Source organism: Anolis carolinensis, chromosome 2 (assembly GCF_035594765.1).
Source record: "Anolis carolinensis isolate JA03-04 chromosome 2, rAnoCar3.1.pri, whole genome shotgun sequence".
Taxonomy (NCBI): Eukaryota; Metazoa; Chordata; class Lepidosauria; order Squamata; family Dactyloidae; genus Anolis; species Anolis carolinensis.
Window position 1 is genome coordinate 291,817,139 of NC_085842.1, and position 259,853 is coordinate 292,076,991.

Here is a 259,853-nt window from a genome sequence, read left to right on the forward strand (position 1 = left end):
TGTTTATTAGGTATTTTGCCTCAGACTACAAATTGTCTTCTCTTGAAAATGTTGTTTTAGATTAGATTCTGCAGAATAATATAATACTTTGGGTATTTCCCTTTGTTTTATTCTGTCAGTTCTGTTACTTTCTGTTATCTTTTCTGTATTATGTAGTCATTAGTCTAATATATGTCTTGTTTAAATGCAACAGCAGCAAATTTACTTTATTTCACTTAATGGCCTTTCGGTTGATGGTTCAAGGCAGATAAGAAGGTTGAAAGGAGAAATTACCGCAATGTGAAGTTTTCTAAATGCCACAATGTAAAAGGGAGCGATTGCATGTACAGTCTTGTCAGGTGTGAACTATGATTTGGCATTGCATTGGCCAACTAGAGATTGGAAAAGTTGATTTTGTTTACAGTGTTTGCAGTGATGATGCTGGCTGAAGGTTTCTAGGACTTGTGGTTCAAAAAGTAACTATTCCAACCTCTGATCATAATCATTTCCCTATCTTTCAGCCTGTTCTTGAAAAGATGGGACACACAAGTACTGATATATTGAAAAAGATGACTAATGATGCTTTCTGTCCTTTTTATTCCAAAGAAGAAGTGAGAAACTTTGTATTCTTTGCAACTTTGACTTGGCATACAATGGGTGAGTTTTTATTAGCGGCTAAACTCTTTGGTCAAAAGAAACCTTATAATAAGATAGTAATAATAAATCAAATAGTGGATTGGGAAGCAAGGAATTTTAACTGTGGAAAAGAGATAACTATGTGTAGATGTGCAATAATATCAGTGTGCAGCATAGGCTGCTGGGATAGTATTCCTGAGTATTCTGCCTTAAGATCCATCCATGAAATGCACGCACAACTTGTGACCACATTGTCTTGAAAACATCTTCCTTCTCTTCCCTTTCCCAGAAATCCAAATCAGTATTACCATTTGCTTTATTTAGTTCAAATTCATACACCATGTTTTCACATCATATTGATTAGCATGGATTATAACAGAGATACAAATAACTGAAAATATAAACTAATGAGAAAAAAGTGGTAGCTGTGAAAATTCCAATTCTGGTTCCAAGTATTTATATTATACATGCCCAATCTGGATGAATAGAGCTATTTGAATTTGGATGGAGGGCAGAGCTATGGGAACCTTGACTGTGAGCATCTATATGTCAGAATTTATCACTACATAAATACATGCATGTACTGGTTTTCTCTCTCAACAGTTTTCAGCTTCTCTGAGCTCCATGGCTTCTCTGTCCAGGGAAGCACCCAAGGAAATAATGTCTCTCCTCTGCATGATGCATTTTCTGTTATAGGTAACTGTACCCTCTACTATAGATTTATTCTGCTGTTTTCTTTTACTACAGCTATTGTTGCTCCATCCTAGACTTATGTAACAATGGGAGTGTGTGAAAGAGGTAGTAATGTGAAAGACAGCAAGAATGCACATATTTATTTCAGAAGTGATACTGTTGACAAAATATCTCAAGTAAATCTTTTAGCAGCTACCAGCTCAAATACGTAGAATCATAGAGTTGGAAGAGACCACATGGATCATCCATTCCAACCCCCTGTCATGTAGGAATACACAATCAAAGCACCCCCAACAGATGGCCATCCAGCCTCCTCCACAGAAGGAGACTCCACCACACTCCCAGAAAGTATACTCCACTGCCGAACAGCTCTTACCATCAGGATGTCCTTCTTAATGTTTAGGTGGAATATCTTAGCCTGCAGTTTGAATCCATTGCTCCATTATGTCCTAGAACCTTATCATACAGATCCCCCCCCAAAAAAAATTTGTTCTGTTTTGCCAGCAATTGCCTTGCAGCCATCTGTGCACCCTCCCTCCTTCTCCCACCACATGAGGGTATCGGAACAAGACGGGGAAAAGGGTGGCAATTCGCATTGCCCTTTCCCTCATCAGCTGGGAAAATGTGGGTAGCTCCAATGGAGCTACCTAAAAGACAATGTAACACCTCTTGTTGGCAAGGAAGCGTCTTGTGATGCTTCCTTGCTACTTTGGCCATCAATAGGATGGGATCACGGCCAGCATCATGTGATGACACTTGGCAGGCTCCATTCCGAAGAGGAGGAAGGGGCCAAAAGCCCCTTGCGTGATGAAATGGTATGTCTCCAGAGCAGTAGAAAAGAAACTTGCCCCCTCCTCAATGTGATATTCTTTCATATTTTTAAACAAGGCTAACATGTCCCATCTCAGCCTTCTTTTTTCCAAGCTAAACATACCAAGCTCCCTAATGCTGCTCCTCATAGAGCTTGGCTTCCAAACCTCTGATCATTTTGGTCAGCCTTCTCTGGACACATTCCAGCTCGTCAAAATTCTTGAATTGTGCCCGGAACTGGATATAGTATTCCAGATGAGGATTTCACCAAAACAGAGCAGACAGTATTCTGTCCTGGTCAGCTCTGACAGTGAGGATGAATGGTTGGAGCCCCGCCAGAAGTAGCCCTGTGTAATGTGAAGGGCTCTGTCAGGCTCAGTCCTGGCTTCATCCTGGAAGTGTCCTAGGATGGAGACAGAAGTCCAGGTTGTCTGTGTATGACCTCTGGAGTTAGATATTGACTCTCTGTTTTTTAGTATGAATGAGGAAAATCACGACATATTGATGTAGTCTAAATTCTTGCTGTATCAGTTATACTTACTTGCTAGATTAGTTGGAATTATGCAATTCTATACTTGTTTACTCAGGGGTAAGACCCTTCAGTGAGACTTATTCTAAGTATGTGTAATATACTTAGTGAGAAAGGGAGAATTCCTAGACTGTAGAATCATAGAATCATAGAATCATAGAGTTGGAAGAGACCTCACGGGCCAGTCCAACCCCCTGCAAAAAGCAGGAAAATCTCATTCAAAGCACCCCTGACAGATGGCCATCCAGCTTCTGCTTAAAAGCCTCCAAAGAAGGAGCCTCCACCACAGGCCGGGGGAGAGAGTTCCACTGCCGAATCAGTTCTATTATGGTCTACAAAGTCACAATTCTTCCACAAACCTATGCTCTCTAGAGTTTCCCCATGTGGCACATGAGGATCGTGGAATTATCTCTCATCAAAACTAACTACAGGAATTTTTCACCTACCTTGCTCATCTTTTGGCTGGAAAGGAGTCAAAGTGTGAGTGTAGCAATCCAGACTTAGGCTTTAGGGCAGTGGTCCTCAACCTGTGGGTCCCCAGATGTTTTCGCCTTCAACTCCCAGAAATCCTAACAGCTGGTAAACTGGCTGGGATTTCTGGAAGTCGTAGTCCAAAACACCTAGGAACCCACAGGTTGAGAACCACTGCTTTAGGGACATTCCTACCAGCTGGCAGCTGGGTTGGCCAGGAAAATTCACATAGATTAATACCAGGAACCAAATGTTTTTGGGGACCAGTACTTCCTGGGTTGTCGTATACTCACATTTTCATTTTTTTAACATTTTGATTACCTTTTATCATTTTTTTTCATAGATTCTTCTGATTGTGATTACTCTATGTGCATGTTACATCCAGGTGAGTATCTTTGATTGTCAATTTTCCACAAAAAACAAATCCTGTAACTATTTTCAGAGGAGTAGCCATGCAAATTTGTTGTGGCAAAACAAACAAAAAGCAACAACATAGGTAACAGAACCTAATCATATTGTTCTATGTGTTGGGGCCTGTATCTACTCATGACACACTGCAGACACACTCTGAAAACCAGTGCCAATGGGTGTTCTGGAGATACATTGGAAAAAATCACTTGTAACCATTATTTAAATTTCTCACAGTTCTTTCAATGTAGATTAACTCACATTATTGTAAGAGATAAAGAAGGGGGAAATGGCCTATATACTGCCAAATAAGCCCACTGTGGATATTTTTTAGGAATGATTCCACCAGAGAACAGTATTCTGAGCCTGAATCTGTGGTAATCTAAACACTTCTTGCAATGTTGTTATTGTCAAAGCCTAGAAAGCTTGTGAGGGAGAGAAATGACAGCAGAGGATTCTGAGAACTCTAGTCAAAAAAGGATTTTTCCTGTCCTCTTGACTATTATATCATGTGGAAACCACGGCATTGAGAGAAGGTAATGTAACAGAAGGGGGAAGAATTCCCAGAGAGTCTAGCTGCGGGTGGAAGTGAGAGTTATAATCCCAAAAAGTAACTTTTCCAAATCCAAATTATTGAACCACATAAAACCCAGGTGTTGAGGACAAGGTAAGATAATAAAATCAGTCTATGCACAACTAAGGTATCTGGACAGCAAGCTTAATCTGGAAATGCTGTTCTGCTTGAATCTTTGCTTGATATCCATTAGGTTGCTGGTCCTGACACTGACCACAGTGTCCTCTTAGTGGAAACACTGACATTAGCCTCAATCTCCTGCTTTGTTAGAAAATCATGGTGGTGCTATCCATCCTTAGAAGACCACTAACACATTAAATAATCATTCCTTCTGCAAATGGCCTGATGGTGTTATAGCATCATAGAGTTGGAAGAGACCTCATGGGCCATCCAGTCCAACCCCCTGCCAAGAAGCAGGAAATTTCATTCAAAGCACCTATAAGCATACTACATACTTCCCATCCATAGGTGTAATACTCCAATATACCAGGAGTTGTCTCCTTGACTTGGTCCTTTATGCGCAAGTGGTAGATTTAGGTGGTTTCCATGCCCCACTTTAGTTGGTTTGTCTGGCACAAATCCTTTCAGCAGCTCCTAAAAGAACATCAAAATGCATACCCTCTTTTCCAGTTGGGAGGAATAGTTAACAGGCAAGTTTGTTACACATTTGTAGTATATTTGAAAGATGGAAACTAGAATTTTTGGGGTTCTTACAAATTTGGTTTTTCCAGTTTCCCTAAGCCTGATTGACCTTCTCATTTCCACTGAAGGTCTATGTGGACAAATGCATATATGTCAAGACACAATTTTTAGAATATATATATATATGCTCTCCTCCCTACCTGTCAAATTTGACTCATTCTGTTTTGTAGCAGGCAATATCATTCAGCATTCAAGAAGATTAGAATCTCAGCACTCTTACATTGCACATTGTTATCTTTTCATAAACCAGTGGGAGGTGTTTCTCAGAAGCTATCCTCTGATTCTAGTGAAATCATAGTTTACATAGTAAAAATTACCATGAAAAATATATGACTAGTAATCTTACTTGGAAAGGAAGTCCTGTTGTGTTTAATTATACTTCTTCTTAGGCCAGTATCTGCAAGACATCAATCTGAAGTACTTTGTTTTAAAGTAAAACAAAGAAAATTCACTGTTTTTCTTCTTATTTTAACTGACAGCATAGCATTCCTGACTCATAGCTGTCAGGGACTTAACAATAAAGACAAAAACATCTTCTATGGACAGTTGAGAATTAGATAACCTTTCCTAATTATATTGCTTGAGGGCAAAGCAGTTACTTTAGTATAATTTCAGAATTTAGTTCCTTTGATAATTATGTTCCAGAAGGAATCAGAAGAACCCATGCCTAGGTTTTTTAAATAAAACAGTGTATTCGTGAATTATCGAATAAAGTCCTTTTCAAGATATTTCTGGACCAATGTATGACCATCTCTTATTTATTAACCAATTCCCTCCTCATTAAAAGCATCTCCCCCAAAGATGTAACATCACGTACAGCTGATACAGAGGCTGAGATCCTAGATCTCTGCCTTGTTAACAACCTCACCTGAACTTCCTTGAAAGCGTAACCACAAGAATACAGCCAACAACACTATGTAACAAAAATTTGCAAAATTTTCTGTTCCTGGTTTGAAAGTGTTATTTCCTGTTTAATTGTGTGGTACTTGCTTTGAAACTAGTTATACTCCAGAAATTTTGTTTTTTGTGGATGCCACAGTGTTGAATTGGTTGAAACTCTGAGTTATTCATTGAAAAACTATAGCAAAATGTGCTGCAAAATATCCTGCAAAATGTTTTCCATGTTTTTATGATAGAACCAATTTGGAAATGTCATTTATAATCCAGAAACAAAAATCATGTTACATAATGTTATGTCTGCACTTTGTTCTCCTCCCAATCCTTCTTTCGTCATTTATCTGGAGATGTCCACCTTGTTTATTTTACTATTACAGTAGAATCTCACTTATTCAACATAAACGGGCCGGCAGAATGTTGGATAAGCGAATATGTTGGATAATAAAGAGGGATTAAGGAAAAGCCTATTAAATGTCAAATTTCATTATGATTTTACAAATTAAGCACCAAAACATCATGTTTTGCCACAAATTCACAGAAAAAGCAGTTCAATACATGGTAATGTTATGAAGTAATTACTGTATTTATTAATTTAGCACCAAAACATCATGTTTTATAACAAATCCATAGAAAAAGCAGTTCAATAAATGGTAACGTTACATAGTAATTACTGTATTTATGAATTTAGCACCAAAACATTGACTGCTAAAAATTTACTACAAATAAAGATAGAATTGCATAAAATGAACTTACAATAACAACATTGTCGGAAGTAAAAAGTTCAGTCCTGTGAAGATTTTAAAAAATCTCTAGGCAGCAATGCACACCAGGGCTCTTATTTATTTATTTATTTGCATCATTTTTACCCCGCCTTTCTCCTCAGGGCGACTCAAGACAGCTTACAATAAATAGGCAAAAATTCAATGCCTAAAACAGTGTACAAAACAACAATTCATATAAAAACAGATACCATTACTAAATAAAATCACATTATATAAAATTTTTAACATAACCAAGATTAAAATCCATTCACTCAGAATCCTCAACATAAGTCTTGGTACAGGTCATGTAAAGTCCATGTTCTCATTCATTAAAAGCTTGTGTGCACAACCATGTCTTTAAGGCTTTCCTGAAACCTAGGGGAGTTGTTATCTGCCGTATATCTCTGGGGAAGGTGCTCCACAGTCAAGGAGCCACCACCGAGAAGGCCCTGTCCCTCGTTCCCACCAGCGTTTCCTGTGAGGCTGGTGGGACTGAGAGCAGGGCCTCCCCCGATGATCTAAGAGTTCTAGAAGGCTCATAGGGGGAGATACGTTCGGAAAGGTAAGATGGGCCAGAACCGTTAGGGCTTTGTAGGTCAAAACCAGCACTTTGAATTGGGCTCAGTAGCATATCAGCAGCCAGTGGAGCTGGCTTAACAAGGGAGTAGTGCGCTCCCTGTAAGCCGCTCCGGTTATTAATCTGGCTGCCACCCGTTGTACTAGTTGGAGCTTCCAGGCCATCTTCAAAGGCAGCCCCACGTAGAACGCATCGCAGTAAACCAAACGGGATGTAACCAGAGCATGGACCACCATGGCCAAGTCAGACCTCCCAAGGTACGGGTGCAACTGGAGCAACAGCTGAGCTGACTGCCTCAGATAATCCAGAGCCTCGGATAAGCAGAGCTCGGATAAGCGGGGCTCTACTGTATATTATATACCGTATTTACTTAAATCTGATCTCACCTTTTTTGGCCAAATTACCTTCCCAAAATTGGGGTGCACATTAGATTTGCATCATACAGTAATCTTAGTGCTGAACCAAAGCAGAAGGGGAAGGTACTTCAGGAGCTACATCTTTAAGGTATCTCCTCTGTAATTAAATGGCCAACACTCGATGCTGTGCAATGCTGGCATTTGTAGTTTGGCGAGGCACCTGCATTCTTTGGCAGAGAAGGCTCAAAACCATGTCAGTGCCCATGATTCCATAGCATTGAACCAAGGCGGTTCAAGTGGATTCATTCTACAGCATAGATGCACCACAAGGTTTTCGTTTCCGTCGCTGGAAGCTTTGGTGTTCTAACACAATTGTTTATAATGAGGGAATTCTAAGCAGGCAGGAACAGTAATAAGCACCTTTTTGGGCCAAATTACAAAATGCACTTTTTGCTGCTGTGCTTTATATTCGGCAGCAAATATTTTTTTGATTTCAGGGTTTTGAAAATTGAGATGCACATTAGATCTGATAGCATAATCGAATAAATACAGGTATTTACATACTTTTGTTGTGTACCTTCAGATTGTTCAGGCAAACCTATCAGTTTTGATTGTGTTATTTTTTTCCAGATTGGCAAGATAATCTAATGTGCTACTATGAGGAAGATGATGATTTACTGTATTGTTCTTGGTTAGCGCTCCCCCAGACATTTCTATATACTGTGGTTTTCAAATGGTAAGTTGAAAAAAACTTTTTAAAAATCATGCCAATACTTTCTCAGAGTAACTTTAATTCCTCTCTCCGTGTAAATATCAGAAGGAAGATTTTTCTCAGGATCAAAACAGAGTGGAGAAGGGGAGACAAAAGCATTCCTGCAGAGTTGCTGAAGTTTTGGTAACAGATTGCCCAGCTGATATAGTTTGCTTTTTTATAAACCCTACATCACACCATCAAGAGCCAGCATTGTGTTGTGGTTTTTGTGTTAGGCGCCGCTATACTCTAAAGACTAAGGTTCAAATCCCACTTTTGGGCCATGGACACTCATGGGTGACCTTGGGCAGGTCACACTCTCTCAGCCTCAGAGATAAGCAAAGACAAACAAATCTTGCCAAGCAAATCCTGTGATAAGTTCACTGTGTGTGAGCATTGGTTTAAGTCATCTGTTGACTTGCAGTGATCCCAAAAATTTCATAGGGTTTTTGGCAAAGAATACTCAGTGGTGCCTTGAACTGTTGGAAGAGATGGGTCTTTGTGTCTTAAATTTTGGCAGCTCATTTAAGTGTCGGAGCTCTTCCGGCAGGTCATTCCACAGTCTTGGGGTGGCTGATGAAAAGGCTCTCTGAGTGACCATTACCAGTCAAGTTCTTGCTGGCTGAAGTAACCATCCTCCAGTACAAAATTTCACTTGTAGCATTTTAAAGTCTTAATAAGATATTAGAAAAATAAACATCTAAACAGGTGGGAGAATCCAAAGATATAGTGTGTTGATCTGGAATATTAGTTTGCAAACTGATCATGTAACACCTTAGTGTTTTACTGAAAGAATGATGCAACTTTCTGATGTCTGTCCCAGATTATACTGCTTCTGTTTTTCTGTCAATTTGCCACTTCTTTTAAACCTGAATTATGAACACATTGCAAATATTAGGAACACTGACTTTGCTGTATGCTTCTGACTCCTGAAGGAATAGTGTTTGTGAAAAGATGGAAACGACCATATCGTCTATCGAAAGAAGTTGGCTGTATTTTCATTCACAAGAAAATCTGACTGTATTGGTCGCCAGCAATTATTCCCAGGAGAACTGCAGGACAACAAAGAAAATGTCCTTTATACCCAGTAAAACAAGTACAGTACTCTTCTTCAGTAATCTCAAATCCAATTCTTTTCTATAAAATATCTGTTATGTGGTGCTATTGAACAGGAATTTACATTGGCTGGTAAATTCCAGCTACTTTATTGCCAGACATTTGTCCTTGGCTATTTGGTCAATGGGTAATCTTCTTACCCATTCCCTTTCTCTTCCTTCCTCCTCTGTTTGTCTCTATCAACATCTTTCTATCAAGCACAGTTTGAAGTCTAATCTGTTCTTCCCTCACTGATGTACAGCATGTGATGAGTCTTTACTGCCATAAGAGCAATGCACAATTTAATATAGTTTCATGTTTGCGATTATGACTATCTTAGCATAAGCCGAAATGGCATAATGACTACAGTTGGGTTTCATCATGCAAGGCTTTCAAAGTAAGAAGATTGACTGTAAGAACATGCCATTTAGATGTCCTTTCCACCCTGGAGCTATAAAAGACTGCATGAAGAGTTATTTATTCCTTCTCCCTGTGTGGACCAGGCATTGTTCTGCTTATGAATCTCTTTTAGGGATCCCTATAGTTGTCAATGAATGGGAAAGAAGGTGAATTTAATATGATCCGCAGAATTGAGTGGATAAGTCTTTGTTTGTTCCAGTTCAGTTCTGGAACATGAGAAAGAGAGTCTTGTCAGAAGGAACATTAATCAGAACCTCCATCCCTTACCTGTTTGTATACAGGCAGTCCCTGAGTTACAAATACCCAACTTATATATGACTCATAGTCAAGAATCATTTGAACAAGCAGTTTCTCTTCCCTTTGCTCTTACACCTTGCAGACTGAAGTGGAGACATCTTAAGGCATTTCTACTTTTCCATTTTAGAAAAGTGTCCTTCACCTTCTATGATAACAGCATATCAGTCATTCAGTGAATTAATAATTATATGGGATTCACCAGAAGATATACTGCAATATGAATTACAGTACAAGGAAGTAAAACTAGCAACTTCAAACTGGACATCGGTAAGTGTATGAAATATAACAACCATTCGGTATTGTCTCAGGATATTTTTCCTGCCAATGTCCACCTTAGTTTTACTGGAATATGAAGAAATTGGCTCAGAATTATGGGCTACAACATTTTTCACCTTGTATCTAAATTGGGATTCTCAGTGAGCTATTAGGTTGCAAAAGGTTATAATGGTGCCGGACTGGAAGCTGCAAGGCATTTAGTTGATACTGATCTCCAGGAAAATGCTGCACTTGTGTTTTACTGCCTTTCTGATACATTATATAAGAACTTTACTATTTATTCTGGAAAACTGCTCTCCTATTTAACTTGTCCATATAACCTTAAGACCCTTTTAATGTGCGGACTGAATACTTTGCAGCTGGTAGAAGTTAAAGGGTGAAATCATGGCATACCCAGCACAGATAGTGCCCATATGGCTGTGGAATGATAGAAGATTTATCTTGTTTTTTCTAGAATCCTCTTTGTATTTAGATTGAAGAACTCACTGCCTCTTACTGTTCATATTAAAGATTAAATAATTATCTCATCAAAAATACATGACATTTGGCTAAAATATGATGGGGGAAGTTGTAGAAGTAGAATTTGGGTTTTGCTTTGCAGTCCTATTGACATTCCAGCACAAAATGCTGAATTTCATACATTTTTAAAGATGAACATTGCCTAATTTCCCTTGCATTAAGAATGATTAGCTTAATTGCACTTATTTTCAGATTCCTGTTGTGAGTGGAGCTTTTAATGCAACTGTCTCCAGTGTAAAATTATCATCATCTTATGTTGCTAGGCTCAGATGTGTGCCCAAAGTCGAAAGTTGTTCTATTTGTGTTTGGAGTGAAGAGATTTCTATCCCACATAGTAAGTGTCAGGTATATTAATTGGTCTGAAAAAATATGGATGCATTTCACTTTTTTATGACCCTTAAAACCTTATGGATAACCTTCTGTGTTGACTTTAGACATACTGTTGTTCTTTAACAGAGCTTACTGAAAAGCCAATCATTTTAGAAGACACCGTTAAAATGATCACACAAGGAAAGAGAAGCATCTTCCTAAAATGGATGGTAATCCCTTATTCAGTTTTATATACTACAACTGCAGGTCTGTGACACTATTATGGATTATGTACATGTCTAGGCTGCCCACTCCTCTCACTCCTTGTTATAATCCTATCCAGTAGATTAGGCTGAGACTAGTCTAACGTCACCCAATAAACTCCATGGCTTGGCAGAGGTCTTCTGCATGTCAACACCCTATCCATTTTATTAAGGAATGCCTACTTGCAGATATTCCAAAGTAAGTCAAACTGGTGAAACTGTATGAGTCTTTTCTATGCTCCCCAAGTGAGTAGTATCCTATTCTATGAGAATTCAAGGCCAAAAACTGTGGCTAGGGGATGAGTCCTTGTGATATTAGAGATTAAAGGCATGCAAGAGTTGAAGTGTGGGGAGGACAGAAATGCCATTAGCCAGCTGACTATGGGAGTGGGCTTGTAGGAAATGTGGATAGGTGGGTCCAGAATATGGTAAAATCTAGTTTACTAGTTAATGTAGCATCCCAAAGCCAGAAACTATCACCAAATTTTGATAGCTAGGCAGTGAGTTAAACTTGTTCAGCAGCTAAACTGATTGTCAAATCATTATACAGTAGAGTCTCACTTATCCAAGCCTCGCTTATCCAAGTTTCTGGATTATCCAAACCATTTTTGTAGTCAATGTTTTCAATATATCATGATATTTTGGTGCTAAATTCGTAAATACAGTAATTACAACATAACATTACTGTGTATTGACCTGCTTTTTCTGTCAAATTTGTTGTATAACATGATGTTTTGGTGCTTAATTTGTAAAATCATAACCTAATTTGATGTTTAATAGGCTTTTCCTTAATCCCTCCTTATTATCCAAGATATTCGCTTATGCCTGTCCAGTTTAGCTTGGATAAGTGAGACTCTACTGTAATTAGCATTTGCATCCTCAAAGATTGTGGAACACTCAATATCAGCTCACCAAGAGAGCTCCCTTCCTTTCAGGCCTTATGCCACTGTATGATAGGGCTTGCATGACAAGAACGGACATGGAGCAATTGATTCAAATTGCGAATAAAATATTCCACCTAAACATTAGGAAGGCCTTCCTGGTGGTAAAAGCTATTCAGCAGTGGAATATACTGCTGCCTTGGAGCGTGTTGGAGTCTTCTTCTCTGGAGGTTTTTAAGCAGAGGCAGGATGACCATCTTTGGGTGGTGCTTTGATTCTGTGTATTCTGCATGGCAGAATGGAGTTGGACTGGATGGCCCTTGTCTCTTCCAACTCTGATTCTAAGAAGGTTCATGCAGTAAGATGTTGGCCTTCAACTCCCTGTCCTACTCCAAAATGGACCAACTGTTCTCCTCCCCACAGTTGTCTCCTCTCACTCCTAGTGTTTGGTGTGCTGATGTTTGCTGAAGGGTAGCACATATGTAGACACCTTTGTGACGATCCAGAGAGCCCTGTTATTAGTTGGGAATGGGTAGATACAGGGCTCCTTTTATTGTTGTTGTTGTAGTTCAGCCTGGATTTCTAGTTTCATGATTCCAGTATTGCCAAGTTCCTGTTCTGGTTATTAGGACTTTATGCTGCCTTGTTCTTGTGGATTTTGCAACCTTGTTTCTTGTGTTTTATCTTTATACCTTGAAGTTCATGGACTACTTGTTACCTATTGAAGATACTGTTTTTGGACTATACTGTTACATCATTTTTATTGCTTGGCTTTCATATATACTCGGGCTGTGGCGCAGGCTGGAGAGCAAGCCAGCTGAAACCAGCTGCAATGAATCACTCTGACCAGGAGGTCATGAGTTCGAGGCCCGCTCAAAGCCTATGTTTGTCTTGTCTTTGTTCTATGTTAAAAGGCATTGAATGTTTGCCTATATGTGTAATGTGATCCGCCCTGAGTCCCCTTCGGGGTGAGAAGGGCGGAATATAAATGCTGTAAATAAATAAATATACTTCAATAGACAGCTTGCTGATTATACTCAAGTGGCGTGGTGTCTAAGGTCAGAGGTGTTCCTCTTCTGGGCTACAACAATTTGACCAAACTCCAAACCTCACCTCTGAACCTTTAACATCAACAGTTGTGTTTCTTTGTAGCAGCTCACAAACAAAAATCAAAGATTATCTTTCCCCGATGTCTCTTGCCTGGGGATTTATCTCTCGATGTGGAGAAGACAGCTTCTGTGAGAACTAGCTGACACCTCTATGTAGCTGCTACACACACACACAAAACCTAGGCTGAATTTGAATGTAGCCACCCCAGTCCAATTGACTACCATTTGTTGATCCAAAAAGAAGCTCTGGGAATATATACTCCCCTCTCTCACACACTGTAATGCAATACATCCTGATTTGTCTAACCACAGTTTCATATTTGAACTAGAAAAATATCCATTGAATGTTTCCAAGAAAGATATTAAATCAGAATTGCTGAAGCAATTGTTTGCTAGTTCAGATCTCATGGAAGCATTGAATTCAGGTGTCAGCGATAAAAGATAGGGATATAGAGATCACAACACCATGCAATTTGTTTTCTATCAAACAAGTTCTAGTTTGTTGGACTAGGGCTGATCAATTTGCATTGGCTCTTAGTAAGATGTAGGAATAATAATACACTGTGATGTTATGTTTACAAAACAAAGAATCTCTCTTCATCCAGACAATGAAATATATGTAGAGCTAATTGATACTAGAGCCCCTTTCAATGAAATTATGATTAATTACGTTTATTGTTGAAAATTTATCATTGTATAATTTACTTTGGTTATTTTTGCACATGTTGCAGCTTTAATTATGCCTGTAATATTTCATGTCATTTTATTGCTACCATGCTTATTAACCATGGAATGTTGTGCGTAATCATTTAACAACAATTTGCTTATCTTAGATAACACAAAACAGGAATACCATGGGATATCACATAAGCATCAGAAGAATACCCAGCTATTGCACCGAACGAACATCCCTCAACATAACAGAGAATTGGCTATATCTGAATCTTTCCATGGCTTATTACAGAATAAACATCTCTGCCTATAATGAAGCAGGAGAATCCCCTGCAGTTACGTATCTGGTTCCAGAATTCACTAAAGCAGGTAGAATTATTATTATTATTATTATTATTATTATTATTATTATTATTATAGTATTATTCTATTGGGAAAAAGTTTAAAGAATCCAACGTTCCTCTGACATTTTAAATTATAGTGCAAGCATGGGCAAACTTCGGCCCTCTGGGTGTTTTGGACTTCAACTCCCACAATTCCTAACAGCCTATCGGCTGTTAGGAATTATGGGAGTTAAAGTCCAAAACACCCGGAGGGCCGAAGTTTGCCCATGCCTACTATAGCACAAGATATTGCTTTTTTATTATTATTGCTACAGTTGTTTCCATATAATTGGGCAGGACATAATCCAATAGTTTACTTCTATTCACTCTTACTGTTTATATCAGAATTGCTGTTGTATCTCACTGTCTTCTGTGGCCCTGCATCCCCCCTCCAAACTTGTTTCACGTACCTCAAAAACCTATTTCACAGGTCCACGCACTCCTTTTGAAGCAAATATTTGTCACCTCTAAAGGCTGCAGCAAAAATTTAAGAGAGGAAAATCCTCATTTCTCTGGTGTTAGATACAAAAAATTCATGCTTTTGCACAGTTTTGTATCTATGCAAAGCATAGATTTCGATGTTCTTAAGCTTATGTTAATTTTTCGTCTATGTGCGCTTAAACGTTCATCGATTGTGAACTTCTTGTAATGCTGAAACCCTTGAGTTAACATTCCAGAGAAATTGATAGAATTTCTTTCCATGTAAATGTATAATACGTTAGAATGCCTATGTGGAATTGTCTTTTTTCAAAATCTTCCTTGGCTTTTTAAAAATTAATATTTCCCTTTTTACCTACAGATTTACCTGGCCAGATCAATGTCTCAAATCATCAAAATCATACGGTTGTTTCATGGAATCTAAAATACACTCTAAAGCGCATTGTGATTGACTGGGGGATAGGAATTGAAAACATGGACTTAGTAGTAATATCAGGACGTATGAAAAAGGAAACACTAGGTAGTGAGTCAACTTTTAAACTTGGATTAAATAGACATTTCTTTCTTTTTTTCTAATCATTTAAAAAGCAGCATTTTTTTGTATATGAAAACGTTCATATACAAATGTATTTGTAAGTAGACTTATGTATGAGGGAATTAAAACTGGGAGGTTTCCTATTGCTTGTATCCAGTATGTCACTATTTAGAAAAGCTGTCAAAATGAACCGGACAATGGGGACATTGCACATTTCCCAATATGAATCTTTGTAATTCAATAACAGGGTTTCTTAGAACCTCTGCTACTTAGCAAAGTGTATGCAAAGTTCCATTAGTTATTTAGCAAAGTATACATAAAGTTTTATCCCCTTCTAGAGAGGCTTCTAAGGTTCAACCAGTTTAAAACCAAGTTCTTTAAAACATAAATTCATAAGGTCCCAAAGGCTTTAATAAACCACCATGTTTTTCTTGGTGCCAAAATGAAGCCAAAGCAAGCAAAATCTGGCCTGCAAAGAGAGGTGGGCAGTTGGCAAAGAAGGTCCTCCATCACTTCCTCACACACTGTATTGACCCCATTGATGGGAGACTGAGAATAGTCCTGCCACCAGATCTCAATCCTTGCACAAACATATATAGAGTAGAATCACTAGTACAAAGAAAACCATTCACTTAACAACTGGTGTAAAGATACATTATTTACTTAACCTGATTACTAATCCAGTTATAGTCATACTGAACAACTCTTAGCTGAGATGGGAAATAGGAGCACCTATTTATGTCAAATGGCAAACTTTGTTACACCTAGTTTGAAAGACTTGCACATTCCAGTGTGTGTGCCTGCGTTGGCAGTATCGCTGTCTTCATTAAAGCAACATCCCCCAAAATAAATGTATTTACATTCAAACCTCTGTTGCAAGATGGGGCTTGTTGATTAGCAGATCTGATTGGCACAACTCTTGACTATATTTCTGTCCAAGAAAACTCAGCAGTTAGCCTGGTCTCATTCATAGCAAAGGCTGTTACTTGTCCCTGTCAAATCAGTTATCACAGTGTATGCAGGTTTGCTTGTAAGAAAAGGGAATATTTCCAGATTATTTAGTTACAGAAGCAAGTTCAATACGAGAAGGACAAAATAAAAAAAACCCATTGTCTGTAAGAAAAAAAGTGCATTAAAATTATGGATTTTGGCCATTTTATAAAACAGCCTTGATTAAGGAACTGGCAAAACTGCTTCTGCATAGTGATGGGCTTACAAAAAACTACGAAATGCATAGGGTCACCCTAAGTCAATAGGCAATTTGAAAACACATTGAAGAATAGGTATATAATTCACCAAGTGTAACCGCCCTGCTTCAGTCTGAAATCGTCTGTAATAATACATTACATCTTCTGGAGAAGATGGCATAGCAAACCACAGTAAAGCTAAAGACTCAGAAATTGGTTAACAACAAAAAAAACTTTCTCTACAAGTTTAGTTCCTTTGTTCTGATCTTTCCATCTCTGCAGTCACTGAGCACAAATTTCAGTATCAGCAGAAGTAAAATCAGTGATATTTAAACAAAGAATGACAGCCACATCAATTGCACACACTCCATTTCAGTTTTCCTGCTTGGACAATCTGAGAAGTGAAGGGTTATACATTTCAGACAAAGACATATGAGAACAACAACAAAATAGCAGAAGATTCCTATTACTCAGACCATGCTATTGCCATAAACTTTACTTACTGCTTTGTCACCAGTTAAATAACTTTTCCTCATCTTCTTGAACATGTGTCCTTGCAAAGCAGGAGTATAACCTCTTAGCTTGCTACGAAATCCAGCTGTTTTGTGTGCAAAGAAAGCACCTCTTGTTCCGAACCTTTCACAGGATGCTCATTCTGCATATTGATAGGGATCGCACAGGTGATTGTGGCAAAGAGATCAATCAGGATTAGCTGTAATGTACACTGGAGGGCATTGGCTCGGAGTTGCTATCAATTATTCATCACCTCTCTTCCTTGACCTTCTTTTATTACATGTTTTCATCCTGTTCGGGTTGCTTTTTTTTAAAAAAAAAAAAAGCTTCTGGAACAGAAAATCCATATCTGAACGATCAAGGCTAAAGTCATTTCATTTTGACACATCACCTCTACCTTGGAGGTATAGCAAGCTTACTTTGAAAGGCAAACACTGGGTGCTGTACAACACCTATTTTATTTTAACAATAGAACTGATCCACACATAATCCAAGGATGACCTGGCAAACATATGTATACTCAATAAATTAAAATACAAAGCCACATCTAGGTGGTGTTCCCTTGTCTAGTGTGAGGTGGGGGGTTCAAAGGAATGCCAGGAGAAGTAAACCCATGGAAACTCACTTCCGCTAGCTTCAATTTATGAACCTAAATCTGGATCCAACAATGATTGTGTTATATCTGTGCCTTCAAGTCACCTATTGACTTATGGCAACCTCATGAATTGCATAGGGTTTTCTTAAGCAAGGAATACCCAGTGGGGTCCTGCCAGTTTCTTCCTCTGAAAGATAGCCTGCAGCACTTGGTATTCATTGAGAAGATCATGTTGCTTCTTAATTGTATGTTTTAAAGTAGTAACACCTGTATCTAATGTCTAGGTCAACTCCAACCATATCAGTTATACAAAGTAATGTTGCATGCATTTCATGGTCCATGTGAGGATTTCCTGAAGAATGAATGGACATTTGGCATGACATACTTCTATGCGGTGGAAGGAGGTATACCATCTTTTTATTTTAAATCTTACTAGTTTCATTTAAAAGTAGAATCATGGAATCATAGAATTGGAAGAGAGCACAAGTACTATCCAGTCCAATTGCATTTTGCCTTGCAGGCAAACAAAGCACCCCTGACAAATGACCACCCAGCAGGGCTGTGACCAAGGAGGGGGGGGGGGTTATGGGTTCAGCCCCCCCCTCCGAAAATTTTCAGGTTTTTAAAAAAACCTGGTTTATTCATGAATTTTAACTGATAAAGCAAATCCCCATGAGTGTCTACTGAAGTTTATCTGTCTTGAGTGTCCAATGAAGTTTATCAATGGAGCCTGAGTTCGAAATTATTTTGCGTTATGGAACTACTCTTCATGTTTCGCTAAAAATAGTTTCAGCCTCCCCCCCCCACCACCACATTTTTTTTTGCCACCCAGCTCCTACTTTAAAAGCCCCAAAGGAGGAGACTGCACCACACTCCAAGGCAGCATAGTTTACTGCTAAATAGCTCTAATAATAATAATAATAATAATAATAATAATAATAATAATAATAATAATAATAATAATAATAATAAAAACTTTATTTATACCCCGCCACCATCTCCCCAACGGGGACTCGGGGCGGCTAACATGGGGCCACGCCCAGAGCAATACAATATAATACAATACAATATAAAACAGCATACCATAACACAATTAAAAGCAATACAATACATGATGATAGACATTACATCAAAAAGGAAAAAGCAGTAAAAACAGGGCAGGCCGCAAGAACACAAGAATAAAAACTCGAAGTGAGAGGGACAGAGGAATACTCCACTGTGGACAGGGACACATGATAGTGGGGCAATCTAGAGGGTAGATGTCAAGGGGGGGAGCAATACAGAAATTACCATCAGGATGTTCTTCCTAATAGTTTAGATGGAATCTTTTTTTCCTGCAATTTGAATCCATTGCTCTGTGTCCTAGTCTCCAAAGCAGCAGAAAACAAGCTTTCCCCTTCTTCAACGTGACATCATTTCAGATATTTAAACATGCCTATCATGCACTCGTGCACTCTTCTTTTCTCTAGGCTAAACATACCCAGCTCCTTCAGCCATTCCTCATAGGGCTTGGTTTTCAAACCTTTGATCGCTTCGCTGGACATGTTCCAGTTTGTCAATATCCTTCTTGAAGTGTGTACTTTTAGCCAATCTCTGGACTAGCAATTGTTGTAATAAGGAGTATAGTATAAAGGTCTCAACTGAGTAAGGCATTCAGTTGAGTAAGAACAGGAAATATTAACTGGAGAAAATTATGGGCTCGTATACACTAAGGTAGCACTGAATGAATAACCAAGATCAGTGGTTCCCAACCTTTGGGCCTCCAGGTGTTTTGAACTTCAACTCCTAGAGTTCCTAACAACAGGTGATCTGGCTGGGATTTCTGGGAGTTGAAGTCAAAAACACCTGAAGGCCCAAAGGTTGGGAACCACTGACCTAGACCTACACATTTGTGCCTGATTAGTATTCATAATCCCTATGTATTCACTACTTTAAGGAATACTTTGGGACTGTGAAATTCCACCAAATGTCACTTATCAGGCAGCAATTGCTCGTGAAAGCAGCAGGGATCTGTTCCTCTGCTGAGTGATGTTTACACTCTCCCTCTCAGGATTGATCTTCAGTACAAGAGGTAATTGTGGCAGGTTTTGACTGTTACACTATAGATCATTCACAGGAGAATATGGACCTGAAAGTCATCTACTTTCCAATTAACAGGAGAGTAGGCCCCTCTTGCTCGCAGTGGCTGCTGCTCAATAAATGAGGATTGGTGTGGGCAGGCTGGAAGACACTAGGCAACTAAAGTTGATGACATATTCATAAATACCTATGTGAATTCCAGACATGATATATTTTATTAAACAAAAAACACACTTGCCATAGGCAAGTCCAATGTTTTTGTTGTATCTGCATGGATATTGCAAACTTTGACTCATCAAAGAATCTGAACCACTCCAGAGGATGAAACTGCTGTTGAGTCCAGTTTTAGAATGAGAATGGCCACTGTTAGGATGATTCTAAGCAAATATGCTATATCCCCCCCATCACAAATTAACCTAGAAATGTTTTTTGCTGGTCAGTATATCAGTAGTTCAGGTATATCTCAGTTAACAAAGTAGATGTGTTCCTAGGCATTACTTCATTAACATCACATTTTGCATTGAAGTCAGAAATAACATGGAAGGAATAGCAATCGGTTTCTACTCCATGTAAATGAAGATGAGTTTAACATGTTTCAGCTAACTTTTAATTTGCAACTAGCAACATTGACTCATGAAATGCAACAACCAAGTCAGGTAGACATTAAGAATACCTGATGAATACCAGTATGTCCAATGGGAATTATTTGTTTATTTCCTTTGTTTTCCATCTCTGTTTCCTCAGTTACATAGATCTTTTCTTGCCTTGACATCTGAGTTGCTTTACTAAAACACAAATCCTTGGTCTTTTCATTTTCCATCTCTAGTTGCTTGTGAAAAATCAATAGGTCATTTCTCATCCTAGTTATCTGCTGTGGATGAAGAATACGCTACAAAAGCAAATTGACAGATTCACAGAGGGAACAGTTTTTCGGTGCCTTCCTGCTGAGGCGCTAAAGAAAGACAGAGCGGGTGGGGGGACACATTTATCTTTGCAGTCAACTAGGGGAAAACACAGGTAGGCAAACCAAAGCTAACAGTTCTTTTCTATCACTGGGTGTCAAAATCTGACAGGATAGCAATATATATAATGCACCTAAAGGATAGAACTGAGTGTTATGAAAGGAAAACCTGTTCTGAAATGACTTCTTTCAAAGTTCCCAGGACAGGTCCAAGTAATGTGACAATTCCAGTTGTCACGAAGCATTCAGCTCTTGTGAAATGGACAGAGATACCTGCAGAAGAGAGCTTGGGATTCCTTCAGGCTTACAGAATTCACTGCATAGAAATCCCGAAAAATGTCTCTTTGAGTAGGTAACTTTATTGACTGAATATTTATGATAAAAGCTTTATAATTCCTCTTGTACCTGGATAAAGCTGTGCTTCGAGTTTGAAAGCTCAGAGGAAGGCGTGCATTCAGGTTTGCAATCGAACCAAGAGCAGTTTTCCTTCTACAACTGATTTTACCTGGGTTTGAGAAAGGGAAGAAAATTTCCATTGGTAAGTTGGGTTTTTGGACTTGCTGCCTGGAAGGTACCACTCCAGCAGGAAGGTAACGGTACTCCATGCAGTCATACCGGCTACATGACCTTGGAGGCATCTATGGACAATGTTGGCTCTTCGGCTTAGACGTGGAGATGACCACCAACTCCCAGAGTCAGACACGACGAGACTCAATGTCAGGGGAAAACCTTTACCTTTACTAAGATGAGAGTACACTGCTGTAGCTATCAGAGAATGTTTTGATTCAACCAGTTTTCTCTCAAGTGTTTCCCCCACTGGTGTAAATCAAAATTGTTCAGAATAGCCACCCAGCATAGAACGTCATTTAAATTTCTAATATTTTAATGCATTGGGAATTCTCCCTGGCAGTTGTTCTCAGTGTTCATTAAAACAGCCTTATAAAAAAGATCTTTAGGTAGAATAAATTACATTCGAACCTCTGCATTTGTGACTTTCACTTTTGTGGATTTGATTATTCATGGATTTGATTAGTATGTTCGTTCTAAGAGTTGCTGGGTCCTCTAGTGCACTTCTATGGTCAACTTCTGGCAGAAGTTAATTATAGCATCATGTTGGAGGTTCATAGAGAGAATACTTCTCTAAGCATTTATAGGTCCTCCAGAATTATTTTTTTTAAGGTGACCATAAAGTTGTTCAGGAGGGTCTAGGGATTTCTTCAAAGGCATTCTCTCAGATTAAAAAAAATGATTTTTTTTATTTTTGGTTTTTTCCATTTCATTAGGGCCTTGCACCTCAAACCCCAGTAAATGTGGAGAGCTGAATCTTTTTTAAAAATTCAAAGGAATACACAGAATAAAGATTTTATATCAAGCAACGTTAGATAGATGAGTTTAATATGCTTGGACAGACAAATAGGTTTTAACTTGGAACCAAAAATATAACATCAACATCAGCTGTAAGTCCTCTGAAAAAGGATTTTGATGTGGGGCCCCCAGAATACGAAATATTATCCTCCGCTCCATCCGCACCATGGCAGCAGTAACCCTACATGAGTTTGTGTAGGATGTATGTTTTATAACAGTAATAATAATGATGATAATAATAATAATGTTTTTTTTTCTTGCCCTCTTCTCTTCAAGGCTCGAGGCAGGTTACAGAATTACTAAAACATAAACAAACATATAATCATTTTAAAGCACTTGATAAAATACACATATTAAAACATATTTCCATAATATCAAAATACACAAAACAAAAACCAGACATACACTGGGGTTTAAAAATCACCATTAAAACTGTCTGGGTAGGCCTGCCAGAAGCGATATGACTTCCCATGTATCTTAAATTCTGACAGCTGATCCAGCTGTTGGAGCCCGTTCCATAGTCATGGAGCAGCCAATGAAAGGGTCCTCTGAGTGGTGCTTGCCAGTTGGGTTTTGGCTAGTTGGAGTAACTGCCCCACACCCCTAAGTGTGCAGGGTGGATTGTACGGGAGAAAGTGATCCTTTAAGTAACCTGGACCCAAACCATGTAGAGCTTTGAAGGCCAAACCCAAATCTTTGCCTGGAAACTAATCGGCAGCCAGTGGAGTGACTTTAGGAAAGATGTAATATGCCCACTTCTAGATGTTCCCATAACCAGCCTGGCTGCTGGATTTTAAACCAGCTGGAGTTTCCAAACTCAGTACAATAGTAGCCCAATGTAGAGTGCGTTGCAGAAGTCCAACATTGAGGTTACCAGTGCGTGCCCTACCATCTTCAGGTCCTCTGAATCTAGGAAGGGGCTGAGCTGTCGTATCCTGACTGTTGCACCTACCTGGCCTGACATTTGGAGAGACTGATCCAGGAGCTCTCCCGAGCTATGAACACAGTCTTTCAGGAGGAATGTAACCCCACCCAGGACTGGTTGACACACTCCGTCCCCTTGATTGGGACCCTTGATGGCCAGCACCTCTGTTTTGTCAGGATTCAGTTTCATTTTGTTTTTCCTCATCCAGCCCATTACCTCCTCCAGGCATTCATTCAGAGGAGACACACTATCCTTAGCTGTAGTTGCTTTTGAAGGCATGGAGAAATATATTTGAGTGTCATCAGCTTACTGATAACATCCTGCTCCATGCCTATGGATGATCTCTCCCAGCGTTTTCATGTAAATATTAAAAAGCATTGAGGATAGAATGGCACTTTGTGGGATACCACATAGTAGCTCCTTTTTGAAGGGATCTACTTAAATAAAGAAATTAGCACCACAGATAGTTTCTTTCAATTCAGGCTAAAATCAGAATGGATTCAATGAAGCCATCAGCCACTGCTGACCAGCATAATTGTGCAAGTCTATTTTAAACAAAACTGTGTGTATATATGTCTTTTTCTGTTTTGGGTGTTTGGACACATTACATCTTAAATTTGACTGGTATCTATTGAAAATGAGGGTAGAAATCATTCAGCAACTCCCAGCATTCTTCACTTTTTGCTATGCAAGCAGTTGGGCTGATGGGCATTGCAATCTAATCATGCCTGGAGGGCCAAACAATTCCCATTCTTGGTCTAACTTGTTGCTCTTTGTTTTCCTGTGTTGCAGCTATGGTTGTCAATTCTTCAACAAAACAATACCTCTTGACAGAACTTAATGCAAAAACTGTTTACAGAGTACATATCTCAGGAATCACAAGTAAGGGAGAAGGAGCTCACAGCCGGACACAACACTTTACGACACTTAAATACGGTATGATGAAGTTTAAATGCATATGTTTGTATGGTTTGAGTGTATACTCTACCCTTTAATAGAAATGCTGCTTGGGTAGGTATTAAAAGCAAAGAATAAAAACAGATAATGATAATATGGCATGTCTCATATCCACTGTTTTAACGTGGTGAGGTGTATTCCACACTGGGCATGCGTATTCAGCAACAGAGTAGCAATGCGCAAGGGCAGATGTGATCCCCAGGTTGTGCCAGTCAGCTTTCATATGATATTATTTCTAGCACCCACATTTTGCTTGATATTCAAGGAGTGCTTCTTATAAGTCAGACCAAGGTCCAGAATAACTCCCAGGTATTTTGGTGTGCTGCAATTCTCCAGTGGAATTCCTTCCCAGATAATCCTCAGAACTCGAGATGTTTGTCTGTTCTTAAGACAAAAAGCACACGTCTGCATTTTAGATGGATTAAGAATCAGCTGGTTTTCCCTGTAATAGGCAGTAAGAGCACCTAAAGATTTGGAGAGTTTCTGTTCAACCATTTCAAAGCTCCCTGCTTGAGCAGAGATGGCATGATTGTGAGCATAGATGAAGCTCTCTGTCCCTTCTGGTAGTGGCTGGCCATTTGTGTAAATGTTAAACATTGTTGGAGCAAGCACGCTCCCCTGAGGCAGGCCATTTTTCTGTTTTCTTCATCTGCTTCTCTGACCCTGGAACTCAACATAAAAGCTCTTGTTTCGTAGCAGATTTTCTATGAAGAGGGTGAGGTGGTAGTCTTTTGTGATATTATACATTTTGGAGTATAATGGGATATGTAGTGTGTGATGAAGAGGTGGTGAGAATCATATGAATATTGAACAAGATGCAAATTGGAGAAAAGCTACTTTCCGTACTGTGGCTAGTATAAAGCATTTTGTATATATAGAAAAATTCAAGGATAACCATGATGTCTATGAGAGAAACTGCAAATAATATCTTTATCTTAGGCCAACCCAAAGAGCATGAAAATGTATGCAAACTATCAAGACCTGTTTGATCTCATTAAAATGATCATACAAGGTATTTTAATAAAGTAAGGGTGAATGAAGGGGTACTGGTAGATTTAAAATGTTGTCTCCTTGTTGTCTCTGATGTAATGTGGAGAAACAATCTTACAGATTGTCAAATGAGATTCACCATATTAGGCTTCTTCTAGTGCCTTTGTTAAATCAACTGTGGCCAAGTATCTGAATCTCCTTTGTCATAATTCAAAATTATCCACATAACATAGACATCAAAGAGTTCTCCTGTTGACAAGGCTGGCTGTAATTTTATATCTTGTGTACAAATTAGCTTGATGTAGTACATATGGTTCTCTAAGCTGAGTTCAAGTTTGCAAAGCAGTGAGTTAGAGAGTGAAATACAGATCAACACCAAGATCACAACATTTCTGTAAATTACATTGACTCAACATGTGACTAACAATATGATTCAGGCCCAAGATTAACTTTCCAAAGAAAATGGAATTATGAAGAAAAACTTATCATTGTTGACACACAGATCATCTTTTTTAATATTTTGAGAAAAGCAAAGAAAGCAATCAATACAATAATATAAATGCTTTAAGGTATTAATATTGTATTATCAAAACCATTTGAATAGGAATTCTAGCATTTTCCCTCCTCCTAGCTCTCCCTCCAGTTCATTTCATATATTTTCTATCGACAGTTCAATAATAAATAATTCCATGATGTCAGGCATAGTTCATACCTTCCAAACTGACATAGCGAGCCATGGATCAATTTGCTTCCCTCAGAGCCACAGCAATGGAAGGAAAACAATAAAAAAGCAAGAGAGATACAAATATAAGGAAAAGACTGATAAAACATTAATGGGAAATAGAGAGGAATGTGTTGACATTTGTGAAAACTTTGTCTAAAATTGATCCTGATCAGGGTGAGGTTGTAAAGTTCATCATTTACATCAATTTGAGATTAATTTGTAGGTTACCCCAGAGGTTATCAGTCTTTGAATTTCCAGCTGTTTTGAACTTGAAGGCAACTTTGAACAACTTTCAAACCATTTTATTGCACCTGTGATGGATCTCCTTTGTAGGTTGATCCTACATAGGGCTCCTATCACCCACCCACCCCCAACCCGGAATCTTTTACCTTGATAATACTTGCTGGGACCTGGTATTTGGGCCTCAAGATGACCATTGTACTAGACTAGTGGATGTTGTGGTCACTGAGTATAATGTGGCTTTATTAATTATTATTTATTATTTATAGTATTTATATTCAGCCCTTCTCACCCCGAAGGGGACTCAGGGTGGATCACATTATGTACATATAGGGCAAACATTCAGTGCCCATAAACATATCAAACCGAGACAGAGACAACAGACAGACAGACGCAGAGGCAATTTAACCTTCTCCTTCTTACATTAAAAGAAGACAGAGGTGTAGAAAACCAAAAAAAAAGTAAGACAAATAAACCAGCATCTAGCTTTATGGTGGTTCCATACACAATATATTATCCTGATCACTCTCAGCCCTGCAAGTCTCCACCCCCACATCGTAGTACTTACTTACTTAGGTGATCCCTCGTTGTCCATTTTCCATTCTTGAGTTGAGAGTATAATAACTGCTTTGGGAGACAGTGATCGGGCATTCAGACATGGCCAGTACAGCCACTGGACTTTATATTATCCAAACTCAAATAGGATTTACAAGATACTCAACACTGCAACATTGTATTGATTGCTTTCTATCATGGCCTTTTGGGGGGGGGGGTTCACAATCTCTCATTGTTTGTTTATTCTCAGATGAAGGGGAATTTGAAAGAATGCTTGCTGGCCTTTTTCTTGGTACCATCGTAATCATCACACTCTTTTTCATCATACTTTATGCCTTAGTATATAAAAGGTAAGAAATTTCCATGACATTGTAAGACTTTAATTGCTTTTCAAGTTTCCATTTAGAACATATAATTTAAGAATCATGAATAGTAGAATCCAAAGTAGCACAGTAGAGAAAGAATGGCTGGAATCCTGTTAGTCTGAACTAAAAGTAGACTCACTGAATCAGGTGTTGAAAGGTGAATCAACACAGGTAAAACCAATTGATTTACTGGCTCTACTCTAGTCAGGGCTAAAATAAGATTTAGGCCAATATTTTTAGAGAAAAAATGTATGTGATTAACAGATTAATATGATCAATAATCTTATTGATTAATAATCAGTATGATACATTTGAAACCTCTGGAATATTTGTTAAAGATGTGTTGTCAAAGGCTTTCATGGCTGGAATCACTGGGTTGTTGTGCATTTTCCGGGCTGTATGGCCACATTCCAGAAGCATTCTCTCCAATATAACTCACAACCTCTGAGGATGCCTGCCACAGATGTGGCGAAACGGCAGGAGAGAATGCTTCTGGAACATCGCCATACAGCCTGGAAAATGCGCAACAACCCTTTTATTAAAGATCCTCAAGTTTCAAACATTTGTACTTACAGATCTAGAAAAATGTGTTGGCCAGTTGTACCAAATCCACGATACAGCAGTGCTATACAGAATATGGAAAGAACCTTTCCAATGGTAAGCAAGTATTATTTTAAAGCATCATAGCACCATCTGGTTACTATTTCTTTTCTTTTTTTAAAAAAAAAACCCCGAAGTTATAAGCAATGTAGCTATAAATAATGCAGCTAAACAGATCAGAAATCATTAGGATTTTATTACAGCATGTCCTCATGAAGTTCCCCATGAAAATGTACTATTAAAAGGGCTGCGGTAAATATAATGAAACAGGCTTTTCTATTATTACTATGCCTCCTTTTATGCATCTGCATTAGCACTATTGTTTGTGCCTTTAAGTTGTTTCTGCCTTATGGTGATGCTAAAGTTACCCTATCATGGGTTTTCATGGTGAGATTTGTTCAGGTTGTTTATGTAAACAAATTGTTCTATCTTTAAGCCTAGTAGCCAAAAAAATAGTCCAAAAATAGTTATTAAAATGGTCAACATCAGCATATAATGAAATGGCTCCGAAATAGTGTCTTGATCCCTGATCTTTGCAGTTCAGACGTTCCATTGATCTATCAGTAAATTTGATATTTTATTAACAGTGTTTTATTAACACCTAGCAAAGACAAAGGGTCATTTCTAAGCCAACAGAAATGGGGTGGAAGGAAGAATTAATATGAAGGTATGGTTGTACTGGAAGGAACAGTTGAAAATTAATATTGACTTGCCCAAACAAAAGGGATTGTGTTAATATACTATACAGAGCAATACCAACAGGCTGACCATAGCATCATGTCAATATGATTTTAAGACTGTATTATTAAATACGAGGGCTATCCAGAAAGTAGATTACGTTTTGGAATTAAAAATGAACAAAATATAGGAGAAAACATTTACCATATGCAGTTGAAAGTCAGACCCAAATACCACTTCTCAACATAGTCCCCATTGAAATCTAGGCACTTATCATAGCAATAAATGACCTTGGAAACGCTTTCCCCACCAAAGTTTTGCAAAAAGCACACCTTTCCTGTCCCAAAAAACGGTCGCCATAACCTTCCTTACAAGCATTAGAAGAGCGATCCAGGACGAGCGTGGGGGAAAGCTGAGTGTGTGCACATGCACAGCTGCAGGAGGGGTGCCCGCCTGGTTGAGGACACAAGCCAAGCGGCAAAGTTTGGTGGGGAAAGCGTTTCCAAGGTCATTTATTGCTATGATAAGTGCCTAGATTTCAATGAGGACTATGTTGAGAAGTGGTATTTGGGTCTGGCTTTCAACTGCATATGGTAAATGTTTTCTCCTATACTTTGTTCATTTTAAATTCCAAAACGTAATCTACTTTCTGGATAGCCCTCGTATAATATTGAAGACCAGGTCTCGGGTTTTGTTCCATTTACACCTTGTTTCACTTAATTTGCAGGCTCTCCTTGGACCTGATTTACAGCAGTTGCTTTCATCTCAACCATGTAACAGAGAGAACAAAATTTATGTGGAAAAAAACCATTCCCTTAGAAGGCAGGGTTACCCTTCAGTGGACACAGCTACAGGGGAGGTTTTGGCAGATCAATCTGAAGTGGTTGAAATGAAAAACCTGGAACCTAATCTATCTCATTTGAACAAATCTGATGAAATAAATTCCAGGAAAAAAGGACATGGTGCCCTTCTCACTGACTATGTTGGAGTGGCTCTTAGTCACAAAGCCATGCAGAAGTTCTCAGAAAGTCTTTCCACAAGAGAAATCCACCATTTGCCCAGTAATTTGGGAAGAATCGCACAACCAGCAGCATATGCTCCTCAGGGTTTCATGAAACGGTTAAGAGGTGATGAGGACAGTAACACTATCCTCAAGAATCAAGCTGAAGTTGGATCAGAATCTTCTTAAGAGGTAATCAGATATAAGTAGCAGTAATATAGCTCACCTAAAGTTTTCTAAGCTAGACTAGTATCTCTACATTGTGATGTATCAATGCAAACTTAAAATACCCATATTATCATCATTGGTGATTGCTCGTGGCGGAGTAAGATTGCCTTCCAGAAGCAGAATCTTGGCAGTGGATCTGTAAATGACTGTGAATACCTCTTCTGGATCCGCATGGTCTTTCACAATAAGGACATAGATTTCCAGGTGGAAGGTGGACACAAGGGTTTGCTAGAAGCACCTTCCTCTTGGCACGTTTCCCTCACTTGCCCTGTATCCGCCCTCTATACTCATAAACCAGGAAGAGACTGTCTCCCAAGCAAGTAACAATAACCAACTTTCCAAAGCATTCCTTCAAGAAGTGAATAAAAATGATTTCCCTCTAAAATACTTAATTTTATTAGTGATGTACCAAAGATAACATGTATACAATCTTTGCTCTATGCTACTTACACATCATAAATATGACAGTTGCTGTTCCAACACAGTCTTTCACAGTCTTTCAAGAAGCATTTGAGATTTGTCGTCACTTTATTACCAGAAGAAACTGCATGTGGCCAAACATCACAAAAATTACTGTCCATACTTTACATGGTAAAGCATTCATTATAATTTTCATGTACACAGAGGCCAAAAAGAAAAAATATGGGTGACAGCCTTTAGACAACAGAAAAATTATGGGCAATAAAGCAATGTCACAATCAATAGTTTTAATCACTTTGCATGTTTTCCTCTAATTGTTTTCCATTTACCACAAAATATTCACGTGTTGACTAAGCAGCAATTTTGAAAACACGCCTTGAAAGCTAATACTTATTTGGCTTTTCTGTATGTTTTTTCCCATGAGGTAAGGCAATTTGATTGTTTTATATCATGTTTAAAAGGTTCCTGATTTCAGTGTAACCATGTTTTAAAGTGTACACTTCTGTTATCAGTCTTATACTATATTCCAAAAATTAGGTAACTGTCTCTGTAATTGTTTTTCAATGAGAACTTGCTTTCTACTCATGTCTTCTTATACAGCTCACATCAGAAATGAACGTTTGAGGATATCCAAAAGGACATTTTTGATTTCAATGTTAGACATTCAGCCCATAATAATAGGAAGTGCTTTTATTCAGAACTATTTGATTCATACTTGCTATAAGGTCCACTAACTTAGGGACTAACTGGGCTGTAAGATGATTTTATCAGTGATTTCAGCCATGAAACCTAGTTCATTTAAAGAGATCTTCAACCTGTTACCAAATAAAAAGATGACATGACCAACAGATCTCTAAAACTTTTGTCTCCTATTGTGATGGAACTATCCAGAAGATCAAGCATTCAACAAACCGGGAATTAAAAAGCACTAGGTACTACTATTCTATGTTTCAAAGAAGGCACTAACACATCCGCTTGTGCTCCCATGTTCCATTTCAAAAGAAACACATTTATTTTTGTTGTAGGTGTTTGTCCTATTTGCAGGCGACCAAGACATTGCAATAAAGCTACCCAAAAAAGTCAGTTGTTTGGAGATTACTACGTTATGTGCTTATTATAGTTGGCAGAATGGAAATCCAATATAAACATGGCTGTTCTTTCTAGAACGAGAATGTTAGCATGCATTGATCAACTACTAATGAGAGAAGGATCCGAGACTTATTTATAAGCAAATTACTTAAAAATATAAAAAGAAATACACAAGCAACAAAAGAAGAAAAAACCTCTTCACTTGCTTTTGAGGGCAATAAACACAACAACTGTAAAACTGTGTTAGGTTAAAAGTTTTCATCACTGTCATTTACAACAACAAGGAAGCATGTGTAATTTTTGCACCATTTTCAAGCACATCATCAAAACATATCACATGGAGTTTAGCTTAAAATTTCATAAAGCAAAACATCAAACTCTTCAAACTACCAGTATTTTTAACAATTTCCAATGCATCCCCAACAGCTTTTCTGGGTTGTACAGGCTACAGCCACATATTTGTAACAGCTGTTGGACAATCTTATCATCATAGAAACACAGAGGTTCCTTTGGATGATCAGATTTGATGCTGTTAGTTTTTGTCACAGCATTTCATATTGGTCAGTCCTGCTTCTTGCTGCCTTTAAGATGATCAAGCCGCCACAAGAACCGGAGTATATACGATAAATTATGTCCAGTTGACCGTTCAGTATTTTTCCCTCTTTCGGTGGACTGTGGGGGACAGGAGAAAATGCCTTGGGTTTGCCTCTGCCATAGAGCAAGTCCACACAATATTCTACACTTCTTCAGTCTTAACCGATACATTGTCTTCATTTGGTTGACAGTTGCCATTTTGCTGTAGTCTAATTTCTTCTGCCACATCTGCGTTCTCTTCTGGTTTATTGGTTTCAGAATTCTGATTCTCTTTGCCCAAATCTTTATCCTACATTTGAAAAAAAAAGAAATAATAAAAAGAGTGCCTTCCAAGAGAAGAATGCAAAAGCAAACACTGCATTGTCAAACATGCAAACTTTATTCATCTGGGAGGACCCAAAATACCCTAACAGCACTAGATCCTGTCCAACCTTGAAAGCCAAACAGGGTCAGCCATGATTAGGACTTGAATGGGAGACCATCAAAATACTAGTTGCTTTAGGCTATATTTTAGAGGTAGGAACTAGCAAAACCACCTCTAAGTACCATGAAATTCATTGCCATAAGTTGATAGTCAGATGATGATGATGATTTACCTGCCTCTACTCATGGAAAATGTTGCACTTACAGTGAAATATGACCATCAAATATGACCATTTTCCTTCACACATGCAAATCAGCCCTTGACACACTTATGGTAGCAGTTGAAAGTAGTAAAATCAGAAAAAATACTACTACGCCTTGCAAATATTTCAAGTCTTGAAGCAACAGCAGATATGCAAGTCTCAACCGTAAGAGAAAATGACATAGACCAGCACAACCGCTTTTGCCATTCACTTGAGATAGCACCTTAAAAGATCCCATCATCATATTCAGTGGGGAAAGATCAAGATACACAAAGATTGTTTGGGGTGGTGGTGGTTGTCGCAGGTGTGCATGCACCTTTGATTTTATCCACAGCTGACAGTGGAGAATGTTCTCCACAAGTAATTGTATACCTTGGGTTGAGAATGTTTCCCATCCTGCTCTTCAAAAGGATTAAAACATTTCTGCATCTCTTGACAAGTCAACAGTTGTCCCATCTCCCTTTGTTGCAATGTGTTTACTCTAGTGGGAACTAGCCATTGAATTTAGACTGAAGCCCCACCAGATAATGCATGCAATCTCTAGGGCTCCTGATTTGATGAAAACATTACAGCTAAAAAATAGTAAGACATTTATCTAATTTTTACTCTTTACAAAATATACATATGGTCTTCTGAGAATTAGACCATGGCGTTCCTAAAGAGCCAACCATGCACATGGGTTGTGTGACACCTTTCAGCCTGAGAAATTTCTATGTAACTTCGGAAATAGGAGTATAAAATATGTATAAAAATCAAACATTTGCTGATCACAATTCAGTATTTGCAAGGGTTGCTAATCAGGCTGATTATAATTTTTATGAAGTATTACTGAAATATCTTCTGCAGAGCCAATAAAACACTACACAACAGATTTTGTGTGAACATCTAACTCTTGTTTACTTGATGACCATCATTTCAGTTTCAGAAATACTTCCCTTCACATTTTGATTCTATAAAACTAAGTTGCATTCATAAACCATACACAATTGAGATCTAAAATACCAGTAATCTTTCATTAAAAGTTGAAGGAGAATCTGCCTCGTTATCAAGCCACACAAAATAGTGATCAGCTCTGAAAAATGTTGATGCTCTATATTCTACATTATCAAATACTCCGCTAAGATTTAATTCTTAGTGTAAAAATAAGCACATCCATCTTATTAGTATGCAAATTTGCTTTAATTTTTAATAAATTGTAAAATTACATGCATATCAAATAATTGTTTTAAAATAAATTTCTTTGATTTTTTTGTCAGTAAATGCTTGATTTTTATATCTTTTTAATATACCTGGAATCGCATAAAAATGTATCTGGTTGAAAGAGGTCATGGATGTTCTTTGGAATCTTTTAGATATCTCAGCTGGTTGGTTGATGTATTCATCAGAGTAAAGGAATACTAACTCCATATTGACGAAAAATATACACAGGTGTAAAGTTGTCTTGAGCCTGCATATGCTGTAACAGAATGCCAGCTGTTGCTATTTCCAGCTTCCTTGATTATATGGAATTTCTTCCTATGAAAGGTTTGGTTGGGCTCTTCTCTCTCTCATTTCTTCTACTGGCTGGCAAAGACCTTTTTACTAAGGCAGAGTTGGCTTCTAATTTATGTGACAGGCAGGACTTTTAATAGGGTTAAGCTATGCTTTCATTGTGGTTTATATTGTTTGAACTTAGTATTTTATTTAAACTTATTTAATTGGTTTTTAACTTATTGTAATCTACTCTGGATCCTGTGTAGAAAGAGAAACATGTAATATTAAATACGCAAATAAAGCAAACAACAATACAATAGCATCTTACCTTCAAAGTTGTGGTTTTATCCGATTTCTCTTTAACTTCTTTGTCTTTGCTACTCTTTTTCTTTGATGTAGACCTTTCCTTTTCTCTTATATCATTACTCAAGTCTCTTTCTTTCTCTGTCTTTTTGTCTTTCTTGCTTCTGTTTTGAGAGAAACATTATATTGAGAATTATTATGATACTATGAAATGTCTACTGGGAAATACCAAACTGTTATCTAACTAGCACTAAGTAGGCAGGAAATGCCATAATTTAAACAAGGTAAAACAAAAAAGCGGAGCTTACACAACATTGCTATTCATGGCGCCATCTCAACCGGAAGTACTGTTTTCCTGAACGAATTGGCTCTGATTGGTAATATATGATTTATTCATGTTCCTTTTCATGCATTTTGTGTTTGCATACACAGCCACTTTCACACAATGACTGATGGCCAAACAATACAGGAGTAGTGGAGCACATGAGAACAATCGCCAAATGCATGATGGAGAGCTTATTTTTAAAAGGTTGTATTATTATCAGATATCTAAGTGATGTCTGAAATAAATACTCAACATACAAATAATACATTGGTCCTATCCACAGTACAGCAGTTCTACAGGCGGCCCCGTGCCAGGTTGGGCCATAACTCAGAAGTTGCATGTGAGAGAGAGGTGCTACAGAAGCAGGAAAGAAATACCAACTTCTACAATGCCCCACAAAAGGATATATGCAGCATGAGGGAAGTTATGTGTATACCACTAACAGTGAAAGCTTCAATTTGTTCAGTTTTTTTCAAGGTAAAACCCATATTAGTAGTTCTGGCATGCATTCAACCATAAATTCAGTCAAAAGGAGAAATATACAGTGTTCCCTCACTACTACAGGGTTCGCTTTTCGCGGATTTGCTGGTTTGCAGTTTTTAAATAAACACTAAAATAATAGTATAAATCATAAAATAATATTATAAATCCCTCTTTCTACTTTCTTCCTAAGGAGAAGCCTAAGGAAGGAAGGAAGGAGAAGCCGAAGGGAGAGAAAAGGAGGCTGAAGCAGCTTTGTTTTCGGCTCACATGGCAGCAGCAGAGACGCTACTTGCCAGTGAGATTGTAAACAACACAAATATAGAGTCCCTTCTTCACGGATTTTCACTTTTCGCGGGTGGTCCTGGAACGTAACCCACGCGATAAGTGAGGGAACACTGTACAGGTAAATGACAGTAAGTAAGAAAGTAGCTGCAATTCTATAACCTTCTACTCAGAGAGTGAGGTCCCATTATGATCCATAGGGCTTACTTCCAGAAAATATATTTAGGACTTGTGTTGTTGAAAACTTTCATGGTCGGAAACACTGGATTGCTGTGAGTTGTTCAGGCTGTATGGCTACTGGCACATGGCCATAAAGCCCAAAAAACTCGTAACAACCCTATATGTGATTTAATAGTCTTAGAGAGCAATCAGCCTTGCAGATCAAACCAGCTCCAGGCAACCAACTGCCTCTCTCAGCCTCAGTCCATCCGCCACAATTCTGTGGTGACAATCTTGGTTCCAAATTACTTTTCTGTGAACTGAAGTTTCTTCTTTTCTTAGAGGAAACAAAGATCTAGGAGGTCCCTTGCTAGAGGAAAGGGACAGTACTGGAATTTTTACACATGTTTATTTATTTATTTACTACATTTATATCCCGCCCTTCTCACGCCGAAGGGGACTCAGAGCGGCTTACAATAATATTTACATACAGTGTATTATATCACTAGTACAGCACAACACTAGCACTATATACCAACATATTGCACCACACCACTATACTGTAATATTACCAGTAATATTACATGTAATAAATAATATACAATTACTATTATATTGTATTATTATTAGAATTATATTGCATTACATTATAATATTATAATCAATATTGCATGTATATACAATATATTAATTATTATTTAGATGTGAGTGAGGCTGGATCTACACTGATACATAATGCAGTTTCAGAATGCAGATTAACTGCATTGAATTGCGTTATATGGCAGTGCAGTTCCAGCCTGAGTAGAGCATTTATTTTTAGAATAAAGGTGGGCAGAAGAATAAATTGGCAAGAGCCAATGTTTTGTCTGCTTCCTCCAGTAAGAGCAGACCTCTACTAAATTCAAGTATGGGTCCAACTCAATGACAACTTACAGGTTTCTTGTAAGGTGATATGTTCTAAGTAGACAAACAAGGGTGGAAAGGATTTCTCTTTTTCACCAGAATTACCAATTTATCTTCTGAAAGAGCTAAAAATACTTGTTTGGATCTCTGTCAGAAAAAGCTCCACGTATTCTCTTAGAAGTAAAAAATGGGATCTTACAATTCCTTCAACATACTTGACTTAAAATAATTTACAACTTGACAAGGAATGTGAAAGGCACACTCCTACTTCTGCTCATGACAAAAACAATTTTTGGTGGGGGTGTGGTTAAAATTTGTCGCCATACTTCAAATTGAAAAAAAACCAGCAGTCAAACATTTGAACTACAATAAAACCAAAAGTATGCCAAACAGCACAATAGAAATCAGAACCCCCCATTCCAAGATTTTCTTGCCGATCATTTCAGTAGCATTAGTCAATTAATGTGAGGTATGCACTGGGAATGTTGTAGCATGATTAATTCTTTATGCTTACCTCCTTGGAGATGGAGACCGGGAAGATTTCCTCTTTGTGATTTTGGAAGATCTGGGAGATTTTGAGGGACTTCGGCTCTTCCTCTTCCGTCTATCTCTGCAGGGGTCATATAAAGATTAGCCAATCTGGTAGCAATTGCAGTTTGAGAAGTACAATAAACAACACAATATTTCTGTGTGGAGGACTCCTGGTCATCATTCTAGTAAATTAGCCAGTTAGGCTTTGTCCAAGTTATTCCATTAGAATTTCTGGCCCATTTTTCTATTTTACTCTCCTTTGTGTTAACATCTACAGGAAATGATTGGGGAAAGCAGCTACAGCACAAATGAGTGAAAGGCACACAACTTTACTGCTATTTTCCTACTAAACCTATCAGACTGAACTGGAGCCTGGAGATGGTTTTGAGATAAATGAGGGTAAGAAAGCTAAAGGTTGCTCTACACAAGATGGGAATACTTAGGAAAGAGATACCTCATCTGGCATTGGAAGGGGTTGCTCTGAAAAACCACAGCTTACAAATACTTCTCATTTCACTGTTTCAGTTGATATATCAGTTGTCATTCCCTCAAGGAACAGTGGACCTAGCCTCATTGACATATGGCTTAATTCCATTGGGAATCAAACAGGTATAGGAAGACACATATTACAATTCACAGGCAAAGGGAGAGACAAGTCTTCCTGTCGGGCAGGGCTAGTGCAGAGGCCATTACTAAATGAAAATTACATTTGAGAAATCATGCCTGGCTCTATATATTATTTTAAAATTGCTATTTTAATCTTTCAATGATATGATTTTGATGTATTTGCTGCTGCTAAAAGTTTTTAATTGTTTTTATTTAAAATTTAAAATATTCTAGTAACATGATAGTGAATGTTACTGTTTCAGATAGCAAGATCTTCGAGAATACCACAGCCGTGATTAAAAAAAAAAACCACTCACTTACAATGCATTAACTAATTATAATGAAATATAATAAAGCTGTAGCCTAGAATACAGTCTGAGACAGCACCATAACTAAGAGAGATAAAAAGACACACTTTTTCTATATCTACCTGTTATATCTTGGAGTACAGAAATGGGAGTAAAATATTATGAATGGCTAAACAGTGGTAAGCACTACTGAGTGCAATGGGAGACTTCCATGTCAGTAATGAAAATATTATGTTGGCTGGGACTTAATTCAGATGGCTATGAATCCTTTTAACAAACTGCATGTGAGTTGTTGCCTTTACAAACAGAGTGGCTTTCTTATGAAATCATGATATTTCTTCCTTTCTTTTTTCTCATTTTTCCACTTTAATTTTCAGATTTGTCTATCAAAGCTTTAAAATGTAAATAAAGTTAAATAATAAACTTGAGTATACGGCATGTGGAGCTTTTCAAGTATATCCAAGTTTCAAAGTGTTGGGAATTTCCAAAACTAGCAGAGAAACATGGTAACTATGCAAATGAATCCACAATTTCACTCTTAAACTGATGGTTTGTTCAACCATCAGCTATTGTCTTAAATCCATACTATAGGATCTCTATTAGGCCACTCTGGGAGTCATCCAATGTCTCAGAATGGAGCAATATTCACTTGGGATAAAAGGAAGCATTTCTTCACACAAACTATAGAAATGTAGATGACTATAAAAACAATTCAGCACATGTATGGAAAATAAAGTTGTCGACTGCTGGTGTCAAATACTGATATTACTATGGACCAAGACAGCAGTCCTTTCAAATGTATATTAAAGAGACAAGATGGAACCTTCTGGCACTGCTTGGCTTAAATGCCATAGGGAAAAGTGGGCATCTGCCTGAATGCTGAAAATAGCAAAACCATAGTATTTTCATGCCCCAAACTCTCACAGATGAACTATGAGAAAATGTGGTTGAACGTATCAACCACTGCCAAGCAACCACATCCAATAAAAGTATTTTTACTGCTCCAAATAAGTGGAACGTGTCACTCAGCTTCTATAAAAAAGCAGACAATCTATGAAACTTAACAAAATTGGACAAGAATCAAACCTGCTGGAACTACGTGATCTTCTTGAGGAACTGTAACTTCTAGGAGGTGTCCTGGATCTTTTCTCCTTTTTCCTTTTTTCTTCTCTCTCTCTCTCTTTCTCTCGGTCCCTTTCCTTATCCTTGTCTTTTGCCTTCTCTACTTCCTTGTCCTTCGCTCTTTCTCTTTCACTGGCCTTCTCCCTTTCTTTTTCAGTGGTCTTCTCTCTTTCTAATTCTCTAGTCTTCTCTCTTTCTTTTTCACTGCTCTTCTCTCTTTCTTTTTCTCTCTCTTGGTCTTTTCCCTCATCTTCTTTTTCTTTTACCTGTTCATTGTCATCTTTCTCCTTGTCTCCCTCCTTTTCAGTTTCTCTCTCTTTAACCTTTTCCCCTTCTTTGTCTAAATCCTCTGCCTTGCCCTTTTCTTCCTTCTCTTTCTCCTTCTCCTCTTTGTCCTTTCCTTTTCCTTTTTCCTTCTCTCGGTCTTTTTCCTTTTCTCTGCCTCTGTCTCTTTCTCTATCCTTCTCTTTATCTTTCACTCTCTCTTTGTCTCTATCTTTGGTTCTCTCCTTTTCTCTCTCCCTTTCTCTGCCCCTCTCTTTGTCCCTCTCTCTGCCCCTGTCTTTGTCCCGATCCTTCTCTTTTTCCTTATCTCTGTCTTTCTCTCTAATCTTTTCTTTTTCTCTGATCCTCTCTTTGCTCTCCTTCCTCTTCTCCCTGTGAAAAATAAATTTCTATTAATTTAACTCATCCAGTAATCATGGCAATATAGTTGAGCATCCAGTTCAAATAATGAGGTTGCAACCATAAAGCATGTCTCTTCAAAGGGGAAATGCAACAACTGAGGGCAAAAATATATCACGAAACACCATCTATTGGAGATAATAAAGCTTACAAAGGAAAGCTATTATTGTGGTGAAATCCCATTTGTCACTCTGAAGGAGTAAAAAAGGCATCTGGGTTGCAAGGTAACATCACTATGTAGCAACACATTGAGTATAAGCAGAGTTTTGTGTGAAGCTTTTCATATCTGATAATGGCTCTGAAAAACACAAACTGAAACAAAATCTTACCGAGAAGGAGAACGGCTTCTTGATCTCCGCCGTTCTTTCGATTTTGAACGATTTTTCACTGGACTTCTGGATCTGCGCCTGTCCTTCTGACTAGAGCGGGATCTGTCCCGAGATCTACTTCTGTAATAATAAAAGAAAAATACTACAGATTGTATTTGTTCACCAGGTCTACTTCTATATCAAATCAAATCTTTATTAAGGTCATAGACCAGCATATACTTCTATATCATCTTTTGTACATCTTTTATACCCACCCTCAGTTGTCTAAATTACCTTAGAAATATATTTATTTTAAAGTTCATAGTATATTTACTTTATAGCCCAAAATGGTTGGGGACCTGACTCTTAAACTTGTAACAACTTGCTTGGATGTTAAAATCTTCAGGTGACTTCTTGAGAACACAGTCACCTGCTTTGACCTGCTTGACACACATATAGGAGTCTTCTCCTCTGTTGCTCTAAGATTGTACACTGCCCTCTACTCAGAATTGCAACTTGCTCTCACATTGCAACTTGCTTTTTTGGAAGAGTTAAACCTTCAAATTAAAGTTTACTGATTCTTCTGACAATTTTAACTATTTTCCTTGTTTTTAACTGCCTACTCAAATGCATTTTTGAGTATCCAAGGAAATTAATAAACATCACTAAAAACAAATTAACTAATTTGTGTTTCTTTATTCTATAACTGCTCAATTTATAATTGTAAAGACTGGCATATGACTGTAATAAAGGTGTCTGAGTATACTTTTTGAGTCAAGTAGGGTAAAGATGAAATAAAATAAAATAGTTTGAGTAAAGCAACGAAGTTGGCAACCTAAAATATGGCTTAAAATAAAATGGTTCAAAGTCACATCATAACATCCACAGGAATTCCAAACTACTTCAAGGCATTATTGCTAATAATGTGTGGTACAAATTTAAAACTCCCTGTCCCATTGTTCTGAAGCACTCCTAAGAATTGCCATCTAACAGAGGTAGTTAATTGTATGGCAATGAGAAGGATGGCAACTTCTCAGGAGTACTTCAATTGTGTATTCCTAAATAGCAGCATGTTGATCTTATAGCTGCTTCTAACAGGTAACATTTGGAAAGGAGCAATGTTCAATTGTGTATCCATACAAGACAATGTTTATGTCTAGTTTCAGTTAAAACAAAAAAAAACTTTATTTATATACCGTTCTATCTCCCATGGGGACTCAGAGCGGTTTACACATAATAAAACATTCAATACATATACATCATACAAAATACAAGAAACCAGTAGAACAACAATTAACAAAACATATTTAAAATTCCAACATTTTAAGACAATATAAAACCATTAATAAAAGCAATTTGAACAATCGCTTCCTTGGGTGATTCTACAGCCAATGGGTATAATATGTAAATCGAACAAAGATGGCAATATGGGTCAAGGTAGGACTCACGTGGTAAAAATAGGCATAGGTCAGAGGAGAAGTGTGACAATAGCAAGGAACCTAGGCCAGGATTACACCACTTTAACCTATTGTATGGCTATCAGATAGAACTAATAAAAGTGAACACCATAACAAGATCAAAGGAGCAAGTAAAGTGCAGAACAGAAATCATGTAGTGGCCAGGGTGGCGTCTAGGGATTACCGAATAATCACTTCCAAAAGCCAATTTAGACCCCAAGTTCCATTTAATGGCTAAAGTAGCATCTAGGGCTTCAGATTAGTCATTTCCAAAAACCTGTTGAAACCACCAAGTTTTTAAGTCCCTAAGAAAAGATGTTATTGATGGAGTTAATCTTATCTCTTTGGGTAGGGCGTTCCAAAGGCGGGGGGCCACCACCGAAAAGGCCCTCTCTCTCATCCCTACCAGAAGTATTTGGGACCGGAGGATCTAAGGGTCCGCACTGGGGCATAGGGGGAGATGCGATCGCGAAGATAGGTGGGGCCCAAACTATTTAGATTGTCAATTACCCAAAAGAAGTAATGTTCACTTAGGTATTTCAAGCTATCATTCATAGTAGCAGAATAATATGCTGATCATATTGTTTCTAAACAAGATAGGATTTGTAAATGAAAAACAACCAATTACTGGCTTGAGAACATGTTTTGTTTCAGAATGACAATCAAAGAGCTTCTGTTTGGAAAAGACTGTCCTTTTTCTGGACAAAATGAGGGTGAATTCCTTCTCCAAGAAGCCTCCAGGAAGACAGTTCTCAAAATAGCCTATAGAATCTATGCACACAGTTTAATATGTAAAATTGCCCATGTTTAAAATTAGCACCGAGTACTCTGAAACTTCTGACTGTGGACATTTCATGACCCTAGGCTTAGGAAATGACCTGTGCACTACTACTATCCTTAGTTTACATTTAGCTGTTCAGCAGTGGAACTCTTTGCATCGGAGTGTGGTGGAAGCTCCTTCCTTGGAAGCTTTTAAATAGAGGCTGGATGGCCATCTGTCAGGGCTGCTTTGCTTGTGCTTTTCCTGAATGGCAGGAGATTGGACTAGATGGACCATGTGGTCTCTTCCAACTCTATGATTCAAAGTTGTACCAGAGGGAAACAGGAGGAAATGGGCCTAGTGAATGAACATACAGTTTGTTCACAATATCACCCAAATGTCTGAAATTCTGCCTTATCACTGTAGGTAAACACAGATACACATAAGGAATTCAACTTTGATATACTGTGAGGCTCAGAATATGTGGTAAAAGCCAGTGTCATTTTGACTACAGACTATCTAAATACTAAAGCTAAATATTATCTCTAATGAAAATGACTTACTGTGAACATTCATTCTTAGGTAGGGAGGAGGAGCAACCCATGCCTGGCAAGCTGGTGCATGGGAATACCTCTGACTATGAATTGCTCCCACTCCTTATGCAGAAACTAGGACCTTTTATTCTTCAAGTTTAGATGCCAAATATTCTTCAGCATCACAGCATAGATACAATCTATCATAACTTAAACCTTGTGGCATGTGCAAAAGAGTATCTTCTGATGGGCTTTTGTAGAATGTACAAGCTGCATTTAATGCAAAAGCACTGTGACAGTGAAACCTGTCATTTGCTTAAAAAGCGGAATGAACACAGCTGCTTTTTATGCCATTCCAAGAAACAAAGGGATTTTACCAGTGGTTCCAACAAAAACAACATGGGAAAAGGAAATAATATCTGCACCTCTCTGTGGAGAAAAGGGGTGACTGCAGAAATATGAGTTTGCCTTAATAAATTATGCTCTTGGAGGAAATCAACCTCAATGTCATTTGAAGATACCGGCCCATGAGATTTTTGCAAGAGGCAGTAGCTGTGAAGTACAACAAAAGCTTTAAGAAAAACTACAATTCAAAGAAATGAAAACACAGAAGGACAGAGGGCTTGTTGAATGCAAACACTTGCTGTACATTTATAGACCCAGGCAGAATTCAGCAGGCTTTATGTTTCTGACACTGTCACAAACCATCATTACATCTAATCATGGTAAGAAATGAGAAATCCAGGAGGAAAAGTAATTTCTTCATTTGTCAAGAGTATCAAAGAATTTTTGCCAACCTTGCATGACAAATGTGACTGACAAGAAAAATCAGCTATTGTTTTCACAGAACTTTTCAATGTTAGGACTTTACCTGAGTTTTGAGTGTGATCTTTTCCTTCGAGATTTTGAACTAGATCTGGATACTGAACGTGAATGCGAGCGCGATCGACCACCTTTCCTTTCACTGCTCTTTCCAGACTCTGAGAGAAAAAACGACTTTGCAGTGTAAGCTCAGAATAGTTAAAGATCCCAGCTAACAATCTGGCACAAGTGGAATATACCACATATATTGCAAAGGGCCTACTCTCTGCACATCTTCCTTCTTTGCAAAAATCCTTCAGAAACATCCAAGAAAGTCATTGCATATATTCGTTGAGTGCAGCCATCCTGCAGCAGTACACATAAACCAGATAATTATAAACAGCTAGCTAAATAAGGAATGGGATTTAGGTTGCTGCCACAATGCACAAAAACATGTTTGGTAAAAACTGACTACAGAGAGAAAATATACAAGTTCCAAGAAAGCAATTTCAAAAGCTTTGCAGAAACTACCTGCTTCACACTGCATTTTTTGTCAAAGCCCCTATGGAGAGAACTATTTATGCTAGAAAGTTAGGTAGTGGACATGGCTTATGAGGGGAGCAACACTTCCTAGATAAGAAGAGTCAAGAAAATGATCTCCCCCCCCCCCCCATAAAATGTATTTTACACATTTAGTAATACATTTGTATCCAATTAGTAAGTGAAACAGTATACGACGGGTGGGCAAAGTGCAGCCTGCAGTCTGCTCAAAACCCCGCAGGGAAATTTTATGGTCTTCAGTCCTCAAGGGAGAAAATACAGGAGAGTCTCGCTTATCCAACATAAACGAGCCGGAAGAACGTTGGATAAGCAAAAATGTTGGATACTAAGGAGGAATTAAGGAAAAGTCTATTAAACGTCAAATTACGTTGTGATTTTACAAATTAAGCACCAAAACATCATGTTTTAAAACAAATCGACAGAAAAAGCAGTTCAATACACAGTAGTAATCACATGTAGTAATTACTATATTTACCAATTTAGCACCAAAACATCGCAACGTATTAAAAACATTGACTACAAAAACATTGACTACTAAAAGGCAGACTGCGTTGGATAATACAGAATGTTGGATAAGCGAAGGTTGGATAAGCGAGACTCTACTGTACTTTGAAATAATTCCTGTAGATGAAGAGGGCACTTCTATTGTATTTGGAGATTCCCTGGTCTCCCAGTGTAAAGAAAAAATGCACATTTTTCACAAACACATTTGCCCCAAAACAGTCTAGAGAGTAGGGTGGGTTTGTTTCTACCACATTTCCACCTAGGACAAATGATGTACAGGAGAGGCCTTTCTTACATCAGAAAGTTAACCAGGAAGTAAAAACAGGCCACTCCTGAACCTAAAATGGTGCAGACATATGCAAAACATAGTAAGAATGCCTTCATGATCACTAGAAGGCATTTGGAGGAAAAATTGACAAAGCTACTGATTTTATTTTTATTTTTAGAGAAGCAGTTGCAGTGTGTGCTGTGGGGCAGCTCTACAAGAAAAGTCTCTAATGTGATCTCCTAGCCTACCACTACCACATCTTTGCAGTAGAGGGTTATCATTTTTGCTTTTCTCATTACTTTCTAAGTTAGTCAAAAGACAGCCATTTGTGGACACAGACTTTGACATGAACTATTTTCAAGTTCAGATTAATTAACGTTCTTTTTTATATCTAGCTAAAGAAAGAAAATATACCAAATTTTCACTTGTGAAGTAAAAAAAATTACATTTGAAAGTTCCCATTTATTTTAAAAATTATCATACACCTCTAAAATGAAGGAGGAATGGAAACAGATTTGATTCAACGTCATGTGATCAGTTTAGAATGTGTTTAATGGTTATTAACATAGTCATTTACCATGGTTTAATAGCTCTTTACACTTTGACAAGAGAAAGCAGTGCTGTGAGGCATCTGATCAGCATCATCTTGACGGTAAAATATTAAAAACTCTCAGTTACTAAACCAGTTAGATGACATAAAACAGATGGGTTTGAAATGATTTTTTTCTATGGGCTGGTTCAGCATTGCTTCTACCTATTTCTTTCTTCTTCTTTTTTAGATCTTCTAATTACACACAAAGATTCACAATAATGGGTATTTTTTTTCTTGCAGTACAAATAACATCATACCTGGCTCAATAGCAGCAGATATAAAAGACTGGGCTTCCCGCACTCTTTTCATTACTTCTTCTAACTCCTTAGCAGCTGCTTGTGGGGTCAATTCAGGAGGCTTCACTATTGCATTATTGGAGTGATTTATTCTAAATTAAACAAGTAGATATGATTTAGTTTGCATGTATGTATACACATAGGATTAAACCCGGCCAATAGTCCCAACAAGAGTAAATCCATTTCATTAATAAGAACTTGCCAAGTAAACAAGCAAGTTCCATCAGCAGAGAGTTCTATTCTACATATTTCATATTACAATGCTAGCCTGAATCCTATTATCTGTCCACCAGCTGAATAAATGGGATTTATCTACATGCTGACTCACCATTCGTCCATTGTTTCTATGGGTCTACTCCAGCTGGGACTAATCAAATACAGTTATGACCACTATATATACAACTTCACAGTGCAATCAAGAACAGAACTGGGGGGTCAACGAAAGTGTTTATAATATTAGTACAAAGCAAGCGTGGATGAAACCCCCCATTCCAAATCTTTCTGCGGGTCAAGAATACCCACCTTAGCACTAACTTTCGATGGATGATCCGACTGTGCTCCAATAAGGTAAGAGGCTATATAATGATAGCAAGATTGCTATTGCTAAGGAACCAGACGAAATGTACTAAACAGCTATTGCACAGCAAAAACAGTTGAGAGGATAGATTGGTGGAAGATTTCTCAGAGACAATAGTAGTGGTGCTTTAGCTAACTCTTCTTAGTACTCTGCAACAGGGGCCACTTCAGAATATCTTTATCCTGAAGATCTTATGGGGAGACAATCCAAAATGAAGTAAAAGCTAAATCTTGGACAAGTGCAACTGGATTCAACTTGTCACTCAACAGCGTGTTCAGCTGTTGACATGCTCAGATGTGAAAGGGAAGTCAGAAGATACACAACACATATAATAAAAACTAGAAGAGTGAGAATCATGAAACAGAGAAAATAACATTGCAAAACAAGACATGGAACATGTAAATATAGCAATATGATGAGCAAGTTAAAGTGGACAAGAATGAAGCATTTTCCATTGATAATAATGATCTAAGAAGATATAGCATGGAACTAATAGTGAGATGATATGTAGCAAAAGCTGTCAGGGGAATATGTGACATCTGAATATCAGTAAGACTTCATGCAAAACATTATCAATGTATTAATTTATTTGAGTTGCATTCTGTCTTTCTCCCAAAAATGACTTAAAATGATTCAATATAACCAGAATCCAAATGTATGTTCCCATCAGAGAGGCTGAGGAAGAAGAAATGAAAAATCTACATGGGCATCTAAGAAAAAGTTAATCATATATCAAAACAGTACTTAATGACAATGATAGATAACTGGAGCACAAATAATTTTATAAACAATGGACACTGTTAAATATACTAAAGAGTGGTTTGTTGAATCTATTGTTGCATCTGGAAGATATTTGGATCCAATATTACAAATATCATCAATATCTTTTTACATAGAAAAGACAAGAGAAGGCTCTGTTTGCTCACATAATTGCCTGAATTAGAGAACACCATCTGCAAAATGTTTTAACTTAAAAGGGAATTAATGTTTACAAAGAAAGATATGAGGCATTTACCCACAGTAGTCCATCCACTGGAACACATAACAAGAGGTCATGATTATTTCATGTCCATTCTCAGTTTAAAATGTGTGATTCGGCATGGTTTGAAAGACAGTAGAGGTGGTGGTCAAGAAATCACAAAACTGGCCAAATATGGTACGCGGGCCCTGGAGCTACAACATTAAGGATCAAAACGCCACTTCAGAAGTTGTGGCACATGCCTCTGCATCAACCAATGTATATTATTTGCTGCATTTTAGTGACTTTGTGAACAGTGGAGTTTAATTCTACTTTACAGAGGATAATGAAAACAATGGAACGTGAGGGTGCTGTTTACTGCCTTTCTTCATTCTGGCAATGGTATTTAATCACTTGCTTTTTTATCCCACCCCATTTTTTATTTTTGTACCTGGCAGACACTGACTTATACTTAGCATGGTACACAGAATATTGTAAGTATACTACAAAGGAATAATTGTTATCATTGTTAACAAATAATGTCTACACAAACGGTGACTAGTTTTTCAGGTACAGTAGAGTCTCACTTATCCAACATAAACGGGCCGGCAGAACGTTGGATAAGCGAATATGTTGGATAACAAGGAGACATTAAGGAGAAGCCTATTAAACATCAAATTAGGTTATGATTTTACAAATTAAGCACCTAAAACATGTTTTACAACAAATTTGACAGAAAAAGTAGTTCAACATGCAGTAATGCTACGTCGTAATTACTGTGTTTACGAATTTAGCACCAAAATGTCACGATGTATTGAAAACATTGACTACAAAAATGTGTTGGATAATCCAGAACGTTGGATAAGAGAATGTTGGATAAGTGAGACTCTACTGTACCTCATTTAAATATCTTCCCTCTCATTTCTACCTCATCTATTTCGCTGGAAATATCAGGCATGAACCTGAAAGTTTACACATGCTGAACAGGCCATTATAAGTACATTCTTATCTTATCCAAAACCATTTGATAGGATAATTACTGAGTAACATTGGTCAGCATTAATATTTAATATTTCTACCACAGTACTAGCTAGATCAGGAGTCCCCAAACTTTTTAAACAGGGGGCCAGTTCACGGTCCCTCAGACCGTTGGAGGGCTGGACTATAGTTGAAAAAAAAACTATAAACAAATTCCTATGCACACTGCACATATCTTATTATGAAATAAAAAAAACTAATGGGAAAAAATGCAGCCTCAATGTTAATAATAATAATAATAATAATAATAATAATAATAATAATAATAATAATAATAATAATATAGTAAAGAGGGTTGGAAGAGACCCCTTAGGCCATTTAGTCCAATCCGCTTTTACCTTTGTGCACCAAAAGCACAAGCAAAGCACCCCTGACAGATGGCCACCCAGCCTCAATGTTATTAATCATTATCATCATCATCATCATACATCACACAGTCCTAAATGCTGGGGAAGTGTTCAACTTGATTTCTGATATGAAACCCATAATATATATATCTCGTTTGCTGTGTTATACTGTGTCTTTGTGTCAATAATCATAATAATAGTAATAGGATTTATAATAATAATAAAAAGACCCCTTTGGCCATTTAGTCCAACCCCCTTTTGCCTTTGTGCAGCAAAAGCATTGGCAAAGCATCCCTTAATAATTAATTATTAATTAAATAATAATTAAAATACAATTTTAAACAAGCAAAGCTTTGGAAGGCACGGACCAGGTGAGGGAGGAGGCGGGAAAGGTGTGCGCCTTTCCCTCCTCCCTGGCGCCGCATGAGCCTTCCTCGGTGGAGGAGGAGGGAGCCCCTGCCATGGGGGACGGATAAATGGCTTCGATGGGCCGCATGTGGCCCTCAGGCCTTAGTTTGGGGACCCCTGAGCTAGATTAACATTGCTGATCATGGTTTTGTGAAATAATCAAGATTACAACTCCAGTAAGGAAAACCTTTCATAAATATTTAGCATTGCATCATGCCTGCTTTTATCCATTTTACAGTTTAAACAAAGACAGAGAAAGAGCCAGCATTGTATAATGATCTGAGCATTGGACTCAGAATTCTGAGTGGTAGGGGCAACAGGGTCAATAAGGAATACAAAATTAAGAGAAATTAGGAGGAAAATATTGCATAAGTGGTATCATACACACTGTCAATTAGTGTACTATTATAAAAAGGGGAGCAGTCAGTGCTGGCATGGATGTCAAGAGAAAGGGCAGTTTATGCAAATGATGTGGGAATGCAGACAGGTACAATACTTCTAGCAGACTATACTAAATGTTTCCAATCAAATAAAAGGAATCGACTGGGTGATAACAAAAGAAATGGCAGTCTTAGGACAAAGAAAGGGAATGGGAAATTAAGGGAAATAAAGGAAGCAATAACTGAGTGTACACAAGTGGTGATAGTACTGGGATAGAAAGACTAATCAAAGTGGACTATAAATAGTATCAGTATATGGTGGATCAAATGGAATTCAAAATTATGAATATAAAATTAAATGATTCAAAAGGTAATGAAAATAGAATGCGAGAAGTAGAAGAAAGATGGAATCGGGTCAAGAATAATATTATGAATAAGTCTAGAGATCAGGCCATAAGAAATAAGATACAAATGTTATATAAATCTATAAGGCTAGTCTCAAAAAGGATTAATATGTAAAAGAAAACAATCCTCGTGGTAGTGGTGGGAATTGTAAATGTTGTGTATGTGTATGTTCTAAAATAAATAAATATAAATATTTATTTATATTTATACTCCGGGAGACTAGGGTTTGAATTCCTGCTGGACCATGAAAACTCGCTGTGTGGTCTTGGACAAGTCATGCTCACTCAGCCACAGAGGAAAGCAAGAGCAATGTCAGAAATCTTGAAGGGACTGAACAATAACAAAAACAACAATGGAGGCCATGCATCAGGTTCAAGCTAATAAGAAAAAAAATGCATACAAGTAGCATTATGGAGGTAGCATTATTTTTAAAAGCAGAAAATGACATCTATATATTGAATAACAGTTTCAAAATACTGGAACAAATTGTACATGGCAAAATTCCAGAAAAACAGGGTTAAAATTACATTCAATTATTTCTCAACAGATTTCTATTTCACAGTATTTGAGTAAGTTCTTACTTTAGCGGCCTGTCTCCAAATACAACTCCATTAAAGGCGAGGGCTCTAGGTACTGAATTTTGGTCAGCAAATTCCACAAAAGCAAAACGCGTTGGCTGAGTTTCATCACCCGCCATTCGCACAAACTTGACTTCCCCAACTGGCTTAAAAAACTCCAGTAACTGATCAGCTGTAGTAGTCTTAAAAGAGAAAGAAAGAGAGAGAAAATAATAAACAAATTATCTCAAGAGAACACACACATTTATATTCTTGTAACTGTCCCCTACCTCTACTCATTGGCTACATTGAATTGTAAACATTCTACACTGTCTCTCAATCTCCCAAGTGTATGCTCACAGTAGTGTTATCTTTTGGCGCCAATTATGGGTGTGAAAACAAAATATGGCTCCTCATCTTGAGAGTCACAAACACTAAGAGCAAGGCAGTTACACCTGTAGTAACTCAACAATTTTACAACAATGAAGTGCACTACTTTAAGCATTATGAGTGATAGGAAAGGATAGGATTTCAAGAGAGATAATGCTTTTCTCCTCCAGCAGTCAAGACTGGGTAAATTACATCCATACAGTGATCTATAAAAGATCTCTGGGTTTGCGGTCATAAGCTCATTGCAGTTTGGGAAAGAAAATTCAAACTGAACTAATGGGTTTATTCTTGTTTTCCCTGTATCTAGTTTTAAGAAGGTGTTTTGGCATGCCCCAATATAGTCTCCTACTATTAGTGTGGAAGAGAACTGAAGCTATGGAGGGAGAGACTTATCTTCTCTTTCCCATCTGTTGCTATTCCCACTTTTCTTAACACAGATATACAATTCTTAAGAAAAATTGAAATATACATGGATATAGCCATTTGTAAACATTTCATGCAAAGACAGGAAGTGCTATTGTTATGAGCAGGTAAACATTTCTCTGAACATGCTAAGAGTTAAGATTACCAACAATTGCATTCTACATGTTGAAAACCTTGCCTGTCCCTGCTGTAATCCAACTGGTAGGGACTGGTATTGTTGCACTGGTGCTGTATACAGCACAATACTTTACAAGCGGGGAAGAAAACTATTTTTTTTCAGTTCCTGCAGTGTACACCCTTTGCACACAAAAATCAGGGAAGCTCAGTGAAGCAAATGTTCTTTCAGATTAGAGCTGTCGAACTACAGCATATGAAGCCACACTCTCCATTTGTGCAGTCCAATGTTGCAAAGACATTTACCTGGGAATTCAAATTTCCAACATACACAGTCCTTCTAATTTCATCAATCTTGGAAGGGTCCACATTGCCCATAATGGGTGGCTGGGGTATATCTCCAATGGCTGTAATATTATGATCCAAGGCTGCTGCGGGTATAGCTCCCAGTGAACTAAGAGGAATTCCAATCTGAAAATAGAGGATTATTTTTACAGCAACAGGCAAGGATTTTTGTCTTCCAATCCTGGGCTCCAAAGGAGAGAAATCAACTATGTTTATGAGGTCACCAGAAACCATCTTAAGTGGCCCATCAGGCCAGCAAGGCACTACTTTTCAGAAGAAAAAAGCAGTGGACTTGATTATACTAACACCAACATGCAAAATACTTCAAAAACAAAGCATTAGAACTTAACCAGATCAATCCGTTCAACTCAATAAAATTTAGCAGCTCCTGGAATCACTAGAATCACTAGAAGAGTCAACCTGCTTGAACATACTCCTCTTTTGTGCTGTCAAACAATCACTGGTCTCGTTTTATTTAATATCTAAATGGACAAAGACTTGTGTACATCCTCCACACTACTGTATTTCTTTAATTCTAAGACACACTTTTTCCTATATAAACATCTCTAAAGTGGGGGAGAGCATCTTAGGAATCGTGGGTGTTTTATATATATAAATAAATAAGGATTTTTCTCTGGTGGTGGTACTGAAATTAGTGTGCGTCTTAGAATGGATGATGTCTTAGAACAGAAAATATACAGTATTTTAGGACATTGTGGTTTGTCTAATCAATTTATTGCATGTTATCCAGGTTGTAAGCCGTTCCGAGTCCCTTCGGAGAGATGGGGCGGGTATAAAGTTGTTTATTATTATTATTATTGCCCATGGATTTCAGATAATTTCAAATTAGGATATGTTAAAGTAGTCGCTGTAATGGAAAATGTAGTGAAGATATAACTGAACAAAATACACTCCCAGATAAGTAGTAACAAGTTACAACTTGTTTCATTATCAAATTCAGTGGTACTTACCGAACTCACAGGAGGCGTTGGTATAGGAAGCAGTCCACCACCAGGAATCAGACTTGTTATTGTAGGAGCAGGAGCCAAGAGGGAAAGGGCTTTGGCTTCATCTGGAATTTTACCTGAAGAGCAAATATCTTTGTTAGCAAGAGTAAAACCACTTCCCAAGTGTTATTTTTTCCATTTACCATTACCCTTCAACTTAAAAATAGTAAAGAAAAAAAAACAATTACAAAAAATAAAATAATTCAAGTTTCTCCTTTTCCCCTGCTCCACTAGGAACAACAAGTGAGCAAAACTAGAAAGCTCATTACCAGATTTTTACTTTTAAAAACTGAACAATGTAGACAATTATTTAACACTTTGAGCTATGGGTCACCTGTACTGGAAACTTAATGTTCATGAACCAAACGATATCAAGCATGGACGCTTTCGCAGGACGTTGTTTTCACGGTGATCGAAAGCTGTGTTACACATGACAACCGTTCGTGTTGGCTGCATCACTAATAGCACACAGAACATCAGATACAGAAAAGAAGAACATTTTTTAAAGTTTAATCCCCAGAAATGGCAAATAACCAAATCAGTCAAAAAGGAAAAAAAGGAGGAAATAGGTGTGTGCTAACCAAAATCTGCCCTTGTCTTCTGTTAAACATGCTAAAAAAATGTTGCCATATGACTGCCAATCGTCAGTCTGGTGCAACAAGGCAAGGAACCTAGAACCAAACTGATCTAGAGCTTATGTACCTCAGCTGAAGTAACTCACTCTTTAACTTCAGGAGTGAGTTAGTGAATAAATAACACTTTTCCGCCAAGCAGACAAAGCTAAGGCAATTCCAGTCTATTTATTAGCAAGCTTAAAAGCACGTTTTGCCAGTCTCTCTCAAAACATCATCCAGGTTCAAAGCTTAACACAATACAATATGCTACAGTGTCATTTTATCTTTGAGATGTTAGCCCAAAAATGTTTTAACACTATCCAAGCACACTGAACTTTATTACAAGAAAGTTTTCCCTAAAGGCAATTAGGGTAACTTTACACCTCACATAAGAAAGCCCAGGAGCAAAATATTCTAACAGATACACAAATCTGAAACAGTCAGCTGAATAACAAACAAAAATAACAAGGAACTCCGTCTAATAGTGACGTATTCCTGAAGTAACCATTCTTAAAATAACTGCAAGTGTTATTGGGCAATTTAGTCCTCACAAAGAATCTCACTGCTTTATTTCATTGCGAAAGAAAGCAAGATGCTCCAGCTTAAAATGCTTGCTTAAACCTTACACAAGAAAACCCATTCACATTCATTAACATTAACTTCTGTATTGTTACAAATAAAAAATGAAAGGACACCAACTATGGACCAGTATATACCAACTAGCCAGTCTTTCATGATTTTAGTACAACTAAAGCACATAAATGCTCTATTTTCTAATCAAATGAATACATTGAACTACTAAAAATCAGTGGAAATCTTGCCAGATTTCAATGGCGAATGAACTGTAGTTTTGATTATTTCAAGCACAATGCTATTCATGTTTACTCAGGAGGGTACCGAGTTTGATAAGACTAGCTACAAGCATATATGGGACTGCATTCCTTTAAGGTATGCCTGAAGTATTGGTTCCTGGGTTTTGATCCAACAAGTGCTTCTGCCTGCAGAATATGGAAGATCCTTTTTGGCAATTCTCTCTCCCACCTACAAACTTTGCTCCAGATGACTGGGGGGAATTTTGGAAGTTGGAACAGCAAGGAGAAGATTCACACAGATAAGCCTTTCTCCCTTTTCTGCTGATGGAAGCTTCCATTGGATCAAGAACTCAGTCACTGGAGGAGTGCCATCTGAATACAACCCTACAACTAAGCAGAAACATATAAAAGAACATACTTGTTTCCTGATCAAATGTTTACCATGTATCACTTTTAAAACAAAAAAGTTTTAATTTTTGAAAACCCAGCTTTAAAACTACACACAAAAAATCAGACAAACAGGCCTTCAATGTTTGGATAAACAAAATGTTTACTCAATACATGCTGCCTTTAAAAGCAAAACTAAAAATTAGACCTATTTATTTTGGTCCTGATTATAGTCATCTAGATTTTTCTTAGATTAATAAAAAAAACCTGGGATACAATTTCACAATAAAACAAAATAAAAATGTATTTCAGTAGTTACAATCCCCCAAGATACTCTTTCCTATGTTAAGAACACCCAGCACTGACAATGGCTAAAATGACATCCTTATAAGCATGATATGAAGTGTATACATGTACAAGCGTGCACTCTCACACACAAACAGCATTTGTTCAGAGCAAGACCATGTCATTTTAAACTGATTGATAACTATAATCACTGATCAATTTATGTAAATGATTTATGTCAATTTAATTTTTTGCTGGAGTCTTACCCCTCACTTGAGGCCAGCTTTATACCTCCAAAAATTTATGTGGTTTTAGTATAATTTTCTAGGCCATCATAAAAATCAGTCTTCAGAAAGGATTCTTGCTAGCAATACAATCCACTACCTGCTTACATGAATTTACCATTAGTTTCATAGTGCACAGAAATTACTTATTCAAAAGAGGGAGAGAAGGAGAGAGAGAGAGAGAGAGATGTGATGAAAAAAGGATGACAATATAATTTGTGATCTGTCATCTCTGCTGCAGAGAAAAGTAACAAAAGATTGTTGGATTTTTCTTGGCAAGTTTTCGCAGAGAATATTCAAACTTGACGAAAACACTTCTATGATGTGCCTCTGCTGTATATAAGAGAACCATATGTCAAGATGGAAGGGAAAAATTGTGGTGCTTGTCGTCTTCCCATAGAATGCTACAGTAAAGAGAAGACAGTATACAAAACAAAACAAACACTGGTCAATACTTTATAGGTCATTTCACAATTATTTTGAGTGTTCTCCATTTTTAAAAAAAATGTTCCAGAAATTAATCTAAATAACAAATATAAATCATCTACTAATCTTGAAGCAACACTGGTCCTTTTTGTTCATTATCCCAACCAAATGGGAATACCTTTTCCATGGAGAAATCCCACAGTGTGAAAATTTATGTTTATGGTAGTGGCACACATAATGGAAATTTGTGTGTGAAGGGGGATACTGTCTCTTTAAGTAGTGGCAACTGACTTGCTAAACCGCATAACCTTACTTCATATGAAGAGTTAGAGAAGCTCCAGTAACATTCTTGGAGAATTTTAGGAAGAATAAGCTCTCCCATGTATATTTCAAAAAATAAAAGCCAACTATATGTAACAATTGCACATGGAAACAAATGAGTTCTGCTACTTGTCTAACAATCCAATTCTAGCAAGGTTTATTGAGATAATTAATTTCACTGAGCTTTTGCTTTCAATTGTGAACCCTTAGGATTGCATGTAGTATCTAACTGCAAAAGGCTACATCCAATTCTTAATCACAATTAGAGTAGATTCGCTGATTTAAAGGTACTTGTAAGGTCAACACCTATGTAAGTTTTATCGATTCAATAGATATGATCACTGACACCTACTCTATTTGGGATTAACAACTGGATTTAGTTCAAAGTTATATAAAAGCTGAATGTAATACCTGGCTCTTACTAAAAAGATATTTAGCTAAGAGAATTCTACTAACAAAACAGTTTCACAGGATCAAGTTTAAAATGAGTCATGAACTTTTATAACAGAACACCATTTTACAGAACTGAAGAACCAGTTCACAGGTAGAAATAAAAGAATTAAAAGCAAAAAAGGGACAAAAATTTAAAAAGAAGAGAAAAAAAAGAAAGCAAAATAAAATAATAAAAACAGAGACAGGGCGTCCATCTTCTGCAGGCCAGACTCCGTTCTCATTTCCCCCATGAAGTTGTCACTTGGCGGCAGGTTTAGTGGCATGGCAAACAATGCCTAATTCAGGCAAGTGTAACAGGTCTGCCTTGGCCAGTCTAGTCATCTAATAATGCACAAATATCACACAGAGAAAACATATAAAACCAAATTAATAGTCAAAATCCATCTACTAGAACATGTGGACATAAAAGTTTAGAATGAGAGTTAAAAGTGGCATCTCTGATACATTTTTCTTCTCCTTTCTCAAATCAGAACAAAATTGTGGAGATAAATTCAAGGTACACATACAATTTAACAATGCAATGATGCTTCAAAGTATCAGAAGTCGTAATATTGGTTAGTAATGGCTATAGTCTGCAGTGTGCATGTGTTATATACTGAACACCAATTTTAATACTCAGTGAATCCCTTTCTGTGCAATGCAGAGTATTATTCTTAATAGATAAGACAGGCTGGTGAAGCACTTCATTCCTTTCTTTCACTGTCTCTGTGCTTGTTTTTGCACAGTAAGTGCTTCAGCAATAGAAGCATTAAATCCAATCACCTGGACTGGCCAGTAGAAACCGAACAAAGGTGGCAATGGGAGATAGAGGCCACACTATTCTGCTTTGGAGTATACATTACTTCCACATTTTCTAACATGTTAGTTAGATTACTGTTAAAGAAATTTCACAATCTTTTTTCTATTTGTGTTTTTTCATTTACAAATATTACACTGTTTAATGTATACACATCTTTAGAATTGTAAACTTTAATCAAAGACAAGATTCATGATCAGTACCATGTATCAAAATAATTTCAGGGGTCAGGAGAAACTTATATATTAAACATTTATTTTAAAATTAGAACAGCCTATGTATCACTTTAATGTACATATATACGCTTCTCTTCTGTCAACTTGTCCTACTAGCTTGCCATTTTAAACACAGAGAAGATGATAGGGGAACACCACCTTAACTCCCCATGGCAGCCTGGTGACAAATCTGGGAGAAAGTCCAGAGAGGGAAGTGGGGAGGACCCTTTTGTCATTCCCTTTGGTTTCTCTTGCTAACAATAATCCAACTGGAAGGAGACTTCTTATACTTTCATATCAGAAACAGTACAGAAAGACAAACAGAAAACCACATGAAAAACAAAACCATTTCTTCACAAGTTTTTGGGAGATAGAGGGAACTCTATAAGAAGATATGGAAGACTCAATAAGAGGGGTACCAGGTGATACCACACTGAGAAAAATCAGCAGCAGTACTGCAGTCTTCTTGATGGGCAAAATGCAATTAAACAAACTTTCTTAGGCCCAAATCATAACCCTTTAAATAAAATGTGCGATAATTATCAAATGAATTAGGTAGTTTTCTAATACTTTCTTGGCTCCAGGTGTTGATCCTGGTTTGCTAACACACTGCTATGGAACGAAGAGAATTTGATTTTTTTTAAAAGCTTCTGTTATCTTTACTTGAACTAAACAAGCCATTCCAAAAGCACTAGACAACTCCAGAATCACCAATAAACGTTAGTGAAAATTAAAACCAGGAGAATGAACAAATAAATTAATAGCAATTTCAGGAAGCAATGTAACACACAGCAATTTATTTATTTTAATGTATCTGTAACAGGTACATTCATAAAACATCTAGTCTCTTGAAATGCATGCACACCTGCTTTGAAAAAGGACTGTTGCTCAAAACATAAAATCTAAGAACAGAGAGATAGCGATATGTGCCTGTTCCACCACCTGTACTCCAGGTTCTACAAATGTATTAAATTTTGTGTATTATTTTAATTCGCTTCATTTGGTTCATGTTCTTTAGTACAGAGTTCACAGAAGCAGCTATACTTAAGCAAGAGCTGTATTAAATTGTTAAGATAAGATTGTTTAGATAAGGTTAGGAAGTAAGAAACTCAACTATTGAACAATAAAACCTCCTACATAATTTTTCAGTTTTTCTTGTTTATTTTTAGTAAATAGTACATCTCCACAGTGAGGCTAGCTGTAAATCCAACTTGATTTTTTAAAAGGAAAAAAATGGAGAAAACTTTTTGGAATATTGGCAAGCATGTCAATGAAGCTCCACAAATTAACACCTGGTCACTAAGGTGATAAAAGGCATCAAATATTTTCTGATAAAAGAATATGATAATATGATATAGCAGTATGTAGGCATAGCCTCTGACAAAGGAACTTCTTTTTCCAAAGTAAAAATGCTTGCCCAGCTCCCTTTTTATCCTGGCCCTCTCTCTAGTTGGAAGATGTTTTAAGCAGTGTTAGCATTAAGAAGACAATAAAAGGCGGCTGGACAGATTCCCGGTGTTAGGCTGCAACAGTGTATCTGCAGTAATAAATACAACTGAGGTAGAAAATGGATTTTGTGACCCTGCCTACAACAGGGGAGATAAAAAGCATCAGCCTCCAGAATTCCTTATTGAGAATGTATGAACAGAAAACAGAAAGAAAATGAAAAATCAACCTGCCTTTCCAGATACCACCAGTATGTTCAAAAAGCACAGACTTGAATATCAAACTACCCAAACAGAAATAATTTAAAAAGTAGAGGCTGATGAAAGCAAAAGTAATCTTTAAATGCATTTTGGAAGATGCCTTCAAGTGATTTCAAGAAGATTCAAAATATTTTCATTGCATTTGTAAGGCTTACCTAACATGGTTGTTTCATTGCCCATGCACATGACAAGTTTGCTAAAACATATTGGCCTGCTCTTCTCTTTTGCCGTACAGGAATCTATCCCTACTCTTCCCATGCTATTTTTGTTTCTGGTACCCCAAGTTTCTGTTTTAAAAAGCATGACTGAGGAACACATCTATTTTGTTAACTGAGGTATACCTGGGATTTCTTGTGTGTTTGGAAAAATGTTTACAAACGAATACTACATTTGTCACATTAAAATATTTCTGTTAGCACTTAACTAGGACATGGCTATGTAAAGTAATTATGAATGAAATAAATTGCAGGTACAGTATTGTTAATTTTGAACACATGCAGCATGAATTCCTATGTAATCATTTGATGTAGAAAATGAAATCAGTTCAGTAACAACATGCCAGTAAATATTTTCACCTCTTCTGCATTAGAAAAAGGATACTCTAATATGTCTAAAATTTATATTATATAAATATATCCTTTAAACTTATGTATAAATCTAGACATATTAGTCAAAATTCAACCCAAAAATCTGGGTTGACTTATCTACAGGTCAATGTGAGTTTAAGTTTTATCCAAAAAAGTACTCGGAATAGAATGGCGAAAGGCAAGAACTTGTCCCTCCCAGGAGTACCTAAAACAGTAGTTCTCAAACTGGGGTCCCCAGATGTTTTGACCTTCAACTCCCACGAATCCTAACAGCTGGTAAACTGGCTTGGATTTCTAGGAGTTGTAGGCCAAAAGCATCTGGGGAACCCAGATTTAGATCCACTGACCTAAAAGCAGCACCAACCGCATTTACTCTCTCTGCCATGGCACTGCTTCAGTCCTTTCTGAATATCTGGTAGAGGAAACGGCGGTGATGTTCAGCAATGATCCTGATGGGTCATATCCCATAATTCTGGCCCCCAAAGCTGGCTTCAACTTATAAATGAGGTTGATATGAGTATATATGTTATGTTCTGGAATTTTGCAATTAAATTAAATAACATGCATTTGTCACACTTCAATCATATGCTCTAAAAACAATGGTGGGCAAAGGGCTCTCCATGGCCATGTTTATGACTTCTCAGACAGTATCTTTTCTAGTAGAAGAAAGTGTAGATGTCCTCTCCTAGACACCTCAGGAGCAGTAATTCACATTTATATGTGATGTACAGAAGGGTACAACTGGCTGAGGAGCAAAACAAGAGCACTGTCCTTTCAATGAAATTTCCCTTCAATATGCAGCAAATTTGTGAGTTCTAGGTGTAAATGATTTTCAAAGTCTAACTTTCTGCAAAAAGTTCACAATTTCAAAAGTGCACAATTTCACTATGAGCAAAAAGTTCATCAGGGGTCACAGTTCTTATTTTCCATCATTTTGCCTCACCACTTCCGAAGAGGTCCTCCTTTTAACAGAAATTGAAGAAAACCTACACAGGACTGGGTGTTTCTGTGAACTTTCAGCTAGATCCAGTCCCATCCCCCCTCTCTTTCCCTCTCTTTTGGCAAAGGGCCCCAGGGCAGAAGATGGACTTCTCAAGTTAATGGAATTTGCGGAAGTGCTGACTTACTAAGTTTCTTCCAATTTAATGGCTTGTTGGGCTAACAACTGGATTAAAGGCCTAAACTTGTAAATATCCTGTCTTAGTTACTTCTACAATTACTTCTACCCAGAGAATTTCCTGCCCTTTGTATGACTTTCTATTTGAATACTAATTCTGATTTGTTACGTGCACCTGTAGGCCTAGTCTGCTGCAAATATAGAGTGAGAATCACATACCTAGAAATGCTAGGTAGTACAATTTCACTGTGATTTCCACCCCTGGTCTAATTCTACTTTTTCATTTTTGCCTGAACAATTAAGGATTAACTGCACTTCGGGATGTGATTAATGTTCTTGAGAATCTTCATGTCTTTCAAACAGGTTAATCAGGGGCAAATCTCTACCTGCAGCACTCTACAAAGCAGTCATTTTTTTTTCTTGAGCTACAAAACTGGAATTCAGTTTTGTATATACAGCTAATACAGTTAAAACTATGGCAGCATTCTCTGGTTAGCTGAATATACAATGATGTCATCATGCATACTGGTAGAACATATTCTGCAGTACGACTTTGAAAATAACATCATTTCACACAAATATTTGCATGCTCTATTAAAGCCAGAGAACAATCCATTTGCTAACCTTCTAACCTAAAGATTGTGCTATCAATAAATGATTGGGATTGGATAATATGTCTTGTACAAACTTATTAACAGATGTGCTATATAATACTGTGCCTAGAAAAAACATATTCAATCCCAATTCATTTATAGGAATACCTCAGTTAACAAAGTCTCCAGTAGTCTTTATGTCCCTTTAAGCCCCTTGCCCTTTTTCTCATAGCCGGAAGTCGTTTTAGCACAGTTGGCTTTGGAAGGATAATGAACAAAGCCTGGAGAAACACAGATTTTAAAGCAAGATTGTAGCAGCATGTCTGCAGTAAACCATGCAAAAGCTTGAACTTTGAAAGAATGGGTTTCTGCTCTAGCTGAGCCAACTGTAGAGGTGAGCGCCTGTCAATAACAGGCACAATAAACAAGTTGCCTCCAGAATCCGTTACTGAGCATGCATGAACAACAAAACAGAGGAAAGGAGATAAGCTTGCCTCACCATACACTCCCCATCACCCCCAGAATGTTAGAGAAGCATTTATATATATAATTTTAGTCACCAAAATGAAAATCTAAGTGGAAGCTGGTGAAAGGAAAAACCATCCCCAAATGCATCTTCAAAGGAGCTTTCAAGAGGTCTCTGGAGACTTCAAAATGTTTTTGTTTACTAATGCAAGTCTTGCATTACAGACATATACTTTTTTGTTTTATATTTTAAAAATACGCAACATGTTGAATTGCTGTTCTTTTGTAATGCAGGAACGTCTTCCTATTATTTCCATGTTATTTCTTCTGGTACCCATTGTTTTAAAGAATGCCCAGGAAGGCACCTACGTATTTAACTGAAATATACCTGTATTACAGGCATTACTAGCACAGGAGAAATTTAGCTTTCAATAATGATAAAAAAGGAGTATTTTCACTCTCATTGTTTCAAAGAGATGTCACACAACACTCCTGATGTAGCTTCAGTTCCATCCATATTGACTAACTCTGTATTATTCCACTGTATCAGGCAGGTGGCAAGCTCATTTTAGGATGAAGTTGCTCGTATATAGTTTTAGGGAAAGACGATAAATACAATAGAACCATATTTTGCAAAGAGAAAATACCCAAACATATTAGATAACAGAAAAAACAATCAAAACAAATTTATTCCCTTTTAAAATTTGTAATCACTTCCATATACCTCAAATAAAATTTCATTTCAAGAAAAGCAAAGACACACATGATATTGATTCCATCCCAGTTACTGTAGGGGGGGAAAGGCAACAAACTGACAGAACAGAGACTAATAAAACAAAAACATTTCTGAAATACCAACCTTCTGCACAGGGCACAACTATCAGAGCTCTGTCAATAAAAACCGTGTTTGTTAGATGCTGGGCCACACCAACACTTGATGATTCTCGAAACTTAATATAACATACTTTGGAGGAAAAAGCGAGTGGCGCATTGCTGAAAGAAAAAGAAAAAAGAAATTAGATACTGTAGTTTTTCCTGCCTTTTTAGCCCTACTCAAGGCAAAAATAAATGCTACAAACTGTAAAAACATGCAAAGTGAATAAATGTTCTTCAGTATAACCTTAGTTCATATTCTACAGTTAATGGATCAGCTGGACTACTTTTCTTGGCCAAGATTTCAGGCATACATGGTTTTTCCTAGAACCATGTGATTCACCAATTGGAATCTGGTACAAGACATATACAATCAGCTTCCCACTTTAGCAGATTTCAGATTCATGGTTTTGATTACTGAGTTTGAAACTCCATTCCACCTCCTGAAGTTGGGATTTCTATATGAACATTCATATAGTAGCCCCATTCTCAGGAGATGAGCAAACAGGTTGTTTGGAAGGTGGGTCACATGTTTGTTTAGCTCTGTATTTCCCTTCCTTTGCTCAGGAGATAAAAGACACATAGGAAGAGAAGGAGCCATCTCCACATGCCACTTCACTTACCCTGTTGATCTGACTCATCTTCCTCTCCTATGTGCCAAAAATGTCTGTATAATCCAGGCAAAGGAAGAGAGATACAAGGAGACTGAAACACACAACACACAAGAAGGAAAGAAGAACCAGGTCTGGGTTGTAAGTGATGTTGAAAGAGCCTGCAAAGGGCCAGTTCCTTCTTTACTTCCTGTTTGCCATGTGTTTCTGATCTGTTGAAAGTTACCTGCGGAGCCACTAACTGGGTGCCTCTGGTCCATGGACCACTCTTTGCTTGTCCCTGTCCTAATATAATAAGAGACACAATGCTAGATAAAAAAGTAAGTTATCTGCACCCTGTGCCAGAACCCTGCACAAAATGTTCTACTAGGAACATGGTTTTTCTGGGAAATTTTTCCAGGAGCCCTTTCACATGCACAATGGTTCAATTTCATCTGTTATGGTTCTATACTATGGGATTCTGGGATTTAAAGTTTAGGGAAGGATATTTAGAATTCTCAACCAGAGAACTCTATGTCTCATCAAACTACAAATTCCACTATTTCATAGAATACAGCCATTGCTGTTTAAGTGAAACAACAGCACTGTAACTGTCTGTTGTGAAATGGTCCTAGAGCTCTAAATAATCATTGTATTACCTATTTAGTTTAAACACATTTAAAGTTTTACTTTGAAATTATCTTAGTGGGATGTCTGTAATAAAAAGGATATACTTCACTTATAATGAACAAAAAATAACTATAGCTGAAGCAGCACTTTTTAGAGGTCACATTCCTGATTTATTTATTTAGGTTTTTCCTGTGTCCCAGTATGGGACTCATCTTCTATCAACAGTTTATCCTGGCATGGAAAACACCCCACCAAGGGATATAATTTATGTCATATTTCGTTTCTTTTGCTGAGGTATCACTGTAGTCCTTTCACATTTGATGTTTGCACCTCTTATCATTTCCACTTCAAACTGAGAAAATGTGATTCGGTTCAACTGACTCAACATTTCACTAAAGGACAGTTGTCCGCCCATCTGTTGGCACTGGGTATTTAATACTTATTTTTTAGCTTACAGAAAAGGGAAATAAAATATCTAAATAAATAAAGCACAGAAATGTGTTTCAATTGGTTGTTTAAGTATAAAAAACTTGAACAACCAATCAAATTAAAACTATTTAAAACAATTACAAATTACCGTAAGTTAACACAATTTCAAAAATGTTCAACATTTAGTAGAAAAGACAATACACCTATTAATCATGCAACCCAAACAAGTTAAAACCTGGAAGGTCATTTAAATAAAAAGGCCTTTGCCTGTAGGAAGAAAGTAAGATAGAGAAGTGTGTGGCTGGGCCTCCATTAGGACCCAAGGCTATAACTAGGATCAACAAGAAGACTTTTTTCTGTGCCTTCACCAAGTAGGCATATGAGGGAAAGCCCTCCCTAAAGATCACAAGATTTAGGCATGTTCTTACAGAGAAATATGGGCTTTCAGACAATCTGGACCCAAGCCATACACAGCTTTATAAATCATCACTGTCACTTTGAATTGTCCTGGAGTGATAGCCAACAAAGCTTTTTTTTTTTTTAAAGAAGTTACGTGATTTTTTTTAGCTACTTGTATTTAAGAAGGAAGAAATTCTGCAAAATAGAAAGAAGCTTAACAGTGCTTTCATGTGTGTATTTGTTCCTCTAAGCACTAGGGTTTAATGATGCTCGTTTCTCTGGAATAAATAAATGAAATAGAAACTATATTTAGCCCATCTAATGTAATAGACCGCATGACAACAGCCAAGAAAACTACTGACAAATGTGTGTATGTGTGTGTGTGTAACGTTTCCATGGAAAAATACAGGACTATCTGAACTTGGAATTTACTTTTAAAAGCTATTGATTATATGAACAGTGTTGCGTTTAGTCCCCTTACTCGGTATGGGTCAATCAACTAAACTATACACACTGTATTTTAAAGTGTGAAAACAACCAATATAATTTTAATTTCCCAATTTCTAGGCAGAGTATCTTCATTCCAGTTGAACAGAAATAGAATAAGAGGAGAAATCCAAGCCAGAATCCTACTGTAGTCTTAATTAGAACAGCTCATTGAAACTTGAACAGTTTGGAATATAGTACTTATGAAAGTTCAATTGATTGAAATGGCCTATGTTTTGGAACTGCCAATAGAATTTAGGCCACAATATTGCTAAGTGCAAACTGATTTCACTGTAAGATAAAATAATCCCATTGCACACATATTGGTGTAGTCTGCACTGACTTTAATCATCAATATAACATTTCCTGTTCATCGTAGAAAACTCATTGAAAACATCAAGGCAGTGTATGCCATTAATTTCAGGTTTCCTTTCTCATTGAAAAGGTATTCTACTAAACCCAAAGAACAGGTTTCAACTTCACATTCATTTGGGGAATGTTAAAAAATCTAAATATGGGAGCATCTATGAGGCCCACAGCCATGGGCAGCCATTAAATGACTTTGAGACTACTGTACTTTTATGCAAAGAGGTAAATGGAAAGACAAAGATGACTACACTTGCAAACATTCAACAAAAAGAGGGACAATAGAAGACTGGGAAAAATGCTTTCTGGCTAACAAGTATCATACTATTGCCATATTACATGAACCAATCCCTTCAAAATTCAACTTTGTATTATCCAGGATCATGCTACTGTGTATTCATGAGCTAATCTGTTAGATGCACTGAACTGATGAGACTGAGGACCCTTCCAGACAGGCTCTATATACCAGCATCTGATTCCAGGTTTTCTGTTTACCCCAGATTGTCTGGCAGTGGGGACTCATGTAATCCAGATTAAAGCAGAAAACCTGGGATCAGATCCTGTGATATATAGGGCTTGTGTGGAAGGACCCTGAGAGTACTGATGTCTTATATTGATTCAATTGGCGTAAATTCAATTTAGTTTATAGAAGGGAATCATGCATCTCTTCCAAATGGTGCTGGACAACAAGTCAAATCAGCACAAGGAACACCAGAAGCTGTCATCATCTGAAGGGCCACATTATTCCTACCCCAATCTAATTCACTATTTTTCCTCTGGAATGAATACATCATGTAAATATAATGGCTATGATATAATGTCACCAAATGCCCTATCTTCAGACTCTGATCTTTGCGGCTGTCTATAATATCTACCTCTTTGAGGACTTCTAGACATTTCATTAGGAATATTTTGCTGTCTTGTCAAAAGTTTTCATGGCCGGAATCACTGGGTTGCTGTGAGTTTTCCGGGCTGTATGGCCATATTCCAGAAGCATTCTGTCCTGACGTTTCGCCCGCATCTATGGCAGGCATCCTCAAAGGTTGTTAGGTATATTGGAAACTGAGCAAGGGAGGTTTATATATCCGTGGAAGGTCCAGGGTGGGAGAAAGAATTCTTGTCTGTTGGAGGCAAGTGTGAATGTGTGAATTAATCATCTTGATTAGCACTGAAAAACCTTGCAGCTTCAAAGCATAGCTGTTTCCTGCCAGGGGGAATCCTTTGTTGGGAGGTGTTAGCTAGCCCTAATTGTTTTCAGAATGCTGTTCTTTATTCACTGATTTTAGATTTTTTTAATACTGACAGTCATATTTTGTTCATTTTCATGGTTTTCTCCTTTCTGTTGAAATTGCCCACATGCCTGTGGATTTCAATGGCTTCTCTGTGTAGTCTGATTTGGTGGTTCTTAAAATGGTCCAGCATTTCTGTGTTCTCAAATAATATGCTGTGTCCAGGTTGGTTCATCAAGTGCTCTGTTATGGCTAACTTTTCTGGTTGACTTAGTCTGCAGTGCCTTTCATGTTTGCTTCGTGTTTGGGCAATGCTGCGTTTGGTGGTCCCTATGTAGACTTGTCCACAGCTGCACGGTATACGGTACTCCTGCAGAAGTGAGAGGACCCCCTTGTCCTGTGCTGAACGTAGCACTTGTTGGGTTTTTTTTAGTGAGTCAGCATATAGTTTGTAGGTTGTGTTTCTTCATCAGCTTCCCTATGCGGAGAGTGGTTGCCTTGATGTATGGTAAAAACACTTTTCCTCTGGGTGGATCTATATCTTTAATATCATGGCTTGTTCCTGGCCTTGCCACTCTTCTGATGTCTGTGGTGGGCTATCAATTTTGCTGTATTGCTTCTATTTCAGTGGTCCTCAACCTGTGGGTCCCCAAGTGTTTTGGCCTACAACTCCCAGAAATCCAAGCCAGTTTACCAACTGTTAGAATTTTTGGGAGTTGAAGGCCAAAACACCTGGGGACCCACAGGTTGAGAATCACTGTTCTAGTCTGAGACATTTCCCCCCATTTAAACATCTCAAAATGGGGTGCAGCCTAGAACCACCAGTGCTTTTTAATATTTCTATAAACAAATTGCTTTTTTTAAAAATGGTTAGTGGTACTTAAAATTGGTATGTCTTACAATCGATGTTGTCTGGCAGTTGAACAAGGTATTTCTAATCCCAATTAGTCTCTAAATGGATGCTAGCACAACCATTTAACCACTTGATATCCCTATCATATGCTAGCGCAGGCATGGGCCAACTTGGGCTCTCCAGGTGTTTTGGGCTCCAACTCCCACCATTCCTCACAGCCTAGGCCCCTTCCTTTTCCCCCTCAGAAAAGGAAAGGGCCTGAGGCTGTGAGGAATGGTGGGAGTTGGAGCCCAAAACACTTGGAGAAAAGGCCAAAGTGTATCCTAAAGGACCTCGGCGTCCTCTAGAAAAGAAACGGCGAAGGAGCTTCAGGAAAAGGGGCGGAAAAAAAAAAAACCGTCACCGGCCACCATCTTAACTGTGGGCAGATCTCCCCCGACTCAAGCCAGGGCGACTCAGTGGAGGAGGCCGACGAGCGCCCGAAAGGAAAATGGCGGCGGGAGCATCCGGGTCATTCGGCGCTTCCCCCTCACAGCGGCCCTCCGCACTTACTCCGGGGGGTACAGGCGCAGCTCCTCGATGTCGCCAAGGAAACCGAAGAGGGTCCTCATCTGCTCGCTGGTCACCGCCGAGGACAAGTTGGTGACTTGGATCACCGAAGTCGGGGTCAAAGGGAAGCCGAGCGGCACCCCGATCCCACCGCTGTTCATCATGATGGCGGCGGGAGGGACTCTGCTTCTCGGGCCCTTCAGCGAGCAAGCGGAAGCGGAGAGGCGGAAGTCGCCGTAGAGAGGGGGACGGGCGCCTCCTAGAGCGCCGCCAGGCTGCAGCACTACGGGGTGACGTCACCGCTCCCATGCAAGGCAAACGCAGTGGCCTCACTCTCTCAATGGACGGTGCAGCTTCAGAATTGGGCGAAACACAGAACCACATCGCTTTAGTGCTACAGTTATATTGGTTGCATGTTTGTTGTTGCAAATTTGTTTATCTGCCATGCATTTCAAAATACAGTAGAGTCTCGCTTATCCAACGTTCTGGATTATCCAACGCATTTTTGTAGTCAATGTTTTCAATATTTCGTGATATTTTGGTGCTAAATTCATAAATACAGTAATTACTACATAGCATTACTGCGTATTGAACTACTTTTTCTGCCAAATTTGTTGTATAACATGATGTTTTGGTGCTTCATTTGTAAAATCATAACCTAATTTGATATTTAATAGGCTTTCCTTAATGCCTCCTTATTATCCAACATATTCGCTTATCCAACATTCTGCCGGCCCGTTTATGTTGGATAAGTGAAACTCTACTGTATGCAGGATTTAAGCTATCTGTTCCCAGGTTTTGTTTATTTTTTTTTGGTGTCAGGAGCAACCGGAGTTGCTTCTGGAGTGAGAGAATTGGCCGTCTGCAAGGACGTTGCCCAGGGGACGCCCGGATGTTTTTGATGTTTTTTCCATCCTTGTGGGAGGCTTCTCTCATGTCCCGTTCCCAGGTTGCTGAGCGTTTTCCGGGCTGTATGGCCCTGTTCCAGAAACATTCTCTCCTGACGTTTCACCCACATCTATGGCAGGCATCCTGGAAACTAGGCAAGGGAGGCTTATAGATCTGTGGAAGGTCCAGGGTGGGGGAAAGAACTCTTGTCTGTTGGAGGCAGGTGTAATGGCCACCTTGATTAGCATTGAATGGCCTTTCAGCTTTAAAGCCTGGCTGTTTCCTGCCTGGGGGAATCCTTTGTTGGGAGGTGTTAGCTAGCCCTGATTGTTTCATGCCTGGAATTTCCCTGTCTTCTGGGTGCTGTTCTGGGTACTTTGACCACATCATGAGAAGACAGGAAAGCTTGGAGAAGAAAATGATGCTGGGGAAAATGGAAGGAAAAAGGAAGAGGGGTCGACCAAGGGCAAGATGGATGGATGGTATCCTTGAAGTGACTGGCTAGAATCTGAAGGAGCTGGGGGTGTCAATGGCCAACAGGGAGCTCTGGCGTGGACTGCGTGGACTGGTCCATGAGGTCATGAAGGGTCGAAAGTGATTGAACAAATAAACAACTGGGTGCTGTTCTTTATTTACTATCCTGATTTGAGAGTTTTTAAATACTGGTAGCCAGATTTTGTTCATTTTCATGGTTTCCTCCTTTCTGTTGAAATTGGATCTCACCTCTGCAGCGCCCAAACATGAATCAAGGAACATGAAAGGCACTGCAGACTCATTCAACCAGAGAAGCCAGCCATAGCAGAGCACTTGATGAACCAACCTGGACACAGCACATTATTTGAGAACACAGAAATGCTGGACCACTCTTAACAACCACCATGTCAGACTACACAGAGAAGCTATTGAAATCCACAAGCATGTGGACAATGTCAACAGAAAGGAGGAAACCATGAATCTACCTACCAGTATTTTTAAAAATCTCTCAAATCAGGACAGTAAATAAAGAACATTCAGAAAACAGGAATTCAAGACAAGATATAATCAGGGCCAGCTAACACCTCCCAACGGAGGATTCCCCAGGTAGGAAGCAGCCAGGCTTTGAAGCTGCAAAGCCATTCAATGCTAATCAAGATGATTAATTGCAACATTCATACCTGCCTCAGGCAGACAAGAGTTTTTTCCCACCCTGGACCTTCCACAGATACATAAACCTCCCTTGCCTAGTTTCCAACAGACCTCACAACCTCTGAAGATGCCTGCCATAGATGTGGGCGAAATGTCAGGAGAAAATGCTTCTGGAACATGGCCATGCAGCCCGAAAACCTCACAACCACCCAGTGATTCTTACCATTAAAGCCTTCGACAACACATTTAATCTTCCTTCAGAATTAGACTCCTACAAAGGATCGTTACCTTGTCACGGCGCTGGAGTTTGGGCTCCTCAGTGGTGCCATCAACGAAACCGTGAAGGGACACCCAAGACAGGAAGGTCATGGCAGAGAGTTCAGACTAAATACAATCCCTGCGGAAGGTATTGCAGACTCAAGCTCACTGAGATCCCGTTCATTTTAATTGGAGAGTTTATTTATTTATTTATTTGAACACTGTTCTCATCTAAATATCTTGGTGTCACCTTAGATCGAACACTGAAATACTATGCAAATACCAAGCACAAAGTAGCTGCACGCTACTTACTGATACCACATGGGGTGCAGACCCAAAATTAATAACATCAGCCCTGGCATTGTCTTACTCAACCACTGAGTATGCCTGCCCCATCTGACAAAAGTCTGCCCACATTAAGCAGGTGAATATAGCACTGAATAAGACCTGTTGATAGATTCTAAGTTAGCTGGCGTTGCCCCAGTTCTTCCTCTGTGCATGAGAGAAATAATGTTGAACACTGTGAAAGCCACCCACTGCATGGCTATCAGCCTCCTCCCAGTAGACTTAAATCAAGGAAAAGTTTCATGACCAGGCAGCTATTCGTAAGGCACATCACTAAAGGATATCTCGGACTCAGCAATGTTTACATGCCCTAAAGAAGCAGAGCTTCTTCGATCATAGTACAATGTTTTAAGGTTTTTATGGGTAACCTCAGTGGCCTGAGGCCCAGGGAATTTTAATGGTATCTGTTGTATTAAGTTTGTTGTATATGGGTTGGGTCAGTGTGGTCCAACCTTTAGTTATCCAGTGGCCAATTAAACTTTAGTATAGGAATGTGAGGCTTCAATATGGCCATTATATGGCTGTTTCTTAGAAACATTTCCAAATGTTACACTAAAATATTTTTCCAGTAAGAAGGGGTGGGCCGCATGCAGCCCACAGGTTGGACCACATTAGATTAGGTAATCCTCTAGTACAGTGGTTCCCAATCTTATTTGGCCTACCGCCCCCTTTCCAGAAAAAATATTATGCAGCACGCCCTGGAAATTATTTTTTTTAAAAAATTTAATAGCAAAGAAAGATATATGTATTAATTTTTCTATCTTTTTTGTAAAGTATAGCATAGAAAGGTGTAAATTAGAAACACTGAAGTTTGAAATTATGAAACTATTTTTTGAACTCAGAAGTGAAAGGCAATACAAAAAAGTTAAAACATTCGAAATCATCTTAATGAGAAGGATGAACCTGGTATGCTGCTACCAATTTAGTAGTCCTCGGCTCTATTTTTGTCAGCAGTAATCATGAATCACTACGATTGAGTATTTGCAATCGGTTTCTTTTTTTGTTAAGAAATTGGTTACCGCACTGAATCCACGTTCCACTAAATATGATGAAGGAAATGCAATTAAGAACTTTTGAATTACAGCCCATATTTCAGGATAAGCCGTAGGGATCTCCTTTTACAGCCAGAATTGTTGGTAGCCACTTTTGAATTTAATTTCAATTCATCATTTGTAGTTACTTCTATCAGTTCTTCTTGTAACTGTGGAGATTCTTCTGTGTTTGCACTTGAAAAAGGATCCAAAATCCAATCAGGTATGTTCATTTTCAAAATATCATCGAATCGTTGATTAAAATCTGAATGGAGAGCATCCAAGTGCTCACAATTAGAAAGTATTTATTTATTATTTATTTACAGTATTTATATTCCGCCCTTCTCACCCCGAAGGGGACTCAGGGCGGATCACATTATAACACACATAAGGCAAACATTCAATGCCCATAAACACATCAAACAGAGACAGAGAGAGACACGCAGAGGCAAGTTAACCTTCTTCTGAGGGGATGTTCGATTCTGGCCACAGGGGGGAGCAGCTGCTTCATCATCCACACTGACGGCACTTCCTCATACCAGGTCGTAAATTAGTTAATCTTGCCTCCCCACTTTTTATAAGTGGTACCTTATCTCCTACTTGATAGATGCAACTATCTTTCGGGTTGCTAGGTCAGCAACGAGCAGGGGCTATTTTTTATTTTTAATTGACGGGTGCTCACCCCGCCACGGGCTGGCCTCGAACTCATGACCTCATGGTCAGAGTGATTTAAGGCAGCTGCTCAACAGCTGCGCCACAGCCCGGTATGAAATGAAGTATGTCTTCATTTTTTTTTCCTGCTCCTGATAAATTTGGGAACTGGCTGAATTCCCCTCATCTAAAATTTCATTTGTACAGAAGAAGTTTTGTCACAAATGCAGAAATAACAGATTTTGTTTTTATTAAATTGAGTTCATCGCCTTGAAGCTGAAGATTGGTTTCATTAAATTTTTGAAACAAGTCGGTCGAGTAAGCGATGTCACTTTTGGATTGAATTAAATTGGATCATAAAGCATCATTTTTACCTTTCAAGAACTTCAGCACCGAGTTAAACAGCTTATAAAACTTATCTAAACAGGCACCCTTTGACAACCAACAAACTTCTGTATGAAGCAGCAAATGATTAAATTATTTGTTTTCAATACAAACCTGTTTAAATAATCTGTCATTCAATGATTTGCTTCTGATTGTGTTGATAGCTTTAATTACATATTGTAATGAATTATGTAGGCATGCACTTAAATTTTTGGCAACTAGATATTGACAATGGATGATATAGTGTACTCTGAACCTCCTTTTTTAAATATGCAAGAAAACCCCTGTAGCGCCCTATTATCACGAGCACCATCTGTGGCTACTGATATTACTCAGAGGTATTTCTTTTTCTTTTAAAAAAAACTCATCCAATGCATGAAATATTGATTCTCCTTTAGTATCAGTTTGCAAATATTTGGCAATTAATTCTTGGCAAATTTGTTCCTCCTTTGTGAACCGCACATATGCTAAAAGTAAAGCTTCATTTCCTAACAAAGTTGACTTATCAAGTTGAATAGAAAACTGAGATGTTTTTAAATAGCCTCACAATGAATCTTTAACTTCTTGAGCCATTTCATCAATTCTTCTTTGCACTGTATTATTGCTCAACAAAATTTTCTTGATAATATCAGATGCTGGCTTGTGTAGCAGGTTACATATTATTTCACTTATAGCCGGTATAATTAGTTCTTCACCAATAGTATGAGGTTTTCCCGATTTGGCAATCATTAACGAAATCTTGTAAGAAGCAAGCAAGCCATCACCATCTTGTGTGATTGCGGTTGAAAAGAGTTTTGCCAATGTCGGTTGTTTGATAAATTTTTCTTTTAGTGTTCGAAAATAAGATAAATCCTTATCTTTTTATCACCATGAATTTTAGTCAAATTTTCTTGTAGCCTGGAAGGCTTCATAGCTTCATTTGATAAAACTTTCTGGCAAATCAGGTACATTGGTAATGTATTGTTTACAGGCGACTCAATAATGCCATATTTCAAATATTTGATATTATATTGTCTACATTTTTTCTTTGGTTGAACCATTATTATCTGTAAAAAAAATTTATGGAAGTATTTTTAATTATTTTTTTTGTAATTTTTTGAAATATTCTTGTAAAAACAAACTAAAATAAATACTAGATAAATAATGTGATGTCTCATGGGCCTTGTAGTCCCGTTCCTAGTGCTATTGTGGCAGACGAGGAGGAAAACATGGGATTTTCACCGGTTCAGCTTGAATCAGAGCCTCTCCACCTGGAGGATGTTTGTCCTCAGGAAGTTAACCAAACAAGCCTTGGGCAGAATTCTCCCCCGTTTTCCCGAAAGGACAATTATAATAGAGATAGAGGAGTCAGGGAGGCAAATCGCCGGAGTCTCAGAATCGCTGCCAAACAATTAGCTGATTAGGTCTGCTTCCCTTGGGAAATTCTAAGGAGTCATGCATCTGGACAGAGTTGGGTTTCGCTTCTTGTTCTCCAGGGAAAGTGTTCTGTTGGCGGGAAAACAAGATCCTATATAGGGGTTTTGCCACAAGGGGAACCTTGCGGAGTCAATTGTTCAGCTTGAGGAGAGAGATCGTGTGTGGACTTCGTACCCCAGTTCCTTGTTTCCCGGATCAAGTTTCCAGCCTTGCCTTGTTTCACGGACTTCTCTGGACTCAGTTCATGTTTCATGTTTGCCTCGTTTCAAGTTTTGATCTAGTCAAGAATCAAGTCTATTTTCCAGCCTTGTTGTCAAGCTACTTTGGACTTTAAAGACCCTGTCATTTCCCCACACTTTGCTTGGCAAAGTGTGTGTTTCGGTCAAGTGGATTTAAACTTTGAACTCTAATATCTTATATTGGACAATACATTTCTGGACTATATTTGACCTCAACTGAAAGGTCTGCTTCTGAACTATATTCTTCACTTGTTTTTATTGACTTTATATATTTCTTTAATAAAGATATTAGATAGATTCTGGCCTCTGTGTAAGGTTATTGGTGCTCTGCAGCCTGGGTCCTGACAAATAAACATATTAATTGTAAAGCGCATATAATTATTACAAAATAAATAATACCAATTATAGTCGCACTGTTAGTTAACTTTAACTTGTCACAATATCACAACAATCTAACTTATCTAAGTTATATTACGCCGTAATTTTCCTGTAATAATTATGGGAAATCTCCTGATTCATAGCGTGCTCCAAAATCTGCTGTTAGTACTTCCAGTAGCCAGTACTGCCGCTGCCGTTCCAGGCTTTGGCCTTGCGATCGACCAATTGCACGAGTGGCAGTTGCCCGCAAAAACGCTCGTAGTGCTCACATGTTTTGGAATGGCAATTCAGTGGCACCACGTGAACAGTAGCAATGCGCGATTGCACATACCTCAATGCAAGTGAGGGAGTATGCGGGAACTGAGCCAACGTCCAGTACGTTGTTCAAAGAAAAATTAAGCATTATGAGCGGAATACATAAATCAATTTTTTAAAATCTTCTTTCTTTTATGCTTTCACCACCCCCTTACAGTTATTCATCGCCCCCAAATTCACCTGTGGCCATCACCGCCCCCCCTGGATCGCTGCAGTGCCCACCAGGGGGCGGTAGCGCCCACTTTGGGAATCACTGCTCTAGTACTTAAAGAGAGAGAAATCCAAGAACTCAATTGTCACAGAACAGAGACGGAAAAACTCCAGCAATCTAATAACCAATATAAAGCTAAGTCAGTAAAATTACACAGAGTTTTAAAGAGCATTAGTTTATTATCTATTCTCCATGTGTTACTTCAGAAACAATTTTAATTATATACAAAATTTTGGAATGCTGACTAAATGGTGATCAATAAAAACATTACATAGCTGATGACAAGGAAATAATTACTTTTTTAAAAAGTAGTACACTGCAAATTAATGATAAAGGCTTGATTTCTGTGTTTTGCTTATTGCTATGATTGTGTTCAAAGGATGTGTTCAAGTATATACACGTTTCTGAAACTCTAGTCAAAAAGTAAAAAAAAATATTTACACAATAAATATTTGGGTTTTTTAAACCAGAATTTTAATTTGAACTGATTCTTTAATGACCTGCTGTGAAAGAATATGGACCTGACAAATATTTAATTTGTTCTGCTCCATAGTCCACAAATATATCTTATTTGACAAGATTAGAAACATTACTGAAAATAGCATGGGAGCTCTTTCCTTGTATTCTGGCCTCTTCTTTCCACAGCATCTCTCAAGAAAGAGTATTCTGACCATCTCCGTATACAAACAGAATATCACATTTAAAAATGTGTTATTTCCCCGAGAGACAACAGCCATCAAAAATATTGCAAAGATATTTTTTCTTCTTTTTCACAACAAATTAAAAGCACCAAGTCTCTTACTTTAAATTCATCCTAACAAGCTACGATCATTTTGGCAGCATCGCTATATACAAATTTAGTTAAATTTGAATAGCTTAGGTTACAAAATGCTTGTCGTTTCATATGAAATGCCCTTTATTTCAACACCTTATTACAAACTGATGCCTTGTATAAAAATACAAACTATGTCCATGATCAATAAAGAATCAGTTCCAGTTTAGGACTTGATATCCTCATAATGACAGTTTAATGTCTCAGTCAGATTAAGACTGATCTGTTCTATTCCCTTTAAAATGCTGAGGTTACTGATGAGTGGTGATGTTTAAACTGTCAATAAAAAGCAGAGAAATTAAAAAGAAGACACTTTTAGAAGCAAGGTAACACTGAAGCCTGCCATTATATAGCTATGTTTCTTGTTTTTCCTTTAAAGATTAAACAGCACACACAGAAAATAAGTAAATCTTTACCAAAATACAACACATTTTTGCTAATATAAAAATCAATTCCTATGTAAATATTAATGAAATCAACTAAAATTAATGTACAAAGAGTTGTTAAAGGGTTTCAATTAAAATTATTTAAAACTATACATATTACAATATGCAGATGATAACTTCTTTGAAGTGCAATGTCACTGAAGTTTATATACTTAGAAAGTACTGACTAGATGCAGATTTCCTTTCTATTCCAGCAAGTCTTTCCAAATAACTACAATAGGCTGGTGCTTTTGCTATATCTCTTTTAAAATCTGCCAATTTCTATTTATTAAAAATTGTAGTTACTGAATATTGCTCCAATGATGGTTAATCATTTGACTTAAAAAAAAACAGTTACTGGTCTTCTATGGCACTTTTCTCTGGTCCATAATAACCATGTATTATTATCTAACAAGTTAGGCAATTTCATATCTGTCATACAAGGAAAAAGAAGAAACAAACATAATGTCTGTCATAAACAAGATTAATTATGTATAAGCCAATATTTTATACAAGTAATAAGGAACAAAGGCAGCCTGTGGTAAATCACTATTACATTAATATACGTAGAAACCCTTTAATGACTCTGAAGTGTCTAGTTCACATTTAACATCACCTGTAGGAACAGCCCTTTGAGAAAGATCATTACAAACCGGTGGGTTAATAGCACCCATCCCTTTGCCCCACAATTTCCCAACGGCATTTCTCCCATCGCTGTGCAACAGTTCCATTAAAAAAACTGGCTTTGGTTACTTAGCTCCCTACGTATTGTTTCCTTTCATGATAACAAGGCAATTCAAGGCCAAATAAAATCAAGACTTCTTTCCTAACCCTCCTTGAACCATTCATCCCTGGGCAGCCCAATCTTCGCGGGGCTCACTGCAACGAGCCCCATTAGAAAGAATGACACTTTTTCTGGCAAAATGATTAGAGGTCTGGAACATGCACATGTGTGATATACGTACATGATGTGAGTTGCACACAGTCAACACAGTAAAAAAAACCTGGCCATTTCAGTTTCATTCGTTTTTTTTTAAATCCTCTAAATTGAATATGTAATAATAATACAAGGCAGAAAAAAATCACCCTTTTGCACATAAGTGGGGATTTTTGTAAAATTCCACAGTAGAAATGGAAAAAATAGATGTGATTTAAAACAAACACTTAAAATTGAATTATATGTAGGAAATAAGATAGTCAGTAGATGTGATATGAGATAGTCTGTAGAACTCCCAGAATGGTGTTTATAGTCTCCCTAAAAAGATATCACATTTTATTGCATTTTTTTCTATTGGTAGATATACATTCTCATGTAAACTCTTTTCCACCCTTCCTTTCTTAATTCTATACTTTCAAAGCCATTGTACCTGGCCTCTTAAATTAATCCAGCCAGCCCCACTTTCCATCTACCCATTCATCTATACAAATAATCACATATCAAAGCCAGCATTTCACATCTCCTATCCACATCTACAGAAGTGGTTTTTAAAAAGACAGTAAAATGAGGTGAACAAATAAACCAAAAAAGGCAACAAACAGCTACAGGACAGAAAGCCCTGCCATCTGTCCATTGGATACAATGGAGGCTCCATTTACACAAAGTTTAGTAATGTATATGAATTATCCAAAAATAAACCTACCATCTGTACAAAATACACCACAGGTTTGTTCTTGGAGGAGTGATCACTGATTGCTACAATGTCTGTTGCCAGTTGCATTTTCAAAATGGTTTCATCTATGTTCTTTACAGTGGTTTTCCCCCATAACCACAAGTTCATTATTTTATTATTGTACATAATTTTAAAAGTTTTTTTGTATATAAAAATAGTCAAAATATTCAGTTTCCAAGTCTTTCAGAGGATCGCATGGACGTCTGTCCTTCCTCCACAGTATTTAAGAAAGCTCTCGAACAATGATGAGTTCCACCGTGTTCTGGAAAGTCTTTAGTAAAGATACCGCATGCCCATGGTCAATATTGATGAAGCTATATCCATTAGCCTGGAAACGAAATGTAATCTGGGTAAATGCAAAGCAATACCTTTTCAGTACTAGTTCTTTATGTATATGACTACCTCATGCTTCAGTTTTTCCCTGCTTTCTCTGATTGCCTTGAAATGAAACATTTAAATACAACAGGAAAGGAAGGAACTAAAAAATTTCATTCTTGTATATTCTTGCTGATCATTATATTCCTATAGGAGCTGCGGCTGGCAAAGCGGGTTAAACCGCCAGCTACAGAAGATCTTGTTGACCGGAAGATTAGCAGTTTGAGCCGCGAATGGGGTGAGCTCCCGCTATCAACTCTAGCTTCTGCTTACCTAGCAGTTCAGCAATGTGAGTAGATAAATAGGTACCGCTTTGGCAAGGAGGTAAAAGGCACCCCTGAGAAACATGCTGGTAATTCAATCAAGGAAGGCGTCCATGAATGATGGGCTCCTTGGCATGGAAATATGAAACAACAGCATCTCCCCATAGGAGAATCGCGTACAGCCTCCAGATGCCAAAGATGGAAAATAAGGGAAGCCTGCCTCTGTTTATGTACTGTCTGTCCTTATCAATTGTATAATGCCATTGAATGTTTGTCATATATGTAACTGTAGCACACTCTGAGTCCCCTAGGGGAGATAGAGTGGAATATAAAGTATATATAATAATAATAATAATAATAATAATAATAATAATAATAATAATAATAATAATAAACTTTATTTATACCCCGCCACCATCTCCCCAACGGGGACTCGGGGCGGCTTACATGGGGCCATGCCCAGGACAATACAATATAGCAAAATATAAAAACAACATAACATAATATAATTACAACAATACAATAAATAATCATGTACAGTACAACACAAAATCAAAAAAGCAATACAACAGGGCGGGCCGCATGAACACTCAGTTAAAACTTGGGGTGAGAAAAAGATAAGAATAAAACCACGGGAAACAAAGACATAAGATAGCAAACAGTCTGGAGGATAGATGATGGGGGGGGAGTAACAAAAAAGTGTGTAACAGTTACTCTCCGAAAGCACACCGGAAGAGCCATGTTTTTAAATCTTTCCTAAAGGCTAAAAGAGTGGGGGCTTGCCTGATTTCAATAGGCAGTGAGTTCCACAAACGGGGGGCCACAGCAGAAAAGGCATATATTGTTATAGACAGAGCTGAGAAGGCAAATTGTAGTTAATGCAGGAAATGATATTTCACCAGCTCAAGCTGGTATCACAGCTGCAGGTTGATCCCACTTATCCACTTATAGTTAGATCTGATAACATCTACAGTAAAGAAGGGTGATTACAAACCCCATAATCATTAGTCAAGAAAGTTACACATTGGGGAATTTAGGCTAGACAAAGACTGGGCATTATCTTGTTATATGGCATATAAGAAAAAGAAGGAATGATGGAAAGAGGAGGTGCACAACTTTTATTTGGGAGTGATGCAGAGAGAAATTATTTAGTAAGGCCTCAAAAAGTAAATAAACTGAATAATGATAAAGCTGAAGTAATCAGCCCCAAAACACTTCTTGGCCAGTAAGAAAATATTCAAATATAGCCATGTTATTTATTTTAGCATAATCCGACACAGAGGAAGCCAGTAGCACTTTTGAAACTAACTGGAAATAAACAGGCTGAGTTAATGAAAGCTAATGCCAGAAAACTCATCGTCCAAGTGAACCTCAAAGGTACTACTGAATTCCTTTACTTTTTTTAGAGTATAGGTGATAGCAATAGGGAGAAGCTAAAAATGAACATTTAGAATTTGAACGGGCAAAATGACAGGAGATTAAGAGATGACTGACAATCTTTCAGTGAAGGCCACTGCATCAATATAAATATTTTTCTGAATTATTTTTAATTAAGTTACCTGAATAATTTTATCTCCTGGCTGCAACAACTTGGATGCTGGTCCTTCAGGTTGTACTCTGGTTACAAATATACCCTTTATGAAAATAATAAATAAAAATAAATATTGTTTGGTTTGAAATAAATACACAGATATTTACAGTAGAGTCTCACTTATCCAACATTCGCTTATCCAACGTTCTGGATTATCCAACGCATTTTTGTAGTCAATGTTTTCAATACATCGTGATATTTTGGTGCTAAATTCGTAAATACAGTAATTACTACATAGCATTACTGTGTATTGAACTACTTTTTCTGTCAAATGTGTTGTTAAATATGATGTTTTGGTGCTTAATTTGTAAAATCATAACCTATTTTGATGTTTAATAGGCTTCTTCTTAATCTCTCCTTATTATCCAACATATTCGCTTATCCAACGTTCTGCCGGCCCGTTTATGTTGGATAAGTGAGACTCTACTGTATTTAGATCAAATAGATACTCAGTGTTCATATCAGAAACAGATACTGTACATCCGCACCAAAGCTGAGTTTTTAATTTAGTTTTGAAGAGGATTATGCATACTATAAATCCAAGGGCTGAGTGAATTTAGGCTCTCTGTAACCTACTTGGGTGATGTCCAACTTCTGACCAAATGTTTAGGGGAAGGAAGAAGGAATAAAATATTGAATTGCAAGAAAAAAGGAGCAGGGGATGATTACGGAAGGTCCCAAAGTAAAGCTCAGCTAATTACACATTTGAGCCCATTTTGTATTACATAACTGTGATTCCACTATAATGGATATATGCTATGGAATCCAAGGAAGTGCAGTATAAGAAGCAGTACTTAAAATTCTCAATCAGAGAATTTATTGCGCCAAATTGCTATGTGTGTGTGTAAAGAAATCCTTGCAAAGTTGCTTGCAAAAGATCCCTGCAAAAAAGGGAGCTAAGCTTTTTTGCAGAGGCAAGCCACACCTCAAACAATGTATCGGTTTGTTGGCAGATGGCTGGGTTTGTCAGTTGGGAATCTGAGCTTGCAGGGAGAGCACAAAAAAAGACAGGCTCTCTAGCTACGGTCAAGTAGCAGTTTAAATATGCTATGCTGGATATATTGAATGCTGATTGATTAGTTATTGATCCTATGCAACTACAAGGACATTGTACGATTGCTGAACTGTTTACTTAACTTCAACTCAACAAGTAAAGTTCCTTTGTTCTTTCAATTCCTCTGCTGGTCTGAGTCTTTTGCACATGGTGTTAACTGGACGCTGCTGGTTCCGCTATACACACTCGCTAACAGAATTTACATTCTTCAGAAATCTACAGACCACAGGATTCCATACAATGTTGCCATGACAATTAAAGTGGAATCAGAGAGCTATATTTGTGTAGTGTTGAAAGGGCAGCTGGAAGACCACTTTTACATATCAGAACAGAGAGCAGTGAAAACTACCCAACACTAGGAATGCCACAGGGCAGAGAAAATGTCATTCTTCTGATGGTACTGCTTCCCTAAATAGAAGTGATCAGAGCAATCCCCCCTCCTCCCTTTAAAGGTTTCTGTTTATTTTTAAAAACTCTCTTGAAGACTGGAAAACTAAAGTCTGCAGTGGGGAAAGGAGGAGAAGAGGAAGAGAGTTCTGTTGGACCAGCAGACAAGGGGAGAGACCAGAGGATATCCTGGAACATATGTACATTGTAGTGTGTGTGCATGTGTGCACACAACAGTGAAAAACATATATATGAAGTATCCATCTGAAGTGTAAGGAAGGAAAAGAATCCCACACTGGAAGTTTGCAATCATATGGTTTTTTTTTTTGTTCTGTTTTTTACTTTAAAATTATTTTATATGTTGATAGCTCCAGTAATATAAATTTGAGTGATAAGACTATAAAGAAGATACAGTTCAAGACATTCTATGCACATTGTTTCATTGAACACAAAAATAAAATATGTTTGTTTGGTTTTGTAGAAGAAATTTTACTTTTCCTGGAATCTTTCAAAATGAAAATGTAAACATCATTTTAAAACAAACAGATCTGTTTAATTCTCACATCGTCATCAGGTTTGAAGGGGTTTCCTCTACCACCAATTCCTCCAGATATACTAAATCCAAGCTCTGGATCCTTTTCAATTCTCACTCGCATCTAGAATGTAAAATAGTTATATTTAAAAAGGGGCTTAATTTCTTGTTCAAATCTAAGAAAAAGAAAAGTAATTTAATCAGCCTTACACACAAGTACTATTTATTATCTTTCTTTTATTTGCTACTTTATTCCTTTGGTCAGTTTACTCATGCTTTTCCAGTTTTGTTTCTGTATATCTATCATGTTCCATAATTGCCACATGGTCCTGTCTTTAGGGACAATTTAAGTTGAAGGGAAAGCAGAAATGTTCACAATAAAGACCACGAGTCATCATCATTTTTGTGAGCTAAGCAGGAGATGCCCCTAGTGTTATAATGAAGTATGGTGGCAATTAAGCTTGTGCATTTTAATCGTATATCGTCGTAAGTCATATCAAATTAGTTAGATAAATATTTACGACGCAATATTCGACATGTGGGCATGGCCCACACCAAAAACGTACAAATCGAAACTTACCCAATACTTTTTCATTTGCCTTTTGTAAATTTTGGAAACCTCCCAAAGTCAGTTTTATTTTCAGCGCAAGGAATCAAAGCAAAGTCAAAAAGGCTGCCTTTTCTCTTTAAATTAATGGCCTCTCCCCATTAGGAAAAGAAAAGCAGGGAGAAAGCAGAGTTTGCTGGGAAAGAAAGCACAGAACTCTGAGAAATGTATTTGGGAAGGCGAGGAGCCCTATGGCAGAGAATTCAAAAGGCATCAGAAAGCCTCAATCAGGAGAGGGGAGAGATTTGTCCCTCCGTAGCTGTAGCCAGCCAGATTTCCAACGAACGGTTGAATCTGCAAAGAGGAGAACTGACTGATAGTTCTAGTAAGTAGTAGTAGTAGTAGTAGTAGTAGTAACAACAACAACAACAACAACAACTATTTATTTAAATCAGTGCTGGCTGGAAAGAAATCCCTAAGTGGATGGCCCTCAAGGGTCCCTTCCAACTCAATAGGGAAAGCATATTAATTAGTTTAGAGGCTGGATGGCCATCTGTCAGGAAAGTTTTGATGGAAGACTTTCCTCCCTCCCTGGAAGAAGGGAGTTGGACTAGATGGCCCTTGGGGATCCCCTCCAACTCTAGGATTCTATGAGAATGAAGAATTGGCTAATATTGGTTCCTCTTGGTTAATATATGAGAGACATTAAATGAGATAGCTGTTGTGGCTTTTAAAAATTGTTTTAAAATTCCCTTAAATCAGTAGATATATGAATATTTCTGAAAGTTAGGGAAGATCCTGTTAACTTGTGTCATTGTATAGAAAATTCAAGGAGATAACTGTTGCAGTTTTTTTTTTAAAAAAATGTTTATTTTTTTCCCAAATATCTGTGGATAAGTGAAATGTTACAAAACTTGATGGACTAACAGTGGTAAATGTGTTCTATCATTGTAGCAAGTTTCACCCCAATAGCTGTAAAAATGAGGGAGAAAGGAGCCCCTGAAGTTTCCTCAATTATAGTAATTAAATTATGTGCAATTACTACAATAAAAAGTAACAAAATTTAGTTGCTCTCATTATAGTAACAGAATTTTCACTAACTATACTTTAGAAACACTTTAGAAATGAAACGCCAGCGCCCCCTAATTTTGTAATGACTTTTGAAACTTTTTTTTGATCGCACATGCCTAGTAGCAATCCTTTGAAGGCTCTGCCTAAAATCACCATCTTATTGCTTGGAATACATTGGATCATCTATCTGAGAGTGTTTTGGTAAGCATAATGTTTTACTCTTACCTCATGCTTTGACAGCTCATGCCTGACTGGACCTTGGGCCTGAGTATAGGGAGGCTGATGAGCAACTTTAAGCATCAGATAATCAATCAGTTGCTCTCTAGAAGGATGTCTTGCCACAGAGGCTTGAGGTGCAGCATGATGGACTTGACTGTAGTTTGCCTGAGGTCTTGGGGGCTGGCACATTTGTCCATTTGTCAATGGTATCTGAATAAATGAGATATCCTTAAGAAACACTTTATTCCTGCTATTTTTTATTTTTCAAGTTCAGATTATACATTTTGGAAAGCTTACCAACTGCTTTTAAAATATTGATTTTTCTAATATGTAAGCAAATTGGAGCCCCGGTGGCGAAGTGTGTTAAAGCACTGAGCTGCTGAACTTGCAGACCAAAAGGTCCCAGGTTCAAATCCGGGGAGCCGAGTGAGCGCCCACTGTTAGCTCCAGCTTCTGTCAACCTAGCAGTTCGAAAACATGCCAATGTGAGTAGGTAATGGCGCTCCATGCAGTCATGCCGGCGACATGACCTTGGAGGTGTCTACGAATAACACCGGCTCTTCAGCTTAGAAATGGAGATGAGCACCAACCCCTAGAGTCAGACATGACTGGACTTAATGTCAGGGAAAACCTTTACCTTTACCTAAGCAAATCGAATGATGCACCAATTTAATTCGCTTTCTTTTACAAAGTGCACGGCTCCTAAAGGACTGAAGTAATTCATTCTAAGTGGGAATTATCCTAGCGAAAGTAATCCTATATTTTCAGTATTCTTATTGATGCGCAGATGCTAAAATAGTTCACCAATGATTAAGAATCTGTCAATGTTTTTGGTCATGCCATGTTTATGAGGTTTTATATCTACAGTAATGACAGTTATTCTATCTCGGTAAATTCACTGAGTAGACACTATCTTATCTCAAGTAACATATTTTTGTAAGTATGAATGTATTGTAATTTAACTTAAGTATGCTAGAGTGGATTTAAACTAGGGGGCCTGAATCCAACACTAAAAGCAAGGATGGTTAACTACTGCAATGGGGGCCAGTTCCCCTCCCTACCTGGGGTTTGGATGCACACTCATTTATGGCCATGAATGAAGCCCAGAAGTCACTGGAAATCCACTTCCATTTTTCAGTTCCTCTATTTTTGACAAATCTTCAACTTTGTTTCCATGCACACATTTTGTGGGTGACGGAATATGCCAAAAAGTAAGCAGACCCATTTTGTGGGAGTTGGGGCTATCTATGTTCAAGCAATTTTTAAAGCAGATTACAGGGGATTGGGACAGGTTGGAGACAATCTAGATGGGGGACACAGAATAAGAAGTGGTCAATTAAATTGAAACTAAATTAGTTAAGTGGCTACATGTCTTGGGTCCAGGTAACCTAAAGGTTCGCCTTCTCCTGTATAACTTGCCCCTTAGAACACTGCGTTCCTCTGTGGAATGCTTAACCTAACTAGCCAGAACCCGACAGGCAATCATTGCACAGAGGACCTTTTCATCAGCTGCCCCACAACTGTGGAATGACCTGCCAGAAGAGCTCTGGCAGCTAAGTGAGCTGTCAGAATTTAAGACCTAATTGAAGACCCATCTATTCCAGTAAGCCTATACAGTCATCTTTGAAACCATGAGTTTTAGATTTGAATTCTATTGCTACTATATTTTGATCTTTGTGTGTACATATCTGATCTGTTTTGGTGTACATATCTTATCATGATGTGTTTTGGTATATGTATTTTGATGTATGTTTTTGTGCTAAAACATGCTAAGGGTAACTTGATGTAAAGATATATTTATTGACATATTGACATTAATCACTACATCGCTATTGAATTTTCTTGAGTTGTAGCAGCTAGTTCAGATCCACAGTTGTTTTCATTTTTTTTCTCCATTGAGCATCATTTACACTGAAACAATTACCTAGTTTGGACACAATACTAAACCACAATTTAGCATTATATAAATGTATGCACACACAGCAATCATGAAAGCAACAAAAATTATGTTTCATTTTGTGAGAAAATACTTGTCAAAAAGGTTCATAACCAAATAGTTATTACCTGCACAGGAAGCTTCTTAATGCTATCTGGAGCAACATCTTTGAGACTGAGTGGGGTTGATGTGTAGTTCTGCTGACCGGAAATAAATACGTCCTCTTGGCATTGATCTCCTGGGATGGATGTTTGAGGATGCTTTAAATTATAAAGCATATAAACATTTTTGTCAAAAAGTCACACATGTTATACCAGAACTGCTAATTGTATTCATATGAATATTACTGAAGTGTATTAAAGAATTTAATCCTATTAATCAACCCTGAGATTATCACAAATGCTAACCCTGGCTTTTGAAAAACACTACAGCCTTTAAAGTGCATAATAAAACTATTCAGAAAATAGCTGCTATTTTAAGGATTTTCAAACTTCACACAAGAGTCTTTTATTGAGTTTGTCCAATTACATTTCTCCTTTCTTGTTTCACCAATGCTGTTTACTGAAGCCATTTTATTTTTTGTCTGGCTGTCAGAGTAACAAAAAATACAGTTTTCCCCAGTTACATATGTTTATCCTTAATTTTAAGTACTGGGCAAGGAATATAGGATTCATAGAGGTCAAAGGAATCATAGAAAGAGAATTTAAGGCATAAGGTATATTGCAATATGAACAGGAGATATACAAACTGGTTGAAAGTGATGTAGCTGGAGAAATGAGGTTCACAAAGTATATATATTGTAATATGATTATGGAAGGTAAGGCACAAGAAGCTGTTCAGAATACAGAAGTGGACAGGAAGCTAATATAGAGCTTTACAAGAAGGCAAGATATGATCCCAATAATGACAAGTAAATAATTTTAGTAGCGAAAATATGAGAAGAATATGACAATAGAAGCAGTGAGAGAAGGCTGAGAGAGATTAGAGTTAACCACAGTATGAACAATGTTTTTCCGAAGTGGGCAAACAGGGAGAGTTGTATTTTTTGTTTCAATGCAACGTAGCTTGGAAACAAACTGAGACCAAAGTAAGTTAGGACTTCATGTCTGATCAATAGGATGAATTTGTGATGTCAACAGGAAGATAGACTATTCAGAAAAGAAAGGCATGGGCAGAAATGGCAAACTTGGTCATAGTCAAGAAAAATGAGCAGAGGTTGATGAATCATTTTTAGAAATAAGGTAATCTATCTATATTTTTGACAAAAGAAAACAAGAAAATTAACATGCACTTTTATCTGCATGTGGAAAATTAATTCCGAAGCAGAGTAGTATTCTAGCCAAGAGTGCAAAGCTACTTTTTCAAACGTTTCATCAATAAAGAATGTTGGGAAAAGATCCCTGCTCAAATTGTACTTTGAAAGATAAAGAGAAACACACAGCAAGGGAGGTGGTGAACAGAGACACTAAAACATCAGTGTGGGCCAATGGAAATACACAAAAGTTCAAACTACAGATTAAAAAAATATCGTAAGCTGAAAGCAGAAACAAGTTACAGCAATGTCAGGTATGCTTAAGCCAGTGGTTCTCAACTTATGGCTGTGGCCCAGCAATGGGCCATGAGAACAAAAATCCGATCTGTGAACCTCCTTCCTCTTGATTTATTTTATTTTATTTATTTTATTTCCTCGTCCTTCCGCAGAGCTGACCACTGTATTGGATAGACCACAACAGGTCTAGATTATTAAATATGATTTTCCGTGGGCAAGCAGATGGCAGTTATTAGATGGCATATGTTCTGTTTCAAAAACTAGAGCTGATGTGTCTATCCAATGCAATTTTCTGAATCAGCACCCCAGGTAACCAAACCGAATTTAAAGTTGACCAAAAACTGATGTGTAACCCTTTTGGTATTAATGTTGGAGAATGGTCCCTGGTCAAAATGGTCCCTGTTCAAGTGGACCCTGGTCAAAAAAAGATTGGGAACAACTGGCTAAAACAATGCAAGCAGTCCCCAAGTTACAAACGAGATAGGTTCTGTAAATATAAAAGCTTTGAATAGCACGGGTAGGGTTAACACCCCTGTGTTGTTTGTTTTGATGTCTGTATCCCTCTTCAAAAGATTTCACATCACTTCCTGTTGTCTCGCCCTCATTTGTAACTATGACTCATTTGAAAGTTGGATATTTGTAACTCGGGGACTGCCTGTACTGAGAACACACTCAATGCAGGATGTATTTCACATACATGAAGGAAACTGTTAATGTAACCTTCTTTAATTTGTGGCTAAGAAACACCACATTATTATTTTATAAAGTTAGAGCACTATTGCTGTTCTGCTTTCAGAACTGGCCACCTCTGATGCTTTAGCAGAAAGCATAAAACTCAGAAATATTAAGGGGGAAGATCTTCAATAATCATCATTATTGAATCATCATGTTACAGTAGAATTATACAAATTCCAAGAGTGTATCGCTTGAAAGACATATTACATGCCCTTTCCAATTTCTTACTAACAATCATCTTTTTATGCATGTACTCACACGAACAATGTGAACACCAGAGCTCCTTCCGTCTGCAACACTCAAGGCAACATTGCCTTGGCTGCCATGCAGATCCCTAGAGCTGCCATAGTAAAAGTTGCTAACTGGAGCATAATTGGAATTAAAGGACCTAGACAGCATGCTCTGAATAAAGAGGGGATAGATAACAGAGATTAGTGCTGCATGCATAAACCACAGGACATGTTACACACATAGTGAGTACAGACGTGTATTCCATTTCATGCAAAACAAAACAAAAACATGCATACATAGTTTAAAAACCGTTGTGATATAAAATCTCAGTGACAAGCCATGTGATTTTTGTAGTAAAACTGAACATGCAGCTTGAACATAATACAAAAACAAATTACTTGAAAACAAATCCGTTCAAGTGTATATGTGACAAAGGAAAACAGACATTTAGTGGTCACATTTTCAACATAGTCAACATATCCTTATCAACAGCTATGTTGACAGAAAGGGGGAAACTGAAGTATTTTTTTCCAGAAATAAATGTTCTGAGTAGCAAAACTATTGGATTGTTTCTTTAGTAAAATGTAGTATTTTAGGATCTTTTAAAAATTAGAACATTTGAATTAATCAAAACTGCTGACACATTTTGAAAAATAGTTTCAGATTTACCAAGTTTAGAATTTCTAATGCCATTATGATATTATGAAATATGTTTCAAACACTCAGTTTGATCATTATGATACTGCTTTGTTACCAAATTTTATGACAGAACAGAAAAGATAAAACAAATGTCAAAGAAAGATTTTTTGTAAAAATTAGCTAATGAAAAGTATATTGGATATTGTAAAGATATCACTGTATCTAAAGTATTTGTCATATTACTAAAATCAAAGAAATAAACACAAAATAATAAAGTAGAATCTCGCTTATCTAACGTTCTGGATTATCCAACGCAGTCTGTCTCCTGCCCAGATCCAAAATTGTTTCTCTAGGCAGCAAGGACTGAACTTTCTATGGATTTAACTTCCGACAATGTTGTAACAACATTTTATGCAATTCTATCATTATTATTAATAAATCTGTTAGTAGCCAATGTTTTTGTTGTCAATGTTTTCAATACATTATGATGTTTTGGTGCTAAATTTGTAAGTACAGTAATTACTACATAACATTACTGTGTATTGAACTCCTTTTTCTGTCCATTTGTTGTAAAACATGTTTTGTTGCTTAATTTGAAAAATCATACTGTAATTTGACGTTTAATAGGCTTTTCCTTAATCCCTCCTTATTATTCAACATTTTCGCTTATCCAACGTTCTGCTGACCTGTTTATATTGGATAACTGAAACTCTACTGTATTATAAGCACTTTCAGAGCACTTCCTGATTGTTCCTCAGGAAAAAGAGTGACATTTATTTATTTATTTATTTATTTAAAAACTTCTTTCATAGCAGCTAAACATTAAAAAAAACAGCAAATAAGAAAGATACTTTTAAAAACGATTAAAAATAAAATCAGCAGAGGTTAAAGAGGAAGTACACACAAGCTGATTAATATAATTTGCAACAGAACTAAGAGGGAAAAAACTTTCTTAAAAATGATTTTTTAAAAAAAAATGTTGTAATGATGAGCAACATTATTCCCATATGAATAAGATGTACAGCTGAAGGTAGCTACCAGAATTTTATCACTTCTCTAGGCCCATGCATTTCAGGAGCCTCTGGTGAAGAAGATAATCTTGGCCAATGCATACAGGAGAATGATCGTTCCCAATCCTCAGTAATTCTTTTTATATTTGTGCCTATAATGGCATTGTGCATTCCTCTTATGTAATCTGAGATTTCCGTCTTGCCATATGGAGTCTGGCTCTCTACTATTCTGCAATGACTCCCACATTAATGATCGAATGCTATAGGCTATATTTCAGAGGAAGAAACTGGCAAAACCACCTCTGAGCATTCCTTGCTTAAGAAAACCCTATGAAATTCATGAGGTCACTATAAGACAACAGACAACGTAAAGGCCAAATATGCATATAACATTACAAAGTTTTAAAAACATGAACCTTAGTTTATTCATGCAGCTTAATGAGGTGTAGAACAGCCTACTTCAAACTGTACAGGATGTATTAATACTTCCCAACATTAAAAAAAGTACAATATGACTGTCATATCTGCAAGGAATATGTTTCCAAACTTCATGTGGGCAAGAAAAACTTCAAATAATAGCAAACACTATTGAAATGAAGGGCATTTGCCCCAAGAATACTACAGAGTTGAGCTGGAGGATATAGAAAATGCCTAGAGGGGATATATTTTGTCAGAGATGGATGACTGAAACCATGAATACAGGAGTCACACAGTATTCTTTGAATTAGAGGGAGCTGGGACTAAATCTCTCTACGTGATATACTAAAGTTTTGTTCCTTTTAAACTTCAGAAAATTAAGCTCATAAGAAAAAAAACTCCCTTCTGTACCTAAAGCAGAGCTTTCCAAATATTTCATATAGGTGACACACTTCTTAGACATGTATTATTTAATGGCACAATACTGTAATTCAATTTTACAAGCAAATCATAGGTTAAACCAACCCCTTAAAAGAGATACAGAAACATACACACAAGAACTCCAATAATGAAATATATGTTGGTGCAATATATCTCATGAAAACCTTTAATTTATGATATATTCCTTAAAAATATATAATTTGTAACATATTAACATACTTTCCCAAGATTTTTGTCCTTTCTTGTTACGTTCACATGACACACCTGCACACCGCAGCCAACACACTAAAGTTTCCCAACACACGGTTTGGAAAACCCTGGTCTAAAGTGCTTCAGTTTGTTCTATTTGTACTACAGGGAGGAGGGAGAGAGAAGAGCAAGGAAAGCACATAGACAGTGATAGGCAGAGGCAAGGGGTTCTTTCCCATTATTCTTCCTTGCCTACACTGGAAGAAAAAAGGCAGCTGTTCTTTCCCCCTCACTTTCTCTTTTGGTTCAAGTAGCATTCAGCAGAAATATGGGGGACCTGAAGAATGTGATGCACTCACCATTTTTGTCACTTGAGGTGGAGTGGACCACCAGCAACCATTTTTCACGAGGGCTCATTGCATAAGCCCCTCTGCAGAGAGATTATGGTGGTCTTTTTAAATAGAGGTAAAGAAGCTTGTACAGTAAGCTCCTATTTCGGCATTGATCTTTGTTCAAATCAATCTAGGTTTTGGGGGATCATTTTTTTCAATTTATACACAAATATACATGGTATTTTCAAACAGACAACTAATGACTCAAAACTTTTCATTACATTTTGGTAAACAAAAGAATTTGCAGAATGACTCTCCTTTTAAAATGAAAGTTCAAATCCAGGTTGGGGGGAATCAAATATTCCCACGGAGATTAGCACACAACAGGGTGCATCTCTCTCATTCCAATCTCAGTGCCATGGATCTGTATAAATTTGTGACAAAAATTATTCAAGTCTACCATTAAGAAGCTAGCTGTATGAGCTTAGTTTGAGTACTTTGGCCTAAATTATTTTAATAGTTTTTCCTACCAGTTTCACATGTGGACTTCATTATCCTTCATGTGACCTTTATTGAATTCAATCTCTACAGGGGCTCATTTAAAATAACCATCAGAGTCCAATGGACACATTGAAATGGTGAAAGACAGCCATACCTACACTACCACTGGAACTAGAAATAAATGTTCCATGATAAAACTTTTCTATGTAAAATGTTCCTTTTAAATGAATTCTTCTAAATTGAAGTGATAACATGGGTGTTTCCTAAACAAACCATTTAAGCATATTATGTATTACTTAAGAAATGAGACCATTTTCAAAACTATAGAACAACTGTAGTAGACTGTTAATGGTTGTTACGTACATATATTGAGCTCTCAGTTATACATACACTGTAAGGTTAGAATTGTTATAAGGAAGTCATGTGAGAGTGTTTTCTTTCCATGATGAAAACATATTGCATCCATTCAGGTATACTTTACCTGAGTGGTTAATTATATGGTATATGCACATGCTGTGTGGCTTCTCCTCAGCAGAATATGTCAGAATAAAAGTACAAAGGAAATTGGCTTTGTCTATACATAATGTTAGACTATATTTCATATTATCAGACTAAGACTGAGCAAATCTTAGGCTCACATGCTCCCCCCCCCCCCCCCGAACAATTGTGAGAGCGCATTTGACATTTTTTCAACCTACTACAGCTTGTCATTGTTCTATCTAAACCAAAACTGTGGATAGATTTCAACTATATTTTGTCCAAACAAAACCAACTTCAAACTATAGTTTACAAACATAGCTTATTCAGATAAATTGGGATGCACACTTTTAATGCAAGAGTGACATGTAATGTTGACTCAGAGGTCAGGCATAATATAGACACATGTCCATGCACTTATACACACATAAATCAGCAATCCTACTTGTTCAATGGGAAGTGAGAGACTTCTCTCCATCCCTTCTTCCAGCAATCCAAATACAAATTGGAGTTTCTAGCTAAAGATGTGGAACACCCTCCCAAGAGAGATGCATCAAATTCCAACCCTGTTGGGCTTCAGAAAAGCCCTAAAAACATGGCTGTGTGCCCAGGCTTTTAATCAATAAATGGCGAAGATGACACGGACTGAACTATGGACAAAGCATGAGGAAGAACAGATCTGATTTTATGTTTGAAACATATATTTTGTAATTCATAATGTATTTTAATAGTTTTAACTGTTTTATGTGCTGCTTTATATTGGTTTGTATAGGCATCTAATTGTTGCCACTGTTGTAAGCCACCCTGAGTCCCTTCGGGTGAGAAGGGTGGGATATAAATGTGAGGAATAAATAAATAAATAAATAAATAAAGATAACAGTGAGGAAAAAATGGCATGAACTGGATTGAAGTGAGATGACATGGTGTTATGGTTTGAATGCTGGATTAAGTCTGTAGAGATCTGTGTCCAAATCCCTACTCATCCTTGAAAGCCTACTGGGTAACCTTGAGCAAGTCACACTCTTACCCTCAAAAAAGGAAAAGAAAAACCCATTCTAAATTAATTTTGCTAGAAAAAGCCCTTGATAGTTTAACCTTTAAGGTACACAGCAGCAACAGCAACAACAACAAAAACAACAAAGTTGGCGAGTGCACACAGCATATGGGCTGTGGATCTTCACCTCTAAAATTAACCAAAGTTAAGATATATAAGAATTTGTCCTAGTTGAGATACAACAGGAAACCACAGAAAATTGAAAACATAATTAAAATCTCTTAATAACAATACTAGATGATAGGGAAGATAAAACTGTGTTAAGTCAAGACTTGTCCATGTTTACAGCCATGGAAACTAGACTACTCCCCAGACGTTACTACCACCACCACCCCAAAAAAACACTTTTTTCAAATTGCTAGAAATATTCATAGACTACTATGCAATTAGTGATTGTAGCTTTCATAAATCTTATTATCCAAGACAGAAAGATTTTCACTTTAATAATCTCAATCAAACATCACTTTTAAAACTGTATGGACAAATAATAATTAACCAACAGTTATCTAACTAAGCAGTTTTACATATATTCAAGAGTAATTTTATACAGATCACCTTGCTGATCAGTTTCAAGAAAGAGCCAACAGATATCCCAGGGATGCTTAAATGTATGGTCCGAATTACTCTCCACTTAGAAACTGAGTGCCATCCCAATTATGTTTTTTTCATTATGTTAAAAAAACCATTCGATCTGTTTTCATTTCAAAAGCAAAATACAACTTGAAATAAAAAATGAGGTTTTTTGTGAGTGCACGCTTAGTGACAATATCCTTCCAGACCCAAAGGGCAGTCCACATAAATGGATCCAAATTTCTCCATCTGCAACAAGAAGACTCCTTGTTCATGGAAGGGCTTAAGAACCAACAGAAGCTCCCACAGAAGAAAAGGGAGAAGTGGTTTGCCTCCCTCCATTCTCTCTTTCCTCTTCTAACACAACCTCCTACAATGTTCAGGGAGAATGTTAGTGAGTAAGGGAAACAACAGGTTTTCAGAAGGTAGAACGGGCTGCAAATGAGGGGCTAATCACCAAAAAATTAGAGCCAAGAAAGGAATAAATCCCCTAACTTTCAACCACAGACATGTCCAGTTAGTATTATTCTGCTTTCCTTAAGCCTGGATTGAACTCACAATTCTTCTACTCTGCATAAAAAATTGCTCTTTCTTTTCTAACCAACCAATTACAAAGCAAATCTTCCTTGTTGATCTACTTGCATTAGAAATGAAACAGCAGGAGCTGGATGTCTGGGAAGAATTTAGAATATGTTTTCAGGCTGGGGGTGAGGGATGGGGTTGCAAAGCCTCTTTAGCTACTGCTGCATTCCCAAATACTGCTGGGGAAGGGAAACAAAAGACAGAGTGTGGGGGAAGTAGCTTTGAAAACAGACTAAGGAAAGGGTGAGAAACAAAATACAATACCGAGCAACCAAATGAAGCATTGCAAATGATATCATTCTGCTCTAGTCTATCATCAGATGTGCATTCTTTCTGGGGAAGGAAAGGGGAAGGGAAGAAGAACTATTGCTGATGACATTTAAAAATTGAACACAGAGATTCACTCCCCCCCCCCCCCAAAAAAAACACATCAGATTTTTTCCAACAGCCTAATTTAGCTGCTGTCATGCTGGCTCCCTCTCCGTACTTGGCCCTAGAGCTTTTTCACCAGCCAAAATCAGACACTCATCCTTCACGTTTTGGCAAGTGGTTTTCATGGAGACATAACAGCTAAGTACAGTATGTTTTATGTCTGCACGGGTCTCTCAGATGTGTAAATTATCCATTGGGTCAGAGAAAAAGTCCAATATGGATTGCAACAGATGAGAAACATACAAACTTAATCTGAAGCAGTCTTTGGTGCCTTCAACAGTGGAAACAAAAAGGTATTCATTGACTTAATCAGTTTATAAAATCACACCCTCTGCTTTGCAGGGACTCAAGGAAATGGAATACAGAAACACTGAAGCTTCACATAAAACAAAGAGCAAACAAACTAACCATACAAAAGAATTTACCAGTGTCAATTATCATTAAGGTAAAGGTTTCCCCTGACATTAAGTCCAGTCATGTCTGACTCTGGGGGTTGGTGCTCATCTCCATTTCTAAGCCAAAGAGCCGGCGTTGTCCGTAGACACCTCCAAGGTCATGTGGCCGGCATGACTGCATGGAGCGCCGTTACCTTCCCGCTGGAGCAGTACCTATTGATCTACTCACATTGGCATGTTTTCGAACTGCTAAGTTGGCAGAAGCTGGAGCAACAGCGGGCGCTCACTCCACTCCCAGGATTTGAACCTGGGACCTTTCGGTCTGCAAGTTCAGCAGCTCAGTGCTTTAACACACTTCACTACCGGGGCTCCTGTCAATTATCATTAAAAGGCAGCAAAACATTACTAAATGCTCATGCAAGAGCAATTCTGTTTGTTTGTTTGTTTGTTTATTGTACGGAACACATACACATGCTGCCAATCTATATTCACCTTAGAAATATGTAAGGAAATTTCATTTTCAGTCACAGACAAGTAATCAACTCTCAGTTGGGTATAGCCTTTACTTGCAGACTGTACAAAGGGTTTCTGCTCTCTAAATCAGAACTGGGCAGGCTGCAAGCAAACACTGTGGCAATGTTTATGCCCTCTTCTGGGGTAACAAACATTCTTTTGCTAAAACACTATTATTTTAAAAGATCTTCCAGAATGCTCCCAAATGTATTCTGGAAGGTGTAAGGGGCCCATTTGAAAACCCTCTGCAACTCCCTGGAGTCCAAAACAATTACTGTAACACTTTTCAATACAAATTATTTTGCCCTGTAATGTTTCAAATTGTCCATTTAGGCATACATTCACACAGAGCTGTCTAAAAGGGTGAATTTTTTTGAACATACAATTACAATGGGGTGTTCCAAACACTATTGGAAGAGCTTTGTGGCCAACTGTGCAAAACACACAAAACTATCTAAAATGGAATGTAGTTGGTTTAAGATGAGACAGTACTAACCCAAATGGGCAAATTTGCAAGGTTGAGATGGTTTGCAGTTAAACTTGGTGAGGTTTAGGGGTTACTTAGAAGATAAAAAGAAGAGAAAAGGCTCAAAAACATCAAGGACAACCTAACATTTTATTTTCCTTTCTCAAACACACTCACAGACACACACACAGAGAAAATGTGTTTGGGAGCATTTCAGTAATTTAATCAGTAAGCCTGACATTGGTGATGGTGGTAAATAATGAAGCCTCTTCCATTCAAAAGCCAGTACTGGCCAGGCCACAAGATTTCACTACACATCTTCCCAGCTAACTCCTCTCTGCATGAATACAGGTTATCATGTCCAATATGCATAAGAGATACTGCTGTCAAAGTCACAATGTCCCTTATACTGTAATGCTTAGAATCACATGTGTTCGGAATATGCATTAGATAATGCATACATTCTGAGAGAATACATCATAAATCATCTTACTAATTTCTGATGTATGAAACATCTTGAATTTTATATAAGACATTTTACTATAATCCCTTACAATTTCTGTTCCATGGAACTCTGTCATAAAATTTCTTATTACAATAGTACGCATAATAATTTACTGAAGAAATAATCCTTATGCATTAACTGTTTTAAAAGGTTATTTACATATGCTTCTTGCAGTTTTCAAGTGTTCATGTCCAAATGTTGGGAAGACAAGGCAGCCATGGTGAAACTAAGTTTCCCATGCTTTTCTTATAAATCTTAGTTATCCAACAAAACCATTCTTTACATATGTTCTGATGTTAAAGAAATTGCAAAGTAATATTGCTGGACTTAGTCCAAAAGGAAAATAACGTACAACATGCCTATCATAACATTTTTTTTTAGCAATGCCAATAATTTATTCTATTAAAACTGCTAATAACAATAGTTAAGCAGAATCAAACCAGGACTTCTGGCTGCCAGAGATTAAATGAAGGAAAATATCCTTTGCTTAAGCATACTCACCAATACTGAATTTTTTGACACTTCCAGAATGTTTTTTTTTAATCTTTAAAAATTAAGAAGCTTACCATATACATTCTTTCCCTCTAACCCCTTTAAACCCCCCAAACAGTCAAATCCATTCAGAAATTTAAAATATAGTCTGTAGTGCAAATCTGGAGTGCATGTGTGTGTGATGTGGGAATTGTTGCAAATTGCCTGGAGGAGATCAACATATGTCACATTTTTCTGAATGGGTTTATAATGTGCAAAGCTGCTTTTGCATCTCATGCCAAACAAAACTTAACTATAATTGTGTAATGAATAAATTGGCAACACCACTACAAAGCACTGACAGAAATTCACCTCACTTTTAAAAAATTGCTTAAATTGATCCTAGGTTGTCAATTAAGGACAGAATCATACGTTGCTGGCAGAGGCATTTTTGTTAACATTGGGATCATAAAAACCTTTTGCATCAGTGCTATCAGTCTTTGTCAATAATAGCACTAATATGCACACCTTTCACATATTCTTTAAAGAGATTTACCAGCCAGTGTTAATGGTTTGTCATTCAAAGGTCATTGGAGTGGTGTGAACAATAACATTCTGGAAATATCTGAATCAAAGTTTACTATCTGTTGCAAAACTCACAATTTAAAAACTTTTAACTCCTCGGACAATCTATCCATTTAGCAAATTAGAATACATCCGCTGTTGTATATTAAACTTTATGACAAATAAACATTCCAAGATTTCTGGGGCTCCTTTCTAAGAAAAGTCTGCTGGTACATTTAAAAACAGATGACTGGAGTTTGAAAATATATTTTCACAACTATAGAACATGCATCACTGAAAATGGCAGGATTTCATAGCCTGATTCAGGAAGATGGCAAGTTGAAGTACATATAGTAAAGCTGTTTACCTTTTCCAATTTTTTGGCCTCAATGTGTCGCAGCACCTGTTCCCGCCAGTCAGGAGGAACTTTACTTTTTCCTGGAGGGTCCAGCAGAGAATGTTCAGAATTTACTCTAGGGTTTGCTCGTTTAGAAGGACTAGTCCTTGAGTAATTGAAGTCACTAACTGACATAGTTCTCTCTGGTATTTCATTTGGTGAAGGGCGAGCACTCTGAGGTCGAGGAACATTTGGCCCATCCACACTATAGGTTCTAGCAGAAAGTGGTCTCTGTGGTCCTGACATCATAGGTGGGACTCTTCCCATAGAGTGTAAATCCCTGTATGTTAAATAATCTCTTTCGGGAACCGGAGGTCGCCGTGGAGGTCCAGAATCAGCTACGTTCATTGAAGCAGTAGATGAGACACTGCTCTGACGCTGGAGAGTATTTCGAGTTGCTCCAGAAACAAGTCTGTCATTCGGTGGAACAGCCCACATCTCAGCATGCCTCCCACCCATTCTTTGATGCATAGTGTATGCAGCAGTAGCTCTAACATTATTATGATTAGAGAAATTCATGTTGGCAGAATGTTTCACAGAATTGCAGCTATCTACAGTTTCTGACCTTGGCAAGCGTTGAGGAGGTAAGCAGCTTTGTTCAACTAGGGAATTTTGCTTTGGGGGCCACAAGGATTCTTTGGCTGCTATACTGCTACTGTATTGGATATTATACTGGGGTGGACTGAATGGTTGTGAAGTATTTGTCCCTTGTCCTTTTATCATACTAGTACCCTCAGGATTGTGATTTGAATCAAATTTGAAAACTGTTTTTGTGGATATTAAATCAGATGATGACGAACACCCAGAAAATACTTGCAATGGCTGGTCATACAGGAGAGTAGCTGACTTGCTTCGGACTATATTTTTTCCTTCTGGAACTATGGCTGTTGATTTTACTACTGGAGTTTGCTGCTGGGATCCACTGTCATTGATAATATCATAGATTTTCAGAGCACCTGTCTCCATATTAGTTATGCTATGAGATTTTACAACTGGCCCACTCCTCTGTGGAGACAGATCTTCAGTACTCTTTGAAAGACCCATTTCTGAAGAAGAATCAGTTTCAATAGTAGCACTTCTCTTCAGCTCTGATCTTCCTGAAGAGAGAGGCACTTCGTCAGAATGTCCATTAACATTGTTCAGAGGACACAGATTAGAATATCTATTTCCATTTTCCAAGTGCTCAATTACTTCTTTATTATTATTGTTTAAAAATCCCTTTACTGATATTTCCTGTGTTTTTATTTCTTCCTGTACATTTGGTTGTGTCCTCTCCTCTTCAGTCAATTTACAGATATTCTTATTAATTTGGTGTAATTTGTGGGACTCATCAGTAGCACTAGTGAGCTCAACTCCTCTCTCTATTAGAGCCAATTTCTCTTCAATGCTGAATCTAAATTCACTGAAATTAGTTACTGCATTTTGAACATCCAGTTTTTCTTCTGCTGTAACATTTATTTCACCTCCATTTTGTAAGAGACTATTATAATTTTCATCTTCTTGCCTGAAAACAAAAATAAAATAAAATAATGGTTTAAAAAAGAAAGCTATAATGAAAGAAACATTATTGTTATATATAGTTTCTATTAAAGTGATCCATCAATTACTTTCTGCACAATCTAAATAAATAGATTTCAAGGCATATTGGACTTGCCCTGGACTTAAGTCATACATACTGAAGAAGACTGATAAAATCAATAACATTAAGTAATTCATGGCAAACTTAAGTCCCATTGATTTCAAAAGGTCTTCTCTACATGTAAGTGCATGCTACTAAATATATACAGTGCTTATCTCTTTTAGAGATCTACTGAACAATACCAGTCTCTGGATATCACTGAACTCATTATTAAAATATGGGAGGAATCTTCATCAGCAAACAACATTAATGATAGCAAAATGAACTGAGTTATTGCTTACTTGAATCCTCTAACATATTCTGTATCATCTGATTACTCATTTAAAGATGTTATGACAGACAATGAAAGTGTCCAAGTATATCTGATGACCAAAACATAGAGAGATGCCCTAATATGAACTGGACACTCTATCCACCTAACCCAGCAGTGGGAATAACATTTGGAATACTGCATGAATTTCATTCATGGGCTAGCCAAACATTTTCCATTCTGACTGGTAGCAGATTTCCAGGGTTTCAAGAATGATCCTTTCCTAGTCCCAGCATATTCTAACTGTATCTTATAAAATTAAATGAGTTTGGAATTGTATGGTAGAATTGCTGTTATGTAATGTCTCTTCCTGCTGTTACCTTCCTGGCCACTTATCACCTGCAAATATTCTGGCATCATGGGGAGCCATTTTCCTGTTTTAGCTAAGTTGATACAATGGGACAAACAGTGAAGAATGCAAACAACTTCTGCTTGACCTATGAGGATGAACATGCTTGTTTACAGGCCCATCACTTTCCAACTCTGCTGCCATTTTAGTATTACAGTTAAGATAATCTCCTTTTGCTTTCATGTTGAACTGACTATACCTAGCTCTTTGCCATGTGTATGTAGGCACTATTTCTAGACAAGAGAGCATATCATACTGCAAACAAGCAAGCTCACCAGAAGGACAACATGACCAAATCGGTGGCCAGAGAAATAAGATATGGGAGTTACTCTGTAATAGTATATGAAACAATAGATTGGCAATTTAATAACTAAAATAAATCCCAACATTTTCAACTGTCAAGTCCATACAAAAAGAGAAAATAAAGCATCAGTGAGCTTACTATATATTATTTCTCACACCTGATTTTGGAAGAGACAGCCAAGTTAATTTCTTTGTCTGGAGAACTCAGTGATGCTTCTCGGCTACTGTCAGTATTTAAAGAAACTGAATCAGACATTCGTGAAGGAGAGGAACAATTGCTGTTATTCTGATTGCTGTTGTGGGTTGGGTCATCTGATAAGGAATCCATATCTTTACTGTCATCTGGAAAGAGTTAGCTGTTTAGTATATGCATATACTACCACATTTTCAATTTAAAGGAGCAGTACGTACATAGTCAACCAAATGTGCGTAATTGAGAGAAATTCCACATTTAAAAATGAAACTACTTATAACTAAAAATGAACTGGCTAAAAGATACTCACCATTTAGCAACATGACTTCTATTTCTTGGATCTCATAAAGGACGAATGTCAGTTTATCTTGAAATTGTGTATTATACCTGTGTAATTATTGATGTGCACCTCTTAACACGGTATTTCCCTACTGTTGAAATTTATGTTTCATCAATACTTAACACACACAACTTAAAATTATGAGACAAGTGCTGCTCATATCATCCTGGTTTCACAAGTAGTCAAAGGTATGTGTTTTTCAACCTACCTGTGACTGCATATTAAATATCTCCCCATGAACATTTAGGAAGGAAATTGTTTTTAAAATGTTTTACAAGTTTACAAAATCATTTATTTATTCATTAAGCAATTTATAGATGGCCATCAAAAATATGTTTATAAAATAAACCAGAATAAAAAATAGTAAACAGATAAAATACACATAGTATAGTAAAACCACTGTCCAGGAAGACATGAATATGTATAGTTGTAGCAACTGATAGAAACTGCATCAAAGGTTCCAATGCAGTCCTTAGCCAGCTATATTATTAAAAAACCAAGGAGTGGAAGACAATATTTTGAAAGTTATGTTCTAAATTCTACAGGGTTTTTTTCACATTAGAAAAATGTGAATCCAAAAAAGATATGTTTATGCTTGTTCTTCAAGCACTGAAATATTCATTTCATCTAACTGAAAGAAATACAAGAGAATAAAGTGTGTGCTATGGTTTTAATTAGTTGTAACCCTATACTCCAAGTAGCAAGGCACTTAAAAAGGGTCCTAGAACCAAACCGACTGTACGGAAAGATGCCTTACCCTTTTTGCTACTGCCAAGTGCTACAACTTTTGGCTGGTTAATTGATGTTTCTATGAGAGGTGGTCTCATTTCTGCAATTTTCATTTCTTCATCAGAGGATAGATCTTCTGATTCATGCTAAAGAGAAATGTTCAATATATATTAACAAGTCATGTTGATCAAGTTCTACCCTCAACAAGAATGGCTATTTTTGTAGTTTTATCTACATCTATGAGGCAAAACAATAAAAACTATTATCATTTATGTTGTGTGCGTTGTGGCTTGAGAAGGCCCAAAATTTCTCTCGTTTTCTCTAAAAAGATTCAGAAACAGCTACAGTAGAATCTCACTTATCCAAGCTAAATGGGCCGGCAGAACGTTGGATAAGCGAATATGTTGGATAATAAGGAGGGATTAAGGAAAAGCCTATTAAACATCAAATTTGGTTATGATTTTACAAATTAAGCACGAAAACATCATGTTATACAACAAATTTTACAGAAAAAGTAGTTCAACATGTAGTAATGTTATGTAGTAATTACGAATTTAGTACCAAAATATCACAATGTATTGAAAACATTGACTACAAAAACATTGACTATTGTGCTGGATAATCCAGAACACTGGATAAGAGAATGTTGGATAAGTGAGACTCTACTGTACTTGACTTGTGAAGATACGTATCATCTATGTCACTATTTCCTGTTCTGATTGTTGAAAGAGCACAGCCTGCAGCCCAAGAGCCATACGCAGAGCTTAGCCACTCCCAGTGCAATGAATTAATAGCAATACACCAAAACCAGTTTCAAAACATTTTAACCTTCCTAGAGACACAATAGGTAATTTAAAGGGTGTAGTCCTTGAACAAGGAAATTATAAAGGAAGACTAGAAAGAGAAATAGCTGAATTGAATTATATTCACAAATTTACATTAACTTGCAGAGATATGAATACACATAATGGTTTCATAGCACACTACATTTATTAATACAATAATTCCCACTATAGCACATAAAACAAAAATAATATTCTCAGAGAACCTATCTTTCGGTAGGTAGATTTGTTGTTTTGACACAACAACATTAATTATCAACTGTTAAGATATGAAATACATGTATCATTTTATAGGCTTTTATGAATGTAATCTGAATTGTTTTTAATACTGATGATATTTAATACTGTTTTAATATTTGTGTATTTGAATGTTTTAAATTGCATTGTAATGCTTTTAATGTTTGCAGCTTTGAGTCTCCGTATGGAGAGAAAAAACAGGATATAAATAAACATAATAATAGTAATATGCAGCCCTTTAAAATTTAGGGCAAGGGTCATCATTTGTATCTTTCTGCAACTTATTACATTCTATCCCACTCCCACAACTGTATACATATGGTTTGTGCCTGAGGCTTTCAAATCTCTCAGTACTGTAGCCAAAGAAGTGGGTTTATACCCACAAAAAACTCATGCAAAAATAAAACCTGTTAGTGTAAAAGATGCTGCCATGCTTCTTTTTCCTTCCTTTCTCCTTTTTATGTTTACATACTGGATTTTTTGTTTCAAAACTATGGCAATAGTACAATAAAAATAAAAATCAGCTCATATTAAAAACAGAAAAGCAACTGTATCTTTGTAAAAAAGCAACATTGTTTCATATGTGTAAAGAATTGCTAAAAAGAATACCTACTTCAGTTGAAAATTTTGCAATCATTTAACATAATGAAATGTTAAAATTAATCCTTTACTGCATACTGATGAAATCTTGGCTAGTCAAGAAGCTATCTAGTGCTATAACAATATTTTAACAGACAGAGCATATGCATGTCTACTCAGAAGGAAGTTACACTCTATTTACAGGCCCTCACTCTCTGGAAATTGTATCAAGGGCTGCAGTACAAGGCCAGAAACTGATGTTACCAGTTGAACTGTGTTCTAGGGTCAAGCAGCAATAGTGAGGAAAATTAGACAACATTTCTCCAGTGCCTTGCTTCTTTCATAGCCATTACAGCCAGAACACTTAACCTCTTGACATCTCCTGTGACCACCCCCATACACTCCAAAATAATTCCAGCTTAAATACACTTAATTGTTTTATCTATTATTTGTATTTGTTTTCCTCCTTTCTCTCAACAAAAGATTCCAGATAGCTTATCATAATTATCATCATCATTTGAAAATAATTCCATTTTATTGCACTTTGAACACTACATATGGCATAGAGTACCTCAAGAATATCTTCATGATTAGCAATTGGCTTTGTGTTCTCTGATGTTTTAACTTGAGCACTTGTCTGCACATTTCCAGAACTGTTATCAGCATCTGACTCATTAAGCTTCTGCACACAATTTCCCATTATATTGTGCTCATTCTCCATTTTGTTCTTCACTGGTGTAACCTCTGAAGTCTGTGGCAGATTTAAAGTTAGCATTGTAAGTAAGAAAAGGTATTGAAGACATCCTGTTAACTGAAGTATACATATATGTTCAAAATATGAAAACATCACATAAAAACCCTCCTGAAACCTAAAACGCAAATCACAAATTCAGGTTTCTTGCTGACAAAAGGTCATAACCTTCAATTACTTGTTGTATCTGTCTCTAATGCCTGCATCAGCTTGTCCATCAACTAGCAAGGGCCAATTAAACTAGTTTTCTTGTGGTTTAAATCTACTCATTTTTCATAATGAAGTAGCTTGAGTACACATGGATCTAGAACATGCCTATAAAAGCAAGGAACCATTTTGTCACTTTTAGTTTTTAATAATCTGAAATAAATCAAATGTAGAAGAGACCAAAATTCATTCTATTTCTAGATCCTGATTTTTCTCTGAAAGATTCAACAGGAAAAAATAGCAATGAAAGAAGAGAATTAACTTATTCAATTACTAGCACCACTAACAATCGCCAACACATAACTTTCATGTGTCTGTCAATGATTTGTTCTCCATTTAATTTAATTATTTTAGTGACCTTTCCTAGATTATTGCTTTTTAGAATACATGAAGTACAACTCTCTTTGCAATAATTTATGCATAAAAATATGATGCTTCAAGTTTTAGTATTTCCCAAAAATGATTGCATCATCTTAGAGAAAATTGATATGATTTGAAGGGAATACTGACACTAACCTTTACACCGACATCCTTCACTATAACCTGCTGATTCTCTGGCTTTGTTTCTTTGCTAGTATCTTCTGTATTCTCTTCATCTTTCAACCTGTGTACTATTGTTTGAACTGTTTTAACCATGTTCTTTAGCTCATCGGGATATGGTGTTGGATACCTCTTCAAATTACCTTCCTAAATAAAAGAAATTCGTTTTTAGAAGACACATTACAAAAAGCAATACAGAAATTCCAATAAGCATTACTATAACCATTATGTACAGAAGAAGAAAAAAAGAACAAGCATGACACTATATTCATAAAGCTAGCCTTCCTGAATGGAGGGGCAAATGCCTGTGAATTTTTAGCCAATTCAATTTTCAGGGAATTAATGGCATTTCAAGATTGCTGCTCCTCTAGATACAAATCATTTTACATCAAGACTTGTTCAGCTTTCTAGATTACATAGCATGCACCTGTATTTGTATTTATTACATTTTGATCATTACAGCCCTAAATTTGCAAGATCTGAGTAAGGCTGTTGATAATGGAGCCCTTAGATGTCTCTTATTCATAGGGTTGCCATAAGTCTATGACAACTTGTTGGCAAACATTTTAATGCCATTTCTCCAATAAAGTTATGGCAATATTTATTTGATTTTCAGACAGTCTCCCTTTCACTCATTGAAAATACCTTGAGCTGATTAATTTCAGTAAGTGCTTTCCTCTGTTCAAACAGCAGCAGAGCATACAAGGCACGATTCACTTACAAAACTTCTTCAGGTTTTCTAAGTGAAAAGCATAGCCCTTAAAAATGTCACAAGTGCCTTAAGGTTCAAAGCCTTCATTCAGGCAGAAAAAAAACTCAGAGGCAAAGAGCTATGTAATTAATACCTCACTGTATTTGAAAAGTACTAAATAGTAAATTTATTGAATGTTTAATATTTTGTTAATTTTTATTATTTTTTTCACAATCAACTAAAAGTTCATCAAACCATTATTACCTAAAGCCATTACGTACCCTGGGTGGAGCTTCCCTTTCATCTTTATCTTCATCACATTCAAAAGCCACTTGTGCACGCTGCTTCCTCTGTTCCTCCCATAGCGAAGGATTGAAACTTTCATTATCAGATATGAACATAACTAAGCAAAAGAAAGGGGGAAGGTATATGAATAAATAAGGTACCTTACATCATTTCTTATTAGTCTCTTTTTATTTGAAAATAAACTATATGCATTATGGGGCTTACTTTTGACTGTCATCATTTATAAATTAGCAAATGGGATAGACATTTCTTTCTTACTATAACAGCTATAAACAACTGAATAATTTACTAGTTGCAACTATTAAAGTATTGAGATCACCCAAAAGTGGCCCAACCCTGCTTAAAATTGTGATGGAAATCCCCTCCCCCAGAAACCTTTTCAGGGTATTTTGTTTTGTCTCTGGGGAACATTTCCCAGAGGACATTTTGAAGTGGCCCTGAGAGCCATAAAAGCTCAGAGGCAACACTTTGTTCACCCCTGCTTTGAATACCGCCTTAGTCAATAATTTTCAGGAAGAGAGATCCAGGAAGCTGTACCTGTTGGTATCTATATATGCCAACCAATACAGAAGATTATAATCAGGTATAAACAGCAGGATCCTTTTCAAATGTTAATAGAAATACTCATTGATTTTGGAAAGAGTTATGGGAAGTGATAGACAGTTATGTATTATCCTGCGTTGACTTTTCTGTGTTGCACTGTCAGTTACATCTTTTTTCCTCCTTGAGTCAATATTTACATGATTGTATGGATGTGAAGTACTGAGTTAATTCCAGTTTGAAATTCATGTGTTGCAGTATCTCTGCACATTCAGTGTGTGGCCACAGCATGAGGCTGAACAACAAGATCAAGGGCACTAATGTAGGAAAATCAGCAGTATGCCCAAGCTGTAATGCCGTGTATTTGTAAAGAGTTGCTTTTAGCTTCAGCAACTTGCAGAAACTCAAAGATCTTTCAGGAGTATTTTTAAAACACCCTTTTTCACTAAGTATTTTTGGAAAGAGTTCATAATGCAATAAAATATTAATACATGTGATAACATGACAGTATTATCCTATTAATTTTATTACTGTCATTTCATGGTTCAAAATTATTTCAATGCATTTTACTTAACACCCTTGGTTTTAGATAAACTGAACCAATTCATGCAGATACACCTTAACATAAAAATAAATAAAATTCATACCATCTTCAGATCTTGGTTGTTGAGGGAACATATAATTAGTAAGTACTGTTTTCTGTGTTTCTGATTCAACTTCTTTTTGAAGGGGAATGAGTGGTTTAGACTAAAATGCAAAAATAAAACAATTACGTGCTTAAAAATATTCCTTAATTAAAAGAATGTATATATATTTTGCTGGGACTTCCCCATCTCTATTGTTTCAACATAAATATATATATAAGGAAATACTGCAGTACCTTTGAGACTGAGAAAAAAATCTAACAGATGGAAATTTCTAACAGATGGAATATGAGCAGAGAGCATGAATTGTAACAAATGCAAAACATGTAGGTATGGGGTTGTGATAACAAGTTCAGTCAACTTTTGTTCTCAAGTACAGAACCGAAACAAAATTTAACACAATTAGAGGGCATGGTTACTGAATAAGAAAACCTTGTGCAAGTATGCATGTGTCTTTAAGTTGCCTGATAACCTATGGTGACCCCATAAATTTCATATGTTTTTCTTAGGCAAGGCATACTCAGGGATGTTTTTTCCAGTTCCTTTTTCGGAAATATAGCCCAAATCACTTAATATTTGTTGGCCATCTCCCATCCATACCACACCCAAAAACATCATTTGTTGTATTTACTATAATACTTCCCAAAGTTTCAAGAGTTATGTCATGGAACTAAAAATTACTTGCCTCCAACTGCCAGAACTGTAAGAACACAAAGGAAAACCTGTATGCATGTATGTTTCATATTCAGTCTCTCCCCGCCTCACATACACATTCATTCTCATTTCATTGAACCTACACCATTAAATCTGTCTGGCAAGTTTCTCTGTTATACTACCCTGTTTCCCCTAAAATAAGACATCCCCAGAAAATAAGACCAAGTAGAGGTTTTGCTGAATTGTTAAATATAAGGCCTCCCCTGAAAGTAAGACCTAGCAAAGCTTTTGTTTGGAAGCATGCCCATCGAACAAAACACCAGAGCTTGAAGGATCGGTAAATGTAAGTACCATAGAGTCTTGTACATGGAAATATTTGTAGTAACAAGAAATTCTTGGATAGGATTCACAGTTTGTCTGGTTAAGCTGGTTTGTGATAACAACTACTGTACAGTATATAATAAATGTTCATTTTTGTTCAACAATAAATGTGAATTCTTCTTCATGGAAAAATAAGACATCCCCTGAAAGTAAGACCTAGTGCATCTTTGGGAGCAAAAATTAATATAAGACACTGTCTTATTTTCAGGGAAACACGGTATAATAAAAAGGAGGTGGGGAATACTATCAGACAGCATATGCCTAGATATCCTTCTTGTAACATGAAGTCACTTCAATTTCTACCACTGTTAGTAGCTAAGGAATACATCAACTACTGTATACTCATGTGTAACTTGAACTCATGTGTAAGTTGAGAAGAAGTTTGGGAGCCCAAACTGTGGATATATTGAGGGCATGCAACAAACAAACCATTTACTCTTCTTTTTTTAAAAAAAGCATAAAATGAACATATTTAGGAAGAACTAAAGAGAAGATGGGGATCTGTTTGTTTGAGGGATTACAATGGGGGCAAGCCATTCTTAAAATACCTACATCTATATAAATACAAAAAAGGAAAATGAATGGGGGGGGGGGAGAGATGAGAATTCAGTCTGAAAAAAACGAAGGGAAAGCAACCTGCTTCTCTTAGGGACCTAGTGCAAAGGCAGTGACAAGAAGCTGAGTTGATAAGCCCCTCTAGGCATAGCAGAGGTATGGAATAAGCACAACAAGTAATCCTCTCTAGGCCAAACAAACAAAGAAAGACAACCTCCCTCCTTCCTTACCTTTTGTTTTCAGCGCAAGTGGCATTCAGCAGCAAAGAATGCAGTATGACCACTATTTGGGGCTCTTGGCGTAAAACTGAGCAGTGGTGGCTACTTTTAATAGGGGATTATTGTTTAGGTCTCTCTGCAGATAGACTATGGTGCCATTTTTAATAGGGACCTACTGTAAGACTTGGCAGTCTCTTTCCAGAGAAGCTTCACAGTAAGTTCTTGTTAAAAATGGCTGTTGCAATAAAGCCTTAACAAAAATGACCACAGTGATTTCTCTAAACAGATGTGTCTGGCTGTGTTTATGCTACCATGGACAAATCAACACAATTTTGGGAAGGGGGGTCAATTTTTTCCAAACATTTTTAAACTTTTATACAAGTATATATGGTACTCTTTGAAAGACCTAATAATTATCAATATCAACATATGATATGAAAAATAAGATATTTATGCTCTAAAAGTTTGTGGATACTCCAGATTATAAACTATTTGGGATAAATACTCCTTTGCAGAACATTAACATTACTCTGTTCATAACATGAAAAAATATTTGTGCTTTTTTTGATCATTAGATGCACAAAGAGTGCATGGGAAAATTCCTAGTTCAGAAGCCAAAATTACATTTGATTGGAAAATGATTTCAGAATATAATTGCTTTAAAAACTAAGTTTTAAATCTGTTTCGAAAAAGTACATTTTAATCACATTAAAAATGCTTACCTGATTATCTGAGAGCCACATGGCAGTCAGCTGTTGAAGCTTTGTAAAACTGTATGGCAAATATTTCAATCTGTGAAAAAAATGTGTAAGGCAAAAGTTGACATAAAGACAAATGGCTTACCTTGGAGCTTTTTCTTTTGGCAACATAGTAATAATCAGAGAGGGTGAACCTTCAGCAATTTCAATAATTGAAAGTAACTACATAAATTACAAAGTATCTTTTTTGCAACTTCTTAGAATAAACTTGGCTGAAACAATCCTGTGAACATTTAACTAGAATTATTTATATTTCACTTCAATTTTTAAAATGTCACTGTAGCAGAAAAGAGTAACATTGTGATTAAGTCTATAAAAGACAGTAATTTCCTTACTTATCAAGCACTATATTAAAAAAATACAGTACATGGCTTGTGGAGTATTTTCTTATTGCAGTTAAAATTCCAATTTATTGCAGGTCAGGAATAGAGTCTAAGGTATCTCTCATCTGCCACTCAAGAAGAAGCCCACTTAATGATACCCAGAATAAGCTTCTTCTACTTCTCAGCATCATAATTCACTGAAAGGGGGCATGAGATTTTTTTTGTTTGGTCATACATGGCATGAGCTGAGACAAAAAAAGTGCCCCATTGGGGGGAAAAAACCAGGTTTGCTGGAACATTTTTGTCCTGGAAGTCAGTGCTCTAAAATACCTATACTATGGGTAGAGGTCTGTGTTAATTATGCAACAGAATTCTGGGAGATTTCTATGTTATATCCTTTTGATGAGTTTTAAAAAAACAGCTACTAAGACATGAAAAAAATGTGTGTCCCCCGTGATTATTTTAATTATTCTTCTTTTAGCAGTAGAACCACCAGACTGTCTGTGAAACTTCCCTTAGTTACAAAAGCAGTTTACAATGCAGCATAGAAACTGATTATTAAACCCCTAAACCTCTAAGACATATAACATTATTTTCAAGGTTTTTAGGATTCTATACTATGACTATTATTGAAGAAATTATTATTATTATTATTATTATTATTATTATTATTATTATTATTAAAGAAAAAGAAATTTGACATATTTCTTTATATCTTTATGTAACCATTCATAGCTATTGTTTACCATAAGAGTGTGCTTTTATTATGTAATGTAAGGTAATATAATGAGAAGGGACCAAAGTGGCATCTTATATAGTATATACACTCATAAATAATAGTTCCATGCATACAAATCCCATGATATAACCATATAATCTAGTAGGTAACTTTCGCTCCTCAGATAGAAGATGCATCATGTAAACAATGCCATTACAGCAAATATTACAAACAAAATATTCAGCTCCATATTTCATAGGTGACTAAGATTAGTCTCACTAATCATTCTTGTAAGGAACCAGAACCAACACTTCTCTCTTCTGGAACAACATCTACATATTTTGTCAGTCTTATGCAACCTAAACATTAGATTTCTCATGGCTCACTCCTGTCTCTCTTCTGCCGCTTAAATTCTTCTCTCAAATTCTGTCCATGCTCATCTGTTACAGTGGATGAATCTATGTAAACACTGACTTCCTTCCCCGTAATTAACAACCTGTAGGGAAACAATATGTTGTTGAAGGCTTTCATGGCCGGCATCACAGGGTTGTTGTGTGTTTTCCTGGCTGTATGGCCATGTTCCAGAAGAATACTTCTGGAACATGGCCATACAGCCTGGAAAACACACAGCAACCCTGTAGGGAAACAAACAAGCATATGTTTACTCTTGTTCAGAATGCTCAGAATGGTATATGGTGTATGTTTTCCAACCTCATTATTTAATCCACACAATAGCTCTGTGTAAGAGATTGGACTGAGAGACCATGACCAGCCTAAGGTGATTTACTATCCATAACAGTTCATTGTTCATATGAAAAAAAAGTATATCACAAACCTATTATCACTTAGGTTGATGACTTTCAATTTCTGCATATCACCCATTTCCTCTGGGAGGAACTCCAGCTTATTTGAATGTAAAAACAAAACAGTAACATATTTCCAGTTTCCAATCTGAAAAATAAATAAGCACATTTTTCAGAAGCTCAGAGCATTAACTGTTCCAATATTTCTGATCATAATTCTATGTACATTTTGTTTAAAGTATACAAACACACAACAAATATAGGTATTCAAAGACAAAATTATAATTCAGTTACCAGGATGCACATGATTTTGGGCATCTATGAAGAGGACATGCAAAATGGTCTGAATGGGATTTCCATCCCTACATTAAAATCATATTTGCATAACAGCTACAGAAGGCAGACGAGCAATGCATAGGCATTCAGTCTCTACTCCATCCCCAACACCCCATGTCTCAAAAATTGTTGTGGCAGGTTGAACGCTAAGCCTGTAGCCAGAAATGATTTTTAGTGGGTGGTTTGTTTTTGGTTTTTTGCATAGTGGTGATCTAACTTTAAAGAAGGACCTTAAGCAAAAACTTTGGCAAAAAGTGGATGAGACATGAATCACTGCACTAGAAAATAAATACATATGGTAGCAGAGCAAGCAGAGTCTTTTGTATTCATTGGTTAGTCCTCTGTTCTAGGAGAGGAGATCAAATGAACATTTGGTAAAGCTCGGTCTCCACGAGATCCACTGTGAAAGACCCTCTGAACAGCATGAAAAATGGCACCGCGGACTTCAAGGAAATGGGAGGATGATTCCTCCTTCTCCAGAAGAGAAGGAACCCTTTCAAAGCTAAGTTGGGAAGTATTGTGCCTACAGGAATTGTTTCTATAGCTGCTTGTAAATTTTGTTGTACACTGGATCATATATATATTGTTTATTCCAGAACAGGTACTGAAAGACAATTTATTTTTAAAATTAAACTTCAAGAAGCATAAAAATCACAATTCAGGTTTAGTCAAAAGGTCCCTCTGAGACTTACTCCCATAGAAGTGGAGATAGCAATGTATTGTTAGTATTTGCAGTTAAGCATTGATAAAATCAAGTGATATGAGAATCCTTCAAATCAACACAACCCCAAAAGGTTGTATAATCATAATAAAATACCCTATTTCCCCAAAAATAAGACAGTGTCTTATATTAATTTTTGCTCCCAAAGATGTACTAGGTCTTATTTTCAAGGGATGTCTTATTTTTTCATGAAGAATTCACATTTATTGTTGAACAAAAAAAAGAACATTTATTATATACTGTACAGAGTTGTCATCACAAAACAGCATAACCATATATCTGCTTTAAAGTGGATGATATGAGTCTAAACTAACATAGAAAACAGGTTTCTGAATCCAGATTGTTTTGAAGTGGGTGATATGAGTCTAAACTGTCACAAAATCCAGGTTTCTGAATCCAGATTATCTGCTTTGAAGCGGAGGAGGAGATTTGCTTTGAAGTGGATGATATGCGTCTAAACTGTCACAAAATCCAGGTTTCTTAATCTAGATTACCGGCTTTGAAGCGGATGATATGAATCTAAACTGTCATAGAAAACAGGTTTCTGAATCCAGATTATCTGTTTTGAAGCAGATTATATGATATCTGCCTTAAAGTGGATGGTATGAGACTTAAACCAGGCCTGGGCGAACTTTGGCCCTCCAGGTGTTTTGGACTTCCACAATTCCTAACAGGCTACCAGCTGTTAAGACTTGTGAGAGTTGAAGTCCAAAAACACCTGGAGGGCCGAAGTTGGCCCAGGCCTGATCTAAACTGTTAGTCCAGGTTTCTGACTCCAAATGCTCTGCTTTGCCTGAATAGTATGAGTCTACACTGCCAGTTTGAAGCAGACAAGCTGGATCCAGAGAATGTTGGGGTAGATGGGGCTGAGGCCTGGCACAAGAGAGAAGCCCAACCCACAGCGTCCCTGCCACCAAGGGGCTCAAAAGGGGAGAAAGACCTGACCATCTAGCCCCTTCCCTCCCTCCCCAGCTCCCCAGAAGGCCCAGCCTCGCACACTCAACTCGCCCTTACAGGATTTCTCCCAAGTCTTCATCCACTCGGCAGTTGCTGCTGCTATCTCCCCCGTCTGGTGTTGGAAGTGCCTGGATGTACAAACAGCAGGTAGGCAGGCAGGCAAGCAAGGGGCCCACCGTGCCTTCTTTGACAACGGCGCCTCCATCGAGGAATGCACGGAGGGCCCCTTCTTTCTTGCTTGCTTGCCTGCCTGCCTGCCGTTTGTACATCCGGGCGCTTCCAGCGCCAGACGGGGAAGATGGCAGCAGCTCCCTGCTGAGTGGATGAAGACTTGGGAGAAATCCAGCAAGGGTGAGTTGAGTGTGCGGGGCTGGGCCTCCTGGGGAGCCAGGGAGGGAGGGAAGGGGTCAGATGGTTGGGTCTTTCTCAACCTTTGAGCCCCTCAGTGGCCGGCCCAGGCTAGAGGGTGCGAGCGAAGGGAAAGGGAAGGTCTCCTTCCTCAGTGGCAGCTTCCTTCTGCTAGGTCTTACTTTCGCGGGAGGTCTAATATTTAGCCGGTCACCAAAATCTCTACTAGGTCTTATTTTATGGGGATGTCCTATTTTCGGGGAAACACGGTAACTGTAACAGGTTAGACTAAAGGCCTTTCTAGTTCAGGCTTCTGTTGAAAGAAAGGCCAAGATGCTTATAAAAAGCCAAAACCAGAGCATGACCACAAGAGCCCCTTGCCATTCATAGTTCTAAGCAACCGATACTGATACTTATTTTTCAGCAGCTTCTGCCCTTTTATGTAATCTGGCAGATGAGTGGTCTTCTGCTTTAGTGGTCTACATCTTATCTTATCCGTTAGGTAAAGGTAAAGGTTTTCCCTGACGTTAAGTCCAGTCATGTCTGACTCTGGGGGTTGGTGCTCATCTCCATTTCTAAGCCGAAGCGCCGGTATTGTCCATAGACACCTCCAAGGTCATGTGGCCAGCATGACTGCATGGAGTGCCGTTACCTTCCCGCCGGAGTGGTACCTATTGATCTACTCACATTGGCATGTTTTCGAACTGCTAGGTTGGCAGAAGCTGGAGCTAACAGCGGCCGCTCACGCCGCTCCCGGGGTTTGAACCTGGTACCTTTACTGTGCGCAAACTTCAAGAATATTTTTTCCAGCTATGCCTCCATTATCAGATTTCAATTATTTCCTTACAGTCATACGAGATGAAGAGATAAAACAAGATTCATAAATGAAAGTATACCTCTGGTGGCAACTGTGTTAAGAAGTTATGATCCGCAGCAAAAGTCCTTATATTGGAGAGCTGCCCAACAGATGAAGGCAAGGCTTCAATCTCATTAAAACTACAGTCCAGTTCCTCAACTGATGTTAACCTGAACAAAGTAGAAAAAGGTACAACAAATGTATTATTTTCTTCAAATTATTTTAAAGTCAGCTCTCTACCTACAACAAAAAACCCTTAAGCCTGCACCTTTTGAAAGACTTGTAGGTTACAATGCAGCCAAATGTTTCACAAACACATATCTTTTTATTTATGACATGTTAGGCAGAGAGCTAATAACTGCGCAATTGGTTATATCTCAAGGCTATGACAACCTCAGCATGACTGGTTGCACAACTGTGAAGTCCAGGATACTTGTACCAGTATACTAAAAATCCATAAGACTGTGCCCAATACAGTAGAGTCTCACTTATCCAACATTCACTTATCCAACGTTCTGAATTATCCAATGCATTTTTGTAGTCAATGTTTTCAATACATCGTGATATTTTGGTGCTAAATTCGTAAATACAGTAATTACTACATAGCATTACTGCGTATTGAATTACTTTTTCTGTCAAATTTGTTGTCTAACATGATGTTTTGGTGCTTCATTTGTAAAATCATAATCTAACTTGATATTTAATAGGCTTTTCCTTAATCCCTCCTTATTATCCAACATATTTGCTTATCCAACATTCTGCCAGCCCGTTTATGTTGGATAAGTGAGACTCTACTGTATATGTAATACCTATCAGTAATCTAACCAAGAATCATTATAGAACAAAATAAGTCAGGCTTCTTATTTTTTAATGAAGATGTTAGAGAAATACCTACCCTCCTATGGAATCTGGCAAATACATTAGCTGATTTTCATCAATTTTAAGAATTGCTAATTTCTTTAGACAACCTGTTATAAAATAAAAACATTATTAAATAGGATTCTAACTAAAACAAACACTGATATATCTAATCATAGTCCTACCTCAAATAGACTACTGAAATGAATGTGATTTGTTAGACACAACTAAGTTAAGTCCCACTGATTTCAGTAGGTCCGGGTAAGATTAACACTTGATTTATTCATTAAATGTTGGAATGAACAGGACACAATGAACAGGACACAATTCATTGTGTCCAGTATGGGACACAAAGAAAGGTAGACAAAGGTATTTTTTTCTCTTAGGTCTAACGATGGCAGGGATCCATCTCTAAACTCACACTGTATCCCATACTAGACTTATGTAATAAGGCCTTCAAAAGACTAGACTCCACTGGTGACTGGCACTTCTAATCTAACTCTCAAAGGGAGGGGCAAATTCATTTTAAAGGAGAGCAAATACTGTCCTTTCTTTTTCCCTACAAGAAAGGCATTGTTCTGTAGAAGCCAAGCCTAACAACTAATCACAAATAGTTCTATCTGACAGAACCCATGCTTTCAGTTCTGAGATTTCTGGGGTGATGTAGGCTACAGGGAAACGAGTAAGTATCCCCACTCATTTCAATTATGATAATTTCACAATACGCAATGCTGAATAATAAAAAGTAAAATCTCCTTTAGAATTGCATCTTATTTGAATATAATATATTGTTGGGTTTTTTAAAATCCTTGAAAACAATTCATGACCTATATTTGAGCTAATTAATCCAATGGTTTACAAGTTTTTAAACAATTGTGTTATTTAACTTTTTAAGCTTTAAATTTTTTAGTATAATACTTTTAAAGGAAGTCAGTATATTAGGTTCTTTATCATGATGAGCAGATTTGAAATTCCACCCACAATCAAAATATATTTGGATAGATTTATTCTTTACTCTTTCTCAGAGTGCCAGACTTGCCTAATTTGCCAAACATTTTGTCTTCATAACAAGCAGTGAAGACATCAATTGAGCAGGGACCTTAAACTGGGTGTGCTTTGCCACTCTTTGACACTTCAACCACTGAATTATGTTTTAAGTTTTAAGATCAACTTAACATAGGTTTTAAAAAAAAGAAAATGCATATTTAAAGTAGTTTTGTGTTTGGTTTACAGGATGATAAAAAAGTTTACTATGTTTTTATGTAATATTTATAGTTAACAATACACACCAATAGACTCTGGCAACTGCTGCAGTGAATTACTAGATAACAGCAGGTCTTGTAAACTTTCACATCCTGAAATGCCTTCTTCAAGGGTTTCAATGTTGTTTTTGGAAACATCCAAGTAGATCAGATGTTTCAAACTGCCCATAAACTGAAAGTATAGAAACAAAGATAAGAGATTCTTATTAACATATTAATACTGCATATACTATTCAACAGATTATAAAATATTGAGTCTAACATAATTCTGTATAATCATATATACTCTTAAAATGTATAGCTTTGATTTCTGATAATAAAATTGAGTCCATATTTTTATTATTACCTGATAAAATTTAAATCTGTCTAGTCAGAGATATTTCCTTATAAGATGCCACTTAAAATTCAGCTTAAATATATGAACACCTCTTCAATTAGTTATTCTCCCAGCAGCGTTACTCAGAACACAGAAAACTGGCTGAAGGACTCCTAACTTACCAAAGCAGGTTTTGATGGAAGTTGAGGCACTGCTTTGCGGGTTTGTAGGAATCAGCTCCTGATTCCAGTGGCAAAGAAAGCTACTACCAAGCATACCATACTAGATTCAGCTTACTAAGGCCTGAATTGTATCTTATGTCAGATAAAACATTCATCAATAATGTCTGGAATATTCATTATAAGTACTTCAAGAAATGGAATCATATTCAGAATCAGAAATAAAAACATGTTTATATGTACAATTACATATTCAACTGTCATTTATATATAACATTTAATTGTTGTACTACGCAAACACAATTCAATGTATTAAAAGTATGAAATATACATACCCCTGGAATAAGAGTTAATCTGTTACCATCCATCCAAAATTCTTTTAACCCACTTAACTGTTCAAGTACTTCAGGCTATTAAAAACAAACACAAAATAATACCTTAAGCTTAACTCAATAAAATGTATTTCTCCTGACTAATTTATTTTTCTCTATATTACTGTTACTTACTAAGTTACTTAACTATCCAAAATTTTCAAAAGGCTTTAAAGATTCAACTGAGGTTTACTGAACTGCATGTTCTTTCCAAATAAGTTTCATTGCATAGGCACATGTAAAATAATGCTCTTTGTATAACTAAGTATTTATTTGCCCACGTGACATGACTTGATATGCCACTGAATAAGAACATAGTTTGTTTATAGGGTAAAAGGCATATGAAAATACTTTGTTAGCCACACAAATGCCACACTGATAAGAAATGAAATCTGAATAAAGAAGGAGGCTTTAAAAATAGATTCCCTTAAGCATTAAGATACAGACAACAGTTGCTCTGTGAGATAGCAGTTAAGCTGATTTTTATATCTGACATTGATTAAAAATAGATTTAAGGATAAGAGGTTTTAGGAAAGCTGTGTTACTTAGCTAAAACGCACCACTTCTGTGAATTCATTACTTCCGAGGTCTAGCCTCTCCAGCTGAGTCAGTCTGTTCATGGTTCTGCAGAGGGAAAAGATTAATAAGGAATTAGGTTTACAAAAAATACCATTTAAATCTAATCTTCTTGTGTTGACACTAATGTATCTTTTTAACCATCATTAGATGGTGGTTAAAAGCTCTATAAAACAGACATGCTTAATAGTTGGATTTTCATACAATATTAAATAAGTCATACATCACTTATCACTCACATGAGACAAAGAAACACAATCTAGTTCAATTAAAATATGCCCTCCTTTCAATTTATTCAGAAAACTATCTTCATTCACTATCTTAGATTTTATTCTGTCCTAATGTGAGATTATTTATTTTAATAGTATTTTCATTTATTTTCAGCCTGCTCTGTACTAATACATAACCCACTATATACATGACTTCACTAGGAAAGGGGGGGGGGGGAGACAGGAACAATTTATTCCCCCCTTCTTGCTTAAAGAATTTCAAGCTCTGTTGTGATAATGATCTAGAATTATAGAATCATAGAATATAGTAGAGTTGGAAGAGACCTCATGAGCCATCCAGTCCAACCCCCTGCAAAGAAGCAGGAAATCACATTCAAAGCACCCCTGACAGATGGCCATCCAGCCTCTGCTTAAAAGCCTCCAAAGAAGGAGCCTCCACCACAGTCTGGGACAGAGAGTTCCACTGCCGAACAGCTCTCACAGTGAGGAAGTTCTTCCTGATGTTCAGGTGGAATCTCCTTTCCTGTAGTTCGAAGCCATTGTTCCGTGTCCTAATCTCCAGGGCAGCAGAAAACAAGCTTGCTCCCTCCTCCCTATGACTTCCCTTCACGTATTTGTACATGGCTATCATGTCTCCTCTCAGCCTTCTCTTCTGCAGGCTAAACATGCCCAGTTCTTTAAGCCGCTCCTCATAGGGCTTGTTCTCCAGACCCTTGATCATTTTAGTCGCTCTCCTCTGGACGCTTTCCAGCTTGTCAACATCTCCCTTCAATTGCGGTGCCCAGAACTGGACACAGTATTCCAGGTGTGGTCTGACCAAGGCATAATAGAGGGGTAGCATGACTTCCCTGGATCTAGATCAGTGATTTCCAAAGTGGGCGTTACCGCCCCCCCGGTGGGCACTGCAGCAATCCAGGGAAACAGTGATGGCCACAGGTACATATATCTTTCTGTTTAATTGTTATTAAAAAATTTAGAAAAATAATTTCCAGGGCGCTGAGTAATATTTTTTCTGGAAAGGGGGTGATAGGTCAAATAAGTTTGGGAACCTATGATCTAGATGCTATACCCCTATTTATGCAGGCCAGAATCCCGTTGGCTTTTTTAGCAGCCGCATCACATTTTTGGCTCATGTTTAACTTCTTGTCCACGAGGACTCCAAGATCTTTTTCACACGTACATTTGCGCCTTGAGTATTTCACTTTTTAAAAACTCCCATCCATCCTTAACTCGCTTGTCTTTTAATATTGGCATCCATGGAATGCCGCTTAGTATTTCCTTCATTTTTTGGAAGTCTGCTCTCTTAAAGTCCAGAATGCGTGTTTGACTTGTCTTAGTTTCAGCCTTCCTTTGTATGGCAAACTGCAGGAGCACATGGTCATTTGCAGCTAAGGATCTGACCACTTCGACTGTACTGATCAGGTCTTCCACATTTGTTAAGATTAGATCAAGAGTAGCCGATCTCCTTGTTGCCCTTTCTACCTTCTGTACCATAAAATTGTCTGCAAGGCAAGTGAGGAATTTCATAATACTTAATGGCTACAAGTGTCAAATTAGAGAATCTGTTGACTGAAATTCTAAATATATTATGTCCAAATAATAGATTACGTCCCTGTGATCTTATGGAACAAAGTCTGAAATTATTAGAAAGTGAAAGCTCAATAACTACAGACAAACTTTCCTTTACATTGTCATCACCTGTCTACCCTTCAAAACCTAAACCCAAGAGCTTGCCTTTTCCTATAGTCTACTCTAGTCTACTCAATTCAAATCAATTCAACTTCAGTGCTTAAAAGTTCAGTAAAAGTGGAACTATGCACTTTATATGCTTTTAAAATTTATATCCTGTTTTATCTGTTTTATTGCTTAATTTTAATTGTTTTAACTTTTTAAAAGTTTTTATTGTTATTGTTGGTTTTTACCAACATTGAAATTTTGCAAGAGTTGTAAGCCACCCTGAATCCCTTCGGGTGAGAAAGACTGGGTAGAAATGAAGCAAATAATAAATAATAATATTTTATAGTAGGGGTGTGCAATCAGAAACTAAGGCCTGTAACAAGAGATCTAAAACAGTCACTGTTCATATTGAGTTGTGCTGTCTTTTAATTTTGTTTCAAATGCTGGCAGCTAATTCGGTTTTCTGACACCATTTTAAACTAAATAAATTGAAAGCATTCAACATCTTTTAACTCGTGTATTTTGATTACATTTAAGGTGTTAGCTTATTCTACGCTGGTTGAAAAAACGTATTTAAAAGATAATGAGTTGGAGGTAATCTTGCTTTTCCTTTCACAGACAGAAAAATATTCAGTGCAAGGAACAAAAGGCAATTTTCAGGAATTTACCTTCTTTACCTGCCCTTTCTTGCTTGCACTATGTTTCACCATGCTCCAAAATATCACTCTACTCCACACAGATAATTTTCATGCACAGTGGAAATTGGAAAAAGATCCTGCACCTACATTTGTGCCAGCAGGACCATAAAACCTCATACAAGCTGTCATATTTGAGCAGAGGACACAGATGTTCATTATATTTATTCTTTATTTAATTAGCCACATAACTAACTTTTTATGCTGTAGTGTTAACTATGTGCTAACCAATTAAGAGCTACCTCTTTATGTTTAAATTTCACATGTATGTCAACATGTATTAAACATGAGATTAAATGCTCATTTTCTTCATCTAATAAACACACATTTATTCTACAAACCGTATTTTATGTGCGTACCCACACCCACATTTTAGCCATTTTATTTACAAACGAACCATAATCAATTATTTCAGTGTGTACTCCTGTGTAAAACCTGCCCTTTTTATTTTTTAAAAGAACCTATAAAAACGAGGATAAGAGTTCAACAAAGCATTTTTCTGTACTCAGATCTCTACTAGAACATGAGCAATTTAATTTGCCTAGTACAGTAAAGTCTCACTTATCCAACATAAACGGGCCAGCAGAACGTTGGATAAGCGAATATGTTGGATAATAAATAGGGATTAAGGAAAAAGCCTATTAAACATCAAATTACATTATGATTTTACAAATTAAGCTCCAAAACATGTTATACAACAAATTTGAAAGAAAAAGTAGTTCAATACGCAGTAATGCTATGTAGTAATTACTGTATTTACAAATTTAGCACCAAAATATCACAATGTTTTGAAAACATTGACTACAAAAATGCATTGGATAATCCAGAATGTTGGATAAGCGAGTGTTGGATAAGTGAGACTCTACTGTAGTAAAATTTATGTTGCATTTTCCACAGTTCATTACAAAGACCTCTTCTTAATCTATATATATAAAAGGGTAATGAAATTTCGGCCTAGGACAAAACAACAAAACTACACATCTCAGAAACACTAAACTTGGCAGCACAACCCCTCATCCATGCCTCCACGTTCATACAACAAAAAGAAAGAAAAATAAAGTCCTAATTAGAGGGAGAGGAATAATTGTTTTTATCCAATTGCTGCCAGTTAGAAGGCTAAGCTCCACCCACTTGGTCTGCTGTCAGTTAGAAGGCTAAGCTCCACCCACTTGGTCTCCTAGCAACCCACTCAGACCAGGGCCACTTCAATCAGACCTCTTCCACACTGCCTATAAAATACAGATTATCTGATTTCAACTGGATTATATGGCAGTGTAGACTAAAGATGAGCACCAACCCCCAGAGTCAGACACGACTGGACTTAATGTCAGGGGAAAACCTTTACCCTTTACCTTAACTACCACCAATTCCTCAATACTTTATTTCCCATACCACCATACTTCGCCACAGCAACGCGTGGCCGGGCACAGCTAGTCTATATATATAAAAGGATAAAAAAAATTCGGCCTAGTACAAAACAACAAAACTACACATCCCAGAAACACTAAACTTGGCAACACAACCCCTCATCCATGCCTCTAGGTTCATACAACAAAAAGAAAAGAAAAATGAAGTCCTAATTAGAGGGAGATGAATAATTATTTTTATCCAATTGCTGCCAGTTAGAAGACTAAGCTCTGCCCACTTGGTCTCCTAGCAACCTACTCAGCCCAGGGGACAGGCACAGTTTGGCCTGAGGCCTCTTCCACACTGCCTATAAAATACAGATTATCAGATTTTAACCGGATTATATGGCAGCGTCGACTCAAGGCCCTTCCACACAGCTATATTACCCATTTATAATCTTATATTATCTGCTTTGAACTGGATTATCTTGACTCCACACTGCCAGATAATTCACTTCAGTGTGCATTTTATAAAGCTGTGAAGAAGGGGCCTCATATAATCCAGTTCTAAGCAGATAACAGAAGATTATAAATATACAGTAGAGTCTCACTTATCCAACATAAACAGGCCGGCAGAACGTTGGATAAGTGAATATGTTGGATAATAAGAAGGGATTCAGGAAAAGCCGATTAAACATCAAATTAGGTAACGATTATACAAATTAAGCACCCAACATCATGTTATACAACAAATTTGACAGAAAAAGTAGTTCAATGCTCAGTAATGCTATGTTGTAATTACTGTATTTACAAATCTGGCACCAAAATATCATAATGAATCTAAAACATTGACTACAAAGACATTGACTACTAAAAGGCAGACTGCGTTGGATAATCCAAAACACTGGATAAGCGAATGTTGGATAAGTGAGATTCTACTGTAATATGAAATAATTACTGTGGTAATCTAGTCCAACCCAATTCTGCCATGGATGACACAATCCAAGCATGCCCATCAGATGGCCACCCAGCCTCTCAATAATAATAATAATAATAATAATTTATTATTATTATTATTATTATTATTATTATTATTATTATTATTATTACATCACACAGTCCTAGACACTTGGGAAGTGTTCGCCTTGTGATTTTGTGATATGAGATCCAGCATGTCTATCTTGTTTGCTGTGTCATAATATATAATAATAATAATAATAATAATAATAATAATAATAATAATAATAATAATAATAAGACAATGATGATGGTGATGATGATGATCATACAATCATAAGGTTAGGAGACACCCCTAAGGATCATCCAGTTTAACTTCCTTCTACCATGCAGGAAGACACAAACCAAGCACTCCTGACAGATGGCCATCCAAGATCTGCACAGTAATAATACAAATCGAATCATAGAATCAGACAGTTAGGAGAGACCCCTAAAAGCCATCCAGTCCAACCCAACTCTGCCATTAGACAATACAATCCAAGCACTCCCAACAGATGGCCAGCCAGCCTCTCAATAATAATAATAATAATAATAATAATAATAATAATAATAATAATAATAACAATAAGAATATCATACAATCCTAAGGTTAGCAGATACCCCTAAGGATCATCCAGTTCAACTTCCTTATATCATGAGTGAGGACACAATCCAACCACTCCTGACAGATGGCCATCCAATATCTCCACAATAATAATACACATCGAATCATAGCATCAGACAGTTAGGAGACACCCCTAAAGGCCATCCAGTCCAACCCAATTTTGCCATGCAGGACGCAATCCAAGCACTCCCAACAGATGGCCATGCAGCCTCTCAATACTAATACGAAGAAGAAGAAGAAGAAGAAGAAGAAGAAGATGATGATGATGATGATGATGATGATCATACAATCCTAAGGTTTGGAGTGACCCCTAAGGATCATCCAGATCAATTTCCTTCTACCATGCAGGAGGACACAATCCAAGCACTCCTAACAGATGCCATCCAGCCTCTACATAATAATGATGATGGAAGATGATGATGATGATGATGATGATGATGATGATGATAATAATAATAATAATAATAATAATAGAAGCATAGAATCCAAGAGTTTGGAGAGACCCCTAAGGGCCATCCAGCCCAACCCTTTCTACTATGCAGCAGGACACAATCCAAGCATTCACAACACATGGACAACGTATAAATACTATACAATACTACACAGGGACATAGACCCCCTCTACCCTCACCACTTTCACAGTATACAAACAACCAAATGCATACTAAACATAAAGACAACCATACAACAGACATTCAATACGACCACTACCTCAACACCACCACCAGACAAGCCACAGCAACGCATGGCCGGGCACAGCTAGTACATTATATATTCTTTGACAAAGCTTCTTCTAGATCAAAACCTATTGATGTCCCAGTTCCCTGTTAGTGGCTATCCAAGTTTCTCCACATCATTGTCCACCTACAACAAAGGGAAGACATACCAAACAATAAAGAAAGGCAAACGAAGAGGCAATTTTTCATCGTACGGACTCTGCACAGACGCTTTCCTTGCTAATCAATGCTTGCTATGGCTGTTGGAAGAGAGGACTAGCCATCATGACCAGCTATCTCCTGCAAGGCTTACTGGCAACTGTCAGCAAAAACTGTTGATGTCAAGGGATCTAGGAAATTCTCTATTTCCTGAGACTGTTTGGCTAAATACAACAACCCGCCATGTCTTCCTTAAAAGGAAGCTTGTGACACACACAAACTAAAAAACTGAGCAACATCACTCCTACAGAAGAGACATCTGTTAGAATGAAATCGGCGTAAATAACGTATTTCTCTAAGACGCCACTGATTGTAAGACATACATTAATTTCAGTATTACCAACAGGAAAAAGAGCATTTATATAAGGAAAAGAATGCCCACGATTCTAAGACAAGACACACTCTTTTTTAGAAATATTTATATGGGGGGGATTTGCATCTTAGAACTGAAAAATATAGTATTAGAAAGTGATTATTTCGCTTCAAGTAGAATTAATTCAAAAACACTTGTCTTTCTTTCAATGTACAGTAGAGTCTCACTTATCCAACACTCATTTATCCAATGTTCTGGATTATCCAACGCATTTTTGTAGTCAATGTTTTCAATACATCGTGATATTTCGGTGCTAAATTCGTAAATACAGTAATTACAACATAGCATTACTGCGTACTGAACTACTTTTTCTGTCAAATTTGTTGTATAACATGATGTTTTGGTGCTTAATTTGTAAAATCATAACCTAATTTAATGTTTAATAGGCTTTTCCTTAATCTCTTCTTATTATCCAATGTATTCGTTTATCCAACGTTCTACCAGCCCGTTTACGTTGGATAAGAGAGACTCTACTGTATATAAATGTGACACTCAGTTGCATATGACCATTTTATATAAGGCATGTTTTTTTAACAACCAAAACCTAACTGATTTATTGCTGCATTCCATTTTCCTACACAGAAATCCTCAGGCAATTTAGCATAGCAGCAGCCTCATTAGCAGCAGGAAACTTATTCATTATGCATTTCAAGCATTATGGCTGTACACAACTTATACTGATCTTTCTCCCTATAGATAACTGTAAAATATGAAACAGCCTACAGAAAACACATGGAATGATCAGTTATCTGCAGTTATTATAATTCCACATTAAAGGTAATTTAGATGACTTTTTGGCCTTATGTTTGTTGATATAAGACAAGACATGAAACCAAAAGAAAAGCCATGCTATCCTGTAACAAGGCTAGTAAGCAATATAGTTTTTTTTCATTTAATATAGGTATCACTATAAAAGAAAGCCTGAAATATCTGGAGGATGAACAATGCCTTTTTTTACAGAGGAAAACAGTTTGAAGTTGATTGTGAAGCTTTCATTTATATTCTTAACATTTCAAACAAATTATTCACAGCAAAATAAACTCAAATATCAATATATACTTACTTTGGCAACATTTTTAACTGGTTTTCTCTAAGCTCCAAAATCTGGAGTTTAGTTAATCTGTAAAATAAACATAATAGACTTCTATTAAATGGTAAAACTGGGTACATCTGAAACAAAATAAACTTGTTTATATTACTATTACAATAATTCAAACATTAGTAGGACTTAATTTTCAATTATGGGCCATGTAAAAAAATCATTATGAGCATTTATATTCAAGGGGGATTTTCAAATGAAATTCTTTGAGTTTTTGCTATATTTCTTAGTACTGTATTTAGATTGGTTGTTATTTCAGGAATTCAGGGATTATATCTGACACTATTGCACCACCAGCAGAATGGGCAAGATAGAAGACTGGATTCATCTTCTCCTTCCTGAAATTTTCTCCACCAAGTATGGCTTAAATTTGTTCCAGAGGTTCAAGAACCCTCTGGAGTCTAAATCAGGGAAGATGTGAAAGAAAATACCAACTGAATGAGCATAATGTTCCAAGGAGCTTCAAACTGTTAAGATCTGAAGTGGCTAGTGTAGGAAATCCTGAAGCATACAACTACCATTCATGACTGTACAAATCCAAAACCATTAATTCTTATCGATTGGAAATGCTTGCTAACTTTCTTCTTCTCCTTGTTATGATTTAATTCTACATCACTAATATTAAGCAACTCAACTAGTTTATATTAAATGTGTTTAACATCCTCAAGCAACTTTTTCCGTTGCTATGTTCGGAAATGTATGCTTTGTCTCCTCCAATGACCTAAACTCAACCCAATATCTGTGATTGTTATGTATTTTATATTGTTGTATTTTATATTGTGTATTTTATACTGTTGTATTTTATTGTATGTTGTTGGGCTTGGCCCCATGTGAGCTGCCCAAGTCCCTTCGGGGAGATGGGGCGGGATATAAAAATAAACTTATTATTATGATATTATTATTATTATTATCATCATCATCTAGGAATAACCCATGCCAAGGTCTTCTATATCTTGTTTATAATTACCACAAAGCAAATCAATATAGTCATCCTTTTTTGCAAAAATATTTAGACTGTGATTCACTAAAGGTCTACTTTCTACTTGCCAATTAGTTGCCATTTTGTTTTTGCTCTGCAATATAGAAGATTTTATTGCATAAAAGTGTTTTGCAGATTACGAAATAGGACAGCCAGAAACAGAGGATAACGGGTAAGAATCTAATTAAACAATGTCATGAAAGGTGGTTTTATATGTTATGAGTAAAATGCAAGTATAGTTTATGACTGAAAGACAGCAGGAGCAATGGCCAAGAGGGAAAAAATAGGACTTATCCCCATTTATGCTTTCCAATCATGTGCATTTTTCACACCTAGCATAAAAGTAAGACTCAAAACATTGTAATGATAAGGAATATTTTTCTTTATTTCTCTCTATTTCTCACAACCTTCCGACTGGCCTTTCTTTCCCTGTCTGTTTCCCAAGAGCACAAATGAAATTGGTCATGCAAAAATGATATGACATCAGAATCACAAGAGATTTTATATTAGGGGTGAGCAACCTATTACCTACAAATGTCGGGAGTGCAATTCCCATCATTCATATGTTAGCTAGGTCCTTGTAAATAAACCTATGTCCATGAGTCTTTCTCAGAAATTAAATTATAAACATAAGTCTATCAGCTATCTTTCAGCTTTTCATTAAAACAAATGCTATCTTTCAATGGGATTTAAACCCATACTTTCCCATCCATTGTGAAGAGTGGTGCTCCAGCATTTTGTTGGCAGTCTAACTATTTGGCAGAGTTTACTCAACTTTCCAACCTTCCTCATAACACACACGGTGCTTTGCATTATGTTCTGAATAGGGGGAGCTTCTGGATTTTCAAACTCATTTGCAAACTTACCTGCCAAAATTGGCGGGTAAAAACTCAAGGAAAGCATCATTCAGGTATAGCTGTGTTAGGTTTAACAACTGGGAAAATCCATCTGGTAGCCTAAAACAATTGAACACAGACAAAAATTAGCATTAGCAAATGCAAAATTAAATGTTTTCTGTGAAAACACACCATATCATCCATATTTTGTTTTACTGTGTTTTTTTATATAAAAGTAGTGAACACAGTGCTTAACACATGGGCATGAAGTTATGACATATGGCAACTAAGAACTTACTTTGAAATGGGATTTACACTGGCTTCAACAATTGCCAAAACTTTACAGTTTTTGATATTTTCTGGAAACTCCTGTATGCCTGTAAAAGCAGAGAACACAATGTCCATCAGGAAAAAGACCTAGAGCAATGTAATGTGAATGCAACTTTATTTTATGCAGACCTAATGATATTCTGCCAAATTATACAGAATCTATGCATTCTGATTAAAACTCAATTTTATTATTTATTTATCTGTTGCATTTGTATACCTCCTTTCTCCAAAAGTAGGACCCATGTCAGCTTCCAAAACAATTAAAATTTACATTAAAATTATAAACACAATTAAAAGAAAAAAAACAGCATAAAAACATATACCCTATTTAAAAAAGTAAAATAATAAAAAAATCTCTCCTGCCAAAATGTGTCATTTTAGTGTTTCCACTTTAAGCAATGAATCAATACATTCAAACTGCTTTGTGAAATGGCAGCAGCAAGTGTCTCTATAGACTTCCTATCTTTCACTGAACTGCCTAAACTCTAACTATCAGAGATGCTGAATCAAGCATTTCATTAGCTTTATTGTGCTGTGATTCTTGGGAACTGTAGAAAAGCCAGAGAATATGGTGGCCACAGATCTTAGTTTACAAAGAATCTTCGTTTTCATTAAGCTTCTAATCCTTGAAACCATGAATTATATCAGAACATGTATAATAATGCCAGGTGAAAACTCAGAAGTCAGAATTGTTTCTACATAAAATTTCTTGCAGTCAGAAGGAAAGGCTTTAAATTCTTTAGAGCTTGTTACCCTGATTGCTAGGAGCAAAATTACAGAAAAATAAAGTACAAATGGCATGAAGAGTTATGAAATAAAGGAATTCATGCACAATCATGCATATACTCGATTAGCATAATATATTCTAGTTGCAGCTGTTACAAAATCTGTATTAACATGGCCGATATAAATATGAGTTCTGATTATTTTGAAACAATAGAATACTAATATGATACTGCTTTAGCACCCTGTTTTATCATATAAAATGTTACACTAAAATTAGAAATGTTAAGATTAATTTTAGTGAGATATGGTTCATGCTTTGAAACATTAATATATGATAAAATAAAAATAGCTGCAAAAAAGTATCTAATAAACACACAATGTCAGTTATCACATCCATACTAAGAGCCTTATTTATGCTGTTGAAGCCAGAGATAACATACAAATAAATCTTTCTTATAATACTTGCATTCAAAATCTTCCAAAAGCAACGTATATTTCAGCTGCTATAAAATAACTTAGAAAATAAATTTATTTCCTTGCCTTTTATAATAAAAACAGAATGAAGACTAGTATAAATGTGAATGCCATCATGTTCAGTGCAGGTCTGTATTAACATGATACAAATATATAGATCTTTTTTTTTTTCAAAACAACACAGAACACTTTCCAGGTGCATGCATATTTATACAAAAATTAGCTGTTTTTGTAATAACATACTTGTTCAAAGATATTTTCAAATAATGCTTAAACATTCAGATGTAATGCCTACTTTAAATCCATACTTTGATTCACAATCACAGTATGTCCATGTTCAAACATTCTACATGGTATATTGTTTCTGACACATATGTATGTCTGCAAATGATATGTGAAGTGGCTCAAATGGAAATGATAGCACTTCTGCTCCTAACTCAGGATAAATGTCTGCAATATTGTAAAGTGAAATCAAAATTTGTTCTGTAGAGGTTGTGAGTCAGTGAATGAGCCAGAAAGAAGAATTCAGGAAACCTCTCTTATCCTACATTGCTGAGTACTTTCAAGACATAGTTAAATGGCCCCATATGAAGAGATCTGTAACTGGAGTTCAAGTGTTTTTGACTAGAAGCAACCATAAAATATAAATATAATGTTGCAGCTACCCTGCTCTTACTCTTTGCAAATCTTACTTCTTCACCCACCCCTCACTAGGCCAAGAAAATAGTATGAAAATCCCATTGCAAAGAACTGGCAATATAAAAACAGATACTTAAAGTAAGGACAATTATTTTCTAAAGTCAGATAGCCTCTCCTAATCTTCACTGAGTCTACACTGGTGAGTGCCAAATCAACAAATTAATTCCAGCCTAGCAGCTTCAAAATTCTGTAAGTTTGACAACTTTCATTCTATAGAACAAAATATCCCCTGATTTGCTTATTTCTTTATACAGTATATCATGAAGACAAAATAAAATAAATAAATAAAACATGTTAGCCCCATCATTATTTGGGGGGGGGGGGGTGAAGAATGATTAAGAGGCTGTCAGAGGAGGTGAAAGAATAGAAAATTGGTAAAACAAATTGCTTCAAATATGTTAATACCACCCCCACCCCCAACCAGCTTCGTCGCATTTTGAAGACAGTTCAAAATTTACAGTACAGCCATACTTCATAAGAATTAACCAAAATGTGTTAAATCTGAACATTTTGCATTCTCCAGAACTCTTCACTGGGCTGTTACAAGAGGGGAAGCAGGAAAAGAAGAGCATGTTATATCTCCCAAACCACTATTGAACAATTTTAAGATGAATAACAGAAGTGTCTTGAACATAAAAGTATTAGCCTAGCCAGGTGCCAAGAATGTTTCAAGAAGAACTATAGGTTATGGGACAAAGGCACCTTCTACACTGCCTTATATCACAGGATATTATCCCAGATTATCTGGCGGAAGAGACTCATATAATCCAGTTTAAAGCAGATAATCTGGGATCAGATCCTGGGATATAGGGATATAGGGTCATAGAAGCAAACAAAAAGAAAAAATTCCAGTGCAAACTTCAAGTGAGTCAGAGAAGCAAAGTGAATAACATTAAATAGTGATTATATAGGCAAAGCTGAGTTTTGTATGGTTTATTAAGTATACAGTATTTCAAAGCAACTGCTGGGTCAGGGTTTATTTGAATTCCAATCTAAAATATATTTTAATATGAAATTTTACCAAGAATCTTCAAACTGAACTTCATGTTATTCTATGTCAGGGCCACTTTACATCTGAGTTGTAAAAAATGTGTACAAATTCTTCCAAGTTATGTCAAAAAATCTATTTTACAGTACAATGTAGTTACATTTAGGCAGTTGTGGAGAAATTATGTTGCTGGTGCCCATTAAACAGATTGTGTATGTACATGCTTCCGTATGCACCTGCACATATATAATACATATACATGCACATTATAAATACATGTCCCAATAAGATATGACTGAGACTAAAAGAAGACAGAACAGGCAGGAGAAATGTAGCCCACAAAATGAACATGACTGCAAGCTGTTTCCAACATATCTCCTTTCATTTGCTTAATGAAGTAATCTAAGCAAATATCCAAAGATGTGATAGCAAAGCACAGCAACAAGGTTGGTGGTCCTTCTCACACACAATACAGTATGTGGAAGTGGATAAGATTAGGAACTGCATTTCGAGAAAAGTCAAGCAGTGCCTATACATTTAGGAAAGTCACACATAGGAATCATATTAAAGTGATTAAGACAGCAACTATCAGTAATTTCTACCAAATTCCCTAGGCATTCTGAAGACTAAGCAATATAAAAAAGTAAACACACTGCATAGAACTCCACATATTGCATGCCAGAATCCACATTAAAATTTCAAGTCAAAAAGAATAGCAAAACAACACATCAAATGAGGCCAAATCTCAGCTGGCAGTTTTTTTACTGTAAGCAGGAACAAATCACACTATATATTAGCTGTAATTATTTGGGCAAGGAATCTGTAGTACAAGGACACTGCCAAATAGCTGCAGTCTTTAGACATCTAACTGAACATATTTCCAATTTACAGCAAACATAAAGTGCAGCTATCACGAAATATGTTCAGAAAGGGACTACAACTGCCTTCCTTTGAGATTGACAATGTGCAACTTTCCCATTTAAAGTCTGCATCAAGTAAACAAGAAACTGAAGATCCTAAACAACTGTCCTATCTTCCTCTCCTAAGGAAATTATTCAGCCATGGGTTAGTGTGCGAAAGTGAAGAAGAATATCTCATTAGGGAAAGGGACAAGGAAAGAAAGAATGTAGTTAAAACCAGAATACTCCAGCCTTTAATACCTATACAAAAAGCAGTGGGAAGGAACCTGCTCCGATCTTTTTTGTCAGGCTGGAAGTGTTTGTCTAATACGGGGCTGGTCACTAGCTGTAACTGAAACATAATCAGAAAAGCAATAAAGAAGGAAATGTAAGTGTCCAATTAACAAGACCTTGAGAAACTTGAAATGGTCTCTACAATAAATCCCAAACTTATTGTTTTGGGGCTAATTTTTCTTTCCCTATACCATTCTCAAGCACATTGGATCGATATACCCCATGAATAGTGTCTATTTACTTTCTAGGAAATAGCCATATAGCTTATGAACTAGAAACATGAGTGGTTTGTTAGAGTTTTCTTTCAAGAATCTTCATCTTTGTGACAAACATGCTTAAAACATAACAATGTCTGAATATCTATAAAGTACTTATCAACCTGAACTGATTCAGCAACATGTTGTTTCCTAATAATTTCAAAATGCTTCTGTCTCAAAAATCAAAACCATCTTCTCCAGAACTCAATTCTGTCTACTTAGTACCACTGAATCTGAACTGCTGCTGCCTTCCTCAATGCCTAGAACTGGCAAAGTTATTGTCTTCGAAGTTTAAGGTTGTACACTGAGGCCTGAAAGACAGTAGAATTAGTTCACTTCCTTTTTTCATTCCAAATATGAGTGGAAACAGAGATACAGCACAGAAGCAACAGTGTTTCTATCATGAATTGCATTTCCTGAAATGTCTGGTGAGGGAACAGAACAAAGTTCTAGTGTTTCCTAACCTAGTTTGCACACTTCTCTTATAAATAACAAGCTGATTATTTAAGGTAATTCATGGGATAAAAGATAACCCTGCAATCCACAGATGCAAACATACAGCAAAACAATCTTCCAAAAGGATGAAATGGTAGGCATATGGTTAGATTCCAAGAAAGCCATTGACTTCTCCGAGAAAATATCTGAGGAAATAGGCCTCAAGAGTGTTTCCTAACTCAAATTTCATCCAGGTTTAACCCCACAGAAATAAAAGACACAATGACTCAAGAAAAGATGCCTTAAGAAATAAGCAGCCAGTGGATATTTTGGAAAGATTGCTCATTGTTCACATTTAATTATAAAAAAAGATACACAAATGAACGGTCACAAGCATAATCCGGCAAAAGGAAGATAGTTAAAAGAATGAAATTCGAGCTACAGCTGCTCTAATTATTCCTTTCCTTTGATTGGCCAAACAACAAAGAAAAAGAAAAAAAGAATTCATGTTCCAATGTTTATAAATATTTACTTCGGAGATTAAACCCACAAGACCACAGTTCATGAACTTTGTGTTCTAACCCAACAATCTCTTCTTATAGTCTTAGTATGTTCTGCACAAGACATATAAAGCAGACTACTATCTATATTCAATTTTATATCCCAAAAGGGTATCACCTTTTCCAACACATCTGAAAGTTACAAATTCAGAGATCACTACAACAATAGACTCACATGACTCTTCCAATCATGCTTGCTAGTATGACAGCAAGAACCACTAAAGATTCTGGAGATGGAACGTTGTCCAAGGAATCATATTCAACAAGCCACATCAAACCCAACAGTAGGGCAAATACAATCAGTTCACTTACTAAAAACTTTCCTGAAAGAAGCTTGAAGCGTTTCCCTGTCATCTAGGAGAAGCATCCTGGATAGAACTGTATCTGTAACAGTCCCCAAATGTTGGAGATACTGTTCTAGATCAGAGGTTCTCAAAGTGTGGGCTGCACGAAGCATACTGAGGGTTTCCACCGTTCCTTCTTCCATCCCCCTCTAACCTTTCCCTCCTTTTTTATGCTCCTGCTCCTCCCCTCCCCACCAAAAACCTTTTCAACCTGCCCTCTTGCTGTCAAAAGCCTTTTTTTCCTCACTTTCTTTGCCACCCAGATCCTTTCCCCCTCACCTTGCTTGCTTCCAAAACCCTATTTCCCTCCCACCACTCAGGGGGTGCTTTGAGTGCTCTGAGGATTTTAAAAAACATTTTCAAGCCATGGTTGATTGAACAGACACAGAATTTTTGGAAACAGCGGGGCAGCTATATTTCAAAACCTGAAAAAAAAATCTGAAATCCAAAACATTTCTGGTCCCAAATATTTCAGATAAGTTATACTAAACCTGTATTATCATCCTTGCACAGAAATATCCGAATTTTATTTTTCATTCACTTTTATTACTATTTAATTATTTTTCTCCACCAATCTCATACATTTGGCAAAGGCTCTGAAAAAGCTGGGTTCCCTGCCAATTTCCCCTGAACCAATAGGCATTTTGGAAGAAAGGATGTGTATTCCTTGCCAGATTGCCCTGGGCCATTATGCAGCTTTGTATAGCTGGCAGAATCAACATGAAGCCAAGTTTTATGCTCCCAGTGTACATTTTCCCTTTTCCCTAAAATGCAGCTTAAAGATAGATATTTATGCCCCCAAAAAACAGGAGACCCTTCTCTTATCACTTCATTTTATCAGCATTTGAAATAGAAAACAGTAAGTGGCATGTTTAGTTCAAAGTCATATATGATTGCCTATATAGTCAAACATTTCTGAACAATAAACTGGTAACACATCAAGACAATGCTAAACCTTTATAGCAGGCCTGCACAACTTCTGGGGAGTAAAGGGCCAACATCTGATAGGCTAAGCCTCTTGGGACTACAAATATGTTTTTAGCACCTCAATTTCCAAGTAAGGTGTAATTCATAAGTAATTGAGATTGTTGTTGCTGTTGTTGTTGTGTGCTTTCAAGTCGTTTTAGACTTATGGAGACTATCAGAGTTTTCTTGTCGAGATTTATTCAGAGGGAACTGACCTTTGTTTTCCTCTGAGGTTGAGAGAGTGTGACCACCCTAACATCACCCAGTGGGATCAGAGCCATAGTTTGAGGTTCAAACCACTACCCCACGCTTTCTGAATTCCTTTTCTCTTTTTCCTACATACCTTTCTTTCTCTTTTTTTTACTTTCTTCTTTCTCTTTTTATACCTTTCTTCCTTCCTTCCTCATCCCTTACTTCTATTGTCTCTACTTCTCTCATTCTCTTTCTGCCAGCTGAGATTTGGCCTCATTTAATGTGTCGTTCTCTTTCTGTCTTTCTTTCTTTTTCCTTCCTCCTCCTTTTCATCTTTCTTTCTTTCCCTTTCTCACTCCCTCCTTCCATCTTTTTTTTTAACATAGCTTCTACTAAATTTTATTAACTGGATAGGAGCACAATTAATACAATGCATTCTATCCTAAAGGCAACAGGCTTTGGAAACTAAGCAGGGTAAACTTTCATTAGTACTTTAATGGGAGACAGTCAACAAATGCCAGGAGCTTTGGGCCATGTTTCAGAGAAAGAAACGGAGAAACACCTCTGAGTATTCCTTGTCTTAAAAACTCTTATGAAATTCATGGGTTTGTCAAACATTGACAGTTAAAATATGTATGTGTGTGCACACATACACTTAATAATCAGCTATGGATTCAAAGAATACAGCTGACAGTTACATAAGATTTAAAGCAATACGTCTGATCAAGATTAGAACCCTTGATTACTGGAAATGGAAATGCCATTGAAGCACTTATCTAGGTTTATATTTTTAGGGAGCAACCACATACACACTTTACAGTTTTTACTTGGTCTTTTAAGGGTAGATGCTTGAAATACCCAGATTGCCCATATTTTATTTGGGTTCTGCATACTTTAAAGGTCAATTTATCAACTGTGCCATATTGTGATCTTTATATTCTACCTTAATTATTCTATACATATCCCAAGAAGGGAAATCAAACACATGTTTTACTGTCTAAATGAAGATAATTGAAATATTGATCAGTAGTTTAAATAAATAGCCAGAGGGATGATGGGGAAAGACTAGATAAAGGGAGTATGCACTGAACAAAAAGCAGGTCAATCTTTGATCATCTTTATTTTGCACTCCACTAACATGAAGGAAAAAGTCATATTTAACATAACAGTAGCGTGCCAAATTGTATTTGTTTATAGGGCTTCTGCTTACTGTGACATTTTGATATAAAGTTAAACATTTCAGACAACAAAGAGAAAGACCACACCACAAACAGTACAGGAAGATCACTAGAGAGAGAACAATAGTCAATTGTAAAAGTGTGATTCCCTAAGTAGACCACAATTTTAAAATCCTCATGGGAACCTCACCACACAAAACAGTTCAATGAGAAATAAAAGATAACTATAACAGAGTAGTTGAAGTTGTGAAAAGCACTCCATGCAGTGACATTTTTGTTTGCCTCACAGGCATGTTTTTTTAAATGAAACTCACTGAATTGAATCTGGTTACAGAATCAATGAGATTTTTGCAACACACTGGCATGTGATGCATTTGCAATATAACAAGAGGCCATTTGTTGATAATAATAATATAATAATTTTATTCTTATACCTCGCCCCATCTCCCCAAAGGGACTCGGGGCGGCTTACATGGGGCCAAGCCCGAACAGAACAATAAAAACAAAACAATAAAACCAATCAACCAGACAATAAAAGCAAGTCATAAAAAACCATATACAAGATAAAGTGTTAAAATCGTGCATTAGGTTCAAAGAATCTAGGCCAAAGTCCTAAAGTGCAAATATATCATGTCATCAGGGGAGGGTGGTTACTCAGCTATGATGGCTATAAAGTGCCATTATAATACTGGGGAAGGCATTCACTGTAATGGACAACAGGTCGATCATACAGAGATCAGTCACCAAAAGCCTCTCGGAAGAGCCAAGTCTTCAGGCTCGTCCGAAAGGAGAGGAGGGTAGGGGCCTGCCTAATCTCCCCGGGGAGCGAGTTCCAGAGCCGGGGGACCACGATGGAGAAGGCCCTCTCCCTCATCCCCACCAGCTGTGATTGTGAAGGTGGTGGGAGCGAGAGGAGGGCCTCCCCCGACGAACGAAGAGGTCGTGCAGGTTCATAGGGGGAAATGCGGTCTCAAAGGTAGGTGGGTCCCAAACCGTTTAGGACTTTGTAGGTGATAACCTGCACCTTGAATTGGGCCCGGAAAATAAACGGCAGCCAATGGAGCTCCTTAAACAGTGGCGTTGAACATGCCCTGTAATTTGCTCCAGTTAGAAACCTGGCTGCCGAGCGTTGTACTAGTTGCAGTTTCCGGGCCATCTTCAAAGGCAGCCCCACGTGGAGCACATTGCAGTAATCCAGTCTAGAGGTAACTAAGGCATGGACCACCGTGGCCAGATCTGACTTCTCGAGGTATGGTCGCAGCTGGCGCACAAGTTTTAATTGTGCAAAGGCCCTCCCAGCCACGGCCGACACCTGAGCTTCAAGTGTCAGCACCGAGTCCAGGAGGACCCCAAGCTGCGGACCTGCGCCTTCAGGGGGAGTGCAACCCCGTCAAGCACAGGATGATGTAGGAAGGTACACAGCGGCTCTAACTACCATACAGCTATGGTTGGTTATAGGTTTATCTTATCCTAATCACAGAACGACAGACAAATGCCTAAAGAAAGATTCTCTCTAGAAGTCTCTAGGTCCTATAGTTTGATTCTGTTCTTCAGATGTTGACCATATAGTTGTGCTGGAAGACCTAGAACTCCTAAAGAGAACATATCAATGAAATCCACAAATAATCAAGTGCACAAAAGTTAAATCTGGAAATGTGAAAGGCCAACTGCAGTTCATCAATCTAGGCAGATATAGCATTTGACTACACCAAAAAAAAAAAAAAAGCAACTTACCATTCTTGCTGACATCCAGTTCCCTGAGGTTAATGAGATTTGCTATGGATGCAGGCAATGTTGTTAGATCATTGTCTGGCAAACTCAACTTGTGCAGAGACTGACAATTAAAAAGTTGCTATTGAGACAAAAGCAGTATATATCTATTATGAACACATTAATAAAGATATATGTTCAATGACTTTGTCACATTCAAAAAGCCAAAGCAAGTACCATAAATAAATGTCTAACAACTACCTCCTATTAACCAATAAAACAATTTGAATGTTTATCAATAATCAAGCTTTCTAGTTTGGGCAAAAATATTAAGATTCTTTTTTTTAAACATAGATATTACACCAAAGGAATAATTGCATAATTCTAGTTTTTAGCTTGTACTGACATAAATAAAAATAAGCTATGCATAGAATAGTTTAAATATATAATGCCTTTACAATCTTAGAACGTTTTCAGATACCGTATATACTCGGGTATAAGCTGACCTGAATATAAGCCAAGGCACCTAATTTTACCACAAAAACTGGGAAAACTTATTGACTCGAGTATAAGCCGAGGGTGGGAAATGCAGCAGCTACTGGTAAATTTGAAAATAAAAATAGATTCCAATAAAATTACATTAATTGATGCATCAGTAGGTTAAATGTTTTTAAATATTTATTGTAATTCAAAGAAAAACAGTAAACTAGCTCTGTAAGTGGAAAAGTAGGGAAAACAAAAACAATATGGTATCAACAATAACTTTTTAATAATAATATTAGAAATAAAACTTCATTTGTACCCCACCCTATCTTTCCATGGGGACACAGGCCAGCTTTCAACATAGTAACAGACAAACATTCAATGCTTGTATAAACAAAAAAAACCATAAAAATTTAAACAAAAGACAACACTAAACATTATAAACTAATAAGTTAAAATAAACGGTTGCATTAAATAATTACAAAAAAAACCAACAGAGGTAATGTCATATAAGTTCCCTTTCCATGTAAAAGTGTAAAAACCTTAGCTCAATCAGTTTGGTATAGTACCATCATTTGGCAGTGAAAGCTAAAGACCTTGTAAAACTACAAATCCTGGGATTCCATAGCGTAGAGTCATAGCAGTTGAAGTGATGTACCATGCCTCTTTGGGAGTGAAAGCTAAAGACCTTGTAAAACTACAAATCTTGGGATTCCATAGCATAGAGCCATGGCAGTTGAAGTGATGTACCATGTGTCTTTGGCAGTGAAAGCTAAAGACCTTGTAAAACTACAAATCCTGGGATTCCATAGCACAGAGCCATGGCAGTTGAAGTGATGTACCATGTCTCTTTGGCAGTTAAAGTTAAAGCCTTTGTAAAACTTCTGTTTTTCTAGACATACATATCTGGTGATGGGAGTTTGGGCTCAACTTTCTGATAAAATCCTATGCTGTTCCATCCACCAGATGATATTTGATAGAGCCTTTTCAAGGGCTAGAAATTATTTACCTTAAACAGAACTGAGGCTTTGGTGTTTTTCTTCAATACTGGGAGGTATAGTATAGTATAGTATAATATAGTACAGTATAGTACAGACCCTCTTTGGCAGGGAAGCACTGAACCTCTGTTGATTGAGGTGGTGCCATAGTGCAGTTCTTCTCCTCCTGTTTGGAGTGCCTAGCCCTTTAAGGCAGCACGTGAGGTTACCAGCACCATCGGAAGGCAGGCAGGCAGGCAGGCAGGCAGACACGCTGCACTCTGCAGCCTGGCTCCTTTCTGAGGAGCATGGAGGAAGGAGCAGGGGGAGGAGGAGGGGGGAAGATTGGGTGGAACAGCGCATCGTTTCTCTCCTTTCCCCCAATTCCCACCATTTTCAACTGGAGGGAGAGGAGGAGCAGCGGCCAGGGCGGCAAAGGAGCCTTTGTCTGGGAGCCCCTGTGCCTTCTCCACCACTTGTCCTCTTCCTCCATGGCCAGTCAGCTTCGGAGCCTCGCCTACACGCTCCCCTGCTAGGCTTGACTCGAATATAAGCTGAGGGAGGTTTTTTCAGCCCAAAAAAAAGGGCTGAAAAACTCAGCCTATATTCGAATATATACGGTAAATGTTTTCAGTCTGCATGCATTAAACATAGTTCCCAGGCTGTCACAATAAAGTGTATCCTGTGTTGTAAAGAGGAGAGATAGAGGGAAAAGGTATATTTAGGAATATGACTGGGATGCATGTGGCAAAGAACATGTGGCTTATCTTTAGCTGTGTTTCTTTCGTGTTAGTCTGTGCCTGTAACATACCTTTGGAAGTTCTTCAATCTGATTAGCATCGAGATAGAGTTCCTCCAATGTTTTTTCAAAAGTAAAAATCTCCTTAGGCACCTGCTCCAGGCTGCAGTGAGAATAATCAAGTGCAGTGACAGTTTCCTCTTCTCCACGCAAACAGCGGCATGGCACCAACCTCACAAACAAGTTCCGCTTTGTTGTCATTTTCAGGCACTGTTACAAAATAAAATAAAAACAGCTTGTTAAAAATAGTAACACACTCAGGACGTTGCACAAATATCTGTGCCATTCCCCTAGCAAGCATGAGAAATGTGTTTAAATAATATAAATACTGTGAAAGTTCACCATAATACAATACATATTCTAATCTTGTTCATACTCTTCCTTCAATCAAACTATCCCTGAGCCAAATAGGTATTTCAAGAATATGCTGTACTCACGCAACAGAAACAGGAGTCAACCAGCAAACTATGGTTTTACTTAAATGGAAACGATATGTTAAGAGGATAAATAACTGACAACCTAATTTGCAGGTACACACTTTGGCTTATTAAAGAGAAAAGTTAGGATTTGTGTGTGGGCACTCCATTCTTCCTCTCTTTAGATAAACAACAATTCAACATTTGTTAAGTTAATTATCCACAACTTCCCATTAATTATAATCTACTATACTATGGTTATTAGAATCAAAACAAAGGAAGATTTGACCTTAACACCATGCTTCAATTTAAGACTCCAATTTTCTAGTATACTGCTAACTCTAGGTGTTAATTAATTGGGTATAACAAAATCTATGATTAACATAGGATTATTGAGTACATAAAAGGAAGAAAGTTGCAGAAAAAGGACAGATACACTCATGTATAGGTCAGAGTAATAAGCCAAGTTGCATATATACAAACCTGACTGTAAAGTATTGATAATAAAAAACTTAACAAGTGGATGGGAGCCATATTTTGTAGCTCTGATACATAAAAGGTTTGTTTTAGGGTAGGGTTGGACTGTAAGTTAATTTTGTTAATGATAAAGTTTTGAAAATTTTCCACTCTTCATGATTTCTGAATACATGCCATCAACACAGAAAATCATGAGATTTTAAGAGTCTGTGGATCTGTAGTAGCCAAATTATTTTACCTTGCAGCACAGAAAATTAGCAAACACTCCAAGCACAAAAAAATTGGAGAAGTGACCCAAAGTCATAAAATATGTGATACTTATTACCAATGAAAGGCTAGAATTAAAATTGCATGTAATAACTTTTTAGCCAGCATTCCTAGAATTATCACAAATATAACCTCCTTTACTTGTGTTTATAGCTCAGCTTTCTTCCAGACCTTTTCTCTCCTACTCTGTTATGTTTGCCGATTGATAACCTTGAGGTAATGGTCAGGGTGAGGTTGAAGGAGGGTAACTGAAAGCTTATTTTGAAAACAAAGTACCGTTAACACTTGACATGAAAGAAAGAATACTTAAATGAAGAAATACTTTTTTCTTTGCCTACTGATTATTTAATTTATTTATTTATTACAATATTTATATCCCACCCTTCTCACCCAATAGGGGACTCAGGGCGGCTTACAATAAAACACATATATAAAATTGTACAATGCATTGTGAATCAATTAAAAAGTTATTAAATTACATCAGACATTCATAAAAACACTTATAAAATACAGATGGGCATGTTCGAGTCTAAAAGACTGGGTCTGTCAATTGAGTTCCAGCATACATAATAATAATTAGTGCTTCTAATTGTTATTCGAAAGCCTGGCCCCACAACCAAATTGTAACTTTCCTACGGAAAGATAGATGGGAGGGGAGCCTGCCGCGAGCAGGGCCTCAGCTGACGATCTTAAACTTCAAGGTAGGTCATAGCATAGATGCATATGCATAAAAATAATCTTAACATTTTCATTGGCATCTAAAACTATTCTAATTGTTCCAGTAGAAAAAAAAACAGAACCTGGTGACTGAAACTCAATTTCTTAAATAATGTAATGAATTAAATAGTCAATACTTACCACTGGGTTGTGTTTTTCTCCCTGCTACTTCTTCCCTGAGCTTTCAAAGACAACATTCTATGAAAAAGAGAATAATCATCTTCATCATAAATGAAAGATATAAAATATTTTTGTAATTAAAGTTTTTATTTTTAACTGAAACAATTTCACAGGATCTTTTAGGCAGTACTACGTATGCTTTCCTATTCACTTTGGTAATGATCAGCAACTGGAAACAACATCTTAGGGAATTACTGAATTTGAATCTACATATAGCCCTTTATCTAATTATTTGAGTACAATGTAGTATCTAATTTACAATGGCAATATTTCATCAAAAAATTCTAAAAACACCAGTTTAAAATATAAAACAATGAAATAAAATGAAATTAATGGAGCATGATTTATCTTTCAATGATGCATGTATCAACATAATTAAATCTGTATTGTAACGCTCCTATTGAATTTGAAAAAGGTGTGATGCATATACAAAAGAAAAACAGTTTATAATATCCAGAATTATAATGTATTCCTGACTCCAATGATAGTAAATAACTCTCCTTTTAAATAAAAATACACATCAAAATCTTTACTAGCAGAATTAAAAGTGCCATGCTATTTATCAGAGTCAAGAATCCCTACCTACATTTTGGAACACTGTATGAATCAGATTATTTATTAAATAAAACAGCCTGCAGTTATAAGGACCAGGCATGTGGATGTTTTTCAAGATAGCCAAAGTAATCTCTATTGTGAAATGAATCAACAATATTGCTCCCCACAATCAATACAATGCATACCATAAACCCGTTGTTACATACTGTATTTCTTTAATTGTAAGATGCCATCGATTGTAAGATATACCTTAATTTCATTACCAAAAAAACAACAAAAATACATTAAGATATATCTGTGATTCTAAGATGCACCCATTTTTAGAGATGTTTATATAGAGGAAAAGTGAGCCTTAGAATTGAGGAAATACGGTATAACATATATCTGCTATATAGACCAGAATTATAGTTCCTAGTTCTACATTATAAGTAAGTAAAATGTTATTTCTATCTTTATTACAGCTAGGACATAACACATTGATCCAATCCTGCTCTGAATACAAACAAAACAATAATAGTACTATTTTAGACATTGTATCTAGGTATTTTTGTTGGAAGTTTTGTAAGTGGTAGCAGCACTAGATTTTAGGTAGCTTTACAGTTAATAAACTCTAATCTACCAAGCAAAGTTACCATTTTAACAAACACACTTTCTTAATAATCTCAAACAAACAGTAACTTTCTTATTTATATCCTGAAATTATTAATTTGTGATACTTCCATAGTGCTGATACAAAATTTCATCATGCAAGGTAAAAGGTAACTCATATGCAGACAGATCCTGATACCATACAAGAGACCCTCATTCCACCATAGAAGGTATGTGTGTATATGTGTGTGTAGTTGTTCACACACCACACACAAGTTTTAAGAGGAATAGTTCTGTGATTAAGCACTGCCATAATGTTGCCAAGATCAGTCCCTGTTAACAGACTTGTAGCCCAATTTTGAATGAACTAAAGTCTTCAAACAATTTTCAAAAGCAGCCTTATAATGTATCACTGTAATCTATACCAGAAATTGACAGAGTATGGGTAACCAAAGCCACCCGTGCATCCCTAATGCTGGTTCAATTGGGTTACTGTCAGTGTCTATACATACTCATGGCAAATAGAATGTGTTAGTCTTCAGGGTGCCACAAGAAACTGTTGGTTTTTGCTGCAATAAACTAAGAAGTTGGGATCAAAGCATTCCCAAAAATCAGAAATTCATCAAAATGCAGAACCCAGTCTTTATAAAAGTTTTTTTTATAAGTATGAAATGAGAGGAAAAAGCTGCATGTGATTGCACAAGTGCATGGAAGGTCACGGAAACATGATGAAATACGCTGAAAGAGTGGGCCACACATTGAATGTATGGATACTGAACTAATTATAATTGGAAAACACGCTCCTTTAAAAGTAATTTAATACACACACCCAAATTAGGCTGAACACCAGCGAGTAAATAAACATCACAAACAATACTTTCTTATCATTAAATTGTCCCTCATCCATACTGCTTTCAAGCACCAACTCAGATTAACCACTATTTATCTTGTCTTTTTACGAAAAAGACAGAGCTGAATGTTATTCTCATACTGATGGCACTCCTGTTCAAAATAGCCTAATGATTTCACACTATTTAAGATGCTCATCACTGCTATCTGCGGCTTTAAAAATTTGGAACTTTCATTGTGGAGCTGCTACATCATGCTTCAGAAACATGACTGGGAAGAATAAACAAGGCAGCTCTTTTAGTGGTACCTTGTATGCAACAGTGAACAAGTCATTTTCTTGCTTAATTATATTCAACTGACACCTGAAGATATCAAACATACGCACGTTAAGTAGAATCCAAGTGGAATTCAATAATTGAACTGAGAATCCAAGCAGAAACAGGATCACTAAAAAGCGCAGTGATACCCCTCAATACAAACTCAAGGAGAACGTAATATATTATACTGAAAGATGCAATAGATTTCTTTTCAATATATTTATTTGTTAAAGCATTTTTATTTTGCCCTGTATCCAAGATCCTCAAACAAAGATATTATTTGTTATAGTCTAGCTACTAAGAGAGATAGAGAGATATTTCAGTCTCGTTGGCAGCAGAAAAGCTCAATAGTAAGATTAATGACTAATTCCATTACAAACAGAGGATTTGTTGTAATACTATTAAGGGATCAAAATGAGACAGCTTGATAATGTCAGAGATAAAATAATTCCATATACATTAGTGTGATTTCTCAAACATGGACCAAGTGGTGACTTTCCTTAATTTTTTTATATGATAATACAGAGAAAGCTAGGGAATATTTTGTGAGGAACACTGGCCTAACTGGAAGGACTAAACCTCCGTCAGGACTACACAATTCAGGTTCTAGTTGGAGGTACATAGGACTGAATGCTCCCCATGCTGCTATATATAGTAAGTAATGATCCACAGACAAAGCCCTTCTTCCTAATATTTGAGTTTCTCTATGGTGCCTCAATCTGCACTAATATACTCCAGAGGCAGATGTACTTCCTAAATTAAAATCAATTGATATTGTCCTAATGTTATCATTAAACTAAACAAAAATGCAACAACATTTAAAAAATGTAAATGAGGTGGAAAGGGAATGACATAGACCACAACTTGTCTTCAAAGAGTGGGAGAGGAAAGGTATGTGGACTAGCAATTTTCTTTTCGTGTCAGGAGCAACCGGAGTTGCTTCTGGAGTGAGAGAATTGGCCGTCTGCAAGGACATTGCGCAGGGGACGCCCGGATGTTTTTTTTTATGTTTTACCATCCTTGTGGGAGGCTTCTCTCATGTCCCTGCACGGAGCTAGAGCTGATAGAGGGAGCTCATCCGCTCTCCCCCTGGGTGGGATTCGGACCTGGCAGCCTTCAGGTCAGCAACCCAACCTTCAAGTCACGAGGCTTTTATCCCCTAGGCCACCGGCGGCTCCAACTAGCAAATTAAGCTCCACATATCATATATCCAATGACAATGAGATAATTTGTTAAAGGGAACAGTAATCCTTTAAAGTATTTTATTTGATTAGATAGCTGTGATGACTCATGGGCCATGTAGTCCCGTTCCTAGTACTATTGTGGCAGATGAAGAGGACAACTTGGGTTTTCCACCGTTTCAGCCAGAATTGGAGCCCTTGCACCTGCAAGATGTTTGGCCACAAGAAGTCAGCCAAACAAGCCTTGAGCAGAAATCTCCCCCGTTTTCTCGCCGGGATAATTATAATCGAGATAGAGGCGCTAGGGAGGCGAATCGCAGAAGCGCCAGAATTGCTGCCAGACAATTAGCTGATTAAGCCTGTTTCCCTTGGGAAATCTTAAGGAGTCATGCATCTGGACACAGTATGGGTTTCACTTCTTGTTCCCCAGGGAAAGTGTTCCTTGGCGGGAAAACAAGATCCTATATAGGTGTTTAACCGCAAGGGAATCCTTGCGGAGTCAATTCGTCAGCTTCGGGAGTGAGATCGTGTGTGGACTACGCTACTCCTGTTCCTTGTTTCCAGGACCTTGTTCTTGTTTCAACCCTGCCTTGTTCCACGGACCTTGCCACGGACCTCGCCACAGACCCTGTTCTCGTCTCTTGCTTCTTGTTGCCTCGAATCAAGCCTTGTTTGCCAAGAATCTATTTTGCTCTCCAGCCTTGTTGTCAAGCTCTATTGGACTAAAGGACCCTGTCATTTCCCCACACTTTGCTCGGCAAAGTGTGTGTTTCGGTTATTGGATTATAACTTTGGACTCTAATATCTCATATTGGACATTAATTTCCTGGACTATATTTGACCTTTCCTGAAAGGTCTACTTCTGAACTTTATTCTTCACCTGTTTTATTGACTTTATATATTCCTTTAATAAAGATATTAGATAGATTCTGGTCTCTGCGCATGGTTATTGGTGCTCTGCAGCCTGGGTCTTGACAATAGCCTAGAATATTACTCCACTGTAGCCCTACCTATAACATCACTTTCAGTTATATGAAATATACTATCTTTACATTCAATAATAAAGTTCTATAATGTAACTATCAAGCACACCTCAGCTACAACTTGCACTATCCCTTTCCCTCCTTCTTGTTTACAGTTGTTTTTATGACAGTTGACACTATAGGTTATTGGGTGCTGTTCTGAGTTCATATTGTTATTTTATATACTACTGGTTTTATTTTGTATTGTACTGTGAGTTTATTTTGTGCGTTGTTTTAGGCATTCTGTGCCATATGTAAGCCGCCCCGAGTCCATCCAGGGAGATGGAGGTGGGATACAAAAATAAAGTTGCTGTTGTTGTTGTTATTTTAAACAGAAGGTCTACTACAATTAATTGAAACAGCAGTTCTTGAGGTGTTAGACATCCAACAGATTAAACAAATACTTTCAGAATCATAGTATCTGATCCATAAAATCAGTAATAGAAATACTTGATCCCATCAATATATAAAAAAACACAAGATAGCATCTTATTCAGGACTAAATAAATTATAAGTACAAAAGCAGACTTATTTTTAAATTATTCATTTTCTCAACTTCCGGAAAACAGATCTTTTCTGAAAGACACTGACTATGGCCCTTTCTGCACTACCATATAATTCAGATTATCGAAGTAGATAATTCACATTATCTGGATCTACACAGCCATCTATTTCAGTTCAAAGCAAATAATCTGTATTTTATAAGGCAGTTAGAAGGAGCCTACTACAAGAGAAACCGTTATAAGAACAGAATGGTCCCTCTGGATGCAATTAAGGATAAGGTGTATTAAATTTATATGTACTTCTAAGTAAAGGTTACAATTACATATAATCATCCCCACTAGTTATTTAAGTTGTTTTTTAAATCATTAAAATGTGAGTTCTTTAAAGAAACAATTTAAATAATGTTTTAAATAAAATACACCTTGATTCATTTAAAGCTTTTTTAAAAATTCATCACACGTACAGGCTCCTAGAGTAGCTGACATATTAAAAAATGATGTATAAGTAGGCTTCCTGTAAATGACAGAAAAAGTATTCTGATAAAAGACAAAGGTACATATAAAACTTTCAAAATTCAACTTTAATATTTGTAATACAGTAGAGTCTCACTTATCCAACATAAACGGGCCGGCAGAATGTTGGATAAGTGAATATGTTGGATAATAAGGAGGCATTAAGGAAAAGCCTATTTAACATCAAAATTAGGTCATGATTTTACAAATTAAGCACCAAAACATCATGTTATACAACAAATTTGACAGAAAAAGTAGTTCAATACGTAGTAATGCTATGTAGTAATTACTGTATTTACGAATTTAGTACCAAAATATCACGATGTATTGAAAACACTGACTACAAAAATGCATTGTATAATCCAGAACGTTGAATAAGCGAGTGTTGGATAAGTGAGACTCTACTCTATTCTGTAAACAAAAAAAAACCCCTCACCCTCTGATTAATGCTCTCTAATATAACACAGATTTAACACATTTATCACTTTATGTAGGAATTATTTTATTGGAATATTTTTCATAATGAAAAAGATTAGCTTAGGATTCCCTTATATTTAACAAAAAATTACCATACCTGAAAGAATATTATGTTGGTGAACAATACTACTCAACTTCTGGAATGATTCCATCAGTGTTGCCTCTGAAAAATCCTGCAAATTTCTTGGAAAGACAGGCGTACAAATGTCAGCATGCTGGAAAAAGCAAAGATCACCAGCACTGAAGTGATGATCCTCTGCCATCAACTTCGCTGAATTGGCCACACTGTCCAAATGCCTGATCTACTCTACACCGAGAACTGGGTAGCCTTGGCCCTCGAGTGTTCTAACTGGAGGTCAGCTGTTACCAACAGTGATGGGGAATTCAAAGAGGCACAAATGAAGGGTGAAAAGGAGAAACATATCAAGAGGAAGGTACATCAAGTCAACCCTTGTCAGGACCACCTTCTATCTGGAAATCGATGTCCTCACTGCGAAAAAAACATGCAGGTCGAGAATAGGTCTCTCTACAGACCCTACACTTGGAAGGCAAACATACTTAGCCACGAGTGGTAGCCTATGATTATACCTAATGAAAGTTGTAACTGATATACCTCATATGAATAGTTTATGCTGCTTTTGCTGGGATATAACTAGTACCTTCAGCTTCGCAAACTCACTCTGTACATTTCAAGATGAGAAAAATCTGATTCTATAGACCTAGGTGATGGTATTAGAACAGGCCAGCCAACGGCGAATGAAAATAATTATATCTTCTATATATTTCCACTGAAAATATAGCATCCCACAAAAAAAGTCCATCTCACACATTCAATGTGTATAGAGTCAACTGCAAAACTCAATATACTGTAATTCAAAGTTCTGAAACTATTAATTACACTTCATTTAGTCACTTACATGATCCGTTCCTCTGCTTTCGCACAGATCACAATATCTTCTCTAATCGCATCCATTTGTATCTATTTTGAGCAAAAGCTGGCCAGTGTGCTATTGTATGGCCATGTTCATCTCTCACATTATATGCCATACGGAATGAATCAGACCATCAGGTGGGAGGATGACCAAGAGTTCTCATCCATCCCTGCGGGTACCATGTTGCTGTGGCATTGCTCCAGTGCCCATCTGTTTTGTGCACCGCGTGGCCTGCAAAGCAAGGTTTGAGTTGGACAATGTAGCATAAAGGATCTTTCATTTTTAATATTTTTTGAACATCCTCGTAGTGAAGTTTATGTTCTCTCTGCGTTCAGAGTCATCCCAATGAGCCATCTTTCGAGGGAGGCAAGCAGTAGTTGTTCTGAGAGAGCCTTCGTTATTGTTCATGTCTCTGCACCATAGCATAGGGCAAGTAGCACGGTCGAGTCGAACAATTGAGCTTATAGAGATGTACTTCAGATTGACTCCACAACGGCTATAATGGAATTGTAAGCAATCCATCCTGCTTTCCTGTGTCTGTTCAACTCTGGTTTCAGTTCCTTCCTTGATGTTAACAGCCTTCTGAGGTAGACATATTCTTCTATATTTTTGAGGTTGACTGTTGGAAATAGCAACCTCCCAAGCCTTTCACTATTTATTTGTTAATGTATGTATTTGCTAACCTGTATACTATGTGTATGTTGATTAGCCAGTTTGACTTACCTCTTTCATGTGGGAGGAGCTATAGACATTTGATTGTACTGAGCATGTTCAGACTCAGGACTTGTGATGAGTCATGGGCCATGTAGTCCCGTTTCTGGCACTGTTGTGCCAGATGAGGAGGAGAACTTGGGTTTTTCGCCGTTTCAGTCAGAATTGGAACTTTCCCAGCCAGATTTGGAAACCTTGCACCTGCAAGAGATTTGTCTTCCAGAAGTCTGTCAAACAAGCCCTGAGCCTAAATCTCCTACGTTTTCTCGCCATGATTTTTGTAAACAACAGAGAGGAGTCGATCAGGCGTCTCGCAGGAGTGCTAGGATAGCTGCTAAGCATTCAGCTGATTAAGCCTGCTTCCCATGGGAAAGTTTAGGGAGTCATGCATCTGGACTCAGAAAATAGCTTTCGTTTCTGGTTCTCCAGAGAACTGCTCTTGGGCGGGAAAACGGGACCCTATTTAGGTGTTTTACCCACAAAGGGATCTTGCGGAGTCAATTCGTCAGCAACCGGAGTAGCGTGTGTGGACAGCTACTCCGCTTCCAAGCCTCCGTTCCTGTCGCCAAGCCTTCGTTCCCAGCTTTGTTTACTCCACGAATCCTGCCTTGCTTTCTAAGACTCAGCCTCGTCTTGTTTCCCGGATTTTACCAAGAAATTACCACGGATCTTGCTCTTGTTCCTTGTTTCCTTGTTGCCTTGAATCAAGCCTCGTTTTTCCAAGAATCAAGTTACTTCCTAGCCTCGCTCAAGTTTCATGGACTAAAAGACCTTGTCATCTCCCCTCACTTTGCCTGGCAAAGTGAGTGTTTCGGTTATTGGATTACAACTTTGGACCTTAATATTTCATATTGGACATTGTTTCTTTGGACTAATTTTGACCTTTCCTGAAAGGTCTATTTCTGGACTATTTCATACACTTGCTTTTATTAACTTTATATATTCCTTCAATAAAGATATTAGTTAGATTCTGGCCTCTGTGTATGGTTATTGGTGCTCTGCAGCCTGGGTCGTGACAGTTTGACTCCGCCACCCTAAGCACCAATTAACCTAGGCCAGTATGTCTACCGGAACCGTGCCGGGTGGCCAGCCACTTAGCTACACCATCGACAAGGACGAAGTGGACCGCATCCGTGATAAGCTCAATGCGCAGGATGGGGAAATAAGGGGTTTGAAGGAACGCGGAATCCGTCTCCCGGCCATGGCGTTGCCAACCAAGTTTTCTGGAGAAGCTTCTAAGGTTCATGTTTTCCGTCGCCAATGCCAGGCTTATCTAGAGGCCCGTGCTGCCGAGTTTCCCCAAGAAGACATCAAGGTGGCGTGGATTTACAGTCTCTTGGACGGGCCAGCGGCCAACTGGGCGACGGCACTGTTCGACCAAGTCTCCCCACATCTAAGGTCAGCGCAACATTTCTTGGACCACCTTAAGGCGACCTGGGGAATCGAGGACAATTTGGAGGCAGCCGGCCACAAACTCCGGCGCCTCTCCCAAGGGGACAGACCCTTGTCCCAGTACATAGCCGAGTTCCGAGTGCTGGCCCACAACACCGGCTGGAACGATGTAGCCCTCAGAGGACAATTTCGGGAGGGTCTCAACATTGAGATGCTGGAAGAAATCTCCAAGGTGGATCCTCCCCACTCTCTTGAAGCACTCATTGATCAATGTTTACGAGCTGAAGTCATGCTTGCCAACAGAAAACAATGGGTCCGAGGCCAGAGCGGTAGAGCTGGGGTGAAACCTCCCGCTCCCACCAGCGTCCAGCCGCGTCCAGTATGGAGACCCCCGCCACCAGCCCCATACCCTAGAGGGAGCGAGGAGGTGCCGATGCAGTTGGGCAATGTGCGTCCCAGATTAGATGCCGCCGAGAAGGCCCGCCGCCAACGCCTAAATCTCTGTTGGTACTGCGGAAACGGGGGCCACTTCGCCAGAGAGTGCCCAGCCAAAGGGAAGCCCGCCGCCCGTCTGGCGGCGTCCTCCTCCACGGAGACGAAGACGTCTGAGGCGGCTGGCGCACAGCCGGCGGGGGAAGCCAGCGACCGGGCGTAGAGAGGCTCGCCAACCCGGTCAAAAAACCCACTCAAGAGCCGCCAACCGGGGTCCTATTTCTTCTAGTGGTCACCTTGTGGTCAGTGAAAAAAGGACCCGTCATGGTCCATGCCATGATAGACTCAGGAGCCACAAACAATTTCATTGATAGAGAGTATGCCGACTCTCTGGGATTACAATATCATGACTTCAAGAACGCCCGTGTGGTGCAAGCCATCGATGGCCGCCCCCTCAAGACGGGTCCCGTAAGCCAGTGGTCGGAACCCACCAGAATGTGGATAAGGGAACATATGGAAGAGATTTCCTTCTTTGTTACCGAGGTTCCCCATTTCCCTGTGATTTTGGGAATTCCATGGCTGACACTTCACGACCCAAGCATCTCCTGGTCCAACAGAGAACTGCAGTTTGCTTCTAAATATTGCCAAAACCATTGCCTTGTAGCCAAGGTCTGCCATGCCACAGACACTGAACCCATTATCACCTTGCCCAAGAAGTACTCAGAATATTGGGATGTATTCAATGAAAAAGAAGCCGAGAGATTACCCCCACATAGACCTTATGACTGTGCCATTGACTTGGTGGAGGGGGCCCCGATCCCGCGAGGACATCTCTACTCCCTGACTGAACCGGAGCAAGAAGCTCTCAGGGAGTTCATAGAGTCAAACCTTCGCAAGGGATTCATCAGACCCTCTCAATCCCCAGCCGCTTCCCCAGTGATGTTTGTGAAAAAGAAGTCAGGGGACTTACGCTTGGTGGTGGACTATAGAGCATTGAACAATATCACTAAGCGGAACAGCTATCCCCTGCCCTTGATCTCGGACCTACTAGACCGACTTCGAGGAGCCAAGGTCTACACCAAGCTGGATCTTCGGGGGGCTTATAATCTAGTTCGCATCAGAGAAGGGGACGAGTGGAAGACCGCCTTCCAGACTAAATTCGGATTATTCGAGTCCCGAGTTATGAATTATGGTTTATGTGGAGCTCCCGCAACGTTCCAGCATTTTGTCAATGACATCTTTCAGGATTATCTAGATCGGTTCTTGATCATCTACCTGGACGATTTTTGGTGTTTTCTAGATCACAATCAGAACATGAGAACCACGTCAGAATGGTGTTACAACGATTGCGGGATCATGGACTTTATGCCAAGCTGGAAAAATGCGCTTTTGATCTACAAGAGGTAGATTTCCTGGGGTACCGCGTCTCGCCACTAGGGCTCTCCATGGACCCGGCAAAGGTTTCAGCAGTATTGGAATGGCGGGCGCCAACCAACAAGAAAGAGGTGCAACGCTTCTTGGGGTTCGCGAACTACTACCGCAAGTTCATTCCAGACTTTGCTCGCTGGTCTGACCCAATCACCAGCTGCATCCGTGGGAAACAGCCTTTCCGCTGGACAGATCAAGCAGAGAAAGGGTTCCAGCAACTAAAGAAATTATTCACGTCCCAGCCAATCCTTCAGCATCCAGATCCTGAAACCCCTTTTGTTGTGCAGGCGGACGCCTCCGATGTGGCAATCGGGGCTGTACTCCTACAACCAGTGGGAGATCATCTTCATCCTTGTGCCTTTTATTCCCGTCAATTGACCGCACCAGAGAGAAATTACACCATTTGGGAAAAGGAACTATTGGCCATAAAGGCAGCCTTTGAAACTTGGAGACATTGGTTAGAAGGGGCCAAATTTCCCATTGAAGTCCATACTGATCATCGGAATCTAGAGCATCTAAGAACTGCCCGCAAGCTAAATCAGAGGCAACAACGCTGGGCTTTATTCTTTGAACGTTTTAACTTCCAAATCCATTATGTAACCCCAGCCCAGACCAAGCAAGCAGATGCTCTGTCGCGGAAACCGGAATACGCTGCAGGGCGCAAGGAGACCTTGGAGTCCCAGCTGCTACAACCCGAGAACTTTGCCACGCTCACAGTGGGAAACACCAAATCCACTCCCATTGAATCAACTCCCTCTACTCCAGGGCCCCTTTGTGCTCAGGAAATCAGGGCTAGTAAGCAAGCAGATGCCTGGGCACAGGACCAACTTCGCCAAGGACTACATTTTCCCTTTTCGCTTAAGGATGGGCTACTTTGCTATAGAAATCATGTTTACATCCCCCCAGGACCGGGCAGGGAAAAAGCACTTCGTCTGTGTCATGACTGCAAGCCAGCAGGGCATTTCGGACTATTTAAAACCATGCATTTGATCCTAAGAGATTTCTGGTGGCCCAAGATCCGCAAGGATGTGGAAAAATATGTCAACACCTGCCCAGTATGCCAGCGCTCCAAGACAAGAAGGGAAAAGCCCTCAGGGCTTCTGCATCCCCTCCCTACCCCATCCCACCCATGGGAAATAATCTCTGCGGATTTTATCACTGATCTACCACCTTCCTGTGGATTCACCACGATCCTAGTGGTGGTGGACCTTTTCACCAAGTTAGCCCATTTCATTCCCTGTGATGGCCTTCCCACGGCCAAAGAGACTGCAGATCTATTCCTCCAACATGTTTTCAGATTGCATGGATTGCCCAAGAGTTTGGTCACAGACCGTGGGTCCCAATTCACCTCTCGTTTCTGGAAAGCACTACAAAAACTATTGGGCATAGACTCTCGTTTATCTTCGGCTCATCATCCCCAAACAGATGGGCAAACTGAGCGCACCAATGCCACCTTGGAACAATACCTTCGCTGTTATGTGAACTACCAGCAGGACAATTGGGCTTCCCTGTTATCGCTGTCAGAGTTTGCCTACAACAATGGGGTCCAGGCTTCTACTAAAGAAACCCCGTTCTTTGCAAACTACGGCTTCCATCCACGTTTCTTTCCCCCTGTCATTGAAACCTCAGAAGTTCCCGCAGCAGAGGACTGGCTGCAGGAACTCACAGCGGTGCAACAACTTTTGCTCCAGCAACTAGACCAAGCCAAGGAGGACTATAAACGTCACGCGGACAAACATCGCCAGCCGGGCCCCGAAATCAAGGTAGGAGACCGGGTTCTTCTGTCCACTCGCTTTTTGCCCTCCCATCGCCCTTGCCGGAAGTTAGATGTCCGTTTCATTGGTCCCTATCCAGTGGTGGCGCAACTTAACCCCGTGACTTTCAAACTCCAACTTCCACGCTCTATGCGCATTCATCCAGTGTTCCATCGCTCCCTGCTCCTTCCGGCGGATGGTGTGCGCCCTGATACAGACCGGCCGGCCCCCCCTCCTGTTTTGATGGATGGGGAGGAGGAGTTTGAGGTTCAGGACATTTTGGATTCTCGCTTTCACCGCCGCCGCCTACAATATCTCATTGACTGGGTGGGTTTTGGCCCCGAGGAACGCTCTTGGGAAGACGCTTCCACAGTCCATGCCCCCGATTTAACCCGCCGCTTCCATCAGACCTATCCCGCCAAGCCGCGGCCTCGCGCCTCGGGGAGAGAGCCCCAGTTTGAGAGGGGGCTTGAGGAGGGGGATAGTGTGATGAGTCATGGGCCATGTAGTCCCGTTTCTGGCACTGTTGTGCCAGATGAGGAGGAGAACTTGGGTTTTTCGCCGTTTCAGTCAGAATTGGAACTTTCCCAGCCAGATTTGGAAACCTTGCACCTGCAAGAGATTTGTCTTCCAGAAGTCTGTCAAACAAGCCCTGAGCCTAAATCTCCTACGTTTTCTCGCCATGATTTTTGTAAACAACAGAGAGGAGTCGATCAGGCGTCTCGCAGGAGTGCTAGGATAGCTGCTAAGCATTCAGCTGATTAAGCCTGCTTCCCATGGGAAAGTTTAGGGAGTCATGCATCTGGACTCAGAAAATAGCTTTCATTTCTGGTTCTCCAGAGAACTGCTCTTGGGCGGGAAAACGGGACCCTATTTAGGTGTTTTACCCACAAAGGGATCTTGCGGAGTCAATTCGTCAGCAACCGGAGTAGCGTGTGTGGACAGCTACTCCGCTTCCAAGCCTCCGTTCCTGTCGCCAAGCCTTCGTTCCCAGCTTTGTTTACTCCACGAATCCTGCCTTGCTTTCTAAGACTCAGCCTCGTCTTGTTTCCCGGATTTTACCAAGAAATTACCACGGATCTTGCTCTTGTTCCTTGTTTCCTTGTTGCCTTGAATCAAGCCTCGTTTTTCAAGAATCAAGTTACTTCCTAGCCTCGCTCAAGTTTCATGGACTAAAAGACCTTGTCATCTCCCCTCACTTTGCCTGGCAAAGTGAGTGTTTCGGTTATTGGATTACAACTTTGGACCTTAATATTTCATATTGGACATTGTTTCTTTGGACTAATTTTGACCTTTCCTGAAAGGTCTATTTCTGGACTATTTCATACACTTGCTTTTATTAACTTTATATATTCCTTCAATAAAGATATTAGTTAGATTCTGGCCTCTGTGTATGGTTATTGGTGCTCTGCAGCCTGGGTCGTGACAGGACTCTATTTTGTATTCAGTATGTGTTTGGTCTTCAATGAAAGCAGGTTAATGTTTGGACTTTAGTAAAGAAGCATGATTTATGAACTTCAGTGAGTACAACTATACTTAAAAGACTATGGACAATTGATTAAGAATGCTATCCTGTGTACTCAACACAGATAAATGTACATCCTATGTATAACTGACCTTTAATAAAAATGTGTCTATTTGGTGAATTAATACAAGATGTTTGTGAGTAAACAAGCTATGTTATTTTTCAAAGAAGACTTTGTTTTTCTATCTCTGAGTGCATATTTTAAACTAATAGGTGTCAAGGGAGTGTATATCTTTTGGGCAATTACAACTACAATTTCAACTGCAAAAAAAACAACCATTCTCTGCTAACCAAATATATTTTTGTAATTTAAAAACATGGTTCTTCGGTTTAACAGCTGAGTTACCTGTGTGCCATTGCATGAATGCTTATGAATATCGCTTGTTCAAAGAGTTGACTTATAACAAAGACATGCTTTTCTTGACTAGTGGCTTTCAAAAGGTGGTCTGCACATATTCATGGAGATTCACATTTGCCAAATGGATGTGACATCATTTTTATATTTTTAATAAGGTTACGGTGCAGTTATTTTCAATAGGTTATGGAATTTCCAGTATCGACGCCATCTACTGTTACTGCAGCACCATCTAAGAAGTTGTTTTGGAGTACCTTCATCTTTCGCGTGTTCACTTTTAGTACAATTGACTGACTTCTGCTACAGCACTCGTTAAGCATGCTGAGGCTTCTGAAGCTGTATGCGTGATTAAAACTATGTCATTGGTGAAGCACAGGTGATTAAGCCTGTGCCCATCAATGAGTATACCTTTGTCCGACCAATTACAGTCTCCTATTATACTTTCCAGGGCAGCAGAAAAATGTTTCGAGGAGATGGGACCACCTTGGCGTACACCTTTTCCAACAGGTATAACAACTTCTTATTTGAAAGGTATTACTGTTATTGTACATCCACTAGAGCATACTTGGACGATGTTGATGTACTCTGCCTGTACTCTTGCTCCCTCAGACTCTTCCATACTTACTCTGGTTCCTGAACAAATCTAGCCAAGAAACCCCCATGGTAGATTTGTCCTCAGGTCACCATAAGCTGGAAATGACTTGAAGACACAAAACAAGAATAGAGTCATAATTCCATCACATGTCTTTTGTTCAAATATCTTTCCATCTAAATTGTAGCACTGATCATCGGAGCTATAATTTTAGCAGTGATTTCTCATGTATGTCTTTGAAAAGATCAATTGCTTCTTCGACTCTAGTGTTCTATTCTATCTCTAACATTGAAGGGAATGTAGAAGAACATATTTTACAATTATTTTCCTATGCTGCTGGCTTGAACAGCTTTGGGCCAAGTCACACTTTATCTATCAACTGGCATTCAGTGCATGAACACCCATGAACAGAGAAATGAATGATCTATTTGAAATTGCAGTAACACAACTTGAGTAAAACACTGTTAACAGATAATTAAGCCTCAAGACCAGTGGTTCTTAACCTGTGAGTCCACCGATGTTTTGGCCTTCAACTTCCAGAAATCCTAACAGCTGGTAAACTGGCTGGGATTTCTGGAAGCTATAGACCAAAACTCCTGGGGACCCACAGGTTGAGAACCACTGCTAAAGATATACCTATGAGGAATAAAACCATATTTTGATATTTTTATGTTTTGACTCTTTTCCCTTTACAGTGATTACCACAGATAACCTGAACATTTTTCATATACATTATGTGAAATATACAAAGAGCAGGTACACATACAGAGAAATCTAAACATGGAACATGGAGAGAATACTTCTGGAACATGGCCACACAGCCCGAAAGACATACAACAACCCCATGGAACTCATTATTTTAAAACATCTAGATATTCCGTATTACAGAAAGCTCTCATTTAGACTACTATATTTGAAGAGTCACTGTTGGAGCAACACACTGTGTAACAAGCAGAAGATTTCAGACTTTGTTTCTGGCATTCCTACTGTCAAACTGCAGATGTGAGAGAAATTGTTTCCGTCCTTAAGATCTTGGAGAGCAACTGCTCACCAAAGTGTGTGCCCCTTCCAGTCACTTGGCAATCTATCGTGAACCCATGAATTTCATAGGGTTTTCTTCTGCAAAGAATATTCAGAAACTATCTTGTCATTTTCCTCCCCTGAATTCACTGGTAGTCATCAATCCAAGTGCAGTTTCAATGCAAAGGGTAATGTAGATGCATGCAATCATTCTTGCCCAAGCAGCCTGGACTTGGGGCCTAAAAATAATCATGTTTTTTTCTACTTTCACAGAGGTACTATAGCCCTAACTTCTATTAATACTGGGAACCAACTGCTGTACCAAATTAAATAGATTAAAGCTGTATATGAAACAAAAAAAGGGGTCAAGCTGCAATATGTATTTAATACTGTTTCAGTGGTAACAATTTTCTTAAAGGCATAACTATTTTGTAGGTCACAGTCAAAATTCATGTCAAGGCAATGCTTTCAATACTGCTTTGAGGCTTTTCCTTTTCATTCACTACACAGATTGATGGTTCATACACCTCTTCTACCCAACAGACCAAGGCTACAAAACCTTTTGGAGTGTCACCATTGACAAAACTTTGCAATGTATGGTTTTGTTTAATGAGTCATACTATTTAGATGTGAGCATCAAAAGGAAAACTTCTCAAAATGATAGCCAATCCAAAGTTGGGACTGCCCCTTTTCCCACCATATCCATCATAAAGATAGTGGAGGATATTCATAGTCACCGATTACAATGCAGTTTCAAGTAATAAGCAGATGAAGAGTATCCCCAAACAGAAATCACTATTAACTCCCCAGCAAATGATGAACTACTAGGAGCAGCTGAAGTGGCACAGCTGACAAGTATACAAAATGGCCCTAATATTAGGTTGCCAGAGGAAGAGTACATCACCTTGTCCCTGAATTCTCATTTAGGGCCATAGCAAAAATCCACAAACTCCATCAGTGTATTTCAGTAAGTACACTGTAATCCACAAAAGCTCATGCTAAGGTGCAACAAAAGTCCTCCTGATAGACTAACAAAGCAATCTCTTTGAAAACAGCCACAGAAATCTCAGTAAGTATAACAAAAACTGAGTACTGTATAAATTGAAATTGTTTCTCTTCTAAACGTCTTGTCATTTAAATTTATCCAGTAATCAAATGAAAACAGTAAAAACATATCCAGGGATTAATAGGATCGTATTCCATCTGCTTACAGAGAAATGATAAAGCTATCAGTATTCTCTCAATCACAAAATACGGCATAATCTGCTTAAACTGGATCATAGATTCAGATGGCATGGGATGCATTCAAATAGCCTTTCAGCTATTCCTAGCCTGAAAACAAAAAGGGCTCATAGGAATCTGGTGTAGGTTCCTGGAGAAGGTGAAAGTAGTGAATATTGAAATGAATTATAAAGACCAGCTGTATTTTTTTAAGTGTGTGGTTAAATTCGTTGGATGACTAGGTTTGCTAAAAGGTATTCTACAGTGTGATTATTTCCACACAAAACGAAAAGTGAGAAAAAATGCACATGCAGATCTGAATTGGAGAAACACTTTTGCCATGTATAATCAGTATCCAATATGATCACTACACTCACATAAACAAATTCCAGGCCTGCAAGTAAGAGAGGAAATTAACCTCCCTCCTCATTCTGCTTCTTACTTCCTTCTTGTAACTTAAACAAATTTGGAGAGCAGAAAAACTTCTCTGAGCAATTTTGGACTGGAGAAGACTGCATGGGAATGGTCACAAAATCCTGATACACTGTGTTACATTGGAGAAATTATTAATGCATGGGGAATAGCCAATATACGTTTGTTGCAGCTGATTGAATACATATAGAACTGTTTTGCATGAAGAAAAGTCATGCCATGTAAGGCAATCCAATCAAAAAAAGGTTTTACTCTATAACATGCAACTGTATTTCATTATGTTGTAAATTCTTTTTAATCTATTACTATCCATCTTGCTTTTCTCCAAGAAATTTAAACTAGCATATACACATCGTAAACTTCTTACATTTTATACTCTTAACCATCCTGCAAGTTAGATTAAACCAAAAGATAACTACCCTGTATACCCATGTATAACTCAGAGTTGATTTATTCATGGATTGATTTGAGTCTTAACTCCCATTTTTTAAAATGAGCCATCCCTTTACTCCATCCCAAGGATAACCTAGAAGAAGCACTGGCCCCCCTCCACTCTCTCTGCTGTGGAGTCACTTCTGGTCTTTTCGCATGCCTAGGCTGGGAAATGCTGGGGGCAGCTGTTCCCCTAAAGCAGCTTTGGTAGAATCCCCTCTCTATGGATAAACTTCCAATTCATCCACAAATCACTTTAAAATCCATATTTTTAGTCCCAAAATCTGCCCTCAACTTATGCATGAATATATACGGTACTATCCCAAAGTTACCCATTGAACTTAATCAAGCAGGCATTTGAATCTGGGTCCTTCAGGTTTACGCGAACAGTTACTCCTATATTCTAAAATACACTGTCCATACACTATCTGGTTGTGGCAGGCAACATGAAAAATATGCAGATAGAATAAAGTTTAAGGATTTTAAATTACAGGAAGTTAGATTGAACACTAGAAGGAACTTCTTAGCAGTATGAGCTGTTCAGCATTTGAACTAATTACGTGGAGAGGTAGAGTTCCTTTTCCAGGCATTCCCCCCCCCCCCCCCCCAAAAAAAATAGGCTAAAGGATACTTTAACTGGAGACCCTACATTAAGCAGGAGATTGGCCACAATGGCCCATGAGGTCCCATCCAACTCTTTGGTTCTATGCCAGATTCAATACAAGCCAGAATGAGCTGAACCCAACTTTTCCCTTCACGGCCTACCTGGGAATCACCTACCAGCCATACTATCCAACATGTTCTTAATGTATCCACAAACAAAGGAAAAGAACATACCCTTTGAGAGCCATTAAATGTAGGTTGTTTGCTCTAACCACTTTACTGCTAATTCTCTGCTTTTTGAAAAAGTGGTTAGAGCAAACAAAGCAGGATGTGGTCATGTACTCTTATTTGTGCTTGCAGAACAGTATTGCTAGAAAAAACAACTGCTTTGTTGCTAGTCAGAGAGCAGACTACATTTCTCTAACTATTCAGCATATCCACAACCCACATTGCCTCTGAGAGGCTCCTAGAATAATTTTAATTTAACAATACTACTAAAATAGATAAAAGACCACAGCCTGCAACTTCCAGGAAAGTGGAAATCAAAATTCAATTTCTACAATTAAAAACAAAGTTCTACTAAGAAGATGCTTATTAGCAGAGTTACAGCACAAGTAAACTAATTAATTTTATAGAGGTTATATTAAAAAATACAGCTCATACATTCATAAAATGCTCTCAAACTGCCCATTGGCCTTAATGCCATCTCCTGTTGATCTGGAGTTGCTTGTGGATTTCTTTCCATTCCTTGCTCAGCTGGTGCCTAAAGAGGATGTTGAGCAGCATCATTCTTACTCTTAATTGGCTATATTCATGGTTAATGTCTCCAAACTAAATGTGTTGCGCGGAGTTTTAAAACTCTTTTTTTCTCTTTTAAGTATTAAATAGGGCTACCTCCCTACATACTGACACAACTATAAATTTGTGTTTTGAAAAGATTAGTATGCTTCAATAAAAAGACATTGGAAATAGTAAAAAGAGTAACGTTTAATTCTGTCGTCAGGTATAAATATGTCAGTTCTATGTAGAAACCCTTTCCAAATAAAACTGGACACTGAGAATTTATTGTTGCTTGTAAATGGATTTGTTGTTATGTGCTTTCCAAGTCATTTTTGACTTACAGTAAGCCTAAGGCAAACCTATCATGGGAATTTCTTGGCAAATGGTTTGTCTTTGTCTTGCCTTGAAACAGTTTAAATGTTTAAATGAATGCTGCTTATTCATAACTTTCACAAACTTATGAATTACATTTCACAAATATTCAAAATTTGCAAACAGTGTGCTACATAAAATGCTCTGACATGGAAGCTTTTGAAACAGTAAGTTCAGTCATATTTTCAGTGAACCTAGACATACATTAGAACTACAGATGAGCATAATACTTTAACTATGATTAATTGCAATGAAGACTTGAATAATTAAGCTTTGATTAGTATTTCTAAAAGTGAACGGAACCCAGTTCTCACATATTTTACTCAGAACTGCTTCAGGAATTGCAATGGAATTTAAACACAGAAAAAACCCCAGAAATATACCTAAGCTGCTTAAAATTTCCTGTGCTACATTACTTTTTAATGGTCTGATCATCGTTTAAAATATGTAAAATTTGTATGTTGTCTACACACAAATGTAATTAAACCAATTAATTAACAAATTGATGCTAAATCCCTTTAAGTCCCAACTAATTAGATCTTTAAATAGGTGTATTGTAAAACATTTTAACTCATTTTAGTATCCCACATGAGGTTTTAAACAACCTAGCATTCTCCCGATTATTTTATTTTAGGGTTGTTATATGTCTTTCGGGCTGTTATTTTATTTTACTTTTTTAATCCCTTTTTATGGGATAGACAAAATCCAATACATGAAATCATCGAAGCGATATGGAAAAAGGAAACAAATATAGAAATGGCAAAGAATGTAAATACGGACAATGATAGCTGTATGAAGTAGTAATTCCAACCGTGTTAGTTGGCTGAAACTGATGCAATGATGTTCCTTTCCATGTTTCTGTATACTGTAACTCAAATGATTTCAGATAGACTGTAAGATGCTCTAAGGTATGAAATCTATTCCATGCGGATCATACCTGCAAAAACCAAAAACAAACCCAAACACTCTTTTTAATCTGTTAAATATCTTCTCTACCATTGGATGATTTCAAATTCCCGGTGTCCCCAACTCTATGAACCAACAAATTCACCCAGCCTCTTATCCTTCCACTCCTACAGCCTTCCTGACTCAATGAAACAATCTTTCAAACTTATTTGACTTTAAACTGCTTTTTAAATCTAAAGCGAAATATCTGGTATTGTTTCTAGTATCTTGTATAATGCTCTGTGACGAAATGACAAGCTACTTAATCGATACCCTATTGCAATTCTCTCTTTGTTACTTCTGTTACTCTGCTAACCGAAGTAACAGAAGTATTTCTTTAAAAAAGTAGAAGAATAGACACATTTGTCTGTAATCAGAACAAAAGGATTATAAAAACAAGCATCAGAATAGAGACCAGGGCATTTGTAGAACGTTGCCTCATGAAAATAAATATGCAAACATGAAGTCCTTCAGCACAAATGCAGTCCAATGTCAATGAAGTTAATGCACATATTCTATCACAGGAATGTCTCAAATCTTGGTAGTCTTCACTCAACTAATCATACATATATAGCTTCTAGATGCTATTAGGATCTTAGGAATTTAAGTTATCTTTTTTCTCCTTTAAGGAAGCCTTTTTATCACTGTATTGATGGACCTAACCAAAAAATCGGAACATAAGCCTCAAATGACTTTTTATGTATTGCAATGTGCAGAACTACTTGTCAGCAGGTTCACAATTCAAAAGACTATTGTTAACAAGAGGAAGACTATTAAAAGATTAATTGTTCTGCAAGATCCAAGACAGAAGATGTGCAAAACGAAACACTATCAAAGTAGCAGATAGAATCTGATGAACTTTTTACTTGTCTGTATTGCACAATTAAGGTTTATTATATGATTTATAAATATTTCATAACTATCTGCAATTGAATTTCTGGAAAAAGTTACATTATAATACAGTAAAATAATTAACACAATTAACATTTGCTAAAGGCCTTGAATACATGGTTTTAAAGAAAGAAATTACATATATTCACTATTCAAAAAACCTATTATGGAAATAAGGGCTCAGAGCAATATTATTTAGTCTCCACAGATACTCTCAAGAGACCAGCTGATGGTGTCATACAAGTGGTGATTTGTGCACAAGAGCCTGTTCATGAGTCATCAAATGCCACTGCACAATAAGTTTCTAAGAAAACACTGAAGCACCATCAATACTACATAAATACTAGCTGTGCCCGGCCACACGTTGCTGTGGCAAATTGCGGTGGTGTTGGAAATAAAGTATTGAAGTATTGGTGGCAGTTAGTATATGTTAGTTTCTAAAGTAGGTGAATATACAATATTTCTGGCTGTTAGTTGTTTTGTCTGTTGGAGGCAAGTGTGAAGGCCGTGGTTTTGCAGAATGTTTTGGATGTAATGGGTGTTCAGCATCAAACCCTGGGTGCTTCCTCCCTGTGGGAATGTTTTGTTGGGAAGGTGTTAGCTGGCCCTGATTGTTTCATGTCTGGAATTCCCCTGTTGTTAGAGTGTTGTTCAGAGTGAACCCAGTTCAAAGCAGGAAATGGGAGATGGCATTCAGTTGTGTGGAAGGGACCCTAGAACCTCGTGGTAGGTAAATCACACTATCTGGTTTGAGCTGGGTTATCTGAGTCCAGACTGCCATATAATCCAGTTCAATGGGCATTTTATTGAACTGTTGAAGGGAGTTTAGGCATTTCCCCCAATATATTATTTCCTTGGTTTGAGTGCAGCCCTATTAGTTGTGAGGACCCTCCGTTATTAGGGTTTTATTATTAGTAGTAGTAGTAGTAGCAGTAGTAGTAGTATTTTCTGGTCACCCCAAGGACCCCCCCCCATTCCCCTCTCCATTGGCTCCATATTATTATTATTATTAGTATTGTTATTGTTATTATTTTCTGTTCACCCCAAAGATCCCATTCCCCTCTGCATTGGCCCCATTTTATTCTTATTGTATTATTATTGTCTCCTCAGCCCGAAGACCTCACCCATTCTGCTTCCCCTCTCCATTTCCCCCATGTTATTATTGTCTCCTCACCCCAAACTCCCCCCTTCCCTGTCCATTGGCCCCCATTTCCACTCTGTTCAAGGACACTCCTCTATGATTTTCTCACCTCCCAAGAGACATTCCAATTTCCCCTCCTCGCCTCAGAATTGTCTGGAGGCGGCGTTGAGGCAGAATTGTTTGGAGGCCTAGTCGCGTCCTCAGAGCCAGAATTGTTTTGAGGCCCATTCAAAGGCTAATCACGGCCTTGGAGCCTTCTGTCAGGTGGACGGGCAGGGGACCCTTCACTCCCCTCCCCCCCCCCCCCCGGTACAGAGCTGCGAGGCCCGAAGTTTGCTAGGCCACCTTGGTCTGCGAGAGAGTAAACCGCCGCTTTTGGTGCCTTCTCTCTTTCCTCGTGCGCGGTTAGGAGGGGTGGGGGTCGTGTGAGGGCCATGCACCGCATCCTTGTCGGCGCAGGCAGAGATGGGTTTTTCCTGTTTTGGGGGGTTTTGGGGCCATGGTTCTGTCCCTGATGTTTGGTTTTGTTGTCGGAACCTAGCAGCAAGGATGGTGGGTTGTGTTGCCAAGTTTCATGGTTCTGGGTCGTATAGTTTTGTTGCCTACTTCTAGGTAAAAAGTCCAGAAGCTTTTTATATATATAGATAGAAGATGTTTCTACCCCTTGGTATACTAGAGTGGGGAAAAGATACTGCTAGTCCGCCACATCAATTAACTTGATGCAACCACAGAATATAGAATATAACACATAGTGTTATCAAAGTGCTACTTTAAAAAACTAAAATACAAAAGGAATAAATATACATTTGGAAACTTGTTAATCATACAGTTAACCTTTCCAAAATATACAATTCCTGGTGATATATCCCATGGAAAGTCCTAGTTGCTGCTTTATAAATTGAGAAATTGTCCTCTCTTTAATGTATATTTAATGAAAGCTAAATTTGGAAAATAAAGAGATAGGGGTTTTTAGCATTACATTGAGGATTAAAGGGAAAATCAAATGAAAGAAAGTTCTATAGCTATATAGCTATAAAATAAGCATTAGTCTGTATGCAATTGATGCTAATGACTTCCAGCTGACCTATAAAGTCTAGAATTTTCAAAATTTTACCTCATACAACTAGTCCCCAGTCTAAAGCAAAATGGCAAATACAAAAATATAGCACTTTAAACTTTTTTCTGTCCCACTGGATGAGACAAATAGATTATGAGGTTTAAATCAGAAGCATCCTTTCAGAGTATATCCTGTTGATCAAGGCGGATTTTACCTACTGGTGCAAACTTCTTTTCAATGTTTTAAACAGTATAATAGTTCTTAAATGTATTTGGTTCAGCACTGAAACAATAAGGCATTTTGTTGTTTAAAAAAACCTGAGGATTAACAATGAAAGGGATAAATCTGATAGCTCCAGCTCCTGTTCAGTGCAATGATATGGAAGTGTCTAAAAGGGATTTCAGATCAGCAAGTTACAGATTAGTAGTATATCTAACAAACTATTGTTATACAGAGTACATGCCTGACAGTGGCATTTCAGAGCACAGGTATTTCTCTATTTTTAAAAAAGTTATGAAAAGTAAAAGTGAAACTCGTACACTGTACCACAATAAATTACTCATTAAAAGGTATTACAATACTGGTTTGGATGCAATAACTATATCAGCTACCCTTATGGAATTTGCTCTAACACTTTAAGAATACAGTAGTCTCACTTATCCAACATAAACAGGCTGGTAGAATGTTGGATAAGCGAATATGTTGGATAATAAGGAGGGATTAAGGAAAAGCCTATTAAACATCAAATTAAGTTATGATTTTACAAATTAAGCACCAAAACATCATGTTATACAACAAATTAGTAATTACAAAGTAGTAATTACTGTATTTACGAATTTAGCACCAAAATATCATGATGTACTGAAAACATTGACTACAAAAATGCGTTGGATAATCCAGAGCGTTGGATAAGCAAGTGTTGGATAAGTGAGACTTTACTGTATTACCCTTCTACAAAGATTTGAAATAGGTTTTTCCTACTTAAGAACTCCACATAGGGCGAAGTGATGACAGTAAACCATTTTGTTTTAAATTTTGGCTAATCTTCTGAGCTTGGGTCAATAAGCTTCATAAGATTATGTGCTGCTCCAGTACCATAATGAGAAAGGAAGTGCACTCTAGCCAGCAAGATCATTTGCTTCATCGAAATTTGTCCTCATAAAAAATGAATATTTTGAAGAGAAGGCCTCATTTCACCCTAGCTCTTCCTAATTCAGATTTTTTTAATTCAAGGAAATTATTCAACGTTTCCACATCAATTCAATAACATAAGGGAAAACAGTTAGTAATGGAGATATGCATGTGTGAATGAATTATTTTGTACAGTTATTTCTTAAAATTCATATCTCATCATTTGAAAAACTGTGAAGCCTTGATGGAAATGGTTATACCTGTAACTTTCACAAATCATAATTTTTTTTTAAATTGTCACTATCTTTATGTAATGCTAGCTTCCAATTATAGGCTAGGAAATGTGCCTCACTTCGTATTTTAAACTGGCATGTCTGATTCAAGAATTCAGCCATGGGCCTGGTCTTCCACACCAGGCTTGCACAACTTGTGACCCTCTAGGCAGGCATGTAGCCCCCCCCCCCCCCGAAATTCTCAGGGTGATCCGTGAGAAGGCCTTACATTTATTATTTAAACTGTTATGTTTATTCATATTATGATCTGATCACCATGCTCAATATCTCCCATATGCATGGGGGTATTGGGATAACGATACAAAAGGTTTGCTAGGGTAGATCCTCTCTCACTCAGACTCGGCAACTCCCTCCCCCCCTCTCAAAATCCTGGCTACGGGCTTGCCTCCAGGTGTTTGGAACTCCAACCTGCAGAAGTTCTAGCTAGCTTGTCCAATGGTCAGGAATTCTGGGAGCTGAACACCTGGAGGGCAACAAGCTGTGTTAATGAAGTAGAACTATATCCCACTCATACTGGCTGGTATTTCACGTCTTGACAGCTCAAGAAGTGCAGCAGTTGCTGAGCATAGAACCATGTCCTCACTTGCCAACACTTATTTTAAATCACCCTTTCTTCCACTGCCCCCCCCCTCCGCCCAATGTCTGCTTCACACATTCATAAATCTGTTCCCCTTTAAGGTTATATGATGATTAATTACACAGCAATTTCTATGACAAGTTGGCATTAATATTTTGTTTTCAAACAGAGTTACATTCCACCCACCAAAAATGCAATTTCTCATAAATATATTAATTCCTCCTTGTCTGGATATTAATTGTTTCCTGCTGCATCCAGGAATGTAAGTACAATACCAACTTTCTTTCAAACAAGTTCTTAAGGCTTTGAAAAGTCAAGATAACGCATCCAAAATGATCAGTTAACTAATAGATAACCAAATTCTTCAATACTATTTTTAAAATAAACACCAACACTAAACACGTAATTCAGATACAGTAGAGTCTCACTAATCCAAGCTAAACGGGCCGGCAGAAGCTTGGATAAGCGAATATCTTGGATTATAAGGACTGATCAAGGAAAAGCCTATTAAACATCAAATTAGGTTATGATTTTACAAATTAAGCACCAAAACATCATGTTAGACAACAAATTTGACAGAAAAAGGAGTTCAGTACGCAGTAATGTTATGTTGTAATTACTGTATTTATGAATTTAGCACCAAAATATCACGATATATTGGAAACATTGACTACAAAAATGGCTTGGATTATCCAGAGGCTTGGACAAGCGAGGCTTGGATTAGTGAGACTCTACTGTAATACAAAAATCTAAGACACATTTGCAAGAAAACTCCAACAAAAGACAAAATGAGGAAAATGCCAGGCATACATCCCTGAAATACCTAGGTATTAGATCCTCTTGGAAATGTAGAATCATTGAAGAAAAACAAGTAGAACTATTATTTCTAAACAGATTATTTAACCAGTAATTGATGTGATAAAATATGCCTGATAATGCAAAATAAACATTTTGTTTGGGAATAATAATTTTAGTTTTAAAATATTGTCCATATGTAGAAGATAACCAAAGCACAGGTGGCCTGTCAAAGAAAGAAACCATATTATTATTCTTTGTTAATCGTCCTAATGATTTCATATTTCTTAAATATCCAAAGTCTAAGTAATAATGCCAATGTCTTTACCAGCCTGCAGCAGCTTTTTGAAAGCAAGGAGATCTGTATATATACAACTTTATTCATGGGCAACTCTTCCCAAATTAAGTTTTATCCTGCATGCCATCTTCATATCTTGAGTTGGCACACCAGTGTGGTCCCATCTAAAGAGGGGAAATTTCACTTTAGTTATCTGACATTCTATCTACTTTGCTGTAAAACGCTCTACAGGCCAATGGATACTCCACCACAGACATCAGAAGAGCTGCAAGGCCAAGAACAAGCCATGAGAGTCAAGACAAAGATCCACTCAGAGGAAAGGTGTTCTTACCATACATCAAGGGAACCACTGACCGCATAGGCAAACTGATGAAGAAGCACAACCTACAAACTATCTACAGACCCACAAAGAAAATCCAACAAATGCTACGGTCAGCGAAGGACAAGAGGGATCCTCTCTCCTCTGCAGGAGTCTACCAGATACCATGCAGCTGTGGGCAAGTATACATAGGGACCACCAAACGCAGCGCCCAAACAAGAGTCAAAGAACATGAAAGTCACTGAAGACTAATTCAACCAGAGAAATCAGCCATAGCAGAGCACTTGATGAACCAGCCTGGACACAGTATATTATTTGAGAACACAGAAATGCTGGACCATTCCAACAACTATCATGTCAGACTACACAGAGAAGCCATTGAAATCCACAAGCATGTGGACAACTTCAACAGAAAGGAAGAAACCATGAAAATGAACAAAATCTGGCTACCAGTATTACAAAACTCTAAAATCAAAACAGTAGATGGGAACCAACACTCTGAGGGCAGAGGACAGCTAATGACTGAACAAAGGATGCCCCCAGGCAAGTGACAAAAACCTTTCCAATGCTAATTAGGGTGATTAACTGAAACATTAATGCTGGCTTCCCAGTGACAAAGGACTCTTGCCACACCCTGGACTCTACAGAGATATATATTTTTCCTTTCTTTACTTAGTTTATCCATACCTCACAACCTCTGAGGATGCCTGCCATAGATGTGGGCGAAACGTCAGGAGAGAATACTTCTGGAACATGGCCACACAGCCTGAAAGACATACAACAATCCTGCTCTACAGAAAGCTATCTTTAAAGATCAATTTACAATCTGTCTAAATTTTTAAGGAGCAAGTTAAACAAAATAATCCCTATTAAGGAACAAAATCCACCAACTTCAAAAACTTTAAACTAGTTTTCATTGAAGTTGGTGGATTTTGTTCCTTAATAGGGATTATTTCGATTAACTTGCCCCTTAAAAATTTAGACAAATTGTAAATTAAGTATCTTTAAAGATAGCTTTCTGTAGAGCGTTTTACAGCATTTGAAAACAAACTACTTGCCTGATTGAACATCAAGATCGGTATGAAAAACATTCTCACTTGCTCAGTTTTGAGGGCTGAAAAATTGGCAAGTACATGCAATCCCAAGTAACGAACAAGACAGGTTCTTAAACTGAATTGCCATGTAAGTCAGAACAGGTATACTTTTTAATAATAACTGGTGTTAAAGCTTCAGTTGAGACACCTTTTTCCCATGATAACTCTGTTCTTGAAATTGTATCTTAGATTTAAATGCTACTTACTGATTTTATTAATTTTTGCAAAGGCCCTCTCATGGGGGCACTAACTGAAAGCCCATCCAGAAATAGGTTATATTAATAAAATATTGACTGGATTTATATCCCAGTCAACTCAAAGTCATTCACAATTACAGTAATTACAAATTTTAAAATGTCAAAAGACTAAAAAGCCTACAAACGGCAGTTAACTAGTGCAGATCCTTAATAGTTTATGCAGTAGTAGCAGACAGAAGTTCAGCATCAAATTAATTAAATCAAAAGCATAATTTAAAACAATATTTAAAATACACAGCCAGGAATAGTTTTGTATTCAATTCATAATAAGTTCCAACTTCAGCAGATAGTCAATTGTTTGAATTTTAAAAAATCAGTTGCGAGCAGGACAACCAGGAGAGAGTCTAACTTTCTGGGTCGGAAGTCCCAATACCTTTGAGTGGCCACCAAGAAAAGCCTCTCTTGCATCCTCACCAAATGTGATGCTGAGTGTGATGAAATAAATAGGACAATCTGCACTGATAATCTCAAAGTCCCTAAAGGATCAAATGCAAAATAGGCTCCTTCACATAGCCTGATCCCAGGTTATAGAGGGCTTTCTAGGTCACAAATCACACAAAGAATGCCACCTGCTCCCTGTAACTGGCCACAGTCAATAATCTGGCCTCAACATGTAGAACCAACTGAATTTTTGAAACACTTTATAATTGAAGCCTTCACAGAATATGCAAGAGAGATAAACTAGGGCATGAGTTACTATGCCCAAATCAAACCTCTCCAGACTTTACAGCTAGCTCACCTGGTTTAAATGTGCAACTCCACTCCTAGACATCACTGATACCTGGACACCCAGGAGCAAAACCAGAATTACATCTAAATGGGAAACTTAAAAGTTCAAATGAATGCAAGTCAAATTCTCCTAGCCTTTTGATTGATCAGGATACATTGTTTCGCTGTCTGGATTAAGCTTCTGTTTCTTTGCCTTTATCCTGTCAGACACTGTTTTAAAACTAAAAAGGCTTCCTAAGATTGAGATAGAAGGAAGAGAAAGTTGAGTCATCTGTACAATGATGACACTAAATTCTAGGTAGCCAGATTTGATATTCCAGAGGTTTCATGTGTATCATCAATAGCATGAGAAGCAAAATAAAGTTTGCCCCATAATCAAACCTGCAGATAGAATTAAATGGATCTAAAGAAACTTTCTACTCAAGGAATTCCTGGTGCTCCAACAACAAATACTGATAATGGTTGTTTCCATACATTTTCAACACAAAAGAAACTTGTGCACAAAATCAGAATTATTAGGATGGTACTATTGCATCACTGTATTCGCAAGCTAAGGCAAGTCATTTGAGGCTGATAGCCAACCATGGATGGAAAGAGAAAAAGGATGCCAGACCACTCAGATGAAAGAGTGACATGTCACCAAATAATGAAATAGGTGTGGTTCTATCATACAGTACAGTTCACTAGTGTTTCTTCCTCACCAAAAAGTAACATACAAGATGTTTTGCAAGAAAAAAATAGCTGCTCAACACATAGGTGCTTGTTTCTTTAAAGAGAACAGATACGCTACACTAATCCTTAATTGCTTTAGTTTGACCTCTGCTAAAAGCGAGTATTTCCTAATGAATATAGTAATTACAAAGGAAGACTCTTCATTTGACTTTTTGTACTGTAGTAACTGTGTAGATATCCGTCATAAGAATTAGAAGTGATTCTCCAACTTTTTGGGGGAGAGGGGAGGATATTAATTAAAGTTACTTGTTCAAAGGTTTGTACAATATGTCCATAAACTCTTTCCATAATTGGCCATATCAGCAGCAGACTTATCAAAAGTTGTAAAAAACAGTCCAACTTCTCAGCTTCAATATTCCTATATTGGGATTGCTGAGCCCTCAATCAACTTTTTGTACCAAGTTCAATATTGATTTTTTTCCTCTACACAATCCCCTTCTGTGTGATGACTCATGGGCCTTGTAGTCCTGCTCATGACATTGTAATGCCTGATGAAGAAGAAAACTTGGGTTTTTTACCTTCCCAGTCTGAACTGGAATCTTCTCAGCCAGATCTTTCCCAGGCAGATCTGGGAACCTTGCACCTGCAAGAAAGTTGTGTCCCAGAAGTATGTCAAACAAACCCAGAGCCTACATCTCCCGTGTTCTCTCGCCATGAGTTTTGTAAACAACAGAGGGGTTTGGAAGCAGCTTCGCGCAGGAGTGCGAGGATAGCAGCTAAGAATGTACCCAATTAAGTCTGCTTTTCGTGAGAATCTTTAAGGAGTCAAACATCTGGTCTCAGAGTTTAGCTTTCGTTTCTGGTTCCCAGAGAACTGCTTCGGCGGGAAAGTTAGACTCTATATAGGTGTTTTACCCGCGTAGTAACTTCGCGGAGTCAATTCGTCAGCCTCCGGAGCGAGTTGTGTCTGGACAGCGCGCTCCGATTCAAGCCTCGTTCCTGCTCAAGCCTTGCCTTGTTTCCAGCCTTCGCTCCTGTTTCCCAGCCTTTGTTTACCTACGGATCTTGCCTTGTTTCCCAGGACTAAACCTTGCCTTGTTTCACGGATTTTACCAAGTTATTCCACGGACCTTGTTCTTGTTCCTCGTTACCTTGTTCCACGTTTCAAGCCTTGTTTCAAGTATCAAGTTATTTCCTAGCCTTGCTCAAGTTCATGGACTAAAGGACCTTGTCATCTCCCCTCACTTTGCCTGGCAAAGTGAGTGTTTCGGTTATTGGATTACAACTTTGGACCTTAATATTTCATATTGGACATTGTTTCTTTGGACTAATTTTGACCTTTCCTGAAAGGTCTGCTTCTGGACTAACTTTTACATTTGTTTTTACTAACTTTATATATTTCCTTAATAAAGATATTAGATAGAATCTGGCCTCTGCGTATGGTTATTGGTGCTCTGTAGCCTGGGTCGTGACAGTTTGACTCCGCCACCCTAAGCACCAATTAACCTCGGCCAGAATGTCTACCGGAGCCGTACCTGGGCCGAGCGGCCAGCCGATTACCTACACCATCGACAAGGATGAGGTGGACCGAATCCGTGATAAGCTCAATGCACAGGATGGGGAAATAAAGGGTTTGAAGGAACGCGGAATCCGTCTTCCGGCCATGGCGTTGCCAACCAAGTTTACTGGAGAAGCTTCTAAGGTTCATGTTTTCCGTCGCCAATGCCAAGCTTATCTAGAGGCCCGTGATGCCGAGTTTCCCCAGGAAGACATCAAGGTGGCGTGGATTTACAGTCTCCTAGACGGGCCAGCGGCTAACTGGGCGACGGCTCTGTTCGACCAAGCCTCCCCACATCTAAGGTCAGCGCAACATTTCTTGGACCACCTTAAGGCGACCTGGGGAATCGAGGACAATTTGGAGGCCGCCGGGCACAAACTCCGCCGCCTCTTCCAAGGAGACAGACCCATGTCTCAGTACATAGCCGAGTTCCGAGTGCTGGCCCACAACACCGGCTGGAACGATGTAGCCCTCAGAGGACAATTCCGGGAGGGTCTCAACATCGAAATGCTGGAGGAAATCTCCAAGGTGGATCCTCCCCAGACCCTCGAAGCACTCATTGATCAATGTTTACGGGCTGAAGTCATGATTGCCAACAGGAAACAGTGGGTTCGAGGCCAGAGCGGTAGAGCTGGGGCAAAACCCCCCGCTCCCGCCAGCGTTCAGCCACGTCCAGTGTGGAGACCCCCACCACCAACCCCATACCCCAGAGGAAGCGAGGAGATGCCGATGCAGTTGGGCAACATGCGTCCCAGACTAGATGCCGCCGAGAAGGCCCGTCGTCAACGCTTAAACCTCTGTTGGTACTGCGGGAACGGGGGCCACTTCGCCAGAGAGTGCCCAGCCAAAGGGAAGCCCGCCGCCCGTCTTGCGGCGGCGTCCTCCACGGAGACGAAGGCGTCTGAGGCGGCTGGCACACAGCCGGCGGGGGAAGCCAACGACCGGGCGTAGAGAGGCTCGCCAACCCGGTCAAAAAACCCATTCAAGAGCCGCCAACCGGGGTCCTGTTCCTTCTAGTGGTCACCTTATGGTCAGCAAAAAGGGGACCCGTCATGATCCACGCCATGATAGACTCCGGAGCCACCAACAATTTCATTGATAGAGAGTATGCCGACTCTCTGGGATTACAATATCATGACTTCAAGAATGCCCGTGTGGTGCAAGCCATAGACGGCCGCCCCCTCAAGACGGGCCCCGTAAGTCAGTGGTCGGAACCCACCAGGATGTGGATAAGGGAACATATGGAAGAGATTTCCTTCTTTGTTACTGAGGTTCCCCATTTCCCTGTGATTTTGGGGATTCCATGGCTGACACTTCACGACCCAAGCATCTCCTGGTCCAACAGAGAACTGCAGTTTGCTTCAAAGTACTGCCAAAACCATTGCCTCGTAGCCAAGGTCTGCCATGCCACAGACACCGAGCCCATTATCACCTTGCCAAAGAAGTACTCCGAGTATTGGGATGTATTCAATGAAAAAGAAGCCGAAAAGTTACCCCCACATAGACCTTATGACTGTGCCATTGACTTGGTGGAGGGGGCCCCGATCCCGCGAGGGCATCTCTACTCCCTGACTGAACCAGAGCAAGAAGCTCTCAGGGAATTCATAGAGACAAACCTTCGCAAGGGATTCATCAGACCCTCTCAATCCCCAGCCGCCTCCCCAGTGATGTTTGTGAAGAAGAAGTCAGGGGAATTACGCTTGGTGGTGGACTACAGAGCATTGAATAATATCACCAAGCGGAACAGCTATCCCCTGCCCTTAATCTCGGATCTACTAGACCGACTTCGAGGAGCCAAGGTTTCAGCAGTATTGGAATGGCGGGCGCCAACTAACAAGAAGGAGGTGCAGCGATTCTTGGGGTTCGCGAACTATTACCGCAAGTTCATTCCAGATTTTGCCCGCTGGTCTGACCCAATCACTAGCTGCATCCGTGGAAAACAGCCCTTCCGCTGGACTGATCAAGCAGAGAAAGGGTTCCAACAACTAAAGAAATTATTCACATCCCAGCCAATCCTTCAGCATCCAGATCCTGAAACCCTTTTTGTGGTGCAAGCGGACGCCTCTGATGTGGCAATTGGGGCTGTGCTCCTACAACCGGTGGGAGATCATCTTCATCCTTGTGCCTATTATTCTCGTCAACTAACCGCACCAGAGAGGAACTATACCATTTGGGAAAAAGAACTATTAGCCATAAAGGCAGCTTTTGAAACTTGGAGACATTGGCTAGAAGGGGCCAAATTTCCCATTGAAGTCCACACTGATCATCGGAATCTAGAACATCTAAGAACTGCCCGCAAGCTAAATCAAAGGCAGCAACGTTGGGCTTTATTCTTTGAACGTTTCAACTTCCAGATTCATTATGTGACCCCAGCCCAAACCAAGCAAGCAGACGCCCTGTCACGTAAACCGGAATACGCTGCAGGACGCAAGGAGACCTTTGAATCCCAACTACTACAACCCGAGAACTTTGCCACGCTCACAGTGGGGAACACCAAATCCACTCCCATTGATTCAACTCCCTCTACTCCAGGGCCCATCTGTGCTCAAGAAATCAGGGCTAGTCAGCAAGCAGATGCCTGGGCGCAGGACCAACTTCGTCAAGGTCTGCATTTTCCCTTTTCGCTTAAAGATGGACTGCTTTGCTATAGAAATCATGTTTATATCCCACCCGGACCGGGCAGGGAAAAAGCACTTCGTCTGTGTCATGACTGCAAACCAGCAGGGCATTTCGGACTATTTAAAACCATGCATTTGATCCTAAGAGATTTCTGGTGGCCCAAGATCCGCAAGGATGTGGAAAAATATGTTAACACCTGCCCAGTATGCCAGCGCTCCAAGATAAGAAGGGAGAAGCCCTCAGGGCTTCTACACCCCCTTCCTACCCCATCTCGCCCATGGGAAATAATTTCTGCGGATTTTATCACTGACTTACCACCTTCCTGTGGATTCACCACGATCCTAGTGGTGGTGGACCTTTTCACCAAGTTAGCCCATTTCATTCCCTGTGAAGGTCTTCCCACGGCCCAAGAGACTGCAGATTTGTTCCTCCAACATGTTTTCAGACTACATGGATTGCCCAAGAGTTTGGTCACAGACCGTGGATCCCAATTCACCTCTCGTTTCTGGAAGGCACTACAAAAACTATTGGGCATAGACTCTCGTTTATCTTCAGCTCATCATCCCCAAACGGATGGGCAAACGGAGCGCACCAATGCCACTTTGGAACAGTACCTTCGCTGTTATGTAAACTACCAACAGGACAATTGGGCTTCTCTGTTACCACTGTCGGAATTTGCCTACAACAATGGAGTCCAGGCTTCTACAAAAGAAACGCCGTTCTTTGCAAACTACGGCTTCCATCCACGTTTCTTTCCCCCTGTCATTGAAACTTCAGAAGTTCCCGCAGCAGAAGAATGGCTGCAGGAACTCACAGCGGTGCAACAACTTTTGCTCCAGCAACTGGAACAAGCCAAGGAGGACTATAAACGTCACGCGGACAAACATCGCCAGCCGGGCCCCGAAATCAAGGTAGGAGATCGGGTTGTTCTGTCCACTCGCTTTTTGCCCTCCCATCGCCCTTGCCGGAAGTTAGATGCCCGTTTCATTGGCCCCTATCCAGTGGTGGCGCAATTAAACCCCGTGACTTTCAAACTCCAACTTCCACGTTCAATGCGCATTCACCCAGTGTTTCACCGCTCCCTGCTCCTTCCGGCGGATGGTGTGCGGCCAGATGTAGACCGGCCGGCCCCCGTTCCTATTTTGGTGGATGGGGAGGACGAGTTCGAGGTTCAGGACATTTTGGATTCTCGCTTTCACCGCCGCCGCCTGCAATATCTCATTGACTGGGTGGGTTTTGGCCCGGAGGAACGCTCTTGGGAAGACGCCTCCACAGTCCATGCTCCTGATCTAACCCGTCGCTTTCATCAGACCTATCCCGCCAAGCCACGACCTCGCGCCTCGGGGAGAGAGTCCCAGTTTGGGAGGGGCCTTGAGGAGGGGGATAGTGTGATGACTCATGGGCCTTGTAGTCCTGCTCATGACATTGTAATGCCTGATGAAGAAGAAAACTTGGGTTTTTTACCTTCCCAGTCTGAACTGGAATCTTCTCAGCCAGATCTTTCCCAGGCAGATCTGGGAACCTTGCACCTGCAAGAAAGTTGTGTCCCAGAAGTATGTCAAACAAACCCAGAGCCTACATCTCCCGTGTTCTCTCGCCATGAGTTTTGTAAACAACAGAGGGGTTTGGAAGCAGCTTCGCGCAGGAGTGCGAGGATAGCAGCTAAGAATGTACCCAATTAAGTCTGCTTTTCGTGAGAATCTTTAAGGAGTCAAACATCTGGTCTCAGAGTTTAGCTTTCGTTTCTGGTTCCCAGAGAACTGCTTCGGCGGGAAAGTTAGACTCTATATAGGTGTTTTACCCGCGTAGTAACTTCGCGGAGTCAATTCGTCAGCCTCCGGAGCGAGTTGTGTCTGGACAGCGCGCTCCGATTCAAGCCTCGTTCCTGCTCAAGCCTTGCCTTGTTTCCAGCCTTCGCTCCTGTTTCCCAGCCTTTGTTTACCTACGGATCTTGCCTTGTTTCCCAGGACTAAACCTTGCCTTGTTTCACGGATTTTACCAAGTTATTCCACGGACCTTGTTCTTGTTCCTCGTTACCTTGTTCCACGTTTCAAGCCTTGTTTCAAGTATCAAGTTATTTCCTAGCCTTGCTCAAGTTCATGGACTAAAGGACCTTGTCATCTCCCCTCACTTTGCCTGGCAAAGTGAGTGTTTCGGTTATTGGATTACAACTTTGGACCTTAATATTTCATATTGGACATTGTTTCTTTGGACTAATTTTGACCTTTCCTGAAAGGTCTGCTTCTGGACTAACTTTTACATTTGTTTTTACTAACTTTATATATTTCCTTAATAAAGATATTAGATAGAATCTGGCCTCTGCGTATGGTTATTGGTGCTCTGTAGCCTGGGTCGTGACATTCTGTCACTTTTCTTCCATACTGCTTGCATTCCCTTCCTACTCAACAGTCATGTATAAGCACTCACAGAGGCCTGTAAAAGTATACATAGACATACATGGGGGCTTGAAGGAGATACATCTTAATAAAATAAAGCATAACTTGTACACCGAGATTTGTAAATAACATTTAAAGAAAAACACCCAGTTTCATCTTTAGGCACCCTAATAAAACTCTTCTCAAAACAAATCTGTGCTGAATTTATTTATTATTTATTTCCCTCATTTCTATCCCACCCTTCTCACCCAAAGGGATTCAGGGCGGCTCACAATCTGGCAAAAATTCAATGCCAATGTACAATACAAGAAGATAAAATATAAGCAATTAAAACAATTGAATAATTTAACAAAATACAACAAATACATTTAAAACCATAGAGTATAAAATCCTTGAACCATTCATCCGCAAAACCTTGTACATAAACCTTAATCCGGACCGAGTCAAAGTCAACAGAATTCACTCATCAAACGCTTGACCACACAGCCAGGTCTTCACTTTTTTCCTAAAACTCAGAAGGGATGGAGCCTGCCAAATATCACTGGGGAGGGAGTTCCAAAGCCGAGGAGCCACCACTGAGAAGGCCCTGTCCCTCGTTCCCACCAGCCGTGCCCGTGAGGTGGGTGGGACCAAGAGCAGGGCCTCTCCAGACGATCTTAGTGTTTATAGGAGGATACACGTTTGGACAGGTAAGTTGGACCAGAACTGTTTAGGGCTTTGTAGGTCAAAACCAGCACTTTGAATTAGGCTCGGTAGCATATCAGCAGCCAGTGGAGCTGGCCTAGCAGGGGAGTGGTACGCTCCCTGTATGCCGCCCCAGTTATTGATCTGGCTGCCGCCTGTTGTACTAATTGGAGCATCTGGGCCATCTTCAAAGGCAGCCCCACGTAGGCAAAGGAATCCCAAATAAGAATATATTGGGGGTTTTTTTAAAAAAAAATCTAAACTTCTGGGAAACAGCCACACATAGAGCTGGCAAAGTATTTTTTAGGTTGTATAATTAACAGAGAATCTCCAACTACAGTAGAGTCTCACTTATCCAACATAAACGGGTCGGCAGAAAGTTGGATAAGCGAATACGTTGGATAACAAGGAGAGATTAAGGAAAAGCCTATTAAACATCAAATTAGGTTATGATTTTACAAATTAAGCACCAAAACATCATGTTAGACAACAAATTTGACAGAAAAGGTAGTTCAATACGCAGTAATGTTATGTTGTAATTACTGTATTTACGAATTTAGCACCAAAATATCACGTTATATTGAAAACATTGACTACAAAAATGTGTTGGATAAGCCAGAACGTTGGATAAGTGAGTGTTGGATAAGTGAGACTCTACTGTATATTGTAAACATTTCTAATCAATTTTCTGCCAGGTGAGTAAATCAATAAATACACAAAAAGAGCAAGCCATCTCTAAAACTCAAAGATCTAAACACAGATATAATTTGGAGTAAAGAAAGAAATGTAAGTAATCAAAGTAAGCTAGGATTGTATAGTCACAAAATGGGACGTAAATGGTACATTATATGAATGGTTTAACAAATTCCATGCCTATAAACTGAGGCAAAAGAAGGAAAATCTGAATGGCCTACTTCCTCAATGTCTGCCCAAGAGATTGTGAGGGGTGAGGACAGTCCTTTAAACCAATGGTCCAAACCATGCCTCCCTGAGTGCTTTGGTTCCAAGACCACCCTACGCTCAAAGCCTATGCTACTCCCCCCCGATATTTATCCTCTAGACTGGTTCACTATCTGATGTCCCGTCCCTCGAGGTTTTATTCTGATCCCTTTCTCACCCAGAGTTTTAATTTTTAATCTAGTTTTTAAATGTAGTATTCATGCGGCCCGCTCGTGTTATATTGCTGTTTTGATCTTATGTTGTACTGTTTATTTTATGTAATGTATTATTTAATTGTATTATGTTATGGTTTATTGTATTGTCTTGGGCATGGCCCCATGTAAGCCGCCCCGAGTCCCCGTTGGGGAGATGGTGGCGGGGTATAAATAAAGTTTTATTATTATTATTTATTATTAAGGAGTCCACAAGCAGTGGTACATTTGAGGGATGGCACGGAGAAGATACAGATGGATCCTGGGGAGTTATGGGTTTGGATAGAAGGCTGGGGATATCGTAGAAGGGCTGCAGCTGGAGGTGGGGCGTTGGGTGACTCCAGCTCGGATGAGGATTTGCAGCAACCAGCTGTGGATGGGGCGTTGGCTGGCTCAAGTTCAGAGGACGACTTGTAGATAAAAGTAAGCTTGTTGCTAATGTAACTTTGCAATCGGCAAGATGTTTTGTTGGGCGCTTTTCGGGATCTTTGTTTCAGAAGACGTGTTTGGAAGACTGCTTTGGGACGTAAGTGTTAACCCGGGTTTTTAGTGGCAACGGGGGCTGGCATTGTGTGGGTTTACACTGGATTGTCTTGTGTTGGTTTTATGCATTAGCTGCCGGCTTGCCTCAGTCGCTTTGGCTCTTTGTATTTACCTTGGACTGGAATTCAGTGACTGTGACTTCTTCCTGACGACATGGACTGGAATTCGGTGACTGTGACTTCTCCCTGACGACTTGGACTGGAACTCGACACCTGTGACTTCTCCCTAACGATGCAGACCGAACGTGGCAGCTGTGACTTCTCCTTTACAACGTGGTTTTGCTTTAGCAACGTTTTGGGGCATTGTGTGGCCATTGGTCACTGTGGGTTACTGCTGGTAACTTTCATGTGTTTGTTTAGCTCCAACCAGCAGGTGGAGCGAGTTTCCAGTCTTTTCAACTAAATTTGTTTTAATCTGGATTATTTCCCAGGATAATCCAGATTATATCCCAAATTTGGGTCTTTTGAGTTCTTTTTGGACATTGTTACCTCACACTGAAGAGAAAATGTTTTGAGCCTCCTTTTGGTTGTTTCTTGGGCTCTTTTGTGTTGTTTTTGCAATAAACTGAGTTGTTTATATTGGCTGGCGTCTGACTCGTAACATTAAGTCTATACACTCTAATGAAACCAAAATTGGCATTTTTGCCTTAAAGTACTGTATAGTACCTAGGAACCTTGCACTTTACAGAGTTATTACATTAATCTTCAATTTGTTTTTGAGAAATATAAGAAAGGTTTTTATGAACTGCAATAAAACATTGTCTAAAATATTACTTTCTTAATGCTACCGTTACTTTCTAAAAGACAAGTGAAATAAAGTACAGGATGCTTCAAAATAATGGACCCAATTTCAAAGAAGTATATTTCATGATGGCCACATGTTACAATTACACAAAAGCTACAAATGGTTTAAGGAGTTATCAAGTTATCACATTTTACTAACCATTTTGAACCAGAAACAAATCATTAGGCCTGATGTTGTGGGATCACTATATTGCGTATGACTGAGGCTAGGGGCCATTTGAGCACTAGAAGAGGCATCTAGCAGTAACTCTATGAAACTCTATGCCCCACCCTTTCCAGTGGTAAAAATTTCATTCTTGGGAGGTTTGTGGTTGCAGAAATACAGCAATTTCAAATTGGGTCCATCTTTTTGACACATCCTGCACTTTTTCCAGTACAAAACCCCACACAGAACCCTACAGTTATGTCACAGCACCGCTGCTAATCTATTTGTAATATAATCTTGATTAATAGGGAAGCCACTATGACAATCAAGTTTCAGGAATTCTATCTTATCAGTTCAGTTTACTCTGTCCCCTAATATCAGACATGCATCAACAGAGATAAGATACTTAAAATTTTTATACAGATTTGAGAGCCCAATTTTCTGAAAATAACTTCTGTATTCCAGTAATGGAATCTTTGGCCACAATCCTATTGGCTCCATCGATGATGTAACCATGCCATGCCAGTTAAAAGTGAAAGAAAAAAGAAATTGGTGGTAAAGAAAGGAGGAAAAGATAGTTGCAGCAAAAGAAGGAAGTTCCTAGCACTATTATCACTTTTTCTGATATATGGGGGGAGTGGATCCAGGGAGCCAAGAACAAAATAACAGGCTTGGCTTGGACAGTCACCTGTCCTATTGAACCAATGAGTGTCCAAGCTACGCACCAACATTATTTTGTCTCCATGGACACACCACTCACCCGGCCACGAAACCAGGCCTTTGAGATCAGTCAGCACAAAACTAGCAGATTTCTTCTCTGGCTACTAAAACACTGCAGGAACATGCAAAAAATGGAAACACTAGTGTAATAGATTGTTGTGTTTACTCATTGTTCCTATGGCATTTATGAACAACTGCAGCATTTCAAACGGACAATATTGTAGGGGCTGCACATTTGCTGGGTTCAGGAATGCAAGGCCCTTAGGAAAGTAAAAAGGTGAGTTAAAAACACTATTTTTTTTAACCTGAGCCCTTTAAGAATCTCTAGGTCTTCCAAAAAGACTCTGTGGTCAATATCTGCTGGAGGTTCACCACAAAATCACACTGGAGGACCCAAGGATTTGTAGAAAGAACACGAACACTTTGATCAAATTTGCAAATAATCAAACACACACAAGTGAAACCTGCAAATATGGAGGGCTTACTGTACTGCCAAATATGTAGGGGGGGGGGGCACACAAAACTAGAGTGACTAGAAGCCCCACCTTGGTTAAGATAAAAAATTAATCCTGAACATTGCCGGGGGGGGGGGGGTGAAAATCATTTATGGGGCTACTTTGGGAAAGAGCAGGCTATAAATTAAACAAATAAATAAAATTTGAAAAGTGAATCAACACTCCTAGGGAATATATGGAAAGCCTTGAAAATGAGCATTTGAAAAGGCAAGTAAAGCCAAACTAGCTTATCTACAGCAAAGGGGTAAACTACCATTCCATTCCAATACAATACTATACAATTTGTAATGACTGGATAATATAATCAACCGAATATTCTGAAACTGAACTTTTGCTCAAAAAGAAATTTTCATTTATTTCTCCATCCCTTGCAACAAATGCCCCACAAATATGTATTTCATCAGACTGAGGCCTATCCAAGATAACGTGAAGAGGAATAGTAGTTATATGGAAATTCACAGAAAATCTGCAAGAAATAGTCTTGCCCCCTTCTTTATACAGCAAGAGGCACCCTGCCTGGATTTGAGTCCCTTTCATGGTAAAAAGAAAGCTGTTTCATTACAGGAGGCATGTCTGGATCAAAGCCAACATGTTTTATTCCTATGCAACTTAATACTGCAATTTGGTCTGTTAGAATTTTTGTGCATCATTTTTCAATGAAATATTGATAGGCCATATACCAAATACATTTGCCTTGTGTTACTTCACTTCCATTCACAGCCATAATTGTTTGCAGATAGAAAGTAAATTTTAATGCATAATACAAGTATTTATTGCTTGGTGTTTTCAAAAGAATTGTAATCATCTACATTTTCCCTGAAATTCTGAATTTCACATGGCCTATTGAGAGGATTCTAAACAAAGCAAAAAAGTCTGTAAAAGAACAGATTCAGACTTGGGATGCCTTAGCTAAGACACATGTAATGACACATGGGAATGTCGTTTAGAAAAATATGTCATCCTAATTTGCAAGGCTGAACTTGTTGAACCCTATTCAACTAAACATTCTGCTGCTTGGAGAACATACAGTTTATATGGTAATTACACCTGTAGCAGGTTTTAAAGTGTTACCTGCAGCAAATACATGAAGTAGGCATGACAATATATAGATGAACAAATCATGAGAAAATGTTTGGATGGCTACTTCAGTCAAATTACTGAAAGCAGTTTTTCCACTAAATCTATAGGTCCCAGCAGCAGTCAGGATTTTTTTGGTAGCCCTCATGCAATAACTGCAGAGCCCATATCCTCAGTTTCACTTACCAGCTCCTGAGAGAAAATGGTCTCTCTAGGAATGCTTCTGCAGAAACTGCCACACAGTTGCCCTGGAGCAGGGGTCCCCAAACTAAGGCCCGGGGGCCGGATGCGGCCCTCCAAGGTCATTTACCTGGCCCCCGCCCTCATTTATAATATAATATTTTTATATCCGTTTTAATAATATAATATATTGTATATACATATGATATTGATAATAACATTATCATTTTATACAATATAATACTAATAATACCATATAATATTAATTATATATGTTATATATTACATATAATATTACAATATAATGGTATAGTTCAATATAGTAATATACTGTATAATGCTAATATTGTGCTATGCTAATAATATAATATATTGTATGTACATACAGCTGCTTTGAGTCCCCTTCGGGGTGAGAAGGGCAGGATATAAATGTAGTAAATAAATGTAGTAAATGAATAAATAAATAATTTTAGGCTTAGGCTCACCCAGAGTCTGAAATAACTTAAAGGCACGCAACAACAATCCTAATCAACCTGACTATCTCATTGGCCAGAAGCAGGCCCACACTTCCTATTGAAATCCTGATAGGTTTATGTTGGTTAAAATTGTTTGCATTTTTAAATATTGCATTGTTCTTTCATTGTTATTGTTGTGCAGTGTGCATAGGAATTTGTTAGTTTTTTTCCCCAAATGATAATTTGGCCCCTCAACCATGTAAAGGATTGTGGACTGGCCCTCTGCTTTAAAAGTTTGAGGACCCCTGCCCTGGAGGATTGAGCCAATTCCCAGAGAGGATACTTCTCTAGGAATCTGTGTTCACTAGAACTCTATGATATGTATGCTGGGACCAGAAGCTGGATAATTTTATGATTATATCCATGGTTTCAGTGACCATGATGTGGTCAAGAAGAGATCCCCTGTGGATACCTGCGTCTTACTGTATAGTATACTTCTCTTTCTTCAGGCAATTATCATTCCTATCTTTGCAAACTGAAAACTTAACTACTGTAATACAGTATGAATCCACCTTTCATTCATAGGGTGACTAGTATAGAACTGAGATATGAGAGGCATGCTTCACCATGCAAACATTTCACCAGCACAGGGTTCACAAGGACTCCATACACTTATTTACCGTAGCTTCATTTAGTATCCCATGGATAACATATAGAACCCAGAAAGACCTGTATATACTTAGCTTCCTTTTCACACAAAAAGCAGGTGGTTAATGCTATGCAATCTAACAAAAACACAAGAAAGAACTGGTGAGCACTCCCAGGTGCTCAAGCTACCTGCCTATGTTAGGTCTTGATGTTTATCTAACTCCATTTAAAATTAAGTTCAATTGAACTAATCTGTTTTTTTGTATTCTTCATTAGGTTCCTTAACGCTTGTAGAAACTTTGCTTTAATCACATCGTGTGTATATGTATGTGTGTGTGAAAATATACACAAAATTATTGAGACTGTAAACCAGGAGTGGGGAACTGAGTTAGGCTAGGACTCCATTTAAATCACATGAGACCTTAGGACAGTGATTCTCAACCGGTGGGTCCCCAGATGTTTTAGCCTACAACTCCCAGAAATCCCAGCCAGTTTACCAGCTGTTAGTATTTCTAGGACGTGAAGGCCAAAACATCTGGGGACCCACAGGTTGAGAACCAAACAAAATACTCCAAAATGCCCTTTAGGGAACACAAGGGCATTTTGGGTCATCCTGGCCTCTTAGAATTCATTTTGGATAATTCTGTAGTTAATTTTTTTAATGTCAGACTTTGTTTTGATTCCTATAGGGTCCTAAAGTTAAACTAAATGTTTTCCCATAACTCTGTTATGAATGCTGATATAACCATTTGTCTTCATTTCTCACTTGGATATAAAAGCTGAAAGATAAAATCTGAAAGCTCTATGCTTTGCTTGGGAAGATCTCATTACTGGAAGTGCCCACAGGCTGCTGAAAAGTAATTCTCAAGAGTTTCAAAGTATCATATAATGGATACTGATGACTACTCTTCAAAAGTTTCAAAGTAACTCGCAAAGACTGCTGAAGGCTGCTTCTCAAAAAAAATCCAAAGTGACACACAATTCTCCTCATACAGTTAGGCCTGCCAATTTGCCAATCAAGACACTGGCATTGTTCAATGAGGGGCTCTATCAGTTTTGTCCTGATGTGCCCAATGTTACAGCCCCTAATCCAGTGAACCTAACAGGTGAAAGTGTAATTCTACATGGGGACCAACCTAGATATACTATAGCATCTACTCTTTGTAAATTAAAATGCAACTGTGCAACCATCAAAACCCTAGAAGGAAGAAGTCAAGAAAAGCATTACAAAAAGAGAACTATTTTTGAGAGCAGATATCTATATAAAAATATATATATTAAGAACTGATAACTGCTCAATTGATGGTGCAAGGAGTCAATGATTTGTGTAAACTAAAACAGAAAGGGAATGACTTTCTTCTTTCTACAGCTTCATTCCCTCTTCAAAAAGTATTCCAAAAGCCATAGAGCTGATTTTCACACAGCAAAGGCGGCAGATGGGTCAAGAGGGAGCAACATGTTACTTCAAAGTTACTTCTGTTAACACAATGTGTTTAATTCACTATTGTGGTGTCTTATGGGAGAAAGATCCATCCTATATAAATCCTGTCAATTGACTGCTGCCAAAAGGAAGCTTAGTCAAAACAGCAGCCTCACAACTACTTACCTAATGCTAAGTTTCACTAAATTTAATAAGACTTATTCCTACGGTATGATATATTCATAACTCTACTATATTTATTTATTTATTTATTTATTACATGCATTTATACCCTGCCCTTCTCCCCGAGGAGACTCAGAGCGGCGTACATTCTGCCACGAGGGCCAGCAACAAATATACTATAAAACAAAACAATTAAAACATGATAAAAAGTATACAAAAATTAAAACGCTGCAAGGCAGCGATATTGCACCATCCTCAAGACTATGCAATACAGTGCCACAGAATTACAACAAACTCACAAAATACTCAACACATAAAAAGTATATGAGAAAAACTCCTCTCATACACAGTACTACTGAATATGCATGGGCTTACCAATAACAGATACTTTTGCAAACAAACTTCCTGATACTGCGAAATAGGACAACACAAGATGATGGCATCAAGTTTCTGATTAAAAACAACAAAATTTTATCTAAATTTACATTCATACAATGGTAATTGAACTGAAAACGCAAAACAGGAAATATCTCCATATTGGGCAAGCTTAGAACTAAACCAACCTAACTAAAAGGGAAAAATCAAAAGCTTGCCAGATCATTTACTATTATATCTAGTTTGTCAAGAGCAATAATACTATCAAATAATTTTAAACTGTCAATTGAATTTTATGACAAACATTAGCCAAAATCAGCAGTATCACAACTTTTTAAAGGGGCCTACCTTTTAAAAAGAGCAGCATTGAACAATAAAAGCAACAGCTAACACAAATAAAATGGTTCATAAATGTTTATCATTTGATTTCCTTTAAAATGTAAAGTGATTGCTGGAAAAAAAGCAATACTATGAAAGTGATCAGTCTTCGTGAAAGTATTACTCTGTTCAGACGTCACTGCTTTTCTGCCAAACATAAGCCATATAAGGAAGTTAAAGTTCATCGCCATCTATTTTATTCAGTCCTTTCAGATGCCCAGAAATGACCTTTCAGATTCAGTCCTTTCAGATGCCCAGAAATGAATGAAGTGCCTTTGATGATCAAGTGTATGGTTTAAGATAGTTTACTGTATTTTCATTGGCAAAATTGGCTTCCTGCTCCCAAAACAAATCAATAACATCAAAACTACTGGCACTAGACAGAGCTTCAGCCTTATAAAGCTTATAAGGATTATAAGCAATACATACTTGCACAAAAGCAAACGACCAATTTCTTGTATAACCATCAGCAGATTATGCTGCTGCTTCCCTTGTAACAAAATTTACCAAATTGTATTTAGTTTTAAGAGACCATTAGAACTATCACCATCACCTTCAATTGATTACAGAAGACTAAAAATGCAGTCTGAAAAGTTATAGCATAAACTATTCAACTGTATTCCTTCAGGACATTAGATTATTTAAAAACCATGGGTACATAAATTACATTTTTGCAGACTTCTGTAAGTTAAATCAGACTAGTTAACAAGAAGTCGTAGTTAGAAGTGGTTAAGAAAAATGCTTCCAGTACTTCAAACTTCTTCAAAAGTCCCTAAGTTTTCAGGAAAAACTTGTAAACTTGACAAAAACTTTTTGGGCCTACATTCTCTACTTGCTCCATGGCCAAAGGACAATTTATTAGAGAAAAAGTCGAATAACACAACCAACGAACATACAAAAGAAAAAGAATCACTGTCCTTTACGCAAGGGGTGTCCTCTCACAGGAAAATCATAGTTACCAGTTCCGCAACTAGACATTTTAAACCCAGGAATGCATAATCGGGCAGTTTCAGTTCAATACCTTCTTGCTGCGGAACAAAGAAACTTCTGTTTAAGAAGCTTTACCAAAGCTTACAAAAAAATCTTCCAGATTTCCCCTCTGCAAGAAAACGCAAGCAAGGATCACAGGCACAGGTACACATCCCGAAACTGGAAATAAGTTCCTAATTCATAAAAGCATAAAATGGAGGGGGGGGGGAATCAAATTTTAAAAAAACCAGCCATGAACTGAAAACAAAGTACTGTACACATAACTTCCCTCTCACCAATAGAAAAACATTACTACAGGCTGGGCTGAAAGTCACAAAGGGGCTTCAATAACTCCTTTAGTTTACAATACAATAACATTATATACAATATATATAGGAAATAAACTTACATTATCTGTAAAATCTTTTTTTAAATTGCTTTACAAAGTTATTAAAAGTATCAGACATCTTTGTGACTTTTGGCCCACACTGTATTTGCGATCTCCAAAAGAAAAAATACAATTAGCCTAATTTTTTGGAATTATTTCCCCTACCAACCTCAGACTTCAGGCGTCCAGATTTCCTCCATTTGCGCAGAGTTCTTCCAGCAACGTTTTAAATCCCAAGAGGGCGAATTATTCTTTTTCTCTCCCCAACAAAAAAACAGAAGACAGGGGGAGATGCAACAGCTCTGTTGGAGTGCGGGGAGATCAAATAAGCTCTTCTTGTTGCTTTGGGGGGTGTTTTTGTTTTGTTTTCTTTCCAAAACCCCTTCCTCTCCTTCACTTTTCTCTCTCAAGTTGAGAAGGGCAGAAAAGGCTTCTCGAGTCTTTTCTACTCCTCTTCCTCTGCGTGTTTCACTCCCTTCTTGTTGGGGTTTTTTTTTTAAAAAAATGTTCTTGTTGCTTCCTTTCCACACAACCCTTTCCTCCCCTTCACTTTTCCCCCCTCTCAGTGAAGAAAAGCTCTCGTCGAATCTGTTTCTCTCCCCCCTTCACCTCCTCCTCCTTTCCGTGTTTCAGTATCTTCTTCTTGAGGGGGACGTTTCTTGTGGTTGTTGCTGCTTCCTTTCCTTTCCACAAAACCCCTTCCTCCCCTTCACTTCGCGAAGGGGACAAAAAGGGTCTCTTCTTCTGCCTCCTCTCCGTGTTTCAGTCTCTTATTCTTGTTGTGTTTACCGTTTATTGTATCCTTTCCACAACTCACTCCAGTTGTGTAGAAGGGGTGAGAAGCTCTCGTCCAGTCTCAATTTCTGCGTGTTTCAGTCTCTTCTTCTTGGGGGGACGTTTCTTGTGATTGTTGCTGCTTCTTTTCCACAAGACCCCTTCCTCCCCTTCACTTTTCCCCTCTCAGTCGAGAAGGGGACAAAAAAAGGATATCTTCTTCTGCCTGATTATATCCTTCTTCTCTTCCTCCTCCTTTCCGTGTTTCAGTATCTTCTTTTTCTTGTGTTCGTCGTAGTTTGTTGTATCCTTTCCACAACTCACTCCAGTTGTGAAGAAGGGGAGAAAATGTCTCGTCGGGTCTCAAATCTCTCAGACTTTCCTCTGCGTGCTTCAGTCCCTTCTCCTCCTCCTCCTCCTCCTTTCCGTGTTTCAGCCTCTTCCTTCTTGGGTTTGTCGTTGTTTGTTGTATCCTTTCCACAACTCACTCCAGTTGTGAAGAAGGGGAGAAAAGGTCTCGTCGGGTCTCAAATCTCAATCTTTCCTCTGCTTGTTTCAGTCCCTTCTCCTCCTCCTCCTCTCCGTGTTTCAGCCTCTTCCTTCTTGGGTTTGTCGTTGTTTGTTGTATCCTTTCCACAACTCACTCCAGTTGTGAAGAAGGGGAGAAAAGGTCTCGTCAGCCTCTTCCTTCTTGCGTTTGTCGTTTTGTTGTATCTTTCCCACAACTCACTCCAGTTGTGAGGAGGGGAAAAGGTCTCGACAAGTCTCAATCTCTTCTTTGCGGTGTTGTTTTTTTTTTTGCCCCTTGTTGTATCCTTTCCAGTTGCGAAGGGGTCTCGTCGAGCCTCTCCTCTGCTTCCTCCTCCTCCTTTCTCTTTCCGCCCTGACAAAATATGCGGTTTCAGGTGCCTCAAACGCCGCCCAGCCCGGGCTGAGGAGTCATTTCCTGCCCCTCAGGAAACCCAACAGAGGCCTGCTTGCTTTCCCCGGCCTCTTTGAGGGCCCAAACTCTCCTTCCTTCCTTCCCTCACGAGGCCGGGCCTTGGATGCTGGCGTCGCCTCCTTCGAAGGGAAACCGAGATGGAGGCGCAACAAGCCCCTTCCTTCCTTCCCTTCTCTCCTTCCTCCTCCTCCTTTTCCTTTCTTCCCTCGCTTCCTCTGCCTCACACTCGGCTCCTCCTCCTCACACTTCCCCCTTCCTTCCTTCTATCCCCATTATTCCCGCCCTCAGCAGCTCTCTGTCTCTGTCTCTCTGTGTGAGGTGTATCTCTCAAAGAGGAAGGAAGCAGCAACAGCGGCCCACACTCCAGGCGGCGGGCGTTACTACTACTACTACTACTACGCCGCTTTTGCGCCTCCGCCCAGGCCAAAGGGAGAGAGAGAGAGAGAGACTGCAGCGCCGCCCAGGACGGAGAGGCCTTTCCTCCCTCCTTCTCTCCTCCGCCTCCCTTTTCAGACTTTTTTTCCCCCCTCAGAGCCAGACAACAAGTCTGGCAATGGGCGAAGCGCCTCAGCCAATCCGGACAGAGGAGCTTCCCGCCTCAGCCAATCAGGGGGCGCGCTCAAGGTTTGGCCGGGAAGGAAGGGAGGAAAGAGAAGCAGGTTCGGGTGTGAGGAATAAGAAAAAAATAATAATTTTATATGTAAGGTAGGTGGGAGGGAGGAAGCGAGAGGAAAGGCTTTTCGGTCTCTTAGGTTTGGGGAGGAAATAGTAATCAAAAGAATTGGAATACAGGACAAGTCAAAAGAGGAGTATCAATCCTTAAGGGAGAGGATAAGAAAGGGAAGAGGGTTTCAATGTTTGGATAAAGGAGAGGGAAACAGAAAGATGTGTATCTGATATAGCAGGCCCTCTAGTGTTTTGGACTCCAACTCCCACAATTCCCAACAGCTGTAGTTTTGGACTCCCAACTCCCACCATTCCCAACAACTGTAGTTTTGGACTCCAACTCCCACCATTCCCAACAACCTGTAGTTTTGGACTCCAACTCCCACCATTCCCAACAGCTGTAGTTTTGGACTCCAACTCCCACCATTCCCAACAGCTGGTAGTCTTGGACTCCAACTCCCACCATTCCCAACAACCTGTAGTTTTGGGCTCCCAACTCCCACCATTCCCAACAGCTGTAGTTTTGGACTGCAACTCCCACCATTCCCAACAACTGTAGTTTTGGACTCCAACTCCCACCATTCCCAACAGCTGTAGTTTTGGACTCCAACTCCCACAATTCCCAACAGCTGTCGTTTTGGACTCCAACTCCCACCATTCCCAACAGCTGTAGTTTTGGACTCCAACTCCCACCATTCCCAACAACCTGTAGTTTTGGACTCCCAACTCCCACTATTCCCAACAGCTGATAGTTTTGGACTCCAACTCACACAATTCCCAACAGCTAGTAGGCTGTTAGGAATTGTAGGAACTAGAGTCCAAAACACTGGGAGGGGCAAAGTGTGCCCATGCCTGCACTACATAATTATCACATTACAGAATCATAGCACACTCCCTTGTGGCCAGGGAATATGGGGAAAATGGCAAAAGTTGCTAATGAGATAGAATTTGCATGTTAGGAGAAGCTGCAGCAATTTGCTTTTGCTTCAGCCTCCTGGGAAGAGCAAAACTGAGCCTCTGCAGCTGGACTAAGGATGCATCTACACCAGGCGTGGACAAACTTCAGCCCTCCAGGTGTTTTGGACTTCAACTCCCACAATTCCTAAGAGCCTACCAGTTGTTAGGAATTGTGGGAGTTGGAGTCCAAAACACCTGGAGTGCCAAAGTTTGCCCATGCCTTGCACTACAGAATTATAGTCACACTACAGAATCCTAGCACAGCCCTCGTGGCCAGAGAATATGGGCAAAATGGCAAAAGTTGCTAATGAGGAAGAATTTGCAGGTTAGGAGAAGCTGCAGCAGTTTGCTTTTGTTTCAGCCTCCTGGGAAGGGCAAAACCAGGCCTCCTCTCTTCAGCTGGACTAAGGATACATCTACACCAGGTATGGGCAAACTTTTGCCCTCCAGGTATTTTGGACTTCAACTCCTACAGTTCCTAACACCTGGAAGGCCAAAGTTTGCCCATGCCTGATCTATACTTTAGAATTAATACAGTTGGACATAACTTACATTGCCATTGTTCAAAGGCTACAGAATAATGAGATTTGTAGTTTTGCAAGGTCTTTAGCTTTTTCTGACAAAGAGGGCTGGTACCTCACTAAACCACAACCCCCCAGATTCCATAGCATTGAACCATAGCAGTCAAACAGCATTCATTCTACAGTGTGGATGCACCCTGAGAGCAAGCCACCTGTACACATTTTACTAAAAGCTGGTGTATCACTAAACTACAACCCTCCAGATTCCATAGCATTGAATCATAACAGTCAAAGCGGTGTCAAACTGCATTCATTCTATAGTGTAGATGCACCCTGAGAACAAACCACTTGTTCACATTTTACTACAGTAAGCAGGAGAGGGAGGAGAAAAAAACCAGGGAATTTTGATAGCAGTTGATAAAACCACATGCTGCAGTAAATAGTTCAATGACATTTTCTAGAATTGTCCTCAAAGTGGGACAACACTTGCCCATCTCCAGCCCTTGAGCACCTCCAGGTTTTCTCAGAAATTATGGCAACAGGTTGAGCAAGTTCATCAGCAAGACACTTCACTACTTTGGGATGTGGTTTGTGTAGTCTGTTTGTGTAGAACTCATTTGGGTTATCAGGGCAATTTCTGACTAGCTCCCCCCAAATCTTGATTTGCAATCCAGATCCTTTGCCAAGGTCTCTGCTACCGCATGGAACAGTTCTCTTTTGGGGGGGGGGGGCTGAAATAAAATAGAGGGTAATCCTGCCTTTCTGATGTGATCTGTTTGCATTTTACTATTCTTATTGAACACCTGCCCCATGCCTAGAATGTAAAAACAGGGCTTCTAAAACTTTTCCATTAGCGATCACTTTCGGCCCAAAACATTTTTAGGTATATAAAATAGGTATGAAAACCTGTAACATTTACTGAGGAGGATTTAATTTAAAGTCCTCAGACTTTCCATACTAATATCCGAATACATTGCTCTCAGCCTTCATGAAGATCAGCTCATCTGTAGCCAGTCTCTATGAGAAGTGAAGACCCCCTGGTCCTGGAAGCCAAAACTTTCCCATCTTTAGCAAGTAACAATCCCTCATCCTCAAAGAAAGATAAACACAACCATCTCCTCTGAATAAATATTTCCAAGGAAACCTTGTGAATGGTTTGCCTTAGAGTCGTCACACTTGAAAGCTCACAACAACAAGGCTGCTTATGTAGCATTTACTCTCTTAGAAGAAAAGTTTTGATAGACTTGACAAAAATGAAGAAAAATAAGCCACATTTTTTAAAAATGAGAAGAAACAGCATAACGTAGTATATAAAATCAGAAAGCCATAAGTAGAATGAATAATGCGGAAATAGGTTCATCAAGGATTTTGCTGCCTTCAGTACTTTTCAGCATTTCTCAAGCATGCAGTTAACAAGAGAAAATATTTGGTTATGCTATATGGATGGCTTAGCTGAACTGGCATAAATTGAACAGAAGCTCCAGTGAATACTAAATATAATTAATTCTGTTTTTCAGAGTTATGACATATGCATAGATGTTTGTGTGTGTATGAAAATGTTATATAGAAAGCAAATTAGCTGAATAGGTAAAACCTAAATTTTGGCAAGAAAAGTGTTGCAAGACAGCAAATCTTTAACAGAAACTAAAAGCAAAATAGATATGGTGAAACAGACTTAAAGAAAAAAATTAACAACTAGACAGAAGAAATAAATGTAGCAAAAAATGACACAAAATAATAAATTAATAAAAGTCTATTGAACACAGTTCAATAGATGCTGGAAAATAAGCGTCAGGTCCCATCTCTCACCATTGCTTATACCAACTAAAGCCATTGAAGATTTTAGATCAACAAAATCTTGGCCACAGTTGCCAATCCGTGGTTTTGGTGGTCATCAGAACCAGGTCAATTACAGTTGTTAAAATGAGTATACAGTAAAACAGATACTTAGACATAAACAAGAGAATAACTCCCTTATGATACAATTTAAAAATGTTCCTTATTTGGATTACAACATCCAGAAATCTCCAATTAGCCTGATAGATTTTCAGGGTTGATTTTGTAAGGTAGTGGTCCAAAGAATTACGTTAATTATTCAACAAATAAAAAGGCCTCAAAATAACGAGTTTTGCAGCATCAAGATTTGCCGTTTGTTGTTTGCATATAGCCCTTATTTAGAAACACTGTTGACTTTGTGCTCCAAATGTATGAAGATATTTAATTGCCTCCATATCTTGATTGAAAAATTAAGGGGCACCAGTGAGAACTGTGCAAAAGGTCTCTTCGACTGGGCATTTTTACTAAGCCACTTCCAAGTAATATGAATTGTGAATTTATGATGTCTTGTTTTCATACTTATGAAGGTGCCCTTTTGAATTCCAATTAATTTTGACAATACACAGAAGAAAAATGATCACCCAGGGAAGTCTTTGAAGGATCAAGGATTTAGGAATTTACACCCAAAACCTTCTGTTCTATATTAGTCATTGGAAGGTGACATGTGTCTGATTAAATGTTGTCCGGGAGTCTCCGGTTTTTAATTTCATTAGATACTTAAATATTAAACCACAGCAGTTTCTTAATTGTACTGCCTAGTTCTGTTTTTAATTGTATTAAAAATTAATACATTGCTAATAAATGGTATTCCCAGGCTGAATTTCCAGGACAATGAATGTGGGCTCTGACGTCTTTCAGAGCTACCAAATCAACAGCGCTGGCAGTGGCACTGCTGATTTCCTCATGCTGTTTGCCGTATGTTCCCTAATCTGGTTCTGGAGGGAACACTTCAAAGGATTAAGGTAGTTTAATTTTCATGCCTGTTTAATCTTTGGCTTCTTTTGCTAGAACTGTGAGCAAATGTGCCAGTAGGGATGGTGAACTAAGCCCAGCACACTCGATGTACAATGACCAGACAGCACACTGAGTCAAAGAAACAGTTCCGCCAACGTTAAACGCTTGTAAATCCCTCCAGTGTTACAGCACATGCTTAAGCCCTTTTCACTGAAACAACTGGACTTAACCAGGGTTTGATTGGGGCTGGATTTTGCCAGTGACCTTGTAGAACACTTTTGTAAAGGTGACAAACAAAACCTCTTAATTAGTTTCAAAACAAAGTAGTTGTGAACTATGTCTGGTATGAAGATCTAGTAATTTATTAAACAGGTGACATTACAGTAGAGTTTCACTTATCCAACATAAACGGGCCGGCAGGACGTTGGATAAGCGAATATGTTGGATAATAAGGAGGGATTAAGAAAAAGCCTATTAAACATCAAATTACATGATGATTTTACAAATTAGGCACCAAAACATCATGTTATACAATAAATTTGACAGAAAAAGTAGTTCAATACGCAGTAATGCTATGTAGTAATTACTGTATTTATGAATTTAGCACTAAAATATCACGATGCATTGAAAACATTGACTACAAAAATGCGTTGGATAATCCAGAACGTTGGATAAGCGAATGTTGGATAAGTGAGACTCTACTGTATTTATAAATGTAATCTTAACACACTGGTGGCACAGTGTGTTAAAGCGCTGAGCTGCTGAACTTGCGGACCAAAATGTCCCAGGTTCAAATCCCGGAGTAGAATGAGTGCCCGCTGTTAGCCCCAGCTCCTGCCAACCTAGCAGTTCGAAAACATGCAAATGTGAGTAGATCAATAGGTACCGCTCCGGCGGGAAGGTAACGGCGCTCCATGCAGTCTATGGACAACGCCGGCTCTTCGGCTTAGAAATGGAGCTGAGCACCAACCCCCAGAGTCGGTCACGACTGGACTTAGCGTCAAGGGAAAACCTTTACCTTTTTATTCTTAATACACAAGTGAACCCTCTGTATGGTTCTGTGGATCCTTGGTATAAAATGCTCAACCCTCAAACACCTGCAAACAAGCAAGAGAAGTTTAAGGATCTGCGAAATGGTGTGAGACTATAGCATGGTATTCCTACACATCAGAATAGAGTCTGGTGCACAACAAAATAATGGTTTCCTTTTGCGGTTTTTAAATATTTTAAAGCTATGTTTGGTTGAATACATGGATGCCAAACACATGAATATAGATGGTCAACTATACATGATTGAAGTGGATCTATATTTATGTCCAGTGAAATGGCATCAACTGAAGTGCTAACTGTAGTTAATCAATATCCCACCTTTCTCCTTGGCAGCTTACAAAAATGAAAATACAAGAAAAAGCTTTAAAAAACTGGTCATAAAAATTTGAAACACAATTAAACAAGTTATCACATTAAAATGCCATTCAATTTTTAGAAGCGTAAGCTCATTTTGAAAGGTAACAATAAAGTTAAAAATACTTTTGTCTCCCTGCAACTGATTAATCATTAAATGGCTGTCTGAACATAAAGGTCTTTGCCTGAAAGGAGAGCCAAGAGGGGATGAGCTGGAGGAAAACCCAGCCTCAGAACTGAGTAGGCACTCTCTTGAATCCTCACAAGATGGGCCTGTGATTGTGGTGGGACCAAGAGAAAACTCGTCTCTGACAATCTTAGGACCCCTGCAGGTTTGCATAGGGAGATACAATCTTTCAGATAGTCTGGTCCTAAACTACATAGGACTTGTTGTAACCAGTACTTCAAGCTGTGTCCCAAAACAAAACTGGCATCCAGTGAAGTTATTTCAACAAAAGAGTTATACATTGTCTGTGTTTGGTCCCAGTCAGCATTCTGGCCAGAGCATTTTGGACCCACTGAAGTTTCCACAACATCCTCCAAAGTACATTACAATAGTACAAATGAGATGTAATCAAAGAATGTGACATCATAGCCAGATCTGACTTCTCTAAGAAAAGCTGTAATTTTTCTTAACTGTGAAAATGCACACTTACCCTGTATTGAAACCTGGATATCTAAACTATGGGAAAGCTTGAGACTTCAGGGAAGGGAACCCCCAGCAAGCTGACTCTCTTATCCTGACCTGCTTTTCATCTGACTAGGAGCATCTCTGTCTTGTCTGGATTAAGTTTCAATTCATTCACCCTTATCCAGCCCATTACTGAGACTGGTTCAGCACCAGAACAGCCTTCTGTGGAATTAAATGAAAAGGAGATGAAAAAATGGTGGCCAACAGCATATCACTTACTGAAATCCATGTAATTTCTCCCAAAGTTTTCATAAGCATGTTGAACAGCATTAGGAGTAAAACTAAACTGAACAACCTCACAGGCTAATGGCCAGGGCATCAAATAGGAATGTCCTGATTTTGTGATCACTCCTCCAAACTACTGTAAAACAACGGCCCTCAAGTCCCATCCTAAAGAGGCAGCCCAAGAATATCATGGTTTATGGTACTGAAAACCAAAATGATATCTAGCAGAGCTAACAGTGATACATGCCTCCATCCAGTTCCTGGTGTAAGCCATACAATGAAGCTCACTACATGTCTGAAATAGACCTATATAACCCATTTCATCCAGACATAGAACTGAGAGGCCACTATACATTTTGCCCAGGAAAGGCATATTAAATACTGACATATGATTAGTATGTTGGAGGTTCAGAGTGGGTTTCTTCATTAATGGTCTCACCACAACCTTTTATGCTGCAATACTACTAGTAACTCAGAAAGTAAAAACACTTCCATATACAGTATATAGAATGGGGATTCATTTTCATAATCAGCTGTCACAAAGAATAAGACTTAAGAGAAACTGAAAAACTGCTTTATGGGCAACTCTAAACAAGTCTGGGTCCAACTAAATTTTTAGACCTTGGTCCCATACAAAGTATACTCTTTGTCTTGAAACATTTTCCAGGTGTATGTGAATAGGGTGCAGTCAATGTAGAATTTGAATAAATGAAAATAGTATTTAACTGGAAAGCCTGTGTTGTTTTGATCCTGAAGTATTCCTGTAATGAGAAATCAATATTGCTATGATGGGAACTCAATAAGATTATGATGTTGTGTTAAAAACTCAATGTAACATCGTTTAGATAAAAATATCTTTTCATCTAAATTAGTGACTATATATTAGACAGTATATTTACTTTATTTACCGAAAGGTTGCGGGTTTAAATCCCAGGAGCGGAGTGAGCGCCCACTATTAGCTCCAGCTTCTGCCAACCTAGCAGTTTGAAAACATGCCAATGTGAGTAGTTCAATAGGTACTGCTCCGGCAGGAAGGTAACGGCGCTCCATGCAGTCATGCCAGCCACATGACCTTGGAGGTGTCTACGGACAATGCCGGCTCTTCGGCTTAGAAATGGAGATGAGCACCAGCCCCCAGAGTCAGACATGACTGGACTTAACGTCAGGGGAAACCTTTACCTTATATTTACTTTACTTGAAAAGCACTTAAATTGGCATTTTGCTATAAATGTATTTATATTTTTTAAGAGTATGGTATAGTTATCCTTAATGGTAAGCAAATCTAAAGACTGTTCAGATAACACCCCAGCTCACCGAAAATGGTGTCACATCTATTATATCTTTCTCATACCTTTAGACCAGAGATCACCAATGTAATGTCTACAGTTCATTTGATATTTTCCAGGGTTTTTTAAATTGGGCCACTTACTTAATTTATCTCCTTTAAGTTTTTTTAGATCTAAAACTACCCCATAACGTTTGCAAAAGTCTTAATGCCCAGATCCTACATGGTGGACCCACAGCATTTGAATTCTCCATGTGAAACTACACCAGTGCTACACCAGTGCTTTCCTGAGCCGGAATACCGGATGAAAACCTCTTCTACTATCTTTTGTGATCTTCTTAATGTCTTAGCAGATGGTTACATGATGACATGCTTCTCTGATCCCTTCTGCCCTTTGCCAGTGTGTGTATGCTTCTAGATTTTGCATAGGGAGGGACAAAATATCAACTCTGTAACTACCAAAAATATATAGACCAGTATATGGCAGACTTTTATTGATATATGTTACCAACAGGGGTGCTGGTCTATGTGTCCAGTGGAATTATGACTGTTTCAGGGTATCATTCTAATTTCTTTTGAAGTTCACAATTGCACAGATATGGCCTAAAACCCAGCAAAGAATTAGCCAAACTTAAATTCATCGATTTCTAACTCTGCAAATAGGTCATATGCAATCATTACACTCAAAGCATGGATACCCAATGGGCAGGAAATTGCACAAGTGCAGACTCAGACAATGAGAAAATCAATTCCGCTATAATATATCTGCTCAGTCCTGTTGGAGATTTGTCTGAATCATCCCATTATTTTGCATTTTAAATGTTTAATACATAGTCCATTGGTAAGTCAGGGGATAGGTTGGAGGACGATGCCCCAACAGGTTGCCTCCTGATCTGGCTGTGAGTCAAATGCTTCAAAATGACAAGATAATTAGATGATGACTCACAGAAGGCTCCAGCACATAAGTTAGATACATTGTACATATCTCCATTCATAAGGAGGCATGCTGCATGCTCTGGAAATGTTTCTAATTATAAAATGCTTTCTGCGTAGGTTGAAACGACTTGCAATTTTCAATTATCTATACATTGGCCTACTAAGAATTTCCTATCTATGCCACATAACAGTAATACTGTTTTAGAACCTTTAGCCAAGGATCCAGATGTGGTCTTTCTGGCCCATCAGTTTCTGTTGCCAGGCCTCCAACTTTTGCCTCTCCCTGGCCACCCTTTCTAACTATTTATAGGTTTAAAGGCTTCCGGGAAATGTAAACCTCTCTTCCCCGAGACCTGCACACATACATCTGATCTGCTGGTTGGCAAAGAATAACACAACAGCAGGGAAAGGGGGAATGTGGTTGCAGACCTCCAATTGTACAGAAATTCTAGCCATCTCCTTTCTGTTTTTCAATTGCTTTTCCTCAATCACCTGAAATGAGTTGTTGATAGGCGTGTAGATTTAATACCAGTTTAAAGAACTTAACCAGTATTTTCCTCACCCCTTTTCAATGAAAAGCATGACAGCAAGATTCAATAACAATAAGAAATTCAGTATTCACAGCAATTATATGGAGTATCTAATACAGACAGTCTCTGAGTTACAAACATCCGACTTGCAAACAACACATAGTTACAAACGGGAGTGAGACAACAGGAAGTGAGAGAATACCCCTAGGAAGAGACATTCACTCCTGGAAGAGGTATCATGGGGATATGCTTCAGTGTCTCCACTGAAGCTTTATCACCAATCCTTGTTTCCACAACAAATGAAATTTTGCAAAATCCAATTATCACAGGGAGAGAAAATGAGGTGACATCTCCTGAACAGGGAAACAGGCAGCAAAACAAACACCACAGGGTGTTAACCCTTCCCTATGGTATCCAAAGCATGCATGTGTGTGTGTGTGTGTGTGTATGTGTATGTGTGTGTGTGTGTATGTGTGTATGTGTGTGTGTGTGTGTGTGTGTGTGTGTGTGTGTGTATGTATGTGTATGTATATATATATATATATACACACACATCTTACAGTACCTATCTTGTTCGTAACTTGAGGGCTGCCTGTATGCAGATAGCCTCCTTGGTTCCAGTTGTTAGAAGTTTGCCTACAAAGAGAGGGACGTGCTGTTTGTCTTTTTTAGAAATGAAAGCACAAAGCATTTAGCATACAAAGGGGACAAATGTACTGCTGTAATGAGTAGCACTTTCTAGTTTTGAAAGTGTCTTTTTACATTATAAGGACATAGTCTGAAGATTTTAGATTGGAATATTTCAAAATGTGTACCGTTCTCGTACCACTTACCCCCAAAAACCTATGAGTGACACAGTGAGTAAATCAGCAAACTGCATTTTGATACTTTAATGAGTAACAACAAATTACTTTTCAAAAACTGTTACCTGGTATTGGAATAATTACTTTAAAAAACTAACTTTCCAGTCTGTTACTTGCATTCTGCCTGTATGTGTACAGTCACATTCAAAGGAAAAAGACAACAGTAGCAGTTGTTGGCTTCCATTTCAGTGGGAAATTGAATCCACTCCAAGTTTTAATTCCAACTTTAAAGGAACTATCCAAGGTGCTGAGCCTAAGTTCAAAGGAGATAGAAAGTATTGGACATATCCATTGCACTAGGGGACTACAGTTCTTGTGGACCCCACCTTCACAGGGGTCCAAAAAAGGAACCCTTTTGGGTACTGTTTCTACTGTTGCAAGCCCATCATTATCCTATTGTTCTTCAGCAGGAGGACAGTAATTTTTTAATAGAAGGAAATTCAGCAGCATGGCAGCTATCTCCATTGCTGTTGCTGCGGTCCTTAGAGAGACAATCCAATTATGAAGAAAGTAGTAAGTATGGGAGTTGACAGGGCTGTGTAGATAAGCAAAACCAATTTCAAATGTTACTACTCTGCATAATGAAATATGCAACTAATGGTTGCTCTTGTTTTTAAGGACCTCCTAAGAGAGTGAAAACACTAAGGAGAAAAGGCAGATTACTTGCCATGCTATAAAAAAGGGGCTCAAGTTGGAGATGTTTTGAGTTACAACAAAGCAGAGATCATTTGGGAAGATCAGAGAGTGGAGGAAAATGCAGCAACTCTGAATGGGAGGTGATGGTTAATTAAGGTTAATGTTTCCTTTTTTTAAAAAAAATCCAATGCCTGTCATCCAGTTTTTTGAATTTGTTTTGAAGGATTTCATTGTAGTCACTGGTTCAGATGTAAAGGGAATCTATTATTGGTTGTGACTTTCTGGTTTGCTGACTTGCTCAAAACTCAGAAGGGCAAAAGTGAATAGATTGGGCTATATACAACTACACGTTTTATAAAACTGTGATTAATGACTTATGGTGACATCTGGATACATCTATAATGTTGCATATGTGATATTGAATAGTTAGGTTAACAACTAAGAGATCTTTTCAGCAAATGTTTTAACACATTGATTCAAGGTGACTCTGTGAATGGAAAACCTTCAAGAGATCATGGCTAGCATTCTGATGGTAAGTTCCAGCAAGAGTAGAGCCATTCGATTGTTGAATGATGAGTTAACGCATCCATAAATCTTTGTGATTTGATGGGTCTACTTTAATCAGGAGTAACAAAATCTAGGTCCTGCTATGAAGAACCCTGGTGTGGTTTTGCAAAATCATGCCATGATATCCTCGATCAAGTCAGTCTGCCTATAGTGTGTCCGATTTCTTACTGCCTTCAAGATTACCAAGTATTACTGAGATGAGTCACATAATCTCAAAGTATGCCCAAAATACAATAGTCCCAGCTTAGTTACGTTGGCATCTCATGAGAATTTAGGCTTTCTAACATTATTAGAGACATTAACAATAAAATGTCTCTAGCATTATTAGGTAAAGGTAAGCATTATTAGGTATAATATGATATGTTAAATTAGCTATATTGCTCTCTGATGACAGTTTATGTCTGAACCTGTTTAGCTCGGCAAACTCTGGTGGAGGATTAATTCAGATAAATAATTCAGATATTGTACTTTATGTTTTATTTATACAAAGTTTTCACCTCTCTTATTTCCCTTGGATAAAACACATGAAAGAATTAAAATCCTGGTTATATTCCTCTAAAGGAAAGTCAGTACTAATTTTAACAAAGAAAAAGCTGACGTTATTGTTGTTTAGCTATCCTCAAAGGGTTGCTATTAATTAAAAGAAAGTATTTCATTAACTTTAATTAAATTTCAATTTTAAAAAGTGCTTTGTGGGTTTTTCATTCACTTTCTATTTCTACTAGAATAGGAAGAGTTACATAAGAACTAGCCCATTAACTTAGCCCTAACGAATCTTACTATATATTATTAGTAATCACAATTAGGTTAGTTGATATTTTATTTAATAACATTGGCCAGGCAGAGAGGATATTTCTTAATTACTGATTTTAGAAAGAGCAAAGCATGTAGACAGGTTGTGGGAAAAAAGATGACTTTTCTAAAATACGCATACACTGTAGGACACAACTGTTGAACATATATATCTTATACTATCTTCTGTATGGACCACAGTATCTTTATTATGTTGCATCCTACACTTTAAGGGTCTCTTTCACATTACACAATTATAACACTTTAATGCTCAAGCCATTTCAATGAACCAGAGATAGCCCCTGAAGGATGATAGTCAATTTATTCCCACCAACTGTTCCAATTTGTCAGGGATAATCCCGATTAGCCAATAGAGCAGTGGTTCTCAACCTGGAGTCCCCAGATGTTTTGGCCTTCAACTCCCAGTAATCCTAACAGCTGGTAAACTGGCTGCGATTTTTGGGCGTTGAAGGCCAAAACACCTGGGAACCCACAGGTTGAGAACCACTGCAATAGAAGTATCAGCCTAATTTTTCAAATGGCTTTAAAATATTCCAATTCTCTCTTCCTCCCGCTTTCCTCTTTGCTCTCAACTCACTTAATTTGCTGAAAATTGAGTTCATTCTATAAAAGTAATTCGCTCTCACTTAACTCAGCATATGAGAGATGAGAAGAGTGAGTCGAATCTTGCTCTTCAGAGTAGGATCGGGCAAAAGCAAACAACCGCATTCCCTCCCAGGTTGTCTGCTCTCTCGTTTTCATAATTTTTTTCCTCATTTAGATCACAATCTGATGTTGCTTGGCCACCCATGTCCCAGTTTTCACCTGCAAAATGGTGAAGCCTATAGGAATGTGGAAAATGGACCTAAATGACAGAAGTGCTTAAGGCCCCTCCCTTGCTTTCACATTCACCACAAGGGAAGAGAGGCCTACCTTCCAATTTTTAAACTTGAACCCCTCCCCCCAAGCAAAAGCACAAACTGAGCTCAGTCCAAATGCATACTCCAAAGTAAGTATTAGAGTTTAAAAATTATGAGGCATATTTTAACTAATTCACGTGTCATGCAAGTCAATGGTTGTCAAATGACCTGGACCCTTTCCACCAACTCATTTATTTATTTACATTCACTTCCATTGTTCTCACACATACAAGATCTTGTTTTTTTCTTCATTACTAATTATTGTTTTCAAAAATAAATGTTTGGGGGCTGAGCTTGTTGCAATGGAAATCCAGTTGCTAGACCTAATTAGAATAGGCCCATTGAATCAATAAGAATGCAAAACCTATATAAGTTTCATTGATTCAATGGGAATGCTCTTGTTGCGACTAACAATTGAGTTAGGCCTATGTGTTTACACAGTCAAAGTAAGTTTCAAGTTCCCTTTTTGCCATATCTGTTTCACCTTTATAAAATGGATATTATTTATGCCTTTGAAAAAGTCCAGCTTTACGTATTGTATTACATAAAGAGAAATCAAGGGAAGGTTTACGGGTAGGAATGGGAGGGGAAGTCATAGGGAGCAAGCTTGTTTTCTGCTGCCCTGGAGACTAGGACATGGAACAATGGCTTCAAATTACAGGAAAGGAGATTCCACCTGAACATCAGGAAGAACTTCCTCACTGTGAGAGCTGTTCGACAGTGGAACTCTCTGCCCCAGACTGTGGTGGAGGCTCCTTCTTTGGAGGCTTTTAAGCAGAGGCTGGATGGCCATCTGTTGGGGGTGCTTTGAATGTCATCTTCCTGCTTCTTGGCAGGGGGTTGGACTGGATGGTCCGTGAGGTCTCTTCCAACTCCATGTTTCTATGATTCTATGAGGGACTGGGGAAATAATACTTGTACAGTAGAGTCTCACTTATCCAAGCTAAACGGGCCGGCAGAAGCTTGGATAAGTGAATATCTTGGATAATAAGGAGGGATTAAGGAAAAGCCTATTAAACATCAAATTAGGTTATGATTTTACAAATTAAGCACCAAAACTTCATGTTATACAACAAATTTGACAGATAAAGTAGTTCACTACGCAGTAATGTTATGTTGTAATGACTGTATTTATGAATTTAGCACCAAAATATCATGATATATTGAAAACATTGACTACAAAAATGGCTTGGATAATCCAGAGGCTTGGATAAGTGAGGCTTGGATAAGCGAGACTCTACTGTATTTTGATTGTGGAATTTCAAAGATTGTGTGTGTGTGCATGTGCGTGTATATGTGTGCACGTGCACACACAGATATATATAATTCACAATTTTAAAAAAACCCAAAGAGTCCACCTTTTCAGTGAAGATGAGATTACCACCTATGGTATATGACAATTCATACTGAGCTGGTAGAAAAAATGAAAGATTATCTCTGTTAGCTGCTCAGTTCATTCAGATCCAACTATAAAGCTTCAAACTTATCTGAATAGTTTGGAGTAAGACTACAACCTTAAACTCACCTGTGTAAACTGTTTGTGTCTTCAAGTCATCAATTTTCCTAGAGGGGGAATATTCGTCAATAGCTTGCAGTTCTGCAACTTTCCCATCACTTACCTTCTGTGCCAGCAATAAAGTGACATCAGGGGTATAATTCTCCTCCTCTCCCATTCTACTTTGCTTGCTATTCTCAAGTTGTTTGTTTTGTGTTTTTTAAAAAGGTTTTCAGTTATATTTGTTTGGGTTTTGTTGTTGTCGTTGTTGTTAACCATTGCTGAAACTACAAAACTGCTTTTTGTGTTTTTTTCAAAATAAATAGAGTGCAAGCAACAGAAGTACAGGAAAGTGGGCTTATAGGAGTATGCAGAAGTATAATTACAAGACCATGGATTCACTATTCAGTGAAATTGCATGGATGAAGGAAGGTGAAATATCAAAGATGCCCATCCCAAAATGTCTCTGGTATCATGTAATAACAGCTTTGGACAATAAAATATTGCAAGTTGCTTTGTCTCCATTAATGTGGGAAAGCAGAATATCAATCAAATAAGCACAATAGTAGCAGAGTTTTCCATAATTTCATCAGTGCAGAAGTGTCTCTAAACAATTACACATGAACTTTAATATTTGTTTTCTTTTATTGCTGAGTAATGGATGAAACTATGAAGCTGGATTTGAAGGTAACTTTGCTTTAGTGTCCCCAGTGTCTTTAAAATCAAATTAAGACTGATTTGCTTAAAATTATTTTCTCTTCAGGCTAACTCTAAAGTAAACATTCACACATATTCAATGCCATGTGCTGTGCAGATTGGAGGAAGCACCAACTCTCTAACTGATTTCAATTTCAAATACAGTTCTGAACCTAATAATAAAAGGCTTCCAAAGCAATATGAGTCAGCAGCTGTTATCAAGTGGATCAGACAGCAAAGTCAGATCTTGCACTGACAGCTGGCACATAACTATATTTTATAATACGGTTCACACTTGAGCTTGGTGATGAAAATGCCATAATTAGCGCAGCTTGTTTACAATAGAGGGACCAGTTACTTATAAGTACAATGAAAGTGTGGTTAGAGTAATGATATACTAGATTGATGGATGGATGGGTTGATATCTAACTGACTGACAAGCAAGATATTGTACTGATGCCAGATGACAAGCCTCTGCCCCAAAGATGTTTTAAAAAAAAAGCAGCTCTGTGGAAATGAGAGAAAAAGGGGGAGAAAACGGAGGCCTGAAGTAGTCAAGGAAAGAATGTGATTATTCTAGTTGCAAATATTTAGGACCGCTTGCAAGCTTACTTATAGCAATGCAGGGGAAATACAACTATGCAGTAAAGGGCAGGAAAGGAAAGGGCAGGATTTTGAGGACAAATTTGGTGGTGGCATAATTTATTTTGAGAATTCAATCCTCCCTTATTAAAGTAAACAAGACCAAATCCACCATAGTTGCTTCAGGCAGCAAGTCTTCAGTATTAGGAAATGGCAGGATATTATTATCTTACTTTGTTATTATTATATTTATTCTGCCAGGGAGGAAAGATATGCTCATAGGATTTTTCTGTCCAATGTTACATTACTTGGCTGGCTTTGGATATTCCACGACTTGAATGGTCATTTCTTTCTCTGTCCCAGGGAGTGAAATGTCTCAGATTAGGACTTGCGGTGATTTCCAAACAAGTAAAACAAACCCAGTCACCAAGAGATTGAAATACACAATGAATTATAATAAAATAGCATTATATGTCCTGCTCTTCTCTTTAGAAAGTCTTAACATAATTTTCCTTGGGTTCTGATTGGGTTTGAATTTTTGCTACTTTCACCATGCAAATTGTCTTTTCGGTGCAATATTTATTCATGAACTGCCCAGATGTTTTGGCCGCCAACTCCCAGAAATCCTAATAGCTGATAAACTGGCTGGGATTTCTGGTAGTTGTAAGCCAAAAACATCTGGGGATCCACAAGTTGAGAACCCCTGGATAGAGGGATTACTTCTTCACATTGCACATTAAAAGACTATGGGGTTGAACTAGCAATCTCATCAGATGGGGAGAATTTAGCATCCTAGTACACTTTCACCCTGTCTAATGGATGGAGCCCCACGTCAGCCATCACGCGACTGGGGTGAAGGTGTCGCTGGAACCTTTCCCACAACACTACATGATACTTCCCTCATGTAATGAGAAAAGCAATGCCAAGAGGGAACTGCACACGGGGTGATGGATTCTCCTTTCTTGACGAAACCAGGTGAAGCAGGATGCTTTGCCTGGCCTTTGGGATGAGGCCCTAGGACTCTCGAAGACCACAGTTCAAATCCTTTCTTGGCCAGGATGAGCCTCTGGCTGATATAAGAAAGGCACTCTCTGAGGAAAACAATGGTAAACCTTCTGTGAACAAATCTTCCCAAGATAATCCTGTCATATGGTCACTTTAGAGTTGACATAAGTCAGAAACAACTTGAAGGGATGCAACAACAACAAGAAAGCTATCCATGACAAACAGAGATCTTCTGTCTCCAGGCCTGGATATATGATGTTTCCCTATTAACATCATATGCTGGGTAATAATGCTGGGAATGCTTTCAGGTTGAAAACTTTTCTTTCTAGGCAGGCTTTTAAAGATTAAAGCTTTTAAGACCAAGCCAGGGGATGCAGTGTTTTATGCAGCTTAATAGATTTCTTTGATAGTTTTATTGGTTTTAACTATGTATTTTTAATATTTCTATGTTTAATTCTATTTTATTATGTGTTAGGTTTTAATTCACACATTGTTATGGTTTTTAATGTTAGCCACTTGGTCTCCTTTGGCAGATAAAAAGTGAGGTATAAATACTCCTACTACTGTTGATGCTGATGCTGATGATGAGCATCTGGGTTTTCCAGAAGCATTTAGTTAGGCAACGTGGGGAAAGAATTCTGGACTATATACTTTGGTGTGATTCAACATGGCCTTTCTACATTCTTATGACAAGCTGCCATGCAGCTACAATTAAGAAAGTTGCTTAATGTTTATTGTACTGCAGCGAAAATTATAGGATATCAAGGAGGGCGGGGAGTGTGAACTTAGTCCTCATGTCTTCACATATCAAAGTGTTATAGCTTCCAGGTGAACCTTTTAACATTTAACATATCCTCCATTCAAGGGAATGTACTAAGGAATGCATAAACCTAACATACATGCCTCTAAGCTAAAATAAATTGAAAGGGAGGTGCTGGAATGTAATTAATTACCATATTACTCTACGCATATCTTAACTTTCCCTGTGAATGAGGTATTTTAAAGCCATATCATTCAACAGAAACATTTGTTTTCTTATATCAGTTCTTGAAAGAGAAGCTTATTATTTGTTTAATGTCTCAGTCCTATTTTTCCTAGCAAGAGATGTTAACATAACCTGACCCCTGAATTGGGCAATTATGCTGGGATAGGACAGAACAAAAGATATTCTTTGTCATTTACTATGCTAACCTTTGTATAAATAAGTTCAAAAGATGTATTGAGCAAAAGAGCCATCTTTTGAAAGGTAAGGTGGACAAAACTACTATAGCAATAGCATCATATACTACAATTGCTACTAAAACTAGGTCAGAAGATCTTTTATGGGTAACCCCTTAAAAATTTATTGTTCTGGTGCTTTGTCTTTTCTGCTAGCTGACCTTTCCCCTGCTTTTCTCAATTAACTCTGGGACGAGTTAATTAACTCTGCAATATTTGCATTGCTTTGAACTCTGTTTGCAGGGAGACTGGTTGTAGATAAAACAGAATTTTTTGGTAACATAATTTTTTTGAGCCATCTACATAACTGATTTTTAACAGAGGTAGGCAACTGCATGGATGGCAATTTTTAGTCCCACATTGTCACATTGACTAGGCATCAGAGATCTGGAAGTGATGTTACACTGCTTCCAGGTAGTTTTTCCCCTGTTTTGAGAGAGGGACACAGGAAGAGTTTGGGTAGTTGTGGAAAAGGTCAGTAAAACAAAGAGCTGTGTTTTCAGATCATTCAGATGCACCAAATCCTGATCTTGAAATCTATAGAAGGAAAGACCTGGTCAGTATCTGGTTGGGAGACCCCCAAGGAAAACCAGGTGCTGTAAGCTATATTTCAGAGGAAAGAACTGGCAAAACTACCTCAGATTTTCCTCCTGTAGGAAATCCCTATGAAAGTCCATAGGTTGCCATAAGTCAGCTGAGGGGAATTTGTGGTGGGAAAATCCCCAATATTCTTTAAAGCGGTGAAGTCTGGGGGTTTTGTGTGTATTCTGGGGAACTGGAGATGTCTAATGTGGGCCTCAATTTCCCCAGTTCCTCCTTGTCAACTCCAAGTAGGTTGCACAGTCTTAAATGAGAAAAAAAGGGGGGGGGGGAATTGAAGCATGGTAAATGCAGAAGAATATGCACTATTCCAGTGACATTCACTTCCACTTAACTGCAGCTGGCTACTGGCTATTCCAAAGGCTTCTTGAATAAGGCTTTGTATACATTTTGAAGAAGATTGGAAAGAAGTAAGACAGGTAGTTGCGGGCATAAAGATCAGTGAAGGAAAAATGGTACAGTCGTTTCAGGGATCAGAAGACCTTTGGTCAAGAGAGTTTAGTGAAGCTGAATGCAGTAGTGAGTAGTCTATTTTCAGCTTGCACTCAACACTGCAAAATATCAAAGGCCAAGCTACTTCTGTTTTCAGTGATTTAAAAAATGCTTAACTGAACTTTTAAATCTGAAATGGAACAAAAATGCAGCTTCTTGGCGCATTAAAGAGCCTCAGTCAATTGTGAAAATTAGCTGCTTCCAGTGATTGCTGCTGGAAATATGGCTTGCAATAAGGTAAATTAAACAACAAAAAAAGCATAGCATCTCTTTTACCAATCGATGATGAATGAAATAGATGACATGCCAAGGAGACATACTGTAATACGATTGCAATCAGTCAAACAAGTTTGGGAAAGGAGATCTGGTTTGGTTTAAAAAAAAAACCCTGAGTTTGAATTACATAATAAATTGTCCCTAAACCCACTGAGATGCAATGAGGTTTTGGGAGTTTCCAACTTTACTATAGTTTTTTGTCTCTCCTGCTATTGCGCTCTGTGTATGTGAGGTGCCATTACTGTCTGAGCATACATGTCCATCAGAGCTGACCTGACTCAATGTTTGTACATGTGCTGTGGTTATGCCATGTTAACACACAGAAATGCTAGGAGCAAGAGAAGAGGTTTAGAAAGAGCTGATGAGCATGCACATTTGGTCCCAGGATGCCATTTTTAACAAGAAAAGGAACAGGTGACTCCTGAGCCTTAATTTTGCACAAGCCCTGGCAGAAGCAAGGCACTGCCTCAGGGGTGGGAGAACTCTCTCCGGACTGGTGGTAGGATCTAAAAAATGTTTGCAGGTGTTCTCATCCTTTACAAGAAAGAGTGTCTTGACATGCTAAGACTAACACACATGCGACACTGATATTTTTCAATTTTTAAGCATGAGGGGAAAGAGAAGGACTTCTTTTTGGTCTGGCTTTTGTTTAGTTTTCAGTTTTTAAATATTTTAATGTGAAAACATTTCCCTACAAGTAATGTTTTATTTTGCAAAAAAAAAATAAAAATTGAAATGTGAAATATCAAAAATCAGTGAAAAATGTGCACATTTTCATCCTCCTATAGGAATAATTGCAATAGTTAAAGCTCTGAAATAACTCCTTTACTGTCAATATTCTTCTCAAACTGTGATGCCCAGAACTGTAGGCAGTAATCCAGGTGAGGTCTGATCAAAGCACAACAGAATGGCATGACTACTTCCCTTCATCTGGACACTGTGCTCCTATCGGTGTACACCGTTGAGTCATATTTAGCTTGTTGTCTACTAAGTCCCCTAGATACTTTTCAAGTGCACTGTTTTCAAGCCGGATGTTATTTCATTTATTTTTCTTGCCTGGATGTAGCTGTGTGCCTTCAAGTCTTTTCTGACATTGCAACCAGGTTCATGGGCTTACCTATAAAAATATATTGTAGAATCTTGCTAAATGTTTTACTGAAAACAAGATATTTTACATTCACAATGCTCCCTTGATCTACCAAGCTTGTGACTATGTAAAAAACAGATAAGATTAATTTGATTTGTTCTACTTGTTTTTGAGAAACCCATACTGGTTCTTGGTGATGGCGGCATCCCTTTCTTAGTGTACACAGACTGATTGTTTAATAATCGGTTCTAGAATTTTCCCTAGTACTGACATCAAGCTGAAAAGTTAGTAGTTGTTTGGGTCCTCCTTTTTTTGCTTTTTTAAAAGATGTGGACAAGATTTGTTCTCCTCCAAATTATTGTTTCCAGGAATTCTCAAATATTATTAACAGTTGCTCTGAGTTCTCAAATTATAATTCTGAACTAGACATTGTCCAGCTGCCAGAGTTCTTATTGACCCTGATGAAATCTTTCAACAAAGCAAATTACATGCTAATGTTATAATTCTTAGTCACTAGATAATGACTATGTTGTCATTTTACAGTCTCACCTTTAGCACTGATCTCATGTCAGCTTGTGACGAGTGGAACTGCTCATTCAAGAGAATGGGCAGTTCCTATTTACATTCGGATTTGCAGGGTTGTGTTTCAGATTATCTAGCCTGATAATAACCATTATCTTATTTTTCAGCCACAAGAAGTTGCTCTATAATCCATGGAGATAGGTTTTCAATTAATCCAGTTTGATATTTCAAATTACAGATGTAATAATAGACAGATTGTAAATCAGATGAAATTAATTGGGCCTCTAGATATTTTCCTCTGAAAGTACATTGTAGCCTATATTAAGCATCTAGATATTTCCCTCTAAAACTCCCACTGGATCAAGCCAGGACGGTCATTCATGAAGGGACAGTGGAAGCTGAAGCCTGAAACGTCTGGAAGGTGAAAGCTCTCCAATATTGACATAAGGGGGTATTCCGTTTAAAATACCAGACAAGATCAATACTTAAAGATTCTCTAATAAAAAAGTGTAGTTGAACTAAATTTCTACTAAGATAATTGGGTTAGCTTTATGCCTGAATAAATCTGGTTGCTATGAATAACCACAGATAACAATCCACTGTTGTTACCTGCAGTAAGAAATCTGAAATGGAAGAAAATATTTAATGTGTGACTATTTTTTGCCCCTTCAGAAAACAGGAGGGATTCTGTTAGCAGCCCTAGTATTTGCAGCAAAAAGGATCTTTCCTCTGCATTATCACAGTTAGATTAAGTCTGACTCCCCTCGCCTCTGCTTCTTGCCAACATTCCTTTGTAATTGCTAGTTTTGTGGGATAGTCTGTATGATTCAGAGAAATATCGAGATTGCGAGGCATGAAGTATTTTTCTTTCATTCAGTGTGATCTTCAAAATCAGTTGGGTTTGAGTAGTTGGGCTGAACCCAATCTCCTCCACAGAATTAAATCAGCTTGCATTTCAGTATTTTGGCACATCTCACTTTTGGATCACAGCCAAGAGATCATATAGACATTTTATTTTTGGAATGTCAGGCTTGGAAATGCATTCATGAAATGGTTTCTCTCAATTTTCTTTAAATATATTTCATGTTCTCCAGCTGCTCCTCATGAAGATCTTAAGCCCTTTGTTAGTAGTTAAACAAACCACTTTTTTCCCTGTAGGTTAAAACTATAGGGTAAATTTCCGAAGCCAGTGTTTTTTATTAATTGTTTGAAATGTCTGTCTTGCAAGGCAGTAATACCCTTCTGAAAGTTATTGAAAATAGTCTAGGATAACATAGATAAGACTGGAGTGGTGGGGACAGTGGGAGCTTGGGGTTTCTGTGTGAAGGTGATGGTAAGTCTGCTCCAGATCTTAATCCAAAATTTAGAGGATCTGCCCATGGTGCTGAATCCTAACCCCTCAATATATTCAGCATCTTAGACAATTCATTTGAAGTTTGGAATAAATCCTATAAGTCACTATTCTGTGGTTAGGAAAACAGTTGCCATCAGGTGGGGCCAACATAAGTCAGCCAGTATTTTTATTAGGGACTAACATAACATCCAGATATTCAAATGCAGAGTGTTGAAGCATTTCAAATAATTTTCTTGTAGATTTGTTTTCCTTTATAGACTGCAGGTATAATCAATATTTAGCCTTCATAAAAGTCTTGATCAGTTGGTGATAGCAAGATATACCCCCACTCTTATCTGCTTTTTTTATCATGTCAGAAGCGACTTGAGAACATACTGCAAGTCACTTCTGGTGTGGGAGAATTGGCCATCTACAGAGACATTGCCCAGGGGATATCCGGATGTACTGCTGGGAGGCTTCTCTCATGTCCCCGCAAGCTAGAGCTGACAGACAGGAGCTCACCCCATCTCGCGGATTTGAATCAGCAACCTTCAGGTCACCAACCCAACCTTCAGGTCAGCAGTTTAGCTGGCACAAGGGTTTAACCCATTGCGCCACCACAGCTCCTACTCTTATCTGTGATCATATATTTAAAATATGTCATGCAAAATGTGTTTCTTTCGAAAGCAAAAGAAGCAGTCTTTGGGCCCTTTCATACTATCAAATTATAGTATGAACCCAGGAATCCATAGGATGTTGCCATGGCACTCAAAGTGGAATCATAGCATTACAATGTTGTCATGTGAAAAGGCCCTTAATGATCAAAAGACAGTTAATAGTTTTTTCCACTGATTTGTAACATTACTGTGCCTTACAATTTAGGTAACTTCAAATTCTGCTTGTGTATAAACATTTATACCAAGATGTCAACTGGTGCAATCCATATCTGGATTTTGTCCACGCTCCTTGATGGACTCGGGATAGATTCTGTTCCTTATTCACAGACATGGTGTGGGGAGATGACAATGATTCAGATTCCTGCTTATTGGGTCAATAAAATAAAGGGAATTGCTTGTTTGAGGATCATAATCTAGAGGCAATATCTCCAGCAGTTTCCATCCAGAACAGACTCCAGGCGTTACCGTTGATGTCTGCTGCCAATGCATTGCATACAGTCCAGGTTGGACGACCTCAAAGTATTGAGAGCCAGACTTCTCAGCAGGCCCTGAAATACCCTGCAGCATTATCTCACAGCTGCTGGACCCCTGTGTCCATCAGAGCCCACCAATGGCATCTGCTCTGGTCTCCTTGTTTCAATACATAGCTTGGATAGGCTGCAGAAGTTTCTTGTCGGAAAGCTAGAATTGACTAGTTTAAGGACGTAACCTTCTGTTTTGCTCTCCTTTATTTACACATCTGTTAGGAGGAGATATTTTCCATTAAACCTATTGTTTATGAAAGACCCACCTGTTCTGACTCTTAGCTGGCATGTGGAACGTCAGACGAACCGATGAGGAGGGGAGGCCACGGCTCTGGTTGCCTTTTAGTTGCACAGAGCCCAGGAGGAATGGGGCTGAATGTTTAGGTCATTTGTTCTCTTATGGAAGAAGCTATTTCTAGTGTGCTGTCAGTAATGTAACTTTCAAATAAACTGGCATGGCATTGTATCTGTGCCAGCTGAACTACCTTTCCAAAACAAACACTAGTACAAGCTAGCAGAAGCACATCCATTGTGTCTTGAATAAAGCATAACCTCTGACCATTTAATAGGTACATTGTGTGATTTTGGGGGGTTTACTAACTATATTTACTCATAGCTAGAATGTATCAGGATTCTGGCCTGATATATTAAAGTTTTATCCAGCTGGCTAGAGTACTTTTCCGTACGTTCTAGTTCTATTCTTATTCATTAAAATATAAAATACTTTAAACATTTCAATCAACTTTATGTAAAAGATTTTAACATTTCAGTCAACTTTTCATTAATTGATACCCATAGGATTAAACTGCATTGGTTATTTTTAAGACTAATTGTTATTTTGATCAAGACTTCCATAAATTATTGTGTTTAATTTGAGAACTGTTTATTTCTTAGTGCAGAATTCTAATGCCCAGGAAGGAAGAATAATATTTTAAATTACGTCAATTCTTTAAAAACAAAATGCTGTGTGACCTTTACAATATACAGGTTTATTTGAAAATGAGTTGTTGGCAAATACAGCGGGCCCTTGGCGGTTCCATGACTCTCCATCAAAAATCAATGGACGTTCAAGTCCTATTGTATACAATGGCATAGTAAACAGTGTCCTTTACATAAATTGGCAACATCAAGGTTTGCTTTTGGGGATTTGAGGGAGGGATATTTTCAAGTCAGGGGTGTTTTTTTTTTTTCATGTCAGGAGCGACTTGAGAAACTGCAAGTTGCTTCTGGTGTGAGATAATTGGCCATTTGCAAGGATGTTGCCCAGGGGACGCCCAGGTGTTTGATGTTTTACTATCATGTGGGAGGCTTCTCTCATGTCCATTCTCATGGTGAGCTAGAGATGACAGATGGGAGCTCATCCTGTTTCCCAGATTCAAACTGCTGACCTTTTAGTCAGTAGTCCTGCCAGCAAAGGGATGATTGAATTAATGGATGCAAAATCTGTGTATATGGAGTGCTGAATATATGTTTCTCATAGTATTTATTTATTTACCCCTTTAATACCCTGCCTTTCTCAACCCCGAAGGGGACTCAGACTGACTTTACATATAGGCAACTATTCAATGCCTTAAAAAAAACATACAGATAAAATTAACATTTGTATTAGAATTAAAATTAATGCACATTAAACATTTAAAAAACATTACATTCACTGTTAAAAACCGCACCATCCACAATCATAATCTGGGGTCATCCCAGTAGCCATTGCACATAATCTGTATCTATTTTTGCACTACAATTATTCTCCAAAGGCTTGATCCCAAAGCCACATTTTCACTTTCCTTCTGAAGGCCAAAAGGGAGGGGGGCAATTTAATGTCACTGGGAAGGGAGTTCCACAGCCGAGGGGCCACCACTGAGAAGGCCCTGTCTCTCATCCCCAACATTCGTGCCTGCGAAGGAGGTGGGACCGAGAGCAGGGCTTCCCTAGATGATCTTAATCTCTGAGGTGGTTCATACACTATACCTTGAAAGCCAGTTGCTATAATATTATAGCAATAAAATGATGCTGCTAAAGTATATTAGCACACAATGTTCTAGTTGCATAACTGTGGCAAAAAACCCACCACCCTATTATAGACTGGTTTTGCTTATTTCCTCTTATTGTTATTTTCTCGACAGTGATCACACAATGCCTGGTCAGCACCTGACATGGAGGATGTGCCCTAGAATGTGGAGCAGAATCTTTTGTGATGCACATAAATCCCATGGCAAATAATTTCTTGGTAGAAAGGTTTTATGCGGAAAGAGTTCTCTGTCAGTACAAGATTTGAAACCCACGAATTTAATGTAAAACAAGGGAGCTTATTTTTCTTTCCCAAATGCTGCAGGGCATAATAAATTATTGGGTTACCTTTGATATTTTGAAATATTTTCATCTGAATCTTTGACAGCCGTAGACTTCTCTTATGAACAACACAGTGACTCATCATCTCTATATAATGTGATCCAGCATTTTAAGATGCCAAATTAGTCTAACATATTGTTAGCTAGACTAAGAAGACATTTTATGGTAAGATGGGCATACTGTGTTCCTTGGCCTAATTTCAGAAGTCGTCTTGAACCAATTCATTTAGAGCAATTAGTACTTCTTCCAGAGAAGGGGGCATCTACACTGTAGAATTAAGGTAGTTTGACAGCACTTTAACTGCTATGATTCAGTGCTATGGGATCATGGGAGTTGTAGTTTACAAAGTTGTTAGCCTTCTCTTCCAAATAATCCTGGTGCCTCACCAAACTACAACTCCCAGGATACAACAGCATAGAACCATGGCAACTAAAGTAGTGTCAAATTGCATTAATTCTGCAGCCTTGGTGCATCCTAGGAGTTGGCATGAAAGAAGGAAAGAGAGAAAAGTGGGAGTGGGAGAAAAGAGTTCAACCTGTTTATGTGTCTCTTTCCCTTCCATCTAGTTTTTCCTTTTTGTCCTACCTTATAGATTGTGCACTTGAGTGCAGGATTTGTCTTATAAATCTCAGGTGAGCTGCTCTGTGAAATCTTTTCAGAAGGAGTGCTGTACAAAAATGCTTTAGTTAGATAGACAAAAGTTTTACAGAAATGAAGCCAACTACTGTTAAGAGTACACTATGCCACACGACTGTCACATCTCAACAACATTACTTCGATAACAACTGCAAAGTTTCGGGTCTAATGTCTGCTCTTATCAGACGGGACTCCATCCAAGTCAGTGGCTGTGAGATCTGGGAATGAATGAAGATGAATGCGAGTCTATATAAATGGATTAATTTGTCCTCTTGTAGACTGTCTTTCAGTAACAAGACTTTTAAGGTTGTATGCAACTGAAACATATAGAGATTAAAAATCAACAGAGCCTGGAAATGTTACCTTCTAGAGTAAAATGCCTCAGCTAGGATGCTGGTCATCCCCTGAGCTGCCATGCTGGTCTTGGATAATTATGGTAGATCGGCATGGTGACCATGCTGGCAGGCAGATCTGAGAACTGTAATCCAAAAAGTCATATAACTTTCCAAAGCTCAGAAAACCAAAAACAGAAACTACATGGACCCAAGGGAGAATTCCTATCACAACTATTATTGGGGACCAACTGAGCCTTCGTTGAGAAGGATGGTATCTCACCACTAGGTTGCCACTTGTTAAGCTGGTTTCCTTAATGATCACAAATAGTTTTTTAAAAGCCCATTTTTTATAACTGATACATTGATAATCAAGCTCACAGTATGTACAGATGTCAATTCCTTGTCACATAATTGGAATTGGAAAATAGGGTTTTAGGAAAACAAAGTTGAATGCTAGGGAGAATGCTAAATGCAAGCTCATGACCCAGCATGAAGCTCCTAAACAGAATTCTTTTAATAGTCTGTAAGCTAAACTCAATCATCTCTATCCAGCTCTTCGGGGAATACTAAGGATGATATCACTGATATCTTTGCAAGGGAAAAGACACTGCTTCAGATCAATGGTAAACAGCTAGTGGATTCATACTGACATAATCAAGCCTGCAATTTACTTCCCACTGTTTTTGTCATGTAATAGAACAAGGACAAAATCTCCCCAGTTCTGAGCTCCCAACTTGTTTTAAATTGGTTTCTTATCCCCATCTCATCCTAAATGCTGGATCAGGCCAAGATGCTTTGCTTCTTGAGTTTAAGAACCTCTCTATTCCAGTCGCAGAAGAACCTTATTTTGCTGTTTGTGAGGGAATACAATTGTCTACTAGACTACAGGAAGCATAGCAGCTTATGGAATATGTGGGAGGTTGCCTAATATATACAGCTCTAGCTTCCCAATCCTCAATGTCACTTGCTGTCCTGTAGTATCCACTGCCTGAGGTCATTGTCTCATTCTACCTTATCATAGAGCTGGCCCTTCCAAGGTGGTAACACAAATTAAAGCCACAATAAGCATAATATAGATATATCACAGTTGACAAAGATGATAATGATCATCATCATCATCATCATCCACTTTATATTCTGTCCTTCTCTCCTAAGGGGCTCAGAGCAGATTATAGTACAGTAGAGTCTCACTTATCCAACATTCGCTTATCCAACGTTCTGGATTATCCAACACATTTTTGTAGTCAATGTTTTCAATACTTCATGATATTTTGGTGCTAAATTTGTAAATACAGTAATTACTACATAACATTACTTCGTATTGAACTACTTTTTCTGTCAAATTTGTTGTATAACATGATGTTTTGGTGCTGAATTTGTAAAATCATAACCTAATTTGATGTTTAATAGGCTTCTCCTTCATCTCTCCTTATTATCCAACATATTCGCTTATCCAACGTTCTGTCAGCCCGTTTATGTTGGATAAGTGAGACTGTACTGTATTTACCCGGGCTGTGGCGCAGGCTGGAGAGCAAGCCAGTTGCAACCAGCTGCAATGAATCACTCTGACTAGGAGGTCATGAGTTCGAGGCCCGCTCGGAGCCTATGTTTGTCTTGTCTTTGTTCTATGTTAAAAGGCATTGAATGTTTGCCTATATGTGTAATGTGATCCGCCCTGAGTCCCCTTCGGGGTGAGAAGGGCGGAATATAAATGCTGTAAATAAATAAATAAATAAATTTACATACATAGGTAAACATTCAATGCCCTTACAATCACAGATACAGTGAGACACACAAACACAAACAAAGGCAAGGCTTCTTTTATTTCCAGCTTCTGCTGACCGAAATGTGTTTCTATATATCATTAATTTAATAGAAAATTGTTACCGGGGTAAAAATAACTTGGAGAGAATTGAGACAGGTTCCTACATCACACAAAAAGAATAAGGAAGTTCAACATGTTTCAATTAACTTTTATTTAAGACTGACAATATGCACATGTAAAATGAAACAGCCAGGTCAGATGAGCGTTGCAAGAATAAATAAAAATATGTAGAACCTTCTGGAGACCACTTGAAAGCTTCTTCCAAACTGCATTCAGGGATGGGTTTTTTTCTTTTTCTTTCACCACTTCCACTTTTCTTTATGATTTCTATTTTGGTGGCTAAACTTACAAGCTATAAGTATTTGTATTAAGAGATCAGTTTCACTGCCAACCACAGGTCTTAGTCAGAATTTCCTCATCAGTTTTCTGACTCCTCTGCGGAAAAGGGAGGGAAGGACCTTTGAAAGTCCCTCTGGATTTGGCAGAAATCAAACCCCAGACAGCTGTTCTCATGAGTAGGTTAGTCATTGTCATCGTCATAAATCAGGACTACTCAGACATGGCATCCAATACCAGTAATAGTTGACAAGCAAAGTTAAGAGAACCAAAAGCCCAGCTAAGTATTAAAGGGAAATCTTTTCAAGATTTTAGCACTATTGCAGTGTCTGGCCAAGACAGAGCCCTTTCCAAATGTCACATCGCAATTCTGTGACGCCAGAGGAATGGTTAGAATTCCATTAAGAGCTGAAAGATGAAGCAAGATGATGATGTATGACAGACATAAAAGAACTGAGAGTAATTTTAATGGAATGAGAGTAAAAAATATACTAGTTGTGTCTCTTCAGATTCTTCACATGTGAGGTATCTGAAGAGACACAAAGGGAAAACAACTAGTTTTTTTTAAACAGAAATACAGAATATTGAACAGAATGCAATGCTATAACCTTTCATTTCATGTAGAACACAATATGGCAGGGAGATGTTTTTCGGTAAAGGAGTACTCAGTAATAATACCTGCACTCAATTGTACAGCTCGGACAGAGGTAGATCATGACAAAGACAGGGAGGTCCGTAATTACTTTATGTTTTTACTTGCCCTCTACTCTAAATCTGGAAGGTCATAAGCTCTCTACAAGACTTAAGGTAAAGATAAGAGTAATGGCTGTTTCTGGTTTTGTCTCACTGGGTATTTTGGAAACCAGGAATTTAATTGCAACACTACAGCTTTCCACAAAGCCAACGAGCATTTCTGTTTTATCCTACAAACTTGGTTCACAATGCAAATGGACAGGGCATGATCCCATGTCCTACCCAAACTGCTTGTACTCCATATGTGGCATATTAATTAGCTGACATCCCATTGGCTAGTCCCAAATACAGTAGACCATTTAATCAATTGTTGAATGGTGTGTCAACACAGAGAAAAATCCCCTGGGCGCAACACATCTACTCTAGACCAGATTTAGTCCATAGTCATTGATACTGTATAAAAACAACTTCTTTTACTGCCTTTAATCATATGTGATTACAGAAATTAGATATTCAAATTTCCTAAAATTATTATTGCATATTCAGTCATGCCCCTTTTAAAACCTTAACTATTTTTCCATCAGGACAAGAGGGAAACCACAAAGTTTAATAAAAGGGAAGTGGATGCTTCTAGCAATTTCTAAGCAGGAAATAGGACAAATTGAAATGATTTACTTGAGAAACAAGCTCTTAAACTCACATAGAAAGATATATCAACCTGGATCCAATTACTGGCATTACCACACTAGTCCAGGTCCTTCCCTACAGAGGCGGTCCAACCATAAGGCGAAATAGGCATTTGCTTGTGGCGCCATCGTCCCGGGGGCACCATCGTCCTGGGAGAAGGGCACCACTCTCCACCTCCTTCTCTTTCGGGCCTTCCAGCGGCCGCGCTGGGCCTTCCGGCCAGCGCAGACCCACCTTCGCACCACGCAAGCCCACCTTTGGGGCCTTCAGAGATTGTGAGGTCTGTAGGAACTTGGAAGCTAGGTATGTGGGGTTTATATATCTGTAGAAGGTCCAGGGTGGGAGAAAGAACTTTTCTTTGAAGCAGGTGTGAATGTTGTAATTAATCACCTTGATTAGCATTTAATGGCCCTGTGGCTTCAAGGCCTGGCTTCTTCTTGCCTGGGAGAATCTTTTTTTTGGGAGGAGTTAGCTGTCCCTGATTGTTTACTGTCTGGATTTCTTCTGTTTTCAGAGTGTTGTTCTTTATTTATTGTCCTGATTTTAGAGGTTTTTTTTTTAATACTGAGGGCTATCTGGGTTATCTAAGTCCACACTGCCCTATATCCCTGTTCAATGTTTAGTGCTAAATTTGCAAATATAGTAATTCCTACATAACATTACCATGTATTGAACTGCTTTTTCTATTGATTTGTTGTAAAACATGATGTTTTGGTGCTTAATTTTTAAAATCATAATGTAATTTGATGTTTTATAGGCTTTTCCTTTATACTTCCTTATTATCCAACATTTTCACTTATCCAACGCTTTTATTTTTCAGTGATTGGTTTGGGGGGGCGCCAAAATTCTGTTCGCCTACACTTGAAAAATACCTAGGGCCAGCTCTGGTGGAGTGCAAACTACTTTTGCACTTTGGATTCAGTTTACAGTAACTGAAGTAAACTGAAGACAATGAGAAAAGTGGGACAAGTAGACAGAAGCATGCAGCATTTTACAATCACTTGAACAGGTGGGGTGATAGAGGATTAGTAAGGACTGTACCTGCTAAATTGAGACAGTTGAAGGAGTTGGGATCATTGTTCTGATTTTGAGTGGCTGTTTTTCTAATGGGTTAACATTTCCAATAAGGTCTTCCATGGACTGTACAGAGCTCAGCTGAGCTATTATATTCTGCCCTGTTCTGTTCTACTCTTTTTCTTTTCTTTTCCTGGTGAAGCTCAGCTTCCTTGATCATTTTATTGTATAATTGTTGTTGCTAGAAGCTGTCAAGTCAAATTCAACTTATGGTTACACTACACTTCCAATTCCCCCAATCCATATTAGCCCTGCTCAGGTCTTTCAGACTCAGGACCATAACTTCCATGATTGAATCTATCCATTTGGAATATGGTCTTCCCTTTTTCCTGCTCCCTTTTACCTTATGTCTTCTCATGATATGACCAAAGTCAGTCAACCTCATTTTAAGCATTGTGCTTTCTAGGGAGAATCCAGCTTGATTTAGGACCTACTTTTTGTGTTTTTAGCAGCTCACGGTATATGTAAACTCTTATCCATCACCACATATCAAATGAGTGATGTTCTACATTGTTCAGCTTTCACAATCAGAAATAGAAATGGGAAATATGATGGCATTAACAATCCAAACGTTGGTGTTCAATGAAAAGCCAGAGGAACAAAAGACCAAATTGCCAATATCTACTGGATAATAGAGGAAGGTAGGGAGTTTCAGAAAAAAACATCTATTTCTGTTTTATTGACTATTCTAAAGCCTTTGACTGTATGGATCATAATAAATTGTGGCAAGTTCTTGGTGGTGTAGGGATACTAAGTCACCTTGTCTATCTCCTGAAAAATCTGTATAATGGCTAAGTAGCAACAGTAAGAACAGACCACAGAACAACAGACTGGTTCAAGATTGGGAAAGATTGGGAAAAGAGTACAGCAGGGCTGTATACTTTCACCCTACCTATTCAACTTGTATGCAGAACACATCATGCAATGAATCATGATGAATCCAAGGCTGGAGTTAAAATTGCTGGAAGAAACATTAACAACATTAGTTTGCAGATGATACCACTCTGATGGCTGAAAGTGAGGAGGAGCTGAGGAGCCTTATCACCAAGGTGAAAGAAGTAAGCGCAAAAGTCGGGCTGCAGTTAAACATCAAAAAAACCAAGATTATGGCAACCAGACTGATTAATAACTGGCAAATAGAGGGAGAAAACATGGAGGTAGTGACAGACTTTGTATTTCTAGGCATAAAGATTACTGCAGATGCAGACTGCAGCCAGGAAATCAGAAGACATTTACTTCTTGGGAGGAGAGCAATGACCAACCTCGATAAAATAGTGAAGAGTAGAGATATCACACTGGCAATGAAGGTCCGCATAGTAAGAGCAATGATATTCCCCATAATAACCTATGGATGTGAGAGCTGGACCATAAGGAAGGCTGAGCAAAGGAAGATAGACGCTTTTGAACTGTCATGTTGGAGGAAAATCCTGAGAGTGCCTTGGACCGCAAGAAGATCCAACTAGTCCATCCTCCAGGAAACAATGCCTGACTGCTCACTGGAGGGAAGGATATTAGAGGGAAAGATGAAGTACTTTGGCCACATAATGAGGAGACAGGAAAGTTTGGAAAAGATTGTGATGCTGGGGAAAATGGAAGGAAAAAGGAAGAGGAGCCAACCAAGGGCAAGATGGATGGATGGTATCCTTGAAGGGACTGGCTTGACCTTGAAGGAGCTGGGGGTGGCAACGACCAACAGGCGTGGGCTGGTCCATGAGGTCATGAAGCGTCAGAAGCAACTGAACAAATAAGCAACAAAACAATATATCTTTATGCTTCAGGATCTTGTCTAGCCATTTTTCCAAGTCCTAGCCTTCCTCTGATTGCTTGACTCCAATCACGAGTCTGATTAATAATTAAGCCAAAGTATGAAAAATATTGAACTATTTCAATGTTTTCATAAATCAACATTGATTAAAGTTCCATCAATTTGGTGGGTCTACTTAGCTTACACTAATAATTGGATTTCTGCATGTGTATTTAGAGGCTCTTTATGACTTGAAACTCTAAACTGTAATTTACCTAGTTTATGTATAGATGTGGCATGGAACAACAAACTCATCCAGAATAGTGCACACTTCAGATCTGTGAATGCTGGGGAGAGAAACACCATTTGCTGCTCTGCCTTGAACAGCAACATTTCTTGGGCTAGTCTGGTCTAATCATTACTATGGGCAGAGGCGGTCCAACCATAAGGCGAAATAGGCATTTGCCTGTGGCGCCATCGTCCCGGGGGCATTATCGTCCTGGGAGGAGGGCACCACTTTCCACCTCCTTCTCTTTCGGGCCTTCCAGCGGCCGCGCTGGGCCTTCCGGCCAGCGCAGACCCACCTTCGCACTACGCAAGCCCACCTTTGGGGCCTTCAGAGATTGTGAGGTCTGTAGGAACTTGGAAGCTCGGTATGTGGGGTTTATATATCTGTAGAAGGTCCAGGGTGGGAGAAAGAACTTTTCTTTGAAGCAGGTGTGAATGTTGTAATTAATCACCTTGATTAGCATTTAATGGCCCTGTGGCTTCAAGGCCTGGCTTCTTCTTGCCTGGGAGAATCTTTTTTTTGGGAGGAGTTAGCTGTCCCTGATTGTTTACTGTCTGGATTTCTTCTGTTTTCAGAGTGTTGTTCTTTATTTATTGTCCTGATTTTAGAGGTTTTTTTTTTAATACTGAGGGCTATCTGGGTTATCTAAGTCCACACTGCCCTATATCCCTGTTCAATGTTTAGTGCTAAATTTGCAAATATAGTAATCCCTATATAACATTACCATGTATTGAACTGCTTTTTCTATTGATTTGTTGTAAAACATGATGTTTTGGTGCTTAATTTTTAAAATCATAATGTAATTTGATGTTTTATAGGCTTTTCCTTTATACTTCCTTATTATCCAACATTTTCGCTTATCCAACGCTTTTATTTTTCAGTGATTGGTTTGGGGGGGAGGCGCCAAAATTCTGTTCGCCTACACTTGAAAAATACCTAGGGCCGGCTCTGCTTCCCTAGTTCAACTGCAATAGGAGTTGGGCATTTTCAGAACTGCACAAAGATGTAGTAGTTGTTGGTGGTGTATTACTCCGCTTTCCCCCCAGAATTGTGACACAGAACAGCTAACGAGTCAAAAAGTGATACAGTTAAACATATAAAAGGTAAGTATTAAAACAGAATGGAACTAATTCAATTATTAAAATAATTCAATTAAAATACAGTTATGAAATAAATAAAAAGGCTGTTAAAAACAATTCAGCGCCCCTATCCCATTTCTGTTTTAAATCCTATCTTTTTAAACTAGGATTGCAGTGAATTTGTACTTGTAAGAAGTTTCTGAGCCTGAAGAGCAAAGTTCCTAAAGAATGCATGCCTAGGTACTACAACTATTGTTTTTAACAGAATAACTGATTTTGATTAGACATACATAACCTTAATATCTAATGCTGTTCTATCCCATACTGTTTTATTCCAGGATAGAATAGTATCAGGACTGCTGACCGAAAGGTCGGTGGTTTGAATCCAGGGAGCAGGGTAAGCTCCCATCTGTGAACTCTAGCTTCCCCTTTAAGGACATGAGAGAAGCCTCCCATAGGATGAGGAAGTCCTTGCAGACGGCCAATTCTCTCACACCAGAAGCAACTTGCAGTTTCTCAAGTCATTCCTGACATGAAAAACATCCCAATATATTAATGTTCCCTACCTTTCCTTGAAAAATGCCTTCAAAACCATAAACACTTGTGGCAACAGAGTGTTGTTCTTTACAGATCACTTTCATGCCTTTTCATTTTTGAGCTGCAATTTCCACACTTGATGGGAAAGATGCCGTCATGGACATGGATGGCAGGACAAAGTTTAGTTTGAGTTGCAGCAGTATACGAATGTCAGTTTCTTTATTAAATCTAACCGAGGCTTATTTTGAGCTTCTGTTTTCAATGTATGAGGAACTGAGAACTAGTAACCAAATTCTGTCTTGACTATTTTGGGCTCTTATATTTTTCACACGCAAATGCTGCTGCTTTAAAGACAACAGTCGAAGAAGCTGGTGCTGAGGCAGCTAACATTGCCAGGTTGAGCTCCATCACCCTTTTGCAATTGATCTGGAAGGGACTGTCAGATTATTCCTCTTTCATCCCACTTTTTCAACTGCTTTCAAAATGCCTCAGTCTCTGTCTCCTCCTCCCATGTTCCTCTCTTGTCCTCAGATTACTTCTGCTGCTGCAAACTGAGTTCAAAAATACCTTGCATTCAATTAACCTAGAGAGGAGAGGAAGGCACATGATGTTAGAGGTTATGGTTCCTCACTAGATCAGAAGATAATTCAGTGAATTATGTTTACATAATGTAAGCTCATTAGTAGCTCCTATCGGGTTCAGTAGTGCATCTCTTACTCCTGAGAGACTGTGCGCGTGCATATGTTTGCGGCTTAATACTGTAATGGTATCGGTATCCATAGAAGCAAGTCCAATTGAGGTAAATGGGATGCACTTCCAATAACGTGACTTCAGGAAAGCAGCCTTTATATGCACATATTTGTATTATTTTCTAATTATCTTTGTCTTTTCTCCTGTGAGTAAGCTATATTTACATCGGAAGTAGATTTAACATTTCAGGACTATGTGATTTCATGGCTAAAACCTGAGACCTAGGGAAAACTTCTTGTGACATCACAGGAAGCAGGCCATGCTGATGTTCCAAAGATGCTGTTATAAGTAGCAACCCCTGATGATGTCATTAAGCAACATATTAAAAGTATGCCATCTTTTATTTCTATATTTCATTTCTATATCCATAATAAAAGTAAAAGCATGTACAGTAGAGTTCCGGTTATCCGACTTCCGCTTATGCGACACACCATATTATCCGAGGCGCCAGCTTTTTGCCCCTCTACACAGGTGCCCGGCGCTTGAAGAGGCCTGCTGCACCTTGATGTTTTTCTAGGCAGCAAGGCGCAGCAGCTTGCCAGGAGGGACGAGACTTGACCCGTGCAGACTTTTCCCTCTCAGCAAGCACGAAGCGCTTTGAGAGGCCCCCTATGCGTTGCTGCCTAGAAAAACAGCTGTTTTTCTAGGCAGCTTCCTCCGTTGCTGCCTAGATAGGGAGCCCGGGGCTTGGAGAGGGAGAGAAACATCCCTTCCCTCCCTGCCTAGACCCCGGCTTCCTCCGTTGCAGCAACGCAAGGAACCCAGGGCTTAGAGAGAGAAAGAAGTGCCCCTTCCCTCCCTATTATCCAACAGTTCCGGTTATCCATCATTTGGCCTTCCCTTTTATGTCAGATAACCGAAACTCTACTGTATTTATGTATGTATGTATTTGGGTGGAGCTCCCATTTCCACAGACAGGCTCCCACTTCCACAAATAGCTATGACCCCACACCAATGAGGAGTCACCACAGGCCTTTCCTCCAATGATACTGCAGGTTAGAGAGAGTGCTGTGAACATGTACAAGGGCTGCCAACCCCTGCAAATGTCCTCCATAAACACAATACTGCTCACCACCCAAATGAAGGCTTTCATTCGGGGACAATTTTATCCTAGATTTTATGTGTTTCCTCCACCACAGACATCTCAGTGTTTCTTACTCTCTCAATTGGTGTGAAATTTGCATGATCCTTCCCACTGAAGTAATGTACAAAGATGGGGAGTTGCATTTAACTTGAATCACATAATTGTTCAATTTTGGCATCATAATTGGCAAAAGATATGAAAGCTTCAATCAGAAGATTTCAGGATGAGAACTCGGAGGTTCATGGGCAAAATCTTCTTTGTGAACCAGATGCTGACATGAAAGAATAACTGGGGCTCAAAGTGAACCCAGATTTTTACTTCTACCAACCTTTTTATGTTGTTATAAACATTTGTTGACTTGTCTCCACCTGGCAAGAACCTCTTCTCACTTGTCTGTTATTTGTCAAAGGAAGTTCCCTTGTTAGGGAGGAAGCATCCACCAGGCTTCACTGCTTAATAATGTCCTGCTGAAGGTACACTCCATTGCTAATGAGTTGCAGATGTAAACCCTCCTAGGAATTTTATCAGGATTAGCAGACGCCACTAGGTTCCTTATGGAAGACACTTATATTTCTGACATTGCATATGTTGCATGTTGGCATTTTTTTTGTACTAGTAATCTTTATATTTTAATTTTGCATTTGTTTATTTTCTAACTGTAAAGAAAGGTCTGTGCATGAGATAAAACTATGGGTATACTGTACGTAGCAGACTCATTCTGTTCTTGCAGATTTACCCTTTCCTCCCTTCCATACAAATTAGTGAACAGAGAAACTGCCAGGTACATTGATTTTGCCATGTTATTTTATGTTTATTCTAAAATGCTGGTAGTTACTGTATGGTGGGTTTTAGCATGCTTTTAACCATACTTACATTTGCTTGCATATTAGGGCTGATGGCATATGCCACTATTTCTCATTAGGTTGGAAGTGTTTATCTTGGGTTGGTAGATTTATGACTAGTTGCACAGGGAGTGAATAACAGCTGTTTTCAGGAGAGAATTGGCATGAAGAGGTTTGAGGAGCAAATCCTAGGATGTTTTGCTTAACTGATAAATCAGACAAAAGCCTATGCAAAGAGGAAAAGTTTCTGCTAATTGACAAATGGGATTGAAAGCCACAGGGAAAAAAATGAATTGTTTAACCTAGAAAGGTATTGTATACCTGTTTATCTTTCAGTCCTAAAAACAACCTTGTGCTGATCAACTCTTTGTTCTTAAATGAAGTTTATCGACGTTTGAGTGCAGGGCTGGATGAATTCAAGGCTGGAGTTAAAATTGCTGGAAGAAACATCAACAGCCTTAAATATGCAGATGATACTACTTTGATGGCTGAAAGAGAGGAGGAGCTGAGGAGCCTTATAACCAAGGTGAAAGAAGAAAGTGCAAAAGCTGGATTGCAGTTAAACATCATGAAAACCAAAATTATGGCAACCAGACTGATTGATAACTAGCAAATAGAGGGAGAAAACGTGGAGGCAGTGACAGACTTTGTATTTCTCAGCACAAAGATGACTGCAGATGCAGACTGCAGCCAGGAAATCAAAGGACGTTTCCTTCTTGGGAGGAGAGCAATGACCAAACTCGATAAAATAGTGAAGAGTAGAGACATCACACTGGCAACGAAGGTCCTCATAGTTAAAGCAATGGTATTCCCAGTAGTATCCTATGGATGCGAGAGCTGGACCATAAGGAAGGCTGAACAATGGAAGATAGATGCTTTTGAATTGTGGTGTTGGAGGAAAATTCTGAGAGTGCCTCTGACCACAAGAAGATTCAACTAGTCCATACTCCAGGAAATAATGCCCAACTGCTCACTGGATGGAAGGATATTAGAGGCAAAGCTGAAGTACTTTGGCCACATAATGAGAAGACAGGAAAGCTGGGAGAAGAGAATGATGCTGGAGAAAATGGAAGGGAAAAGGAAGAGGGGCCGACCAAGGGTAAGATGGATGGATGGTATCCTTGAAGTAACTGGCTTGTTCTTGAAGGAGCTGGAGGTGGCCACAGCCAACAGGGAGCTCTGGGCTGGTCCATGAGGTCATGAAGAGTCGGAAGCGACTGAACGAATAAACAACAACAAACTTTTGAGTACATTTGTTTTCTTAACTAGAATTTGCCTGTCCATGACACACAACCTCTCATTCAATAGACCATCCAGGTTTCCCTTCAACAGAAGTTAGAGATATCCATGAAAAACAAGAAAGAAATTCATAATCCATAATAACATTACTAAAGTAACCGCAAGAATTAACCCTTTTCCATTCTTAAAAATCATGAAAAATGTAATGTCTGAAATCCCACAACCAACACATTTACAATAGGTCTATCTTGGAGGTCAAGCAGAAAGCAAGGCTTCTGTGTAGCAGCTGAGTCCATCTCAGCTGGGAAGGGAAGCAAGCAGCTTATTGGACAAACTGGTGTTCTCTGTAATCTGCAATGCTTTTTTATACAAGGATTTTTTTAAAATCTAGAATTCCAGACCATCTTTGTCCCAGGTCAAACATGTAATATTAGTTGTGAAGTACATCACAGGGCATCCATTCTCTCTCATCCTCCCTTCCCAACCTGCAACATGGGAATAATGAAATAAGCTTGCTGTGCAGTTTGTGTTGGCATTTTTAAGATGTTTCAGCACTAAATAAAACAATAAAAGCACCCATATTGTTGATTGATTCTGTGAACATTTTCCAATGAAAAACCTGAAGATTTTTTCTCTGGACAGTGAAATGGGTTTATGCTGATGCTTTGCAGATAGTTCCCTCCCTTGCCCAATAATATGTGTGCCACCTTTCCCTCATCCAATTTAACCTGGGGTAAGCAGTTTAATCCAGTTTGAGGTCGGGTTAAAAAATACACCAGGAAAATCCACATCTTTGAGGGTGCTCTGGCAGTGATGACTGGCATCTCGGATTACATTATGTGATCTCTGGTGGCATCACTACAACCACCAGGGATCTTCCCTGGGTTCAGGCAGTCCAGAGAAGTGGGGTGGCACTGCCTTTCTCCCCCCCCCCCCAAATTCCTGTAGGAAAAAGGCAGAAAAAGTGTGTCTTACCATTCCTGCAAGCTTTGTCCTTCCACATTCTGACATCATTAGGGAGCAACAAATCTTTGGAGGAAGCTTACTGCAGAAATGGCAAGGCATGCTTTTCTGCCTTTTCCTGCAGGATTGGAGGGTGGGGATGCCAGTCCATGTCCAGTAGTGCCAAACTGGGCTGTGTGGTCAGTCCCCTGCCTCTGAGGTAGACTTTTGCAGCCATGTGGGGATGACAAGCAGATCCAAACCAACATTTTTAATGTCAGTTCAAGTCGCATTATGTGGTTGCGTGGAAGCACCTTAAGTCATATTAAAATTGACAGACACATACATACATAGATACAGTACAGTCCCATGTCTGCAGGGGATATGTTTCCAAACTTTGCATAGATAGGCAAAACCAAGAATAATAGTGAACCTTATTATAATAGATTCTCACCTGTGGGGATTGGTGGGTGCTGAATATATGTAGTTTCTAGTTGCTTGAGAGTTGCTATTAAAATAGGCCTAATAATTAATACTATACTTCACACAATAACATACCATACACTAAGAATTGGCCAGTTGCTTGAGAGCTCTGGTTGCTTGAGTTCTGCTTTACTGAGGGCCCTCTATACTGCCATATAATGCAGTTTCATTATGCAGTTTAACTGCACCAAACTGCATTAAATGAGTCTACCCAACCCCCCACCCCTCAATATTTTTCAGGTTAAAAAACCCCCGGTTTACTCATGAATTTTAACTGGTTAACCAAATCCCTATGAATGTCCACTAAAGTTTATTTGTCTTGAGTATCCACTGAAAGTTATCAATGGAGTCTGATTTCTAAATTATTTTGCGTTATGGAACTACTCTTCATGATTCACTAAAAAAAGGTTTCAACCCCCCCACCAAATTTTTTTCTGGCTATGGCCCAGGTCTACACTGTCATAAAATGAATTCAGTGAGTGAAACTGCATTATGAAACTGCATTATGTGGCAGTGTAGAGGGCATGAGAGTATTCCAGTGGGTGCTGAGAGCTTGTACAGGAAGTCGTAAGCAAATAAGTGAAACCATGGATAAGCTAAAATGTGTATATTGACTCCATGGATACATGGATTGTACTGTACACAGTCTTTCTTGGAAAAGAAGTTTCCTTTTCATTTGCATCCAGAAAAAGTGGAAACCAGCTTCAACCCCAAGGCCTTCTAAGACTACTTTGTAATATGTTGCCAGCATCATTCTGCAATATCTTGTTTAATTCTGGATGATTTAGAAGCATCATGGCAAGGCTTTTGAGCTGCCCAGAACTTGTGCTGAACGAATTCTGTGCTTTATCAATATGATCCGGCTATCCATCATTGCCTGAGTAGAGTTTACAATGTCTGCTTTCTTCTGCCACTCTCTATAAACTGCTGCAACTTTTACACAGCAATTGCCTGAAACTTGGCTTGGCTTGCCCTCACATATAAGAAACAGATGCTGAGCTCTTGTTAACTCAGCCCAGGCCACTGATTCAAAAAGTCAATGTGTTATGACCCTATAACAGAACTCACATTTCTCACTGCGATTTGGCTTCCCTGGAATTCCTCTGAACAATTAGACTTTTTTCAAGAGCAATCCTCTTACAGACTCTGAATTCAGAAAACCTCTCAAATGATTTCTTTATATATTTCCTGGACTGCTATTGCCAATCTGCGAATTACCTAGGCAACATAAATATATATAACAAAATTTAATATTAAAATAAATACTATTAGAAATGAAAAATCACACGATTAAAAAAAACATTTCACAGTTAGGAAAGCCAGTCCAGAGGAGGTTGTTGTTGCTGTTGTTGTTATATGCCTTCAAGTTGTTTCTAATGTGTGGTTACCCTATTGCTGATTTAAAAGGCCTAGATAAACAAAAAGCTGTTCACTTGGTATTGCAAAGGCCATGAAACTAGTTTCGGCAAAACTTTCTGGGAAGGCTGCTCAACTCAAAAATGCCCCTTTGAGTTGTTATTCACATGACTAGGGCCGGGCTTTAGCACAGTAAGTAAACCACCAGCTGCAATAAATCTTACCAATCAAAAGGTTGGCAGTTTGAAATCTGAGCCAAGGCGAGCACCCAACCTACAGCTCAGCTCACTGCCCACCTAGCAGATCAAAAGCCACTTTGAGTAGATAAATATGTAGTGCTTAAGTGGGGAGGTATTTTAATGGCACCATAAAGAAATACCAGAAAAAATGCCGGTGATCAAATAAAAGGAGGAAGTCTGTGAACAGGGCTCTTCGAAATGGAAGATGGAGCACACACACACACACACCTGTGGCTGGAATCAAGCACAACCTCCAGGATGCCGAAGATGGGAAATGCCTATATATCTCTATCTGTTGTCTGTCCTGTCTGTGTATAAAGGCATTGAATGTTTGCTGTATGTGTGTTCTGTGATCCACCCTGAGTTCTCTTCGGGGTGAGAAGGGCAGAATATAAATGCTGTAAATAAATAAAATAAATAAATGACTTTATTTTCAGGGAGGTGTCAGAGCAACGTCAGAGCAGGACGTTGTAGAAGATCTCGGTGTATCAATAGGTATAAAATATTTCAGATAACCTGATCCTAAGTTGTTTAGGGCCTTAGGGACTAAAACTAGCTGTTTAAATATGGCTTGAAAGTGGACCACAACAAGAAACAGGCTTCTTATCCACCCACCTCCAGACAGAAAGCCTGAGCCATAAAGAAGATGGAAAGTTATGTTTACTTTTCTAATCCCGAGTGCTATAAATGCGAAGAATCATATCTAATTTGCAAATTTTGGGGCATAAAGCAGCTTATGAAGGCTCTGAGCAGCTTTGCAAAGCACTACAGTATCTACTCAGTTTCCATGGAAATGGATAAAGTCTAAAACAGGACAAGGAAGTCGGCACCAATGCAATTAATGGTTCCAACTTAATTAATTTTATTATTTTTTGATGACATAAATTGACCAGTCTGCCTTCAAACTCATCAAAATATCAATTGTAACAGATCAAAAAGGTTTCACGTTTTTTATTATTTATTTTTAATAATTAATTTTTATTTACATACATTAACAACTTTCAGTAAAACAAAACACAAAAGCAATGAACGTTTTACAAACACATAACCCCCCCCCCCCCCAACAAGGCTGGAACAAGTATAATTTCCTTTACCATAAGATTTATAAGTCAACCATTAAACAAATGTCATATCCAAAATTCCTGACCAACATGATTGTATTGTTTTCCTTTTTCACTTTCTAGAACGTATTTAATATTTTTTCATATTTTTTATTATAACTGGATTGTTAATGAACTAAATCTCCATGATTGAACACCATACATATATGTACACACACACAATCAGATATATACACATATTAGGTATCTTTAAATCTTGGCAGCAGTATATCTTATATTTATCCACGTAACTCACAGAGGTCCGCTTCCTAGGAGATTTTTTCTGAATACGCAAACCATCAATATACAAACAAAAATATTGTTTTAGGGGGTTAGCAGACATGAATTCTGATAGGAAATTCATTGGTATGCATGGAATGGACATCCCAACACATACCAGATACATAAAGCATAGAATAAGAGGAATCTGAAAACACAAATATTGAAAAGAAGCAAGCTTGTAGGGGGAAAAAATCCATACTTTCCAACATTTTACTGGCAGATATGCAACCAAGTAATACCAGAATGGGGTCACCAAGATGGAAAAAAAATTATTAATGAGGAAGAACACTCAAGCTACGAAAAGCTACAGCTGTTTGTTTTAGTCTGAACTTAATGGGAAAGGTACATATTTGATGCCTTCTTCTCTTCTCCCTGCTGAGTTAATTAAGTGCAAACAACTTTTGAGCTTTGAACTCATTTAGCAGCAACTGAAATCAGTTGAGGACAAAGAGAGAAAGTGGGACAAGGAAAGAGAAACTGGGACATTTTAAAAGCAGCTGGAAAGGTGGGAGTACTGTCTGTCAAAACAAGATTGTTTGAGGTAATGACATTTTATATCAGGGCCATACATGAGATAAATAGATTGGAGAAGTCTAGGTTTGGAATCCTGGGGAGCATTCGGACTCCAGACTAGATATATGAGGTCTAGGCTAAGCTAGTTTTAAGGCTTCTGTGAGAGATTAGCAAGGGGAGAAAAGGGACAGGGAAATCAAAACATGTTTCAGCTTTTCTCCAAATTGAAGTGGAACTCCACAGCTTAATTTTAAAGTAAACACACACAGATGCATATACACACACACACACATACACACACACACACACACACACACACACAGCATACAAGCAATAAACAGCAAAGCGGTGAAACAAAGGATAATGCAGAACAAATTAGGGATATCACAATTTTGTAGCCAATTGCTTATTTTTGAAAGAGATCCAATGGTGAAAATTCATTGTTGGACTCAGTTAGTCAGACACACATGCACTCGCCTGGTCTTCCTGGTTTCCACAGCCACCACAGACCTGTGCTAACCTAACGTACAATTTGTTCTCTTGACAAGCTCTTCCAAGATCTTGGCAAGAAACAAGGGAAGGTGCAGGAAGGACACTAGAAGAATCTTCAGAGAATATTTAAACAAATCTGTGTTCATTTCCATTGCTACTTTCCATAGAAAGACAAAGAATGATAAGAAGAAGAAAACTGTGCTGTGTGGCCAGGCTGGCATTTTAACAGGGCTGAATGTCATAGGTTCTTGTCAACCAGTGCTTGTCAAACTATGGTGGACTAACTATTTTTCCCCATTTTGCCAAACTATATGTCCATTCTCCCTTTCCAAGCAATTTTCCACCAACCAGCAACCAACACTGATGAACCAACACTGGTTCAGAGGCCACCATATTGAGGAACAAACACTATTCTAGACAAAATAATCTTGCAGCAGAGCACAAAGGATCAATTGCTTATAATAATCTGAGGCCCTTCTACAATTACAGCAGTTTGATTTCATGTGGCTGTATCCTATGGACTCTTGGATTTATAATTTGTTGAGGCACTAGAACTCTCTGACCAAGAATTCTGAATGCTCCTCTCTAAACCATAAACCCTATGATTCCATGGGCAGAGCCATTGCAGTTAAAGTGGGATTGTTTGCCCTAATATAAGTATTACCTAAATATTGAATGTAGATTTCATTTTATATTTACCATGGCTACCTCTGCCATCTGGATCACCTCTTCCAAGATCAGTGAAATAACAATATTTCAATTTAAAAAGTGACAAATATTGGGTTGCTGTGAGTTTTCCGGGCTGTATGGCCATGTTCCAGAAGCATTATCTCCTGATGTTTCACCCACATCTATGACAAGCATCTTTCGCTTACCCTGGATATTCCACAAATATATATACCCCACTTGCCTAGTTTCCAACAGACCTCACAACCTCTGAGGATGCCTGCCATAGATATGGGTGAAACGTCAGGAGATAATGCTTCTGAAACATGGCCATACAGCAACGGAAAACTCACAGCAACCCAGTGACTCTGGCCATTAAAGCCTTCGACAACACAGTGACAAATATGTTGCTATAGCTAAAGATGCTACCACATTCATATATTTTTCTTATATTGTTTAGTGGAGGTTTAACAGATAATTTGGTATTAAATTTAGGTAGAATCAACATAACAATTTCAATTTTAAAATTGCTATAACTCCTGTGCATTTGTTGGTAGAAAATCCAGATCTCCATCCCATTTAAGTTGGACCCTTCTATCTTAAAATAAAGACTCACATAGAAACAAATCCATCTGTCTCTGGGTCAAATAAGCAAGCAGTCTCAAGATATTCTGTTTTCTGTGTCTCTCTCCTAGCCTGGAACGAATGACCTATAGATGAACCGGCCTTATCCACTGAATGTCACTCAAAGATCACCATGCATTCAGATGTCAGTAGCAACAGATCACAACCGTGCATACTACCATACTCTTAAGTGTACAGTAAGTACAAAGCAGAATTTTACAATATTTTTGCACCGTTGTGAAGGGTGAGAGGACTAGGTCCATTGGAATGTTTCCTTTGTCTTTAGGGATATAATAAGAACCATAAACTCATTTATCCCAGTGTAATGTAATATATCAGATAACCTTCTCCATTTGTTCCAGGGCCACTGAGTCAGAACAGACCTGGTTTATCAGCTGTGATTAAAGGAAGGCAGAAATAGTTCCATTCTGTCTGCCAGCAATTTAGCTGGGATCTTAAGGCTGGCATTCATAACTGTATTGAAGAAGAAAAACACCCATTTCTCATAACATCTTAGAAGCACAAGAAAGAAAGAAAAAAGTATGTAGCACCTCTGCAGTTTTTTTATATAAAAAGATTATTCATTTTGTAACTCATATATGTCATGTATGTATAAGTGTGTGTATCTATATGTGTATGTGTGTGTTGTTATATTTCTCCCTTTTATAATCGAAGTGGTTTGGACAGACTAGGAGTGCATCCACAGTGTAAAATTAATGCAGTTTGTCACCACTTTAACTGTCAAGGGCCAATGCTATGCAATCCTGGGATGTCAAGTTTCATCTTTCTTTGGAAGGAAAGACTAAGGACCTTGAAAAACTACAGCTCCTGTGATTCTATAGCATTTAAGCTATGGAAGATAAAGTGGTCTCAAACCACGATAATTCAACACTGTAGATTCACCCTGAGCCGATCAGGTAGCTTAGCATATCTTCCAACACCTCATGTATCCAGAAAATGAGAATCAGTGTGGTCTAGTGGTTTGAGAATTGGACTACAACTCTAGAGATGGGAATCCAAATTCCTGCTAAGCCATGGAAAAACACAAGGTGACGTTGAGCAAGTCACACCCTCTCAGCCTCAGAGGAAGGCAAAGGCAGCCTCCTCTGAACAAATCTCACCAACACACCCTGCCGTCATCATACATTGGGCACATATTTATTTATTTTGTGTCAAAAGCATTGCATAACAAATACATTTTAAAATTATGGAAAAAAAAGAAATCACAAGCAACTAAATAGTTTTAGACCAGAAACGGGCAACAGCAACCGCATTGTCCGTAGCTTTAAACAACTCCTCCTCCGTGCATGAGGCAGGACATTGTGGGCAAGCATACATATGCGGAGTTGTTTGTTCTGCTCCACAGTCACACAAGGTGGAGGATTCCTCTAGGTAGTGCCACCTTGCCAAGTTGTCTTTAGATCTGCCCACTCCACTTCTGAGTCTGTTCAGGGACTTCCAAGTTGCCCATTCTTGGTTTGCCCCTGGAGGAGGACCTTCATGGGGGGCCATCCAGTTAGAATTGCCAGGTTTAGCTGCCCAGAGGGACATCCTTGCTGCTGCTGGAGGAACATCAAGAGGAGTGGTGGTTCTCATGAAGCCCTTCCTTGATTCGAGTCTGGTGGGAGGAGGCTGATAGTCATGCAGTGGGTGGCTTTCACAGTGTTCAACCTTAGTTCTCTCACCGTTAGCAGCAACTTCCCGTCGCACGTCAGGAGGGGCAATGCCAGCTAACTTGTAGAGTTTATCAACAGGCGTAGGTTTAAGGCATCCTGTGATTATTCTGCATGTTTCGTTTAGTGCTATGTCCACTTGCTTCGCATGGGCAGACTTGTGCCAAACAGGACAGGCATACTCTGCAGTTGAGAAAGACAAGGCCAGGGCTGATGTTCTTATTACTTGTGGGTCTGCACCCCATGAGCTGCCAGTCAGTTTCCGCAGGATGTTGTTGCGTGCAGCTACTTTGTGCTTGGTGTTCATGCAGTGTTTCCTATATGTTAGTGTTCGATCTAAGGTGACACCAAGGTATTTAGGATGGAAACAGTGTTCAAGCTCTTGGCCTTCCCAAGTAACTTTCAGTTTCCTGTTGGCTTCACGGTTACGTAGGTGGAAAGCACACACGTGTGTCTTGGCAGGGTTGGGCTTCAGGTGGTTCTCTTTGTCGTAGCTGGAGCATTGGGCACATATTGAAGGTACACAATGACAAAACCCAGAAAATATTGTATCCTCTCCTCTCTGTGAGATGTTTGGGAGGCATGGTGGGCAGTGACACCAATTTTTGTCCTTGCAGCTATCCTACAAAGTAGGTTAGACACACACTGGCTAGGCAGGTCTTGGAGTCCTACGTCTGTATCCCACTGGTCATACTGGCTGGAAGACTCTGGATGCTGTCATTCAAAATTCCCTACAGTCAATCATAACAACTTAGTCATGCTTTATTTTTAATGCCAGGCTTTGTGCAATTGCAGTTGATGCTTAAGGTGTCATGTTGAAAACGTCAACTGGGGCTGTCTCTTCCAATATCATCCTTTCAGTGTCACCTAAATCTGATTCTTGTGGCATCCGAAAAGGTTATCCATAAAATCCTATAAATCTCAGGCTTTGAAAACTTAGCTCTTCGGATAACAAAATCCCTCAATTGTCCCAGTTAATTTTCTATGGTCCAACTTTATCAGATGCTTTTTGAATGTCCCGGTTTCTTTCTCTTTCTTCTCCTTTCCCTCAGCTTACTTCAATTGCACTAAAATGGGTTCAAAATGTAAATGTAGTTTTCAAGCACAAGAGAGGGTATAATCTTCCTAATAGGATCATTTTGCTTTCCCTCAAGTATATAAATTCAGCTTATACATTCCTGGTTTCCTCTGCTTAAAATACAGTCAGCCCCCTACATTTGCAGATTTGATTATTTATGTATTTGATTAAAATTCATTAGTTCTACAGTGCAAACGCACCCTGAATCTGGAGCACCAGAAAACAAGTTTGATCAGAGTTGAGTTGGAGGACTTCAAGATTTCTAGAAAGATGTTCCCTCTGATTTTCTATCATCATCACCATCATCATCATCATCACCATCATCATCATCATCTTGCACCCCAAACCTCAGTGAATGCTGTCTGTAGTAGATTTGAGTGGTCTTTCTCATTAATAACTTGCGTTCTCTTATTGCCTAGCCACATCCTAATGACCACACTCTGATGCTGCTCAACCACAAATATCCCAGTTTTCTTCTGTGCGATGCTAGAGGCAGTGGCATCCTCCTGACCTAGAAAGTCTGACCTAAACATAGTTATTATGTCTACATACAACACCATGTGCGTATGCAAAATCCATCCTCCCTGTCACCCCAAGAAAAATTTAAACTGGTTACAAACTCCATGATAAGCAACATGATCTCACTACACTGTGAGGGAAAGAAGCAGATACGTCCTTCCACCCCAATATATATTACAGTTAATTACATTAATGATATAGATCATGTTCTTGGAGGAGATGCAAATTAGTCTCATGCTCAGGTCCAGAGAACAGATAAGGTCTGTGTCTGTTATTATGACTATCTTAAGTTTAAGAAAGAGGAAATCATTTTCTCTTTTCCCCCGCAGCCTTAGAGTGGTTCAGGCCAACTGTCTATTTAACCCAGTGCAATTTCCCTTAAGTGACAGTGACTCTGTGGGGACTTTTCCAGCCCTTTTAACCTTGGGTCCTTTAGCTGGAAAGGCCATTCTGAGTCACTGGCATTTTTATATGCAAAGCATGATGCTGGCTCTGTGCTATGGCCCTTCCCCACAGAGTACACACAGTTTACTACATCAGCTGGCCCCGTGTTATATTTAGAACACAGAGGACTGGTGATATTTATGACAGGGAGATTAAAGTTTGTTTTGAGCCATAGAAATTAAAGTCTTGCATTTTCTGTATTAGAAAAGCTCAAGAAAAAAATTAATCTGCAGCAATGAATTCTCAAGACCAAACTAGCTGCTCCCACAACAGCCCAGTTCATTTGAATGTTGATTTTGTATTTAATATTTGTATTTAATATTGTATTGTAAATGAATATTGTGTTTATTTGTTTTTAAAATTTTGTATTGCACTTTTTAAAACTATGACTAAAGTGTGAGATTGTTAGTCGTCTTGAGTCATCACAGGGAGAAAAACAGGGTATAAATAAAGTAAATAATAATAATTGAATATGGGTCTGCCATAACTGTATGCAAAATACGGAGTCTGAGAAAGTTTTGACTATATACTAGGAAGAGAATTCTGAACGTTGGTAACCTTAATAGTTACAAGTGAAGGCTCAAATATCCTAAAGGCACCAGATCCCGTCTGTTCTTGGAAGCTAAGTGGGGCCACCCTGTTTATTACTTGGATGGGAGATTGCCAGTGAATTCCAGGTGCTGTAGACTATATTTCAGAGGAAGCAACTGGTAAAACCATTTTCTTGCCTAAAAAAAACCCCCAATATGACATTCATGGAGTCAGCATAAGTCAACAGGAAACTTGGAGGCACACACACAATATTTCCAGCTCAGCTAAAGCAGGGCTTCTTAAACTCTTCCACTTAGGACCCCATTTGGCCTGAGAAATTTGTATGTGATGCTGAATATAAAGGTATGTAAAATAGGTATAAAAACCAAACTTTTATGCATAACAAATCAGCATTTGCAAAGCTTGCTAAACAGGCTGGTTTTTGTCCTTATTAAGTACAGCTGAAGCATCTTCTGCAGAGTTTACTGTGAAAATTGCCCAACAGCCACTAGGTGATGTTCAGAAAACGTTTTGGGACTCCAGCACTGAACTAAGGGAATCGGGATCACAGTTTAAGAAGCAGTGAGTGAAAGTATGTGCAATTGCTCTATCTTTATACCTGAGAAATAGTTGGTTTTTCAATTTGCTCATTTTTGCACTAAAATTTCATATCAATATTCCAATATGAATTTTCAGATTCCTAAAAAATGAACTCTTGGGTACATCAAATTTGCTGGAACAAAGAAGGGAGATACTTCCCATTTTACAAGCTTCTTGTTATACAAGGTCTGGTGACAGTAGCACAGCATCACAGGTCTTAGGGAAATGTAAAGAAAAACCTTTTAGATCTGGCAATGTGTCTTTCACAAGTTCTAGAAGAAGCATAAGCCCTGGAAAAAAAATATGTATGTGTGCATGCAAGTCCTAATAGCTTTGATGGCAACTCTGGATCCCAGATGCATTTTTTCTGCCTGCTAAGCACTTGAAAAAAATCCTTCTCCATTTAGGATTGTCATATTAACTGGTCAACCAGTTATGTGCCCAAATTAGGGGCACATTTACCTGGACAGATCTACGCCTAATTCTATAGTTGCCTTCTGTAGAAGTATTTCCAGCCCACTTCTATTTTGCCAGTTCTGCCCTTGCGATCCCACATGTTCTCATCTCTGCAACATCACAAAGAACTGTCCTGAACTCAGGCTTTTGCAGTCAGGAATGGAATGCTATTGACCTGAACCAACAACACAACAATTTGAAGGTTGTTGAACTTTGCACTATTCACTGTAGTCCCCCACATTGTAGTAAAAGGGCCATATTTTTTGTCTTACCACATCAGTCTTTGCACTTCCCCCTTTCACTATTTAACCACACACATAACAGAGGCTAATCTAGAAGAAAGTGAATGGCATATTTAGATGCCTCTAGAAAACATTGTCTAGGCCAGAGCTTCCTAAATATTTTCCACTCGCATCCCCTTTCCGACTGAGAATGTTTTACATGATCCCAGATATATAGGTATATAAATTAGTATAAACATTTACTGATTACATATCAGCATTTGCAGGACTTGCTTTACAGGCTGATTTTTCTTTTTATGAAGTACAGCTGAAGCATTTTCTGCAAAGTCCTCTGTAGACACAGCACATTATATGCTAACAGATTTGAGTAAATGTCTAAAATAGCCACTAGGTGGCATGCTACGCAGATTATTTGTGGCCCCAACATTGAACTAAGGTACATGTATCAAACTCAAAGTTTGTGATCTGAATCCGACCCGCCATGTCATTTTTTATGGCCTTCCCGATGGTGGGCTAAAAGTCCTTGTATTTCTCTCATCATTAGACATCATGACTTGAGCTGATGGGGGTTGTGATACAGTAACATCTGGAAGGCTGCAGTTTGTTCTGTTTAGTAAGGAGAGTGGGGTTTGAATTTAGAAACAAGGCTTGAGGGTATGATGTCTGACTTTAAAATGTACTTTAATCCTTTCCCCAACTTCAGAGCCACTAGTTCAAATCGGTTGCAATTATCATTATCCCCAGTCCACATGGTGGATAATCAAAATGGATGGGAGTTGCCATTAAATAATATCAGGGGATCCAAACTGAGTAACAACTAAAGAGCACCAACCACTTTGTAAAACAATTATAATTAGCCCTCTGTATACACTGATTCTCCATTCAGGATGTACCAGTGGGTCAGAATGTATATCTGCAGAGAAAGCCTTACTTTGACCTTGTATGTATGTGCCCTCAAATTGCATATTTACATTACATAGTAAGGCATATTCAGATATGATTTTGCCAGTTTCTTCATTTGGAATATAGTCTAGAGCACCTGGTAAAGTACTGTCAATACTTACAACCAGCTATAAAGAGTGGTAGTCACAAACTAAACTAAGGAAAGATTCTTTCTATAATTTCAGTTTACATTTTGCCATAGAAAAAACACTTGCATTTGGAGCCCCACTCTAATCTCAGGGCGCTTCCACACAGTCATATAACCCAGAATATCAAGGCAGAAAATCCCACAATACAGTATCTGCTTTGAACTGGGTTGTCTGAGTCCACACTGCCATATTTCCCAGTTCAAAGCAGATAATGGGGGATTTTATTCAGCTGTGTGGAAGGGGCCTCAGTTAAAGGTGAGTTTTAAAACTCAATCTGCTCTTTACCTTTTACACCTCTTTAAACAAACCTCAGACCTTGTGAATATGTTTCTAAAAAGTGAGACGAAAGGAAACAACTTTCCAAAGGTGAGATTCAAGGAAATATGCTTTCCTCAAAATGAGACTTGCTAATTATTTGAATTTAGTACAGGAAGTCAGGAGGAACCATTTACGAAATTCTAGCCTGGAGTCCTGCAATTATTCAGTCATTGACAAAGTCACATGCTGGAGGCAAATTAAGTGAAACTCAAGGGCAAGACCATAGTCTGTTAGGCTCCCTTCCAAACAATACATTCTTGGGGGAAAAAGAAAAGGCAAGAAAAAGCAGCAATTCTTCGTTGCTTAATTTGCCATGCTAAATGAAAAATGTGTCTTCTGAACCAGAAGGAAAAGCAGTCTGAAGTTCATCATAAGCTAAGCAGTTATCCATTATAAGCCCGTCTAGCCCTGGAGATATCCATGGGGGGTTTCTTATGAGTCTCACCAACCGCTGAATTGCATCTTGTTGGGGTGCAAAAGGGGCTTTCTCTATGGCCTTACTTAGATTTTTTAATTCTTCACTTTAAAAAGGCTTTTGTTTGTCGCTATTATTGTGTGCTTTCAGGATGTTTCCAACTTATTTATTTATTTACAGTATTTATATTCCGCCTTTCTCACCCCGAAGGGGACTCAGGGCGGATCACATTACACATATAAGACAAACATTCAACGCCTTATATGAACAAAGACAAAGACAAACGCGGGCTCCGAGCTGGCCTCGAACTCATGACCTCTTGGTCAGAGTGATTTGTTGCAGCTGGCTGCAGCTGGCCCCACTGCCATATTTTCCAGTTCAAAGCAGATAATGTGGGATTTTATTCAGCTGTGTGGAAGGGGCAAGTCTATCACGGGGAAAGTCTTATGGCAAGTCTATCACGGGGAAAGAATGTTCATAGCTAGATTTGAGATATTTCCCTTGCCTTCCTCTGAGGCTGAAAGAGTGTGGCTTCTGCAAGGTTATGCATTGGGTTTCCATGTCTGAAGCCTGATTTGAACCCTGGTCTCCCAGATCCCTACTCCTGTACTCAGACCACTATGCCATATTGTCTTCCTGTTGTTTATTCAGTCAGTCACTTCCGACTCTTTGCGACCTCATGGACCAGCACACACCAGAGTTCCCTGTCGGCCATCGCCACCCCCAGCTCCTTCAAGGGCAAGTCAGACACTTCAAGGATACTGTAGTGTCCATCCATCTTGCCCTTGGTCGGCCTCTCTTCCTTTTTCCTTCCATTTTCCCCAGCATCATTATCTTCTCCAAGCTTTCCTGTCTCCTCATGATGTGGCCAAAGTACTTCATCTTTGCCTCTAATATCCTACCCTCCAGTGGCAGTCGGGCATTATTTCCTGGAGGATGGACAGGTTGGATCTTCTTGCGGTCCAAGGCACTCTCAGAATTTTCCTCCAACACCACAGTTCAAAAGCGTCTCTCTTCCTTCGTTCAGTCTTCCTTATGGTCCAGCTCTCACATCCATAGGTTACTACACAGAATACCATTGCTTTAACAGTGTGATGTCTCTACTCTTCACTATTTTATCGAGGTTGGTCATTGCTCTCCTCCCAAGAAGTAAACGTCTTCTGATTTCCTTCCGAGACACCTCCAAAACTCCTGGACCCATTAAAAAAGCAGGTGAAAAATCATCTTAGATTACCAAGTGTCAAGATTTAACCAGATGACCTCTACATACCAAAACCATCACTATATACCCAATTCAAGTAAAACAACCCCATTAAGTTACTTCTGATCACTCTGCTTTTCCTGAATATAAAGGAGTTGTTAAAATGTTATAATCAAAGACAAACTCTTCACTTATAACCATTGTCCTCTATTGAGATACAAAATTATATTAAGAGCAATTTAGCAGGACAACCAAATACATATTTTCTAATGTTTTTCTAAATATACTTTGGCGTGACTTAACACTACAGCCAAACCACTTACCCCTGCAATTAAGAGATAACAAATCTTTTTTATGATGAGAAATAGAGTCATATATTTGCAGCTATATGGCTTTAGTCATCATGAGGAAGTCTCGGAAAAGAACAGCAGTTTTGCAAGTATGTCATTAGCCAACGACGATTATGAATCATATTAAAAAGCATTTTAGTTGATCAGTAAAGCTGGAAAGCAAAAGGGGTGACTTTCCCTGTTCAGATGTTGAACATGTTTGAAGGATAGAAGTCTGTGAAGCAAAATTATTTTGCAGTGTCAAAAGATGGGAAATCACAGAGATAGCTAAGACTGTTCAAATGCCCTGAATGTCTATATAAGCATCTTGGTATTACAGATTATGTTACTCAGTCTATAGCAGGCATGGGCAAACTTTGGCCCTCCAGGTGTTTTGGACTTCAACTCTCGGGCCCTTTCCTTTTCCCCCTCAGCCGCTTAAGCTGAGGAAGGGGCCTGAGGCTGTCAGGAATGGTGGGAGTTGAAGTCCAAAACACCTGGAGGGCCAAAGTTTGCCCATGCCTGGTCTATAGTAATCTACAGTGCTTTTTAAATACTTGTACAGACATGTCATAGACTACATTTATAGCTAGTCTTGTCACTGTATTCTGATGCTCACATCAGTAAATTTCATAAATGATCCAATTTAACTCTTGATCCAATAAAAGTCTGCTTTTCAGAGCAGACTGGAAATGGTCCATGTTGTTGATGTTTCTGATTAAAAGGCTTAGGCATCAGACCTCTGACTCACATCCTTAAAAGCTGCTGCCAGGTAGGATAGACAGTCAATAAAACATCTTCCCAGATTCCCAAAGATTACTGTACATTGTGATGACAAGAGGCTGTTAGGAATTGTGGAAGTTGAAGTCCAAAACACCTGGTGGACCAAAGTTTGCCAATGCTTGCTCTAAGCAGTTGGTAGGTCCTCTAAAGTTACCCTATGGCAATTTCCAGTGGAAGGATATCATAAAATCACCTGGAGGACCTAGAAAATTCTTAGAACATATTGGTATTTCATCCATTCTGAGTAGGTGAAACTGCAGGTGCTGGGATCATATTGTACCAGATTCAACACAAATTGGCCCCTTTGAACATACATTTCTTTCTTGATCATTCCCACAAATGCAATCTGTACAACTTGGATATGCCAATAAGAAATTGGCCAGTGATTTTTATCCTTAAAATTGCAAGATATTTTTTTAAAGGTTGACATTTTGAAGGTACAAACTTAGTCATGAGCAGACACTCTCATATTGTGATCCAGGCATCATTGCCACATGAATTTTCCAAGGGAAATGCCAAAGTGTGATGTCAGCAAAGCAGATGGCCCTCAGTGAAGGGTTCTCCGAGTGAGATTCCTGGTTCTTCAAATTTTGCATGACAGCAGGGAAATAAGTAAATGTGTTTATGAGACAGAGTGGGAGATACAAATGGCTCTGATGCTAACAATTAAAAATAGCAAATAATATTGAAGGCATATTGACCGTGCAAGTCACAATGCAACCTTCCTCTTCACAGTGTGTATATGATCTCCTGTGCCCGGTCCAGTCCTGGCTGAACACAAGTCTATTTATATTACACTCCCCCCCCCTCCCCAAGATGGAAGGGTGATTCATATTGCACCATTTATCATATTTCAGTACTACACTTGGCCCTCCAAATTGGCAGGTTGAACTTTTGCAAATTTGATTATTCACAGATTGAATGGAATTATTTTTTCTGGGAGTGCCTAGGTCCTCCAGTGACAATTCTATGGTTAACTTCCAGTTGAAGCTGATCATAAAATCACACTGAAGGACCCAAACATTCCTAGACAGTTGTTCTTTAGGTAATAAGTAGTCTTTATATTTATGGTTTCCCCACTTTTGTGAGGTTCCTGTTGCTCCAGCCCCAGTGAAAATGAAGGATGTACCAGACTTTATATTTCTGTGTAGACAGAAGTAAGAGCTCTTTAGTGGAGAGCTCTAATCCCTTCAACAAACTAAAAATCCCAAGATTCCAAAGAGTGAAGTTAAAGTGCTAGAATTGTGAGATTTGGATACAACTTGAGGTTCAAAGCAACTTCTCCGTAATACACTGCAGAAAAATGCATAGTATCTTCACGCCACCCAGAGCTTGTGATAAAGCTCAGTCCTATCCTTATGCCATTTAATATATACATAACATTATCTAGAGAGGTTAGCAGGAGTTTTAGATATACCATTTCTCTTTTCCATCCGATTCTGATATCAAGCACAGACACATCCACACCCCCCACCCGGGTCAAAATTATAATAAACTTATCACTAGAGCCACAGTGGGGACATACCATGGCAGGCAGGAGCCCTTTTACTTTATAAGGAACTATTATGAGAAGGATCAGGGATACAGAGGAGCCCAGCAGATGCTACCAGCACCCAGGAGACTTCTCAACAATATTTCCCTTCTTTACTAGTTATATTACAAACTTACCCTTCCAATAAATGTGCACTCTGGTATATTACCCTCCATATCTGCTTCTTTGTATCTTCTTTGCCTCCTGAGCTTTTTTCCTTCCACTTTTACCTCCTGCAGCCGACCCTGGTGACCACATGGCCATATGACTCCATGGCCCTCGGAGCAGGGCTCTCCCTTTCCCCTTCTCTGTATTTACTTAACTTTCACCCTAGTGAACCCTGTGTCAACTCTACCCCCCCCCCCCTTCGTGAATGTCCTGGTCTCCATTTGCGGAGTCCCCCTCAGTGTCCACAGGCTCCTCGTGTGTATGTTTAATATGTCATATTTTATATCTTGATATAAAAACCTCCCTTTGGAGAACAAAGCCACCAATAATGACCTTGGTGATCTTTGGCCAGCACCTCATGACCCAGGAACTCCCTCCATCTGTTTTCCTGGACATCATCTAAAACAAAGGACTCAAGCACTCATCATCACCGGGGCCAATCCATCTCTATTGGCCCCATAACCCTGACTGTGCAGAGAATGACAGGATTCATTCACAGGGCTGCCCACCCTTTCTCACAGTCACCTGGACATAAAAAAAACATTCATCACCTGCACTCCTCCAGTATGCCAAGACGTCCTGCCCTGATAATCCACAATGCCATTTCCCCTTTTCCAGGAACGAACTACCTAATCCTGTCATCATGGACAACATTGTTTTTAGATTCAACCGACAGTAGCTCCAGAGGTGCTGGACCCATTCGCTGGATACTAATGACACAATGATCTGCACAATAGAACTCTTGGGACCTGATGGCCCATTTGTTCATCCCTAGGCTGGGACACGATACTCCTTTCAGAACTCTATGCATTTCCTTTGTCCAACTGGTCATCCTGCCCTCCATCAGCCATTGGAGAGCAGAAATCTGCATTGGAAGCTGGCTATAACATCAGCCCAACTCTGCCAGTCATGGTGAAGCAGGCTTCAGCTGGGCCATGAGCGGGAAATACAAAGGATTTGACTATAAAAACGCTTGTTTTTGCTATGTATGGGATCTCAGCTTTCTTTAGTGGCTTACCACAAGCGGTCATCCTTTCCAGCTGGATTGAAATAAAATTACCTCGGGGGCTTCTTCTTCAACTTGGTGAGATTTCTTGGTTGGGGAACACTGGGTTAGCTTCTTCTCATCAGGTGCACAGATCCACAGGCGACCCGTGGCCGGTGTCACTATCCACTTAATGGAACTCGTTATCCAGGCTCCGGGATCTCACTATCTGTGGCCAGTCCAAATTGCGCTATTTCTACCTGGATGCCTGGGTTTTGGTGGAAGTATATTTGCACTGCTAAGGCTAGTGTGCCAACTGCTGCTTTTCCTGGCAATGTCAGTGCTGCTAATAGTAGGACATGTATCTCATGCCATGCCATTTAGATTACTGTAATACACTCTTTGTAGGGCAGTCTTTGGAAACTGTTTGGAAACTTCAGAAAGTCCAAAGCGCTTGCAGTCTGACTGGGGCTTGGTACAAGGAACAAAAACTTCCTTGTTCCAACACTGGCTTCTGGTCAGTTTCTGGAAACAATTCAAAGTGCTGGTTATGACCTCTAAAGCCATGTGCAGATTATCTAAAAAGCTCTTGCTTTACAGGGGTCTGTTTTTGTTATGATGATTTTTTAAAAGCTGAATTTTATTTTAATCAGTGCTGTTTGTTGCCTTCTTCCTGCACTGGAAGAGAAGTGAGGCATACACTAAATCAATAGTCTCTATAGAAATATTTCATTAGAACTGGAAACATGCCAGCTTAAATTTGCATCTACACACCCCAGTTTTGCATCTCTTTAAAAAGCGAAACTAGTGCCTGTCAGAACATGATTTATTTCTGCCGATAGCAAGATATCTGTATTATGAAAAGAAAGTGCAGAAATACATTGGGAGAATTACTGTTATCAGTGATGTAAATAGTGATGAAAGCAACAAATGGTGAGACATATATATCCTGTAAAAAAATTAACATTTGTTTATACACATCATTCAGGCATGTCTGTATATTGCAAAACTGCTGTACTTGCAGGCAGTAGACTTTCCATTTAAACCTCCTTAAAGAGGAGGAAGCTGAAACACTTTTTTAAAGAGATGCTCTTGAAGGTCCATCACCCAAAGGAGATCCTATGTGCCACAGACCCTGCAGGACAATGTGACTGACTATAATGAATATGAAAAGTTCCCATAACAACAGTTCTGGTAAATGACTATGCTGCATTTGGCCAACATCAACTGACAGTAAATGAAAACACTTCTTGAGAATGAGAATTGCCATCATAAAGTGCTTGATAGTTTTTTCCCCCCATCTGCAAAGAGCAGCTAGACAACAAAGGATCTTTTATTCTATTCAAGTGGCTAGAAAGCCTTCCTCTGACTATAGGACTTTATCATACAAGGGAGGTAAACCAGCATCGAAGCAGAACCATTAACTTTGTTGAAGATCCTATTGTATGATGCCATGTACATCCCATTGTCAGCCTGCCTCCTCCCTGTTATTAATGCATCCCCTGTTATTGATGGGCAAAGCCAACAACAGCTAGCAATCCTGCCATGATCTCTACCCGGTGTAATGCAGCTATTCCACTTCTGTCTTGGCATGTCAACCCTGAAGTGTGGCCAGGTGGGGGATGCTCTTCCTCTTCCACTTTCCCCTTCAAATCTTCATTGTCATTCCAGACCTGGCTTTTTTGAGTAATTTTTGAGTTTAAAAAACCAACCACTGCTGTAACTACATAATTCCTTTAAAATGATATCTTTAAAAACTATTACTATACAGCAGAATTGCGGGAAGGCAGGTTTACGAGAGTATGTGGGAGTATGAGTGTGGGACTACAGATTAGCAAATCAGAGCTATTGAGCCAATGGCGAGAGGAGTGATAATGAACGTGTTCATGTTGGTATGTATCCACTATTGCTGCTCATGCAACTACCATGAGATAGTGGCTTCATGTAATAAAGTACGTTGAAAGCTTTCCCTTTCATTTTAGTTCATTGTTTGCATCGGATATATCAATTGCTTGTCTATTTGTCAAGCAATGAGTTGGTGTTTGTGGATTGACAAAGAAGTATCTAATGTTTATTTGCAAACACCAAAAGGAAGCAAGAATAATAGTTGCAAGAAATAATTGGGATATTTTCAACTGTTTTTTTTTAAACATTAATGAGAAAATTGATCATTTTCTAGATTTGGTTAGAACAGCTTGGACGTAATGTCTTTAAGTTTGCACACTTACCAGATGTTCCAAGCAGAATAAATGAGATTTTTCCATAGTGAAAAAATTAATAAATTGAATTTCATGAGCCAAATTTAGCTAATATTCTTCATGCTATGGTTATAAGGAAAAGTATAGACTGTAAACTAATGTAAACTCTGTAGTCCTAGAAATGTTTATTTAGAAGTAAATCTAACTGAAAGGGTTTACTCCCAATGAAAGGTGTATTAAACCACAACTTGTAGTTACATAACCAGACATATTAACTGGTTAGCTAATTCTACTCTTCCTCACACATCAGAGAATACTGTCATTGTAATATAAACTCACTATGTCTATACTGCATAATAATAGCAACTTTATGATGATTTTTTCCTATGAAATTCTGGCATTTATAGTTTGGTGAGATCCTTAAAGGGTTTTATTAGAAAGTTCTAGGAGATCTAATTAAAGAAGTGCACTATAAGTTTTTTTGGTAGAAAAATCTAAGGACCCTACAATTCTCAGAATTCTAAAGGAAGACTCCAACCCATCTAAAGCAGTGGTTCCCAACCAGTGGTCCTCAAGAACTAAAATATGGTCCGTGGTCTCACCATTACTACACCATTGCATTTCTGTGGGCAAGCAGATGGCGACTACTAGATGGCATATGGTCTGTATCAGAAACTAGAGCTGATGTGGTCTATCCAATGCAGTTTTCTGAATCAGCACCCCAAATATTCAAACCAAAACTAAAGTTGACCAAAGACTGATTCATGACCCTTTTGGTACTAATGTTGGAGAGTGGTCCCTAGTCAAAGTGGTCCCTGGTCAAAAAAAGGTTGGGAACCACTGCTCTAAAATGATATGATACACTGGAAAAACTGGAGATAAATCTGCAAAATGAAAGGAGATCAGGCCGATACCATAACAACCCAGAGTATATGATATAATAGAAGTTTAAAACAAGAGCTTGAAAAATATGGCTATGATGTTGGGAGAATATAGGAGCTGTAGTCCAAAATACCCACCTCTTCCCACCTCTGTATATTATTTAACTCAAGCACATGATCCCCATCTGCACACTAAACACCAAGTCACAAAGCACATTAAATGCGCATATATATCATATTAACCAAAGATAATGCATTTGTAATCTTAAATACCCTAAAAGCACCAAATTCTGTTTGATTCTGGATGCTAAGCAATAAGCCCTGGTTAGTACTTGGATAGGAAACTGCCAACGAATACCAGGTTTTCCTGGCTATATTTCAGACCATCTCTTGGTATTCCTCCCTTAAGAAAATCCTATGAAATGCATGAGGTTGCTACAACAGGCGACTTGAATGCACATGTATACGCACAGACAGACGCACAATGCATTTGTAAAATGGAAAAAAAAAATCTAATCTGCCTTTGAAGACAAGCTATAAAATTTGACCCATTTCACAGACAGAGTACATTGTTGACACTACAATAAGCTCCAAGGACAGCGAGTGAATAATTGACAGAGGATTGAAATCAAAATATAGACAGGGAGTGAATCATTAACGAAGGACTGGAATCCAAATATGTGCATACGCTCAAGAAAAGAGAACCAAGAAGCCATACACGCTGGATGCTGGTGCCCTTGGTATCCACTGGGGTTTGGTTCCAGGACCGGCAGAACCAGGGATACTAAAATCCAGGGATGCTCAAGCCCCATTACATCCAATGGAGTAGTAAAATTGTGTCCATTATATAAAATGTCAAAATCAAGGTTTGCTCTCTCTCTCTCTTTGTGTGTGTGTGTGTGTGTGTGTATTCAAGTCATGGATGCAGAATCTTTGGATATGGAGGGCCAACTGTACAGAATTATTAGGACTGAGTGAATTTGTTCAATCCTGTCTTTAAATGTCCGAATCATTGGGCTGAAGCCTTGTCTGCAGATCCCCACCCCTCCTCCAATGACAACATTCCTATAAAAGCAATGCCAAGAACGAGTCATTTAAAATGAAGATATATGACGAAGATTTTTACAAAATAAGACTTAGATCCAGCTCTGAGCTAACAGATGTCCACTAGATTGATGGGGCCCTCTTCTTCTTCCTCCCCTCTTCCTGCCACTGTGCTTTTATGCAGCCTAAAATGTTCCAAAAGATGGAATTCTCATGCATAGAAGTACATAATGGTTTATTATTACATGAAAATCTAAGAACCTGAATCATTTCTAGTTTGCTTTGTCTCCCGGTCCCAGTTCATCAAGCTGCAGAGATATAAAGCCCTTCCTCCCCAGGCTTTTCTGGCATTTTCCCAGAAGTTACATTCCATCCTTGTTCTGCCTGGCAAAAAACTCCTTTTATTGTCCAGTACCTCTCTGGCAAGACTGCCTCTTGAGTTAGGCTTCATTGCTTCTCTGAAAGGGAAGGAACATTTTAAAGGGACAGTTGTCCATTTTGCCAATATCTATTTAGGATTATTTTCTCAAAGTGAACATTGACACAATGGGTGTGTTAGGGGAAAACAGGGAAAGGGGATTACAAGTGTAAGAAAACTTCTAACAGTGAAACTCCTTTTTACAAAGTCTTTTTACATCTACCCAGGACTGCTTTTCTTTATTATCCTCTCTACATGGAGGACTTTTTAAGCAGCATAAACAACAGGGAAGATGGTGAAAAACGCAGACTTTCAATGTTAAGTTCCTGCAACATATCTCCACTAATCAATGCAATGAAGTTTACACGGAGAAAGAACATGAATCTAGTTGTGTTTGACTACTTACGATGGGCAAGGTAAACAGCAGCTGTCTTCAGAATTCCTCACTGAACATGCGTGAGCAGCAAAAAAAGGAGACAAAGTGATAGAAAAGATAAGCCAGCCTCACTAACTACCTTCAATATGTTCAAAGGCACATATCCATAAGTGTGAACACCAACATGGAAATTGTACAAAAAGTGGAAACTAGTGAAGGAAGTCTTCACATCTCTAAAAGGTTCAGATTTTTTAAAATTTATGCAACACCTACTTGACATGTTTGTTTCATTTCCCACCTGCATATGAATAATTTTGGATAAAAAGATTGTTGAAACATGTCGAACTGTTCCTCTTGTGGGTGGGCAAGCACTTATCTCTATTCTTTCCATGCTATTTCTGTCTCTGGTAAAACACAAATGCCCAGGAAGATATCTATATAGCATATTTGGGGTGCTTACCAGCTACGTGGGACTGTCTCTGAAGACTGCTCAGAAGCTCCAAATGGTCCAAATTGCTCACCGGAGCGGCATATAACACCCCCGCTGTGTCAGCTCCATTGGCTGCCAGTTTGCTACTGAGCACAATTCAAAGTGCTGGTTTTAGCCTATAAAGTCCTAAACAGTTTTGGCCCAGCTTACCTGTCCGGTGGATCTCCCTCTATGAACCATCTTGGAGTTTAAGATCGTCTGCGGAGGCCCTTCTCCTGATCCTGCCTCCTTTGCAGGCATGATTGGCGGGGACGAGGGGCAGGGCCTTCTCAGTGGTGCCCCCCCAGCTGTGGAACTACCTCCCCAGGGATATTAGATCAGCCCCTCCCTCCTGACTTTCCATAAGAAAGTGACAACGTGGCTTTTTGATCAAGCCTTTGGAGATCTTGTGCAATAGATAGATATAGAATTATGTGCAATGACTATTGGAACGGCCTGGATTACGATTGTGGATAGTGTGGTTAATAATGGTGGTATTGTTTTAATTTTTTAAAAATTTTAATGTATTTTTGCCTATGTGTAAAGCCACCTTGAATCTCTTCCAGGATTGAGAAAGGCGGGGTAAAATGTCGTAAATAAATAAATACAGCTATTCCTGGGCACAGATAGCTTAGATATAAAGACCAAGGCAATAGTAATTACAATGATCTCATTTTGATCATTGTAACGTGCTTTTTGTGCGTGGAGGAGTCTCCTTCTCTAGTAGAGTTTCATTCTCTTTAAACAGAGGCTGGTTGGCCATTTATCAAGAGTGATTTGGTGTTCCTGCATGGGGTTTGTCTAAATGACCCTTGGGGTCTCTTCCAACTCTATGAACTAAATATAAAACTGATATAAAATAATAGCTACCAAGATGTTGATGGAGAGCTGCCAGGTGGTGTATAGCTTCCTGAAAAGGCAGCATTGGTTGGCGCTATATTTTGGGGCACAATTCCTCTTGCTGGTGTTGACAAGGAAATCATGTATCTGAAAGAATATTTCCCTATGCCAGCCTTTCCATTAACAGTAGGAGGTTTGACTCATTCCATAGTTAGGGGAAGACTCCCTATTGGTTAGTCAAGAAAAGACCTTCTTTGGGTGGCACTTTGATTTTGAAGGCCACCCACCAGGACAGGAGGTATGTCTGGCACCACCTTTATTTACAGTTTGGCTCAGGGTAAGGCCCATCCGACTACCTGGGCATTTATAAGCATCACATTGCCATTGCAATTAGTTTTACTACGTAGTCTTACTAGATCTTCATTTGCCATATGTTTTGTTATGGCTGTTCTTGTTGTTTATGTTGTTCATGTCAAGTTGTTGTTTCCTGGCCTAGGATTTTTATGACAGATGGGATATGAACACAATTAAAGTGAGGGAATGTCCTCATCTTTGTACAGAGAAATGACAGGAATAACCTGAAGACAGTGCAAAAATATATGAGCATCAAAGTTTCTTAGAGGCTGACGTAGAAGTTGAGTAATGCCCTTCCTCAGGTTATATCTTCAGTTAAAAGTAACATATTTGGCTGGAAAGAAATAAAAACAGGAAAAGAAAAGAATTTTTTAAAACCTTGATCCTAATGAGACACTTTGCATCTGCTGTTTTGGATTTTTTGTAAGTGACTAGCATGGCTAGCTTTAAAGATTGCCAATTTAAAGGGAAAGAATAAGAGAAAAACTCTAGCAGTTTCTCTGTCAGCAAGGGATTAAATAGCAATTGAAGATGATAATACGGCAGATAAACCATGCAGCTGATCCAATATGGTAGGTCCCATCCAAAGCATTTCACTTACAATGAGGCTATTCAGTAACACTTTAATTAATCCCTTTGGGGAATAATAGAAATGTGCATAAACCTTCTAAGTAATAGATATGCCTACTCACTACCAAGTAAATGTATTTAAAATCAAAGTCACATTGATTTTAGTGGAACTTACGCCAGTATGAATGCTCTCCAGATCACAGTTGAAAGGATATTAATGATAGTTTGTTACTTACTTTAGATGCACTAGCATTGCAGGCATTCCATCCTCAGAGAATTCTGAATAGCCTGGGTTTTTTTTCCCAAAGAAAGATAATTTCTTCCAATTAGCAGTCTCATCAATTTTATGTAAGCCTTTCTCCCTGCTGATCTCCATCCCAAGTATCCAAGTAGCAGGCTCTGCTCAAGCCTTTCTATCTAGAGAAAGGTCTCCCTCCTGTGGAAGATCCTTGCTAGGAGAATTAAAAAGGAAAGTGATCTCTTGTTGGTGTGCCAGAGATTGTCCAACGATTCCACATTCCACAAAGAAGTGGAACACAACTCTTTTGCCCAGGAGATAGTGTCGGCTACATATAGATTCAAAGAAGTTGAGGGAGAAGGAATCTTAACTTCACATTCATAGCAATGATGGGTTATTCCACATGGTAGTTTTGGGCTAAAGTAGTAGTAGCTGATCTGAGTAACTGAAAGGACATGTGCTTCCCTGCCACCATTACAGAAGTAGTGACCACAGACAATGCTCCAGTGCAGACGAGTAAGCAAAGCTGTATGTTGCATATTGGAATCATAGAATTGGAAGAGACTACATGGGTCATCCAGTCCAACCCCCTGCCATGCAGGAAAAGCACAATCTAAGCAGCCCCAACAGATAGACATCCAGCATGGCGACAATCTGCTGTGATCTGTGACTTGCTAGCAGATTATTCCAAAAATATAACACTAAAGGTTGCCATATTTGCAATTGCAGCCCAAAAGATCAGAGCTAAAGTAGCAAAATCCATACTTGAGGACAGAAATGGAAATGATGATGGTTTGGGATTATACAGATCAGACACTGTCATTGTTATGTTGCTGCTATCATAATTTTAAAGAGCTAGTTTTAATTTATGAATAAGTTTTAATGTTTATATTGGAAAGTGTTTATAAAGGTTGTATATTACTGATGTCATGGCCTATGGCTAGTACAATAAACAATTCATTCATTCATAGACATCCATCTGTTTAAAACAGTGGTTCTCAACCTGTGGGTCCCCGGATGTTTTGGCCCAGAAATCCTAACAGCTGGTAAACTGGGTGGGATTTCTGGGAGTTGCAGGCCAAAACACCTGGGGGCCCACAGTCAGGAAGTTCTTCCTAATGTTCAGGTGGAATCTCCTCTCTGAGTCCTAGTCTCCAAGGCAACAGAAAACGAAATTTCTACTGTAGAGCAAAACTTTCTAATTTTTTCATGTTAGTGACACACTTCTTTAGATATGCATGATTTCACAAAACAGTAATTCAGTTTTACTAGCAAACCAGAAGTTAAACCAGCTCCTGATAAGATAAGATAATAACAAAACATATCTCGTGCAAATTTTTCATTTATATTTTTCAAAATATGATTTGAAAAAATAACATACATTTCCAAGATCTTTGCTATGCATGAGTAACAATATGTAAATATATGCAAGGATAAAAATATTGTATAACACATCTTGAATATTTGGTGGAATTTTAAAGACACTTGCATTTTTTCATCAAGCATTTTTAAAGCTTCCACGATTCAGTGGTATTGCTTATTTCACATATATTCCAGTTCAAAGCAGATATTCTGGATTGTATATGGCAGTATAGATATGGCCTGAGAAAGCAGCAATGGCAGTGATCTTTAGCAGCTG

General features: G+C 38.5%; 3 protein-coding genes and 1 long non-coding RNA gene across 8 annotated transcripts; 1 reads left to right on the top strand and 3 right to left on the bottom strand.

Moving 5' to 3' along the window:
• Positions 1–280: 280 nt before the first annotated feature.
• On the top strand, positions 281–30,728 carry LOC103277600 (interleukin-31 receptor subunit alpha). The gene is made up of 15 exons (XM_062972375.1): positions 281–1,311; positions 3,462–3,503; positions 8,024–8,129; positions 9,080–9,240; positions 10,084–10,223; positions 10,944–11,085; positions 11,208–11,290; positions 14,147–14,354; positions 15,168–15,326; positions 17,921–18,040; positions 20,872–21,024; positions 23,759–23,902; positions 26,683–26,782; positions 27,373–27,454; positions 28,803–30,728. The coding sequence occupies exons 1-15, from the start codon at positions 1,194–1,196 to the stop codon at positions 29,262–29,264; spliced, it is 2,220 nt and encodes a 739-aa protein (XP_062828445.1). The 5' UTR covers positions 281–1,193; the 3' UTR covers positions 29,265–30,728.
• Positions 29,676–67,913, bottom strand: srek1 (splicing regulatory glutamic acid and lysine rich protein 1). Of its 2 annotated transcripts, XM_008102893.3 has the most exons (12): positions 67,709–67,913; positions 62,161–62,294; positions 52,205–52,317; positions 51,195–51,359; positions 49,986–50,164; positions 45,253–45,383; positions 43,141–43,249; positions 39,541–39,660; positions 38,492–39,184; positions 36,475–36,570; positions 33,834–33,972; positions 29,676–31,695 (listed from the first exon to the last, which is right to left on the bottom strand). In XM_008102893.3, the coding sequence occupies exons 1-12, from the start codon at positions 67,867–67,869 to the stop codon at positions 31,549–31,551; spliced, it is 2,187 nt and encodes a 728-aa protein (XP_008101100.1). In that variant the 5' UTR covers positions 67,870–67,913; the 3' UTR covers positions 29,676–31,548. The 2 variants fall into 2 exon arrangements, with proteins under 2 accessions (XP_008101100.1, XP_016846377.1); XM_016990888.2 differs by lacking the exon at positions 51,195–51,359.
• A 7,192-nt stretch (positions 67,914–75,105) lies between these two features.
• erbin (erbb2 interacting protein) lies at positions 75,106–190,568 on the bottom strand. 4 transcript variants are annotated; one of them, XM_008102889.3, is made up of 27 exons: positions 190,429–190,568; positions 142,829–142,885; positions 140,823–141,020; positions 138,576–138,693; positions 128,798–128,876; positions 128,530–128,619; positions 126,649–126,705; positions 118,693–118,756; positions 118,097–118,171; positions 117,294–117,438; positions 116,042–116,114; positions 115,187–115,316; positions 111,961–112,076; positions 110,049–110,118; positions 107,522–107,621; positions 106,310–106,431; positions 105,314–105,484; positions 104,411–104,590; positions 102,210–102,327; positions 101,078–101,261; positions 98,289–99,822; positions 88,391–88,534; positions 85,977–86,108; positions 83,919–84,122; positions 82,107–82,199; positions 80,071–80,145; positions 75,106–78,201 (listed from the first exon to the last, which is right to left on the bottom strand). In XM_008102889.3, exons 3-27 carry the CDS (start codon positions 141,009–141,011, stop codon positions 78,097–78,099), a joined length of 4,368 nt encoding a protein of 1,455 aa, XP_008101096.1. In that variant the 5' UTR covers positions 141,012–141,020; positions 142,829–142,885; positions 190,429–190,568; the 3' UTR covers positions 75,106–78,096. The 4 variants fall into 4 exon arrangements, with proteins under 4 accessions (XP_008101096.1, XP_003216387.2, XP_008101097.1 ...); XM_003216339.4 differs by lacking the exon at positions 88,391–88,534; XM_008102890.3 differs by lacking the exon at positions 83,919–84,122.
• A 64,599-nt stretch (positions 190,569–255,167) lies between these two features.
• LOC134296737 (uncharacterized) lies at positions 255,168–258,940 on the bottom strand. The gene is made up of 3 exons (XR_010003578.1): positions 258,213–258,940; positions 255,774–255,813; positions 255,168–255,407 (listed from the first exon to the last, which is right to left on the bottom strand). It is a non-coding gene; the product is annotated as an uncharacterized LOC134296737 (long non-coding RNA).
• Positions 258,941–259,853: the final 913 nt, after the last annotated feature.

Excerpts from the sequence above, each read along its gene's own strand:
- LOC103277600 (XM_062972375.1), top strand. The coding sequence starts at position 1,194 with ATGTACTGGTTTTCTCTCTCAACAGTTTTCAGCTTCTCTGAGCTCCAT. Across the intron at positions 14,355-15,167 it reads TCCAGAATTCACTAAAGCAG|ATTTACCTGGCCAGATCAAT; the intron begins GTAGAATTATTA and ends TTTTACCTACAG. Across the intron at positions 26,783-27,372 it reads TATGCCTTAGTATATAAAAG|ATCTAGAAAAATGTGTTGGC; the intron begins GTAAGAAATTTC and ends TTGTACTTACAG.
- srek1 (XM_008102893.3), bottom strand. The coding sequence starts at position 67,869 with ATGATGAACAGCGGTGGGATCGGGGTGCCGCTCGGCTTCCCTTTGACC. Across the intron at positions 50,165-51,194 it reads TTGGAAATTTGAATTCCCAG|ACTACTACAGCTGATCAGTT; the intron begins GTAAATGTCTTT and ends TTCTCTTTTAAG. Across the intron at positions 31,696-33,833 it reads ATAAAACCACAACTTTGAAG|GATAAAGATTTGGGCAAAGA; the intron begins GTAAGATGCTAT and ends TTTCAAATGTAG.
- erbin (XM_008102889.3), bottom strand. The coding sequence starts at position 141,011 with ATGACAACAAAGCGGAACTTGTTTGTGAGGTTGGTGCCATGCCGCTGT. Across the intron at positions 102,328-104,410 it reads ATCATGAAGATATTCTTGAG|CATGAATCAGAAGATCTATC; the intron begins GTACTCTATGCC and ends ATTTCTCTTTAG. Across the intron at positions 99,823-101,077 it reads GCTGTCTCTTCCAAAATCAG|GCAAGAAGATGAAAATTATA; the intron begins GTGTGAGAAATA and ends TTTTGTTTTCAG.